Consider the following 213,950-nt stretch of genomic DNA (forward strand, 5'->3'; position numbering starts at 1 on the left):
CCATCTACAGCCATTTATATTTAGAAAAAACCATGAATTAAGCAGGTATGAATGAGACTGGAGTAGAACTGACAACTTCCAACAAATGGGTGAAACCCCATTGCACCACCTGATCTTCCCCTCCCTGCTTTTCAAATCCATTCTGCCATAAACAAATGGTACTTTTCTCTTCATAGATTTTCAAAACTGGGAGCGATAGCTGTGTTGTATCAGTCTGACCAAAAGAGAAGCGGTGCTACTCTGATATCAGCCAAACAAAAGGCCTTCTTCTGTTGTTGTATCTGAGAAGGCCTTCACACAGACATCGGGGCAGCTTTGGCTCAAAGGAGTTAGCTGGAAAGAGCTGCAACTCGATGCTGAGTTCACGTTGACTTGTTGCCCAACAGGAGAAACAAACTGGCGTTAAATATGCATTCAGTGAATCCTGCTGTGAAGCAGTTGCTAACACGCTGACATCCCATGGCCACGTCAGCCCGTGGCTCAGGATCCAGCAGTGGGTAGCTCTCAGGTATTTCAGTTAGAAGAGATTGTGCAGAGACTTAAACACATGCCAGCCTGGGCAGTGGACCCTCATCACTGTGAAGGTAAAGACTGTGGGAGAGATTACTGGTGGAAACCTAACTGGAAAACTTGTCTGAAGCCCTCAAAGAAGTTTACATTTCTCAATTTCCTTCTCAAAAGCAGAAAAAAGGCCTCTTTGAAAAGCAACAAAAAACAAAGACAGAATAAATAGCCAAAGCACCGAGCGTTGTCTTTGCAGTTTAATTAATCTGCTTTGTTTAAAATTGAGCTGTATGCAGAGAAGAAAATGTGCTTCAAATGGTTATTTCTTTACTCTTTTCCCACCCCCCTCCTACATGTACAGGCTTGCTAGAAGGAAAGTAGGATTATAACCTCTGATTGTGGGGTGGAGACCTGTTTAAGAAAGAACAAGTGTACTATTCAGATGACTGTACACTTTGTGGCACTAAGCACACTGGAGAAGAGCTTTTACTTTAGGTTGACTGTTTTACTATCTCTAGCAAGACTAAGGAAAGGGAACTGGTGTGATTCAGCACAACTTCTGAGATTTCAACAGAAACCCTTTCAACTATCTAAATATTTAAACCACAGTCAGATTGATTTAAGACTTGAGAAATCTTTATTGTCATGATGTGCCTTGTCTTTGCAATGATAGGGGCTTAACATTCCTGTTTGGATGGATGCAACTTCGGTTCAGTGCGGTGTAGGTTGGCCAAGGTGATGCACTGTTTGCATGGGGCAGCTCAGCTCAGTTGAAGAGGAGAGTCCGTGTCCACAAGATGCCTAATGAAATGCAGTGTATGTTTTTATTCGTTAAATTCCTACTATTTATCCTCAATAAATATAAATTGCTAGATTCAGCATCAGTTGAGAGAATAGTGGTGGTGATAGAATTAAACACGTCTATTTTTCTTAACCAGAGAAGATGCAAGGTTACTTTGAGAACAGCAATTAAAGCTTTGGACAGCAAATCTGCAGGAATTTGTCACAATATTTTGCAGGTATGTGGCTAAAAATGGAGATCTGCCTAAAAAAGATAGTAGCCTCTGAGTCAGCTCACAGGACAGTTGCCAGTACCTGCCATGGTCTGGTCACATACCTATAGAAGAAAGCTGAAAATAGAAGCAGCTGATGTAGTCTAGGAACCCTAAATCTCCTAATCGAGGAGGAATCCAATTTAAAGATCTCACTTCCTGGATGGATCTGAAGGTTTAAAAAAAAAAAAAGAAAATGAGAAAAGCACTCAGTAAGAATCCACGTTATTTTAATAGTCAACTGGTTTGTTTTACAGATCACGCTATAAAGTAGATCTTACTCCATCAGTTAGGTCTAGGACAAAATACTTTCTCCCTTGTTTCTTACTTGAAACAGAAAGGAGAGAAGCAGGTGCAGCAGCCTAGGTAATTTTCAGTCATTGTGTCTTGTATGGTATTTTTATTAGTGTCTCCTACAAATGCATTACACAGAAGAGGCCAGCTAAACTTAATATAAGAAGCACTGACCCTCACCTGTGCTTCTGAGTACTCGAGGTATGTTTTCTTAAATGGAGTGCTGGTGTGTGGTCATGGTGACAATGCTTTCTGTAAGAGAAAGCTGTACACTGTATAGACTTGGCTTCTTAAAATTCTGATGGGACATAACATTACATTTTTTTAATAAAAAAAACCTTACATCTCAAACTCTGAGGTTGGATTATTTTTCTGAGGAATATCTGTGCAGAAATGGGCCAACGATTTTACTGTCCATTAAATGTTGTATAGTGTAGTTTTTGCACCTCAGAATCATCTGTTGTTCCTACGTGTAAGTGTTAAGGTACCTGATCTTTATATTTTGAAAGACCGAAGGGCAGTGCAAATGTTGCTACAGGCCAGTTACATTTGAAGTAGAAGGTTTCATGGCATGTAGAAAGTTTCCTCTCCTGAAGGATGCACAAAGCTTGGAAAAACACAGCAGAGCAAGGTTACCCTAAGTTGCTGGATTATTTCAGGTAGCCAAGATCTGCTTACATGCTTTGCAGAATAGCATCTATTGGTCTTATGTAAGTAGATAACCTTTTTCTCCCAAACAGTGATCTTATGCCTATCAGTAGGCTGACGTACAGAACACATACAAAAACTGACTTCTACAGCAAAGGCATGTTGAGAGTCAGCTCCAGCAGCACCTCTGTTTTTTTCCTTTGATTACCATTTTTGAATTCTAAAACTGCAGATTGATAGAGAGGGAATATCATATTTAGAAACTTTCCTTATGTATTTCTTGGCAGACTGAAATAAAACTGAGCTAGGGAATCTCCTTTTCAGAATTTTTAGGAAGCTTTCAAGTCTGTAACATTGCTAGTTAGGATATTACTCTCTCTAAACGAACTGACTTAACAATTGCTAAGATTCTGTAAATGTAGAATCAAACATATAATCCACAAGAGACCGATTATTTTTTTTTTCTCACCATATCTCACTGAGATGCCCAAATGTGGTCTCGACTTCAAAAAAAAGAGCTAGTAGTATAACAGTTGCCTTCTCTGAGAAATGGAGAACATCCCCTTTCAGTTCCTTTTGAGTTGACTGTACTGCTTTTATTTATCTGTAAATTTATATTGCATATTAGATATTGCTAGACAGCTTGGTAATGGCAGAACAAACAAGGTGTGAGAAAGAAAACTTACACTCCTGTAAATTATTGCAAAGGGAAGAGAAATCTATAGTTGCAATCTGCAAAATGAAGAAGGGCAGACTAAATATGCTCAGTAATCCTTACAGGCATTATCTGTAAGCTGCATCTTATGCTTTCTGAAGCATAATTGTTGTGTTCATACAGGAGATTTTAGCTGTAATTGTAGTCTCCTGCATTTTAACAATAATTTTAACAGCTGTTGCAAAGTGTTCCCTTAATGACCCCATTTTCCATGTATGGACCAGTGACTCATCTCACAAATAGCAAATCCATTATTTAATAAAGCTTTAATATCAGGCATATGTTCCAATTATATAAGATTCCAAAGAGAGAACCAGTGATGCTATCACTTCAAATTCTGTGGTGAGAATTAGCTCAAAATCGGAAGCTGCTCAATCCAAATGAACAAAGCTTTTTTTCCAGAGCTTCTGGTTCCACAGGGTAGCTTTGTTTGAGCTTCATGGCATTCCATGTCTGGGGAAGCTCTGTACATTTTGCACAGGCACTTGTGCATTAGATGCAGAGCGGTGGAAAGAAGCTGTGTGCTCTCCCTTCTTTTGTACAAAAACATTATTTGCTCCATCTCTTCTCCAATCCCAGTGCTGTGAAATAAATATCATTGGTAGCCGGTTGTGATTTATCTGGAGATATTTATTCTCAATAGTGATGGCTATATCATGAAACAGTAATCTTCAGGAAGTGATTTTGGAAAACAGACTATCTCTTTCCAAGGGACAGGAATTTAAGATACAAAAATTATGTGCCATTTTCCTTAGTGTCATATTGCCTGAGCACAAGAAACTATTCTTCTGCACATTCCATATTTTACTTGGAAACAAAGCCATATGTGCACTTTAAAAATGTGCCTTTGCTTGTCACTTCTGACTACATTGCTGCATGCGAAAAGGCAATGAAATCTTGCAGTGTCAGTGTTGCTAAACAGCTGGGGCCCATTGCATTTGCAGTGATAAAATCTCGAGAGTGCTTTACTTTGTTATTGAGCCTGTGTTAGATTCCAGCCATAGAAAGGATGTGTTTTACTTTCCATGCAATTAGAAATAAAAACACACTGGATCTGACTTGTAGAGTACCACATGACTCATCAGTGAAAAGCAGTCACGTCAGGGCTGCAGCACTGACTTTGATTTCTAGTCCCCGGTGAGAGGTTAAAACTGGAAATAAATGTAAATGTTACAACTCTGTTCCAGGGTATTTGTGAGTGCTTGTCTCTCTAATATGAGAAATGCCACTTTCTGAAAATTGTGTGTAATGGAGGCAAAGGAATTGTGAACAGTAGTTTCACTCATCTAAAATAAAAGAGGAATGAAAAAAGTATACCACTGTATGGGAGAAACCATCCTAGTGGCCTTGTCATCTCTGCAGGATTATTGAATTTCCTTCTTTTCAGCAGAGCACTGCTGAAATTGTCAGATACTATTTTTCATGGCCTTTTCAGCAGTGCCTATAGTTTCTGTCTGTTGGGAGAACCATGAGGGAACATACATGCCTGAATCATGCAGTAAGTTGGCTGGAAAAAGATGGATGGGCGTTTATGAGCTATGCCTTTCCAAGGCATGGCCCTGAGGACAAGGAGAAACTCACAATCACACCTGCACTCCCTCATGCTGGACAAAGAAAGAACACACCCAGGTCTGGCCTGCAAGAACTGGAAGGCACATTTTTTCAGTCTTCTGAAATGCTTTTTAAGACAGAAGTGCAAATTGTCACCCTGCTTTGTTTTTCCTTGTTGCATCCCCTCCCTCCCCCCCTTTTTTTCCCATGCTTTCAGCCTCTGATATTTTAGAAAATGAAAGCAAATTCCTGCAACTTGTGAACTTGTGTTTTCCCAATCTGGAAGGGGAAGGAATATGAGTGAGGACTGTTCCACTTGAATAGAAGTAAACATAACAAGCCGAAGCCTGTTTGTAATTTGAAAAACGTCATATTAGCAAAGCTCTCCTTCTGTCCTCTATGTTTTCTTGGTGCAACTTGTATTTTCTACTGGAGTCTGGTAAAAGCTAACTGCTCTATTGCATGTGATGTTGACAAAAGGCAACACCAGGCACCATATCTACCTGCCTATTAATGCCATTCCCAGTCCTACAACAGATCATGCTAGGATGTAGGATCTTACCCATAGTTATCTCTCCATCCCTTGACAAAATATGTTTAGTTTCCTACTGCACTCTTCTTTCATCTCCTTTTTCTTGTCAAAGCACACTCCAGAACTCTAGCTGTATTTTTAGATTCTTTTAGGTCCCCACAATCTTCTAAACCACTTTTCCTCACCAGGAAAGCACTGTTCCTGCAGGTGAAAGCCTTCTTTCGTGCAGTGTTCCATAAAGTATTGTGAAACCTTCAGGTATTTCAGCTTTCTTGTAGCTCATGACCTAGAGTCCTGTTGATGTAAACTGTCATAACTCCCATAATCTGTAAGGTGTGTGCCTCTACCTACTGCTGGTGCTGTGCACTAACAAGTCATCTGGCAGGACAAAAGTGTGTGTGTGTACAGTAAATCCCTTGGAAGGAGATCCAGTTGGACAGCAATGCAGGACGTCTTTTCCACCATCTTAGCCAAAATATGTGAGACAGAACTTATCAAAGTGGGCTACGGCACATTGCCTGGTACCTGGCCTGCGTGGTGTCCTGCACCTGCCCATCAGCCGAGTGCCCTTCAGGATGTTGGCTTTGCTGCATTGCAAGGATGTGTGTGGTCGATCCCTCGGAAGGAGAGCCAGTTTTAGCCACTACCTGGGAAGCTCTTAGGAGAAGCATCAAGCCCAGTGTCAGGAAGTCATTGACATACTCCCACTGAGCAGCCAGTAAAATGGTGAAAAACAGGAAAAGCCATTTTTACCTCCTTGTGTTCTGCCTTTGATCAGCCCAGAAGAACAAGCAGAAACTAGTGGTAAAAGGGCTTCATTTTATTATATGAAGTGTTGTGCCCACTGCAGAAATTCAACTTGTCCTTCTTGTGCACATATCTGCTAATCTGTTTCAGAGTTGTTGCCAGCTGCATCAGCCAGAGGAAATCCAGCGGAAGGTGTATGAAGTATCTGTGGCAGGGTAGTATTGTCTGCCACACTAAGGCTGGGGAGTGAGCACAGTGGGCATTCCTTGCCAAGGTGGCCAGGCTGAGGAGTTGTGGTTGTGGCACCACTCTGGGAGCAGAAGTACACAGACAGAAGTGGTGGGAGTGGAAAGCCTGAGAAACTCTGCTTGGCACAGCGCCTGGCACTTGGCAGAACACCCAGAAACAATCCAAGACAAGACAGAACTATTCCAAATCCTCAAATCGATGAAGGAACCACTAAGCAAAGCTTTTATACCTGGAGTAGTGGCACACATACTTTATAATAGAGGCATCTTCTTGTAGCTTCTGACTCAGATAGTTGAGAAGTGTGGGGAATACCATCCTGCTTCCTCATAGCCTCTTTTGTCATGGTATTTTTGTCTTCTTTCTTTCCATGGGAAGATGCAGATCATCCTTCCACTTTGGAGTTCCACGTGCTGCCCTGGAGAATCCCTGTTTCCTGACTTTAGGAATTATTTGTGCATCTTAGTTTAAGAAGTGCTAATATTCCTCTTGCCATGAAACAGAATAATGCATTACTGACAGTCCTCCTGTGAGCCTTGCTTAGAACCTGTGCTGTTGGTTCTAATCCCTAAGGTGTCTACATGAGATTTTGTGGCAGGTTGCATCTTTCCTCAAATTTTCTTACTGTCCCACGCATGGGAATTCCCTCCTCCCAAAATCAAACAGCTCTCGTACCTGTGTCTCGTAGGATGGTGGTGGACTGTGCCTGAGGAAAATTATATCAGAAGGATGAAGAAAATCATCAGATTTGCATTCTTTACCATGATTTACTGTTGTTTCAACCCTGGCTATAACTTCAGGTCAGATGTGAGTTGATCAGCAGGTCACTGCTTTTGTTTGTAATGACATTTGTATTGCATTGCATTTTGAGGTAGTTTCAATTGAAGTCATTTGGAAGGAGCTCAACAAAACCCAAGTCTGGTAAATTATTAAGTGAGAAGGTACCAGCTGTGAATCTGCTTTAAAAATAAATAAATAAATAAAAGAGAAGTGATATTCAGGTTTGTAAGCTTCGGCTCACCAATGAGAGAAAAAGGAAAAGGGCAAGACTGAAGTACCAAGTGTAGAGAATGCTGGGTAGCAGCTGGGGTCACAGTGATAAAGGTACTACTGCAGACATTTCTGGAAAACTTTTTATCAGTAAGGTCAGCATTTGATGCTCTGCTGTGGTGTTTTTGAGGATGTTAACTATCCAATCGTTTTTATCCTTGTGGAACCAAGGTCTAAACGTTTTGACTTCACAGAACTAGGGGCAAAGCAGTTTGCTCGAAGCTCTAAATCCCCAAGTCCTACCAAGTATCATTCCCTGTCTGCCCCTGCACATTGTAAAAAGGAGCACAGTAATTACCTAGTTGCCTGACTGCGTGTCACAGGGTAATTACAACACCTATTCTTAACTAATAGTATTTTTCATTAGCTGAAAAACAGGTTTTGTATGTTTGTGGGCTTTTTTTTTCCCCCACAAAGGAAAAGTTTTAATTTCAGTGCTCCAGAATTAATACCCATTTTGTAGGTGTTAATATATATATTCCTGTGTAACTGACTATATGACCCATTCAGATGCCATATATACAAATGCATGAGCGTAAATTAGCCCTTCCTATGAAGTGAAAATGTATACAGACAGCTTGCTGGCAAAAAAATATCTGAGAAAAAAAGCACAGGAAGCTTACTAACATGGGAGTTTATTTAGCTAATAATGATTCCTGTAAAAAGGGCATGCAGCGAATACATTTCTCATCTACCTATTACCTCAGATATCTCCTCGGGAACATCCCTTAAAGGAATTGAGCAAGTATTTTAAGACCAGCAGCTTTGAACTACAGCACATTAAATTAGATGAAGTCTTAGAGGAAGATTTGAGAATTAAGCTGTAGACTGCTCCCATTTTCCCTACTGGTAGGAAGCACTTAGGGATCCAACATTTATACGGGTTAAAAAATCTCTTAGATTAATGCACAATTTATTTATATTTATTTCTGTGTTTGACATCTTAAATACTAAACTGGCAAGCATTACACATGAAGGAGCACACAATGCAAGTTTCCCTCAGAGGAGTAATTTTTTAAGGCTCACTACGAGGACCCATCACTAAACATGAGGTATTTTTGTTCCTCTGTTTGAGGACTGAGGTGAATTATGAGTGACACGCTGATTGTTCTGAGATAGTTAGGTTTCTCTCAGCTCTAGGATGACTCTTTCTCAGCACTTGAAACCATTTTCCCTAGCTCTTCTTTTTTTCCTATGATTTGCATTTTTCCCTCTGTTCAAACACAGGGAGACACAGGTGCAACCTGTGGTTGCTCAGCTGATGCTTACACAATTGGCAGAGAAAACTCAGCCTTTCTTTTTTCAGTCGTGTACTCTCACAGTGTAACAGGTCTCTAAAATAAAACAGGATTGCAGAAAAAGATGAAACAAAGCGCTTTCAGCCCAGACATAGGAAGACCTTATGTAACTCCTTACGTAATGGGACGTGAGGTCCTTTCATTATTAATTGCAGAGTTGCTCCCGACACCTGCTTTGTTTCTGGAGGGGGGAACAGGGCCTTTCCGAGCCGAGGTCAGCACGCTTTGGCTGGTATTCCTGAGAGCCGCTCCTCCTCCTTGTTCTTTTATGAGGAAATAAAACATGAGGGGAACGGTGCTTTCTCTCTGTTTCCTTTCCTAAAATATCTTAAAAAAGGAGCGATGGGAAAGGGCACTGGGAAGCTTCCCGATCTCCACTAGACGCGCGCGGCCGTTACTTCCGCGTCGCCCCATCCACGTGCAGTTCGGCCCGGCGCCGCACTTCAGCACGAGTCGCGCTCCCCCGGTGCCGCCGCGCAGGGACGGCCAAGGGCCCTTTCCTTCGCGGCCCCGTTCGCAACGCGAAAGAATTCTCAAAGAAAGGCAATCCCCCCTCCGAAGCGCTTCGCCCCCGCCGAGGCACGGCTGCGCTCCTCCGGTGGCCCCACGGGACGAGACGCGCTCAACCCCGCCGCGCCCCACGCGCCCGCCCGGCGGCGGAAGCCGGAAGCGCGGCGGCGGAAGCGGGGCTCAGCTGGCGGGGGGGTGTCGCAGGTGAAGCTGGGAAGCGCGGAGCCATCTTGGTGCCCGCGCCGGGCAGGGACTTGCCGCCGTCGCCGCGCCAGGACAGCAAACCGCCGCCGCCGGGCCGGGCACGGGGGGGCGTCCGCGCGCGGGCCTGTGCCGGCCGCGGGCCTCGAGACCCGCGGGCTCCGACCGCGACGGGAGCTGCGCCGCGCCGCCCCTGCCCGCCCGCCGGCCCCCGGTGCCGGGCTCTCCCCGCCCGCGCCCCCATGAGGCCGGAGCCGCCGCCCGCCGCTCGCCCGCGCCGGTGACGAGCCGCCGGGAGGTCGCGCTGCCCCCGCCGCGGGCGCCCCGGCCCCGCCGAGCCCCCTCCTTCCGGCGGCTCTCGGGCTCGCCGCCCCTGCAGGCGTTCCTGAGGTGCCGCGGGCGGGGGGAGGCCCGGTCCCGGCGGGGCTTTGCCGTGAGAGTGAGACAAGCACCAGCGCAGGGAGCCCCGGCCGCTGCGGGTCCCAACTTGGGGCTGCGGGCGCCGGGCTGTGACGTGCACCTGCCCGGGCTGGAAAGGGCTCTCCGCGCACCCGCCGCCTCGCGGGGTCGGACACGCTTCGTGGACAGAAGCGTTTTTTAAACTTTTTTTTTTTTTTTTTAAGAACTCGTTTTCTGGGATTTTTACAAGCAACCCTTTAGTTTGCATCGGTTTCCTGCTTCTCCCACTTCAAGGTAGCGTTTGCTCTGTTCTTCCTGGTACCGTAGCATGGGGATCTGAACGGAACAGACATTTGAAGTACTCCAGGAGCCCTTCAGTCCATCCACCTGTTAAAACGAGCAGCTCCGCTTCCTTCTTTCTTCTTCTTCCCCTGTGTCGCCTGTTGGATGTGATGGAACTCATGTTTGCGGAGTGGGAGGACGGGGAGAGGTTCTCCTTCGAGGACTCAGATCACTTTGAGGAGGACTCCCTTTGTTCCTTCATCTCAGAGGCAGAGAGCCTTTGCCAGAACTGGAGAGGATGGCGGAAGCAATCAGGCGGACCCAATTCTCCCACTGTCAAAATGAAAGGTGAGATCTCGTGGCATCCTTGGGTGTGCTGCAGGCACGTGGTGGCAGGGGTGTGAGGCTCTGGGAACGAGGAGAGCTCCAGGGTGCTGAAGGTGCGAGGAGAAGGCAGCGTAGGATTGCTGTGAGGACAGCTCTGACCAAAGGCTGAGGTGACAGTTTGCCAGAGGTCTTAGCACAAAGCAGTGTTCTGGATGAGTTTTCACCTGCGTGCTTTCTGTAATACTGTAGTGCTGATTTTCTGAGTATGTTTTCTGAGCTTGTTGTTGGAAATCTGGAAGTAGCCTTTGGTAACCGAAGCACAAACGTGTTCAGGAGTGGTTATACCCATGCTGGGTCCCAGTTGCATTGATTACATTAGACTAAGGTGTCATAAAGGTTCTTAGAACTGCTATACAACTTCTCATGTTGAGGCATCTTTGTATAGAAGAATCTATTTTTCTTACATGTTTCTGTTATTTTTTCTTTGTTTCTGTTACAATAACATTATTTTGTAGTAGTAGAACAAGAAGGCCTTGTGATTGTGACAGGAGGGCGAGGAAACTACTATGTGTCTGCTTCAGAAGAGTTGCTTTATTTCCTTTCTTCTGATAGTTATTTCTTTTTAATAGTAGACAGGAAGTAAAAACAAAACAAACATTAGGAAGTAAAAACAAAACAAACAAACAAAATGTTTAAAACCATTGTAAATTCCTTGAATTTATTTATTTTAAACTGAAGCAGTTTCTCTTTTATCCTGATGTGTCTTGTCCTTAGAATCCAGGTGGCATTTGCAGTAAGAAGAGACAGACATATAGTTAGCAGAAGTTGCATGAGCACTCCTTACTCTTCCTTTCATGTCCTCTCTTTTCTTTCAGTCTGGTGTCACTGCTTTTCCTGTCACCGCTGGCCTTTGTGACCATAGCTGCCTTGTTACTATCTCCCTGTCTGAGCTACAAAGCTTTGTTCTCTTCTGAGCGATCGCCTTATGCTGAGAGTTCAATTAATAATCAGTCGTGTTAAAATCTGGCAGTGTTATGCTATGGACAAACGTTCACTTGTCACTGGGTTGGGACCAGAAAGTACACACTGCATTAGCCATAGGCTTTCCAGAGCAGCTTAATTTTTAAACTTTTACTGTAAGTATGTGAACTGTCCCTAGTGCCAGGTATTGAGCTATCTACGTCTCTTGACTCATCAGGTGTGGAGCTGAGGGTAGCATGGACATTTAGAAGAAATTAATTAAAAGAAAAAGAGAGAGAAATGCTGAATGCACATCCAACTTGTATGGCTTTCAGTATCCTGGTCATGCTGGCAGGATGCGTGGCTTTCATATGAAACATTCTACTGGTGCAAAATTATCTTTTTTGATGTAGAACTACAGGTTGGGCACAGTGAACTTCACGTTTTGCTTTAAATCTCGTTGTGTTTAATAGCGTGCTTGCCAAGGAGCTGAGGTTTTGAAAACATGCTGCTGTGGAAAGACTTGAGTTCAGCAGAGGTGTATAAAACTTGTTTGTGTGAGATCTGCCGGTCAGGCTGGTACTCAAAAAGGTGATTGGTTTTGAGTTGTGTGATCTCCAGGGCTTTGGTATGTGATTTTGTGTTTTCCTGGGCCCTGCTCGATACCTTTAGCTCTCTTGACCAAATTGGTAAGCAAACAGCTATTGCCCCTCTATTGGCATCCACTTAATTGCATGCTAAAATGAAAAATTGCTTCAGTAGATTGTACATTTTTGCAATTTTTTGTATCTCTCTTGACATGTGAAACAGATCAGCTAACATCCTTTTTGTGATAAATGTAATAATTTACAGGGCATGGTGATGTTGCTGTTGAGAGGTCTGCAGAACGTCCAACCTGTGTAGACAAGGGTTGCATTGTTTGTACTTAATTCCTATTTTTAGGTTGCATCTGTAGAGAGACATAATTCCTTTGTACAAAGGTTTTGCTGTAACAGAGGTATTTTGAGAAGTGTGCGAGCATGGATTTGTTGTCTAAATAAATACTTGTCCACTCTACTGATTCATGTGTGATACCACTGGCACAGAGCACTTGCAGGTACTTTACTGTACGCAGTGTGTTGCCAGAGAGCCTGGGCTGACTTGGAATCTTTCATGGCCTGGGATCTGCTTGGAGTTCAGAAAACTTGAGCAGTTTTAACTCTTTTTAACACCTCTTTGCGACAGTGTTTTTATAGTCAGAAAAAGCAGCGTTGAGAGCTTGCTGAATCTTGGGCTTAGGTTAGTCGTGCTGAGTCTTCTGAAGTGTGATAGTTCTCAATTCAGCCTATGTCTTTATTTCCACACTTCGCTGTTTTGCAGAAGCCTGTGATGTAGCTTCCTATGTGAACAAAAAATGAGGTTAGACACAGAGTGCTTTGATTTAAAATGCTAAGGGAAACCAAGAGGAGCTCTGTGAGCCTTTTCCTCCAGTCAGGGAGCTCAGTCTGTGTTTTGATTTGGGATCAGTCAGATGAGTTATGTAATAGGATTTCTAACTTTTTCAGTTGTTTTGAGTTTGTCCTTGTGAGAGTCCAGTTTGTCATTAATTAGTTGAAAGAGAATCCTCTTGAGACTGAGGGAAGTGCTGCTGGCTGGGGATTCCTCTTCTTAAACAAACTAACAAACCGCCATCCATTTTTCAAATTTTGCAACTTTTTTCTTTGTGCTCAACTGTTTTTAATATTACCATGCAAACTGAGCCGTAGCTGGCTGCTTTTCTTTCATTTAGTTTTCACTGGGCTTATTGTCAAGTCTTGTTATGTTACTTTCTATACAAGAGTGTTCTCTTCAAATGTAGAATTGAGAATGCGAAGGAGAAGCACATTGCGTCTCCTTTATGGGTGCCCTTGGATTTTGAAACTCTTCTCAATTTCCACTGATTCACCTGTACTGAAATCCCAGAGGAAGTTTCAGCAAAGCATGTCCATTTTGGGGAAACCAAGAGTCCTTTTGAATGTAGCAAATAATTCTGAACCTTTATTTTAGAAATGGCTTTTTCTGATGCCAGACTGCCTTCATTATTTGTTTCTACCTATCTTTTTTCATTCGGAGTGAAATAACGCTTGTAACTTACCTTTGCCTGTATACATCATTGATGAGATGCTTGCAGTTGTACTTGAAGTAAGTAATGAGCAGACATTGAATGCATTATTCAAGTTATTGTGAGTAAAAGTTTTGAAGAACAATGTCTTTGCAGTGCTTTCAGAACTATCTGCTTCCTTAAGTTGGTTTATGGCTTCAACTCACTTTCTTCCAGTCAAGTTTCATTCTACCGATGTATTATATTTCTACCAATGAGAACACCCACTTGCCTTCTCTCCAATTTTCTAGTCAGTCTTTTGTTTTCCACAATCTATTATGAGAGTCAGTACAGTTCTCTGATTTTCCTTCTCACTTTTTAAAGTACTTGCGTTTTTCATTGGCAGTTGAGGTAAATGTAGTGGTTGGAGGAGCTGGGCTTGTTTAGCTTGGAGAAAACTCTGAGGTGTCCTCTTTGCATCCTTCCAGTACTTGGAGGGAGCTTATAAGTGTGTGTGGGGGGGGGTATGCCAACTATTTACACAGTGTGATGGTGATAGGACAAGGGGGTTGGCTTTAAACTAAAAGAGGAGAGATTTAGATCAGATGTCAGGTGGAAATTCTTTACTCAGGGAGGTGAGGTGTTGGACCAGGCTACCCAGAGAGCTGTGGGTGCCCCATCCCTGGAGGTGCTCCAGGTCATGCTGGATGGAGCCCTGGGCAGCTGAGCCAGTGGGGGACAGCCCTGCCCATGGCAGGGGGTTGGAACTTGAGTGATCTTTAGGTCCGTTCTAATCCAAGCCATTCTATTATTGTGTACTTTCAATGATCTTGTTACCAATCATTTTTACACCTCCAAACTCACTAGTGTGGTTTTGTTTCTTCTTGAAAGCCTCTAAACATTTTCCCACCCTTCGTCTTTTACACAGTTTCTGAAGAATCAGTGTTTATCAAACACTTAAGTTGCTGTAAATACTGTAGGATTGGTAAATGGTGTATTCGCTCTCTCTATATATATGCTCTCTCTCTCTCTCTCTCTCTCTCTCTCTCTCTCTATATATATATATATATGCTCTCTCTCTATATATATGTGCTCTCTCTCTCTCTCTCTCTATATATATATATATATTGCTCAGCTTCAATTTATTCATTCACTTCAACGCAAAGTGTGATGATGAGTTGCCTATTGAGTATACTTTCAATGCACCTAGTGATAAAGCTTAATCTTTTTTTTCTTTTCTTCAAGCATTGCATACTGCAAGCAAACAAACAAACAAAAAACAAACCTTAAGCTAAAGTAAGAATTGTTCAGGCAGTGATCTCCTAAAAATATTCTCATTATACAGCCCCAGGAAGTTTATATTCTTCTGAACTGTTAGGAATGCCCACCACACTAAGTAATGGGCACAGTGCCTCAAAAATACAAGCTGTAGTGAGGGAATGATTGGCAGAGAATAGACAGAGCCCGAGGTGAAGATGTGATTGGTTTAGAAAGACAATCTGGTGTAAGTCTTAATTGTGTCAGTGAGGTAAAGTGACAGTGGCTGATTTTCATTAATTTATAAGGACAAACAATAAATGGCTTAGAGAGCAACACTTCTTGCTCAACATTGCCAGTTAGAACTCAATGAATTAAAGTTAAATCTTGCTCAAAGAGTTACTGCAGAAAGAGGCATCAAGAGAAACAGGTAATCTCTTTCAAATTTATGTGGAGTGCTTTTCAGACTGTTCCTCTTAGAAGAGAGTACTGGTGTCATCCAGAGTGCCCACTCGGAGCCTGAGGAAGCTGGAAATGAATGCTGTGGTTTACTGTTTCCTTGCTATTACTGCATATTGTACGGCTGCAGTTGATTTTTTTTCTACTGTGTGATTTGTGCTTCTGGTATGGAAAGGAGGAGATTGTTTGTATTTCTGGGAGATACAGATACAATGCATCTTGTGTGGTTGATTTTGTTTTAATGTGATACAGTGTAATTTCTTTTAGCCTAAGTATCGCTTACAGTATATTCAAGTTCACGGATAATGTTAAAAGAAAAACCCAAACAGTAACTGTTGCACTGAAGTATTGTACCAGCTGCCTATTGAGTTCTTTATGGGAATTAAAAATCTGAATATTAGTGGCAGGATATCGCAAATGAGCAGAACTCAGCTGTCCTCTGAGGAAAGGTAACATGACAATGGAGGCTTAGCTGCTGGTAGGAAAAAGGCTTCTCTGTTTTCTCACCCTAGTATGTGGATTTCCCCTATTTTTGTAGGGTATCCCATTACCTGTAGTGATGAGCAGTGTTGTCTTGCTGCACAGCAGCAGCCAAAGCACAAGCTGAGGGTTGTGCAGAGGCTCTGTGAGCTGCAATGGCAAAGTCAATGCATTAGAGCTGAAGGCATTGCAAAGAAGTCGGAGCTGGTCCATCAGGACTGGCGAGCATAATTAAATGTGGGGCTCTGGCTCTGCAGTGTAGGTTTCAGAAGCTTCCAGAAGTTTCTACCTAAAGGTTTGTGTCATGATGCAGTGATACCTCTGCCTTCTGGGACGATGACAGACTGAATGCTTCTCACATGTTTCTCATTTCTTTAGTTCCTGTGTTCCTGAGCCCTTTTGAGGTGATTGAATGTTTGCACCCCTCTCTTGGGGAGTGGCACTAGAGAAGCCCATTCAGGAAGCTGTCAGGAAAAATGCATTTTTACTACTGTGATTGGAAACGGCCGCTCCAATTCTGACTCTTCTGCTGTCTTCTGACCTCTTCCTTTAAATAAGCTTCTCTTCCCCTCAGGAGAAATCTTGCACGTTCTTTCCGTGTTGTAATGTCTCCTCTTTGTACTGGGAGACCTTCCCAGCTCCTGTGGCTTTTTCTTTGTGTGTTTTTCTCCTTCCTTTCCCCTTGAGGAGTTGAGTTCCCTGTGTTTCTGAACGACCTGCAATCACAGATGCTCTGTGTTTTGGATGGGCTGAAGCCAGTGTGGCTGTTCTCTGGGGCATGCTTGCCTGTTGGGAAGCAATGGTAGGGGAGGCAGGTTTGACCCTAGCCGCTGGATTGTGCTTTGTTTCCTGTCCATTTCTTTATATCTTCCTTAGATATAAAGTTATTTTTCTTAGACCTGTTCTTTATTGCTAAAGGATAAAAATAAAACCCATCTGTATACTTTTTACCTGTAGATAACTAGCTCTTTCCTGAGATGAAAACAGAGTGAAGACAAAGCACATCGAACTGCACTTCGCATTTGAAGTTTGTAGTTATCTAGACAAGTATAACTTGGCAATTACATGCAAATGTCTTTTGTTTATTGTGTATTTTACCCATGATAACATGTACTGAAACACATGCCCTTTGTTTAAATGCATTTAAGTGTGTTGCGTATGTCACTTTGAATGCTTACGGTAAAAGTAGTTTTCTTCTTTGAGTACTTAGAGAAGATATTTTAATCACTATGATTTGGTACTGGAAGGGGAATGAGTGAGCTGGAGACACATGTACAGAGCTCTGTACCTGGGGCTGTGCCCCCACTGTGCACCTGGGGTTGCTGGCGGAGGGGCACTGGGAGATGAAACCCATTGCTGCAAGAGAGAGCACATATATTCATTTCTGATAGAAATAAGTGAAAGTACCAGAGAAAATGTAAGTTGGAACTTAACCTATTCTCATTTCTAGATAGATTATTCAATTTCAGGATCTGCTTTTTCTGGTTCCCCTTTTGAAGGGTTGACATCCTCCGGTGTGGGTGAATCTCTGTGACTCTTCACTTGAACGTTAGAGATTCTTTGCCAGTTGCTGAGTTCAGAAGGCAATGGAAGTTTCCAGAAGGTAGATGGGATCATTCAGTGTGCAGAGGTGGTCCAGGAGCTTTGTAAATCACATTGGGTTATGGTTGGCTTCACACACGTCATACTCCATAGTGGTATTACTTCTACTATATAGCGGCCTGATCTGTATGTTTGAAGAGCCATCAGTTAAATGTGATTTAATATGCAAGTCCACAAGTTTGGTATTACAGTTCATTTTGAGGATCAGCAATAAAGCCATAAAACAACTTATATAAGGAAAAAGTTATACTTTTTTACAGTTTTTATTTCTTGTGGCTTCATCGAGAAAAGAAGTGAGAAGCGAAGTGATCAGATCTATGAAAGTCTGTTATCTAATATAATATCTCCAGAGTAAAAATTCTTCTGCGTACAAGTTGTGGAAGTAAAACTTCAGGTGGCATCTTGTGAACGGGCCTTTTGTTCCCTCTCTGGTGTAGGATGCTCTCAAATCAATGTCTTTCTCGCAATGTTTGTGTAGTAACTATGGTAAATTTCGTTTTTAAGCAAATGTAAATTTGGTAATTATAAATATAGAAAGTTGGTAGAGGATTACAAATGTTTTAAGTACTCAAGTGGATATTGTTTTTGAGCAACTGAGAAAGCTGCTGCTTGTATAGCATAGGTTATGAATCTTTGCTTGGTCATGATGCTCAGGATTTTGAAGTGGTGAGGTGACCTTCCTGGCTACTGAGCGTAACAAAAGTGTCCCTACATGTTTTCAAACTAGCACAGAATTGAAGGGAAGGATGTACATATCTCAATTTAGTGAACAGGAGAATGCTTTTCCTGTCTGTATCAAGTTCTTGATAGTCCATGTCAGTGGAGTGATACAATTCATGCTAGTGTGTTGAGAGAAAGATAAACGTGGTGAGTTTAACGTCAAGAAATATGAAACTAGAAATAATAAATAAGTGAATATAAAAGTAAAGATCAAGGATCACAGGATAGTTTTTTAAACAAATGTTCCCTCCCCCCTCCCCCCCAATCCTTCCTTGCAGTATACCTCGGAAGGAACGGAAATTTGGGCATCAGTGATTTGATCTATGTCTGGTATGCCAGTTATAAAACTGGGAGCACAAACCATCTCCTCTTAATTGTCTGGTGTCCTAGTTATTATACAGTACTTTGTTCCAGGGGAAGAAAGGAATGTACAGCTTCAAAAGATGTTTTACATACTTAAATGAATTTTCAGTGTAAATATTTATCTGTTTAAAATATCTGTAATTATTTTTTGTATGATTTGGGACTTTGTATCTCTAAGTAAATAGTGAAAGAGTCAAAACCAGTGTATTATTTAGCTCTTAAAATTCAAGTGACTCTTTAAGATTTCATTGTGATTTCATAGATCAACAGCTTTTTTTCTGTCACCTAAAATCATAGGTTGTCTTGGGTTGGAAGGGACCCCAAATGTCATGTAGTTCCAACCCCCCTGCTGCGGGCAGGGCTGCCAACCACTAAATCAGGCGCTAGATCAGGTTGCCCAGGGCCCCATCCAAATTGTAAGTCTCAGAAGCAGTTTTAAAAGTGATTTTAAATAGTATCTTGGCTACAAGTTGATTTTTAACTTTATTCTGATGTATTTTATCTGTCATAAGCTCTTTCCTTAATCTTTCTCATTTTTGACCCCTTTCCAAACCCTGCAGAGGTAGAATTGAAGACATGTTTGTTTTAACTCAATAATATATAGAGGATATAACTCTTTTAAAGATTGAAGAACAACAACATGTACTGTACCAGATATTTAAGATGCTGGTTCTGATTTTAATATACCACATGCATTATTCATAGAATCACTAAGGTCAGAAAAGACCTCCAAGATCATCTAGTCCAACCGTCCACTTTCCACCAACATTTCCTCACTAAACCGTATCCCTCAGTATGACATCTAAACCATTCCTTGAGCACCTTTAGGGACAGTGGTTCAACCACCTCCATGGGCAGTTCATTCTAGTGCCTGAACACTTTTTCAGAGAAGACATTTTTCCTGATGTCCAACCTGGATCCCTCCAGGTGCAACTTAAAGCCATTCCTTCTTGTTCTGTCACTAGTGATGTGGGAGAAGAGGCCAACGCTCACCTCACCACAGCCTCCCTTCAGGTAGTTGTAGAGAGTTAGGAGGTCACATCTGAGCCTTCTCTTCTGCAGACTGAACAATCCCTGCTCCCTCAGCTGCTCCTCATAAAGTCTGTACTACAGACCCTTCACAGCTTCAGTGCCCTTCTCTGAACATGCCCTGGGGCCTCAGTGCCTTTCTTCTAGTGAGAAGCCCAAAACTGAACACAGTACTTGAGGTACAGCCTCACTGGTGCTGAGTACAGAGGGGTGATCACTTCCCTCCTCTTGCTGTTGGCACTGTTTCTGATATGAGTCAGAATGCCACTGGCTTTCTCAGCCACCTGGGCACACTGCTGGCTCATGTTCAGCTGAGTGTTGCCCAACTCCCCCAGGTCCATTTCTTCCATGCAGTCTTTCAGCCACTCTGCTCCAAGTCTGTAGCATTGCCTGGAGTTGCTGTGGCCGAAGTGTGGGACCAAGCACTTGATCTTGTTGAATTTCATCCCATTTTTCTCAACCCAGCGATCCAGCCTGTCCAGGTCCCTCTGTAGGGCCTTCCTACCCTCAGCAAGATTAACACTTTCTCCCTTACTGAGAGTGAGCTCAATCCCTTGTCCAGTTCATCAGTAAAGATAGTTGGTCAGGCCCAAATACCAATCCATGGGGAACAGCACTTGTGATGGTTTGCCAGCTGGGTGTAACTCCATTCACTGTCACTCTCTGTCCCAGCCCTCCAGCTGTTCTTTACCCAGCAGAGAGTGTATCTGTCTAAGCCTTTCTAAGTTTCCTCCTCTGATGCTGTGTACTCATGGGCCATGAGTGTGCACAGGATTACCAACAAGAAGGTTCTCGTATTTCTTAGAGTGTATGTTTTTTTGATGCATCCTTTTTTCCTTGTTTCTTCATTTGTGGAAGGACAGTAACCATCTGGCAAGGCTCGTGCCACTTCCTAATTGTCCAGCATTGTAAAATGTTTAAATTGAATTTTTTTTTTGTCCGTGCTTTTGTTGGTGCTTTAATATTCAATGATTCAGCTTATAGAGAGTGTGCTATTTTGAATTCATTTTGTTCATCTGTATTTGTTTCCATACAGCTGGAAACATAGTATCTTCTTAAAAGAATGAAACAAAGGAACTTGGTCAGGCTGATATACCCATTACAGTTTTCTGCAATTACTTATTTTGAGATAAACGATGCTGTGAAAAGTGCCTGTTTTTAATCAAATATTGCTATAGTGAATCATTACTAGTGTTTCTAGATTACTCCAACAAAAACATAACAAAGGAGAAAATGTCAGTACTTAACAGTATAAACTAGGTCAAATGTAGTTAAGGTGTATATTCAGTTGGCAAATCTATGTGCTGATTTTTCTTTATTTAAATAAAAATATGTTGATAAATGGGCAGCACTGAAAAAAAAAACAGACATTATCTCTGGAAAAGAAGGAGACCCAGAAGGGTTGCAGAAGTAGTGTACAAAGTCTTCACATCCTCAGTTGGCTGCTTCAAGTAGGTAATGAGTGATAGTTCTTGATGCTTCATTGGCTTTTTTGTCTTCGTTTTGACCATCAGGTTTAATTTGTGGCTGTGGGTCAAATAGTATAGCTTTCAAGATCCTTTTTCATATGAGATGTAGAAGGATGAATGGATAAAAAAGAGGGAAGATGAAAAAACTCTCCTCTGAAGAATAAGCTGGGTGAATAAGCTGGGTGCTGCAATGCAAGGGAGGAGAGAACAGCCTTAAGAGAAGGTAAAAGAAGGGAGGTCAGATACAAAAAAAAAAAAAGTAATTGTCCATATTTTTTACAAAAATGTAGGTGCATGGTGTGATAAAAGAATTATTGCCCTGCATTTTTCTGCAAGCAATGAGAAACATTATAGGAAGGCATCTAGCCGTACCTCTTCCTCACAAGTTAAGACACTTAGAGGTGACTTGTTAAAGCTATGGGCTGGTGAGTGCCTGGGCCAACTCTGGCTTCCTCTTCTGTTTGGTGAGGTGAAAATGTAAGTAGATGATGGCCGTTATTTGCCATCAAGAAGTACTGGTAAACAGGGTTAATGCATCAGTGAAAATGAAAACAGTGATGTTTTAAAGTCTCATTTTACATCTTTATTTTACTTGCCCTCCCCCCCCAGTAAACTTGCGGAAATATTTAACTACATTTTTTTTTGTTCATTAGGCTACAGATTGGTAAAGATGCTGCTTTGAGCCAGAGTTAAAGAATGGAAAAGGTGACATAGCCTTAAAGCAAAGTTAGCCAGGTTGCCACCTGGACTCTTTTTAGATACGTTCACAAAAACAATGCCTACTTGTAGTCAAGCCATTTTTTCTGGCATCTTGTCAATGTATGTGACAGATTCTTCCTTGAAACACAAAAAATTTTTCTAAAGCTGTGAATATTGAGTATTGTATGACCTTCTGGAATCTATCCATGCCTTGTTTCTTGTATTTGCAAGACTTCTGATTTTACAGATCTCAATGTGTTCGCATTTGCTTGACTTCATGTATTGACAAATTGTTATTCTTGAGACTTGCATTTTAATTTAATTTAATTTTTTCTTAATATTCCTGTACTGTAATTCTTACTCGGTAAATTTACATCTGTCTTGTCCTTTGGAGAGTGCACAAACATGAAACCTTATTAATCCATGTTAGAGGCTAATCAATCTCAGGAGATCGTATCCATCTGACTAAGTAAATTCACTCGTAATGCCTCACAGTTTTCTGGTGTTCCTTTTGTTATTGTTTTTGTGCACTAATAGTGATAGATGTACTTGTAATGGGTTCCTCCTCTGTAAACGTTCTGCAGCTGTTGGTGTGTTCCATCTATCCTCGATAGTCAGTTATGTGTGAGGTGGCTTCTCCTCCCTTTCGTTTGCTGTACAGGGAACCAAGCAGCAGTTGGGCAGATGCCTTATTTCCAGTGAGAGGGGAGGAGGGCTGGGGGAAGGCTGGGGCCCCACAGCAGTAGCTGGGGCTGTGCTGGCACCCCCATGCTACACTAGGGAACACCGCTGCATGGGATGCTGCCCCCTGTACAGACATACACCTGAGGTTACACTGTGCGAGGTTTTTACAAAACCCAAGGACATTAAAATAGGAGTTAAGTGGAAATTTTCTCAGAACCTTTTGGGTATGCAACTTCGACTCCTATCTCAGGAAATGGGTTTTTAAACCTGTGGTGGTTTGCCATTGGTGATACCAAAAGGCAGTGTCTTCTTTGAGTTGCTGACAGATGTTTATTTATTTTTTTTTCCACCATAGGGCTGAGAAAACCTCACCTTTGAACTGCTCTTTTCAGACAATAAATTTCCCATAGGCCACACTAAAATGGGCTGGATCTCATTCTGATAATGCTCTGCAATGCAGTGTTTGTCAGTGCTTCTGTTTGGAGGCCGAGTTATACCACCCTGGGATCTTAGCATAGGATAAAGCTGGTTAGAGATTAATCGGGCATGTACAACTTCAGAATGGATACTGATGGTAGAGAACAGCACATTAAATAGCGTAGCTTGCTTGGTGTTTTGTATGGCATCTTTTCAGCATTTGAAAGCGCAGCAATACTCTTGGTAGAAATAGGTGCTCAGCTGTGATGGAGTCTGGGTTTTTGATTTGTGTTTATCTTCCATTGCCTGCATTCTGAATAGTATCTGATCCTTGTTGATCTTTGTAACTTGTTTGCTTGTCCTTGACTGCTGCAGATAATTCTGAATCCTGAGACAATAATATACCTTGCATGGGGCACGAGTGGAAATGAGCGGCAGCACGTAGCCTTCCCTGCAGGAAGCAGGAGCTGACTGATGCCTGTGCTGTTCGTGCACGGTGCAGGTGACACGGAATGGTCTGCACAGTGTGCAGGGAGCAGCGGTGCCAGGAAAACGCCGAGCCTGCAGCTGATCTGCTTCGTCAGCTGTACAGTCACTCTGAATGCAAGCTGCCCAATTTGTTGTGAAACCTTGGCCAGCACTGGCATGAATACAGTGTTTTGTAGCACTGTCTGTCTTTCTTTACAAAAATCTGCTGCTCATTTTAGGTTTTCTAACAGCTGTCGGTTGCTTGCCCAGGCTGCTCTTTTTTTTTTTTTTTTTTTGAAATCCTTTTTTAGGGAGGGAAATTGAAGGGTGATTAGATAAAGAATTTCTTGCCTGCGTTTCCAGAGGAGGTTGTCAAGTTGTGAACACTGCATTGCCTGCCTAATGCTGGTGCTAGAGCTTTTTGGATCTTGGTCATGTTACAGTGGGGGAGAGCCGAGAAAGGAGCTTATGGACATTTTGCTCTTGAGATTCGAAGCTTCTGAAGACAAAGATAAGTGTCATCATCTCACATAAGGCGTCAGCAAAATATCAAACACTCCAGTTGCAGCAGCACAGTTCTGTGCAGGTGTTCACAGTTGCTACATGGGTGAAGCGATAGAATTAAGTGTAAAATCCAGCTTTATGTTCTGTGCTGAATTGGACATGTGTTTGGAGACATTTTGATACATGTTCAAAACCAGGTGAAAGCAAATTCCATGATTTCTGAACTCTGGGACAGAAACACCTGCACTTTCCCACACCACTGAACTCACACCCCTAAGGTCATCCACACTGGTCTTTTCTCCTCCGTCTCGATTTACGGGACTCCGGGACAGCCTGCTCCTGTGCCTTTAAGATTTCCATCTTGAGGAGCATCCAGGCTTCCTGGACCCCTTTATCCCCTCCCCCTGTACTCAGCTCTGGTGCGGCTGCACCTCGAGTACTGTGTTCAGTTTTGGGCCCCTCACTACAGGAAGGACATTGCGGCCCTGGAGCGTGTTCAGAGAAGGGCAACAAAACTGGTGAGGGGTCTGGAGCACAAGGCTTATGAGGAGCGGCTGAGGGAGCTGGGATTGTTTAGTCTGGAGAAGAGGAGGCTCAGAGGAGACCTTATTGCACTCTACCACTTCCTGAAGGGGGGTTGTGGTGAGGAGGGGGTGGGCCTCTTCTCCCTGATAAATAACGACAGGACGAGAGGGAATGGCCACAAGTTGTGCCGGGGAAGATTTAGATTAGACCTGAGGAAACATTTTTTCTCTGAAAGAGTGGTCAGGCACTGGAATGGCCTGCCTAGGGAGGTGGTTGAGGCACCATCCCTAGCGCTGTTCAAGAAGCGTTTAGATGAGGTGCTAAGGGATTTGATTTAGTAGTTGGGTAGGGATAGTGATAGGAGGATGGTTGGACTAGATGATCTTGTAGGTCCTTTCCAACCTAATGAACCTAAGGTCCCAGCAGCAGAAGCATATACTTTGTATATGTGAGATTTTGTTGCAAACATATACAAAGTATATACAGGAAATATCTGCTTTGAACACTTATCAAAACCTCTGGCTTCTTCTGCTGGGACCTTAGGGGTGTGAGTTCAGTGGTGTGGGAAAGTGCAGGTGTTTCTGTCCCAGAGTTCAGAAATCATGGAATTTGCTTTCACCTGGTTTCCCTCCTCCACAAAACTTCTATTTGGTTATTAAATAGAACCTGTATCTTCCCACCTTTGCTGTGACCTGAGGTTCTGAAGAGAAATGGCATCCTTTCTGGAGATCTGGTTTCCAGTACTTAAAGAGTGTTGTATCTAGGATATTGTAAAGGCATAAGGAGCACAAACTGTGGAGGGAAGAAGGTAAATCTGTTCTTCAACCAGCTGATCTTCAGAGTGCAGAAAAAGTTTTCATATGTTCAGCTTTTCTTAGCTTTTCTTCAGCTTTTTCTTCTTAGCTTTTCTTAGCTTTTTCTTCAGCTTTTTTCTTTTCAGTAAAAGGCCTCAGGGATGGTCAGTTAGTGGGTTATCTGCTTGTCAGTTAGATATTACTTGGTTGTGATGAAGTCTTTAGTTATATTCACCCACAATGAAAAAGGGGAATAACACAACAAGGTTGGTTATTTTTCTAATGTCATACTGCTCTGAAGAAAGGATTCCTTCAGAGGATTTGCCTCTGAAAGTATTCTTGCTGACACCAAAACTACAGATAAGGTTGGAAGAGTTTGAAGCAAACAGCTGCTCCTAAAATGTGTGTTGAGAAGCTTGCCTCCCTTTAAATATATTTTGTAGCCTCTTGATGTGAGGAGCTGTTTCTTGTATCATTTTCTAAAAGGTCCTGTAGCTTTTGGTTTAGGTCTGTTCAGTAGTCCTAAGTTCCCCTGCTAAAGCTGGTGCTACATAAGTTGTTATTTCTTAATGATTAACTTGTCACTTAATCGTTAAGATGATTAACTAATGGACGGTGCCCTCAGTAATGTGCTTTAACTTTTGTTGAGCCCTGAATTGATCAGGCAGTTGTATTCAATGACCTTCGTAGATCCTTTCCAACTCTTCTGTTGTGTTCTGTGCAACAGAAGATGCTATGTTCATTTGTGTGTGATTGCTTGTTCTTTTCTTGTTGTTTTAACTTTAAAAGGAGGGGCACTGATAACTAGAGTGGCTCTGAAGAAAGTTTTTCTGGGGGTAGATCGTGACCACTTTATATGCAGTGGATTATTTTGCTGTTGGTGCCATAGAAGGAAGAAATGAAGAATTCTGTAGGGGAAGTTAGGACTTCTCATTCTGGTTTGTACTCTTGGACCTTATGCACACATGGTGCTTATTCTAAGTTCTAGTTCTCTTACCAGGTATTATAAAGCCTCCACCAGTTTTCTTGTCGGAGGGCTTTTGTGTGTTCCCTGAAATCCCATGGAACTATTATGAGGAGTTGCCTTAATGCTTGAACACTATCACAGAAAAGATGTAACCTGAAAAACACTAACCTCAGGATAAAATACTTTCTAGCTCACTCAGATATTGAAACAGCTGCCAGTAGGAGTTGAATATTGGGTATGTAGGGTTGTAGGGTCCCTCCTGTGATGGGTGCTCAGCTTCCTTTAAAAAAATTGGTCTGGGCTGCAGTCTATGCTTGACAGCACGATGGCGATGTTATTTCTTTGACAATGTGCAAAGTTAAGTCAACTCGTTTTCTTAGTTTGGCACACGTACAGAGAGTGAATGTAAAAACTGGCTATGCGATAGATTTCTCAAATGTTTGTTGTTTCTTTTTTTCTTGTTAAATAATTCTGCTGACCAGAAGAACTACAAGACTCAATGTGTTTGAACTTACACTTGGAAAAAAAAAAAAAACCCACGCAAAACACCTATCCATCACAAATCCACAATGTAATTTAGTATTGTGGTTTGTATATCTACTTGGACTTGTGTATGAAACAAACAAAAACATTAACTTTTTGTGTTTGGATACATTTTAAGGTCTACATTTAAAAACAAACAAAACAAAACTCTTTCCTGCTTCCTAATTATGGTGACAGAAGACATGGTGTCAAGATATGATTAGCCAAAAGGTGTATATATTTGGTTTTGAAATGAATTGTAAATACAGCAGCAAACTGATAGTTTGAGCAAGCAAATAATTTTGCTACATATATGCCCAGCGCTGCAACACAAACAGCTTCAATTTTCAAAAACCAGACTGAGCTTACATACTTTTGCTTTAGACAGCTGAGACTTTGAGATGAATTGGACACCCTCTTGTAATAAAATTAGCCTTTTTGCATTGGATGAAGTAATAAATAGCTGTTCTTAAAATGCTATTGTTGTGGTTGCAATGGAATTTGTGTGTGGTAATATTTACTGCAGATTTTCTCTTAAGTGGGAGGTTTCTAATTATGGACCGTAATCTCCCCATCTGGGATTTGTATTTTTAAAGGCTTTTGGCTATGAATCTCACGAGTCTTGTCCAGTACACACGCATGAAATATTTTTGTTGCTTATTCCACTTCTCAACTGTTTTGAACATGAAAATGTCATTCTGTCGGTTAGATCTGATGTAGGCTTAACCAAGTTCTTGCTCTCAGCTTGATTTTATGCATCCTTACACTTGATACCTTACTACATTACTCTCAGTGTAATTTTACTGCTGAGAAATGGTAGTAAAAAGCAGAGAGAGTTGTATAACTCTCAGTGAGGGAATTAAGAGGTAAATGAAAGTCTTGTGAATTCCAATTCCATTATGATTTTAAAATTTTGGCTGTGCTTGGTAGTCTGCTCTGATGAGTATGTGAGCATCTTAAAAAATACAGAAACATTCATGAATCATAGAATCACCAAGGTTGGAAAAGACCCACAGGATCACCCAGTCCAACCATCACCAACAGTTCTCACTAAACCATGTCCTGCAACACAGCATCCAAATGTTCCTTGAACACCTCCAGGGTCGGTGACTCCACCATCTCCCTGGGCAGCCCATTCCAGTGCTTGACCACTCTTTCAGAGAAGTAGTATTTCCTAACATCCAGCCTGAACCTCCCCTTGGTGCAGCTTGAAGCCATTCCCTCTCATCTCATCACTAGTTACATGAGAGAAGAGGCATGCTGCTGGCTTATGTTCAGCTGAGCATCAATCAGTACTCCCAGGTCCATTTCCTCTACACAGTTGTCCAGACACTCTGCCCCAAGCCTGTAACGTTGCCTGGGGTTGTTGTGGCCTGACCTGGCATTTGGTCTTGCTGAACTTCATCCCATTGTCTTCAGCCCAGCTGTCCAGCCTATCAAGATCCCTCTGTAGGGCCTCACTACCCCCAGGTGGATTGACACTTCCAGTCAACTTGGTGTCATCTGCAGACTTACTGAGGGTGCATTCATTGACCTCATCCAGGTCATCAGTAAAGATACTGAAGAGGACAGGCCCCAAATTGAAGAGGAAAGGATCCAATGAAAGGAGACATCAAATCAGAACACTCCCTTTGGACATCATTTCGGTACACGCTTAATCAACAATCAGCAGCAGTGTTTGTAGCATCCTTTCTCTACCTCTTACTATGTAGTATTTTCTTATCCAGACTTCTTGTTCTGTCCCAGCATCTGAATAAATCATGTAGATGAATTTCACCACAGAATTTCTTCCAGAATCTGCTGTTCTCCATTTGTTATTGCAGCTGCTTTGTTAATGCTGAGGAGTTTTGCAGAGAATTGATTTGGAGTGGTATCTGAGAAAGAAATTGCTGTAACTTTTTTTTTAACTTGGTAGAGAAGCTGCTCCAGGGTAAAGGAGCTGCTTATTTTCTGAAGGCTGACACTGCTTAAGTATCTTAGGAGCCAGAGTATACATTTTCACATCTTTTTCCTTAATCTGTAAAATGAAAGAACCTCTTATTTTTAGATATACTGTGGTTTGCTTGTTTTTGACAAGGAAAACTGCTGGTTTTTTTTCCCCCTTGGCACAAAACGGAAAATGGAATTATTAATCTAAAACAGAAGAATGCTAATTCAAGACAGCTGGGAATCGCTATTTGAGTATTACTCTGAATCTTCAGTTTTTCTGATTGTATCATTCTGTAGATAGTCAAGTTGGATTAGATTTGGGGGTTGGGGGAGGATTTCTTGTGTCCATTCACCTGTCAGGGTCTAACATTGATGTGTCTTGGTTCTGTCTTGGGGTCTGACTAGTCAGTGGAGTGATTAGTACAGCTTCATCACTCCTTGGCTTTCCAGTTTGATTTTCTTCTCTTGTATTGATTGTAGTTGGGGCAAGAGAGTTATTTCTTTTATGCCTGTTCAGTCTTTGGCATGTCTACTGAGCTGCCATGAGGGCACCAATTTGCTTCAGTTGTGCTGGAGCAAAGTGATAACATGCGTGTATCCACTGCAGACTACAGATACCAACTGTGTAATTGCATAAAGGTCATCTGCAACTCAGTGTGTAGTGATGTTTTTGGAAAGAAATGAGTTTCTAGTGGTACGAATCACTATGCAAGCCTGAAAGAGTGCATCTTGAGTGACTAGTTGGTTTTTTTCTTGTTTTTATTTGTTTGTTTGTTTTTAATCTAGTATACTTCATTACATAGTCTACTCTAAGCACAGGTGGTTTAGCCAGTCCTTTTTCTACTATATGATATAGCTTTTTGGCTACCCCTGCGGGTTGCCTGTGAGTCTATACAATAGAAAATTTTCAAGCTGTTCTATTTAAACTCTTTTATCCTGAATCCACTCTCTTCCAACTTTGGCACATTTTGACATAGGTCTACAAAGGTGAATAATTCTACTGTTCTAAGAGGCTGTTTGTTATCTCTCTCTCTTCTGTATGTTTAAAGTTTAGCTATTTAGATTGCATTTTTCAAGTTAAATATTTAGTTTCTTTTTTGGAGCTTGGTGGTTGTGTATTTTGTATATACATAGTCTTGCAAAGAATAGAGTGACTTCAATACCTCTTATACTTGAGTGGACAAGAACGTTCCCCTTACCTCTTGGAAAACATAGCTGTTGTGCTTGTGACTGCATTGTGAAGCATCCATTTTATTGTGCTCAGGGTGATTGACTCTGAGGATCATAAACTTGAGGCTATACCAACATTTGTATGTATTCTGTACTAGGGTATTGTAGATGTGATGTATTTTTCAGTAATGTGACATGCAGTTCGGAAAATTGTATGGGACAGATATTAGCTTCCTGTCTCACCAGTATCTGCTTGAAAACCATAAACCTGCAAGCTAACAGAAATGTAACCTTATTGCTTCTGTAGGCTGCAAGTATAAACATCCAGAACTTCTGAAGATCTTTTCTTTCGAAGGGCTGGGATCTGGGATTTAGGGCCCCTCTACTCTGCCCTCGTAAGGTCTCATGTGGAGTACTGTGTCCAAGCCTTGGACACACCATTCAGGAGCTGCTGGAGTTGGTCCAGAGGAGGGTCCACAAAGATGCTCAGAGGGCTGGAGCACCTCTATCATGAAGAAAGGTTGAGGCAAGCTTGTTCAGTCTGGAGAAGGGAAGGCTCTGGGAAGATCTCACTGCAGCCTTTTGGTACTTGAAGGGAGCTTACAAGCAGTAAGGGGACTGTCTTTTTATATGGTCTGATAGTGACAGGACAAGAGTGAATGGCTTTAAACTAAAAGAAGGGAGATTTTGATTACTTGTTAGGTGGAAATTTTTTACTCTGAGTGCAGTGAGGTGCTCTAACAGGCTGACCAGAGAAGCTATAGATCCTCGGGGGTTGGAAGGGACCTTGAGAGATCATTGAGTCCAGCCCCACTGCTAAAGCAGGTACCCTACAATAGGTCATGCAGGTGGGTGTCCAGATGGGTCGTGAATATCTTCATAGAAGGAAGCTCCACAACTTCTCTGGGCAACCTGATCCAGTGCTATTTCACCCTTACTGTAACGTAGTTCTTCTACATATTAGTATGGAGCTTCTTTTGTTCAAATTTTAGGCTATTACTCCTTGTCCTATCACTACGCAGAACTGAGAAGAGCCTGACCTCATCCATTTGCCTCTCACCTCCCTTTATATATTTATAAATATTAATCAGATATCCTATCTCTGGAGGCACTTGTAAAGGCCATGTTGGATAGGGCCCTGGGCAGCCCGTTCTGGTGGGTGGCATACTTGCCCCTGGCAGGGGTCTGGAACTAGATAACCTTTAAGGTCCCTTCCAACCAAAGCAATTCTATGATTCCACGATAGAGTTATGATCTGCCTGTGTCAAATGTTAATGTGTCAGAAAAGTAGGTGGTGATGGTGTCTTAGTGATCCATTGAGTTGACTCTTCTTACTGAATGCCTCTTCTTTGGAAAGAAAGTGAAAGTTAATGGGACTTCTGGAAAGAGTTTTGGGTGAGAAATGCATTTGAAGGAAGTGAAAATACCCTTTTTTCAGACATTTGCAACATAATGCATGTATTATCCTCAGCACAGAGGTGAATTTCCTTTATTTTTAAAAACATGAATCCTGCTTTTAACAGTACATTGGTTATGCAGCAAAATGGAAGAAGAATAGGGAAAGAGATGTGAGTAATGACCTGAACATCTTGGAGTATAATTTATATTCAAAATGAAGACAAAATCTTTAATTAAAAATGTCATGATTCATTTTGCAATATTCACCTTGGGTGACTGTGTAGTCAGAGCATTCTCCTTACAGTATTACAGAATTCAAGACAAAGGTAAAGTTTTTTGATGTTTGCTGCATAGTTAAAGACTGAAAGGAACATACTGCCCTGGCATGTACTTCCTAGAGACATCAACGTTGACATTAAAATTTTGGAAACTTAAATAATTTAAGTTAAAGAGTTAAATTTAAGTTGGAGATTAAAATAGAACCACCAGCAGAAATATGTGGAAGACAACAAGAAGCTGAATGTTTTTTAAGAGGTTTGATGTAAGTGTGTTATAGCTCAGTGCATGGCGTGTCTGCTCTCCATATTTGAGAACTCACAGCACTTTTTGGTTTCAAGAGGCATTAGGGAGAAAATGTGTCACTGCCTTAAGTTAAGGGGTATTTACTGATATGTATTTCTGCTTGGTTTATTTTAGTTGAATGTTTAAGTGACATTCCACAGTGACAGATTTATCTTTCTACATGGCAAAACCCTGCTAAAAGAAATGTAGTATTTACCATTTTTTAAATGAGACTTGTAAAACAGGTTTTATTACACCCCTGCACACACCTCTTTCATTGGTCAAGATCATACGCTACATATTTCTTGTTACTTTTACTGATCTCATTTTCTCTTCTGATAGCGGAAGTGTTTCACTTCATTTTCCCCATCTCCTTTTTCTATCTGTAGTTGTATTACTTTTTCCACTCTGATGCGTTTTGGACTGAGGCCAATGGTAGAGGTGAGGGGATATGTGAGATGTAGACTAGAGATAGCTATAAAAGCAAAGCTGTAGATACATCTCTCAAGAGATAGTGCGGTCTAAGATGTCTTACTATATGGTTTACTTGTTTTGCTAAGAGGCATTGCCCCTATTTTCCTTAAGATATATATATAAAAGCAGTGAGTCTTTACACAGTCTTAACTCATACTGTGAGATTTGTTCTGTTGAATTTGTATTTATTCACGTATATTGAACATACAGTTTATTTTTAAGGACATGTATCAACTGAAAGTAGCCCAATAGGAATAGTGTAATTAGATAACAAATATATTCAGTGTTCAGCTCAGCTGGATTTGTTTCAGTTCCATTTGATAATTCCTGGCCCCTGTTTTGCTGTTTATTCAAGCAGAGCCTTCTCTCTCTCTTTGTCTATCATGGAAACTCTGTTATTGTACTGAAGAATTTATTGGAACACGATCTGTTTTTATGAATAATTGTTGGCTGCAACTTGCTACAGCATAGCATACCTATGTCAATAAGCCCTGATAGCATAGAATTTGCCTCCTCTGGTGAAGGCATGTGTATGTATGCATAGCTTGCATTAGTTCTTTGGAGCTGGTTTGGGTTTTTTGTCGTTGTTCCTGCAGGAATAATTATGTCTATGCTAAAGTTATAGCTATTATAAAGCTATGATAAAGTCAATTCACATGACACAGCAGCAAAAAGGCTAGGATGGTCCTCATGTAAGCTGTGTGTTCCAGATGGCAGTAGATAGACGCAACATGATTTATTCCGAATGGTTGAGGAGTGCTCTGTCCTGCCTGCTAGTAGGGTGTAAAGATCAGGTGATCTCTCCAGTTCCCTGACAGACCCGGGATTTGGATTTTGCTGATCATTTGAAGTGTAGATCAGAATTGTTGGGGGTTGCTCATGCTTGATCTGTGATTTTATTCTTCCAAGACATGAAGAGTTTCCTTTGTTCTCTTCAGGTCATCGTATCTGCTGCCCTCAAGGAAGCACAGTTTAAAATTATTTTCTCCCTCAAATAGATTTATCTTGCAGATTCATTGACGTTCTATTACATCTTTGATTTTATTGGTATATATATTTTTTTACATTTTGCAATCTTCTTTGCTGTCTTTATCTTTGCATTGAGTGAGAGCTGTGATGCTTTTTCCTTTTCCTTTTTGTTTCTTCTCAAAGTGCATTTTGTAGTATTTGAGAGTACCTTTCATCTATTTTACTGATAATACCTTTTTATAGAAGCAGGTATAAATCCTCCAGTGGTGGATTTGTGTATCTAAACTTTTGGAAAAGATCTCTTTGTTTAGTATTCAAATAAAAGTATCCAGTCAAGTATAAGCACTGAAGTCAGGCTGCCCAACTGAATGTACAGAAGGCCTAAAGGGGAAGTCCCTCTGCTCTGAATCCTGTGCTGTATGTGTCTCTATCACTGTGGCTGCACAGGGCACATCACCCTTGAAACATAAATCAGTCTAACTTCCAAATTGTAGTGTTTACATTATGTACCAGCTTGGCTACTGTGAATTCACTCATCCTTAAATTATCTTTGAAATGATTTCTACTTCTCAGTTATCTTCTACCATTTCTTTTCTGTAACTCTTTTTCCATCTAGAAAATTCAACATTTTAGAGAGATTTGTTGTTTTATACATAAGATCATTGCTTTTTAGATTGTTTTTTCCACTTCAGGTGTTACTGCTTTCACCTTATTCTGAGAATATCTAAACTATGTGCTGTCTGAATGCGTGCTGGAGACAGCTGTTCCAGTTAATTGGCTGCTGGCTCCTGCAGGCTACTATTAACACAGTACAGCTGATGAAACTGAGTTCAACACAAAGTCAACCAGTTACCTTAGTTCACTGCAAATCTGGTAAAATCAGAATGAGTTGCACTGGAGCCTTTCTAACAGAGTAAATCCAAGAGGCTTCTCAGCTAGGGCTGACTTCCATATACTTTTGGCAGATTTGTTTGTTCCAGGCTCATTATCATCACACAATGGCAAGGGCTTTATTACACCTGGCCATATTATGGCTGTGTGACTGAGCTAACACGACATTGCTCATGTGTCTCATCCTCTCAATAAAATTGCAGTTTCTTTTCATAGTATGGAATTTTGGTAGATTATGTTGAAGAGTTAAACTAAGGGTCTCTGGCTCAAGATGTTCCTGGGAACTTATTTGTTTCAAAGGATCTGTGCTAATATGTTGTGTGATCATATGAGGGGGGCAGGGGTCTGTTTGGAGAAGCGGTGCCTGGCAGTAGGGCTTTACTCAGGCTGTTTACCCAGCCTGCTCCTGGTTGGGGTCTGAAAAGCTCCATGGGGTTCTCACTGAGTATTACTGCCCTATTATGGGCAGATGTCAGATCAACCTGAAAACTGTTGGATTAGGGTTTCACAGTTGTTCGAGTCATCAGAAAGCAGGTATGTTTCTTATGTGTAGTAGCACTAACTCTTTCCCACTTGGAAGATGGAATATTTTTTCAGGACAGGTAATTTCAGCAATGCTTGTCATAGAGTTTTTCTTGAGCTAGTTTGGTTTAACTTAACGAGAACAGCTGTGCTGTGTAATGAAGCAGGTGGAGGGTAATTGCAGTGATCCTGCTGCTGTGCTAGTACTGTCGAGACCTAGTAATTGTAGGAGTCCTGGTCCATTGCAACTGTAAAGAAAAATACTTTTAATAGTAAGACATACTAACGGAATAATAGATTGCTTTTGCCTTTGCTGCTTTTCTGTCAACCCAGTATGGCTTTGCTATTTCTGTCTGACCTTCATACTCCACACAACGTAGTTGTGAGAAGAAATATCATCAACTTGCAGCTCCTTAGAAAAATGCACAGGTGTTTCACCTCGTACTGAAGTCAGATATTGTGCCTTTAAGGATAGAGATTGCTTAGCTATTATCTTTTTTAATGTGATGTGTAATGAAAGACTTGGATAAAGTGCCTCTACAAAAAGTGCAGTAAAAAAACACAAGAAAGACCTCTCCTTTCCTTGCTCAGAGTAATTCTGAGTACTAATGTACCTCACTTTGCACCTTCTATGATATCTACTACTACTGTAGTAAGAGTGGTGACATTTAAGTTGACTGTGTTGCACTAATTAACAGCATTAATTCTTTTTTTTAATCAACTGTGCTGGCTGACAGAAGGGGGAATAAGATGGCATTCCACTAAAATCTTGTGTATCTGCTTGCAGTAAAGAGAGGGATAACTCACTTAACCATCGTTGTTCATTTTACAGTCTCTGCTCTCACATTTGTGTATGGGGCTATAGCACAGTAAAAGATAGGCTCCATCTATAATGTAGAATAAAAATTACTGGCAGTAGAGAAATAATCCTGTGATGGTAAAAGATGCCTGTCTGTGAGAAGGGAATGCTGCCCAATGAATCTAATTTCACTGCAATAAAAAAATCATAAATGGGAATGTTTGCAAACTGTGTTCTCTCTATGTAATCCTTTCTTTTGTCAGGTCTGTTCAGTACAAGGGGGGTGCTGGCTGCTTTGCATCTGCATGCATTCTCAAAGCCCTCTTGCTGTCTGGCTCCAGTTGCTGGGGCTGGAGAAGTGTCCCTGGGCAGTGGGTGAGAAAGCCTTCCTGACACTGGGGCTACACTCCCCTTCCATCCAGTGTCTGGATGCCTTTGGGGAGGGGAAGCTTATGGCCAGGTTGGCTTATGTTCCAGCTTCTGGTGGTGTGTGAGGAGGTGGAATACCTGGTGCTTCATTAGGCTTTTGGCAGCAGGATCTGGGAGACAGGGAACCAAGGCTGCTGTAGGTCAGGGGGTGATCTCAGTAAAGCAGTTTGGTGCTTGCAGATGATGCAAGCCTGGCATTTCATTATGGAGTGTTATCTAGCTCAGAGCAAAGCAGAAGCATTAGGTTACCATAGCCTGAGGGTAAAAAATCTTCACCTGTACTTAAAAATTTAAAAAGTAGAGTTAGCTTGGTGGAAATATAGTGATGAATTGTTCATGGAAGGCCCACAGTGTCCTCATTTAGGATCCTTAAAAGGATTAATTAGGATCCTTTAGAAGCTTATTGTAGTCAGCAGTGTGCAAATGTGAATTTCCTTTTTTCTGTAAAGAACTTGAAATATTAAGACAAATACATGAAAGGTGGTGGAAAAGGAAAGAAAACAATTGCTGTCTTAAATTTAAGTTTTATAAATTGCAGAAAGTTACCAAAAAGCCAATATTAAGGTTCCTCAATAATCCTCCTACTGTTCTCTTGTGCATATACACTGTAATACTACTACTCTGTGTAGTCAGATGATGTTCACAGGATGTTGTCTGCCATATTGTAAAATGTGTGATGTATTTGCTTATCTCAGGTCTTACTAAATGGTTTCAGCTTTGTCAGTAGACAAAGTTTGATTAAGATCCACTACATTAGGGTAGTGAAGCTCTCCTGAAGAAGGACTGGATTTTCAGGAACGTGAACGTATTCATTGTGGGGCTGAAAACAAATGTAAGGTTGGCACATGGTTAGTTTTCTGAAAAATTCTATACAGCCTTTCACTGTATTATCAAAAGAGGTCTTTGAAATTGGTGATGCAGGCAGGGAAGTGGAAGTGCTCTCTGCTCTAATGCCTTTTGCCTCTCCTTGGTTCAGTTCCCTCAATGGCTAATTGATTTTGTTTCCCGTCTTGGCAGATGGGCTGGTGATCCCATTGGTGGAACTGTCTGCAAAACAGGTTGCATTTCACATTCCATTTGAGGTTGTGGAGAAAGTTTATCCTCCAGTTCCTGAGCAACTACAGCTTCGGATCGCCTTCTGGAGTTTCCCTGAAAATGAAGAAGATATTAGGTAATGCGTACCATTTCTGCTTATTGATGGTTAAGGAAAACTTCTGTTCACTAGAGAATGATCCCTGTCCATTTAATGTCCCATATATTGGCTACTCCTGCTGTTGGTATGTGAAATTTGTAATGTGCAGATGGGTTACTGTAGGATATGCTATGATATGGGTTCTTATTGTGACTTCAGCTGCTCTGTATGTATCCCAGGAAGAATGTACAGACATGCAGGTTCTGTAATTGAAACGGGGCAAATGTACACTTTGCTTGACTGTATAACTTATTTGTAGACTTTTATCCTTTTATAAATCTTACATGGTATTCTGTCCAGTTTGAATCTGTTGCTTCAATCAGAACTTAACTGAGCTCAGAAATTACTGGGGAGGACTCTCTCAATATACTTTGCAAGTTTTTTATTGGTGTAAGTAGGATAATTAGAATTTGCTGAATACGTCAGTGATCAGAGTGGATACAGCCAGCGAGATAACTGTAATTCTTATATTTCCACGTTAATTGGTTGAATACATAGTCAGATCATCTCATCTCACTGCTGTTAGATCTTTTACCACTGTATTTTGTCTGAAGCTTCTTTTTCTGTAGGTTGACCAACATATGCAACCATGCATCTGGAATTTTGTAGGATAGTAGTGGTATTATAGTCTTTTAGAAAGAATCATTCTGATAATTCTTAAATGCTTTCATGTAACGTTTTGGTATTGGGTTGGGAGGTAGTGCCAGAAGTGCTGATGCAGTTACAAGGATCACCTGTGATGGAGCAGAGCACATCAGCTGTTGCTTGTACATGCTCGTTAGTCTAATGAGCACAGATGTAAAAAAATCTCACATGACCACGTGGGTGGTTCATCTAGAAGGACAAGGAGTTTTTAGTGTAGCATGCTGCTGTTGTGAGTGTGATTTTAAGTTGTAAATGAATTCGTATTTCAGAATATAGTAATGTGTAGTTTCTCAGAAACTACTGATCTTGATCTGTTATGTTTCTTGCTTATAGACTGTACTCGTGTTTGGCTAATGGCAGTGCAGACGAATTCCAGAGAGGGGAGCAGCTGTTCCGAGTGAGGGCAGTCAAAGACCCTCTCCAAATAGGTAAGTAAGAACTCTGCAGCTCCATGTCTAGATTTCATTCAGCTGTGTCTCAAAACTAGTTTTTCTGTATCCTAGACTAAACTTCATGCTATGTGTGTTTTGTGTAATATCTTAAGCTAAATGCTATGTTTATTTCAGCCTTTGTCAGCTCAGCTGTGAAGTTGAGTGAAAAGCCAGATAAGTTCTGCAAATTAGACCCTTACTCTGTCTCCACATTTTGGGAAAAACTTTATAGAATGCTTTTGTCTCCGTGATGCTTAAACTCCTCATTGATAAAAGAGAAATCAGCTTTCTGTCAGTCTGACCTGATTAATGCCTTGCCTAAACTGTTTTTATGTCAAAGATGAAGTTCATAGGCTTAAATACTATAGTAGAATAGTTGTATTTATAATACGGGTATGCTGGTAGCATTAAGGCAGAAGGAAAATCCTGTTGCTAGATGGGGAGTTTTGTCATTACTTCACCTCACTTACCTTGCTATTTTAACATTTTCTAGTTGTGAAAACTAATCTTTTCTTAAACAAGAAACTGGACTCAAGATTTTTCATGGAATCTTTTTAAATAAGGAAAAATATTGAGTTATCTCTTTTCCAGAGACAGTAGTTAAATAGGAAGGAATTATGTGAAATAAAGACACTGGTGTGTGTCAGGGTGGGTCACATCAACTCAATGCAGACACTTCTTTTTCTGCAAGTATAAATTTCAGAGTTACTTTATTGATTAGCATGTGGGAACTGGTTATGTTAAGAAAAATGATAATATAAACAGATGAATAGCATTAAGGAGGAAAGTCACCATGCTTTCATGTGCCGAGGGATGGAGAATTCCATGAGCCTGTTCAGACTCTGATATCAAAGGAACTCATGCAATAAAAGTTGAGGGAGAAGGAGACAGTAATCAAATTGCAAAAGATTTATAAACTACTTTCTGAATATGAAGTAAAATGCATGGAAGGGTTTTATCTGAACTGTTATCTACTGTAATAATGATAGTAGGCATTATTGGAAATTGAAGTGCTTCCTCGTAGATAAGGTATATTGAGTGTTAGTGAGACCAGACAATAATTTTGGATCATCAACAAAGTCAAGATAGAACTGAATTTTGAGTGCATACATAATCTGCTAGTATCAGAACTGTGATGTTGCAAGATGCCTCTAAGGTTGAACTATAGGCAGGAAAATGTTTGAGAGAAAAAAAATGAGTTAAAAGTGGACTTGATGAAATTCAGCAGTTCCTGTGGCTTAAACAATGGAAAAGAACATTAAATGTAATACACTGTGTTTAGACTATGGTCAAAACTTGCTTCAGTAATAAATTAAAGACAAGGAGGTGTAGAAAAACATAAATTAATGAAGACTGGGGCTGTTAGATCAAAACCTATGCTCAGGGGAGGAGGAAAGGAGTAGGAAAAGGAGGTCATGTACAACATAATGGAGAAACTTTTCCAGTGCTCGAACTGCAACTGGGCTTCTTGACAAAGGATTATGTGTTTGGAAGGGAAGGAAGTAACTTTGTTTAAACAGTAATGCTGTTTCCTCCTTAGCAAGGAAACATTATCTAGTGGAAGGATTATTTTTTTTTTTCCCCCATGAATAGCAGTCCAGAAGGGCAGTGGGTGGTTGTAAGTTCAGTTGTTTGTTGTAAATGATTTTAAAGCGTGTAGCTGCTGTTTTGGGTTTCATGAACTGACAATTGTAAAAATAAATATAAGAAATGAAGCAGCCTTTTGAGAGCAGATTTGATTTTGAGAGAGAGTAAGCAGTGTAATGTGACATTGTGATCAACAGGACAAAGGTTGAACAGTGCTTTTTGTGCTCTTCTGTCCCATTCCCTTTGCAGGGGCTGGCTGAATAAGGCTTATGTTTTTCCTCTTCGGATGTAAATGAGTAATCACAGTCACTTTGTCCACATGCAAATCCATATCCATAACTTCTGGACAATAACACTTCACCACATTCCACAAACCCTCTTCTTTAAAGTGTTGTACTGTACGTACACAAGGAATGGGCTTTTGTAGGCCTTCTCCCACACATTGTTTTTGTAGCGGTCATCTACCTGCCTCCTTGCACAGAAGAAGATATTGCTGTTCTCAAATAGATGTGATGTAGTCACATATTTCAGGGATTTGTTTTCTATCTCATTCTTATTAATGAGGAAGACAGCAGCACATTCATTCTTGATTCGAACATCTCAAGTAGAGTCTCCAAGTGTCTGCTTTTTAGACTTTCTTCTAACTTGGCTTGAAAAAAAAAATCCACAATTGCTCTGCATTTCCTAGTTCAGCTATTATTTTTCAATTTCTGTTAGTCCTAAGAAACCTGGAGGAAAAGTTCTTAAATTCTATGCAGAATAGTAGAACTTGTTTGCTGTAGGGGCATCAGAACCATCAAATATCAACAAAGAAATCCTGGAAGCTGGATTACGAGTAGCATTCTTAGAAGGGTGGTGTTAACTCATAGATGACTTAAACTGTTTAATTCCAATTGCTTACTGAATGGCTAAGGGTGTTTCAAATTTGGGCATTTTCACCTGAAATCATGAAGACTGATAGAACCTCAGAAAAACAAACGAACTTTGAATTTCTCAATAAATGAATTTCATTATAAAATAAGTATAAATGCAAGAGACACTGATGTAAACCATAGTTATCCTAACATTCTGAAAACTGGGTTATATCCAATGGAAAGCATACGTTTCTTTTGGATGGTTTTCCAGGAAGATTATAAAGAGTAGTGAGAAGAATGGGTTGTGTACCAAAAAACAAGGCATCTCTGTTTTGTGGGACCCCATCGATGCAGCAGTTAATTACTTCCAGCTTTTCTGTTTGATGAAACCACATGTATTAATTATCACACTGGACAGTGTAGTGCTACCACTGCATGATGCAGATAGCTCTTGGTAGTGTGTGTGGGCTAAACGTTCTCTGAAGCATTGCTACTGGCTGCTTGATAAATCTGTTCTGTGCCTAAGAAGTAAATCTGGTGTTTGTGAGGAGCCCATGCTCCCTGTGTAGAAAGCCTAGATGTTTTCACAGAAGCACTAAACTTGGTCTGCACAGAGCTTTTAAGAAAAATGGTGTTATGGGGAGTGAGGCTCTTGACAGAGCAATCCTGGCCTGCAGCCCATTCTTGAGGCCTCCTGGGAGAGGAGCTTGCCAAGAATAGAATATATATCTTATTTTTTTTTTTGTTAGGCTACATACAGTTGCAAAATGAATACTGCTGGTGCTTGTAGTTGGGTGGTGGTTGTTGTTGTAACCTACCTCTATGTATGGAGCAGATAGGCTGTTACCAGGTAGTGGGAGCAGGGGGTGGATGGAAGGGAAGAACGGTTCTGTTGATCCCCATGAAGTAACTGAGGCATTCAGGTGTGTGGTAGGCATGGTTCTTGTCTTTACGTTCAAGCAGATAGGTTAGAGCTGTGGTCAGTCAGTGAGAAAATAGTTGCAGTTAGACTGTAAACAAGTACTCTTTTGATGACCATTTCATTTATCAGTAGTGTTGGGCTAGGACGTCCAGAACGGTCTCTCTCACTGTCACCTTTCCTGTCTCTGCAGGTTCAGCTTTGATATTAACTGTGCAGTGAGAACTGAATTGTGGTATTTGTTCTGGTATTTATGGTAGTCATTAATATAGTCCAGATGTTTTTCCCTTGTGTGGTTTCCTGTGCCATTCCACATGTGGTTGTTCAGCACAGCAAGGCTGGCAGGGCAAAAGAATCAGGCAGGTCTGCTTGAATTAGTAGTGTCTAGAGGTGGATGTTCATCCAGATACAAGTTGTACTGAAGCTGTGATATGTCATGCTGAAGCCCTTACGTCTTCTTTTTCTCTCTTTGTAGCACTTCTTCCCTCTTTGCATTTAATCAGTTAGCTGTCTTCATATACAAATAAAATATTCGTGGTAGGGGCTTGAGAAGAATGCATAGCTGTGGTCTCTTCTTCTCTAGCACCTTTAGGATACTTATTTTTCTCAGTGAAATAGAATTGCTGCATTTACAATTTGTGAAGTGCTTAATTTACTTTTGTGAAAATTAGGGCATTTTGGCATTTGTCTGAGATGCTTCCAGTGTACTAGAAAGACTAGCTGAACTGTTTGCGTTGTGTTATCCAGGTGTGGAATATAAATTAGAACTGTAGCTAGTAATAAACTTCACAATAAGTAATTCCGTGGTGAATGCCTTCTTTTGTTTCGATTCTGTTCCAATTGCTAAAATGGCTAAAGAACTTGGGTGGCATTATGTATAATAATCAAAATAATCACCTGCATTAGGAAGAGGATTTAAATTCTGGTGAGCAGGAGTAGAAAGGTTAAGTAAGGTAAGACCAAGTTTGCACAGGCATGAGGATTGTCTTTTGAGGAGGAAATGCTGCACATATTTTTTGATGGACTTTAGTAGGTCATATGCATTCCCAGCACCATCTTTGTAATAACCTCACAATGTCATAATGAAAGCTTAATAGCATGGATTTGTAGTGTGTTTGCCTGTGCTATTGATGGAGAAATTTTCAGTCATCTATCATAAGCCATATTTTTTCAGTTAAGGAAGATTGTTGGACTGAATTTTGGTGATGGCATTGCTACCCTTTGTGCTTTCAGTGCTGCTTTCAAACTGAACTTGAGACTAGCAAAGGTTCTGAGGCTGACACTTGTTGCTGTAGAAGATTTACTGGTGACTGGAACCTTAAAGACAAATAGAAGATTCATGTTCCTGATGGCCTTTTCCTTCTTTGTAATATGTGTGCCTTTGGACACCCCTTGGCTGCAGAGGAAGACTCATTGCACGTATAACTGGGATGCATTGTATATGAGATTACGTAAAGCCAAGTCTCATTGAAATGTTTTATTATCTTGACTGAGATCAGATTCCTAATTCATGTATTTGTTCACAGACTAGTGGGGCTGGATTCTTTTAAGTGTTGTTTCTGAAATTTTCCTTTTTTTTGCCTATTTTAGTTAAGTAAGTAGAATTTTTTGGTTTTTTTTGAGTACATACGACAGAATTTTGCAACAGTGTAGGTAGGTATGTGATTTAAGAGAAATGAATAGCTTCTGAAGGCACAAGTTAATAGTAAGCGAAGTAAGTGAAGGCACAAGTGCTGCCTTCTTTAGTGCCCTACAAAATTATGAATATTGACTGAGTTGGAAGTAATTCTCAAGAAGTCATCTAACCTGCTCTTCTGCACTGTTGCTGGAGTTAATTAACACAGAGGTCATGCCTGAAGTATGTATAGCCTAACTTTGACCCTGCAATCAAAAAGTCACACTCTTCAGTGGTGGCTTTATCCAGTCCTGCTTTTCTCTGTAAAATGTGAATGAAGATAGTAAAATATGTTTGTGGTTTTTTTTTTTTAACCTTTTACAATGTCTTATGTCTCTCTGCTAATATTCTACCATAACTGATTGGGAAGAAAGAGGTGGCAGAGTCTCTAAACTGATGTCCATCCCAGTGTAGGTGTTTTTGCTAGACATGTTATTTTGCTGTTTAAATGGTGCATACTTAAATTTTCATGCTATCTGAATCTGCCTCCCTGGCATCACAATAATAACTTTGGACTTCTGAATTTTAACAGGTTTCCATCTGAGTGCCACTGTGATACCCCCACAGATGATTTCACCCAAAGGTGCATACAATGTGGCAGTGATGTTTGACCGCTGCAGGATCACATCATGCAGCTGTACCTGTGGAGCTGGGGCCAAGTGGTGTGCTCACGTCGTGGCGCTCTGTCTCTTCCGGATACACAATGTAGGTCTTTAAGGACGCTTCTGCTTTCCCCAGCATCCTCTTCTCTGAGTCTCTTGTCATTACAATTTTATGCAACACGTGCACTCTTTAGGGAAATTGTTTTTGGCACTCCTTTTGGTTACAGACTGTGCAAATGTGCACTCAGGGTTGCAGTCCACAGTGTGAATGTATGAATCGACTGAGACTCAACTGCAGAATGTCCTTTGATAATGTGCACATTGCTCAGAGTAGATATGGTCTTTTTTTTGTCCCCTTCCTTTTTCTCATTTATTTGCTGAAGTTACTAGTTTTTTCTCAATTTTGCAAGGAGTGGAAGATCATAAATAGTTAGTTTTTTAATGAAAGTTTTGGTAAATACTGGATTTGAAATCTCTTTTCTTTAGGTTGTAGGATCATTGAGAGTGCAGAAAGAAAGTCATTTTAATCACCACTGGCCTTTATGTTCATCAATTCATTTTAACTCATACTGAGATAGATTGTCATTTTGACCTGTACATTTCAAGCATTCAGTATGTTTATAATTTTATTTAACTTCTAGCATTCTTCATGGCCTTCTATAGAGGAAAAAGTAGGTGTTCCTTGTTCCAAAGATTCCAGGTGAAAACAGTTGCAATCAACATGTAATGTACAAGTTGAGCATTCAGACTTATGTAGGAATTAATTTCTTCAATCTTTATGAGGCAATGAGAAATTTATTTTAAGGGAGAACAAAGTGTGGATGATTGAAATAAACTAAAGATTTTCTGCTGGCACAGAATACTTTGTAGCTAACGTGGTTATGATCAACTCCAGATTCTTAAATGAGTGCTAATAACCTGATGAAGCTAGATAACATTTCATAATGAGCAATTGTAATAGGCTTAAATTCATCCTTAGCTGTAATCATTGGAATATCAATTCACTTTCTGTACTTAGAGCAGGAAAGTTGTTTTAAAAAAAAATAATTTCTGCTTCAGGATAGCTTATTTTAAAAACTGAATGTTAAAACTGAAAATTTTCAGTAACAGTATTTACCCTCAAAATTTTAACCCTGTATAAGATAAAAATGACCAATTTCCTCCTAGTCCTTTATTCCACCTGAACAGTAACAGCAAAGCATTTTTGTGTTTGTGTATATTAGCTGCTGAGCAGCAAGTTACAAGCCAAGGAATATTGTTCTGTGTAGATAAATCGATATCAGAAGCATCCTTATTATCAAAGTGCTCTTTCCTGCTTCCAGGTTAAATTTTAGTTGGGTTCCATTTGGGTAACTCTGTGCAGTGAACACAGTTAAGAAACTGATATTTATTTTATGATCTGTTATTTGAAGATGAAACCAACCACCTTCCTTAAGGGAAAAAAAAAAAAGTCTCTAATGAGCTAAATGAGGCAGTTGTGAGTCTGTGAAATGGCCCCCCACATTGCTGGTTGCTTTGTCAGACGCTTTAAGAATTGTCCTATTTTAGAGGTTTGTTTGCAAAATCCCTGCCAGTATTTGTGCAATTGCTAGCAACAACTGATCTTAAGCACAGCTGCTCAGGCAGTTTCTTTGACAAGAAACTCTTAAAAATTGTTTTGATAAAATGTAGACAGCTTATTTGCATCTTATCTGCAGTGCTTTGTGTAGTGATGGGAAAAGCAAGTTATGCATCAGCATGGCCACTGTTCATGACACTTTGTCCACTCAGTGGGCCCTTCATTATGCCTGATCTGTTGATGGCAATTTATATACTCTCTTCTTTATCCAGGCATCTGCTGTATGCTTACGAGCACCTGTTTCTGAGTCCTTGTCTCGACTACAGAGAGACCAACTGCAAAAATTTGCTCAGTACCTAATCAGCGAACTTCCACAACAGGTAAATGGACAATCAGTAGGACTGACTTTTTGTTAAATTCAGTTGCTGTTATTCTGGGTGATTTTATGTTACATTTTCTGTTACAAGATGAGTGGTTTTGCTATTTGATTGTAAGTTGCTGGGAAGGCTTTTAATTCTTGCTCTTTTCAAGCTTGCCATTCTATTATTTGACAATTGTCTACTGCCAGGTGAAAGATTAGGAGTGTCTTAGAAGAAAGAGAAGTGATGTCTGTTCCTATTAGCTTGAGGAAGTAAAGTTCAAATATAGTGAAATAACTACAGGGTGGTGAAAAAGTTTGGCGAGAATAAATTTTCTTTTTTTTTGTGCTTTTTCTTGATCAAATGGATAAGACTACCTAGGGAGGATGTGTTTTATATGCTCTAGGTAGGTACTTTCTAATGCCACCCAAGTGGTGACCTTTTAACTTCCCTTGTTAAACTGTGAGAATCATTTGGGTTGTGGAAAGTAACAGACATTACATATTGTTGGTTAAGGGAATATCTGCTCTATTAGTCTTTAAATAATAGAGGAGTTCAGGCTCAGGTCATTTTTGTAATCTGTCTAAAATGCTCGCACATACTTCAAATATACCTAAGTGACTGTGAAGTGTTTGCATTAAAATTAAAAATATAAGGGCTTGGCAACCTTTTATGCTTGTTCAACCAAAGGAAGTTGAGAAATGCTGGCCTGCATGAGTTTGTCTCATTTCAATATTGTATGCATAACGTCTAAGACTTGCATTTCTGTCAGCATGTGCTGACATACTATGGTAGTGTTCTTGGGGCACTAAGGTATTCTTTTGATAAAACATCCTCTACATTTCCTACAGAAATACTAATCTTCTAAGGAGACTAAGAAATCATATAAAATAAAAATGATTAAAAAAACCCACCTAAGCAAAACCACCTTTTTTGATGCTGAGACTTGAGCATCAATATTGTATGCTTCTTGCTATGTTAAATTAAAAGACAGCTTCTCTCAAGAAGTCCTCCTTAAGGACTCCAAGCTTTATGTGACTAGTCTGATTTTAAAACTCTCCTTTATTAAACAGGTTGATAATGGTACTACTGGATTCCTGGATAGCATATGAGTTGTTTGATATAATGCTTTCATGTGCTCTGTCTGCTCCTTTTTGCAGGGTTTATTTGTCCTTTCATGTGTGCCAGCTGTTCATCCAGGCATCTGGAAAATTTGATTATTACTGTCTTGCCAGATAGTCTGATACAGTGCTGCCCAACAGAAAAGTTCAGGTTTTCGTGGCAGGTGCATCTTAATCTGTGTTACGTAATTCCCTTGAAAAAAGGGAAGGTGTGCCCCAAACTCTTCCAGCAGTCCCATTGCAGGTCTCTTAAGATTACTGAATAGAGGTACTTTGATGTACTGGGACTTTATCTTGTCTATATGTTATAAGATTAGTGTAGGCTGTTCACATGATTTTATTTTATAGAAATGCTTAATGTCCACAGCTGTTGTATCAAGAGAGGTGAGGGAATACCAGATTTTCTGCTGCAAGTCATTTAAATCCTAACTTCCTAAACTGTTTTAAGTGTGTATACCAAGGACTAAATGGATCTAATTTCTCAGCTGTTCTGAGGGGAGAACAGTTTCCTGCTATGCATTTTTTTCCTTCAAAAAGGCCACCTCAAGGATATGTCTACTCTGGACTGTGCAGTCAGGTGTGAGCCTTCTCTGCTTATGCACTGTACTGGTTAGAAGTTATGGCTGCATTTGTTTAGTGCTGACATTGCATTAGTTTACTGCTGACCTTAAGTTAAAATATATATAGTCTCCCTTTGAAAAGCATAGTAAGTGAGCTAAGGTCTGCCTGAAAAGTTATGTATAGACATAACTTACAGTTTGCTCCTCTGTTCCCATTAGCTTCATTTTGAGATAAATGGTGTAGGAATGAGAAATACAGAACATTTAAAAGTGCAGGAAAATGGTGACCTTAACTGTCACTTCCATACCTCATAACATTAGTTGTGGTATCACTGTCTCCTCCTCAAGAATTGAGAAAGGAACTAATAACCTACAATACTTTAGTGTACTTCTTAGAGTGTGAACATAGGAAGTAAGATTTGGATGTTTTGTTTGCTTTGAGAAAGGAGAGGGAAGTCTAACAACTACTTTGCTCATAAGTTCATAAGGTTGGAAAGGACCTATAAGATCATCTAGTCCAACCATCCTCCTATCACTATCTCTACCCAACTACTAAATTAAGTCCTTTAGCACCTCATCTAAACGCTTCTTGAACAGCGCTAGGGATGGTGCCTCAACCACCTCCCTAGGCAGGCCATTCCAGTGCCTGACCACTCTTTCAGAAAAGAAATGCTTCCTGAGGTCTAATCTAAATCTTCCCTGGCGCAACTTGTGGCCATTCCCTCTCGTCCTGTCATTACTTATCAGGGAGAAGAGGCCTACCCCCTCCTCACCACAACCCCCCTTCAGGAAGTGGTAGAGTGCAATAAGGTCTCCTCTGAGCCTCCTCTTCTCCAGACTAAACAATCCCAGCTCCCTCAGCCGCTCCTCATAAGACTTGTGCTCCAGGCCCCTCACCAGTTTTGTTGCCCTTCTCTGAACACGCTCCAGGGCCTCAATGTCCTTCTTGTAGTGAGGGGCCCAAAACTGAACACAGTACTCGAGGTGCGGCCGTACCAGAGCTGAGTACAGGGGGATGATCACCTCCCTGCTCCTGCTGGCTACACTATTTCTAATACAGGCCAGGATGCTGTTGGCCTTCTTAGCCACCTGGGCACACTGCCGGCTCATGTTGAGCCGAGCATCAACCAACACCCCCAGGTCCTTTTCCTCTCTACATTCTTCAAGCCATTCTGCCCCAAGCCTATAGCATTGCATGGGGTTATTGTGGCCAAAGTGCAGGACCCGGCACTTGGTCTTATTGAACCTCATCCCATTTTGCTCAGCCCAGCTGTTCAGCCTATCCAAATCCCTCTGAAGGGCCTCCCTACCCTCAGGCAGTTTGACACATCCTCCCAGCTTTGTGTCATCTGCAAACTTACTGAGGGTACACTCAATTCCCTCGTCTAGGTCATCAATAAAGATATTAAACAAGATGGGCCCCAAAACTGACCCTTGGGGGACACCACTCGTTACAGGACGCCAGCTGGACTTAACTCCATTAACCACTACCCTCTGGGCACGGCCCTCCAGCCAGTTCTCCACCCAGAGAAGAGTGAACCTGTCCACACCACGGGCTGCCAGTTTCCTTAGGAGAATACTGTGGGAGACCGTGTCAAAGGCCTTGCTGAAGTCCAGGTAGACTACATCAACAGCCTTTCCCTCATCTACCTGTCTGGTCACCCAGTCATAGAAGGAGATGAGGTTGGACAAGCACGACCTGCCCCTGGTGAACCCGTGCTGGCTGGGTCTGATCCCTTTATTGCCATGCACGTGTCGTGTGATCTCCCTCAATAACATCTGTTCCATAACTTTCCCTGATACCGAGGTCAGGCTGACAGGCCTGTAGTTCCCCGGGTCTTCCTTACGGCCTTTCTTGAAGATGGGAGTCACATCGGCAAGCCTCCAATCTTGTGGGACCTCTCCAGATAACCAGGAATGCTGATAGATGGCAGAAAGTGGCTCGGCAATCACCTCTGCTAGCTCCCTCAGCACCCTTGGGTGGATCCCATCTGGCCCCATGGACTTGTGGCAGTTCAGATGGAGGAGAAGATCTCTGACCGTCTCTGCTTGAATCACAGGGGGTGCATTATGCACCCCGTCCCAGACTTCCAGGTCAGGGCAAGTACCATTTGGATAACTGTCCTGTCTATTAAAGACAGATGTGAAGAAGGCATTGAGAACCTCAGCCTTTTCCTTATCATCTGTGGTTATATTGCCTGCCTCGTTGAGTAAAGGAGGGAAATTTTCCTTAGTTTTTCTCCTATTGCTGTTGTATGACCTTTAGCACCCTCTACTGTCCTTTCTGAAAACATGACTGTATTTGATACTTGAGTCCTTTAGTTAGGAAAATCTAGGTAAATCTTTGACTGTTTATATTAGGATAAGAGAGACTGTTTATACTAAAAGTTTCTTTCATGTCTGCAGATTCTTCCAACTGCTCAGCGCTTGCTGGATGAGCTGTTATCTTCTCAATCCACTGCAATCAACACAGTGTGTGGAGCACCGGGTAAACTTGATATATGTTATTTCAGTAATCTGTAACAAGATGGAAAGCACATTTCTATTGCCTTGAGTTTCTAAACTGATAGGTTACCAAGTACGTGGAATTGGAAGTGAAGGTCAAGGAAAAGGGATAAGTACAAGCAAGCATATTGGGCAGATGCAGGAAACTGTTGCTGTGGTGGACTCCTTGGAGTGAATTCAGAGAATGGCAGCATCAGACAACGCACCTTTTCTGCCAGAAGATTTTTCTGTTTAACTGTGTTAGTTCCCAGAAGCGTTTGTTGGAATGAATCTCTCTTTCTTTCAAGTGGCAGGTTATTGGTAATACTCTAATGAGTTAGCTGTGGCTTGGGGTAGCCTACCACATCTTGATTATAAGAGATGTTATAGTTTATTCCTATTTTAATGCTGCATTACCCTTCTAGTCCAGAACTTTCCTAATATCCAATATGAATACTCAATTTTTTAAATTTTTATTATCTTGTACTGCCAATAAGTGTTTGTCTGTGATTCCAAGTAGCTGTAGGCTGCTGATGGTCACCCATCTTCTTAGTCAGAGCAAGCCCAGCTTCCTCAGTCTCTCCTCATAAATCAGTGTTTCATGCCTCTGTATCCCTCTACTATAATCCTATAAACCATTTCAACTACGCAGACATTTGAATTTCGGTCTGTAATGTTGCTTGCAGTTTTTCTGTCCCAAGTACAGACGTTTGCATATTTTCTCAAAGAAGTTAATGGGTTTCTGTTGGCACAATCTATAAATTTCTCCCAATCCACCTGGCTGTAGTGCTGCTGTTTCAGCATGCCAGTCATGTCTCCAAATTCAGTGTTGTCAGTTATTCAGGTAATTAGAATCATAGAATGGCTTGGGTCGAAAAGAATGGTAGAGATCATCTAGTTTCAACTCCCCTGCTGTAGACAGAGTCACCAACTACTAAACCAGGCTGCCCAGAGCCACGTCCAGCCTTGCCTTGAATGCCTCCAGGGATGGGGCATCCACAGCCTCTCTGGGCAACCTGTTCCAGTGCATCACCACTCTCCGAGTGAAAATCTTCTTCCTAATATCTAATCTAAATCTCCTGTCTTAGTTTAAAACCGTTCTCCCTTGTCCTATCACTATCAGTCTGTGTAAACAATCATTCTCCCTCCTGTTTATACACTCCCTTTCAGTATTGGAAGGCCACAATGAGGTCTCCCTGCAGCCTTCTCTTCTCCATGCTAAACAAGACCAGTTCCCTCAACCTTTCCTCATAGAAGAGGTGCTCCAGCCCTCTGATCATTTTAGTGGCCCTCCTCTGGACCCATTCCAAGAGCTCTGTGTCTTTCTTGTGTTGAGGACCCCAGACTTGGACACTGTACTCCAGATGGGGCCTCACAAGAGCTGAGTAGATGGGGACAATCACCTCCCTCTCCCTGCTGGCTGCCCCTTTTTTAATGCAGCTCAGGGTATAGTTGGCCTTCTGGGCTACAGGCATGCACTGCTGAGGAGTCATGTCCAGCTTCTCGTCCACCAAGACCCCCAAGTCCTTCTCTGCAGAGCTGCTCTCCAGGAGTTCTTATCTGTATAAATACCCGAGATTGCCCCAGCCCAAGTGCACTCGTTGAACCCCATTTAGGTTCACATGAGCCCACTTCTCTAGCCTGTCCAGGTCCCTCTGGATGGCTTCCCTTCCTTCCAATGTATCGACTGTACCACTCATCTTGCTGTTGTTCGCAAACTTGTTGTGGGTGCGCTATGTCATTGATGAAGCTGCTGAAGAGCACCGGTCCCAAGACCAATCCTTGGGGGACAGCACTTGTGGCTGACCTCCACCCAAGCACAGAACTGTTGATCACAACCCTTTGGCTGCAACCAGCCAACCAGTTCTTAATCCATCAAAATAATATTTTGAGATAGTTCTGAGTAATGAGTTCTGCAATGGGTGAAATACGGAATAATCACTGCTTCATACTCCCTATAATCCCTGTGGTTGGGCACGCAGAGGAAAATCTCTTCAAATTTTGTGTATGTGTTCTTGTTTCAAGATCCCACTGCTGGACCCTCTGCATCAGATCAAAGCACCTGGTACCTAGATGAATCTACCCTGAGTGATAACATAAAGAAAACCCTTCATAAATTCTGTGGACCCTCTCCTGTTGTTTTCAGGTAAATAGTCTTTTCCTGAAGAGAAAAATAAATGTTGATGTAATCTGTAAGTTTATTCACTGTCTGGTATATACCCTTATGTTATGCTGTGGCATAAAGGCTGCTTAGTTTTGAGGAAATAATATTTTTGTGTAGCTTGTCCAGTGTTACTATGGTGTAGCACACTGTGTTTGCGTAATACCTTACTTTTGTGGAGTTCTCAGTCTCATTATTGTCTCCTCTTTAAAGTTATGCAAGGCTGGTTCATCTAAGGTGCAAATACACTTCTGGATATAGAATGTACTCAGGATTTTGTGTGACTGTGCTTTCTTTTTTTCATCACTGTGCTTCTGTTTTATCCACAGTGATGTGAATTCCATGTATCTCTCTTCCACGGAGCCACCGGCTGCTGCTGAGTGGGCCTGTCTTCTGCGTCCCCTGCGAGGGAGAGAGCCTGAAGGAATCTGGAACCTACTTTCTATCGTGCGGGAGATGTTTAAGAGGAGGGATAGCAACGCTGCTCCTTTGCTGGAGATTCTGACTGACCAGTGTCTCAACTATGAACAGGTACCTGAACATCTTTGCTGTGGAGGGAGAAGTTCCAGGGAACTAGGCTGTCAATGTCTGATCCTTATGTATCTGGAGAATTTATCTCTGAATAACTTCATTTTTTTTTAACAGTCAGCATGCATTGTGGGCACTTGCTTCTCTGCTCTATACGTGTTATACTTTTTCTCATGTTGATTCAGTGTTCTCTCAGCAATGCTGTATCCCCAAAATACCTCAATTTTTTAAGTAGGAATACATGGAGCCTGAACTACTTTATTCAGCATATTTGATTTCTGGCTAGTCAAGACGATTTATTGCAATGACTTTCTTCTAAACAAAGTACTTCACATACAAACTGTCATTTTGACAAAACATAAAGTGTGTTTGTGTAGGGTGAATACCCAGAAAGAATAGTAACCAAACAATATAACGAAGATGGACAGCATATTTCTGGACAGATTATCCAGATGGTGTAAAGACACCCAATAAATTAGGAAGGGCTTACCTGTCGCCAAAGGTCGAGGCTTGCCTGGTACTCCACACAGGAGGGATCTCCAACAAGAGATCCTTCCCTGGTGGTGGTCAGCCCTTAAATGGGGTCTGGGAGAGGTGGAGCCAGACTCCACCCCTTCTGGTCACACAGGTGCATTGCCTTCACCTGTGCTCCTGCAGCTGACTCAGTGCTCACCTCAGGTGATCAATCAGTGGTTCAAACCATGATTCAACAGTTCCCATACATTCGGACATTAAAATCTTGTGTTCTTTGGTTTTGATGTGTTTGAGTCATTAATTTTTAAATATACTTTTTATTAATATTAGGAAAAAGGTGTCCCTTTACAGTTCAGGATATTTTGTAACATAAAATGCAGTGCAGGTTTCCTTATTATGCATCACATGACTCAGCTTCTAGAAAGGAAAAGAAAATAATTTATTACATCTGTTCACTTTTTTTTTACATTTTTCCCTTTATCAAACAAACCTTTTGAGTGCTTTGTTCTGCAGTTATGTGCGTTTCAAACAAAAATAAATAAAAATTGAGAGGTTCTTATGATCCAATACTGCTTTAATGCTCATAGTTATTTTAGAGTCATATGAAAACATTGTACTAGCTACAGCTTCTGGTTTTTGTGGGTATGAAGTTAGGTGAAAGCAGGAGCAGGGATGTTAGCCACAACACTGTTCCACTGATTGTTTTCTTCTGCAGATAACTGGCTGGTGGTACAGCGTGCGGACGTCTGCGTCACACAGCAGTGCTAGTGGGCACACAGGACGCAGCAATGGCCAGTCAGAAGTAGCTGCTCATGCCTGTGCAAGTATGTGTGATGAGATGGTGGTTCTTTGGAGGCTTGCTGTCCTTGACCCAACTATTAGTCCACAGAGGTGAGCATCAGAGTTGGCTTGTGTAATGGGAACTAGGACTCCTGAAGCAGTAGACTCCCATCTCTCATTTGTTTTTGTGATACGTGAGCGCAGTGTTTTTACCTGTAGATGTATCATTACCTCATTAACTGTTTAACCATTATGCAGTCCAGAAGGACTGTGTGCTGTGTACAGTTCAAGAGCAAATTGCTTTTAACTGGTATTGCTGCTCACTGCTAGCAATATCATGTAATGTGAATAATATGTTGTTTTCTGGGCATTTTTCTTTACGCTGGAGCGTGTGCCTGCATTTCAGTGTCTCAGTGGAGAACACATCTTTGGTAATACAGGCCACTGATAAATTTTAATGCTTTTTAAACTTACCAATTCAGCAGTTCAATGTATTTCTGTTTAGCCCAGTAACTCAAGGATTTTAATTTTCGAAATGAACCATTTCTTTGCTTTCTGTGCTCTTAGGGAGCTTATTCTTTACAGCATTGTAGTGGCAACAGGACAAATGCAATGAGAAAGTGTTACAAAGAAAGAAGAAAATGCTCACCTGTCTCTGAGGATCTAGGCTTGCAGGAAAAACTCCATAAAGGAGGGATCTCCAATAAAAGATCCTTCCTCTGTGGCAGTCAGCCCCTAAATGAGCTCCAAGAGGAGTGGAGCCTGGTTCCACCCCTTCCAGTTGCACAGGTGAATTGCTTTCACCTGTGCTCCCAGGACTGACTGGGTCTTTTCTCCTGGTCAGCTCAGTCAGTGGTTCAGGCTGTGACTTAGCAGTTGTCATACAACAGTGTCACTGGTGTATAATTTTTTTCTATTGTTGTTCTCAATTTTCTGAGAAAAAATTGTGAAGCTTAGGTAGGTTTCTAAATCACATCGTGCCTTGGTAAATCACTACTATCTTTATGTAGTACAACTTGGTTAGCAGTTGAGTTACTGATTGCTCAAGTTGAGATAACTGTGGTCAATGTTGTGATAATTTTATATTTTTTAGTATACGCAATCTACAAAGTGTAAAATGCAAAATACACTGAGTCCTATGTGATATATGTGGTCATGTTTTTCAGAACAAATGAAAATGGGATGGTATTTTACATTCAACTGCACATGAACAGCATTTGCTTTTTGTGAACTGCAACATGAGTAAAGTGCCTTATCTTTGGAAGGTACAGCAGGGATGCTAAAATGGGTGCAGTTTATGTCTTGTACAGTCTGCAGTATGAGGTATCTAAGTATAGGAGAGGAAGACCAGTCAAAAACTGTAGAAAACTGGGAATGAGGCTTAAAATAAACACAAACATCAGTTGACTTGCATAGGAAAAAGAAAAAAAGCAAAAGGTTTTGGCTTCTAATAAAGTATATGGAAGCACTACATGTATTCACATTCAGGTTATCTAGTGCAATTCAAAATTGCTCAGATCTCCTACTTGAGTTCATGCATAATTGAAATACTTGTGCTTAATTTCCTGTTCTCTTGGTATTTGAATAGTCACATAGAAGATCCCTCTTTTATCCATCTTTGCTATCCTTTCCAGTGAATTGTAAGGAGACTTGCTACTGCATTTTTAATTCATTGCAGGTGCTCATCCTTATGTTACCTTTTCTGAGTAATTCCCTCTCCTTCTTACTTCTGAAAATCCTTTCCTCAAGCTCCACCAGTCTGCTGCCTCATTAATTAGTTTCTTCAGACAAGTAGAAGCAGTCTTTGCTGTAGAGCTGATTTTTTTTTCTAATAGTCTTTGCACCTATTTGATGACATTGTTTTCTGTTTCTTTCAGTAGGTAATTTGAGAGGGTTAAAGTGTTGGGTTTGTACCTCAGATCTCTAAGATCTGTGGCAGGAACAGGATAACAGTTTATTGAGGCACTTGGCACAAAGACTAATACTTTTCTAGAAACTTATTGAATTAGATCATCTGAACATCTTTACCCATTCAGACTACATTGCCTGTTTAGGCCATATGTGAAATTTGGAACTGCAAAATACAGAAACATTTTGTCTTTCCTGTGGTAATTTGGGGCATGTAACTACCTGCTTGTACGGTATAAGGCAGATGGAACAGCTGCCACTGACCAATTTTCAGAAAACCCAAGAAAGATATTGGTCACAATTTGGTAACTAAGAATTGTCATGGAATGGTTTGGGTTGGAAGGGACCTTTAAGATCGTTTCGTTCCAGCTCCGCTGCTATAGGTGGGGACACCTCCCTGTAGACCAGGTTGCTCCAAGCCCCATTCAGCCTGGCCTTAAATGTCTCCAGGGGAGTAGAGTCCACAGCCTTGCTGGGCAACCTGTTCCCAGTGTCTCACCACTCCCACAGTAAAGAATTTCTTCCTAATACCTAGTCTGAATCTGCCCTCTTCCAATTCAGAGCATTTCCCCTTGTCCTCTTGTGCTGCATGCCCTTCTAAAAAGTCCCTCCTCAGCTTTCCTGTAGGTCCCCTTCAGGTACCCCTTTCAGAGTGTAAGGACTCACTGGAAAACTCTCAATTAGGCTATTTCCAAGTGGAGATGCTTCCCTTTTGGCTTCCAGCCCTTAAATGAGGTTGGGGAGGAGTGGACCTAGGCTCTACCACTTCTATTTGCAGGGTGTTTTTGTGAATTGTTTGCACCTGTGCTCCCAGGGCTGGCTATGCCTCTTTACCAGGTGCTCAGACCCTGGTTCAGGCCCTGACCTGGTGATTCCCTTACGCTGCTGTGCAATTTAGGTGAATTTAAGCCTACCGGCTTGCTTCATCTTCACTTATTTGAGCATCAGTTATATTCTTGTCTTGCTTGTTCTGCAAGCAAACACAAGATTCGCAAATAGTTATGTCTCCTGAGGATAGCCTGCTGCAGCCTAAATTAAATCTTAGATAGGCATATCAGTGTAGAAAGATACATTCCTTGAGAGGTAGACTGGTAGGTCCTGTGTGGCTTAGCACTCCCTGGGCAGGCTGTATAGACTGTACTTGACTGGCGTTGTTAGCGGTGCAGTTTCATAGCTCCTGCAAACTGTTTTATCGTAGAATATCCCTAGTTAGAAGGGACCTATGGGATTAAGTCTAAACCTTGTCTTCACACAGCACCACTCAAAATCCAAATCCAGTGTCTGAGAGCATAGTCCAAATGCTCCCTGAACTCTGGCTGTGCCCACTGCCCTGGGCAGCCTGCTCCATGCCCACTGCCCTCTGGGGCAGAACCGTTCCCTAACCCCCAGCTGCCCCTCCCCTGACACAGCTCCGTGCTGTTCCCTCGGGCCCTGTCACTGTCAATGAGAGCAGAGCTCAGCACTGCACCTCTGCTCCCTGTGAGGAGCTGCCATGAGGGCTCCCCTCAACTCCTGTGCTTTGGGCTGAATAAACTGAGGGACTTTGGCCACTGTTCCCATGCCTTGCCTTCCAGACCCTTCCTCATCTTTGCAGCCCTCCTTTGGATGCTCTCTAAAATAGCTTGTTGTCCTTTTCACATAGTGGCACCCAAACCTGCACGCAGTGCTGGAGGTAAAGCCACATAGTACAGTTCTATGCATGATTTAAAGAGCACTTTGCCATGGCACTTGCTGGTCAGACTGCTGAGGCTCATATTACTAATGCCTTACATGAGGCAGGTGAAACACTGCTTTGTTGTTTTTGTTTTTTTAATTTAAACCTCACAGTTTATATCAAGTTTTCTTGATGGTACTGTTCACATCTTGTTTCTATGTTGTGGGCCTATCTAGGATTTGGTTGTTTTTATGTCTGCTTCCTTTTTCTAGTCTGTATTCTTACTGATGTTGTCTATACTTAATTCAACAAAATAGCTTTCTGAACAAGAGGAGGAGGTGTTTTGTGATTTAAGAGGAAGTTTGTTGCTGTGCATTTTGTCTGCTCTCTAACCTATTCTTTTTCTTCTCTTAAGGCGCAGGGACCTTTGTTCCCAGCTCAGACAGTGGCAGCTAAAGGTCATAGATAATGTTAAGAGAGGTCAGCACAAGAAATCACTGGAGAAGCTTTTCCAGGGTTTCAAGCCAGCAGTGGAAGCCTGTTACTTCAACTGGGAAGAAGCTTATCCCATCCCTGGGATCACCTATAGCAGCACTGACAAGAAAAACTCATTCTGTTGGGTAAAGGCCATCCAACAGCGGAGCTGTCGGTTGCAGTGTGCAGAAACTGCTTGTGAGGCTGTTAGAGCCCATGGACAGGAGCCTGGGGGACCATGTCTGCAGCCTGGGGACAGGCTGCGTCCCTCTCCCCAGGAGCCAGCCGTTCGTCCAAAGGAACCTACTGGAAAGAGGAAAGTTGTCTCTGAAACACCCCAGAGAGTTCTGAGACGGCTTTCAGCAGAAGGTGATAAAGCTGTGTATAAGACTGCAGTGGGGAAAGCTAAGTTGCCAGTGAGCAAAGGTTTGACTAGTAAACATAGTGGGAAACGCCGCATGAGCAGTGAAGACAGCTCCCTGGAGCCGGACTTAGCAGAGATGAGCCTGGATGATAGCAGCTTGGCTCTGGGTGCAGAAGCCAGCAATACGTTTAGTTTTACAGAAAGCCCACTAAGCAGGAGCTACAGGGATGCCTTTGAGGAGGACGGTGGGGTGTACTTCTCTGAGGGACCTGAGCCCAGTGTCAGGAGCAGTTCTGCAGCCAAGAAGTCACCCAAGGATCCTGTGGGGGAGTTGGGTAGTGGCGATGATGACCTGACTTCTGCAGATGAGAACAGCGGTGGTGTGAGCCTGAAACCAGAAGAAGTAGGGGAGAACTGTGCAGCAGGGGGAGGGGATGATGGAGAAGAGGAAGATGATTACCAGGTATACTATCTGAATCCACAAGAGGTAGCCAAGGAAGATGATGACAAAGCTGAAGGAGGCAATGAAGAGGAACAGGATATATTTGCTGGTATAAAGCCTCTGGAGCAGGAGAACCGGATGGAGGTGAGTAGAATCTAGTTCAAAATACTGTTTTTCAGTTTTCTTCTTGTATTATGAACCTCATGTTCTCTCCACACTCCCAGGTGTCACTGTTAACCTAGTATGTTGTTTTATCAAGTGATTATTAAGCCATCATAACCCATTATATCATAAAATATCTATGATCTTAATGTAGTACTGTCACACTTGCTTTCCCACAAGCTTAATTCCCTTCTGCTTGTGCTCTCTTCAAGCATTCCTTGTTTTAGTTGGTCCTAGCTTGCAAATGTGTACAAAACTGTGGTGTTGCGTTTTTTCTAGCCATTTAGAAAAGGCAAAATAATGAGCAGAGTACTTCAGAGGGTCAGTCCCATTTGACATTTTAGTGATCTAGATGATGTGATAGAGTAAGCAGACCTGGGTCTGCTTAGATGATGTGATAGAGTAAGCAGACCTGGGTCATGTCCCATTTGACATTTTAGTGATCTAGATGATGTGATAGAGTAAACCCTTAGCAAATTCATGGATGACGTGAAAGTGGGGGAGTGGTGGATATACAAGAGTATTGTGCTTCCATCCAGAGGGACGTTGTCAGACTGGAGATGTGGGCTGTCAAGAATCTTGCTGTACAAGAAGTGCAAAGTCCTGCACCTTGGAAGAAATAACTCCAGGCACCAGTATGTGTTGGGGGGCTACCTAGCTAGAAAGCAACTTTGCAGAAAAGGACCTAGGGAGTCCTAGTGGATATCAAGTTGAATGTGGGTCAGCAGTGTGCCCTCATTTCTAAAAAAATCTGATAGTATTCTTGACTTCATTAGGCAAAGTATTGTCAGGAAGTTAAGAGAGGTGATCCTTCTCTGCTGAGCATTGGTGGAGCCACACCTAGAGTACTGTATCCAGTTCTGGATCCCCCCACACAAGAGAGACCTGGGATGTGCTGGAAAGAGTACGGTGGAGGGCCACCAAGATGGTTATGGGATTGCATTCTCATTCCAGTGAGGAGTGACTGAGAGAGCTGGGACTGTTCGGTCTGGAGAAGAGGAGGCTTGGAGGATCTTATCAGAGTCCTGAAATACCTGAAGGGAGGGTGCAAAGAAGACAGAGTCAGGCTCTTCTTAGCAGTACCCAATGCAAGGACAAAAGCAATGGGCACATGAGGGGTTCCACGTGAACATCAGGAAGCACTTCTTCAGCGTGCAGAGCACTAGCACAGGCTGCTCAGAGAGGTTGTGGAGTTTCCCTCCTTGGAGATCTTCAAAAACTGCTCAGATGTGGACTTGGATAGCCTGCTCTGGATGTCTCTGCTTGAGCAGGGCTGTTGGACCCGATGGCCTCCAAAGATCCTTTACAACCTTAACCATTACGTGACTCTGTGAAAATTGAGCTGAAATTCAAAATTAGTAAGATAAGGAATGGTCAGGAGAAAAATCTATCCAATTGCATAAGCAGTTCTTTGGAAGGCCAGAGGCAATCTAAATAGACATTATCGCATGCCTGTGATAACCTCGGTATATGTTCACAGCTTACACCTATATAAGCAAACAGCCAAAAAGGAGCTATGTGGAAACAGTTAGAGTCAGTCAGTTTCCTTTGAGTTATTCTCTGATTACTTATAGCGCTTAGAGGGATGATCAGAACTAGTTGTGCAAGATAAGCATTTTAGGGGTGTGCTTAAAGGAACGGTGGTGAAGGTTGAAGCAAGGAGTTCACTGAGAGTGCCTGCTGCTGAGATAAATTGTGAACTGTTTTACTGAGACTTTGAGAGAAGTGGTTTGAGCAGGCTGTCTTCAGTCTGAAGGTGTGAAGACTGTGATGATCTGTTCTTTCTTACAGATCCTGTTTGCCTGTGCAGAAGCCCTGTATGCACATGGATACAGTAATGAAGCATGTCGCTTAACTGTAGAGCTGGCCAGAGACCTATTAGCCAACCCTCCAGATCTCAAAGTGGAGCAGCCACCAACTAAGGTAGAGAATACTCACCGAGTTTGGGAGATGGAAGGTAAAGTAGAAGAAAGATGTGGGATGGGCGTGACAGCATTCCTAGGCATTTCTTATATATTGTGATTCAGGGCCCTTAATTGATGTTCTCTTTGAGTTGAACTTCTCTGGGTGTCATTAATGTACCTGATCATTGTGCACATGTGAGGGAATAAAAAGGAGAAAGGATGTAAGAGGCCACTCAGCATGAATTTGAATTTTTAAGGAACTCTAGTGCTGTTACAAATTCCTCAGCTTGATTTGGTAAGAGTTGCAGCTCTTTTAGGAATCTGATTGGAATCTGGTTGAGCATCTGTTAAAAAGGATAAAACATCCTGTTTAACATAAATTTCAGAGAATGTCTTGTTTAAGAGATACCTGCTTCTATGTGCTATGAGATTATGCAGCAATGAAGTCTTGATTTTTTTGTGTAGATTTGTGCAGGTGACATACCTGTTTCATGTTTCTTCATCTTTTCTTAGTCTCCTACTAAGACAGGACTTTCCTACACTGGAAATGTTCTAAGGTTTGCTGTTTTAGAATACAGGATTGGACAGGAAAGAAAAAGGCATAAACTTTTGCAAAATCACTTGTAGTGGCACTAAGCAACCTTTACTGTATGGAAGGGTTCCCCTGAAAGGAACTAGGTGTGCAGCATCTGCTTGCACAGCATCAGTCCAGTAATGGACATGCGTGTCATCACAGGCCAACTCTTTATCGTGTTGTGCTGAGATGATATAAGGGGAGGAGTGCTGGTGATTAATAACCACTGGGATTTGTTATTCCTCAGCAAAGGAAATCACTTTTAAGTGTATTTTGTTATTCCGTTTCTTGATTATTGCAGAGAATAGGAGGGCAGGCATAGCATCATTTAGGATGCTTAGGAAAGCATCCTGTTGCAAATTCTTTGTCAAACAGGGCAAAAAGAACAAGGTGTCAACCAGCAAGCAAACATGGATGGCAACCAACACCTTGTCCAAAGCTGCTTTCCTGCTGACTGTATTGAGTGAGCGGCTGGAGTACCACAACCTGGCCTTCCGAATAGGAATGTTTGCTCTGGAGCTGCAGAGACCGCCTGCCTCTACCAAGGCACTGGAGGTACAAAACATTTTAGAGGCAGCATCCATGATCAGCATTATGCTGCTTGAATGCTTATGCTTATGGTTCCCATTTAAGTTCTCGAAGCTAGGTTGTACTTGGATGTGTTCTCTAAAAATTGCTTACGCTGAGGCAAGATGGGTTATCCACAAATCCCACACGTGTATTGATTTGCCAGAAACTTGATTAGAAATACCATTTCATGTGGGGTTATCTTCACTGGAAGGACAACCAGACATCAGTGCCAAAAGGTCTATGTTTTCACATGAAGCTAGAATCTTGAAAGTATTTAAGTGAGAATAGTATCTTTTATGAATATTTTATTTTAAATGGTGCAGTTTACTTCTTGTTGTCTTAAATATGTTTCCGTTTTGCTTGGCTAATCTTAGGGTTGGGGGGGGAAACAACCATTTGTAAACTGAATTGTCTATATTTGCATTGGTGAAATGGTTTGAAATGTATTTCTTAGGGTGTACTGCTGCAATTATTTCATGTTGGAAAATTGTTGCTCTTCCTGTTATTTCATTTGTTGGCACGTGAGCATGTGCGCAGTGCAGGTATATGGTTTTGGACTCTGCCTGGTTACTACTGGGCTTCCTGTTTAGAAAAGAGAAGTGCTCAGTTAAGACCTTGTCTATGTGATTTGCAGTCGCATTGCTTTGAATGCGGTGTTGAGTAGTCCCAAGAGATGCGTATTATTGCTAGTAATCCACCAAGTACACTTGTTACACTGATTATCTGTACTTCTTACAGTTTGATTACAAGATTGTGTGAGATTGGCAGTCACTAGCTACCTAAGCTGTTTCAGAGAAAACAATTACTTTCAAATTTTCAAAATGGAATGAATGCAGAAGTTGCACAGAGTATTAAAATGTAGTAGTCTTCATCCTTGTATGCTATGCTTGCTGCCACCCTATGCTTTTCTCTAGTGAATCTCTTTTGTGTCTAATGGGTGTGTTGCTTAGCTTAGCATTCTTTTTTTTCCTACAAGTAATCTCAAACACTTCTGATGTTCCTTTGAAAGCTTGAGGGTTACAATTGGAGTGAAAAAGGAGACTGTGTATAAATGTGTGTCAAGATCTGTATTAAACTTGAAAATCTGATCTTGCGTTGGCAACCCTGCCCATGATGCAGGGGTTAAAACCAGGTGGAAAGTGTAAGGTTTCCTCCAACCTAAGCTATTCTGTCATGATTCTATAATCTGTGTTCACTGAGGAAAGAATGGTAAAGATGGCTTGGGTGCTAAAAGCTGCTGTAATGCAACGAACCAATAAAAAAGCTATTGCCGTACATCATCATACATACAGGGAAAAATGGTGCTGATGGCAGCTTCTTCTGTTCCCTTGTGGATACTACCAGGTGAAGCTGGCATATCAGGAGTCTGAAATTGCAGCCCTCTTGAAGAAGATCCCCTTGGTCAGTAATGAGATGAATACTATTCGAGGAAGAGCTGAAGAACTGCGAGAAGGAACGTTATGTGATTATCGTCCTGTCCTGCCTCTCATGTTGGCTAGCTTTATATTTGATGTCCTGTGCACTCCAGGTACTGTCTGAATCGGCTTGAATATGCAAAGGGAATCTTCTGAGATCCCAGGTCTGGAGGGGTTTTCAAACAGAAAATGTCCATGGGATAATAACAACTTAATCTTGATTCTTCCCACGTTGTTGCTTGCTCTTGCTTCCATGTTGCTCTGGAGATACAAATTCTTTCTCCTTCTTTTTACAGTTGGAAGCAGCTGAAAACTTACTGTATATCAGCACTACTTGTGTGCTTTTGTAAGTGGTTAAAAAGATTGACTTCTACTATTATGATCATTATATTCAGAGGAAGATAATATAAGTGTAGGATTTGAAAAAAAGAAACCAACATCCTGAGATTAGATTACTTTCTTGACAATATTCCTGCCTGGTTAGGAGCCTTCTGAGTTTAGAGGGAGAAAAAGCAAAGAAAAACAAGATATTGTCTTTAAGCTGATACGAAGATTAGGAATAGGAACACAGGAAGCTCTGTAAATTCAGAAAGCTCTCAGAAACAGTTTTTACCCTGAGATCCTAGTTCTGAAAGCTAAGCGTTAATTCTCTTGTCTTCTTTCAGTGGTTTCTCCCACAGGCTGTAAACCCCCAAGTCATTATTGGACTAATGAAATGCCTGGAGATGAGGAGCTTGGCTTTGAAGCAGCTGTTGCTGCTCTTGGTAAGAATCTGTTACAAGAAAAGCTTTTTTTCATCCATGTTCTGCATCTTGCCTCATTTTGGGTGGTAAGAAGTGATAGCTTGTTCCAGTTTGGTACAGAAACGATGTGCTTGCATGGTTTGTCATAACTAAATGCAGAAAAGGTTTGAGGTGCCTTGGCAAAGCTGTAAAAAAAATGGAAGGGTGATATGGGACAGGAACTAATTGTGTCTTAGCTTTCTTTTTGTTCTTTTGTGATGGAAGATGTGCTATACATCTGATGAACAGTTTCAGAGAAAAATAAGGCAATCATTTCAGAAGAGGTTAGACAAGGATAGTGAAAGACTAGTGAAAGACTAGCAGAAGTACTCTAAGTGTGATCATGTAATTCAAGATCTTAGAATAATACCAAATTCCTACCTCACATTTATAACAACTTCAGCAACAAAGCAGTGGTTACATTGGCAGTAATGTACGCCTGCTTTAAAGCTGCATGCAAAATAGGGAATAGGAAGGGTTAAACAAGATCCGTCCTCTGTTGCCTCATCTCTGAAAGGACAAAGATGAGTTTTGGATGGAGTGGAAATGCTGACTTGTAGCATCTGCAAAAGCTGGAAAAGTTTGTTTCAGGATGGAGTTGTGGACATGTCTAACCTCTTTATGAGGCATAAAGATGGCACGTTCTGATCAGATTGCTCTGACAGTTGTAGTGTGTTTAGTATTTTGGGGACATACAGTAGCTCCTGTTTATTCATGACTTGTTTCTGAAGTTAACAGAAAAATAGGAAAACATCTTCTTTAGCCTGCCTATGAGGTGAATAAAATAGTCTGCAATGTATGTATGGTGGTAAGGATGCGGTGTAGTCCCATGGGCTTGCTTGTCTTTTCATCCCTCTCTTTTCTGGCGTGTAGGGATGAAGACAACTGTCAGTGAAGCAGAACATCCTCTGTTGTGTGAAGGCACTCGAAGGGAGAAAGGAGATCTGGCACTAGCCCTGATGCTTACTTACAAGGATGATCAGTCGAAGCTGAAGAAGGTGAGCCTCCCGTTAAAATGGGACATGGAGATGCAGTGTAAACCGTGGTTGTGTTTTGATGAATTTCAGAGTTCTTCCAGTGAGCATAAGTCACTATGTTGTGCACTGATGATTTGCAAGCACGTTTTCAGTTCTTATATTCTCTCACTGAGGCAAAATCTGACTGCACGTTATGTGTTGCCCTGGAAGAGGCACTCTAAACCAAAGGTTTCTTAAGCTCCAGCTGAGAGATGCTTTCTGATTGTAGTTAATGTTTTTACCTGGCTGCTAAAACAAGGCTTCTGTCCCAGAGGTTTTCATATGCACTGTATCTGTTGTATGGGAATTATATTTGTTGTGCTGCAGTGTTTTTTTTTTCTTAATTGCTCGCTTATTCTATATACAAGTTCAATCCACTTCTGCCTTAATGTCCCATGCAAGAGAGAGTACATCTCTGCTCCCATTTCATGACCCACAGAAAAAACTTATTCAAAACTGTTGAAGCTTCAAGGTTTTTGTTTATCTTTTTTATTCAGATACACTTCTACCAGTAAGAATACTGTTAGTCTATTTCTCTCACCTAAAGCAGGAGCTTTTATTATACTTTTCTCAGCTATGAGGATGAACAGGGAAGTTATGATATCAGTAATCTAAAAATAAGTGCTCTGTAGACCTGTGATATTCATTCCATGTGTAGAACAAAAAGTAGAATTGGACAAACACAAAAAAAGTGGTCAAGCTTAGTTTCCCAATTCTGTAATAAATAAGGTGAAGAAGATGTTATCATAGGTTGGTAGAAGGCAATTTCTCTAGTGTCTGAAAGGCTGAAGGGGCTTTGCCAGTTTCTCAGTAATTGTATGATGAAACTTAATGACTTAAACAAGAACATGTAATGAGAGTAAGTGAAGTCCTCTGTTCTGTCCTTGACATGGCAGAACTGCTTCTGTAATGTGAGTTTAGGTGCCTTTCAAGTGGAGGCAGTGCCTTTTTTAAAGTGAAAATAGGGTTATTACGGAGTACAAATGAACTGTTGCAGTCCAAGCCACATGGCTCTCAACTGTGCCTAGCTGATCTTCAGTGTGAGGGAGTACTGCCTTCTTTTGCTGAGTAAGCGTTTTCTTTTTTTCTCAGTTGAGTGGCATTTATAGTCTTCCAGGAAACTGGTGTGGTACTTTCCCACTCTTTATTAGTATAATGCCTGTTGTCTTACCTGCCTGAAAAACTCTTATATATTTTTTTTTCTTACTGTTAAAGATTTTAGACAAACTTCTGGACAGAGAGAGTCAAACTCACAAGCCTCAGACTCTGAGTTCCTTCTACTCTTCCAGCAAGCCTACAGTAACAAATCAAAAGTCTCCTTCCAAACATGCTGCCCAGTCCACTGCAGCTATCCAGCAGCTTCCAGGGGCTTCTGTCGCTCAGCAAACCGGTGTAAGCCCAGCAGTTCAGAGCAGTCCTGAGACCTTTGTGGAGAAGAGTTCACAGGGTAAGAGGTGATTTATAAAGGGTATCCTGAAACTCAGTGTAAAACCTGAACCGTGAATTTGCGTCTGTGTTGAATATTAGTCAGAATGATTTATGTTACCACCTGGCTGCTAGGTGGTTACTGGGGTGTCACTTCCTCCATCGTTTGTCTGAATCCCTTTCTGTGCACGTTGTTGCATAGAAATTCAAACTAATTTTCAGACTTTCCTGGCTTCAGCCAGCTGTGTTAGCCAGTTACAGTAAAATCACTATAATTCTATCTTTTAGGTTTATATCAGAGATGCAGTGTTCAAAAAGTTACAAACTGAGTCATTTGCGTTCATTCAAAGATAAATAACTAAGATTGTTGAAGGTCATTAGAGATAAATGGTATGATTTTCTTCGAGCTGTGCTTGCACTTTGGTTACAAGCTTTACGTACAGACAAATGGATGCTCACTTAACTCTTCTCATACAGATGAGTTATAGCTGAGGATAAATACAATAAAGTTAGGGTTGCTGGAGCATTTTTACTGTAAATCTTTGTCCAAACATAGTTGCAACAAATTTCCTGCTCACAAATACCCCTGTTTTTATAAAAATCTTGCATCTTTTAATGATTTTAGAGGTGCGGAAACAAATCATAATGTGTAGCTTGTCACTGTCCTGTTCATGCAGAGAGCTCTCAGAGGTCCCCCTGTGAGCCCGCCGGGGAATCCACTGTCTTGAAACAGGAGGGAAAGGTCCCCAGTCGTCTGGCCCTCGGGAACCGAGGTGGATACAATGGGCGATGCTGGGGTTCACCTGTCAGACAGAAGAAGAAACACACAGGTAGTAACTAGCACCTGGTGCTGTGCTGGGCACCACGCTGAGTTTCAGTTGTTCCCTTGTCTTTCATTCCACTTGTCAGCCTTTCCTATACTACAGGAGCAGTTGATTATCTCTGAGGTGTTTGGCATGGAGAAAAAGATTTTCATCCACAGATTTCCTCCTCTAATGAATTGTAATTTACCATGTGCATGCTTTTCTCACAGCAGTTATGTTCTGGGTAATGGATTAGATATCTGGAATAGAATGTTTGCTGTTCTCAGGGAGCAGAGCTCTGTGCTCCTGGGTCCAGAAACAAATTTAGAGGAGCTGCTGCCCGATAAGTTTCTCTTCAGAAGAATATAAGTTAGAGGCTGAGGATGTGGATAACCTTTGTGTACATTGTGCAGTAAATACCAGAAGGGCATAAGTAGAACTTGAATTTGTATGTATATTTGCATCGTTACTGTATTCTGCCATAAAGCTTAGCAGATGGAGTGAGTGGCTGGGATATGGTGTGAGAGAGAAAATAAAGATGCATCGTTCTCAGACTTTTCTGCTTTTTAATCCTAAAACCAAGTAAGAGAGCAGTGGAACAGGCTGCCCAGAGAGGTTGTGGAATCTTCTTTGGAGATGTTCAAGACCCACCTGGATGCCTGCCTGTGCAACCTGGTCTAGGGAGCTGCTTTGGCAGGAGGGTTGGAATTAGATGATCTCAAGAGATCCCTTCCAACCCCTACAATTCTGTGCCCAGACTGACTGATCTCTTTCAGTTTGCAGTTTAAATTCTCACTGACGTGACTGGTCTTAGGACTGTCAGTGACCCATGAGGTGTACCTGCTGACATTACTGTGTGTGTTTTGGTGTTGTAGGCATGGCTAGTATTGACAGCAGTGCTCCTGAAACTACCTCTGACAGTTCTCCAACACTCAGTCGGCGTCCTCTACGTGGGGGATGGGCAACAACATCCTGGGGCAGAGGACAAGACAGTGACAGTATCAGCAGTTCTTCAAGTGATTCACTGGGATCTTCCTCTTCCAGTGGCAGCAGGAGAGCCAGTGGGGGAGCTCGTGCAAAAACTGTGGAAGTTGGCAGGTAATGAATAGTACATGATGCATAGAAGCAGCCTTCCCTGATGTTGGGGAAATAGCATATGTGCATCAGGAAGTACTTTCCTGGGAGGGTTTCTTTGTTTCCTCTGGACCCTAAATATAGAAACTTTACACCTGAGCTAGAGAACTTGGAGTACCGTTGCTGTCTGAAAATTTCCTCTTATTTTTTCTAGGTATAAAGGGAGGCGGCTGGAGAGCCATGCTCCTCATGTCCCAAACCAGCCTTCAGAGGCAGCTGCCCACTTCTACTTTGAACTGGCCAAAACAGTCCTTATCAAAGCTGGTGGAAACAGCAGTACCTCCATCTTCACCCACCCTTCCTCCAGTGGTGGGCACCAGGGACCACACCGCAACCTTCACCTCTGCGCCTTTGAGATTGGGCTGTATGCACTAGGGCTGCACAACTTTGTGTCTCCCAACTGGCTCTCTCGAACTTACTCCTCCCATGTCTCCTGGATCACAGGTTACAGCAGAACATAACTGGGAGGCTGGCTTTTGGGCAGGAAGGGGGGGGGGGTGAACTTATTCCCAAACCTGATGATGCGGTGGTAGTCATGTAAGGCACAGATGGCAACAGCACAGGCTAAGCACCAGTGACTTGCACGGTGTTTTGTTTCAGTGCTCAAGAGCCATAGACCCTTCGAAGTTCCTCTCACTGCCTCAAATACATCTTTAGCTTCACTTTGATAATGATACCCTCACTCACTGCTTGCTTATTAAGGCCTCTTCCCTGTTCTGTGTTTTGGGAGGAAGAGCCTTATATTTGATTTGCAGCCTAAAGAGAGCAGCAGTGCTCTGACACTGTGACTGAAGAAAGCGATGAGTTCACCTCACGTGTAAGGAAAGTTGACATGAACTCCTTTGAGCGTGGTCAGTAGTGTGATTCTTCTCTTCTACTCTTAGGGCAGGCCATGGAGATTGGTAGTGCAGCCCTGAACATCTTAGTGGAGTGTTGGGATGGACATCTGACCCCCCCAGAGGTGGCATCATTGGCAGACAGAGCCTCACGGGCCAGAGACTCCAACATGGTGCGGGCAGCTGCTGAATTGGCACTCAGCTGCCTGCCCCATGCCCATGCCCTAAACCCAAATGAGATCCAGAGGGCTCTGGTGCAGTGTAAAGAACAGGTGAGTGTTGAATGGGGGGTACTTAGCTGACACAAGTTGGTATCCAGCCAACCTCCCTGCTACCGAGCAGCCCTCAGTCTCAGTTCTGCAGATCTGTCTTTCATGAATAGCTCTGGCTGTTCTGCTGCATAGTTGTGATCTAGCTGCTTACAATAGCATCACTCATTTAGTATAAGAGTCTTATACTTTTCTCCTGTTGTAGTTTGCCTTCTTGTGTTCCTTTTCCTTCACTCTTTGCTTCTGTTTTTTTTTTCTCCTCTGCCTTCAGGATAATCTGATGCTGGAAAAGGCCTGTATGGCAGTAGAAGAGGCAGCCAAGGGAGGTGGCGTGTACCCAGAAGTTCTCTTTGAAGTAGCTCACCAGTGGTACTGGCTTTACGAACAGATTGTTGGTGGGACTCCAGCCCAGAGAGAAGGTGCCACTGGCTGCAGCGCCAGCGGTGCACGGGCCGCCTCAGAAGCAGCACGTGGGTTGACAGACAACCGGGTGACCTCTGAGCCAACCACTGTAACAGTGGCAGCTGCAGTGACCGCAGCAGCAACGGTCGTGCCAGTGATCTCTATGGGCTCAACCATGTACCAGCAGCATACAATGGCAGGACCGACAATGGCACATACACACACCCAAGGCCTCCACCCTTACACCACCCTCCAGACTCACATTCCCTGTAATCCCCAGTATATTGGACACACTATTCAGCACATGCCACGTCCAGCTGTCTTCCCGGTGCCTGGCTCAGCGTACCCACAGGTGAGTCTTACCTGTAGCTTGCTCATTTACAGAAATTTTGTGTAACTGCTTCCAGAGGTTGAGTGTGTCTAGCTGGAGAGAGCGTGGCACTGTTATGCTGTGTTTTGAGATCTACCTTATGTATCCACTTACTGGTTTGTGATGCCTACTTCGACCCTCCAGCTCAGCCTTTCAGCTGATGAAGGGCCTTCTGTAGGTACATGTAAAGCCTTGAAAGAATATAAAAATATTAATAGGTTTTGATTTTTATTACTGTACAGTTTTTCAGAACACATGCTATGTACTTGAGAGGAGCCTTGTCATCTTGAGACTAAATAGAGACTACAAAGGGAAACAAAGGTTATTTTAACCTCTGCCTACTTATGGAAGTTCTTGGAATGTTTTTGTGCAAAGTGATCAGATTTAAATGGAGGAGGAACAAGCAGTTGCAATAGTCGTGTGGTGCAAGGTAGTTACTGCGCTGCTTCTTGCTATGCTTCCTCCTTGTAATTGGGCCTTCCACGCTTTGCAGTTAGTGTGGGGACATCATATCTTGGACTTGGAAATGGTGAGATACAGTGTGGCATGACCATTGTTTGTTCTTCTGTTTTAGAGCGTCCATCCAGCATTCATAGGAGCGCAGTACCCCTACTCAGTAACAACGCCGTCGTTGGCAGCCACAGCAGTGTCGTTCCCTGGCGTGCCCGTCCCGTCCATGACACAGATAGCAGTGCATCCCTACCACAGTGAAACAGGACTGTCACTGTCTTCCAATGTAGCGAGTAAGTGTTGTAGCTCTGCGCTGTGCGTAGCGTAGGTTTGCTGCTGTGTCTCTCCTAGCTGTACCCCTCCGAGTCCTGCTCCTTACCTGCACTGCTTGGGGCAAGAGTTCTTGCTCTGAACTCTGACCAAATCCACCTCAGCCTAAAACTGCCTGCTCAGTGGTACTGGGATTTGTAGTGGGGCCTGAGTCAGCTAGTGGAGCTATAATTGTCGTCTGGATAAATGTGCAGTATTTGAGATTATTTTCAACTCTCAGATTTCAATTTCTTGGACCTCCTGGCTTTCTGCCCTATAACTTACTTGAAGTTTTAGCCCTCAACAGCCGCTCTTTAGGACAAAATGAACGCAGATGATCTTGAGCAGACTGGTAACTACTCTAGGAGAGTGTGCAGGGAGCGGACAGTAGCAGAAATAGATATTGGAGTCATCCAGTGCCTGAAATGTAGAACTTCTGTAGGGTGGACAGGTGTTTTGTCAGAATTCCATCAAGGCTGAATGATTGCTTACCTGTTGTGTTGGGGCTAGAACAGTGGTGAGACCCTCCAAGCAGTATGCAGCACTGGAATAGCTGCTGCTGACTGAGTTGTTAACTGTTTACTCGTGCTAAAGCATTTAAATAACAAAAGGAAAAAACAAACCCACCCTTTCCAGTTGCTGTTGTTTAAGGCTTTCAGAAGCTTCTACTTTCAGTTCTTAAAATAGTGACTTGCTGTTCCTGAAGTACATAGCCACGTGGTGACAACCAAGCTCTGGTATCATTTCAGTTCATTCTTGTGGGTTATTCTCTGTGGCCAGATGTTAAACGTAGCATGGATTTTGCCCCACTTTGTGGATCATTTGGCACTGTGTGTCTGCTTGGCTGAGGAGGTGAGACAGGTCTGCCCTGGGGAGAATATTGTTCTCAGGTATTCAGCTATTCACTAAGAAATGTTAAAAAAAAAAAACAAACCAAAACAATACAAAAAATTCCTCTCCATACATTTCTTGAGAGACAGAGATTAGCTTGAGTCCCGTGTCAGAATACAGCTTACTGAATGAATGTTAACTGCTGTCTATACAAGCTTATGTGGTACAGTATAATGGGTTTTCCTGTGATTTCTCTTGCCTGTATTAGTTCAGTGTCTGAAGAGGACACAATCTTCTCAAGTTTCCTTGCTGTTTTTACTGTACATACCTGCTGCCAAGGTGTGCAGCAGCAGTTCTTCATGAGAGTCAACTGGCTGCTAGCCTCTAGTAACCCTCTTCCCACATAGTCATAGGTGATATAGAGCCTGGGGAACTTTGCAATGTGTTTTAGTTGTCCTTGTTTTTTGGTTTCTGTATTCTTTTATGGAGGGTAATAAAACAATACATTGGCCCAAGTAAAACTTCTCTTAGGCTTTGATTAGTGAGTCCTAATACTGCTGTTTTGCTCTCTTCAGTAGGAAGTGTCCATGCAGGATCAACGTTTCCAGCGATTCAGGGGGCTTCCTTGACATCTCTGTCCTCACAGCCCAACTCCCTTGTTACAGGGGGGTTTCCTGCTGAGGATGAGCAGCACAGTCAGCCTGTGAGCCCCCAGGGTCTGCACTACCTCCACTCCGCATACCAAGTTGGTAAGACAGCCAAGTGGATTTCTGTGCCCCCCTTGAGAAGGATTCAGGGCAGGGCTACAGGTTTTTACTGTTTGGAAACTTGCTACTGCACTTGTTGGGGAGGATGGTATCCTAGCTATGTGGGGAAAGCCAGTTCGTGGTCACATATGGAGGTTAAATTGTTGAGAGCTGTGGGAGTAAAAGAGAAAGCTAAGTGGGTTAGTAAAAGGGAAGAGGCTTGCCCTTCTGCTACTGTATTGTAGGGAGCCTCGATAGGGCTCTGTGGAGGTGGCTGTGGAAAGAAGATCAGTTTGTGCTGCTCATGGGTGGTGCGGGCACACCTCTTTTAATAACATCAGTTGAGTCTTCACGTGCACAGAGGCATGTTTCCTGTGTCTCTCCTGCCAGGCTGTTGAATACTGTCATAAAGTGTGCGTAAGTAATTAGTATTCCTTTCTCAGTTACACTAGTTATGAGGAAATAGAGTCCGTGCCTGAAATTACTATTGTACAAGGATATCAGTTCTGGGGTTTGTGGGGTGAGTGTAGGCTGCAGTAAGCTATTCCTATATAGTGAAAGTCCAACAGAGCAGGTACTTGGGGAGGGAGGAGGTAGTCTCCTAAGATAAGAAAAGCCATTGCAGGGCAGCAAAGAAAGAGAAACAGCAAGAAATTGAAGAAAGACTGTCTGAAGATTGCCTGAGTTTTTTACGTAGAAAGCCAGAAAAGTACTTGTCAGGAAGGGGTGCAGATGTTCATGGGAAGCATCAAAGGGATAAGTAGTAAGCTATGAAAGGCATTTTAATAGCCTGATTAACAGACAGGGAGATGGGGGAAGAGGGTCTGGAAGATCAAAACAGACTTTTTGCATCACATAGCTCCTGTTAGTATTTTAAAACTGTTTAAAATGGAGAACTTGTGTGAAGAGCTGTAGTGGAATTAAGGATAAGTTTGCAAATCGATGCTGCTGCTGCTCCCTGTTGGCCTGTTGTCTTTGCAGCTAAGTAGTTTGATTTAGGTAGCCTCTCTGTTGCAAAATTTGAAGCTATCTGTTGCTTTCAGGATATCTTTTGTCTGTCTTTGGGACTTAATCCTGCTGTAGATCTAGCAGTGTCTCTGTGCAGCTCTGGTGGAGTGTGATAGCTGAGCAGATTTTCCAGTCTGGAGCAGATCCAGCTGCTTCCTTTGGTGACAGCCTCCAAGATGGACTTTTTGTTTCTCTGTGGACTCTTTGCAGCTAGGGAATTTTCTGCTGATGAAGGGCAGGCCAGTGAGGTAGCGTTGCAGTGAATGAAGTCCTGGGCTAAAGTGCTGCTTGACTCTGGCTGCTCCTCTCTCACAGGGATGCTGGCTCTGGAGATGCTTGGCCGAAGAACTCAGAGCGATCATCCCAACAACTTCTCCCGCAGCCCACCCTACACAGAGGATGTAAAATGGCTCCTTGGGTTGGCTGCAAAGCTAGGTAAGACCCAGAACAGTAATCCATCTTCTGGCATTTGGACTACGAAGGGTGGGGGAAAAGCTCTTCTAAAAGTGAAACTTGAAAGACTGGGTGAGGCTGGTTCCTGATCTCATTTCTGAGCATTTTTCAAAAGATCCCTGCTGCTCTTTCATCCAGGCAGTTGTTCCATTTCTGGGTTCTCTAAGCATGCTGTTGAATTTCGAGGTGCTTAAAAGTGCATGGGATTGGACAGGGCTCAGGCCTTCCATTCTATAACAGTAACCTTTTCCCTTTTCATTACTCTGTAAATGTTTCTCTTTTCTTTGTGTGCATTTATTCTTTCTATGAAGACCTTCTATAGGAATAGGTGCTCAGACCACCAAGTGTTTTTTTTTGTTGTTGTTTTCTTTTAGTTATGCTTTGATCTTGGGTCTTCTTTATCATCTCGTTTTTTAATCCTTTCATCAGTAGCAAAAGGTTAAAAACAACTCTACGCAGAGCCTACCTTGGTGGCATGACTTCTGCTACTGTTAGCAAAGCTCCAATGTAGTGGGGAAGCCTTAATCTCTCTCCAGTATCCACAAGACCTGGGTGCAGTTGCTTCCTAGATGAGCAGACAAGGAGTGGGAGAAGGTGCAGTGTATTCTTGTCTCTGTAGTTACCCTGTCCCATCAGTTTTCTTTCAAATCTTTTTAAAAGACAGGTGAACAGGAAATATCACTGTCTGAAGTAGTACCTGGTCTGTCCTCAGGTTTGATGGATTTATCAGAATAACTGCTTGTCCCTATAAGTTCAGTAGGCTCTCCATGAAGCTGCTGGAGGATATACTACAGTGAGAAAATGATGCTTTAAGTCCAGGTTCTTCCTGGAATGCGCCTAATTTCTTGAGTGCCTTTTACCTCAACGCTGTTGTTCTGACTTCTTCCTGTGCAGGTGTAAACTACGTGCATCAGTTTTGTGTCGGTGCAGCCAAGGGAGTGCTGAACCCTTTTGTGCTGCAGGATATCATCATGGAAGCTTTACAGAGGCTCAACCCTGCCCATGTGCACAACCACCTGCGCACCCCAGCCTTCCACCAGCTGGTACAGAGGTGCCAGCAGGTCTACTTGCAGGTAACGTGTGGTGTGTCTCCCTGCCTGTTGGAGCACTGCCTGCCCTGTGGGTACTGCCTGAGTGTGTGTGTGCGTGTGGAGAAGCCTTTGCTATCATGAGCTGATCTGATCTATTGCCTGATGCAGAAAGGCACAAAGGGACTCAGATAGGCATTGCTTGCCTTTATGGAGGCTGCTTACAAAAGACCACATTGCACTCGTTCTTCTAAGGTCTCTCGTCTCTGGTGCTCGCTATACAGGATGGAGATGGTCCCTGTTCTTTTGCTTTCTCACTCTAAATGTTAACCCATGCCTTTTAACTTCTGTACTGTTTTTTTGCTACGTTTTCAAGCTGTTTTATTCTCTCCTTATTTTTGGTCTTTTAATTCTCTCCTTATTTGTAGTCTGTCTGCCTCATAACAGAGTCCTGTTATGGCTGGCTGATGTGCCAGTGCTGGCATTTATAGCAGGAGTGGCTTAGTCACCCACCAGTACAGATGAGATGCCTCAGGATTTATTGAAAATGGTACAGATGTGTTTCTGTGAGCAGGCTGCCTGTTTCTTAAACCAGTATAAACAGGATCCTCGTGTGCTTCTCTTGAAAGGGTGATTCTGCAGACATACTGTCCAGGTTGGGTTAACTGTCCCATCACCTGGATGACGTTCCTGGGAAGTGACAGCTTCTTTACTTGAGCTTTTTTTCCTGGGCTCCATGAGAGAAACAGATTTCTTAAAGACTGGACTTTTAGTTTTGGGGCCTTAGTTGAGGGAAGTGCTGATGGGAAGAGATGTGTGCTAGCCCTGGAGAAATGCTGTAGCAACTTAGTGCAAGCCTTACTCCTACCCTTAGTGGTAAACAAGCCTTACTCCTTACTTTGCCCCTTAGTGAAGGTGTCCATGAACATGCTGGGTCCCTGTGTACAACCTGCAGAATACCTGGTGTAGGGAACCTGCTTTGGCAGGGGGGTTGGACTCGATGATCTCTTGAGGTCCTTTCCACCCCCTATGATTCTGTGACTCTATGATTCTATGAATAAATAGCATGAGGGTTCGTTGCTGATGGTTGACGGAGAAGGGCTCTAGCCAACCCTTTTGCTCTGTGCTGTGCCACTGTCTGTTGTTCACGAAGGACAGAACGAACACCTGCAGATACTGGCAGTTGCCTTGGCCTGCTTTTTGAGCTAACCGTCCTGTCAGAATCTCTGGATCCTACGACCTCCCCTGGGGTAGCAGAACTGTGTGATATATCACCTCCAGAGCTCGAGTCCTGTCGAAACTGTCAGCAGCATGAAGGTGGTGAGCAAATACCTTAAGGCTTTTTCCCTGTTCCCATCCAGTACATCCATTACCGGCTGATCCATCTTGCTCCAGCTGACTACGATGACTTTGTGAATGCCATCCGCAGCGCCAGAAGCGCCTTCTGCCTGACTCCCGTGGGCGTGATGCAGTTTAACGATATTCTTCAGAACCTGAAGCGTGGCAAGCAGACAAAGGATCTGTGGCAAAGGGTATCCCTGGAAATGACCACCTTCTCACCGTGACAGCAGGTGGAGCTCCACACAACCCTTTGCTCTGCGTAGTTGTAGTTCCATTTACACCATCCTTCCTTCTGGTGTCTTTATTTTAGTTTTAACTTGTTGGAAACCACTGATCTGATGTATTTATATCATGACATTCCTCTCCAGCACTGTTGCGTGTTGGTGCTCTGCTTTGCTCGCTCTTCTTCCACCTTCCCAGTGGGCTACAGGCTTCAGAAGCATCAGGAAATGAGAAGGAAGTTGAGCTGGCTGCCCTGTGGTGTAGTCATTGCTTTTTTCCCTGAGCCCCTGGAGGCTGTCCTGCGAGCAGTTTGCAGGGTGATTGCGCATGTGTTTGAGGGGTGGGGGAGTCTGTCTTAAATATTTATTTTGGCATTTATAAATATGTAAACTTTTTTTTTTTTTTTTTTTTTTTAATGTATGGGCTTCTCTTACTCCACGTACCATCTCCTGACGGGAGAGGCTGGGACTGCGGTGCACAGTCAGTGCTCCCTCCATTCCTTTCAGCACCTTCCTGCTGAGAGAAGCTGAGACTGGAGTAGCAGGGCCAGGGCCAGGGCCACCTCTGCAGCTTTCTGCAGCAGCTGCTGAGGGCAGAGGATGGAGCTTGGGCAAGGTCCAAGACTGCCCCCGAGCTGCCTGGCAACCGCCAGAAGTGAAAGAGCCAGGCTCTTTCTCAAGAGTGTCCCTCGCCGGACACTGCTGGCTCTTAGGATGTTTTGATCCTGGTTGTTTGGAGTTGTACAATCTTGTTTCCTTTGGCTGGGGTATTACTCTCCTGTAATCAGTTTCTTATCCCTTGTCTTCTTGTTTCCTGATTAAACACTTGTTTTCTTAGACTGACTCTCTCTTTCTCTCTGCTGTGATGCTGACATTCTGATGGAAGTGGCAAACCGTGTGTCAGTGGGAGCTCCTGTGAGTGCTGTGCAGTCGAAGATTCACTGGGGAATAGCAACTAGCATGAGGCAGGTGGCCAGAACTTTTACACAAGCTGTGACCCAGAAGTTTCTTGTCTGGTTGCGCTCTGTGGATGCCATACCTCTGCAGATGCTGAGGACTGCACTGACTGGGTGGCTGATGGGTGTGAGCTGAGCTGGTGGAAAGCCTGGGCCATCCCAGTACGGTGTCTGCAGGAAGGCCACTGGCTTCCTCTTGCGCTCTGGACATTGTGTGTTAACGTGGAGCTTTGTATTTCCAGAGCTTTGTGCAGAACCAGAACTGCTCGCACTTGATGTAATTGCTAAAGATGAGCACTCTGGTCCTGTGAGTTGTGAGAGGTGTTTGGACTACCCCATTTTCTGTTGCAGAAAATTAATTTTAGAAAGCTTTTGTTTTTATGCCAAGGAAATTTACAAGGCTAATGCCATCCCTAGGAAGTACAGATATTTCTTCTTTTTTTTTTTAACGTCACAATTAGAGGTTTGATATATGTTAAGAACCTCAATGTCTCAATAGTAATATATTTTGCTACTTACTTGGGTTTAGCCAATGACAATAGAAAGGTTTCAGTTTTTGCAAGCTAGAAGTGTATGCTTGTTTTGTATTTTCAATGATATTCTTAAGAAAATGAGCAAAGTAACTCACAAGCATAAGACAAAGATAAGTATACTCCTTTGGTCTGACTTCATGTGCTGCACAGGCCAAGAAGTGTGTCTGAGATTCCTCTTAATTCTGACTGTTCAACAGTAACTATTTAAAGGTCTCCTTGCAACCCTTTGTATACCTCCATCGTGTGTTCTGCTGTCTGGTTATGTGCTAATCATAAATGCCAATGAGTGTAAGAATGTGTTAAGTTTTGTGGTTTTTAAGCTAACTCAGTATTGGTTGTGAGCTGCCTGTTAGTGAGAAGTCCAGGCCTCTGAAAGGACCTGGCACACCTCTGGCAAGTCTGGGTTCCTGGACCACTTTGTGCCCTTTGGTGCTCACATGTTCAGGGCTGGGAAAGGAGTTAGGAGGAGAAAAATGTCTGTTTTCTAATAAAGTTTAATCTTTTCCTTTCCATTGTTTATGGAGAACAATTAAGGGTAGAGAAGAGAGCATCTTCTAGAAGGAAAGAAGCAGAAGAAAATGGGCAAGAAAGCTGGATGTTTTCAGTACCAGGACACATCCTGTAAGAGTTGTCTTCTAGCAGCTGCGGGGCCCAAACAGAGGAAGAACCAGGGAATCACACCTCAGGCTGACGTTGACTGAACAAGCAGCTCAGTGGTCTGAGGCACAGGTCAGTAGTTTTGTGAGTTTCCAGACTTCTTTCTGAAAACTAGAGCACTCAGGGAGCTGTGTGGAGGGGCTGCTTTGTCATTTATTCAGACCTATCAGAACTTTCCTCATCCTGGATCTTTAGATCTATTAATGTGATATTCTTCCTGAGCCATAGAAATGTATCTGAACAAGGACAGGAAGAGACCGAGAAAGGAGATGCATTTTTCCTGCTACTTGCCTGGAAGGTTCTTGAGGTAATCTTTATTTTATAAGAGATGATTGTGACTAAAGAAGCATTAGTTTACCATAATTTAGAGATAAATGAAATCCAATACAGTCTTGTTAGTTTGGTCACTGTTCCAGACACGAGGAAGGTACTTAGGCTCAGAAATTCTGAAGACACTTCAGCAGAGAACCTGTGAAAGAGCAGAGGTCATAGCTGCCTCAGCTTCCCTTTGAGTTTCTGTTAGCTCATGTGTTTTTTCATATGAAGTAAATGGTCTCCAGGGTTATCACCCTCATCAGCAGCACTTGGTGGCTGTAGTGAAGACTGTCTGCCATAGCAGCTGGCCGCTTTAGAGCCCTTCTAGCACAGAATGTCTTTTATATAGCTGAGAAGCTGCTTTCTTGGGTTGGAGACTACTGGTTCACAGCACTAATAGCTACAGCTATTTGGATAAGGCCTAGCCCCCAGAGGCACAAAGATGGATGAAATTCTGGAATGCATGACCTTGCAGTTGGTTACTGTCACATTTGCTAGCATCTAATTCACTGTCTGTTCTTTGGAGGCAAGAGGAACGAGATGTTTAGATTGTACTTCATGTGTCCTTTGTTCACAGTGACTTTCTTTGACTTGCTAGATTTATTTCCTCGTGTGATCAGAGGAAATAGGTTTCTTCCCTGGAGAAGTTAATGGTCATCTAGTGTCTTTTCCACTTGTGTATATCTGGTCTTATAAATAAAGCTGTTTCTAGGACAGCAGTGTATCTAAACTTAATCTTTTGATTCCTGCATAGTTTCTCAGTCTTTAGAGGTGGTAGTACCTTGACTTTAGAAAAGCTGATAGATATGCCAAAGTAACATCTGGATTCTTGGCTATTTGGGTCATCAGAAGGAATGTTTTGATTTAGCTCTTATGCAGTGGATAAAATAAAGGCTTCAGTCATTGCTTGGAACACGTCTCTTGATACAGATGCAGCCTTCTTCTGTAAACATCAGGTACCTCAGCCTTTGAGAAGTCCTGCTTCCCTTCCCCCTTCTGTAGGGAAGTGCACAGGACATACTCACCTACAACCATCTTTCCTGCCTGTTGAAGTTTTCCTTTTGGAAGCCTTTTCCAGGAGTATGATGCAGGAGGCCATGACTTGCCTTTAGATTTCAGCATCTTTACAGCCAGTGTACAATCAGAGTTGTCATCTGATGAATAACATGCCTAACAGGCAGGGCTACAGTTAGCTGAAAAGTGTGTTTCTTTCCAATTTTTCTTTCATTAGTATTTATTTAGGATATACATTTTCCTTCTCTGAGAAAACCTCAACAGAAACAACCTCATAGGAGCACTCTGAACCTAAATTGTTGGGATTTTTTGGGGGTGGGGGTTTTGTTTTTAATCAAGCTTAGCTCATTTAGATGCCTTGGCCACTGCTACATCATGCTAAAGAACCGTGAAGAATTCTGCACCAGAAGTGGAGTCGGCAAGGTCCGTGTGTGTGACATTTAATACCACATCCTGGTATAAAGAAGTTAGCAATGTGCAATGTGGCATAAATTTGAAGTAATTTTCTGTAAGACTTGGAAAAGTTGTTTTTTGGCTTTGTTTTTCTTGTCCAGGAATTGAGGAAAGGGCACGGTGTTAAAATGAAGTTTCCAGGATGCACTTTTGGGATATATTGCAAAAACAGTAAGCTGTTGATGACTTTTTAAAAAAACAGAAACTGAAAAATTAAAAATGCAGGTCAGGCTAGCACCACTTCACTTAACTATAAAAATATATACATACCTTTTATGGCCACAACTGTTGTATGACTTTGCTTTTAATCCATCCCCAATGATAGCATGAACTGCTCTCAACTACAGTGTATTTAGAATATTGTTTTTTCTCTGTGTCCTAATTAGTGCTTCACATGATGTGATTATGGTAAAATAACAAGAGGATCTTTCTGAAATGCTACCATTTTTGTTTACTACCTCTCCTTTCACTTCTCAGCACAATTTCAATGTGGATTTTGATCTTCATTCCACTTCCTGCTCACATTTTGAACTTGAGCTTGGGGGCAGGGTGGGCAACTGCTCCTATCAGAGAGCATCGTTAATCTGTGAAAACTGCAAGTGCAGTCTGGGGATATTCTGTGCTAGGGTTTCAGCTTGAGCCTGTCATGAGTTAAAGCTTTTTTCTCAGGGCTAACTGCCAAATACAAGCTTTGTGAGCTGTCACAAGGTAACTCCAGTGCTGTATATTGTTAATTGTTGGTATAACAACAGTGTCTGTGCTCTGTAAGCAATTGTTCTCTTGCTGATTTGCTTGTTTGCAGTTATAGCATAACTACTTAATGCTGTACAGTCTGCACTGCACAATTACTCTGTTGCCACTAAGGGCATGATGGACTATTAAGGGTCTGGGGTCGAAATGCTAACAATGCATTAAAATCTATTGTGTATAGTACATGTGCACAGAGGTGGAATGGTCTTCCATAACTTTCTCTGGTTTCATGCTTCAGTTTGTCTTGTTTAAGTAAGTAAGTCACATGGGAGTACACTGTTGTTCAGCATGCTGGGGCTATACGGGCAGCAGTTGTGCCGTAGTGTCAACACGCTGCTGTAAATCCTGACGTGCACCTTTTCCAATACTTGACAGGGTTCTGAGAACGGTCTGATCTATGATCCTTTGTTGTTACTGCAAAGTAAACTTCAGCTGGATTTCAGCCTGCTATTGCAGTGTCAGGATTACAGACATATGGTCTGCAAGCATTTTGGAGAGACTAGAGAAGTCAATAAAGTAATACAGATGGCAATGATGAGGATTTGAGTCTTTGAAGGAAAACACTCTTTAAAGCTAAAAATAGATCAATAAATTATGTCTACATATTCCACTAGAGCAGTGGAGATCAAAGTGTCGGGGATACTTTGCTGTAGCAAAATCGACCTCTAAGGTGTTTTTCAAAGATGAGAGTTAGTTAAATTAACTAATTCCTAATGTTTATGGGTAGTGGGGTTTTTTTTATTCTTTCCTTTTTGATTTCTTGGTTTTTAATTCCATAAGGCATTAAGAAAGAAGGGGACAGAAACAAACAATAGTTGTTGAAATCCTAATAATAACTGGAAGGGTGTGGGGGGGGTAACCACTACTCAGTCTATATCCGACTGAGTGTTGGTGTTTTTCTTCCTAGCTTGAGACAGGCTGCTGAAAACCCTTGTGCTTGTTAGATCACACTCACCTGGTGGCTCACTCACTGACACACAGTCTAAGTTAGGAGTCAGCCAAGGGATGAGCAAATGCATTCATGTTCAGGTTGAACTGTCATTACTTTTCTTGCCATACTGCTATTGATAAGGCAAAATTATAAGCAAGGAATCAAAGGAGTCTCTTATCAACTGTATATGTAGAACTGCTGAAAAACAATAGTAGCAGTATATTTAATCAAGGTGCTCATTAGATTAATTCAACTACACACTTGTGTTTCTTTCTGACTTCCACTACCTGTACACTTCTGCCAAGCCCGTGCTTCTGCAGTACTGTCATCAATTTAAAAAATAATAATAATAATTGCAGTTTTCAGGGATCAGATTTTATATAGACTTGATGAGTCTACGGAGATGGAGGAAATTCTCCCAGTACCTTTAAAATGTCTTCTACCCTTCAGTGAACGTTCTTACCAATTCCCTGTATTTCCTGTACAAATTAGAAAGCACTCAACTAAAGTAAGTATCTTTCTAATTGACTGAATTTCAGAGGTTGGGAGTGAGTTATGGCTTCATGTTGCTGAGCATTCTTAACTGTTAAGTTTGCCATATACACTCTGCTGGCTTGCTTTTTTTTATTATTTTACTTTTTAAATTTGTTTCTTAGCATTTTCTTTGACAGTTCTCACCTGCTATGTACACTTCCAGTTCTGAAGTGACCTGATCTGGCTACAATTAAAATCACGGGCCCTTCTGATGGCTCAGTTTCCTATGCCAAAAAAAAGGAAAACATTAATACATTGCAAAACAATTTTCAGGTAATGTCTTATGTTTAACATCTACCTCATCTTGAAAGCTAACTACTCACCATCAAGTTCTTCCCTACTAAATAGCGAGGCAAGAAGATAAGGTTTATTTGCTACTTATTTCCACTGTCAAAATGAACTGTGAGGATCAGCAGCAAGAAAGTGACTGTGTCAGGAACAAGTAATCAGTGTGTCTGGCTAAATCAGATCAGGACATCTTACTTTTGGATCTAGCCATAGCAGGTATTTGTTTTCCATTACTGTAAGCGGTAAAGAACTAGCACAGCAACAAAGAAATCAGTGGGGATGGAAAGACAAATAATGAGAGCACAGAGCTGCTCTTTCCTGCCTTGATTGAAGGACTATTGCCTGTTAACAGCCCTGACATTTAGTAAGTCCCTTCCAAATCTGTTCCTGGAACCTTGACTATTTTTTAATGTTTGAATCCATCTACTTGAAGATTTACCACATCCCCAGGGTATGGGGTATGAGGTAAAGGTGTAAGAGACAACCTGTAACAGATCAAGAGAAGGAAGGATCTGTGTGTAATGGAGCAGCAGCACTGGGCTGCTGTGGCAGAATGTAAAGAATACCTGTTTTGCAGATGCTGTGTTTGTTTCTGAAGTGCATGGTAAAGAGAGAGATGATAGGTTATTTTATAATTCTGTCACAACTGTGACTATTTAGATAATATTTTGCTACAGCTTGAATGTAAGGTTCAGTGTTACATAGATTACTCACGGGCTGCTGGCCAAGGCCATGCAATGGCTGCACATCTGGACAGCAATGGCACAGCAAAGCTCTGTTGCTGCAGCACAGCAGCTGGGAGCTACAGCAGTAGCTGGGAATAGCTCAAAAGTCATCAGCAGTGCAACCCAGTCAGACCACGGGTTCTCTGTGCTGTACTGGCTTCAGCAAGCTTCCAGCTGCACATACCAAGAAAGACATCTTTACTACGCTGTTACAGCTGCAAACAGAAGTTACAATTTTATAATTACAACAACCACCTTTGCTGCCCTCCCAGATGTCAGCTGTAAGAAGTGGAATATGTTTTCCAGGGCTTTTCTCTATCTTTCTACCAGCTTACAGTCCACGACATCACTCCAAATCATCACAAGGAAGAAAAATAAGTAGTACATTTATTGAATCCACTTACTACTACTCCTAGCCTTTATTCAGACACTTGTGCTCAGTTCTGAGAGCCAAGAATTTCTTCATTATCATTCAATGTGAATGATGCTATACATGATCCAGTGCAGGAAGTTGGGCTTTTCTCTCTTAACAGGAGTGAGAGAGGGGTTTCTAGTCTTTGTCTTTTTTTTTTTTTTTGGCTGCACAAAAATAACCCTTTCCAAGGGCACATGAAATAAAATACTATATTGCATACTATATACATTTACATACAATGGTAAATGCACCATTCATTCAGAAATACACGATACCTAAGGCTCAATGGAAAAGCTTGGTTGGTTGAAGCAACTTTTCTCCACTGCTAGGAGAAAAGAAGCTCGTGACAGTTGTGGAAGTTTCCATAACCTGTGTTCACATGGATCCTGCCCCCTCCTAGGAACCACAGCAGTACAGCTCCATCTGTGCCCAGGAGGGAGGGACAATAGCCCAAACAACTTCAGAAGCCCATGGCTCAGCAACAGAAAACACGTACAACCATGATGGAGGATTTCCTCTGAGAAAAATGATCCAGCAACTGCAAGAGGAGGCACAACGCCGTAGTGTACTTAAATTATCCACTATGTGCAGGAATAGTAATCTAAACAAACAGCCCCTTTTGGATACAGGAAACCACATTCTTGCTTAAAATGTTAAGCCCTCCCTGTATATTGTAGTGGTACTTACTCTGGGTTGGGTTTTTTATTTCTCCTTGCACTGCTGGACTGCAGGGGGGGGGGGGGGGGGGTTAACAGGTGTTAGCATACATGGTAGAGGCCCTGGAGCTGTTGAAAAGACAAAAAACTTTTTTTTTTTTGTTTTTTTAAAGTTAATCAGACAGGGGGAACTGAACTGTCTGCTTTCAGCTACTTCAGCCTTATTTAACAGTACCTGAGATTTGCCTCCCCCAGCTCCTGTGCTCTGCTAACACAGGCCTCCAAAGTGCTCAAAGGGGACTGACTTGACTTACCATTCCCTGGGTATCTTCTGAAATGGCTGAAGCCCCTACAGAGAAATACTTGCCGTTGTCGCACATGGCAACCTTTTCCCTAAGGTTAGAAGTGAATTTTGTGTCAGTATCTGCAGCTTTGCCTCATCTCCAACTGCCCAGTGACCAGAGTCATTGGACGCCGTATTGCACCAGCAAGGCTGTGGGTAAGGAGAGGGAATCTCATGCCTGTTATGTGTCTCCAAGACGGCGCAGTCCCCAGCACACACACACAGTGGCACTGTAAGTAATGGTCGTGGCCACTGTGTCTACAAGGGGGAATAAAGAGGTGTTCCTGTACCTTGCTGTTGCTGGATTACTGGATAAAAGCTGAGGTTTACTGGACTAGATTCCCCTTTTCTTAAGCTGTTCCTCTTTTCTCATCAGTGGGCTCTGTATACGTCTTTTTTTTTTTCTGGACTCAGAAGAGAAAGACTTTAACCCTCCAACTAGTGCCTGTTTCATATACTGAGAAGAGTAATTTAAACATAAAGTGTTAACCGTGCTCTCGCTCCTGCTTGAAGTAGGGCCGGCATTACAAATCCTTCCTGCAAGTAAGAGTCAAAGTGTGACACCCATTAATACTTCAGAATGAGATTTGCACTCCATGCCCCAGGGCAGTGTCAGAAGCAGCAGCCCTTCCCAGCAGTGGGGAAAGGCTCCGCATGCACATTCTCTGCTACTGCTCAATTGTCCACTTGTTTTGGCTTGAAGAGAGATGGCATCATAGCACGTGTTGGAGCACCACACATCCCAGCAGCACTGGGAACAGAAGAGTCCTTCTCAGCTCCAGCTGGAGTTCTGCAGTTCCTCTCGGAGCCAGGTTGGAAGGGGCTGTCCAAGTCTGTTCATCAGCTTGGATAATTCAATGTTGTGCTCCCGGTAGAAGTCTCTTAGGAACAGACGTGACTGCATGGAAAAGACAGACTACATCAGCATGAAAGAAGACGTTACCCTTAGCATGTTTCTGTCACTGGTCCACAGGTCATTTCCTGTCGCTGGCAGTAGGAAAATCCAGGTGGATTTGCTCCACTGCATTTCATGTGTCTACATCTCATCTCTTGCTGCTAACAAATGTGAGAAAGTTACTCACCGAGGAATCCATGTCAGGGTATTTTCTTCCTTTACTCTTTCCCAGGCATTTAGTCTTTCCTCCATCTAACAGCTGGCACCAAAATCCTTTTGCTTCATCAAATCTGAAAAGGACACTGATATTTAGGAGGTATGGCCGCATACCCAATTAGCAGCAGCAGAAACTAAATAGCTGTACAGGTATTTCTTGTTTCAATGCTTAATTTACTATTGTAATTATTTTTTTTATCTGAGCAATTCAGGTTGTTGTTGTTGTTGTGTTTAGTACTTGACTGCTGTGACATCCTTCTGCAAGGCTGTCAAGTAATCTAATATTTCTTTAAATCTGCACACCCCAGGGCAGCCATGTGGCACTCCTTTGGAAAACATCTGTAGGAGGAGGAGGAGGCCTAAATAAGTACTCCTACCCTTTCTGTTAAAGGAAGAGCAATTGCAGTGTACCTACACACAGACACACCTACTACCCTCATCTAGGAGAGGCTGAGATGGCAGAGAAGCTGTGAAAAGTCAGGTTTCAGCAGCAAGGGACAACATTCCACATTTCCGGTGGGATTGCAGAGTTTGCACTGAAGACTGATACTGTCTCAGTTCACCTTCAGCTAGCACTTAATCTATTCAAATTGCACTTGCACTATGGAGAACAGATAGTAATGGCTGACTGATGTTCAACTTGGTAGCAGCGAGGTGCTGCCTCTGCTAACAGTTCCTCAGACAGCTCTCAACACCTGTCAAGTCCACATCTTCTGTAATAACAGACTCTTCACCTCAGAGTTTACAGTGTGTCCCTAATCTCCATCTAGGTGAAGATAAGAGCAGCCTGCCATTCTTTTTTGTCACATTCCCTGCTTTCTGCAAGACTGCAGTATAACGTAAAGCATAAGGAGCTCTAATAGTTCCAGCACCTTTTCTGAAACCACAAAGACCAAAAGAAAAACATGGTAATTACTGCTGTGAGCAACTACATGCCTCTCTGTGACAGTGCCAAAAAACATCCCCTTTCATTTCGTTGGACTAAATTACAAGTCCAATCTAGGGTCTTATGCCATCCAGACACAACCATCTGAAATCAATGTTAAGGTTTAGACATACCTCTGAAACCTTGGCAGGCCTTGTGGTCAGAGACAAGATGTATTCTTCTAATCACATGCTTACTGTACCACACCTGGCTAAGGAAGTAGCTTCTCCAAAAATGACTTTCCTACCTTAGGGCCTGAGTGTAGTTGAAGTGCGGTGTAACTCCCAAGAACTTCTGGATGTTGTCCATTACAGAGGCAGGGTTGTGTCTCAGCTCCTGACCATCCACAATGAGAATCTGAAATAAGAGCACCGACAGCTTGTGCTGGGCTTTCCAGCTCTCAGAACTGTCCCTTGCCTTCGTTCATGTGAGTATAGGCTACTGGTGTCTGCTTATTCTGGAGCCACACAATAGAGGAGGATGTAGCAGACAATGGAGGATGTAGCATAAAAGAATTTACGATATAAGGGCCACAACTACTACAGAACAGTACATTCCTACAGAGTTTGTCTAATTTCTTGTCTTTGGGCAGCCCCCCCTGGAACTCAGTATTGAGCTCCCATAATAGCATTATTTCTAGATCGTCTTGCGTACCCTTTTTTTCAGATGTCAATCATTATGTTGTGTTCTTCCATAACCTAAGATTATTCTCCTGTTACACATATACTAGACAATAAACAACAGTTGCTGATACCAACTATTCAAAAGAAAAATAGTTACGTACACTGAAGTCTGGGGAATGTAGGAGACCCTGACTCTTAGCAAGTATAGGAATGGTGTGCCAACGCAAAGCTCACACCACAAAGAGTGGCCATGCAATGCAAGTTACTTTTCCTTTCTCTTTTTTAAAGTGACCACCCAGTTGGTGCCCCTGGTCTGTTATTCCTCACGTCAGTGATCTGCAGGAATAGTAAAGCAATGAGATTTAAGCCCAAGAATGTGACAGTATGTTTTACGTAGGAACATTCAACGTCTGTTTGCCTGCTTCAGCTCCACAGACACGGAGGAACACAGTAACCAGCTCCTGCCTAGCATCAGCTTTAGAAAAGAGGCAGGCTGAGCTACTGATTTAATTCTCATGCAGAGAAGGCATGAGTTGCAGGAGTAGTACAATAGCTTCTGGCTACACATCATACTGTCTTGTAGGAGTTCCTGCTCACCACAGCTTCTCCTTGTGATGCAGCACCAATCACTTACTCTTCCTGCTAATTACTCCACAACAAATAGCTGAATTGCAGTAGTCGCACTCTGACAGTAACCAGCGATATAGGTCTCTGATTTATTTTCCCTTCTCTCTAATTTTAGTCTTGGCAGCTCTATCAAGTGCAGCTACTGACTGCCAAAGCAGCAATCTCAAGAGACTAATGGGCATTATAAGACTGCTGGAATACAGACTGTCTGAGGATAACTGCAGTATCAGGAAGAAATTGAAAAAATATTTTCTGACTCATAATGTCTTGGTTTATAAATGCCTTGGGAATTTTGAGACAGAAATGGTCTGTAGAGTATATTAACTGACCTTTTGCAAAGTTAAACGTCTGCAGACAGCTAAAGACTTCACAACATGGAAGGTAACAAGTGGCAGAGTCTAAGAGCTTCTCTTTAAAGCAATGAAACCACAACAAGTGGATGAACACCAGCTGGGCCTGTAGGGGATCCCAGGGCTGCATGCTGCCTAGATGAAAGGAGGGGAGCACTGATGCTGCTGTTCCTCCTGAATCTCTCAAGCTGTCTGAGAGATCACAGTATCATCTTGTAGTCATTTACGTTTACAAATACATTACAGTGTAAAATTGAATTATTTAAGCCTGATTTCTTACTGGCTTGTAGTAGGAGAAGCAAATGGTGGTTCTTGTTCCAAAAGATAAGAGAGAAGGTGAAATAAAAACAATATAAAGGGACTAAGGGGAAGGGATTTGGGGAAAGAGAAGGAGCAAGGGAGGAAGGGAAAGATTTGTTCTCTGCTCATCTAGAAGTAAACCTAGAAAGTCATCTTAGTTTCAGGTCAGCCTGCAGTGTTCATCCCCTACACCCTGTAGTTTTGCATGATCTCCTCCAAAGTCAGCACTGTCAAAGCATTATTAATCTATTTCACTCCAAAGCTCCTACCTGCCCAGAGGGGAAGTATGTTAGCCAACGCTCTAGGTGAGCTGAATACCAGCCGGGCAGCAGGCACCGGCTCTGCAGGTTGCGCAGCTCCTGAGGGGCCTGGGGTTTTGCAGAGATCACTTGGTAGAAGCTGTAATTGAGTGCCACAGGGTCATTGTGAGCTCGCTGGTGCTGAAAAACATAAGCTGAATTTAGGAGCAGGAAGACAAAATTCCTCCCTTTCCATGCTATCTCTGTGCAGACCCCACTGACTCAATACAAGCAGACACCACTGCCTTTGTATGTAACTTTGTCCACGCTCTCCAGGCAGCCTGCATCACCTTTCCTGGCTTCCCTATGGACGTGTATTCCTAGCTTTCTACCGCCAGGCTTTCTGTCTTACCCTACTGGAATATGTCTCAAGTGCTCACCCACAGAACGTAAGAGAAAAGTTACCTGATACCATGAGTAGGCTCGGTCTGCAGGGTTGATCAGGACAGTAATGATTTTGGCTCGAGGAAGCAGGGCTGCACCACGTTTTGGTACCACCTCTGTGTCAAAGTAATTGGCACTCTTCTCAAACATGAAGTCTGTGCTGGCATTGGAGGGGATTGGAAAGAATTCCATGTACCTGCCAAACAGACGAGGATGCTGGTGAGCAGAGTGGCACAGCAAAGAAATGGCACGTGGCAAAATGATGTCTTTCCTTCTCCTCAAATAGTGCCACAGTGGTTTGTATTCCCTGCCACGTGGAAACACTGTCATAACTGCATACTTGTACAGGTAAAGAGGAGGGTCTGTATGTGGCCAAAGAGAAACTGCAGTCAATGTGAGGCATGTGGTGGTATCTCTGTAAATCTAAAGGGCCCAGAACAACATCATGGACGTTGTCCCTTCTGTCCTGTATGCCTTAAATCAGAAACCACAAAGAACTTTTAAACAAGCACATTGTTGTCTATTTTACTTGTCAAAGGAGAAGAAATCTCATGAGAGCAACGAATTCAGTGAAAAAGGACTCTAATTTGTAAAGCTACATCATGCCCCAAGGTATCTGCTGGTGAGCAGTCATTAAGATCAGAAACTACCTGTCCTACTCCTGCGAGCGAGCAGTGGGGTTGGGAGGCAAATACAGAACATGTGCTGAGCAGCAGCAATGAAAACAAGTGGTCAGAAATGGAGAAGCTGCTAAGAAGGCTGAGGTGGACAAAAGGCACATTCAGGATAAGACAATGCAGGGGCAACTTAGGAGAGAACACACATCAGGATTCTTACCAATCAATTCCTTTGTGATAGTTGGGTCCATTAAAAAACTGGATCTCCTCAAAAGTAGATGGACTTGGGAAGTTACTGGTGACAGCTGGATGCATGGTCAAGAAGAAATGCACAGCTGTTGTGCCTGCAACAGGAACAAGTTAGCAGAACCTACTCACACTTAATTTGCTGAATTAAAAGCTTTATCTACACTGCAAAGCACGTTAACCCACTCTCACACAAGCTGCAACAGCAGAGACACCAAGCACTTCGAGCTAAGTGTGGCTTTCAATAGTCCAGTCCCAGACCTCAACTTATGCAGCTGATGAAGTCACCTCCATAGCACAACTGCCATGTCGGCTACATCGTGTTCTTAACACAGTTGGGCTGATCCCAACCCTGCTCCTGGTAGTGCAGCCACACTACTAATGGCAGAAATCACACCTGCCAGAAGGAGGAGGAGGTGTGGGCACTGCAGGACAATATCACGTGTTTGGGAAAGAGACGTACTGGGGACATTAATTTCCTCAAATGGGAATTCAGCTAGAGATAGCATGGCCTGAATCTGCTGCGGATGTTTTCCCTTTACCCAACCAAGTCTGATAATCCTGCTCTGTGCCCGGAGCACAGCTATGGGGCTTCTGCAGGTCAATACAGGACAAGGCTTTCTTACTGTGCAACTGCGAGCAGCCTGAGCCATGATCCAGTGGACCCACGCTGCACACACACCAACAGCTTCACAGTGACACAAGCCAAGAGACAGCAGTTTGCCTGGGACAAGCTTCTTGCCTCAGGCCAGGATTCACTGGGCTGGGCTGGTGCCTGCTGTTCCACTGCACTGCAGAGAAAGCCAAGGTCTGAAGACCCGGCTTTGGCTGAAGAGATTTTGCTCTCTTCAGGCTAGAAGGGACTCCTCAGGACAGTACACACAGACAGTCATGTCACTGCCAACCACAATGCTGCAGCAGTTAAGAGGTGGTGACAGAGGTCAGACAAAAGAGGATCTTAACCTCCTACTGGCAGTGACATGGAGGATGCGGCGGGTACACAGATCTGTCACAATAAAGGCACTAGGGGACACTCACTGTAACCTTTGCTAAGCGTGTGTTTAGTCCTGCTGACAGCTTATGTCTTGTGACAAACTAAGAAAGGTCACAGTTTCTCTGAGCCTGTGTGGAAAAGCCAGAACACAGCTCTGCAGGTAGGGCTTTTCCCTGCAAATAAGGACTGGTGCAAAGAAAGCATCAAGGCTCAAAGCAACAGACTTGCCAGATTTTGTATAGAGCAAATTTGAGAATCTCTGAAACATCTCTGTGGACGTTTGGCAGATTGCGTGAAGGGCAGCAATACAGATCTGCAACACAGACCTTTCTAGCTCTCCTCTCTGGAGGAACGAGATGAAAGATGCAATCTGCTTTTAGATAAAGTATTCACATTACCAGTTTTCTGAGGTCCCACAATGAGGAACTTGGGGAGTCGATCACATGTTTTCTCTTTGGACCAGATATCCTTGTGCCTCTTATCATCACAGGGATTCTGCAGCGTAAATGATGGGATTAAGCATTACCACAGGAGCTAATGAAAATGGGAGGAAAAGCTGGAAAGCTGATCCTCTAGGGAAAATGCTATTAGCATCTGAGGAACACTTCACAGCCACACTACTGCGCTGCCAAGCATCAAGAAGAGTTGGATAAAAACACGAGGGAACATTCTTCAAAAGCTCTGAAGTGACACAGAAGCCAAAGTCCCTCCGAGAGCATTAACCACAGGCCTTGCCCTGTGTAGCCAGACTGGGCTGGGCCACCATGGTAGTACGGCTCAGCATCTGTGAACTGCTGGCAGACAGACAACTCTATCACCTTCAGTTAATTTCATCTGCTCATTAGCAGGCACAGAGCTGCTGCTCTGGGATAAAATGGAATAAACATGTTTTTATTTAATGAACATGAATTCTGTGGTGTGAAATTACTTTAAGATTAATCATGTTAACATGCCTGCAAGCTCTTGCAGCAACAAACAGGGTTCTTCCTCATACACTCAGCATTTCACAGCACTTTGCTCTACGGAAGCCCATTAATGACCCAAATGTCTACAGCCTCTCTTTGCAGTCATTTTCACCAGCCTCCCCTGTCCCTAAGCTCACATCATTACTGCGGCCTCCCACCCACCATCCCTTCCACTTTGTAATTTGCCCCTTGCAGCCTGAAGCCACAAAGGTTAAACCTTCATGCATGACCACTCTGTGCTTTGGATCAGCAGTTTCTCTGCTTTAAATATCAAACGTAGCTCTAGGAAAACCACTAGGAGTGAATAAAACAGTTTTCTCACCTGCCACAAGGGATTCTTCTCCTGGGGAAAGATTTCAAAGTACTTCTTTGCAAGTTGGACTGGGGGCAGTGTTTGCAGGCGAAGGTTGGTCCAGCACTGCACAAACTTGACCAGGCTCTCAAAAGTGTACAGTCCCAGGCGGTCATTCCCATAGTTAGACAGGTGGGTCATGAAGATGCTGATCTGAAATCAAGGACATGGGATACTAGAAGAAGCTCTTCAAGAAGAGCTTGAAGCCATTGTGAAGCAGGCTAACTATGACCTTGTGGCTACTACAGAAACATGGTGGGACCTCTCCCATGACTGGAATACTGGGATTGATGGCTACAAGCTCTTCAGAAGGGATAGACAGGGAAGAAAGGGTGGTGGCATAGCTCTCTATATCAGAGAGTGTTTTGATGTTGAAGAGCTAGTGGTTGGAAATGACAAAGTAGAGTGTCTATGGATAAGGATCAGGGGGATAGTCTTTAGGAGTGACATCGTGGTGGGGGTCTGTTATAGACCACCTAGTCAGGATGAAGAAATAGACGAGGTGTTCTATAAACAACTCGTAGATGTTGCACGATGGCCAGCACTCATTCTCATGGGGGACTTCAACTTCCCTGACATATGCTGGAAATATAATACTGCGCAGAGGAAGCAGTCCATGAGATTTCTAGAATGTGTGGATGATTGCTTCCTGACACAGCTGGTGCAAGAGCCTACCAGGGGAGATGCCTTGCTAGACCTACTTTTTACTAACAGGGAAGGACTAGTAGGAGATGTGAAGGTTGGAGATTGTCTTGGCCAGAGTGACCATGAAATGGTGGAGTTTGCTATTCTGGGTGATGTCAAGAGGGTGACTAGCAAAACTGCTACCTTGGACTTCCGGAGGGCAGATTTTGACCTGTTCAGGATGCTTGTTGCAAGGGTCCCTTGGGACTTGCTGCTGAGGGGTAAAGGGGTCCAGGAAGCCTGGATGCTCCTCAAGATGGAAATTTTAAAGGCACAGGAGCAGGCTGTCCCGGAGTCCCGTAAGTGGAGCCGGAGGAGAAAAAGACCTGCTCGGCTTAACATGAGCCGGCAGTGTGCCCAGGTGGCCAAGAAGGCCAACGGCATCCTGGCCTGTATTAGAAATAGTGTAGCCAGCAGGAGCAGGGAGGTGATCATCCCCCTGTACTCAGCTCTGGTGCGGCCGCACCTCGAGTACTGTGTTCAGTTTTGGGCCCCTCACTACAAGAAGGACATTGAGGCCCTGGAGCGTGTTCAGAGAAGGGCAACAAAACTGGTGAGGGGTCTGGAGCACAAGTCTTATGAGGAGCGGCTGAGGGAGCTGGGATTGTTCAGTCTGGAGAAGAGGAGGCTCAGAGGAGACCTTATTGCACTCTACCACTTCCTGAAGGGGGGTTGTGGTGAGGAGGGGGTGGGCCTCTTCTCCCTGATAAATAATGGCAGGACGAGAGGGAATGGCCACAAGTTGCGCCGGGGAAGATTTAGATTAGACCTGAGGAAACATTTTTTCTCTGAAAGAGTGGTCAGGCACTGGAATGGCCTGCCTAGGGAGGTGGTTGAGGCACCATCCCTAGCGCTGTTCAAGAAGCGTTTAGATGAGGTGCTAAGGGATTTGATTTAGTAGTTGGGTAGGGATGGTGATAGGAGGATGGTTGGACTAGATGATCTTGTAGGTCCTTTCCAACCTTATGAACCTATGAACCTATGAACTTGACTGAGCTGTGCACGACCCTGTTCACTGCAGGGGAGCTGGGACTAGATGGCCTTCAAAGGTCCCTTCCAACTCTAAGGATTCTATTATTCTACAATTCTAAACACAACAGAAAGATCTGGGCCACATCATGACGAAAATCAGAAGGCAAAAGGATGTATGCCACGTTGTCTTTTGCCCATTTCTGAGAGACACCATAGGGTGGTGTGACAGCAAAAGGTAGCTCATACCTCTGATTTGCTGGTGAAACATTTAGAAGGAAAGTTTGCTGCAAAAAGCATCTTTCTCATGGGCACAATCCAAGCAGGGAGGACGCAGGTCACTACCTGGGACACTTGAAGGGTTTCCAGAATAAAAGAAAGTTCACACGTGAGCAAGGCTAGCAATTGTGTCTGAAGTCAATTGTATTCAGGGAAAACTTCATGCCTACCCATGCTCACACAGGCAATGGTGTCATTTGCAAAGAATCTCCAGCAACATGACTTGCAAGAAGACAAGACAAGCCCAACTATTTCTTTGTATTTCTGAGTGTGCAGTCACGCCGTATAACACATGCACTGCTAAACAAGGCTTGGAAGCTTGCAGTGCATTGCCACAGCTCCTGTTAGCAAAACAGCTTCAGGTAGTAGTCCTGACATAGCCTACATTCAATTCCTGTCTCCTCCTCTCTCCTACACACGATCAGTAACACAGAGGACTAGCTCAATGGTCACACAGCCCTCCTCTCTCACTCCCTTCCACAGTCAACAACGGCATGGAAATGATCAGAAAGATGCCCTTTGCTTCTGGGAAACAGTCTGGGCACGAGGCAGCCTGTCCATTAAACATCAACAACTATTCTCTTTACTGACATCAGATCTTGTTCACTAGTCAGAAGATCAAACATCATCTGTTTGCACTGTGGAGTTAATCACATGCACACAGGCTTGGAGACTCCTGCATATGTATACCCATTCAAAGAGAGCTGGAAGCACCAGAAAGGATTGAGAGACAGTAGTCCAAGTCTGCTGTGGATCACTGCTGGGGCCACGGGGCTGGCCAGCTTTCTATCAAGTCTCTGAGATGGCTCTATCAGAGTGGGAGGAATACGAGAGTCTGAATCACTGCAATGAATGAAAAGGAGCTTAAAGCACGGTCCTCCACTGCTGACAGAGAGAAATGCTTCACTGCCAGAAGGAAGGGAAAGTGTAAACATACAAGATGTCTGAAGGCATCTGAGTTTTGAAAGTCGAAGAGCCAACAGTGTAACTGCCAAGTAAGCCAATCCTGTACCACAGCACGATCTTCCCAAACTTTTTTGGATCACAAATCACTCCCAGCTTCCTCAACACACGCGTGCTTATCAGTAAATTTTAACAGGTTGATCTACAAACTGTGTTTTTAAAAATTCCTTGACACAGCCTTCTAGACCAGCAATGGTCTCTCAATTAGTCTGGCAACTGATTTTCCAAGAGAGATCTAGAGCTCTCCAGTTTCACAGTGGTTATTTGTGCAGCATTCTTTACAATCTGGCTAATTAGAAAGTGGGACAAGGTGTCGACCAGTGATGGCAAAGATCACCCCATATTTAAAGCCAAGAATAGCTTTCTCCTTATGAAAGACGTTTATTAAGATGAATTTGCTGGTTGTGAATGAAGTTAATTCTATCTGTGGTGTTGAGGGCTTAAGGTTGGCTTCCAGAACTGGAAGTAAAAACCCTATGCCTTTTAGCAAAGACTACTGTAGACTCCTAACTGCTACAGATCATACACCAGGCTGATGTTCAGAAACCCAGGACCTGTTAGTAAACTACAACCTATGTGTGATCCATCCAGAACACACTGCAAGAGTTTTTTCACTACGAGGGTGCTAAGATTAGAGAAGCACTAATCTCTAGGAAAAACAGAAAACAAAAAAAGTTCACTGAGAGAAGAAGTTTGATTTTCTGATTCACTGAGCCTCTGCAACTCCAACCAAAGGTGGCTAAAGCTCTGTGTTCAGCCCTACAGTTGAGATCTAAAGGAAACAGAGAATGAAAGAAAATGTCATGGTGAGCACAGTCACTGATGTTGCATGACAAATCCTACAAAATAAGTACTCAATGACTGTGACCAATACTCCATGGCTCACACCTCGTCAGAAACAATCCGCTCTCTCTTGGATTGGCTTGCATGGTTTCTTACCCAAACTTGGGCACTGATGAAAAAATACATAAAGGAGAAGTAAGGAGGCAGAAACTTGGAAATTCTAAGGCAAGACAAGATTAAACATCAGGAATGGCTACAGAAGTAGACATTTCAAAAATCACTATCTAATCATGGCAGGGCAATGCTCATTCAGAGAAACGGATGACAACAGGTGGCAAATCAGCTTTAAAAAGAAATAAATTCAGGAGAATTGAGAAAGTTATCATACATAGGATCAGACAAAAAGAGCAGCATGTTTTCCTGCAGCAGCCAATAAGAATGAGTGAGGGATTGTGATCTATGGTTGGAGAGGGCTACAAAGCTTAATCTTCTCATTCTACCCATTTAGGATTTTTAAAAAATGACTGAGTTTTGGGGTTGTTTTTTTGTTGTTTGTTTTTTGGTTGTTGTGGTGGTTGGTTTTTCTTATATTTTTCTTGTATTTTGACACCTAGCGCATCTTCCCAGCTTCAAGAGGAAATATGTCATTTGCCTTCCATTGCTAAGAATTGGAAAGGGGCTGCATAGTGTTGACAATACTACAGTAGCTTGGTGACTTGATGGAACCGATAAGCATTAAATGAGAAAAAGAAACAGCTGTGTTAGACACAGATACCCAAAAATGCCTTAGGGTGACAGCTACATCACAAAAAACAGCATGTAGTAATTGCTTTCGGTATACACATTCTGAAAAGATGGTAAGTACATTGCTTAAGAAAAGCCCAGAGAAAGCACTTATTCAGAATAAAAATTCATCAGTGTGCCCGGGGAACAAGCCAACAAGAATCAGATGTGTGTGGGACAGAAGGCACCAAGGCACATCTCACTAATAATTCAAGAAGGTGCAGCAGTGTAGGGAACACCCACTTCATGCTGGGCCATGCTCAGCACATCACCCTGGCTCATTTCTAGGTGAAGACCACTGCACTTGCCAACACTCTATACTTCCTTAGCAGTGAGTAAAGCAAAGCAACCTTAAATAGCCATGACTTCTTTGGCCCTTTTTTTTCACATCCCTTGAGCCTCATACTCAAGATATCCACACTGCAACGAGTTATTACACTGAATCCTCCACAGGATCCAGTCCTTTCCCACATCACGAGAATCAGTTGTGATGCCCACACACTGAACCCCACTGCAGATGAGCTTACTGGGTTCAGGAGCACTGTCAGGAAGAGTTCACCACCACGAATGCTCTTGTCCAACTCCTTTGAGCCACCAGGGTATTCATTATAGAAGATAGTGTGGGTAAAAAGGCCACAGGTCTGTCGAGGCAGAACCTGACAACATAAAATGAAAGTTAGGTAAGAGGCAGGTGCAACAGAAATCTATACGTGGATGTGCCTAAGCAGTACTCTACAGATCAATATGAGGAGTAAGGGATACAGGTAACAGCTTCAGAGGTCTCTTTGATATTTCTCATACATTCTCTTAGCACAGTGCGAACAAGTAAGTGAGTGGGACATATGTTTGATCTTGTCATGCTTAATTTTGCTCTCTGTTCAGTACTGACCTCTGAATTCTACTAAGAAACAAAAAAACTGTCTGTAGCCTAGTTTCTTCTTTTTACTTCACTTAATCATTCTGGAAACATGGATGATACTGAGATTAATGTGTTTGATGAAGGTCATTAGGAGAGTGTCCCTTGGGCAGGAAACGTGTCCTGCTCAGGAGACTGTGGGCTCTGCTCACCATGATTCCATTATGGGTGAATCCACGTCGGTACCGGGCAGGTCGCAGGTGTGGGTATTCCTCTGTGCTCGTTACTTGGATGCTCCAAACAGATTTCCATGCCTCATAGAGTTGCGTGTGGACAGGATAAACCCCAGAATGATGGGGGGCTACAGCATAGCCCAAGTCTGTGGGGATCCCATGCTCCTGGAAGCAGAATATGCAGCTTGATCATTCAGTACTTAACTATTATCCTTACTAAGGATCGTTCAGCAACAGTTTCCAATCTGGAGCCAAGAGAGCAGAGTAAAAAGAAACCCCTCTGGACAGGGAAACCTGAGATACTTCTTGCATTATGTATCTGTAGAAATAGGAAGGGTGATTCTGTATCAACAAGAGTGCAGCTGCTGCAAGAACAGTCTTGTAGCTTACAGGCGTGACAAGTCAGATTAATTCAAAGCCTCAAGTCAGGCTCCTTGGTTACTACAAGTGAACCAATCAATGCTGTTAAGTCACACATCTCACACCCACAATGCCTAGGTCTGAGTCACTAGAGGAGGAAAACAATTTCCTTAACTGACATGGAAGGGAAGAAGGAGAACAGCTGGGGTTTGTCTTGAAGATAACAATTCAAAGAAAAGCAGGCACGAAGCTAGTGGTTGCTGAGGCTGAAGATATGGGGCCCAGAGCTACACTAAAATTACAAGAGATATTTGAATTTCATGGTTCTTAATTCTACTATGTGGTGCTGGTAACAATATGAATGATGACAGCTCTGCCCTGGTGGTACAGAATAAAACCAGAGACCCTAAATGAAGTAACAGCCTTCTCTTCCCACTGCTAGCTTTTTTTATGTTAATTATGTATAATAGTGTTCTGCGCTTTTTCTCTTTTAGCAAGAGACTACAATGTTACTTAAGCATGAAAAGAAGGAGATTAAATTGTTTCTATAATGCTGCAACTGTACTCTGAATCCAGGATCATTCCAACTCTGACTGTGTGTCATGGGAACATGAGACAGCAGCTTGCTATTCCCAAGGGGACTGCCATCAACAGAAGCAAACTAGGGGTGAAAAGGACTCATCTTTTCAGACAAACACACATGCTATATTCAACTCTGTGCTGTAAGCATAAAGCAGACGTTGTCTACGTAACTTAAGATGTTCAAGGCTTCCCTCCTCCTCTGCCAAAACCAAGGGATTTTCCCCTGGACTTCCTAGACAAAAGACTGCCTTCCAGCATTGTCTGAGGAGGCCAGAGCCAGGACACAAAGCATTTTATACTACTGAGTAGATGACTTCCTACAAAACCACCGTGAGTAAGGATTGAACAGGAAATGCCTTCTCGCTGCCAGTTTATACAATAATTGGATTTGGAAGGTAATGCTACAACAAGTTCACACCTCAGAAACTAGAGCCCTGGGATTTGCACCCTGGAATGTAGCGGAGCTGCCTGGGGCCATGCAGGTGCCAGGAAACACTGCACAGGCAGGCATGCGAATTCTCTTCCTTGCCTGAAGACAGCAGGAGGCATGCACCAATTTAAACTTTTAGGACTGATGTTACTTGACTAGTATTTATCTTTGGCAGGGTCTGAACAGCTACTCCCAGGGAAGAATGCTTTAGGATTAGTACTGTAGAAGAACTTGATGCCCCTTACCACAGCAAACTGTTTGTTGAGTTTCATCTGCTCAGCCAGCACAGTGACATTGTGGAAAAGATGAGGCTGCATATGACTCCACATATGAGGGAACCACCAGAACTCCTTCCTATGCTTGAGTAGCATGTCATCACCTTCATCTTCCTCATCTGTACCTACAGAGAGCAGATAAGGAGATGCAAAAACACAAAGCAGAAGGGAGGCTCAATATTTCTAAGCAGTGGCCAGGCCCCTGCAATGGGCCTGTTAAAAGTTGTTAAAAACAAACAGAATCAAGCTCTGTCTAATATGTTACACAGACATGCACATGCACAAAGTGTAAGGTAGGGAGCTGACTAGATTTGCAAGCAGTAGAAGAGATTCTGTCAAGAGCTGCAACAGAACTACATGAGAATGTGCCCTGTACACTGTCAGGGCGAAAGGAAGCTCCTGCAAACGCGTGGGCCATATGCAGGTGCTGGGACAAAGGGGTGCCAGAGGCTTACCTGTGTGGTAGAATTTCCCTGAGAAGCCCAGGTTGAAGGTGAAATTTGGGACTAAAGTTCTCAGCTTATTCTGGGTGCTCAGTAAAGCCTGTGTGAATAAAAGGAAAAAGACATGTTCATACCCAGTTGTTCTGTAACATTTGTCTACTCTGCTGGTGCCAATTCAGTCTGAAGAAGTGCCACAGGAGATGGAGCTAAAGCACTGTTACCTGTGGTGTGAGGTAGCCAAGATTTCCACACATAGAGCCTTTCTGTGAAGTACCATCTTGCCTTACTGAATGATGCTGCTTTAAAACCCCAGTCACATCCATCTCTCATACACACTCTCCACCTCACTGTAAAGCACCCAGAGTACCTGTGCTAAGGCAAAGGGACAAATCTCACCTCCAAGCAACAGGTCCCTTGGTCTTCCCAGGCTCAACCTCAACATCCCCTTCCCCTCCCCACATTAGCTGGGACCTTTCACCTTTCTCTGAGTCTATGGGTTAAAGGAAAGCAAGATGGAGCTGGACATGGTGCACACTCAGAGGAAAAGAATTCAACGGTATCACAAACAGGAACTAAGGGATAATTCAAAGAGGAAAGGTGGATTCACAGAACTAACAACGTAAAGAGTCCTGCAATGACAGGGAGGTATCTCTGGTTGGAAAATTTCCTGGATTCTGGAAAGAAAACCCGAGCAAGCTGACATTCACAGTCATGATTTTGCCTACAGGTTCTCTCTTCCCTGCTTGTCTTCTTTAAATAATTGCTACAGCCAAAGGGAAGGAATCTTGTGCCACAACCCCAAGGTCCAGCAGCATACAGAGTAAGACAGCAGACAGACATGACAGAAAAAAAAAAGCAGCTCAGTATGCTACGAGCAAGATGCACAGTAATTCCAGTTGAATTTCTTCTGTCAGAAAACAGTGAAAATCAAAGCCCTGAAATGCATCCTCTGCTACTACCTAGTCTACTAATGGGGACTGATGGAGCTCCCTATGGGAGCAGTTCCTGATCAAAGAGGGACTTGGCAGGAGAGCTGTTGACAGGTGACAGAGATGGTCCTGTCCCTGTAGTTATTCACATTTTAATCACTTTTCTATGAAAGCAATTCAGCAGTGGATGCACCAAGGTGATGACCTTTCAACACCAGTCTTGGGCTAAATGCAAATGTACACTCACATAACACCAGAGAAAGCATACAGACTTCTTGGAACTGAGAGGGACAGATCTTCCTTCATCAGCTGTCCTCCCCTTGCCTTAAGGGGCACAAAGGAGCACAACAGCGCTGCCTTCAGGTGTCCCCTGCTCCCCCAGGGACACTGCCCCCTAGGTACTGGAAAGTGCTTTCACAAATGCCAACTCAGCTGAGAAACTAGCTTTGTCACATACCACTCAAAGTTATCCTGAACGAGTCACTGCTGTTACTAATATCTCAAAATAGTGCTGACCAAATACTGAACATCACATTAATTTAAAGACAATGGTTTAAGTAACACAACCACGCACCCACCTGTTTCATGTGCATCTCGGAGAGAGGTGATTAGTGGACTAAAGCAGACTTTTTTAGTGGACCTTTTTCCCTAGATAAGCAGCCCATGAGCCATCTGTCTCACACATAGCAAGGAGAAAAGACCAGACATTTTATTTCTACAGTGCTGCAGACACTCTCCATGCTTTCCAAGGGCCTTAAATAACAAAGCTTTCAGACTTTTCCCTAGAGAAGCACTTCATTGCTGCTTCCCCCCTCTCCACACATACACACAACAAGAACAAATGCAGCCTGATACAAATTTCTAACAGAGATCCCAGCTCCTCCACATGCCTACCACATCTTTGTCCCAGTTCCCACTCAAGGTGGTATTTTGAGAGATGTAAGGCACATGACACCTCCAGAACTCACCACACATGCAAGTAGAGCTTAACAAGGTGACATGCCAGCAGCACTGATGGCTGAAGCCTTCTTTGCTGCACAAGTTCCCTTCACAGGGACCCATCCCATAGCAGGGAGCACTGATTAAGAGCTGTACATCTCTCTCCAGAGAGAGCCTGTTTGCCCAGCTAGGTGACACCACCGCACCCAGCATGGAGCCAGCACGTGGAACACTTAGGCAAAAAAGTGCCACTTCCTCCTATTGCCTCCAGAGCTGTCCCACACCTCTCTACTTCTCTCTGCTGCCCTGAAAAGCATATCCGCTTCCTTAAGCTCGAGTGGGAAGGTAGGGGGAGGAAAGACAGCAGCTAAGAGGCTTAGCATTTCTCTGCGCTGAGGGAGATTTAAAGCCTGGCTGGGGTTACCATGACAACACATCTGTCTGATGATAAATCCCCAAAAGCTGTGCTGTGGCAGGCAGCAAGCCTTTGTAGCTAGGGAGGGACCCAAGGAGAGTCCTTGGGGGCCCCTGCAATTCTGAGGCTGTGGAGCCCTGTGGAGCATAGCAGAGCCCTGCCTTCCTGGAGGGTTTATTGCTCATCATGAGCCATCCCTGCACTGATGCTGGGTCTTTCTCACAGCTGTAAGGTGGCACAGCACATGTCTGAATAAATGTCTTTCATTTGCACAGGATCAAAGCGAGTAAGGTGCCAAGCAAAATATTTAGAGATTAATTCAAAAAGAATTATCATTCACTGTTCCCTAGTATATGAGTTCCAAGTGATCTGCGTGCTGTAGTAAGGTGAGACAGTATAGCTGTGGAAATGGGCTGGGAAGATGGCATTTCTCTCTTCTGACACCTCTGCACTCTCTTTCTCTTTTACTTAACTAGCCAGAAGCAAATAGATCCTCATGTCCATATTTAAGAAATGTTACTGAACGCACTGGAAGCTGTCCCCCATCTCTATAAAGGTAAGTTTCTTACCCTAAAAAATCACGATTCTCCACAAATTTTTATTTTCTGTCTTCCTTTCCAAAAATCCTTCCAAGATGTATGCTGCTTGTCCACCAGCAGGCCAAAAAAAGACCCCTTCTCTCTCTCTGCTTTCTGCTAGAAGCTCAGCAAGGCTCATCCCAGAGAGAAAAGATGGGGCATCCAAGAGAACCCAGCAAAGTGCTGCCCATGAGAGCTCAGAACGATGTCATGCTTGCCACAGCCATCAGGAGTCTATCATCTAGGCATTACATTAATACAGAACTCAACTTTCATACCACTTTGCTTCATTTAGCTACGAATATACACATTTTAATCTTCTAAGAGTGTTTGCAGTGATTCTAGCTGCTTCACACAACCTTGAATATTATCTCCTCTATCTCAGGAATCTCTAAAAGCAGCAAAAGAAATGTGGGAAACAAGGCTGAAAGATGGAAGTTAGGATGACAGGATACCATAAGGTTAGGAAAACAGTACACGGACAAATGATAAAGAACATAGTAAAAAGATGTGGAGGAAGAAAGCAGCGTGCTTGATATCCACATCTCAGCTGCTTATGCAAAGTATACTGGGAGCAACCAAAGCAAAGCATACATAGCACTACTGCAGAAACACCTCTGTCAGTGGAACTGCCCATCACAGAGCAGCACATTCTTGCAAGGATCTTCTGTAGCTTCCTCATTGCCTGGTGGTAGCACTGGCATAGCTCAAAACAGTTCTGTCAAAAGAGAAAGCACTCACAGTGCTCAAATTTCCAGCTCTCTACAATGCCAAAATTGGGGAGCTAGAATTGCTGGGCATTTTGATTTCAGGTAAGATCATCATAAGTGATTTAGAAAGGCAAGAGTTGGTTGACAGCCATCCTTACTACACTCTCTCTTCCATACTCACCTGAAGTCCTCGATTTTCACTTGCTCTCAGAATCAGGAGCAATGACTGCTTGCTATTTATGCCCTTACCACCAGAGAGGCAAAAACTCATCCGCTTAATCTTATTTCTGCATACCTAAGGCAGACCAGAAAGGATCACAAAAGCCAGATCCTTTTGCATTAGTCTTTGTTGGCCAGTTCCATGGAGGTTCGGTAAATTCAGAGGATTATGATTTTACAAGAGACTGAACGTGGAATTACTGATAAGAGAAAGGATTCTCTATGATTTTTTGTTAATTATGTGCAGTTCAATCCCTGGTAAACTTTACAAGGGAAAACATTTCCCCTGAGCAGCTCCTCCGTGCTTCGCTTCAGTAGAGGACTGCAAGTTCTTGCTCCAGTCCTTCAGCAGAAACAGGAACTCAAGGGGTTATCATCTTTAAAGTGAAAACAAACATGATTCCTTTTCTTTTTTCCTTTTAAAAGATAAAAAGCTAACCAGTCCTCCTCTAAACATCACAAATAAAAACATTTCTCATCTCATGCAGGACATCTACCATAGGCACTCATCCAAGCAAGTTATATCCAACATTTCCTTTTAATAGTCATTTTGTCTGGAAAGCTGTTTGAACACGGATCTGCATATGGCAAACAAGCTCACTGGGATAGCAGAGTCAATTTTATACCTTCACACAACATCCAATCTTCAAACCACTACCCCAACCACTGCAATCTAAGCTTTAAGATAAGGAACTCTGTGTTGAGATAGCAGCCTTGAAACACAGCTTTTACATAAAAGGCCGAAGAAAATGCCAGCTGTTCTGTCCCTATTATATTCCCCTCTCCCACAGCGAGGGGCTATCAACAAATCCATGTTGTTATTTCTCGCTTTTAAAAAATCAAAATTCATTAACCTCTCATGGCTCTGCAATCAGAGAACTTCTTTTAAATGGATAAATCTGGACTTTATCTGCTTTGCCTGAGATTCTCTGCTTACTGATCACAGATTATTCCTCCATTTCACTGTTAAAACCCAAACAAAGCATCTTTTGGAATTATCTCGTCTGGGTTTGTTTTTTATCATCACTGGAACAGCCTTTGCCTCCAAAAGCTTGGATCGACTATCTTCTGTTTTCTCACACTGAACTGTAACCTGCACAGACACTGCAGAACTGGGAATCTCTGCGAGTCTGAACTCAAAGGCACAAGAAAAGACTGTGATCATTCAGAAAATACACTTTCAGAGCATTTCAGCATCTCAAAACAAAGCGTACTGCAGTGAAATGAAAATGTTAGCATTTTCTTTATAGAAGTGTTACATACGATTGTCCCAGTTTTCAATAACTTCCAGTTACTTATGAGGAAGGGTGGCTGTAAAGAATCGAGCTAGTAAAATAAGCAATGGTATGCAATTAGAGCTGCTTCAAGTATGCAGCTTCAAATGAATTAAAAAGACAAAACTAGCTCTAAATAGCCAGATCTAAAGAGATCCAAGCTAAGCTTGGCAGCAGAACTATAGTTTAAAATCTTTCACCTGAAAAAACTGAGATGAGCTGAAAGACACATCTTGCATGGATGCATAGAAAACAGAAAAGGTGCTAAGACTCCCAGTGAGGAGGGAGGGTGCTCCTGGAAACATGTTAAGAATTAGGATCAGTTCAGGTGAGGGGATACATATGCGGAAAATTATTTTGTTTTCTATCTTTGCCCCAAATATTCCGTACCTTTGGTTGAAAGAACATAGTGCCCTTCATTTCAGTGTGTTTCCAAAACAACTTTAAGGCAGCTGCCATCATAGGCTTACTGCCATCATAGCTGGTACTCAGCCTTTCCCTTACAGCTTTTTCACAGGTTTCAACATAGACTTATTCCCTACGTAAAAAAGGAGGTAGGATTGACCTTCACAGACATCCTCTTAAATTCTGAGATGCCAGGTCCTGTAAGGCACATGCTCGATATAAACCAGAAAAAATCTTAGTGAGAACATTGCACCATTGCATACTGGGCCTCAGCATCTTTGCAGGTTACTTGTCTGTGCTTAAGATGAGAAAAATCGTAGCAATCAACTCCTTCACTCAAATTAAACGCAATCTTGACATTCCTGGCCTACCACGCACACGGAAATTTTATCTGGGGCCTATGATTTTCTGGGGATTTTACCTCTACATCAGACACTTTCATGCGAGTGCCTTCTTTTCCCACAAATATATCATCTATGTCGACGAGGATATAGCGATCAAGCGTGAGACACAGGCGCTTGCCAGTCAAGTAGGCAATGGCATCCACGAAAATCAGTTTGTGCAGCCAGAAATTGAGGTTATTGCCAAAGAGAACCCGCTGGATCCCATCATGCAGACCCAGATCCTGCACCACTGTGGCATGCAATGCTTTGTGGGTGGCCAGATGAGGAATGGACTCTGAGGACTTCGTGCTGGCCAACAGCACGGGTTCGTAGGTGCTGTGGTTTGACTGGAATACGGTCCAGTCATCACCGGGCAGGGGACCCTGCTCCACCTCATTAGCCCGTGTAACATAGAGCAGAGGAGCACTGGGGTTGATGTGGTAGTCCCGCAGTCCCAAGTTGGAATGTAGAAAAAGGGGGAAACCCTTGAGCTGTGCACTGAGTAAACTGTTCTCATTGGCTTTGAAAAAGCCTATAATCCCCACCCCGTACTCTACACAGTATTTGTCCAGCAGCTCTCGGTTCCAAGCGTCTAGATTCACATATTTGAGGATATTCTCATAGATAATAAGAGCATAACGTCCCCTATCTTTGTCTGTCAATGTTGGCATATCCCCTTTGCCAGGGGCAATCTCTGTCCTATATTTAAACCGGCTAGATTCCAGGATAGCCACTATTTCCTGCCCCAGCTGGGAGTAGATGCTTTCTACAAAGACCAGCACCACAGGATCTGTGCGTGAGGTGTCCACAGATTTTGTAAGCCTCCAGCTGGCTTGCGGTGGGATCGAGATGCGGTGCTGGTTGCTGCAGTCACTGAAGGGCAGGGGTGGCGGCTCCTTGATTTTGGGACTGTTTGTGACGTAGTAAGCCAGGATGCACATGGAGATCAGGCTGAAGGCAATGAGCAGCAGGATCAACCTGTGGAGCTCTAGCTGTCGCACATGCCGCACTACTTTCCACAACTGAATCATGGTGAGGCGGGCCGCCCACCCCCTCCTCACTCCCTGCAGCCACGTCGCTCTTGAAATCTCCAGTGCCACCGTGGCAGTACCCAGCAGCAGCTTTCAAAGAAGTAACAGCAGCTGCAGAGAGAGTCAAAGCAAAAGCAAACAGCTACCAGGCTAGACTCCCAGGGATGTGCCATTTATCTCAAGTAACCATGGCCCTCAATTCCCATTGCTCTTTTGCGTGCTTCCTCCTGTTCCTCTTCTCTCACTCAGAAATAAGTCTTTTGGAGGAAGGAGGTTTCCTGAGTGTTGTCTCCAACAGCAAATCAGTCCGTCATCCTGTTCACAAGCACTTTCAGCTCAGCCTTCCCAGGTGTCTTGTTTCTCATTTAGCAATTTTGCATTCACATGATGGCACCGTCTCTTTGCATCCTGTAATTTAAAAAGAAAAAGTCAATTCTTAGTATGAATGCCTGGTATTTAACAGCTTTGAAACGAAATGACAGGACCAGCAGGTGCTAGGTGGGCAATGCCGCTAGCCTGTCACCAGACAGACCTGCTCTCTGGAAAATGACATGCATGCTTTGTACAGGAGCTTGGCAGAGCTGCAGAACCACCATCACCTCCTTTGGAAGAGAGATCCTGGCAGTGTGCAGGGATGCAACACTCACCCTGGGGGAGGTTCTCACAGCAAACAAAGCTGGGGTATCCAGACTTCCCTCACTCCTCTTTATGCCACTGAACACATGATATAAAAATGCTTTTATTCTAGCCTTGGTTTCCATATTGACAGGAAAAGGACAGAACCTCACAGTACCTTTCTTGTCCTGCTCTATACTAACAACAGTCCATGTCAGTGACTTCCTGGGACCTTGGGATATATATGTCCTGAACTCAACAGGCTGCTTCAAATTCCTGCCACCTCTCCCATCCTGCACCTCCTGATTTCCTTGGTTCTCAGGCCTGTCTCCGAGGCCGTCTCACTTCTTTTGGGAACTCATGTTCTTCCAAGGCTCCCAAAACATCACTCCATGAAGCCAGCATACCTTGGGCATCAATGGAGCCAGAGGGCACGAGTCACCCATACACTGCATGGCTCATCACTGCTAACTGGTTCAGATGCAGTTGGAGAAGAAATACCTCTTGAAATCTTCCTCACCTTCTCTCATATGCCACTCGAAGGCTTCGTGTTGTGAAGCTCTCTCACCTCCTGCGTTGTGTTTATGACAACAGACTATTTCACCGTATGTTGTTATTTTTCCAGGATAAAATGCTCAACAAAGCTAACACCACCAACTCATCTGAAACACAAACACCAGGGAAAGTAACTACACTACCTCTTAGTTTAAAATTATATTAAAGCACTGTGTAGGTTTCTCTCCCTTACCAGAAATCTGACCGCCTACAGCAACAACACGAGCATGCTTTGCTTGGGATACAGGCATATTTTTGGGGAGCATCTGCTGCCCAACCGAGCACAGCAGGAACACCCTGAAAGCCACATGTTGCTCACCCAATTCATGCTCACAATGAGCCTTCCATACCAGTTAAAAAACTTATCTTGAAATCTTTCTTACTTGTGCACCCCCACTCCTGCAGACATGCTCCACCACATGCAGTCCTTCTAACCACCTACTTGGCTGGCACAGCTCTAACACCAGGAGGCACAAGAGCAACAACAAACAACAAAAGTACTACCAAAACAGTTCATCATCCCTACATTCCTCCCATTCTTAAGACTGTTGCTATCATCTGATAAATAATGTTAGAAGATTTTGCAAGAGCGTAAGACAGACATAAGCGTTTTTATATCATAAGTGAGGATTTTAATAACTAGCTCCACCAGAAAAGAGACCACTTGTGAGACAGATGCTTATTTTGTAATGCGTATTACTAAACAGAAAAAAAATGCTTCTGAGTCAGGGAAAAGATCAGCACACAGATGAGGCCAGAAGTCAACTCTAAAGATTCCCACTAGGCTTTTTTCCAAACTATTGGTACAGCTTGAAGCAGAGACAAAAAAAAAACCAAAAAACAAGCAAACTATATACAAAGAGATACCGTACTGATAATTTTGTAACAGTGAATGGAAAATAGTCAGAGTGCTCTTCACACAAGCCTTATAATGATTGTTAAGCGTTATCCAAAACAACTTTTGTGCTATAATCTCAGAAGAGCGGAGTCTGGCTTGTTTAGTGCACAACAAAACCCAGCCCCCGTGAGGAGCCGTGGGCTGTAAACACCAAGTATATTACACTCTGTATTCTGCTGGAGAACCCAAGATGCAGCAAATCTTGTTGAAGGTCACACTGCAAGGCAGCAGATGAATCAAGATAAAAAAAACCCCTCTGTTTCCCAGGCTCCAACTGAATCAAGCCTGAATGCCCAAATGGCCCTCTCTCATGACAGAGGTGGCTTTGGAAGCCCAGCTCAGCTAGTGACAATAAGCTGTGCTTGCTTCAGTGCAGGCCACTGATCATCTTTCTGTTCTGCCTCTACATACTGTTACTGGAAAAAGGACAAGAGGAGGAGAAATTACCAGGGGAGGAATTACAAAAAAATACACAAATGGAATTCAAATGGATTTTTTTTTCTTTTTGGTGTACAATACTGAATTGATAACTGAACACATGACCCTCTGCACAGAATGCAGGATATAGCTCATAATTCCTGTTTGAGACAACGAGGACTGCCAGTGTGGCAACTCAGTATCCAGAAATACATGCTACCTGTCAGAAGCAAGCAGAACAACTTTCAGACCCCCAAAACAAGCCTTCCCCACCCCATTGCCTCTGCATAGAAGGCACTGATGTTATCATCTTCACCTGGCACTAGAGCTCCCAAGACATGTTTTGACTGCAGTGGCAGTAGCAAAGACAGGCAGAATTCTGCACAGCAGAAGCAGGTCAGAGAGAAATGTGTAATAAATACTGCATCTTTTTATGAGGTGAATTCCATATAAGACACATCAAATAAACAGCTTGATGCTTTTACATCAGTTGTGATGTAAAGCGGTCTTCATTCTAATCCCACATCATAAATCCATACAAAACACTCCACTCTCAAGTCCTACACTCTCAATTTTGACAGAGAAAACTGAGAAGTGCAAGTCAGCACCTTCCCAAACAGCTCACACCCTTTTGGTTTTTGATCCTGTTAGATGAAATAGAATAATCAGACTATTTGGGATTTCCTGGCAGATCCATGATTATGGTTAGTCAAAATTGATCTTTTACAGGAAAAAATAACACAAAGAAGGACTTAAAAGCTCAGTAGTCCATGTGTTATCTGCAGATACTTACAAGCAAGTGCCTTCTGGTGGAACTGGCACCTAAGCACCACTGTAACAGTAAGAACACAGAGTGCATTGATCTGTGCGTAAGCCTGGCAAAGTACTATATTCTACAATTCTACCCCCTAAATGTCAACCTGGAGAACACTTCTCTGGCTCACTCACTCACCTCTCCCACTTCATTTTTAGTGATGAACTCAGTCTCTGTTTTGAGATGAGCTGTAGCTTCAATTTCCTGGTTATCAGCTTAAATATGAAAATCACAAGACATCTGGATTATTCTGCAGAATAAGGATGAAACTGGAGTTTTAGGCTGGGCTACCACACCTGCAGTGCCCAGCTGAGGGGCAAGAGGGAGAGGAAGCCCCTTTCTGGGCAATTCTGAATCACAGCAGTGTTTTGATAACAATGACTCCATTCAAGCCTCTAGCGAAGCTCCAAAACAAGCCCCCATTTGTTACATGGGTGAGCTCAAAAAATAAAAAAAAATAAAAATAAAAAATAAAAGGCCTGTATCAGATTGCTGCTCAAGAATCTGTCAGCTCTGATCTCTTTAACAAGGCTTCACAGCCAGAGGGCATGCCAGCTGGCACTGCATGCGTTAAGCTCTTTGGGGACCACATTAGCTGGTTTAGGTTCAAAGAAAAAAAAAAAAGTATAAAAAAAAACCAACAAAAATACCTAGCAAAATTTATATTAAAAGGTAAGTGAGATGTCAGAAACCACTCACAACTCAAAATACAAAGCTCTGAAAAATCTACAGTGAAATAAACAAACAAATCACCACCCACCACACTGAAAATTAATCTCTCTAAGGAAAAGAAAATACCTGGCTTCTCTTTTGAGATCAAACTCCTTGGAATTCATCACCACCGAAACTTCGAGTTTAGAGGTAAGTTAAGGTTTGCTCCAAACTCTCTCACTGCAAGCTTACCAGCACTGTCTGAGTGTAAACTGCAGGAGGAGGCAATCCAAAAAGCACAGCAAGGATGAATTATTTTGCTGGTGCAAGGACGCAGGCTCAGTGAGCTCCTGTCTTACCAGGAAAGCATCACTATATCAGAGAGCATCAGTTCCATCATCAGCTACCTCGCAAATCACCAGCATTAAGACAAATGCTTTAGAAAACTTAGAAGCTCTGTTTCCTAGTGATATGCAGTGTTAACATGAAACATAAACCATTTTATGAATTATCAGCTTTTAAACCACTTGGCAACTGATGTGATATAAAAGCAAGATAATAATCAGAATTGTGTGGTTTCAGTATCTGATCTACATATATTTCCAACAGTCTGAATTATTGTGGGGATTGGTACAAAAACTCAGTACTCGTCCAAAACCAGTGACAAGAATATCTATATATTTTCTGGAGGCAGCTGGTAAAGTCATGCCAAGGCACGTGGAAGATAGTGTAGTGGATGTCTTACAACACCTTTATCGAGAACTTCTGTCATTCAAGTTCCCTCCTAGTTGAGCCACAGAATGTTTTACTATCCCAATAAACAGTATTGTGAGTATATTTCCACCTCTCTTCTATTATTTAGAATATAACCTAACCTTCTGGAACACACTGTGGCAAGACCTTGTCTTTATCTAAAACAGCTACATTTCAGAAGTCATTTTTCTAAGATGATGACGGAGGAATGTGATTCATTTTCTAACCCATTCCATTTTAATGGTGTAATCGTGACACAGAATTCCTCCCTTGCCTGCCTCCTCCTGGGATACTGCAACCTCTCTCTTGGCTGTAGTGATTATCCATATGTCAGGCCTGCAGGTACTGATCAGCCCTTTTGTGAATGTGAAGAATCCAGTAACATCAGCAGAGCGTGGTGAGCCTTCAGAAAAATGATGGGTGGCTGTATTCCACATACTGAATTAAAAAAAAGACTGTGCAAGTTATAGCCACGATGTAATGTAATTGGCAACCAAGCTCATGTCAGGGCTCTGGACGTGTGTTTCAGCTAGTGCTCACTGCCAGTCAAATCCTACTGTGAGATACTGCCCAAGAATTCCAAACTCAGATCAAAAAAGCAAGAAACACCAATGGTACCTATTCTGTTCCTACAGACACACTCAGAGCCTCCAGGCAACACTGTGCTCTGCTTAGATGAGTCCCCATGCAGGGACAGGCCTCTTCTGGTACAGACCTGTGGTAAGGAGGAAAGCTGCCAGCTGGCCAGCTGTCAGCCTGATAGGAGAGAAGACCTGGGCGATGAAGTAGTAATTACTTTTTTTTCTTTTAATTATCCCCAGACAGGTGTGAACTTCACACCTTCCGCAAGAGCAACAAAAACACAGATCTGAATAAATAAAAAAAAATAATAAAATAAAAAAAAAAAAACCAAACCTACAAAAAACTTCAGCCTTCAACAGTTGTTACCTACTTAACACAAACACTGTGCAGCTTGCCAGCTGCACACATTTGCTGGAACTGGAAGACTGGTAGTGGAAGAGCTCACAGAAGTCTGTGCACATTCCACCAGCTGAGGGGATGTAACTGCTCTGCTCCTGCAATGCACCTGCTCACAGGAGAGAAAGGAGGCACTTTCCTCAGAGATAATCAAAGGGGCATCCCTAATTCTTACTTTCATATGCCACTGAAGCTCTAAGACCCAGCTATCAGCCTACTGCAAAAATGCCACCATTTTAACGGGGACTTAGTTTTCTGTCTGTTCTGTGCCACTTCTGACATCTGCATCTATACACTCTGCCCTTAACCCTTCTCCCCAAACAGACAGTGATATGAGATGCCAGACACTTGGCAATGGGAGATGGAGAGCTAGACTTAGTGCAGGATCAGAGCCTGCCACACAAGGAGCGCTCCGATCCCACCTAGGGGAGAAATGAATATCTCAGTCACTCCAAATGGTGGGAATACACCATCTTCAGCCTTTTCTCACCTCAGTGATCAATGAGTTTGCTCTATCATGGCAGAACATTTTCAACGTAACTGTGAGAACAGGAAATAAATGCAGTTCCTTCCACATTAGATATGGATATAGATCTAATTTTCATTCCCTCATGTGCCCCGCTTATCACAGTTCAGATAAATGACTGCTACTGAAAGCAAAATGTCTTCCCTGCTGTCTTCTCAGTAACTTAATCCACTGAGGAAATATAGTCAAAGTGCAGCTAAAACATGAAAATTCAGACTTGAAGTGTCTTAATATAGAAATGTATATTATGAAACTTCATTTGCAATATGAATGTAGCCTAGCTTTTCTTCCTTTCAACTTCCTAATACTTGAAAAAATTCACCTCAATTAGCAAGAGGCTGATCTACATTCAATTGCTTTCTCCTGTCAGTTAACACATAGGATTTAATCCTTTCTAGCCTATTTTATCTAGTAACATATGACAGCAGGGAACAACTACAACCAGTTTAATACCTTAATGCTGAAAGCTCACCCAAATTAATTCCAGAACGCTCTAAGTAAGCTCTACAAAAGCATAAAGCATTAGGAAAGGCTCTTGTACTTACCTGTTCTTGTGCATTTGCACCAGGATTCATGTGGGCAGAATGTGTTGGGTTTCTAAGGAGGACATGTTCCCTGACTTTGTACAGCAGCTCCCTCCCTACCTGCCTGCCTCAGCTCAGGTCTTCTATTCAGGACACCTCTATTCGTTGTAAAGCTAAAGGCCCAGCTCCCAGTGTTTTTAGGGTGTTTTGGAGGCCTGGTCTTCGAAGGACAGGAACAGATGCTAAGTGTTCTACTGCCCTCACTAAGCCTTCACGAGGGCCTTTGCAATGAAAATCATCACCTGTTTTTCACAGGTCACCTGCACACTCTGAATGCCCTGACCAGCCTCCATTACTGACCTGTGAGCTGTACACAAGGTCAGATCCTGACATGACATGCATGCTCTGCCTTGGGTTTGGTGTACCTAGTACCTTACGTACTCACCTAGTGATCACTGGACTCTAGGTTGAACCTGGCATCACCAACCATATCTAGCTGTCTTGTACGCACACTCCAGGATTGCACCTTCATTGCTGAAGATGCTGCCCATATCAGCTTCTTATTCTACTCAGCTCCCATCACCTCTTCCCTGGTGGAGCAGCCAGCACTTCCTACTCCCCAGCAGTCAGTTCCATTTGGCTGTGCACAAGCCTTCCCTCAATCACCCACGGCCTCAGGTCAGTCTACAAATTCTGTAGAAGAATGTAGTCAATCTACAAGTCAGGTCACAGCCCTGATTCCCACACCTTTCAGTGGAGATTTGTGACTGTACAGGGTGTAAATACCCTGTTAGTGCAGCTAAGTTTTGCTGCCTGCCTGTGGGACTACTTGACACACATTAGTTGCTCAGCAATACCAGTCTCCCAGCTTTGAGAGATGGCATCAGATAACTCCTACATAGGGCACCACAGTACCATGCTTAAGAGTGCCAGTATCTATGTCACTGCTCTGAAGCAACTCTTTGGGGGCTGGCAAGAGTGTTTCTGAGACAGCATTGCTGGAGCTTTAGCTGAGGTCAGGCAGTCATTAGATACATTTTCTAACTCATAAATCCAGTCACGGAGCTTGAGGAGGAAAGAGAAGGAGATATGTGACCCATTATCAGTCATGGCTAACAGATGCCCACAAAGATGAGCTGACCCATCAGCTGCCCTGGGGCAGATCCCACCCTGGAGAATAGCCTGATGATGAGTTGGAAGTGGGCCCTGAACTGAGGAGGTCCTCCACGATCTGCATCTCCCCACAGCCATCTATCCCATGGCAAGGGCTGAGGTGTCAGGATCTACTTGCCCTCACCCAAAAGCAGGAAAGCAGGAGGAGGAGAATAGATGGAGATCACAGATCAGAGCAACTACGGCCAACTGGAGTCCCTATGACCTTACGACTCCACAGGAGCTTCAGACACTTAGTTTGCAAGTGACAGCAGGAGAGAGTTTTGCCAGAGAAGCAGGGTGATAAGGAGTTGTGGCTATTGTTAGATTCCCCTGTTTTAATGTGGGTGGAATTATTTGATTTTCTCTCAAACCATCTGTGTTTGTAATTGTTACACAATCATATTAACATAGGCAACGCACACTTACTTCCACGCCACAGTGTGCACTATACCACACTCGCTATCACTTTTAAACGAGAATTTAATTACCTCACTTTCAGTTCCTGCTTGTAGAAACCTTACTTCTTAGACAATCAGTATGGACAACTAATGATTTCAAAATATATATGCCTCAAATGTATTAACTAATTTTAAACCGTTAACGTAATTACACGTCACTAGTTCTTTACCTTCCTCTCATTTTATAGACATAATTGCTAAAGAGAGTGCTGCATTCTTACATCTTTAATTAGTCACCTGATTACGAGCAGAATTACTTTCTGCTTTGAAGCTGCATCTTTAGAGTACTCCTTCATGCAGAATAAGCCCAGGGCCTCATTAACATCCTAATTAACCGTACTGACAAATACAGAAACAAAAGCTGCCATATTTGCAATCAAATGAACCCCCTGATAAAGCTGAAGTTTTGTCAGGAAAGCTCAAGAATTTTGAGCAAGATGTATATCTCAGTTAGTAACAAAAGGATCTGGGTACAGAAAACTATTAGATGCCTAAATATAGGTTCAGAGACGAAATCAGCTAAGTTGGAGCTTTTTCCACAAAATGTAGTAAAAATGTAGGTAGTAAAATTTCCAATAAAATTCACTAAGATACTGAAAGTCAGATTGATTTTTCATTGTTAAAAAGGAGACTATTTTTGTTTTGAATAAATTATTTTCTCCATTAAGGAATTTAGATTCCAAGTCCAATTTTTTATTTGAATGATATAAAAACTTATGCTTAACCTTTTGGGTCATCTTAACTAACCTAATTGAGTCAGTCTTGTATGCCACATTGCAAACTTGTGTAAGTGCCTATAGGATAAACTTAAATATGGAAATATTAACATTTCATGCATAACAGTAAGTCACGAGGTCATATATTAACAAAAATGGGACTTAAGAAAATAAAAGCATTCAGAACACCATTTGTTATGAAATTCAGTTTAAAGCAACAGTAATATTTTCAGATGTTGTGCTTTTTTATTTTTACCTTAATAAATCTTGGTTCGAAAAAGTAAATTGAAAACATGAAATTCTGAGTACTATTTTTTTTTTAAATTGATCAGATTGCCTTGCACTCAGTTGGACTGGAAAGAATAGAATCACCAGAAATATGAAATTACCTGCAGTAGAAATATGAGAATTCTCTGCAACCTGTACGGTGAGGAGTTCAGTGGAAAGGAGAACCCAAGAATTCTTGTCTATCCTGATAGAAGGCATCCAGTCCAGAAAATGCAAAAAATCCAATGACCTACTGCCATCGCATACAACAACATAACTTACCAACATAGAGTTATATTAATATGGTGGCTCCATTTCTGCAAAAGTTTTTGTGGTAAGATTTGTTACATACAAACAACAACTTGAAAGGGCTTTATAAACAGTAAGAAGATGCATCTCCTTGCATGCCTACGTGAACTCTCCATGCCAGGAGAGAAACGGTCATTGCTCCAAAATGACCACCAGCAGCAAAGCCATGCTATGACTATCCTATCACCGAACACCAGATTTGCACGTGGCCCTGTATTTTCTACCACCATTTCATGGAAGTTGGCAAACACAGCTAAATTCTGCCTATACAAATAGGCTAGCTGATGCCACATGCTGTAATACAGATACTAATTTTCACAGTCTAGCAATTACCTTAAGATAAAGCACGGCTGCTCTTTAATAGCATATGGAAAGATGAACTATAAATTAGTGAAAAATTTTGCACTCAAATGGTAAGGAGAATTTATTAGTAATTACTGTATAACGACCTAATGTAAACAACATATCAAAAAATAACAGCAAATATACTCCTTATCCTGCAGTATGTCTTATCTCACAATAGGAAACATGATCCAGAACAACAAATAAAGGAAAGAAAGCACAGAGAGACAATTAGTCAGGTAAACAGCTTAGAAATTATTGCTGGAAGAAACAGGTTTGCAAGAGCAGAGAGAGAGAGAGATGATTTGGCAGCAGAGCTGGGAGACTGTTCCAGGAATAGGAGGCAGCACACAACAAAATGCAAAGCTGAGAGTAGGAGGAAGAGATAAAGGGAGGAGTGTACAGAGAGTCAGAGGGGAATGGGAGAAAATGACAGCTCACATTGCTTAAGGGGGCAGAAACATAGCAGCTAAAGACAAATTTTGCTTCAAACATTAGGGCTAGTTTGCCTACTTTTAAACAACATAAAATTCTTTAATAATCAAAGAAGCAGGGACCAAAAGACTGAACATCCACAAATACGAGTTTCCAGCAGGAATACACTAGTATGGTTACAGTTTATGTATTTAATACTCATGGAAGAGGGCTTATAAAGTCTTTAAGTGTGAAGTTCACCACGTCTTGCAATATTCAGGCACACCAGAGCATTTCATCCACATCCTGACTAAAGTCACTGCTGGTTTGGTTGTAAAAATGTACTATGCTTGCGGTACTAACTGCATTCATCTGTTTCTAATGTCCAGAGAGAAGCACCGGGGAAGAAGTCAGAGATTGTATCAGGAGGGAAAGCTGTCCCCACTGTTCTTACAGTGCTTTCTGCCCTGTCAGCTGAGATAATTTCCCCATACTGAGACAAATATAGTATTATCAAGGTGCACTACCTGGCACCTAAATTAAAGAACACTCTCAATAAAACATGATAAATGCTGAAATTCCTCATTTATATTGAAATCTAAAGTAGAGATGTGCTAGCTAAGCTCAGCAAGGTAACAGACACTTTATAGCTTTCAGATCACTTAACACTAAAATTTTATGCACAGTTGTGACGGGAAAGAAACAATCAAATTTAGAGCATTCAAGTAATTCAAACTTGACTTTGCAGCAATACTACAGCTAAATAATTCATGCTTTTTAGGAGCCCTGAATTACATTAACATTGTACTTACATAAAAGATTCTTTCTTCTTTTTCTATTAAGCCATGAAAAAGGAAAATAAAAGCAGCCCGGGATATCCAAACTGCATTTTCTTATCTCCTCTATTGTAGCCAAAACACAAGAATTAAATAATTTTTAGCTACAGCAACTTTGAAGAGCTGTAATTGTCCTACTAAAAAATAAACCATGATAAACATCTTTTGGAATTTTAGACATTAGTTTTAAAGTTAAATATGCAGATTCATTTTAATTCTAATTATTTGGTCTACTTAAATCTGACAATTAATTTGGTAGCTGGAATGCAAAAATTACAGCTTTTTGGAAGACATACTCTGTTTTGGAATACAACAAAGAAATGAAGCCTCTACCTGAATTGCAAAATTGAGCCTGCATTATGGATCTGGGTTAGTGTTTCCGCAATATGGAAAGCTTTGACTTTGTCCTCAGTCTCCCACAAAGCACTACATGGCTTGCAGAACATCTGTGTCTGGCAGCCTAATGGAAAGCTCCTTCAAAGGACCTGCTGACACACTGATACTTGTACCAAGAATCTTGCCCTGGTGCTTTTATGCCAATTTCTGCACACAGATCTCTTTGCCTGTCTCTACTGTTCCAACCTAATTACCTGACACAACCAAGCATGAGGCAGCAGCTCACTGCTGGAGGCAACCCAGCCTCACTGTGCTCCCCTGATGGCCTGCCAGCTTGGCTCTGGAATCACTGCGCAGGCAAGTATGCAAACTCACCTGTATCCATTCTGGTCAAGAGAGCATATGCACATGTGTCCCCCACCTCTTTGGCCACAGCAGGTTGCCAGATTGACAAATGCATTGGCCATTTCAGCTCCCAGAAACCCAGAGCTCCGTTTCAGCCTCTTGTTTCCCCAGCTCTGTGGACCAGCTCTTTGGCAGCTGCAGCAAACTCCATCCAAGCAGAACCCAGGTGTATGTACGAGTACTGTAGGCTACTGTCATTCAGCTCCTCTCAGAGTTAAGAAAGAACAACTGTTTTCTAACTCATTCCTGCACACATACACTGAGGACATAATAGTGTCCTCTCATCCAGACACAGACTCTCCAGGGCACTTAGAGAGGAAGACACCACCGCTGAGCCAAGACTCCATGTTCAGGAGACCAATAGCAAGAACTGCCTGCAAGGGAAATGTCAGCACAATTTTTGGCTTCTTTCTCTCCTAAGAACAGCTACAGAAGGGGCAGAAAGAAGAGGAGCATTATCACATGAGACAGAACACGGTGGGATATTGAAATCTTCAACTTCCTCTTTACACATTGGTCCATAAGCATTAGAAATGTTTTCTGAGATCATCTGTAGAAACAGTGAGAACTCTTCATATACCTTCTGGGAGATGGGTAAATATCATTTTTAAAGCAAGGAAATTTGAGAGTAGGACTGAATTCAGTTCACTATTCCACTTCTAACTTGTGGTTACGCACTGCCCAAACCCCATCTGTAAAATGAGAATCCATTTTAAACCCATTTTAAACAAAGACTGTGAGCAGTGGCACCTCAACAGCACTTCGTGAGTGTATCAGAATGAATTTTTACCCTGATGTTACCCTGTAAAACAAACTTCAAAAAAGTGATAAAGGTGGGATTGCCACCTGCTCTACTGTAAACATACCAGATAATGAGATTTGAGACAGGCAGGAGGTGAAAAACCCTTCTGCAGTTCTCAATTAGAAAAATGACTTCAACTTGGCTTCGCTTGCTTACAGCACAGAAGTCAGTCTGTGAAACGGGTGAAAATTATTTTCTCCTTCACTGTATTTGCCAAACTCATATGTTTCTTTTTTTTATTGCTGCTGTTTGCGTCAAACAGGGGAACTGTGCTCATTCAACAAGGGCCACCTCAGAGGTTAAACTACTGGCAGTGGCATTTAATTTATTGGGAAGGAGGATGACAGTGAATTTACTTTCGGTCAAATTGCTTTTATGAAGAATCACCTTGGACTTTGCAAGTGCTAGGAATACAAACAAGAGGAGATATTTGAGTCCTCTGTGTTTTTAGAGAGTTTCACTTTCCTTCATGATCCTAAATAGATTGATGCCAATGAACTAACTTCACGTACACAGGTTAAACCAATGCCACGAACACTACCCCCAAGTACCCTACCACTTAAGAAGAGACTCCTCAAATTGTCTCCCCCAGTCTTTACATAAATCCAAAACAGTAGTTTTATATGTATCAGTGGGAAACACCAGTGGTGTTATGTGCTCTCCCACACCCACCATACACCCTCTCCCTAGGGAACATGTGCCCATCAGAGAAATACATTCCACACTTGAATTTTTAGCATACAAGTGCTTACTGTGAAATGAAGCACGCAACATGGAGCGGTCACTCCATTCCATCTTTTTTGCTTCTTAAAAGAAGGGTGTCTGTACCACTTCAGCTCATCCATGAAGCTATGAAAAAGCAACATTATGCATCCTTTTTGTACGATACCTAACTTTACAACCTTTTGTTTGGAAGAATGCATCACACTGGATTAAAAGAAGCTTTTGAAATGGTAAGCAACAAAAATCCCTTCAAGGAATATTTTGCATTAAAGATGGCTTCAAATTCATGGTGAAAGACTTCAGTACCAGACATATTCTGAGAACAATGTGTGCTTGCTCTCTGCCAGTCCTTGTGCCGAGTTTGCTGGCTCTGTAGGGAGTTGCTTATTGCCCTAAGGGAGTATTAGATAATAAAGAGCTCAGAGTTTGTCTTTCACTTCGTGCCCGGGCTCATCCTAATGTTTATAAGTAAGCTTAGTTTGCAGACTGTCTTTCTCAACCTCTTCCTCCTCCTGTTTTCCAGCAACCCAACAACATTTTTTATAAATGAGCATTACCAATTGCCTCTCTTGAAACATGCTTATTGAATTCATCACCTTATTAAGAGTGCTCCAAAGGACTACAATGAGGTTCCTAGCTCTGAAAGACACCGAAGTGCTTTCACTGCACTGAACGACTCCATCATGAAGCATCTCAAAACTGGCATCCCACAGAGAAGTAATTGCTCAAGTACCTGCTCCAGTCCACCAGCACTGCACTACAAGGTGGCACATCATCCTGCTGGGCGGAAACTTTGGGACTGGTGTGTGGAATTGTATGTGTCAAGAGAGACACAGCTACACATTGAAGTGGCAATACTAGGCAGAATGGGAGCTTGTGCAAGCAGACATTAACTGTGGTTTCAGGCAAATGGCTGCATCCACTTATGAAATGCAGTTACATTTTACTAAGCATATAATACGGTTGTTTTAGGATAGAGGACAGCAGTGGGCTTAATAACTTTCATTATACGTCATCTAAGATGAACAGATTCGATACATAACTTCTGGATGGTTTAGAACAATGAAGAACATTTTTATGAAAAAGATCATTTAGACTTTTATATTTTTACAGCCATTTCATTCAAATCATCAAAGCAGAAAAGCCATACGGGAGGTTGCCTGTCAATTCCAGCAGTGAACTAAGACCTAAGTTTCCTGGAGTTATCAGCATGTGACCTGTGACAGGTTACTTTACTACTTGAACACGTCTGTCAACTTACACCACTGAATTATCTTTTGGTGATTCTTGAATTTAATAGCATATAAAAAGGCCAAGGTCTTAAAATAAATATGGTAACAGGGAAAAAATTGCATTGCAAACCCAAAAGCACTTCACATCACTTAAGCAGAGAATGCCAAGCTTCTTTGTCTTTTAGAAGCTCAAGCTGGGAAGTGAAGATGGAGGGCTGAGAAGGAAACTGGAAATAATGTCTCCTCTTCACATTGTTACACCATAGAGAAAAGGTTGAGACTGCAGGAGCTGCAGTTAGATAATCACTTATAAAGCTGCCTAATCATCTCCCTACATTCACTACAGTTAGAGGAAAGTAAAGACTAAGACTCTTAGAAGAGCTGTGAAAAGTTTCCGGCCTGTGCTCCAGGCCACGCTCTACATCTACATGTAAACTCTACATCTGCAGCCTTTGGCCACACTGCAGGAGCACCAATATCACTAGAGTGAGCTTGAGTGGTTAACTGAAGAACATTATTTAAAGGCTCAAATTCTGTTTAGAGTGCCCTGACCATGGGAAAGTTAGGAGGTCTACATCCTGAAGCTTGAAGATAAAGACATTTCTTAAAGACCAGAACATCGTCGGTGTTCCAAGTGAATAATTTCCCAGTGAATTCAAAAATGAAAATCAAACACACTGTTAACAAAATGATTTTCTTTTACTAGTACTTGGTGAAAAAAAAAATTACCAAATTTTCTACTTCTTATCTTTCAAGTTGCTAAATATTAGCTTAGCAAAACCAGCTTTGCTCTTGATATGCAAATGAGAATCTAGATTGCTGTATGACAAACCACTAGGAAATATGGCTGCATTAGTCCCCCGGGGAACATATAAAATATAATCTGATTTTTAAAATGCTCTGTCTGTAATGACTCCAATTTTTACACAGATTTCATCAGTTACCAGTATTGCTGATATCTGTTCACCACCTGGTCAGGTATCCAAGACCGACTCAGAATGGTCAACAGAGTATCTACTTTTAATGGAAAGTAAGCAGTTATATGCAGATTCCTTACACTATTCCTGTGCATTTGAGCCACCAGCTTCTTACAGGCCAAATTTTAGAATCTAAATTTAACCCATTAGGAAGGGTTAAACACCCTATCAGGGGAGGGAAAGAGAGGGCAGAGAGAGGAGGGGAAGGACAAGGAACTAACATGGAGCTTAATGACCAAGGAATGTAGTAGGTATAGCAGCGCGAGATACAAGCCCCGCCAACCCCACTTAGTGCACTACCTAACACAATCACTGAAGAACAAAACAGCTTATCCATCCTCCTCTCAAAGCATGTTTCTTGCAAATGATGTCTGGTTAAATACACAGTCAAACAGCAAAGCATGAATGCAAATGTTTTCTTGCAAACAATGTTTACAGTTTATGTAACAATTAAATAAGGAATAACACAGATTAAAACAAATATTCAAATTCCTACCTTTAAAAGCGATGCCCACAAGTGAAGTTCTCACTCGAAAGGGGTCTAGCAGTCAGCAAGGAAAGACATGAAGTCAAAGAGAAAGCAAGGAGAATAGAAAGCCTGAGAGCTGCTCTCCACAGAAATTATAAATGAAGTTAGCCGGCCTTTCCTGAGAAGGTAGCTGGGCTGCACAGTTGGTGGATGCCTGAACCAGGATCAGTAGCAGTGCCTGCATTCCCTTCGTTCAATGTTGCCAAATCGTTTTGTGAACCTAAGGATGCTGGATTTTTAGTACACACATATGGAAAAGCACAAATAAATTCACATTTAAAAAGAGCAGATCCAGGCTGAGCTGAACACATAACATTAAGCCTAGCTAGTATTTCATACTGCAGCTACAGGTGGGTAGTGGGCAAATCACAGTCTCACATAAACAGCTCAAATGCACAGCTGCTTTCTCCCCATAAACTATCTTGCCTTGCAGCTCCCCTCTGGAAAGCTTCCACATCACTCTCTGAAATCCCTGGAACAATGAAGGGAAAGTAAGAGAAGCATGGTCCTGGTTTCAGATTATCATGGCACACGGCAGATTCAAGATGCTCCTTCAGGGTGGGGATACAGCTCTGTTCCTTCCTCTTAACATGCTATGCATCTCATTGCAGTGGGGCGTTGAACTCCATTTGCACAGCAGACAATGGGATCTGGCAGCAGTTCAAAGGCATCTCAAGCAAAGTGACTGAACATGCTCATTGCCGCTGGGGCAGAGACAGATGCAGGGAGCCCACCTTCCTCCCCTCCATCAGACTGCACAGGCAGGTGCTGTACCACTGGCAGCCAGCTCTCCTTTTGTTCCAGCGACAAGAGGATCTAGGGGGAAAGCAAGAAGGTACTGCTACAGAGCACGGCAGCACCGAGACCCACACCAATAAGGTAGAAGGATGCAGGGCGGGGGGAAGAGGAGGGGGAGAAGTGGGTGGGAAAGGGAGGGTGAGCAAGGGAGAGGGGAGGAAGGCAGCCCACACAGCCAGCAGTGCCTGGCACTCTGACAGCGTGCTGCCGGAGTTTGTCTTCTGAAGCTGTCACAGCTTTATGGATGCCTTCAGATTGACAAGCTGACGAGGAAAACTACACTCTGCAAATGCATTCAGCAGCAGTAAATTGCTTCTCTTGCCCTAATGTGGCTCACAGTTTCACTTGGGGAACTGATCTCATTATCAGGAGGAAAAAAAAAAAAAGAAACCAAACCAAATGCACAGTAGCTGAGTATGCTCAGGCACTATTAATGGAAATTGAGATGGGAATAAATCTGTGGATGGACACAGAAAAATCACCTGCTCCAGCACCACTAATAAAAAATTAACATGTTTAAAGAACAAATACATAAATTTGAGGGTATGCTCTTCCCCTCTGGTGGTGGAGATGGTGGAGATTGACTCTCTTTAAACCCCTAAAAGGATTCCACAAGAAGAGTTCTGTATTTTAAAACATAGCAGGCAATGGTGCTTGGTGGAGCAGGGAGGCACGCAGGGTACTCCGGAGGAAGCACTTTGCTTCTGGCCATGCCACTGTGGCTCTGCTCCCTGAAGACACGAAGACCGAGGGAGGATCAAAGCTGCATCCTCTCCCAGGCAGGGTTCGGGAGAAGAGGGTTTTCAGCCAGGATGACACACTAGCACACATCTCTAGAGGAGTTATTTTAACAGGAGCTGACAGCACGCAGCAAACGCGTCTGTAATAAGACACTGAAAACTTAGTGCAATGGAGTGTTAGAGGGTTTTAGGGAGTGCTGGAAGAGGCTTGAATCTGATTGATTCAGTTGCTACTTCTATTATAAAGCAAACAAAGCAACTCTTTAAAATTTTCTACTGATGCTACCAAGACAAAAAAGGCCAGTTACTGAGCTCTGACAATTACCTCCTATGCCTTCACTTGATTTTGCAAGATGTCTTACCTTCTCACAGTTAAACTGACTAGAAAGCCACAGTATACATTGTCTCAAAGACATTTATTTTCTCTCATTTCTCTGTCAGAACAAGAAAAAGCCTTAGCCTTTAGCCCAACGACTAATGTGGTTTAAATTGCTTATTATAAATCAGGTGATTTTCCTTTTGAATTAACAATAAAACTAACTCAGAATGGGCATACACATTCCTTCCGCTCTGTAATGACACAGTGATTAGCTCAATGTTGTCTCATCCTAGAAGTTACATTACAATAACACAGCAAATTATTTATTCATTTCATATGAAAACTGAAAAAAAAAACCAAAAAAAACAACATTAAGTTCTTTCAGAAGGAAAAGCACACAGTCATTAGGGTATTTATTGCTAAGTGGTGAATAAATGCCAAGGTGCTGAGAGACATAGATTATACACAATAAACTAGTCCTGCTGTCCTAATTAATCAGCAAAAGTTAAATGGATGCTGAGTACTGTTGGATGTTAAGTACTTTTAAAAGATGTGGGATCCACATTTAACAGAGGAGACAACTCTCTATTTTGCCTCATTTTAGAAAAACTTCTCACAGATACATCAGGATAAAATCTGGCACTGCAAGTCTCTTTATTTTGTGAATTGCAGATGGACAATGCTGACAAATATTTTCAATTACACATAACCTTAAATCATTTAATACTGCTGTCTATGCCCGTAAATGTACCTCTTCCATTCAAGCTGCAGTACACAAAAAACAGATGTTGGATGCCTTTCAGTATGGCTCTGATCACAAAGATGGCAGAAAATACTGAATCCACACAACACACAACTAGTTTTTAAAATAACTAAGACTTTCATGAACAGTTTGCACCAAACATTTAGCAAATTTTCTTCCATTCTCTGATATTTTCCAGGTTTTTTGGACACTTGGAGGTAGTCCTCTCAAATTAATTCACTTGGAAAATATATGAAAGAATCACTGCTGTTGCATGTACATGAAGACAATTTTTGCTCACTGCCTGAAGTAAATACTTCTGCACTTCTCTCAAAGGCTAGCTCTCTTTTCCTCCATCCTTCCTCCCCAAACCTCCCTCAGCTTCCCACTCTCTCCCAACTTCCAGGCCCATTCCATACTGTTCTTCATATCAACGGCCAAAAAAAAATTAAATTCAGTGGCTTCCCTACTGCTGAGCATCATTTGCAGGCAAGTACAACTGTATACTTGTACTAGTAGGCAGTGCTAATGAGACTTCAGTGATATTTTCCTAAACAGTTGATCCTAACTACCCAGGTAGGACATAAGCCCAGCACTGCTTCATGGCAGCTCTCTACAAAGAACCATGGAAATACAGTGGAAAACACTCTATGTTGCTAGCTGTCAAAAAGACAGCCAGTACTGCTGCACATTTTAAGTACAACCCCCCCCCCCTTCCCAGACAACGTCCACTGTCACGAAGATGATGATAACCATGTAGGTTTCTCTGCAACCTCCTCTGAGCAGGCTGTGACATATATCAAGGCTGCTCTGACACCATTATGTGATCTTTGCCTTCACTAATCAATGTATTTTAATAATTGCAGTGAGAGCTGAGGCACAGCTGCAGAATTATATAACATCAAGAGCAGTGGTTTTCCACTGAGGAAAGGTTACCAAAAATGAAGCCAATCATCAGCAGCTTTAATTCACTGCAGTGGCGTCAATATCTTTATTAGATTTTTTTTTTTTAAGATCTGTGAATTAAAACAGATTTTAAGAGTGGATCTTATTGGGGCAATACTCAGGAAAATGAAAGTAAATTCAAAATGTCTAGTCATGACTCAGATAAAAGCCTGCCTTCTTTCACTAGCTGAAATCATGTGCCCACTGCATCATTTCTGAAACAGACCATTTATTTCCTTTATTTCTAGTAGTCATAATCCGCAAAACTCAGCTTAAAAGCAGAAGAAATTAGTAGGAGAAAGGGAGGAGTCTTTTAGAGTCTCTATACTAAGAATGGTGGTGGTTAGAAGAAAATTAACAGCATTTACATTGTTTCTCCTGATCAAGATCATACTGTGTAATGGCATAATTTCCAGAAAGCTGGGCACACACAGCCCTCATACTGCGTTTTCTATCAGTAGCTTAAAAGGGTATATGGTATCAAGGTAATTATATTTGAAGCGGTCTTAGTGTGTTAATAACCCACTCTTGAAAATTTAAATAAAAAAGGAGCAAAATCCCACAGTCCAAGCAAATCTCCAAACAGACCCATCTTATAACCTGGCTTCATACTCAGGAATCAGATTTGATAATTCTCTCAGATATCTGCCATTTATTGGGTTATACCACAAGGTATTCACCCAGACCTTTAAGATGAATTTACGTAGATTGGCAAAACAGATTTTTGATGCCCCGACTTGTGAAACAGACATATGCTTTTCTGTTACAAGGTTTTCAAAATACCGCAGGTTTAGGATGAGATTTGCATTGTTTGCACTTCAGAAACAGAGAAAGCACAAATGGTTCTGGAACTACCTAGACACAGCAAGATACTCCTGTTAGTTTATTTTAAAATCTTTAGACAATTCTCAACCTCCAAACATAAATACACAACAAATCTGGCAGAGTTTACAGTACGCACCAAACAAGAATTTCTCACCCAGCTCTTCTGTTTCAAACACACCAGTCTCCTCTGCGCACACATCCTGTCCCCCCATTCTTTGCTCACTGTTGTACTGATTCATCTTGTTTCACTATAGGTAGAGACAACACACTGAATATGCAATAACTAGTCCCATAAATCTTCAAACTCTTGCTGGAGACAGAAAAGATCAAGGATGTTAGTGCGTAAATTCCTCTGGAAAAATACTGACACAGGCAAAATCCCTTCTTCACTACTCCTCTGGTCACAGGTAAAACTGAAGGCCAGTTTAATACCTGTGTCAGTGACTATATGATAAATCAATCTGATTTGAAAATTGGTATAGTAGACTGAAGGATTTTACCTCTTCTGAGATTCTCCCCGAGGTTCAAAAGTGAAAGTCTGTTAAAAGCCAAGTTTGCCTCTCTTTGAGTGCCTGGATAAATTTAACCAAGGGTTTATATTCTTGGTAACAATGGGAGATGATGGCATATAAATCAAGCAACCTTTCCTTGTCTAATCTGTTGCAGTAAGAAGTTGGAGGTCTCAAGGCACTGAGAGCATCACCAGCATTCAGAAACATGGACCAGCCTCCAGTAGGATCCACACCCACACCTTTGCCTATGGCCCAGAAGCTCCATTCAAGTTTAAGCCAAGGCCTCTACTCTTTGCCTGAGCTTTGTTGTAGTTACATCTGTCTGCAGCCCTGTCTCCAGCCCCACCTGCTGAATGGACCTCAGATTTACACTGTAGGTAGTTTGTCGCATGGGAAGTCCCCTTGTTTAGACACTGTTGCTGTTTCCCAGTCCTATGTTTAGCCCTGCCTGCTGCCTGGACTTTGGACCCACACTGTAGCCTTGTCTCCATCTCTGTCTTTTATGCCCCTGGATGGAGGCTGTGCCCGGTCATTTGCTCACCTTGCCCAAATCTGTCAACGGACCCAGCTCTGCTCGCTATGTTGCATCCCACCGGTGAGGGCACTGCCTGCAGTGGAGTCACCTCTGCCTCCTGGCTCTTGCTATGCCCTGACAAGTGGCTGGTACAACAGTGGTTGCAGGAACAGATTTAAAAATCAATGGAAACAATATTCATCTCTTCTGACAAGTGACCGGACAGGTCTTTTCTGGGAAGGCCTCCAAGTTGTCCATAATCACAGCCTAAGTTGATTTCCAAGCCTTTAAGCATGGCCTTAGGACAGATTTTGGCAGTTTGGTGAATGCCTTAGTCAGGTAATGGATCAACAATTTTTATGCCAGAACCAGAAAATATAATCTGAGAAAAAAAAATACAGTTTTGTATTATATAAGGACATGAATAACGACTTCGGTTTCATTTCACAGAATAAAGTCAAAGAAAAGATCACCCATTTATGGAAGAAAACTTAAGGTAAAAGCGTTACGTTTTCTTTTCCACGTTAAAATAGAGCAAAAGCTCCTGATGTACTGAATGCAGCAATCCCTAACCATAACGTTATATTCATGCAAAACACAAGGCAAGAAGGGTGGAAATGGCTAGAGCTAAGCCATTAAATTGATGAATAGATGGTTCATTTGTGACAGTAAATGAGCCTACCAGAGCACCCTAAGTCATGCCCTTCTGCTTTGTCGTTAATTTTCTGTCTTTGTTCACCTGTGTGTGTTCACATTTTTTCATCTCCCCAAAGATCTCCAAAGTCCATTTGGAGGTAAGGAATATTAATATGGAAGAAAAAATAATGAGGTTAGTAGGTGTTGCTATGCAGGTTGCTAGCCCTAAATACTCTTAAAGCAGGCACTTAGAAGTTCCTACAATATGAGACAGTTCTATTTATTTCTTTTTTTTATTCATCTTTAATACTCAGCAGGCTCATCTTTAAAAATTATATAGATAGTAACTGGCAAAAATCCATCACTCTAACCTGCCAGTTCTCTTCAACTTCAGTCCAATAAAGCAATTAAAATGTTTAAGATCTGATCCTGTCCAAGCACAAGAATTCATTTATTGCATAAACGTGGCATGATGTCATGATGACACATCATCTTACACTAAGAACATCAGCCTATTTCTGGAGATGTTTCAATGACAGAACGTAACTGATGAGATTAGATCAATTCTACATGTTTCAGAGGAAATGGCTACCTGTTCCAAACCAGGAGATGAAGAACTGGTGGCTGCAAAGAAATACCTAGCAGACAAGTCCTTAACAGGTCCAACTGATAGGACAAAACAGGCAGTTAAGAAAGGTAAAAAGATGAAAAGTAATGAAAGGGAAAGAAGTAATTTGTCTATCTGCTTCATCTATGACAACAAAGAGTTGAGAGACCTCACATGAAAGTAAAGCTTTTAGGAACTTAATAGCTTACATGAAGGTTTTTTTTTTTTTTTTTTTTTTGAAAAGTAAGAAAGTAAGCTTCTGGCTTTTGTGATAATCTCTGTGTGATGCTCTGGCACAGGCATCTCACTGCAGGACACATTAAAACACTAATCAATAAGAAAGTAGTGCTGAAACAAGGACTGAACTAATCATAGGTTAACACAAAGAAAGCCCAAAGTCCAGTTCTAAAACAGTAATGTACAGTTTCCAGTGCTTCTGCTTACAATACAATCAAATGGGTTCTACTGGTCCCCTCTCCAACTGCTAACATTTCTACGTCTCTGATTTCTGTCTCCATTCCCTGCCCTTTGTGTCAAAGAAAATACAGTCACAGTGCTAGTTTATTGTGGTTGTCTCTCAAATAAAATATTCTTCACCCTTTCCTCTTCAAATTGTGTTGCATAAAAGCTGAAACTCATAGCACGTATGAGGGCTGCTCCAAAAGTTATGCCTCCTATTTTATTATGGTGCCCCACAATGACAGAGACAGATGGTGATGGCATGGCAGTAGAGTTTCCTGCCAATACTGCATTACATTTTGTTGCTATGGCAGCAGAGAGGCAGTCTGGCAAAAATGCTGTCTGACATGGATGCATCTATGAAGCAATGGTATGCAATCTAATTCCTCCATCTAGAAAAAGACAGCACCCACTGCCATTCATTGACACTTATGCATTTATGGAGATTAAGCATTTATGGAGACTTAAGCATTTATGGAGATCAAACAGTGAGTGGGAGCACGGTGAGGTGATAAGCAGTGCGTTTCTGCAGTGGCAACAGTGACACTGGGACACCTCCACTGGTACAGATTTTTACAAGCATGGCATGCAGTTCTTGTTCACTGCTGGTAAAAATGCATAACTAATGGTTGAGACTTTGTTGAAACATATTGCTCTGTAGCTGAGCATTCTCAGTATCAGACAGTGTTATTGGGTATATTGTATCTGGTGCACTTCCCATGGAAATAAATGGGAGGCGTTACTTTCAGAGCAACCCATGTATAAAGAATGAATCCCATTAATCCCTCATTTTTTCTTTTAAGGTAACAACTTCTTATGTGACTATTACAGCAAAAGTCTATGAAATTACACAACAATTCAAACTGGGTAGAATGCTGATTTGCTCACTAGATTCATTCAACACCATCACAAATTTTTGTATTATTTATTCTGCTTCTGCTTTTGAGTCTACAGAATTAAGTCCTGGCTTCTGTTACTCTACTCACCACAGCAGCATACTGAAAGTACAAAAATCTTTATCACGTGTTTCAAGTTATTTTTTCTCCTTTACAAGCCTCTGCAGTTTGTACTTCCCAAATAAACAACAAAAATTTTACAGGAGACAAGGTTTACTATTTAAACCATCTCTGAAAAAATGAGAACAGGGACACACCAACTACATAGGCCTTACCTCTTTTCCAATCCTCTGAAATCCTTTTATCTGATCAATGCCTGAGGGCCCCTTCTATGCCACCAGAAAAATCAGGGTTAGGAAGAGAAAGCAAAGAGCTCCCCTGTATATGTGGATTGAAAGAAGTTTCCTTAGGAAAACGGGAGCTACACAAAGATCTGTCCCATAAGAAATCTTTAATTATGACAACAGTATGAGACTCATCTATGGCTCCCCAGGCTAATTAGGGTTAGAGTTCAGTTTCTGCTTGTCAGACATAGTTTAGAGCTGTGGTGTGAGAAGGGTTCAGAGTCTGAAGTCTTCTTTTTAGTACACTTTCTCACCACTAGAGTCTCTGTACAGTGAAACTCAGCATTACACACTAGCTCCTGTAATTTCATTTTTAAAAATCCAGTCTACATGTGTAATGAATGTACTGTTCCATCCTCCGTTTTTCTACCCTCTATTTCTCTGCATATCTGACGCCATAACAGTCTATTTGTAAACAGCAATCTGAGAAATCCCTGCAACAATTCAGATTACTCTTCAGGCATTTTGAGGGAAAAGTGTTTCAACCAGGCTTCTGGCACACATGAAAACCTAAATTTTCTTCGTTGTTTCAGGTAAAGAATCAAGGAACTCCGCAATTATAACCACACTATCTCTATTTCCCACCACTGATTGTAGGAACTTCAAGATACGATTGGCATTTTCAATGCACTGCAACACCTGAAAGCCATAAATACCCCAGGATGCTGATGCAAGTTTTGCATCAGGCACCTGGACAAGAACAGTGTTTTCTTGCAGGAGTATAATATTCAAGCATATGCGTTACAAATACTGCACAAGAATTACCTTCCGCCACCATTCATACAGACAGTACTGAGGAAAATAAAGTGGGGCTCCTTTCCTTTAGCACAACATTTAGACCAAACCAATATTTCTATTTTTAATTACATTTATGATATTTCCTGTGGTTGTAAGTCATGAATGCAGTTCCAGTGTGCTGGGAGCAACATAAATATAATCATTCCCAAAGGGATGTTATAGCTGTTATACATGGGTCAGAGATTCTGTGAAATGCAAAATGTGAAATTTTAAAAGCCTTCTAGCCCACATCCTTCTCATTCCTTTTCACAGTTAGAATTAATGGACACTGAATAACACTGCCCCAAATTCTGTCCACGAGCTATGCAAAAATTCTTTCAATTCAAATAAAAAAATATTTAGCAATAAGCAAGCACTCACTCCTGTCTCACTCAGGAGCTGCATAGAAATTCTCTTCCAATTCAAAACAACTCCACTGTCACTTAACGCTACAACTGTGTGACTGAAGACAAGAAGCGTAGAACTGTTTCCTCCCTCTATAAATCATTCCAAGCTTGGGAAAGAGGAGTGTATAATCGTACTGCTGCATGTAAGCCCAGCCTCTTCCTTCTAACCGATTCCTTACCTCCTATTTTTATATGAGACCACTCCGAATGCCATAAACAAACTCTTTCTTGTGTCAAATCTCAAGAGACAACAGCCCATAGAAATACAAATCATTCTGCACCTACCTCTGATTACAATCTGGGGAAGAAAACACACTCAACAGCTGCTAATCTCAGGAACGATGTTCTGTTTTAAAATAAATTTAAAAAGAAAAGACTTTAAACAGTGATTTTGTCTCTCTTTCCCAAAGTTAGTCTACATTAGTGTTTGTAAATATTTACTTAGCAGGAGTACCTTCGCTCTCTAGAACCAAGGTAATGATTACATTACACTAACCATGGCATAAGGACAGAACAAGGCCATTACAACAGCATTGCTGGCACCAGCCAGACAATGACATCAGGTCTCATTTCAGAAAGGCTCGGTAGCACAGTAGTGAGAACGAGCAGGGTGAGAAGAGAAATGACAAGCATGGGAAAAGAAAAACAAAAAACAACCAAAAAACAAAAGACCTGGTTTAGAGGTAAACCACAAAGAAAAAGCAAAGTTCACAGAACAAACAAATGTGGCTAAGCTGAGAGAACTAGACAAGCCAGTGTAGTTCTAATGGGATTTCTCACATTTGTTCATTACTATTGCTGCCTGTGAAACAGCCAACGAAGCATAATATAAAGCACTACTTCTTTCGTCTTAGCCACAGCTAAATCAGTTCAGTAAAACTTCAGTGGTGTGACGAGGCTTGTGTAGTCTACTGCCAAAGCTTTTAAAAGGGTCAGGACCATTAGGTATACAGTGAAACAAAAACAAACCTCCAAAGGACTGAGTTACACCCTTTCTCCACCCCTCTACCTGGCTAGTGATCACACAGATGCAAGTTACTTTCTGAAAGTAAGCTCAGGCAACTTCTGTGCCAGCTCACAGACATGAACAATGCCCCAGTTTGCTGGCGGGGAGCCCTCAGTGGAGTTGACAAGACCCATGAAGAGAGCTTAGATTAGAACACAGCTGGGCTTAGGAGGTTGTTTTCACTGTACCTACTGGATAGCGTCTAAAGGCAGATAGATCTTCTGCACCAGCAGGGTATCAGATACACAAGTACTCTGTTGCAGATTTCTACCTTACACAGACTTTGATTCAACAAACACGCTGACCTTTGAGTTTCCAATTATCTTTAATACTCTACAGTCAATTAGTAAACAAATAAGAATTAGACTTGTGCTGCCTGTGAATGTAACCAAGCACCCTCAGTTCCCTGCTTTCCTGCATTTGAACTGTGAATGTAAAAGAGAGGCAAAATTTTTTTTTCCTTTTTGTAGGTTAGATAAAGATTAGTTTAGAAGAGCACTTATATTTTTCCCATCCATTCACAGTACAAAACCTTTCACTTTTACTGTGATCCATAGAATCACAAGAACATCCTGAGCTGGAAGAGATGCACGAGGATCACTGAGTCAGCCCTGACTCCACATTGGACCACCTAAATTTCAAACTACATCTGAGAGCATAGTCCAAACCCTCCCTGAACTCTGGCACTCAGGGCCATGCCCACTGCCCTGGGCAGCTTGCTCCATTCCCAATGCCCTCTGGGGCACAGCTCCATGCTGTTCCCTCGGGCCTTGTCACTGTCACAGAGAGCAGAGCTCAGCACTACACCTCTGCTCCCTCTGAGTGCTTTCTGTCCTTCTCACATAGTGGCATCCAGACCCACACACAGTGCTGGAGGTGAGGCCACACAGCACAGAACAGAGCAGGACACCCCCTCCCCTCTCCTGATGCTGCCAGGAGCTGTGCTCAGTGCTGGGCTTGGTGCAGCCCATGGTGTGGGACCCTATGGCTGCCAGGGCACACTGGTGGCTCACATTGTCAACCAGAACCCCCACATCCCTTTCTGTGGGGCTGCTCTACAGCCACTTGTCTTCCCATCTGTGCATGTAGCCAAGGTTGCCCTGTCCTAAGTGCAGAATCTAGCACTTGCTCTTATTAAACCTCAAGTGGCTGGTGACAGCCCAGTCCTTTAGTCTGTCAAGATCTGGAACTCTTATGCATCTACACTAGAACATTTTGGAAGGCAGAAGGCCTCCACAAATCCTAGTACATAAGGGTAAACGTCAAAACAGTTCAATGCAACAACAAAACATCTATAACTACACTGCAAAAGGGGCAAACATTTGATGTCCCTTAAAAAAAAAATAAGAATAGACATCTAAGGAAATGTTTTTCACAGAACCATGACAATCTAGTGACACAAAACAACAACAAAAAATTAATTACTAGTAGAATTCATAGTATGTCAATGGATAAGACTCTCACATGGCTACCACCTCCCATGGTACTGGTTAAGACCAACATAAGGAGATAAACTAACACTCCACTGATGTGATTTGCTTCCCATGGGAATCAAGCTGTTCCCAATGCGTCACTGCGCAGTATCCTGCATGTTTTGGAACAAACTACTTCCAAAGTACAGGGGATGTGAACTAAGATGGAGCATCATTCTGGTCTAGCTGTCTTTATTTACCAGATGAGAGCAGACCTGAACTAGGCAGGTGGTAGCCCCAGATCGTGAACTGAGCAGCTAACGGAAGCATCACAGGCATTGACCAGTACATTGCAAATGCAGGGAAGACACTCAGGAACATGAGTTACAAATGTGTTTTTCTTCAGCTTTTAAAAATGCAACTTGTTCACACTCACAGAAGCTCAAAAATAGATCAATAAGGCAAACAGACTCATAGCTTTTTGCAGTCCCACAGTTTTGGACTACGTTATGTCACTATCAACAGGAGTAGAAACTCAATAGAACTGCGTAAGACAGAAGGGCAGAATTTAACATCAGCTGAATTAAGTACCAAGGAATTCAAACTGAATGTAATAACTGAAAAGTAGCCAGTGAAAAAACACAGACTGATATCAAGGAGAAATTTTTCCATCAGTAGAATATGACAGGAATTGGCCACATCTGATTGCATGGCAAGATTTATTTTGAAGACTTTTAAGCTAAAGGACAGGTTTAAAGCAACACTAATCGATGACACTGCTTTAATTTTCACAGAAAGACAGGTTAGGTAGCAAAAACCTTGCCTAACTATTTTCCATTTCCCTCCTCCATAAAAACTCATCTCTTAACATTGTCCACAAGAAGCAAACATATTTGTATTTTTGGAAAGCCCCCAACAACAACACATTTCATCTCCAGGCATTAGTATTCACTAATAGCATGAACCTTTGCCTAGCACATAATTAAGTGGTTTTGAAACTATGTCATTAACTGTAGAAGCATCGTATCTTTTCTCATGTTTGTATTTAGTTTTAAATTTACCAACCCAACAATGGAGTAGGAAAGCTCCTGCTGTGTACAAGAACCTGGCCTTTCAGACTCTTTATGGAGCTCCTGTTAGTCAGGGGCTGCACCGTATGGAGACTCAAGAAGCAATAGAGGTTTGTAGTCCTGACAGTTTTATTTCTCAAACACCAGCCTCACTGGAAGTTTCATTTTACTTTTTACTCTGGAGAAAAGAACATAACAGATGAACAAACCTGAACATAACAGATGCACTCTGGAACACCCAGGACACATGTGAGAATGTGTGTGGTCCCCCTCACCATTATGAGATAAAACAGCTTTCTGGAAAATGAAGTTTTTCTAATCAGAAAAACCTTAATATTTACACTAATCTGACACAACAGGGTCCACTTAGTTAGGAAGAACAGCATTCTCACAGGAGTCCAATCAAGTATGACTATATTCCCATGAAGATCTTATCCTTGGCCTGTTTGCCCAGTCCAAGGATAAAACCTTCATGGGAATATAGTTAGAACACCATACAGCAAAGCTCTTATGTGAATCTGTACTTCTGAACAGTGAAAGCAGACTTGTTTTCAAAGTTCCAGAAATGATCTCTTAAATTCTTCTACTCCCTCTTGTACGATGGTTTGTTTTCAGTATAATTCACTGGAGCAGCTTTCAAAACAGAAGAAAAAAGCTGTTTTCCCAAGGGAGGAGAAGTATCAGATCACAAAAAGCAAGTGGCTTAGTCTGGTTCATAATTCACCTAAGTCCTGCTTCAGTTCTTGCACATCCCTATCTGGTATCATTCTGTCTGCAAATAATGAAAGCAAGCCTTCCTCCTTTAAGTCTCCTAATGTTATGGAGTACATGTGGTCCAGTCACAGTCTGTATGAGTACGTTTACTGCAGCCCTTCTTGCTCTGAATTGCCCACGACCTTGACAGCTTCAGCAGTTCTACAGAGGGTAATGCAAGTACTGAAGTGTTAAAACTGTAATGCTCTTCTGTCTTCGGCTCTGTCCTTTTTCTCTCTTGCTATCAGTTGTTTGTCTCCCAACAAAAAAGAAAGCAAACCAATTACAAATCAAGGCCAATAGGGAAAAGGATATCAGTAACAATTTTCTTTCCAACTGTACAGCCTAGCAGTTAAAATCACATCAAAGAAAAGAAATTTAGAGAGAAAAAAAAAAAAAGAACAACTAAACAGACAAATAGGAGTGAGAAGGGGAATGTCATAATAAAATAGGAGGCATAACTTTCAGACTAGTCCTCATATTTAGATTAGATATTAGGATAAAATTCTTTACCATGAATGTGGCGAGGCACTGGAACAAGGTGCCCAGAGAAACCGTGGATGCCCCATCCCTGGAGGTGTTCAAGACTTTGAGCAACCTGGTCTAGTGGGAGGTGTCCCTGCCTATAGCAGGGGGGTTGGATCTAAACAGTCTGTTAAGGTCCCTTCTAACTCAATGTTTCCAATCCTGCCACTTGACCAACTGCCTCCTGACAATAATGCCATAATTAAGATGATAACAGAGAGCATTCTTAGAATTACTGGATTAAAGTAGCAGAACTCATTGTATTTAAACCTTTCACCCCATTTGGACTATTTTAATAATTCCGCTCACGACTTTTTAGGTTACTCTTCCTCAAAGCATTCAAAATGAAAAGCAACACAAAAAAACAGTACTACATTTAGGTTGCTACTAGTCTTTTCCTTATCCTAATAAATCATGGTTCCTACAGACAAAGCAACACCTCAACTCCCCTGTACCAGTCCTGCAGTCATCATCATCTTAAAAACAGCATTAAAAAACAAACAAACAAACAAAAACAACACAACAAATAAATTACCAGATTAATTAAAGGCAGTCAAGTATTTAGTTTCCAGACAGCTAGCCCGGAAACACTAAGTAGCTAGATTCCCAAAAGAAAGGACATAATAGCAACAGAATATTATACAAAGGTTTTCTGCCAAAACAGTGACCCTAATTTACAGCCAAGTTGAGAGAAAATGTGGAGAATTTCAAGAGAAGGGTCGCATCTCTCTCATTTTCTTTCTCCTTTTAATACAGCACACAAAGTCAGAAGCCTGCTGACTTTAAGTCCATGCAATTCCTTCTCTACATTTTTCATTTATCATTGTCAATATTTGACCTGGACAGGGCTGCCTTTTCAGACTCCTGATGCTTACTTTTATCTGACTTTTATCATAATATGAAGTGCACTCTACACTGTAGAGGAGATTTCTCCAATATTTAAGAAGATGAGGTGGAAAAAAAACAATAATAAAGGATAAACATCTCCTCACTTAACCCCACAGAGGTGCCCACAATGTTATGAAGTGGCACTTCCAAGTTATGATTCACCCCAACCAAGGAAACAATTAAAACCAAAATGAGGCATGTTCATTTTTCTAGTAGAAAAAAAAAAAGTATAAAACACAAAGCTATGACTGTAAAAGCACAATGCAATGAAAAAAAAAAAAAAAGAGGAGCTTTCCATACTTCTAATGCACTGTTTAAACTGCCTTCATTCTATGTTCTTCCAGGTTCACAGTAACAACTTCCAAGATGACCAGTGAGTGGCCTTAGCACAGCTGGTTGTACAGAAAATATTCTTAATAAGAAGAGATACTCTATCCAATAAGTCAAATAACGATCACAGATTAGTCTTCCTGGATGCAATAGCACAAAGTTGAATGAAAGCCAAGTCTGGGCAGAGTAAATACAATATCCTGAACTCAAATTGCAAAAGACTAGTTAGCAGATTGGCTGTATCCACACCCTTTTAATTAGGTATATCATGTCTTTTTCAATAGGCAAGAGAAGAAAATTTGCATACATGGAAATAGAAAAAACAAGGAGAAGTATCTGATGCTTCTGGAGGAGGAAGGGGAAAAAAGAAATAAAAACTTCTTACCTAATAACATTTTACATGCTTAGCCAATGTTCAGCCCCAATTTCAGACCTGTTTCTTCAGAATCTTTCCCACACAGAGTGCAATAGTTTGTTTTTTTTTTCTCTTTCCCTATGCCTTTCTCAAGATCTGCCCCGACTGATACTGCTTTCTAAAACACCTCTCAAGCTGGCTGCTGGTGGCAGACTGCAGGTGCACTCAGCTGGCAAGGAATGCACAAATGTTGAACAGATTGCTCTGACCTCCTTGGGGGCTCCCAGTCACCACCAAAGCTGCCTATATGAACACTCAAATCACCATCAAGCCTTGCAACAATTGGAAATATATACTTGACCCATCCAGAGAAGTCTCTACTTCCATATGAGCTTGTTTGGGAGAACACTGAAGTGCACCATTTTAGCTCTCCCTTCCATTCTTTTTCCTTTGTATTTCCTGAGACACAGAGGTAAAACAATCTTGCATACAAATTCATTTTAAAAGAAAACAAATGATGCAGTTACTTGATCCTATTGCTTATTCTGCATGGAAAAAAAGTGTTTGCCTGAATCAGAAATTCTTTTCTCCTTCTTCATGAGACAATGCTAGAGATTGCTGCTAGAGAAAGAGGAGTGTAAGAACAATGTGAGGAGTATCAATTCCTTCAGTGCTACAGGTGCAAGGACTTGTCCACATCCTTTCACTTGGTCTTTTGAAGTCAGCAATTGGACTGTGGTTGAATTGTCAGAAAGAATGGCATCTGAAAAAGGTACACATGATCAACCAACCCAAGTTCAAGTAACACCATAGATGGATGGAGATAAGCTAGTCAGAAAAGCCTGTATAGATCCTCCAGGACTCTAGGATAGCTGAAGGGGAAGTGTGGGCATTACAGACTGACTCATGGAAGCGCAACTAAAGCAACTCTGTACGGCATTGTTTGGCATTGTTTGAGAGCCACTGACCCAGAAAGGCACTAAAGCAAAGCTGGGCACAACGCTCCCAGCACAAGCACTCAGCTCTGTGCTCTGCTGCTGGAAGGAAAACACCGCACACAGCTCCGCAATTTCACAGTCTACATGCACAGCTAAGGGAGCTTTTGTGCTTACAGTGAAATGAAAAATTCTACTTCCCTTCCTCCCTTCTCTTCAAGCCTCAAGTTAAAAGCTCTCTGTTGCTCTCCTGCTTTCTCTTCCCTCTTATTTCACCCTTCCATAGTGATTCGATGTGATTAATAGCGATTCACAGTGATTAAAGTCTGTGTGTTTTCATGTAAACATCTGACTTCCCTGGCTTCACTGGAACGTTGCTGAAGGCCCCCCTCCCACTCCTCTCATCCCCAGAGATGGAAGCATACACAACTTTGTCTGAGCAACACCCTGAATAAGGCCGCACTTGTGCTCTTAAAAGAGGCATCCAGCCAGCTGGAAGTTTCTTTATGGCTTCACTAAGTGCAAAGCCTTTCAGATTTGCAGACTGAGCCAAAAGCCTGACCTACCATGCCCTTGTGGGACCAGCGATACTCTTGCACTACTTGAGAAAGAAAATACATGTTCTGTCAGGTTAAAAGCTTGTGACATGGCATTTGACTATTATCACTGTACGATACTATCAGTGTTTCAGTAGATGAAACAGCAGGGCCCAGCGCGCTGGACTAATTTTTTCTGAGAGAGAGAGTTTGGATTAACTGTGCTGCATGTTAAGGCAAGTGGAAAAAAAATTATGCAAAAGCAGAAGTGCTGCTGGAGCTTTATACAACTCATGAATGTCAGCATGAGAACTTAGATCTAATGCTCAGAACAACCAGCTGAAGTATTTCCACTGAATTCAACAAGCACAGTATCAGGATTTAAACTTACGTTGTGCTGGTACACGCACATTTATTTAGGTATAAAATCACCAGGCCAAGCATTATTATACATACACATATAAATATATATATTTTTTGAATGGAACAATCTATGCATTACACATGAATCATAGCAAAGTTGTTTTTTTCCTTTGTTTCTTCTGTTTTTAGTATTAAAAAAACATCTTTCTACATTGGGACTCAACCACTGTCCATTCTTACCTCTGTAATAACAAAGATTTTTATCTCACTGATCTTCTCCTGCCCACAGTACAATAAGAGAATTTGTAGAATGAACAACTAATCAAATCTCTTTCACTGTTTAGGTTTGTTGACATTCTAGAACTATATTTTCTACTCATTTTTTGAAAATGCAAGTTCCTTTAGATTTACAATGGAAAAAGTCACTGACAATCCCCTAAGTCACCTCATAAATTAGCAAAACTTTTTTTTTTATCCTAGCAATGTGAAGAGAAATTGTCCTTGTCCCAGCATTATTTAGAAGACCACCTTCCTGGTGAATTGCATATCCCTTGCAACCAACTCCTGAGAACATCTACGCTCCTGTGGACTCAGGCAGTTGCAGATTATAGAGCTTTTTACAGAAAGCACTTTTTTCTTCTGATTTTTACCCTGCAGCTTAACTACCAACCCAACCTGAGCAGTATGAAAGGAGACATAACAGAAATCATTGCCCAAATAACAATGTTCAAACCACTTAGTACTTCTAACCACTATTTTCTCCAGGCAATGGGCTCTGCTATCTCATCCTCAACCCTGACTCAAGTCTGACTCATCTGTCAAAAGAAGAGCAGAGCTGTTTAAATGAAATAGCATTCAAGTCCTATGACCACGGAATAATAGCAAAGATCTCACTAGAACAGGGTAAGTATAACTTTTTTGGCTTACTGAACAGGGAAACTGAGGAAAAGAGCACAGACCAGAGCAGCAGCAGAACCTGGAATTGGAGGTAAGAGTCACTGAGTGCACAGACACCTAACTGCTGCCTGTTTCCCCAGAGTACTCTCTTCTGCCTACTCATGATACCTCTGAGTTTTTGGCTCGTGTGGAGCTCAGGCCAGACTGTGCTTTCTGAGGTTGCTGGAATAGCCAGGATGAGTCTGTGGCATTCTTGTAGCTCTGTCTTCCAGCTGCAATCCTTTGTCACCACAGATATGAAATATACTACATTCAATACACAGCACCATCAACTCTTTAGCAAAAACAGTCACTTGATGCAAAATTACTGCTCTTTTTCTGTTTCCAGTACCTTTTTATGAATTCCAGCGCACATTAAGTTAGGCATATTCTCCACCAAAGGACATCCCACACTGCATCACATAATTAAAGAAAACATTTTTCAGCATGAAGTCTAATATTTTCTTAACATGTAGAACAAGAACAGTTCTTTCAACAAAATCAGATCTTATAGCTTATCAAACTGGTCTCTTCTCCATTTTAACAGTGGCTGGGTGACAGTTTCTATCCTATCTACTTCCTCTCTTGACTATCTCAGCTGGACTCAAGCTAATAAGCTTCTCATTAATGAAATGACTATGTCAAGGTACTGGCAGATGGCCCTGTGTTCCAAGCACATCTTTCCATTCCCTCCCTCCCAGAAGTCCTAATCTATACACAGTGTAATCGTCACAAAAACATATGCTCCCTGACAGAAAGCTTCCCTTCCATTATCTCTGTACTCTAGGGGATTGACCTCTGAAGCCTCAGGGACATGAGGCAACTCCTTTCCTACTCAAGTATCAGTTTCCTCTGTGCCCAAAAACACATTCACCAGGTCCTGGACAAAGTGCCTGTACAAGGCATAAAATCCATGCTAATCTCCCTCACCATACTACTGTCAGTATTATATTCCACTACTAAGCAAAAGGCATATACACATACATATCTGTACTAACGCATATATGGTATTTCTTAAACTCAGTACTATGCCACTGATTTATTTACAGGTCACTGTAGCAGTACATGAGCCTTCCTCTCAGAAAAACGACATACTGTAATTTATTATGTTCGTTATCCGTAAATCTCTTTTGTAACACTTCCACTTAAATGCTGAGTGAGTCAGTCACTAATTGCGTATCTCATATATCTTCAAATAATCTATTTGTATCATCTGTTGGCTCCCTCTCCCTCATCAATTTAATCAGATTATTGTGATTGATGAATTCATTAAAATGGTCATCATATCCTGAGAGCACAGCAACATCTACAGAAAGTTGCTCTTCCTTCCTGAACCTCTATCTCCCTTCTGCATAAACAGAGCACTATGAACAGAGAAGCAGATGAACACTACCAGTTTTGCAGTTGTGTGAAGGACTGCACAAAGGTTACCTCTTGACATTTGGAATCAATCTGGCAGAAGCCCCTCTGGAAAGGCTGAGGGTATGAGATGGGCACTAACAGGTCGCCATAACGTGAAAGGTTGCTTTAGCTCTCCATATTGATTCTGAGCCTTCTGAAAAGTCATTCTCCAGAGGAAGAAAAAATTTGATTGTCAGTTCTCTTCTGCATTTAATCCCAACAGTACTGAATAGTTTTCTTCCACTGCAGATAGAGGAAGGCATCAATAGAAAACAGAAAAGCTTCTCTTTAACCTCTACCCCTTTTCAATTTCAAATTGCCAGTCTTTAAAGTAAGACCCTTTCTTACTCCACAGCACCTTCAGTTAGTCCTGACTGTTGTACAGAATAACTTGAGCTAGGCAACTCCAAAGCTGTATAAAGGTTGAAATAATTCAAAAGCATGCTCATTTTCTAGATTGAAACAAGCAAACAAACAAACAAAAAAGTCAAATACAAGGAAGCGTGGACAAGAAAAGAGGATGATAAATATTATTTAATCAGTGGTAAAAATAGTATAGTTATACTTTATACTTCTATAGCTTTTTTCAACCAAAAATAAAGAAGCCAAAGCACTTTGATAGCACAACTTCCAAACCACCTCAACAGTAAACAAAAGGAATACAGAAGGAGCAAGGCACTTACCCCAAAAAACAGACTACAGAAAAGCAAGCAGCAATACTACTCAAGTGCCCAGGAGCTGTGACTGCCTGAGGAGGGTGGTGTGCTCGCTTGTTGCCTAAAACTTAACTCACAATTGCTGCCTTGAGCTGTAACTTTGTACCTTTCAAAAAATAATAAACCAGATTAAAAAGGTATCAGTTAAGAATATGTCAAGGTAGCAAATTCCTACTCCAGAAAACCTTGTCTCTACTTTCTGCTGACTGCCAGAGCAACACCCCAAGTTGACACTGAGCATTGAAGGATCAAAAAGATCACAGTGAGCGTCTGTTGAGTGGAGAACACAGAATTTGAATGAGGATTATTTTGGGAGGACAGCCAGCCTGGTAAACAGCAGCAAGCAAACAGGAAAGGCTACTTGTTGGAGGCAGAAATGCACAACAGGCTTCCAGAAACTAAACACGCCATATGTAATTAAAGCAATTTATTACAGCTATGTGGCTTCACACATTTGTAAATGCATTTTCCCCTTTTTGTCTCAGAGTGATGTGCTTACTCATGCAAAATGAAAGGAAATATGTAAACAGTTTTGAAAATACAAGCAGAAAGTGTGAGAATGGAACATCTGATAAAGGCATTATCTTGCAGATGTCTCCAGATTCCTCTCTGGCCACTGTGTGGGCAGGGCCGCAAATTCCCAGGACAGAGCAGGGGTGGGTGGCAGAAGGGGACTGTTAAGCTATTCATGAACTTCGTTTTGTGTTTTCCTGTTCATTAGTGATCTACTGGAGCGCTCAGGACGAGGGAGAGCTTGTTCTGGCAGGAAACACGGGCACAAGCGAGGCCGAGGGAAAACGAGGAGGCTGCATTGGGGAGCTGGGAGCTCTGGTGGAGCACGGCCTGAGGTGGCAATGGCCCAGGCTGCCCATAGACTGCTGCCTGCCCTGCCAGGGCTGTCACCCAGCCTCTTGTTTGGATGTACCCTTAGCAATCAGTCAAGAGGGACATTAATAGCTCACAGTGAAGTTTTTACAAACTAGGCAATTCTTTCCCCAGCCCTCACATATATAAAAATATAAGTTACATCACCATGATTGCCTAGAATTTCACTGACACCACAGAAGTTGAGAGATGTAGGCAACAGCTTCTCAGGACAGATGAACTGGACAATAAGGAATCTGTCTTCACAGCCATACTGATAAACAACACTATAGGCATCCAATACTGGAGAAATAAAGCATTCCCATATTGCATCATACATCTGGCTGCTACAAAACAGAGGAACCATCCCACCGACCCTTTGCTACTGCAAGCATCAGGGAATTCCTCCATCACGCAGCATGCTGACAGATCAGGACACTGGTACAAGTGGGAAAAAAAATCCTCCTGGGAAAGGATTCTACCCTTAGATTTTTCCTCTCAACTATCTCCTGCCAGCAGTTATTCCTTTCCATCCTTCATCCACACTCCTTCTAACAATGACCAGCTCTATATCCAACCCAACATGAGCAAGCAAGGCCGCTCTGCACCTGAAGACAACAATAGGTCTTGAAGCTGTGGTACAGAAATAATGCACAATTGCTGACATGTGGATGATTATCCCTGAGTAAAAAACAGACAGCCATTGTTGTAAGCTGGCTATGGGCAGAGCAGCACTGAGTAATGCTCCCAAGGTAGGTGGTAAAGGAAAATGAGGGGGGGAACACAGCTGGATAACTGGCTTATCTGGGCAGTTCATTGTTATCCAGGTATCCTCCATAGAAGATGGATGTGGAAATGACAGAGCTGACACTTAGCCCTGGCCCCTTTCAAAACCTCTCCCTTCTCAAGAATGTCTTCATACACTGGATCCCATTAAAGTGGTAAGATACAGTGTTTGAGATCTTCTGAACTGAGGGTTAGTCTCTGCCCCAGTTTTAGACTAGATGGGGCACAAGAGCCAGATGCAGAATGACGAATGGTATAAGAAAGACAAAATTACTCTGCCATGTTAGAAAAGAATGATGAAACAAGCAAAACCGAAGCACAGCAGAATGACAGAAGTCACTAGACTGTGATCACAGTGGGTTATAAACTGGAGAACATCACATTAATGAGGCAGGAAAACATTTGTAATATGCAGAGGATTACTAAGAGTCCAATACAAACATTCTCTATTAAGAGAAAAACAATCTAATCCACATGGAAACAACCTTCAATTATACAAACCATACTACAAAATAGAGAATACAAAAATTCATGAAAATTGGCATGCAACACTGACACCAAGCAATTGTCAGTAACAGCTGATAAAATTGTAGCACTGGTGAACAGCAAATGTATCTATTCGATCTAATCAAACTAACAGAAAAATTAATTTTAAAGACTTGTAGTAGCAAATGGGATCTGAAGCAGAAGAAATGATGGCACAGTGAGCTTTAGATTAATAAAATCTGACTTCTTTAGCTAGAAAATGAGTTGAAATGAAGGATTTTGTGTACGTGTGTGTGTTGCATTTAGAAAGCACCCAAAACAGCTTGGCACATCACCTGTGATGAGGACACTATCTACTTAGACAATACAAACCAATTGTAATCCAAACAATAATTTACATATATATTCTCTTCAGAAGAACTTAACTAAGAGGAATCACAATGCTACATTCTATTTAAAGCTATTAAAAGCAGAGTAGCAAGATGTGGAAATTATAAATACTCATACCATTTATATATATATACACATATATAAATGGCTGGTAATTAATTACTAACTTAAAAAAAGGAAAATATAGACCTCTTTATTGAGCTGTGTGCTCAGTAGTGACAGTAAAATGCAAATTAAGTTACATAAACGTATAAAAGGAATTAAAAGGTAAGCAGTACAAAAAGAATTAGCATGTTCTCGCCTCTGTGACACACTGGCCAGTTCTTGCTGCTTTACCCTACAACAACAGAAAAACACTGCAGTCATGGATTGAAATTGCTAATGGAAAAGAAATAACAAAGAAAACCATGTAAAGTCAGCTTGCATTCTCTCTCAAAATCACAAAGGAGATAGGTTCAAGAAACATACAAAAAAATCCAAATCAATCAAGAGGAGAAACCAAACAGATTAAGAGCTATGAATTTTTTTCCTAACAAAGGAACAGGGGAACACACAATGAAACTCAGAAACACACAATGAAACCACAGAAGTAAAGTTGTAGGGAAAAAAATTGGCTGATCTGAGATTACAGTTTCTCATCAAACACCACTAACTGACATCCTCACTGACTCTAACAATGATGTTAAGAGTAGTATGAAATACTAATATTTATCAGAAGCGCATTTGAATTAATATAAATCACACAGCACAGAAACTCGCCTACTTCAAGGCACAACATTTTTTCTGCTCCTGAAGGTTCGCAATAAACATCCAGGAAAAGTGTAATTTAATCACCTACAGATTATTTTTTTTTTACTTAAACAGTAAAAGCGACTTCTGATAACAGAAGAAGGACTTTGAGTCTTGATGGACAGATGATCTGATCCACTACATGCAGTGGAGGAGACATAAAAGTAGCATTTTCTTATGGAAGCAGAACGTGTTTGTAAACTGTATTACTGCAGCCACAGTGATCTAAAGTCTTATGTCACACTTCACAATTCAGAACAAAATAGTGTGTGTAGTTTAAAGATAAGAAGAGAAAAAACCGAAATATATATAGGTAAAGCTGAAACAGAAAATGAGAAAAAAGCCTGTAACAGTGGCCTTATTTATATATATATATTTTTTTTGAGATATTTTGAACACTTCTTGAGAGACCTTCCTAAGCATGACCAGTAACATCAAAGGGTAATAAGTTCAACAGCTCATGAAGTCAGGGGTAGAGGCTGTTATTACTGACCTGAAATAAAGCAAGCTATATAGTGCCCCAAAGAAGACGACTTATTACATATTTTTTTTAAATGAGGAATAATAGAGTACAAAATAAGGGACAATACAATCAAAACACCAGGTCAAAGGAGTTACCTTGGAAGCGAATTTTCCTTTGGAAATGGCAATGGAAGTAGAAATACAGCATTTACTGAGACAAGAGAGTGAGGAAACAACTTTTTCCTCTTAGAAAAATAACAGAAAGAAAAACTAATACATAGTTGTAATCCAGATATACAGACTTGCCTGTGAAGTTCCATATTCACTCAAATTCTGGGCTTGAGTAGTGAAGTAGTGACCAAAAAGGAAGCTTTTTTTCTCTCAAGCTCCAATGAGAAAGAAGACCATATAAACACAGGAATACAAACAGCTGAAGTTTCAGAACTTCAAAATGCTCCCAGCAGAATGGCAAAATCAGTTCATGGTTGTACGAAAACAAAATGGCTGAGGTCTCTAATGAAAGGCATGAGCTATAAAGACTAAATGGACCATCAACAGAAAATATCTTCATCGAGCCTTTCTGCTTTCAGTAGTCCTCCAATTGGGAGCAAGCATTGCTCTAATAGTGGATGTAGGTACTCGACAAGACCATAGTGGAAAATGCAAGATATGAGCCAAAATATAAAAGGTCCTCCCTCAACCACAGTAGTAAAAGTGTCGGGGAAAACCAAAAAAGTTAGGCAGCAGAACGGGATACAAACACACAGATGTCTATTAAATTTAGTATTCAAGATGCAGTTAGGAACTAGAAACACCCAAGAGAATCAGCAACAGAATTATTGCCCAAATCGTGTTAAGCATGTCTCTGACAAGATGAAGGAGTGACATGTAAAGGCACAAGCAATATGTTATATTTGTCCCACTCTGATGGAAATAAATGACCTTTGAATGCAAAATATACCTGAGTCGTGAAGAGGGTTAGACTAACAGATTTATTTCAGATGCACATTCTGTGATCTCTCCATTACCATTATTAATATATTAAATATTTAAGCAAAGCTGGAAAATAAACAGCCAAACTTCAACAGCAATCATTTTCTGGATAGTTGATCTTCTAGAAAACATAAAATAATATAGTATGAAAAATGTTTCAGACAGCTCTATCAATATAAATCCTTTATGGTTTTCCTTGAAATTATCATATAAGAACAGTGCTAATCTAAAGGCCATATTCTCTTCCTAACTGCTCCAGTTCTTGATTCATATATCGTAAAATTTCTGCTGAACTGAAGGGTAAGGACAGACATATCTGAGACTTCTAAAATTGCCAGTTCTGATACCAACAGTACAGCTCTTTCTTCAGCAATGGCTGCTTGAGATGTTGAAAAGTTATGTATTTGTACATAGAAACACAAAGGTTTGAAGTGAGTGAAATTTGAATGGAAGTTCACTGTACAACAGGAAACAGTTCTTGCAAATTCTGCCTGGTGATTTTGTGCTTGGTGGTGTATAACCTGTTCTCCTCACTTTGTATCTCTTTAATTTCATAAACTCACACCAGCAACCAGAGATAGACACCACCACCACCATCATCATCACCACCTATCTACCATTGCTGGTCTTGCAGAAAGCACAGGGAGATAGAGAATGGGGACTTCTGCTGTTTGCCATGTGCTATTCACCAGTACTGTGTGTGATTGGTAAGGACAACTGTAAAAAAGAAAAAAACTAAAATACGACCATCAAAGAAACGCTCCAACCCTATGCTCTCATGTCCTTTTCTTTCCAACCGCTTCAGCTTCAAGGAAGACAGGGATCATGGCAGTAGCTGCTCTAACTCTTCTGGCTACTTCTCACCAGAAACAGCTCATTTGTCACAAGGCCTCATGGTCCCATGGTATCTCAAGGGCTAGCTACCTGGAGTGAGGATGAACAAGAAGCTGAGGATGACCCCCAGACTACAGTCATGGGGTGCATCCCACCATATCTGAACTCAGCAAAGCTGTGTGCTGGTGACAAGGTACACTGACAGTCATAGGCAAGGCGAGTAATGTACTAGGTCCATGGGCCATCCAGGGGTCCAGTCAGGAGCAAAAGGAGACCAGGCCAGAAAGGGACAGGAGACATCACCTACTGCATGGTTTTAAGGACTATTTAGAAAACAAGGCTGGAGACAAAAGAGGAGGCAAGCACACCTGCCACACCACTCAGGCCATGACCCACAGTGACTGAAGGCCTAAGTCTGAGCTTGAGGGCTGTCCCTAGAGCCCTGGTCACAGTGTGCAGACAGGGGTCCTGGCTAAGGCTGCTCCAGGCACTGCTGCCTTCAAGACTATCATGTACCTGGTTTCTGCAGCCTCTACTGAAAGGAAGGATTGTGTACGTTACATCTGAAGGGACAGAGAGATGACATGTCAACGATGCAGTATCAAGGATGGTTTATATTCACACATTCTACTGTCCTGACAGGAATATATGCAAAATTAAAGACAACTGAAAGTCGTTTTCCCCATGAGAATACAGATAAAAATACAGATATCAGAGCAGTTTTTTCCTACTAATTACGTAAACACATTCTTGTCAAACAGTGTTTATTTTTTTTCCCTACTTTAACCACTCTGAAGTACTCTCTCCTGTATTTGCTCTTCCAACTCATACTGGCCTTTCCATATCAGTGCAATCTCGACTCAACTATATCTTAAAATGCAGGAAGCAGTGCTGTGCCTCCAGCAGTCACCATCCCAAGTGCTGAAAAACAATCTTAACAATACACACAGATGTGTTAGATGCTTTGCAATTGTCTCTCATACAGTCTCCTAGGACAAAGGTAAGGGAAAGGAGCCCTACCTGCAAGTGAAATCAGACCTGGAAGTCTGGAATTGGGAAAACATTGAGGAGGTATGGCACATGCAAGGAACAGCAAACCTAACAGAAAATAACATCTTGTGGACCAATTCCTTACACACAAGCAATGCTGGGCTCATCTACACTGATACCCTTAAAAATTTCCTCTGTTCCATAGCTGCCAATGCCTGCAGGAGTTGCCACATAAAGTGCTGGTCCCCGCCAGTTTCCCAGGCACAGCCATTATGTCTGTACACCAGTTTGAATGAGAGATGCTCATCTCCCTTTTACCTGAGATTTCCTTGCTTTGGAACAACTGACAAGCATGGTTCAAAGTTTGCAAATAGAAGCTACATATTTCTCTGCATGTCTAAGGAAAAATTCAATAGCTTCATTTCATATGTTTAATTAGGCCATGAAGAAAAACACTATGGATGCAGAAAAACAACTGCATTCTGCAACACACTGATATTTACCACGTAAAGCTGCCATAATTATTAAATCATACATTAAAAATCATACTCCTAGATTTTCTTTTTGGTCAAACAGCTTAAAAATGAAAAAGCACACAAAGTTGTTGGCTGAACATTGATAACAGTTGCAACACGCTGGCCTCTAGCTTAACTCAACATAGCTCTAATTTCAAAGCTTGCTTAGAACTCTTCAAATACCGACATTATTAAGCATAGCAGGCACACTGAACACTCAAATGGAGCCAGCATGCTTTATGCAAAACCCAGACTCTGCAGTTCCTCCCCTGTTTTTTCCAGGCTAAGCTTACCTGTTCGACAGAGAGGAGCGGCACTTCTCTGCTCTCTCATCCTTTGACAACTGCTTTTTATTTCCCAATCACTTTCCCTTTTTACCGACTGCAATGGAGGCAAAGCACATAGCTTCTTTGTTTCAGGTCGCCGACTGGCACTTCAGCCCTCACAGCTTTGCGGGCACCTTCCCAATTGCCACGGGGAGGACCCAGCAGCTGGAGCGAAATCCCAGCGGGACTCTCTTGCCGATGTGCGGAGGTAAACGAGGACCCCACCACTGCTGACTATGCTGGGGGCGGGCACGGGGCTCCTGCCCGACGGCACCTCCTTGTGTCATTTTAAAGAGACTGTAACAGAGATTTCTTGAAACTGGCAGCATAAAAGGAATTCGCAAGCGCTACCTATATACAGACAGAACTTCCCTGTAAAGCAACACAGAGAGCATTCACAAAATCAACCAAGAGCAGATACACTACAAAAGGCTCTGTCTCATAAGATTACAGGCAGGAAATGGAAAAACCTGGACTGCTAATGCCCTTCAACAGAGACTTTTTGGATCTTCTGTCATCTTTTTCACTGTGATTTGTTACAGATTGCACATACTGATTGACGCTGTAGCAACAACATCATGTTAAAAATATATATATCTGCCATATGCAGTGGTTATAAGGATATGTCCTAAACTAACAATGTCGAAGAGTGTATGTAACTGCTTCAACATTGAATGTTTAGCACACCCCAAAAGAAAGACAAAACTTTCAATACAGTTTCGCAGCATCACCTAAAAGCTCCCATTGGTAACATTTGGATTTCAACAGTATTCAGCATACTCTGCCAGCAAAAAGAAACGTTCAACAGCCCTGAATGGGTATAACTGCAACAGCTCATTTTTCATGCAGCTACGAAGCTGCACAATCAAGAGCACAGACCTAGAAGGACAACCTTCAAAAATCTTCACAGCAATGTTTTGTTTTTTTTTACTCTATCTCAAAGAGCCCTTTAAGGAGGAGGTTATGATACCCAGTTTAGAACTAATGATCTCTGTGTTTCATGCGTAATTTTTTTTCTCTTTGTTTTTACTGCTCCCACCCAAACACCTTTAGTTTCTCCTGAAAAGCAGTCTGGAGAGAAACACTGTGCACTGAGGCTCTTCATTCCAAGCACAGTCTTTTAACCAAACTGTCATTAAGATTTATGTCAGGTGGCAAATGCATTAAATTCTTGACACAAACAAATTCTTGATACAAACAAAGCAACTCCTTCCAGCCTAGAAAACACATACATTTCAGGGTAACATTTTCAAAATGGCCTTCTGCATAAAAGTCATTGAGCTTCTAGATAAAAAATAGCTTTTAAAATATTACCCCTGAACACGATTTTCTGTAAGTGGAAAAGAAAAAGAAGGAATGAGTCCTGTGAACACACAGGGCAAATCTGCATTCTGTGCTCAGATCTCAAGCAGTGCTTGGCCTGGATACTGATTTTTCTATCGTGAGTTCTCTCTTCCTGCCTCCAAAGTAATATAATTTAGTCCTACCTACAAAAGGTACATACAGTAAATCAAAGTCTGTGCACCAGCAAAGAACATCTATTTACAATCACCTTCTCTGTTCCCTCCCCGAAGTTGCTCTTAGATGCTGAGTGAGGTCATTCTACTTTGCCATAATCCATTTTACATTCTGGATACTTGCTGTCAAACCTCAGAGGAGCTGGGGAACAGACAGGGAGTAAAAGCTGGATATGAGAGACCTCCTCAGTACAAATATCCCAGATCAATTACCTATATAGATCCATTGCATTAAAAGCCTCCTGTTTCTGAGCCCTTTCTAAAAGCTCCCTTGAGCACACAGTCCAACTGTACATAACAATGGGATAAGTTAAAAACAGGAGGCAGAAGAAAATGTGATGGGAACACACACACACAAAAATTCTAAACATGAAAGATTTGCCTAAGTACACAGGTTCAAAGGAACAATCATAAACGTCTACTATAATCAGGCTGGAATGACAGGTTTCTGATATCTGATCTACTATCATTGAGAAGACTTGGCTACTACAGTCAATTTTAACATGCCAAAGTCCTCTATAGCAAATTTTTTTTTAGCATCAGCTGGAAAGCTTGGAGCAGTAGTTCATCTTGTAGCTACCTTTTGATACTTGGAAGACATACTTGATGAGGAAGAGAAAGCTACGGAGGGACCTCAGGACCTTTTACATAGGTTCAAGTGCTCTCTGTATTTCTTCCTTGCAGAGTACTCTTGAGCACTCAGTTCAGAGTTGACATCAGTTTTTTCCCCCTTCAGATATGCTCAACAGACTGTCCTCGTTCCCTCAACAGACTGTCAAAATTACTACTTTGCCAAGAAACTTTCAATATATCACCACAGGGTTAATTTCCTTTTACCTTCTACTATAGGAGTGCAGAGTGCTCAGCTTGGCTCAAAGGGCATGAATAATGTAAGAGGACTCCACTAGGAGGACCATTAATGCCTCAAGAAAGGCTTCTATGAATCTCCCACCAGTTCTCACTTGCAGTATCTTTCATTTCCATTAAACGTTATAGCAGCAGCACTAAATCAAACCCAAAGCTCTCTCACAGCTAGCAGCTCCCTGTGGGTAGTGCCACTGACAGACTGCAGGGACTGAGGAGTCAGAAGGTTCAGGAGGGGAGCACGCTCTGCAGCCCCTGCTGAGCCTGCCAGCTTAGCCAGCTGACCCCAACAAGCACTGCCAAAGGAGGCAGGAGTGGTCACAGCCAAAACAGTAGAGTGTAGGCTTTGGGAAAGGAACAAGCCGCCTCCATTCACTGCAAAGCACTGTGAAGGAAATGTAGCTTATGTTATGTTATGGCCACTAACTGCAGATCTTCAGCTTGCATTCAGAATGGGTATCCAGCTGTGCCATGGTCTAGCAGTTCTGATAACAAACAAACAGCCCTTCCTACACTGCACACTACATGCACATCAACTGACATCTTTACAAAACCATGCCCTCCACACGGCCTGCTCTTCATTGCTCCTCATCTTCTCTAACACTTGCTTTCAGCAATTAAATATTACATTCTTCATTTAAGTAAATTTCCTTCCCTCCCCACTGAATTATATAGAGACTCAAAAATGCAAGGAATAGTTTTAAAACTTGGAAAAAGTATACTCATCTCTTTTAAGAATGGCTGAGATCCAACTGAGCTATTCGTCTCGTAATACAACATGGACGCTGACCTTAATACATGACTCATTTCATATTAACTTTGGGAAAATTTGACAATAAATTGAGTTGCAACTACAAGAAAATCCAGCCAGGTGCATGCAACAGAGGGAAATGGTGAGTCTGAATGTTATCAGATGAGCCACAAACTTGATACATCACACATCTATGAAATTACATATCGTTCTTAATTGGATATTCCAAATCAAATCAGGAAAACACAACCAGAATTACAGGAAATACTAGGATCTTGGGCAAATTGCCCTCAGTGTCTGCTCTCGGTTATGCTATCTGTAAAATACGATCAATAAATGTAACCATTAAGTAAATGTAAAATGTGATTAGTCTAATTCTTTAGCAGAAAAAATTAGGCAGTGACTTGTTTAGAGTTTTTTATTTGCTTTGCACTATATTACAACTGTAACACAATTTCCAAATGCCGAAGAGGCTGTAAAATGGAAGCTGGAAAAATGCATTACAGACACAGAAACTGAATACGGAAAAAAATGGTTAGATTTGCATATGCACAGTTATGACTGGGATTAGTTTTCTCTACATACGTAAACTAAAGTAATAAAAAATATAAAAGCAAATTGTGAGGACTTAAGGAGGAATGCCTTCACCCATCGTTGTGATCCTAACTCTGCATATAGAAAAATCAATCTTATGTACTTGAATTACCAGTTACTTTGGCACAGTCTATATGACAGGAATTTTAAGTGACACTGCAAGAAGGCACAAAAGAGTAATTTCAAGGAAAGATGGGAAATCACAACTATTTCCTAAGTCAATAAAACAATTTTAACAGAAAATGAAAGTGGAAAGGCATGAAGAGCCCAGAAGAGTCTAAGATTGGCTGGAAAAGATTATCTAAAAGTAGTTCAAGGCTGAGGTTTGAAATATCTTCCATCTACAGAGGTACCTGCTCCAACTTTTAGGGGGTTAACTCAGACCTCCTGAGAGCTACACAAATAGAGTTCCATGGAATGAAGTACACAACTACACTGTATCAAACATTAAAAACTGTATTGCAAAACAACTGCTGAAGTTGCAGAGTATCCTGCAGCTCTTTAAACCTATAAATTTGCTTTGGTCATAATATCAACTTAATGTGTTTTCCCAATATCAATCATGATTGTGCAGTGCTTTGAAATGAACGATGCTATATAAGTGCAAAATATTAATGCAACGTACTCAACTTAATTTGGACATGCCATAGTAGGATGGCTCCCTTATTGAGACATCTGTTAGGAAACTGATTTGGCCAAATCACAGTGAGTGATAATGAGTGCTGTTTAATCAAGACAGTATTAACATAAATTTTAACTTGTGTCAAGCAGCTTAATGGTAAATTACTGAATGTTAAACAGTCATGGAATTTTACACCCTGGTCTTTTAATAAACAAGTTCTTAAGTAAAGTAAAACACGCAGTTTCTCCAGTATGCAGTCAGAAAGAGCTATATATAATCAGAAATGATCTGAAATCAAGTGATGCAAAACTTCACATCATTTTTAAAAGGTTCAGTACTGGAATAGTCTTCATTTTCAAATTAAATATGAGATCTTTAACAAGAGATTTATATCTAGATATGTTTATAACTAGAAATTAATACATGATAGTTTCTGTCTTTGTAAATATATGATATTTGTGATACACACGTTCAACACTGAACAGTTTTTTACATTTTATATGGATAAGATTCAGTACATTCCTGGCCTTATCACTGTGAAAATGGATATAAACATTGTGCCTTTCCACAATAACCCCAGATCATGTGGTTTCATTCACTAGAAATTAATTTTGGTAATCAACGCTTCAACCTACAATTCTTTCTGAGATAAACATAAAACTTCTGGCATCCTAACTACTAGGAACTAAAAATACTAACAGTAGAGGGCCAACACACTATTATGATATCAAACAGAAGCCTTTCCTGCACAAGCCTAATAATGACAAGATGCTGCTTTAGTTATTCACTTCTAAAGGAAGGGAAATTCCAGGATCCAATACTAATTACATTCTTGACTTGTATGGTATTAAGTCATATGCTGTTTCTGTTCTCAACTCCTTTCAAACAATAGCAAGAAGGGGCAAATAACTGACCTATGGAAATATTTTACAGATTGAAAGCTTGCTTGTCCTCCAGGCAGCAAAAAATATTGAGACTGGTATGTGTACTTGAGTTTGAAAAGAGTCTTGCTACCCAAAGAAGGTTTCATGCTTTAACTGAAGAAAAGAGGGGTTTTTTTTCCTACTTCAGTGGAGCAATTAAACACAACATTTCACTTCCCTACAATACTACGATTAACACTTGGTCAGAAGACTATGCTTTTTAATGTAACATGCACTCAAGAAATGCCTATGAGCAGACGCACAGAAGATTGTATACCTAGTTTTGTACTGTGCGTGAGCACATGCATTAAGTGGACATGTGTCCTTTGTGATTACATGAGCACGTGCAAAGAGCTAAAATGATCACTGCTAATGTCACAGTTCCAGGACTTTCATTCATAGAGCTCAGAACGAGCCAACATTTTCAACACAATCATTTTAGTAACACTGAAACCCACAATTAAGTAGGATTAATTCGTTCCACTGCCACTTCATAACCACAGCAGCTCCACTGACAGTCACATTCTCCCCACTCCTCTCATGACCTATGCCAGCACAAATCTCAACAGGGGACAAGAAGGCCAAGCTTTTCCACAGGTCTGATTCTCAAAGCAACAGCCACCTTTGCGGGGGGAAGTGTGCTGTTGCTGTGGAAACAGCACAAAAATACTACTAATAGATCAGGCAGCTCTGAGAGGAGCAAGCACACTGGCAAACAGATACTGGAACTTCCTCTAGCATGCAGGAAGGGTTGGGATAGGGAACAGACTCAGCCCAGATGTCTCCATCCAGAATTTAGGGGATCTGCAACAGCTTTTCAAAAATAAGTCCCTCACTACACATGGTGAGGAAAGGTACCTTGTTTTTGAAAACAGTAACTGAAGTCTGGAACTGGGAAGAGGATAATTGCTTTAATTCTTGATAGACATATGAATACAGAATCCAGAACACGGTGTTTGATAGAGGACTACTGAAATACATGGATCTGCCCCAAGAGTTTACAGGCTGAATTCAGAAGTGATGCTGGCAAACGGTAAAAGAGAAAAATAACTTACATCCTAGCACAGTTCTTCTGTTCCTTATTCTCTAAAAGATGAAAGGGAATAAATAGAATACAATCATATAATTAAAGACTGCATGATAGTTAACATATAAAAATGTCTGAAGCAAGACCACATAGGCAACATCAATATGAAATGACTCCCATCTTCTGAATCACTCAACTTTAAAGCTACTCTTGTGCATAAATTAAGTTCTGTTCCTCTTTCCATTCCCTTTGAGAACCCTTAACTGCATAACCTGTTCGTACCCAGAACTACACGCTCTCACAGTCTCTGGTTTAGTTAGTCAGAACACTATCGTTTAACACAGTATTAATGAGAATGTCACATACACAAAACCCAGCTCCAGGTTTTCAAGACGAAAGGAACTGCCAAGTGCAAACACTGTAACTACTCATCTAAACTACTAACCAAATATCAGGCAAAACCAGTAACCAGTAGCTATTTGACACTCCAAAACACTGGGATGTTTTGAACCTCAGGCAGAGATATCAGAGGATTCCAAGAGGTTAGAAATGTGTTTAGCTTATCAATGCTACAATGCTACCAGGCACTAATTCCCTCAACTGTGAATCTTCCTGCCTTCTTTCTTATCCCCATAAAACACCTCATATTAAAAGAAACTAGACATTGGCAAGCTAGAAGAACGATTTATTTTACAAGGGTGTTGTGAAGCTTAATTCATGTTTGTAAAGCCTTTTGTAATGTGCCTTTCATCTACTGTGGGAACCTCACAGTATTATCAATAAGGTCTTTTCCACAGTAGAAAGGCTTTGCTAAAATAGCTATACTAACAAATCTGCCTAGTCGAGATGTGGTTTATACAGGCAAAATGGTTATTTTGCCAGAACAGCTAATACCAGTTCGCTGAAAAAAAAAAGTCTTAATGGCAGCAGCACATTTTCAGTTGTATCAAAATGGGTAGGATACTGTGTGTCAACGAAGGTAACTTCTGCAGAATCTAAACAAATCACGGTTATCAAGGCAAAACCTTGAACAGTAACTCTGGTCTGAGCATTTTGGAGACTGCAGATAAAGGATGTGCATTTCTCATTTCCACAATACAAATTCTCTGCATTCATTTATTCATGTGAATTAGCTTGAAGCAACAGGGCCCCCTTTAGCAGCAATGTACTTGACTTGTGGGGCTTTTTGTTCTTTTTTCTTATTAAAAAAAATAATTTGGGTGTTATTATTTTTTTTTCTTAGTAGCAAGAACCTGAAGAAATAAAAAGCATTAAGACAAAGCCATGATCAGTTCATTCCGCCAAATGGAAAAGAACAGAACACTAACAGAGCCAGAACACAGACCCAGAAATGATTTTTATGACTGTAAGAAACAGACTGCAGTACAAGAAACTAGCTCATGCCAGTCACTTTTACAGCATGCTATTATTACTATCCTCTCTTCAAAACCCCAGCCTTCTCATGCAAATTCAGAGCAGCATTAAGTACCCAGTTGTTATTTGTCCCCTAACAAAGGTGGAGAGGTGTTGTCACATCAAGTTCCCAAATGACCAGTTGCCATTTTCTTTCTAGTCATGCTTAGTCTTATCCTGAGTCTGCATTAGTAGCAGTAGAGTGTTTACACTTTGCCTTTCAGTATTCCCACATCTTGCTGAAAGCCTGCAGAAATCCTTATCACCTATGGGTTTGCTTACTGAAGGAAAGGAAGCTCATCTCTTTTACACCTCTGGAAGGCTTCTTCTCTATAGACCACTATTTTTTTTTTTTTAATGGATGTCCCCATATCCATCTGCAGCAGCAGTTTTCCAGCACCCACATGCACAGTGGTGTGTAATGCAATATGCCAAAGTCATATTTCAGGTCAGAAACTTGCTCAGTATTTTCCCACAAATTGATTCAGTTCAGGCATGCTTGAAACTGGAATGGAGCTCAAAATCCAAATCTAGAAATTGCCACAGTTAAGAAAGTAAGTTACTTAACAATATGGATAATGTTTTCCACATGAAAGATGGGTGTCATTAACAAGATCTGCACCATATTCAACTGCTTTCCAATGAAAGGTAAAGCAAAATCTACTTCAAAGCAAAACACAAAACTCCTTCTTCTCTGCTAAGAAAAATTAGCTACAATAAATTAATCAGTAATGTACATTAGCAGTATAGAATCCACAGCCCACAGAACTACTCGATGTGCTGTTTTATCTAGGAATTATTTATGTGACCTCTTTCAAACAATAAGCATAACAAGAAGTCATTTCTAATTGTTACATGTTCTCCACAGCTTTTACTCAGTCTGAAGTATCCGTCCATATAGGATGCAGAATAGCACTGACTGAAATACCAGACTTGTTCCTTTTAAGCCTAGGCCAAAAACGACAAGGTTCAAATGAGAGCCAAATGACGAGATACAGCTAAACTATACACCAAAGCTGTAGTACTAAAAGGTTGGGCTTTCTCGCTTTCAGTTAAGAAGCACTTTCTTGTCATGAGAGCATAGGATAAAAACAGGATTGTTTTTCCTTTTCCCACTAGCATACACTTTGCACGTAAGCAGCTGCTCCTAATCAACTGTGAGTTAGATATTAACGCTATACACGATGTGAAAATTTATCTGACGGTCCACTTTCAGAAACTATAAAAACATTCACCCCACTAGCTCTGTGCTATAGGTCAGTGTACACTCCATTTGCTCTATCTACAGCATGGCATCCCTGTTACCCTTCCACCCTCCGATAATGCTGAAAGGTTTACATGAAGATCAAACACAGAAGAAAGCACTGCACAGTAACTACACTTCCAGCTGAAGAAGCTCATTCTTGTCTTTGGAATACTCAGCAGAAAAATTTAAGGTTATCCACCTTTAAAAAGAAGGCTGTCCTGCCCCACTGTTTCTTCTTGTTCCAGTTAATTCTGTTTCAGCTCCCTCCCTCTCTTCCTGTCTTCCTGCCCCTGCTTTGGCCTCTGATCACACTGACCGATTCCTTGGTTTTTTCCCAGGAAAAGAGCTGACAGAGAATTTGCAGTTGAATGCGTAATGTTTCTGTATGAACCATGTCCTGACTACACAAAACTGCTCCCTTGCTGAGTACATCAAGGAAGCGTAGCTAGAACACTGAAGAAAAAGACTAGCAGCAAATATGTGAAGGCTAAAGCCTTCCCAGTGGAAGGTCACCTACTCAGAAATGTCCCACCACCACCGACAGATATCCCACATTTAGCATTCTCAAGTTCAAGTACACTTCAAGGCCAATTGTTTCTTCCAATTTTGCATGTTGGAAAGGGAACACGCTCACAGTGTATTCCCTTTTTGCTCTTACTTTTCTTAAGTTTTACAACCACTCCAAAGTTTCTGTAGGGGTAGAATTGAAATTTCCAGAGTAGAAATTACTGCTGATAATATCAAGTTAACTGTTCTGTTCTACACTGAAGTATGAAGCTGTCATCACAAGATAAATGCAGAGTTAACAAGAGGAACCCAGTTCACTGTAGATGAAATACAGACCTGGAGCTACCAGCAAGTAGGATTTTTAAGGTAAATAAACAGCATGATTTGGAAAAAAAAAAACCAAAAAACCACACAACTGAAGATGTCTCATTTTGCACAAAAGGCTGCAGTACAAGCCAAAATCCAGAATTTCTTGCACATTAAGTAGTGCTTTAAAAGACAACCATAAACACACACTTTTTTTACTTTTTTTTCCAGTAAAAAACAAACAGAACAAGCAGAACTGAATAGGCGATCGATCAGCATGTCTACATATTCATCTGTGTGCACTACTTCTTTGATTGTAAAACAGGGGCTTCAAAATGCAGCTGCATATATTTTACAGTTCACTTCTTTACCTATCTATGAAGGGAAGGCAGCAGATCAGTCTCTGCTTACATACAAAGCATCTAAGACAAATCAGCACTCCTAAATGAGGAAAATACACATGCAATATTTCTGAAACTACTTGCCTTTTGGCCTCTAAAAAAAGCACTGAAATTCCATTTGCCCTAATCTGTTAAACACGAGGACAGCATACTCATATGCTGGTCTATAACTTCTTTTGCAAAAGAAGGTAGCAGTTACTTCATAGCTGAAAGTTCATCAGAAAAAATGTTATCTTAAGATGAAACATGCAGAACATTTTAAATGCAAGTTCCACCTTTAGCAAAATATCAGTGCTTACAACATCTCATTTCCCAAAACATTTTGTTTTAAAAAATGTATTTATTAAGATTTTTTTCTTGAAAAAGCTGTAAAACAAGTAGTTGAAGACCAAAATGGTATGGTGTGTATCACATTTTTCCTGTCATATATATCCTGGGATACACGTCAGGGCCAGTATCTCACACAGGACTACTAAAACACATCTCCAAACTGGTAAACAAACCCACTGCATGGAAATCTGCAATGTGACCTTATAAAAGCTGATCCTGAATTAATTTTATAGTCATAAGATGAGAAGAGGTGAAGAAAAAAATCAGTCTCATATAGTCATCTGAATGCCTCTATTATCTCTTTCGTCATGCTAAAGTTCGCTTTGTTGTTGTTTTCATTTTTCCTTTCAAAATAGCCTCCTGCAGTTCTAAGCTAAAGATCTTCCTGGAGCTTCTATGCGACAGCTGTAGTATCTTAGCCATCTGTTTAATTTATATTTGCTAATGCAGCTCCTGCTGTTTTCAACTGACAGCTTTTTTCTCTCTTATTACCCCCACATGGGAATCATTGAACTTGCCAAAGTTTTCCTGTAGTCTCAGATGTCAAATCAAGTCCGGTGACAAAAGGTGATGAATGAGGCTCCTATGCACCTCCCTTTCATTTTATTAAAAATATGAAAATTTCAAAGGAGGTTTTATGTTACTTCTTTAAAGAAAAACTATAGAGAAAAAGAAAGGAACGGGTACAGAAACAAAGAGGGAGGTAGTAAAGAGAAATCACATCCCCTTCCTCTCAACATGGTAATTCTGTGGGAAGGTTGAGGCCAGAGGATCACCGAGATACTATCAGAAGCAGAGTATCCATTCCTTAGCCACTTCACTAAAGCCACAATTCAACCTCTTCAGTCCATCTATGCCCACCTACCAAGCTTGGCTGACCACTGACTTCCTCTCACTTGTAACCTACAAGGAATCACAGAACACCCTGAGATGAAAGGGGCCCACAAGGATCAACAAATCCAACTCCTGGCTACAGCGCTCTGCAGGTCAGAAGAATTCACAAGTCAAAGGAAAGTGATGGAGAACAAAATCACATGTTTCAATGCCAGTAGTTACTGCTATCCTGTAAAACCTGCAGAAACACGCAGAGGTTGCACCCTGCTCTGTTAAGAGACACCAGATAAAGACACGAATCACCTCCTGAAACAGTAGCCAGCCTTATACAGTAAGCACAGATGTTACTGTCCCTGCAACTCTTCTACAGTATGGTAACGGGAAGATTAAAGAGTCTATCCTTGCCGAAAAGCAACATCGGGTTTAACATCAAAGTTTGAAATTTAACGTAGATAACCCTGTGCTGCTAAAAACCACCCTAGCTGAATCACGGTCAGCTCTGCAATGTCTGTCCCAAGTGATGGAACACCACGTTCAGTGGTGACTAACTCCAATCCAGAAACTGGTAGACACATCAAACACAAATTGCTGCACATAAAGCCAACCCCAAAGTGTGATCACTCATTTCTAAATTTCCCGTTTCAAAGCAAATTGATTAACTGGAGAGGTACACAGAAATGGGCACATCCCAAAGGCCTGGAAGATGTATGCTTTATGGTACCAGACAAGGTCCATCACAGCAGCTGATAAGAAGCTATCAGGGATGCATGTCTGAGGGAACACTTGGAAGACAACAGGTCATAATCTCTTAATACCAGTGTTCCCAGATGACGAGAAATTAAATTGATTGCTCTGACATTACACTCCAGGAGCTGATTCCAGCAACCATGAAGAATGCTTTAACTCTTACGCTGTGCTAAGACTTTTTGTTTTAGCTGTCTTCATCTCCTCTAAGCTATCTAGATTACAGAGGGGAAACAGAAGAACAGAGGAGTCCGATTAGGAAGGAAAGAATTAAGACATCTGGAGAACGAAGACACAAAAATGCAGGAAGTTTTTCTATTTTGGTATTATGTTGCAAATCTTCCTATCAAAATTCAATCTTTCAGTGATGTGCATGACTTAGTGTTTTGTTTCACATCAGCCTCAGAATCATTCCCACATGCCCTGAATAGAGCAGGACTTCATCCAGCATTACAGATCTACTGCTCTGTAATTTAAGAAAGGCCCGGTTAAGTACATGATGCACTTATGCTTGGGAAGAGCAAAAATATCAATTCAACAATTGGGAAGAAACTTGTAACAGTTTCCTATCTCATACTCAGACATCCCACAAAAGTTTGGAGGTTAAAATCACTTGAAACATTCAATAAACACTTTTTCTTTTGAAAGCACAGCAAGCTACTGCCAAAAATAACTACTGGTCCACTCTAGAGAAGCTTACTGCTTCATTTTTGTATCTTACTCCTTGAATAACTGTGTACAAAAAACCCCACAGCATACTGTACCAAACAGAAAGGCTAAAAAGGATAAAATCTAACACAACCTTAGGCCTAATAAACTAACAGCTACACCACACATGAGGTTGTTACAGATGCTACCTTGCCCAAGAGCTAGACAAGTTGACTTAAATTTTCTCTGTTACTGCAGTCTTTCCATCTGTAAATGGAAGTAAATGCTGATGTCCTTAGTACTACAGTACTACCATATAGCACTACAGACACACAGCACAGATTCTAAGGTTTATGATACAGTGACAGTACCAAGAAATCACCTCACAGATAACACAGGCCTGAAAACCTGGAGAGTCATTACTCAGCTTCTGTTGATTACTTGCATTTTATAGCATTCCATAAATAGCAATCAAGAAAGCATAAGGCATTAAACCATAATAATGGAGAAACAGATTAACGTTCTAAGTCACAGAAAAGGATTCTTATGACTTTTACCAACATACTGAACAAAAGACTCACAACAGAGGAATTCCATCCCACTGTCTACCACGCTACTCAGACCAAAATTATCTTTGATATCTATTCTTCCTTACCTTAATAAGCGTACGTTCAGTATGAGAAGAGCTGTGTTATACCAGATGTAGACTGAGTGAAAACACCATCAACCTGAGGAGAGAGAAAAAATGTTACATAAATATGTGTACCTGACAGTATATGGCAGCAACACCTTCTGAACATTCCCTGGTCAGAGTGTCTGATCCATTTTGGTATCTGCATTATTGCAGTTTCCAATTCAGGAAATTACAGTGAAGCAGTTCTGATTCTAGTGCTTTGACTTTAATCCTCTTTTGCATGCTTGCTAGAACCCTGAGGGATGCAAAAGAAGCATTTGTGACTCTTTGGGCCACAGGAATAACTTAATTGACCAGAAATTATCAGGGGCTGCAAACATAAAGATTGAAGAAGAACTGTAAATTAGGCAAAATATCCTATTTATTTTTTCAGTCAGATTTGTATGTTTGCCTTCCTCATTCTGTGTTGCTAAGGGTTATTGACTGTTACTTTGACTAGCCTCTGTCCACAAGCTCCAGAAGGGAAAGGACCCTCTGCCATGTGCTGCTGCTCAGCCTGGGGCACCACACTGTCCTGTTATACAGAATGCCTGAGCTGAGGACTGAGACAACCCTGTGTTTCCAAGTGAAAGCAGAACAGCAGTGAGCAGCAAGGTGCTCTCCAAGGTGACCAGAAGATGCCTTGCCCAATGGGATGCATTTAAAAACCTGGTGTAACAGATTTTTTAAAACCAAATGCAGGAAACAAAAACTTCAGTGTAAGAAGGCAACAGATTTTACAGACATCAAGCAGAGTTAATTTCTTCTCTGTCAGCTACTACTGCCCAATGATAGAACAATATTTTTCTACCCATTAGCAGCAAACACAAGAAAATGTCTGCACTGCTTCCTGGGGAGGTTATGTTACAGTAAATACAATCTTCATACACATCTCCCTTTGGACATCTTCCTACAATTTGCCAACAAAAGCTTAGCATAACCTGTACGGTGGGAAAACCTGACATTGCTTTATTTCTCACAAAATACATGTGTTATGCAATTTTTTTGCACATGCAAACGATGTTAGCCTGTAGATGATCCTGAAAAGAGAAAATAAAAATGCACCTCTCTTCTTACTATAGAGGTAAACTTTATAAAGAAAAGTAAGAAAAAAGTTATTTTTTTAATTATTATTATTCAAGGGTAGAATTCTGCAGCAGAGCCAGATCCAGGATGATCTGTCCTCTCAATCTTTGCAATAAATATTCTGAGCACTGAACATCCCACGAGAAAACATCTGAACTACACACTTTATTCTTAATTTGGTCGAACACCACTTGATACAACCTTCAAACAAACATTAACCAACGAAGTCAGTGCTCCACTACACAGAATAATAGGGGATGGCAGTACCCAGGTAATGAAAAAGCTCAAAGTGCCAGTTACATAGGGCCTACAGCCTGGTACCTGTGCACTGCACTTTTCAGAGCTCAGGGTCTGAGAGATCAATCACCTGGGGTACAGAGCCCCATATGAAAACCCAGCTAACAAACCTCTCAAAGCAGAAAGGGTCACAGACATGTAACCTGTTACTCTTTCACCAGTTATCCCTCCTGGAACTGCTGCAACCACCGGCTCTGCTGCTCTGAGTCTTGCAGAGCCAGAGCTGCAGCCCAGCCCTGCAAGCTGTGGACTCCAGCTGGCTCCCGTGCATCCAGCTCCTCCAAACCCTGCTTTGCCAAAGCTGCTTTGTCACAGCCCATACACTGCACAATGCGAAGACATCAGCTGTAGTTGTGAATAAAGCTGGCAGAGTTTCAGCAGGTCAGTTAATGGCCTGGGGTCTGAGCAATGCAAGAACAGATGCACTGCTTCCAGGTCTGAGCCTGAAATTTCTGTATGGATGACTTGCAACCTGAAAAATCTACCCAGGGAAAATAAAGCCTTAGCTGTAAAAATCAAATGGTAGAAAGGCCAATTGTATTGCCCACAGTTATTCATAGATCAAAAATTCACTTATCATGCTTACAAATGCAATGCATAACGTTCCTCATGCACTGTTTGAAATCCTTTTCTCTCAAGTTCTGCCTGTGTGTATTCCTCTTCACTAACCTAAGGTAACCTAAGGGATTCCCTAAGTGCCACTTCTGTGAAGAGCACACAGATGACAGTCTCCAGGAAATTAGACCTGATTCTCCAGGCTCCCCAGCATAGGCCAGCAATAATATACTTAGTTAAGCACAACTGCCCATACATACACAGCATTTCAAAACCAGAGCATTAGAGACCTCAATACTTACCACCCTGAGCTCAGAGCTCCAATAATTAGGTCATAGCCTTCCCCTAGAAGGCACTGCTAGTTCACATTTAGCACAGAGGGAACAGTTTCCAACTAATTCCAAGGAATTTAAAGGTTTTACCTATCAGAAAACGAGGTTTTGTTGTTCATCTGCACTTTCAGTGCCTAGATTTAAAATAAAAAGGCAAGTACAGCTGCTCACAGCTGATAAGGACTCCTGCTACCAGCATCTATTTATATCCGTGATCCAGAGTAACAAACTAATGTACTCTAAAAACCTGAAATAACTGTTAGATAAAATATGGAAATGGGAAGATGGGACTGGAAGCTACCTTCTTTACTGGATAAATCTCTTCCCCATAAGCCAAGAAAGAGCAATTTTGGTGAAGCTCATAGAAGAGCCATACTCTTCCTGAAGACAAATGCCAAAGCAGAGACTCTCAAAACCAATTTTCAAGTTAGTGCAACAAGTCAGTATTGTCCTGATGGCATCCCACTGGTTCTTATCTGAGAGTGGAGCGAGCACCTCTGCCAAACCAACTAATGCCTCTTGCCTGAGATCACTGACATGGTGCTGCCCTGTGGATGGCCAACTTGTGCTGCTCAAGAATGGAGGCATGGCACTATGACATACATGGCAGAATGACATACTGGAGCGTAGTGTTAGCATTTGTGATAATCTGATATATAAAGCATAGATGGAAACATAAGGCTCCAGGAAGGAGCTCTGCAATAATAACAAACAGGTCCTGTGGTGTTAGGGTCAAGGGAGAGCACATACTAAAGAAGGAAATAGAGAGGACAGAAAAAAGCCCATGTTAGCTTGGCTGGTGTTATTCCTGAAGATGAAACCCAGCCCAACTAAGTCTGAAAACCCCAGTGCAAGAGGACGTCACAACTCACATATATGTACACAGTTACTAGGCCAAACCAAGATACTGCTTATAGGAGAACTGCAGCTTGTTCTGTATGTATCTGTAAGATAGTACTGCTCAGTGCTCAGTCAGGTATCCCAGAGAGTACTCCAGAGAAGACTTAACATCTGCAAGGTACAGTTTCACAAGGAGCCTAAGTCAGTGATGGCGGCTACCAGCATAAAAGGTTGGCCCACATCCCCAGCTTTTCACAGCATGCTGATCCAAATAACTAATCCACCAAAAAATGATTATCAGTCGGTCAGATTTATGAGCTGATCGAATGCACCTTACAGCTGCCTAATTTCAAGAACCAAAGCAAGACAGAAATGCCAGAACTGTGGGAGACAAGAGCAACACTGACCTTTCCAGAAGCGTTGTCTGAGATCACCTTTCACAAAATAGCATCTTACTGTACAGACAAGAAAGGAAGGCAGGAGATATGCAGGCTACCTAGAGAATGTCCTCGACCATCAGACCATGGTCTCTCCAGACTACTTGCTTTTGGGGGAAAATTCTGGTCACTCACATGCATTTTATCAGTTTTGTGTTCTCCTGTTTCTTCTGCAATGTTCCAGTGCTGAGAAAAATGCTAAGTTTTACTTAAAATAGAAGGAAATACCCCTTTCAGTTATCCCTCCTCCCACTTTTATCCTTTCACTCTCAGTAACAGCAAAAACGCAGCATCCCAACTAGGGAATAACAATACACCATCAACAAACAATAACAGACTGGGCAGACCACCGCTCTGGATCAAGACTGAAAAAGAGGATTTCATGGGTGACAAATCTGAAACAGCAAGCAGCTGGTTTAGAGGCACAAACTACACAACCCATCTGATGACAAGGGGCCACTCTCATGCTCTACCCTAATTTGACTCCATCCCTCGTTAGCCTGCCGTTCCACGTATTCATGGTAAACTGGCATCAAAAATCTACTCAGAAATCCAGGGTTAGAGGAAACAGTATTTACATGAAAGAGATTAATCTACTTCTCATCATGCTTCCCATGTTATATTTTGTTCCACAGTTTTTCATTTTCATTTTGTGATCCAAATTTGGGTGATGGCAAGATGACAGCAACTTCAGTTGTTACGTATAATGCAAAAAGAACAAAATAAAATTTCTCATCTCTGAGAATCCAATGTTCTGCATCCATACAAAATGCAAATACCAATACTATGTGCATAATGTTTAGCCACAAAAACTCGGGCAGAAAATAGATCCCCGACACTGACCGAAGTGATTTTAAACATAAAGTATGAAACAGTGTGACTGAGACAAGGATTACATACAAGAGTACCTGAATCACAGAATGGCCCAGGTTGGAAGGGACCTCAGGGATCATGAATCTACAACCCTCCTGTCACAGACAGGGCCACCAGCCTCCCCAGTTAATACTAGACCAGGTTGCTCAGGGCCCCATCCAATCTGGCCTTGAACACCTCCAGGGATGGGGCATCCACAACCTCTCTGGGAAGCCTGTTCCAGCACCTCACTACTCTCATAGTAAAGAACTTCCCCCTAACATCCAACCTAAATCTTCCCTCCCTCAACTTAAATCCATTTCCCCTTGTCCCGCTGTTATCTACCCTTTCAAAGAGTTGACTCCCTATTTATAGGTTCTCTTTAGGTACTAAAAAGCTGCAATCAGGTTACCCCGCAGCCTTCTTTTCCCCAGGCTGAACAAGCCCAGCTCCCTCAGCCTGTCTTCATAGGGGAGGTACTCCAGCCCTCTGATCATCTTTGTGGCTCTCCTCTGGACCCTCTCCAACAACTCCCCATCTTTCTTGTACTGAACTCCAGATGGGGCCTCACAAGAGCAGAGTAGAGAGGGACAATCACCTCCCTGTCCCTGCTGGCCATCCCTCTTCTGATGTAGCACAAGGTACCATTTGCTTTCCAAACCGCAAGAGCACCCTGATAGCTCATGTTAAGTTTTTCATCCATCAGGACCCCCAGGTCCTTCTCTGCAGCCCTGCTCTCAAGGACTGCTCCTTCCAGTCTGTATAAATGCCTGGGATTCCTCTGGCCCGAGCGCAAAACCTTGTGCTTAGCTGTGCTGAACCTCACTAGGTTCACCCAGGCCCACCTTTCAAGTCTGTTAAGGTCCCTCTGAATGGCATCCCTTCCACCATGTCAACCACACCGCTCAGCTTGGTGTCAACAGCAAACTTGCTGAGGGTGCACTCGATTCACTTCAATACCTGAAACTGACATGTTAATCCAGACAAAACCTCGAAGTGTTGACCAATTATTCCAATCTCCCCATCCCAGAGGAACATTGCTGCTGCACACCTGAGCCTTTAACTAGCAGCCACATGGTTTATAGAGCAGCAGCTCTGCCAGGTGAGGGGAAACGATCTCCTGCTGTGCTGACCTAGCATAGAAACACGTTTCGTCTCAGCTGGAAATTGTTATTACACAATCAGTGCTCTCAATGCACTAGAAAAATAGCTTAGATACCTGGCATCATAGATCTTAATATTCCTGCTATGGATTGGGCCATCGAAATTCATTTCCCACTGCCTCTCATTCCTCACGCACTTAATATGTTGATTTAATTATACGCCTGTAATTCAGTTTACATTTTACAGGAGGCAAAAGGTAGAGAGACTCTAGTAAATGACACTTGAGATAAGAGAGTGAGTGAGTGGAGAGCTCATTCTTTGCCTGCAGACCAGCCTGTAATACAGGGCTTAAAAACCCACTTGACCAGAGCAGGTAGGAAACTAGAAAGTCATTTTACAGTATTTAAGTCCATAAACGAGTGAAGAATCGTCTTCCCAACAATGTGGCCAGGCACCCCTGCTCCACTCAGGGCTTTTTCCCAGCTGCAGTGAACAAAGCCGCATCCCTTTGCGCTGGCTCGGCACTGAGCAGCAGCGGACAGGAGTGAAACTGAAGCAAATGAGGTCAGACCCTTGTCGTGCTGGCTGGGAAAGCCTGAAGCAGAAAGCTAGGCACTGATTCACCGAGGATGAGGGGAAGTAGAACATGCAGCAAACAGGAGGAGGTCTGGAGCTGGACCTCCCTCCAGCTGTCTGCAAGTACAGAGCAGCCAAAGGCTTCAGGGCGAGATAACAGAACAACAGAGCTCTGGCTACTGCCTAGATGGGAGAGGAGGAGGGAAAGCTGATGGCAGCAAAAGCGTGGCTGGGAACGACTGCAGGGAAAAAACAGCACGTTTAGGGCAGAGGTAAGCACTAGAAGGTAAGGAGGAGACAGACCAAAGTCCCAGATAATGCTGGTAAAATTCAGAAAAAATATATTAAATATCTTCATTTCTACTAAGGGACAACTGCAGTGAAAAAGGAATGCAATATGAAAACAAGGATTACAAATAATAAACAATCGAAGAACAGTCAAATCATTCTGCAAATTTTCCTAGGCTTAGTGCAACAATTCCTCAGTGCAGTATTTTCCTGCAGAATTACTAAGTCCTCTATGCACTCAGGCAGTCATCGTCACAGACATTATACTGACAGATAATAAGGAAGCTAGAATAATACATTTGACAAATTTACTTTATTTCTGTTCAAACTAGCTGTAGCATTAATTGAGATGTTATTTAAACACATTAAACAAGAACTTAGCTAGCAATCTGTTAGATGGGCTTAATTAGAAATACGGAACGATTCCGTTCCTGTGAGGCAGAGCAGGCACGTCAGTAAGACGTGCCTCAGCCTCCCCTGCTGATGGATGCAGCATCACGATCTGCTGCTGTTCCTCATACTGCCATTTTTGTTTGTCCAAAAATATCATTTATGTGCAACAGTAATTCCTAGAGTCAAAGATTCCAGGCACGTGAACACAAAGGGCTGCCTATATCCCTCACTGTGACAAACTCCTCGGAAGCAGTGACTCTGTGTTGCAGAGAGGCTGTGGAAGCCCCAACAAATTCAGCGATGGGAATTCACTGAGTCCCATGAAAGGGAACAACACTGTCATTTTAGAATCCATTTGCTTTGCTGCATTTTCAAAACCAACTTATTTCTGAGGCTTCAGAAAGGCGGTTGAGATTTGAATACATAGCTGACGTTGACATTAAGTCATGTAATATCTGGCTGCTTTGCTTTTAATGTTTGTGTCTTATACAATATAAAGGGTGGGTCCCAGGTGTTTCAAGCTACTGCAGAATTATGAACAAGTGAATTAAAGAAAGAGTGTGTAAGAGCACTAACCTCCATAATCCAAACTTAAGGCAAAGTGCAAAACCTTCAGGATTTCCATAGCTGCACAACTTAGGGCATTCTGTCTCTGGAAAAATGGAGACAACCATACACTAACACAGGGTGTCAGCAGGAGTCATCCTTTGGGCACTGTAAGTGCCAGGAAGGACCACTGCACCGCACCAGCCACCGCCTCAGCACCGATTTCTGAAGCCAGAAGGCACCTCAAGGTATGACTAAAAATGTCTCTGTTGGTGGTTAATAGTAACCACACTAAATTCATGAAAATCTTAGAAACCATAACACATTTGACTAACATTTACAGAGAAGTTACAAAACTGCTATTTTGCAACTCCGAATCTAAAATGAGTGGGACATAAACATTTTTTTTCCAAGAATAATATAACCAAAGGTCAGAAGGAATGAAGCAGGGAAGCTACCAGAAGCATCCTAATAATAAAATTTCCTGTTATTTTTGATGCTATAAAGTCAAGCCAGTTCTCATCAGGGAAAACAAAATAAACAAAAAAGAAAAGGTCAGTTTGGAAGGGGGGAGGAAAAAGGCATTTCAGAGGGCAAACTGAATCTCAGTACATCCCTGTTCAAAACTAGATTTTTTTCAAAAGCTGAAATCTGTCAGAAATATCCAGAAAAATTTTGGACAATCCCAAAAATTATTAACGTAACAATCTTCACAAACTGAGAGAAAAAGGTTGGAGATTTTGACTCGCACAAACTCAACAAGAGGTTGGAGTATGTTTTTTGTATAGAGAAGGCGGTATCTAAATTAAAAAAACCCCACAAGTTAGCAGAATAAAATGAAACGCACACCCCAGTCCTGATGCTCATGCCGTCTCAGCTCCCTCAAAATCACCGCAATAAAACAGCTGCTCACCCTTTCCCCCACCCCTTATGAATGGCAATATGAAGCTGAGTGCCTATTAGGAAGCTAATCCCAAACCACAGTATCATTCCGTGTCCCAAAGGACCACCCCCTTTTCTTCTCTGTATCACTCTTTCTCAACTCCATCTGACATGGGTGACATATTTGATGGTGAAAAGAAGCTGCTTCAACAGTGTATTTTTAAAAGTCTGCTTTCATTTTTTTTTCAGTAGCACAGCCAACCAGTTTCAAAGCTGAAACCAAAGACCTGTGTACTGACTACAAACTGATCCAGTGACCACTACGCACTCATCTAGCTCAAGAATCCCTACCGACTTTGTGACAAAAAACATATTATGATCGTTACAATAAATTAACTGAAGAATACTATGGTATATTCATATCTTTATTTCATATATATTCACATACACACGTGCCTCTGATGCAGCAATGGCAAAATTCCCTTTTAACACACCAGTGGCCAAACTGCTAACCCATGAGTGTTTTGGAAGTGGCTCACACAACAGGAAAAACAACCTCACTGCAGGAAAGCTCCAGCAGGGAGACAACAATCCAACAACAAACAGCACATAAAGCATCAAACGGAAAGCGAACTCTTGCAAAGCTCAGATAGATTCAAAAGCTGTTGGTGGTACCATGGGAAGATGCATTTCTTTTGCAAGTTTAGGAACATAGAGAAGGCTATTCATAGTTCAGTACAGAAATATTTATCACTGTGATACTTGGAAGAGATGCGCTGACAGAGTTCAAACAACCTATCAGGTACAGCACAGCTTTTCAAGAGCACCCAGAACAATTCTGTGCGTACAATCCTACATCGGAATCCCATCCCTGATCACCTGCAGTGATTCCTGCCCTGGTTTGCTCCTGACAGAGCAGCTTTTCGTTGAAAGGTCACAGAAATATTTTCCCTCTCCCAAACAGTGTATGTTCACAGAACGCTTACAGTCTGAAAAATGTTTGAATTTAAATTCTAACCACTACTTCCAGAAGTTACATCCAAACACAAACCAAATAACACCAGGCAGTCCCTTCTCCCAGACTCTGCTAGGTGGCCATAAGGCAAAACTACTCCTCCAGTACACAGAAGGAGCTTCAACCTTTCACAAGAAACCGGAATTCTCCAGATAACTTGGTAAGCCATCATCACCTTGCATTAAAAGTTATAAATCGCAACAAAAGAAATATATTTGGTGCAATTTTACAGCACTATCATTTTGATCTTACTGCTTTACAGCTCCATTTCATGCACTTCAGCAGTACCCTCAACAACACATCCCAACCCTGGTCCTGTTAAATCCACAACTCCACATATTTGTTACTAAAAGTACCCTATTTTGAATGCTGTTCTGACCCTGTGGTAATAAGGCTGTGAGTGGGCATCCAGTACATGCGGGGACTGCAGAACCACACTAAACTCAGACCCCCACTAACGGCAGCATCACAGACAGAACACGAGTCAGACAGCAGCCACGACACTCCACTTCTCATGGGATGCAGTACTAAAATGAAGTCTAAAAGATGCATATATATGAGAGAAATAGGTTCTGCTAGAGCATGCATTGTATCTATTCCTTCCCTACCTTTCCCTTTCAAGTTGCAGAGGTCACGTCACCGCTCAAAACAGAGCCACAAGCAGCAGAAAGAGCTGTGTTTGAATTTTCTTTCCCTGGGAGCTCTGGGGAAGCAGGAGCACGCACTCAAGTGAGCATTCATGCCTCACACAGCTTGAGGACAAGGCTGTGCACCAAAGTCCTTAAGACCTTCTCACAGCTGCTGATTTCATCCAAGGAACTGAAAGAGCATCGCAGCAGGACACTGCCAGCCTCCTTTTCAGTCCCTTCTCCCGGACTGCCAGTCTCTGGCAAGTGAAATGTCAAGAACCAGGCAGGGGCGGTGTTTGGAGAAGGAGGGATAAGAGATTCTCACCATCCATCAACCTCAAAACCTATTCAGCCGACAACTTGAATGGGACTGGCATTTCATTCTCCATGGTAACACGGGATGGAAGGAGCTTGGAAAGGGAGAGTGAGAGCACAGACACAGGGGAAAACTGATGCAGAAGAAGTAGGGAAAGCTGTAAACTTCGTAACCTCTCCTTGCTGTGCAAGTTGCATGTAGGAGGGGGAAAAGTCCTTTCCTTGCTGCACACCCCCAGACAAGCTGTCTCGCAGTCAGAGCGAGGTGCTTCTTCTGTGTGCGGCACACTGATGGGGAGGAGGAAATCCCTTCTTCTACAGAAAGACGAATGCATCTTGAATGCTGGGAATTAGGGAGAGTGGCAGACTTGGGGTGAGTGTCCCACAGAGAAGAGAACTGTCAGAATGGAAAGAGACACTGCCGCTCCCTGGGCAGCACTTCAATTCTACAGATGGGAGCACCAGCACTGGCTCATTCTGTGCCAGCACCGACTACCAACTTCTACAGAGAATTAACATCATCTCTCTGCCTGCTTCACATCTCGTCTGGAAGCAAATGCTTGAATGCTACTTCTATTGCACTCAGTCACCTAGGGGCACAGACACACAGGCTATTTCTTCCATTCCAAAGCACACCAAAATGAAACATAGAAGCAGCTAGACTTAAAATCCAAGCAGAACCTTTACTGAGCTTACAGGAGCTCTGGGTAATTCAGTTCTTATTAACATTTCAGGCCCGGCCACCTTCTGAACTTTTTTTCTGCTATTTTACATTCATAACTTGAGCTGTCACAGCCAGAATGTGCACAACAGGGAAATTACATTTGGATTCATGCACGTTTGTGTTCCAAGCCGGCCCCATGCAGCTACTGAAAGAGTCTCTGGCTAAAGCACTTATGCAAGATAACCAAACAAAGGGCTGAAAAGCTCTGCAAATCCTGGCGGCTGCTGCTGCTGCCATCTTATTTCTTTCTCAATTCTTTACACAGATTCTTTCCCAAAGGACATATTTAAACCTCCCTCCCCCACCCAAACCCACCATCTCTCAATCCCATGTTTGTTCTCACTTTGGTATTGTATATGGGACAGACTGTTGTGTGGTACTTTTTAATAGCCTTACATATATGGTTGGCTCTGTGTTAAAGGTGATCCGCAGAGTTGTTTTGAACTCTCCCAACAGTGTCAGCAACTATGTTAAAAATCACGTTTTTTTTCAACTACCAATTTTGCTTCCATTGCTCCTATTTCAATTTTGGAGAGACAGCTTTCCAGTTCTTACAGAAGTCCTTATTTACCACTCGTGACATTGCTGCTACCCATACGGCGTGTTAATACACAGCTCCAGCCACTGAAGTTCAGCCTTTATCTATCAGCCATTTAAAAAATGAATAAATACATTCTAAGACTCAGAATCTTGTTAAAAACAAGCAGCAACCGCTGAGGGAACAGTCCTAGCCACTTCTGCCACAATTTTCTATTGCTCTCCAATACATCTTGCCAAGAGCTCCTTTACCTTAGGTAGACAGGGACACATCCACCTTCCAAAACTCACATGAGGTGTACGGTCTAGAAGCAGTTTCCTTCTTTTCTCAGCGGTTTAACAAGAGGAAGAGAATTGAGACTGTTCCATTTTCTCTATCCCAGCCAAAACCAAACTAAACTGGGAGTGACACACAGCAGTTGGAAGTTGACAGCCTCCTCCAAGTCTAAATAGGCAAAAAAAAATACAGCGAAATGCATCCACACAGATGAATTTAGCAATTTTCACTTGCTTTTGAAGATATTTCAGAATCCCAACAAAGTACTTCCATTCTTGTTTTAAAATACAGTCACCCATATCAGTTAAGATAAGGATATTTAAAACAAAAAACTTACTGTTTCATAGAGCAATTTTTGAGTACGTTATTTTGCTTTGTCTATGGGAGCTCAAAAGGGAAAAACAGTATTTTTGCCACTTGTCACAAAGCAAGATCATCTCCTCAGCACTTGCTGTTCGCTCAACTTCACCTTGATCCTCCTCAAGGTTTGAAAGCATTATTGTTTATCTGCAGCTCAGGGAAGGGATTTTCTTTCTCTCTGAAGTTGATTCCAATGTACTTCAAAGACCTGCCGTCTACTAATATCACTCACTTGTCCTGTTGTGATTCAAACACCACACCAAAGGAAAAGGAGTGGTCTCTCTGATCCATTCCAGCAGTGTAGTTTAGGCAAGAGGGAAGATGCTAACCACCGTGTTACCAATATTCAGAAATATGCCGAAAAGCATTCCAAGAGCAGAGTCATATCAACCATGGTGTCCCATTGCGTAGTTTCCTACAGCCAGCAGGAGGGGAACATAGATGTGTCTCATCAAGAAGTTCTGTGGTTTGAAAATGAATCTGCAGTAAATAGGATAAAGCTAGCACCACAAGGCACCCTGCAGAGGGGTACCCAAGTGTGGAGGGAGGCATGCCCACACAGAACCAGGGTCTCACCCAGTTTCCCAAACAGAAGAATAAACAGTACTGTATAGCCAGCATTCAAAGCACTGCCTGCCATGTGTGTCTGTCACACAAGAATAGAAGCTGGAATCCAGCAATAGCTTCAGGCTGGCTGAGAACGAAGCTGACTTTGGTTCTGATCGAGTTTGGTGGTCTGCACACAGCTGTCATATTACAAAAGCCACCGTCCTGACTGGCCACAGCATTACAGGGCAGAGAACCAGAAGAGAGCTGCTGGTGGGACTGACACGACAGCCCAGTGCACCTGCTCTAGGAACAAACAGGACTACATTTGCAACAACTGTGAACCCAGAACTAAACTCACTTTTTTTTTTTTTAAGCAGATGTCTGCTCTGAAAAACATCTTTATGCTTACCAAGAAAATTAACTGAAGTTACTACACCATAGCAGTGCTATTACTTAGCAACAGAACGTTTTACTGCAGCTATTCACTAACGTAGCATATTGAAAGGACAAGGTGAACAGTCCTGTTACATATCAAGGAAAGAAACAGAATTAAAACCTAGCAAATATGATAGATTTTGTTACTTTATCAGCAGAGCACAAACAGAGACAGAATTTAGTGTCCGTGCAAACATTTCTGGAAAGATATTTTAATACAATGGAGACATATCCCAGCCCCAGAATAACTCACATGGCATGTGGAAACAGTGGGAATCAAATAGTCCCCTGCTCTCATTCATGATCTTGAGGGAAAGCTCATTCAGCCAAATATTTTGTATCCACAAACACTCATAGAAAGTGATACTACACAATAAATTAACACAACAGCAAAAAAACACTAGCAAAAAGCCAGAAGAGCAGAGCAACTGGCAAGGCAGCCGTGCCTGACACCCACAGGTCAGTGCTGACTGTTATGCTGTTGTGGTCCTCGATGCCCTCATTTCATATAAACCAGAACACTTCGGCCCCAGAATAATGACACATTTATCAAAGTGACAGGGCAAAAAGCTCAAGTTTGGAAATCTCCACCCAGGTCTAACTGCTATCCCACTGAATGCCATGTGCAACAAAAAGCAATGTCTCTGGATTATACATCTCTAAAGACAATTTCTAATCCATGTAAAATATTCATACATATTAATTTAAACTTACGAGCACCATAAAGTAAAACTCAGATTTTACCTGGCTGAAAATGCAGATGTGAGAAAGAACTAGCAGAAAAGACAGACGTTCGATTATAAAGAGACAGAGGACAAAACAATGGAAACAACAGGACATGAATCATTCAAAGCATATATTAGAAGAAAAAAGAAAAAAAAGACAAAAAAAGACAAAAAAAACATGGTTTCCAAGAAATCCAGAGCTCGAAAATTCTAAGGACAGTATTCTGGAAATCCAAAAAATCTTGATTTTAATCGACAACCATAGCTCAAATACCTGTGAGCTATTCTCAATAAAAGTCATTTCAAGGTATGAATGAATACAGCCAGTGAGTACACAAACTGAGCTGACCCAATTACACAACACACAACAACAGAACGTATCATCGTACCACTGAATTTCCCATTTCCCACACATGTTCCACTTTAGACGCACAGCCCCAAAAGGAAAAGGATGGACTTCTCTAATGATACTAGATCACAGAATGGTTTGGGTTGGGTAGTTCCAACCGCCCTGCTTGTAGACCAGATTGCTCAAAGCCCCATCCAGCCTGGCCTTGAATGCTTCCAGGAATTGGGCATTCACAGTCTCATTGGGCAACATGTTCCAGTGTGTCACCAACCACAAGTGTGCCACAGAAGGAACCTAGAACAATGGTTTATTAAACATGTCTTCAAAAGAATCAGTATGAGTTTATTAGGCTTCTGTAAGGGTAATGATCTTCTGAACCTGATGAGATCAAAATATAAAAAAAACACTTGAAGTGAAATCCTTTTTTTTTCCTTTTTGAGTGTTTTAAAAACTTTTTTTATAAAGTTTCAGCTTGTATTCCATATCATCCATTAAACTATCTTTCCCTTACTTTAGGAAAAAAGGAATAAGTGCAGTCACACTAAATAACTCAACAGAGAAGAACAGAAAACCACTACCAGTGTCCTAACAATTAGCATTAGCTATCTAAAACAACAGACACAGAGTCACCCAAATCTGTTAGCTAGTAACATGTGATAGCACTAAACACGAACGACCCATGGAGAAGCAGACTTGTGTGAAGGAACAGCTTCATGGCATTCGTGTTTTGATCTCTGAAATCTTGTTATCTTCAGTAAAGGCTTTCAGTATTACACATACAAATGTTTCTAAACAAGTAAATATTCACTCCTTTAAAGTGAAAATCTAATGGTGTCCTTACAAGGGCACAATTAGTTATTTTCATTGAGTATAAATCAGACAGCTGCCTGCAATAGGAACCGGGAGCAAAAGATGTGTAAGAAATGCTTTTTTCCTTGCAGAAGTTTTTCCATGACTTAAGGGAAGGTTCTACTTCAGGAAATGAATATAACATTATCCAAATCTACATGATCTACATCCTTAATGGGTAAATTTACAAAAGAGTAGTTGGTGTCTTTATTTTTTTTTTCTCCAGAATTTCCTCTTGGATTTTATGCATTCTGTCTAAGATTAAAACAGTTACAAAGGTTCTGCAAACCAAATTAAGCACTCCATGATACCTCTGCAAATAAAGCTATCTTGCTACAAGTAGCAGAGGCATCAATGCAAATGAATCAACTCTAATTATTATTATTAACAGTGAAAAAAAAAAAAAAGCTATTTCTTGATTTTAAGAGATAAGACTGAAAATTGCAAGAAGTGAATCTTACAGACAGAGAAACAAGATAAAGGTCTCATATGATAGAAACATGTCTCAATGTCTGTTTCTGTCTAAATTTCATAGTGAAACTGAAAAACAAGTGATATACAATATATACACTTGGGACACAATACACGACTTAAAAGCACAGCACTAAGCTGCACCTTAAAGATCTATACAAGTGCAAGCAATGCAAAAAGTAACTGTTTATTATTGAGAGGTGCGGGCAGATGAATGGAGAGAAGAAATCCTAACCAATCTTCTTGCTTTAGTACTAAATCAGAATCTCAACAGCTTAATTATCTACAAATGAAATTCTCTTAAGAAGAAACTGACTTCATTTAATTTTGTACCATTCTGCAAATAAGAGGGCATTTAGAGCAGATGGTACAATTTAGTTCAGCCTTTCTGCTACAAATAACAAATCCCAAGATTTCTAAACTATTTTCTAGTTCTTCACACAATGATTCTGGCTGGTACAAAACAGAAAAAGCAAGCACAAACACTTCCCAACACGCCAGCTGTGCAAAATGTTGCAGATAAATAAAAAGTAGAACTATAAATTACATATTTTTACTCACCTCCACTCCCAAGATACCAAAATAATGCAAGAACACACTGCAGATGTGACCTAAAGCACTGACAAATGAGTAACTTCTGTAACTTTCAAGGCAATGCAAGTTCCCAGCTGCCTGCTTCTTCCCTAGTGAAATGAGATGCAACATAAACTCAGTTTACAGTATGATGCCATATTTTGGCTGGAAGGCATAAGAGATCTGAATTTAAGTGTGTTGAATCGGAGTGTAGCACCTGTGCCTTACTTTCAGCCTGCTTGATTTCCCCAGGGCCAGAGATGTGCCTGCCACCCGGAGATGGGTACCGCCTGACTCGCTCTTCCCAGGCAGAGCTACATGGGCTCCAAGTCCCAAACTCGACTGTGGTGGTGGGAAGAAAAGGGCATTTTGAATGCTAACAAGTGCTTCAGTGAAAAAGGGCAGTCCCTGAAAGAAAATATTTATTACTGTTTATATGCATCTCTCTCATCATCTCCTTCCGCTTGCCTGAGCTGATATAAGAGACATTGCATTATAATTCAGTCAACTGTTTCCAGTGACCACAGTGCAGACAGAAGCAACAACACCTGCTGCAAGGAGACACGGAGGGGCTCAGCTCTCCTGCAAAACACAGCCACAGAGAAGGTTCTCATCAAATGTTTGCATTCTCTAAAGCTGTCTTACTGACAAACACGGTAATGCAATGTGTAATGAAAGAGGATAAAGCCTTGCTTCACATAAAATAAAATCAGACAGGTGATTTTACCAGAGGAAAAAAAGAAGGCTGCAGCTCTTACTAATGGCTTTGTAAGTGTCTAATTTCTAATGCTAAAAGCTTCCTACACTTAGGTGATGAATTTGGAAAAGAGAAATTAAACAAAGGTGTGTTACACACACTGTCTCACAGGCATGTTAACTTCTGTCTGTTCTCTGATGGTAATTTGTACACTGCAGCTTTCTGCATTTCAGAATTTCATAACTGTCATTTGGAGCAAGAATAACGGAGACGTTGCTGAAAGCAACAGATTTTTTATGCTGACCTTCTGTTCAATGCTTCCCCACACAGTGAGAGCCAAAATACCAGATCAGTTCTTCTGTCCCAATGCCTCTTTTTCTCTGTCCTTCAAGTTTATTCAACTACTTCCAAATATTCTGTGGCTGCTTGGAGAAATATACTATATATTTCCACCACAAGTCCCCAACCATTCCTCCATAAAACAGTTAGTCTTGAAATGACAATGCTATCACCTTCCTTTTGCAGGTTTCTGCCACTGCTGTCACTATGGAAACAATCAGAACTTCAAATACATCAGTAAGCATGATTTATAAAATATGAAAGCGACAAAGGTAAAAATTGTACAAAAAAACAATCAAGACAAAATTAGCTTGTTAGCATGGAAAGATTAGTTTTAAAGATTTTCAAGTTCATATGAAGTCCTAGGGCGAAGCTGCAGTGAGCCATGGCCAAGAAAGGAGCTGCCAGTGCAGCATCATGTATGAAGTACACAGCCAAAGGCTGCAACTACTTCCCATACATTTATAACACAGAAACAGAGAAATTAAACAAAAGCCAGTATATCCTCAAACCATTACATCAACCTGAGAATTTTTTAAGATATACGTTTTGTTTCTTGGAGATTCAAGAATCATTAAAACAAGGAAGGTCCTTGTAGCTTGCATTGCCTATATCTCAGTAGCAGTTCAGTCATCCTCCCCTCTGTTCATCATCTTCATTTACTTTCACAACAGAAGCAAAGTCAAAGCCAATTATTCCCAGCTTCCCAACCAAAGGAAGATTTAAAGCAGATCTTAGAGAAACAGAGGCGACAGAGTTTGGTTGGACATCTAGTCTGCTGTGTTGTGGCTTCAGCAATGCAAAAGCAGAGTGCTTATTACCACTGTAAGACTGGGCTCATCCAAGTCCTGCATGTGCAAAGAAGCAGTTTTCCTCCACTCCCAAAGCTCACCACATACTTCACTTTGACATGTTGGCTCAATTACAGCACACGGGAGCCTCCAGGGAACAAATACAGCTTTTTGAGACAATTCCCTCTCCACCACACACACATGCTCTCTCATTTTTAGAAACTCATTTCAGTGAATGTTTTGCCTTTCATCATCCCATTATTCTCTTTCTTTCCCTTCAGTACGTTGTTATGATTTACCCCCTTGTGCTTCTGCTTTCCTCACCTGCACTAGCTTAAAAAGTAAGCCGCTATTCTACATCAAATTCAGCTACTGGAGTTCAAATACAGAACACAGAAGCAAGAGGAACTCTTCATTATTCCAATGTAGAACACTCCAGCTTAAGGAAACAAAACAAGAAAACAGCTCAAATATAAATTCAAGTCAGAGAGCACGAGGTAAGGAAAGGAAAGGACAAGCAGCTGTGAGGGACTTCAACATGAGGTGAATATTTTAAGAAAACATCACAAAGTCTAAAGAATAAATGTACTCTTCTCCTATTAATTACGTGGCAAATGGTCAGTGCCAGGTGCCACACTTCAGGCAGAAATCTGCCTTCTAGTTAGAGCTAGACAGGGGATCCTGGAGACTGCTTGCTGTCATTAGAATTTGGCTGAAGGACTCTGCACATCCACTGTCTTCAGCACCATCCACACACAGCAAATTGCTGCTCCCTTAAATTTCAATTCTCTCAAGTAGCTTAGTAAAAAAAAAAGCCAAAAAAAAACCAGTCTACTGTATTCTTGACATAGAAATGATTTTTTTTTTAATAAATAATATTTTACTAACTGAATTATTCAAAGATGGTGAGGGATCTGTAGGGCAAGGTGTGTGAAGAGTGGCTGAGGTCCCTGAGTATACTCAGCCCAAAGCAGAAGAGATGAGGGGAACCTTCATGGCAACTGCAGCTCCTCAGAGGGAGCAGAGGTGCAGTGCTGAGCTCTGCTCCCTGTGACAGTGACAGGGCCCGAGGGAACGGCATGGAGCTGTGTCAGGGGAGGGACAGCTGGGGGTTAGGGAACGGTTCTGCTCCAGAGGGCAGTGGGCATGGAGCAGGCTGCCCAGGCAGCGGGCACTTAGGGTTTGGATATATAGAGACTTAATAATCTATCCATGCTGAAGAATTCACTATTTTCAAAACATATTTCGCATCTGTCACATCTTCATAGAAGTTCCAAACTTTTCAGCTTGGACTCATATTAGTACATCACTGTGCTACTGCTCAATCGCATACAACTCTCCTTCCCTATCCTTCTTGTATCTTCTTTTATCCTTTTCACTTCCTTTAAACAGTGTATAGGGCTACATTTTGAAGTCTATGTAACAGCATGGTTTCACCACAGTATATTTCAGTATTATCATCTCCTGTGCATTTCAAGGGATTATAGTACAACTCTCAGACGACAATTATAATAAGCCACTCTAATCGGTCTGATGCTAATTACAGTGTGACCTCTACTGAAAACTGTTCTTAGGACTCCGAGCAACTATTAAAGATGGTGACACAATACTGAGCTGAGAAAATCTAAGTAGTAAACACTACAAGCTTTTGCATTTACTGGCTGATTTCTGCCTGGATCAAATGTGCCACGAGATCAGCAGGGGAGAGAGTGAGCAAAACTCCTTCATATATATATATGTAAGAAGCTTGCACTCTGGAAAGTTATGACAGGGCATTTGGAAAGGAAACTTAAGGAACAGCAAATTCAAGTTACCTCATCTCAGAATAAGAAGTCCACACTGTGATTTAAGGTACCTTAGTTTACTATATAAATTTGTAAAGATATGAAGTCAATAATTTCATCCTTTCCAGTGCACCGAGGCAAAGAGGTCTCCAAGCAGTCAGTATGGCAATTTAGCCCATCCTCCACATGCCTTCAGAAAACAACGTGCTAGGTAGAATGGATGTTTTGAATGAAAACATTTTCTTGCAATACAGGATATATCAAAAAGTGAAAGTTCATTAACCAGACTCTGAGATGACTATTTTGTACTGATGGAGAAAAGGACCATAGAAGGGTCATTATGTCACTATAAACGTCATCCCCTGCAGCCCAAGGACTGGTTGCTTGCAATCTCACTACTTGGATATAACTTTCAGTGAACCTCTTAAGAGGAAGAACTTAAGAATAAATGGAATGTTAAATCTGTCTGATTTATGGTATGGAGACCTGGTCAGCTGGGGCCAAGGTTAATTTTATCAGCTCCTTAGTTCAGCAGAAATATGCAGGGAAGAAAAGATGAAGTCTGAATAAAGTCCCTGCAGCCCAATGCATCATGTACATAAGTATAAGTAGTCAGAAATACTGCTCTCTTAGTGTGACTAAAAAGCATAGCCACAATCAATCATCTAAAGCACAATTTGTACATTTAACCAAACATATTTGGAATCCCTATCTTGGTTACACAAGTAGACCAACAGGCTTTAAAGTCTGAAGTAACAAAGCACATCTGAGATAAGAGATATCAGAGAACTGAGCAGCTTGATGAGCAATTAACAACACAGCAAATCAGCAGTAGTGTGGAAAAAGGAGTTTCATGATTTGTGATTCAGCTGTAGAAAAAATTTTGAGGGTCTTGCCTATAAAATGGCATATAAAGGAAGCAAATATAGAACTGAAAATAAGCAAAGAGTCATCACTAGTCTTGCAGTGATATAATCCTGTCTAATCTAAAAATTAACCTACTGTTTGAAATAGATATGAACTTAATCTTTTCATGCTGTTCTTCCTTCGCATATTCAGAAAATAAAATTGTGTCCATTACCTCTTCCCTCTTTGATTACCTGATTAGTGAATGAGATGTCATCTCACTGTGATTTCTTGGACCTTCATTCTAATAGATTAATGAAAATGGAAAAGCCAAAACATTGCATAGAAAATTCTTCCTATTTTCTTTGCCTTTCATTTTTCTCATGTCATTCCAAACTGGAAGATACTTTCTTTTCATATATGTACCCAAGTTTCACAGACATTAACCTGAGATAAAAAAGGGGGAAACAAGGCACTGCTTCCAACATAATGAAGGCACAAATGTGTGCAAGTCAGATATTGACTCATTACCCACAAAAGACTGAACTTGTTCCAGTCATTCTGATACTCTGAAACAGAGCACCAACAAGGCAAACTTCAGAAGATTAACCACAAATAATATAAAAGACAGAGATGTTCAGTCACATAATAGCCATATTCTAAGAAAATAAATGAAATCCAAACCATTCTACTGACTCCGCACTGCTCCAGAAGTAACACTGGACCTGACATCCAACCGAACACAGCTCTATCAGAGCCCAGCAGGCTCCCTGGAGGAATCACACACTTATCAGAACAACAGTCAAAATCAATGTGTGAACCCAAGTCTTCATTTTTCATGGTTTACCCCAGCTACTTCAGATATTCCTCCGCATTAACTTAAGAGATAAAGATAACCTGCTTGGTAAACATGGACAAGTAGCAAAAAGGCATACAACTTCATTTATTGTTCAGTCAATGCTTTAATTCTACAAATGAATTCCATTCATAGATATTTGTACCCCTTTTCTTTGACGTACACAAACTAAGCAGTCACACTGTTGACAGATCAGAATCACTAAATCCAGATGAATTTTAGCATTTCTGTGGAAAAGGAACAGAATGACAATCATATGACATATATTTATCACATTTCTAACATGCTTTCTGGAAACTGGATATGTTCAGCAAATGGCCCACAGAGAAGGAATTTAGAACAAAATGAAATGCCTGAAAGCAAGATTCTTGGCAAGGAATTATCCCCCCATCCAGATGAGGAAAGACTGCACTTCTCAGCAATTTTTCAGACCGAACACAAATTCAAAGCTCATAGTTTGAAGAATTTCTCCTGCCTTTTCTAGTTCATGGAAATTCCATCTCTGCCAGCCAATTCAAGGGAATCTGAACAGCAAATTCCATTAACCTGAACTCTTGAGACAGCAACTTGGCTACTGTGAGTCACTGACAGCTGGGAATAATCCTACCAGCTTTGGAAAGACACCAAATTCAGTGTGATATCCACCCCCATGCACTCTAGTCCACAAAAGCCAGCAAATCTGAAAGGAACCACAAGGATACTACTGTGTACTAGAGAAGGAGATGTCAGTCTACTTGAAAAAAATCCCTCAACAGAGAGAGCCTGCTTCAGGCAGTTAGTGATAACTCAGCCCCGTGTGCCCACAGCTCCTTAGCCCTTTACATTCAAACCTGTTGATTCTAAAACAGAGGTGTGAACTTTCACCTGCACCTGAGTTTCTGGTTTGGGTGATGACCTGAAAAGTGGGCTTAGATGGCCTTTCTGCACTAAGCAGTTACATGTACAGCCATCTCCAGAACATCAGTTCTCTGGGCACCAGAAATGAAGGGCACTAGGCAATACTAACATATGTAAGGAACTGCTCCACTTTTCACATGCATAAAAGAGGGTGTTCAAATCCTCCTCCATCACAAATCAGACCACAGGTACAACAGAACATCAGGAAAGAGCCATCATCTCCTTTCGATACCTAAAATTACATTGTGCATTGAAAACAGCTCTTGCTAGCAAGGTGGACTGATTGCATCCCTACAGCTTGGCCAATTACAGAAGCCACAGAAGCCATGTAGTACGTAATTCACTTAAAAGAGTGAGAGAAATGATGAGGAAAGAAGCAACTTAATTCAGATCCTCCACACTCCATCTTCTACAAAAGCAGATTTGAAAGCAAGGAAGTTGCTGCTATTCTTTATCTGTTTGTTTTTAAAGAAATCCATGGCTTCTAGAGGACTACTGCACAAACAAAAGGATCCTCAAAAACTGCCCTAAGACTTTTCAACATGTAAGCTTTGCTTGGTTTTATGGCCTTGTCTGCAATAAGAAGTTTTAGGAAAAAACATGATACTGTCTCCATTTGAGTTATATCACTGAGTATCGTGATTTATCTGCAAGAGGGAAGAAGACCAAAAATACTTATTAGCCTCAATAGTATCACGGGAATTGCTGAATTGGCCCTTATTGGAAATGATTATTTTCAACAACCCCCAAGATACAGAGAATTATTCCTTATGATTATTTGATATAATTACAATCTCATAGCTATAACTTCTTCCAGGCCGGAACCTCACATCAACCTGCCATCTCTCGCTATTAAACTCATTTCTTGCTTGCTTCCAAAGCCTTCTGCATGCTGTATTCTCCAAGGCTGCTCCTCATCACTCCCTGACAAGAAGAAATATTCCAAGTACAACTGGCAACTCCAATTCGTATTGCTGTGCCAGAAGTCAGTCAGGGACAGATTTCTGACACACTGAGTTCTCTGTTCACACTGAACCCACTCTGTGTTCTGCGCAGCACACTTCTTACTTTATCATCCTTCTCTTAAGAGACTATTAGTCTTCCTTAGTCTGGAGGGCTTTTCTGTTAGATGTCACAGAGCAAAAGAGTCACAGAACACCTTCCTCTACCTGGCATACTTACCTATGCACAAAAACAGGAAGAGAATCTTGCCTTGCCTTTCTTGATTTCAAATGTCTAATATATTTCAGGGTATATATATTTGAAATAGGTAAAGGAGGACGAAAGGGAGAAGAAGAGGAAGAGAAAAGAAAAAAAGTATAACACCATTTAGACATTAAATACCTCTATTAAAAACTTTACTACAAGAAACAGCAACTGACCAAATTTCAATCTGTGTATCTCAGTATGTTCAAGAACTAGAAACCCAAGCTGCAACTCTGAAAGTCCAGCTTTCTAATGGAATATATTTGCTTTTAATCTTGAACATTACAAGATATTCATAAAGTCACAGTATTTTATATTCTTCATTGTGTATAAAAAGCCTCTTTAGGCTACTAGTTGGGAGCCTCTGGAATGTTTTACCCCTGGCTCTCTTCAGGTCCTAAAATATTAAGCTAGTGACTCTAATGCAGGGTATTTTTATGGGTACAGGTAGATAACACCAGTATTTTTATAAACGCAGAACAAGAAAAAATAAATCTGTCTGTATAACAACTGAAAGCATAAAGTTTTGTAGATGCTCCTGAACAATGAACTTCAAACCTTATGCATGACATCCCCCTTTCTGACAGTTAATGCACTCATATGAAAAACAGACTAATGTAAACTTTATGGTATCACCTATTTACTTTCATCTACCTCTGCTCAAGGTATAAATATTGTCCTATAGACACAGTTTTGTTTGCAGCTTATTTGCATGCAGATAAAACACAAACACTACTTCACAACCATAAAGCACTGAGATTTTTTTAAAAGTCCCCTTTTGTGCTAATGCTTTGTTATTTTAATCTGTTCAGTGCCAAGTGGAAACACTTGTAAAATGACACTCTCGCCCCCACACTGCACCTTCACGTGTCTGGCACACAGTATTTCACTGACTCAAGGGAAAGACTTCGAGAAACTCCTGCTGAAGTACTAACAGCTCTTTCTCTGTCACAGCGGGACAATGTCATTAAACATACTGTCAACTCATAAGTAGGCCTGGCTGGTCAAAGCTCTTTTGAGCAAGGCTCAGGTGCCACAGTTAGTTTCAGAAGACAGTTGATGTGTTAGACATAAGATTTGATGAAGAATTCACACAACTTCATAGAAAATGGGTGGTCACACACTTCTCATAGTCATCTTTCCCCTGGTAGTTACTAAGTAGGAATCATATTGTTATTACTGTTTATTTTCAGGGTCTTGGAGATTTCTATTTTTCTAAACTCAGATCTGTGCAGTAGGTGAAACATGCTCACCTTTCAGCTCCACTGGTCTGCGGTGCTGCAGAATGCCACAAAATCTACACTAAACCAGAATTTAACAGTGCTTTGATGGCTGATGTTCAAAACTTTATGAGCTGGTAGATTAGATTCTTCCCATTGCAAACCTAGATATACTTTTAAGGTGACAGGTTTGGTGAGTTTAAATTTATCAGTTCCTAAGAACATACATCTACATCAAAGGAGATAGACGTTAAATACTCACCTTTCAGCAGCACCTTTGTTCAGACGCCAGCACACAGAGCAAAAGCCAACAATGCCTGGCTCACAGTCGCAACCTCGAGCTGGGGGAAAAGAAAAAGCAATAGTTAACATGGGTCCGGATTAGAGGTACACAGGAAAGAAAGATCAAAGATTACTTTATGTGGGTATTAAGATCATCATGTACAGGTTAAGCAAATAATCACTTTGCTCTAAAGGTGAACTATTCAACAAGACAGAGCACACACTATTGTGCTTCCTTAAGTCTCAGGAAATAAAGACAGAATTTCTTAGACACTGAAAGTGATCCCAAATTATATAAAATGAAAGGTAGGAAGGAAAAAAGAATATGGTATGAACTTCCTGGCTTGTTTAAGAGGTGACATCTCACTAGTTGCAACTTCCATGATGGTGCCATAAAGCCACTGGGAGTTTCACATTGAGGACCCTTCCTCACAAGAAATAAACCAGCCTCAGATGAAGCTCTCTATATACTGGAATTCAGACAGCAGATTAAATTCCTGTACAGATGCACGTAGAGTCCATGTACAGAAATGCAGTGTAGCACTGTCCATTATTTTTGTCTTCGTTCTGTTTGAAAACTAAGGTTCCATTTCTACTCCTTACAAAGGAAACCCCAAAACTGGTGAATTTCCCAAACTCTTTACATAATCTCCTCCAGTTAATTCCAGGGCTGCCTGTCACCCAAGCACAGCCACATAACTCTTCTCACAAGCCAACAACGTGGGCAGCTGCTCCACATGGTGACTCTGCATCATCTCCCTCCACCACACCAGAGCCTAGCAGGCATCTGACAGCCTATCCAGAAGAGAAGGAACTGGCATAGCAGAAGGTTTTCAGGTTCACTGCCAGTTTGTCAAAAGCCAAACAAGAGTTCTAGGGCCACACTTCATTCTCTCAGATGCAGTCACTCTGACTTTCTGGCTGCAATTTAAGATACAATTTTGTCCACTATAGAAAAATTCTCTGCTGCCTTTCTCTATGCTAAAGAGGCTTTGCTCCTGTTGTCACCTCCTGTCCCTTGCATGGTGGCTGAACATAACACAAACAATAACTCGTGGTCTGAGAGCTGCCTTGCTATCACTTACCTAGATGCAAAAAGAAACAGAACAGTGCAACCAGACCTCTCTGGGTATTAGTTTGCTCCTGTTTATCTGCAACCACAGCTTTTAGGCAGTATGTAGCAACATGACTCTCGAGAGTCACTTTCAAAGCTTATTCACCTTTTTCCACCCCCTGTATTTTTACATCATCTGCTCTAATGCTTCTTCTTAAAACACATTTTCTAAAGGACAGTGTCTAGGATTGGTATGCAATCTTGTAGATTGGAACTGGCAGAAAGCATTAGGGATACAAAAATAAGGAGTTAAGAAAGGCTGACAAGTTTCCTTAATACCTCAAAAGCAAATAGAAATTAAATGGGTAAAAGAGTCTTACTAAATCATCCAATCTATTTTCATCTGAACATGGACTCTTTGATGTTAGATTATTTTCCAAATTTTCCTGCAAGTCTATATATATAATGTTTGTTCTTCCACACCTTCCTTTGGGGGTGCATTTCGTAATCTAATTCTCTCGTTTCCAATTATGTCCCTTCTTAGCTTATTATATTAATTAGTTTTCAGCTTTCAAGTACATGCCTCTCATGTTTTCACTGACCATTATCACTTCCCGTAACAGCACTTGATTTATCACATAGCCAAGGAAAGCATATCTGCCCATCCCCCTCAGTCCCTCAGTCTGTACTCTCACGCAACTCTCTTCAGTTGGTTTCTATCTGTCTAGAAACAAAAGTTAACTCTCACAGTTGTTCCCAAAGGAACTGTCCTTTAATTTGTACAACCCAAAATCATATTAATTTGTTGCTTGCTTTCACAACGTATCGGCAAACTGGTTTATTTGTTGCACAGCCACTCACCCCAAAGGCTTGGAACAATTCTCCTGCTTTACTAGTTCTGCTCCCCCTGGACACACACACACACTTCAGGTAAACTGGTTTTTGACTACATTCTTTCCAGTACCTCCCCACTTATGGGAAATACCTGACTTTGATAACCTCTCCCTATTTCTAATACCTCTAGTTTGTGTGTGTTAAGTGGCCTTTCTTCACCAACATTTACCCTCAGAAGTCTGGAGAAAAAAAAAAGCAGCCTGTCAGAAAGTTCTCAGAACCATGCATTTCCCAGTTCAACACGAGAAGGTCTCCACGTGACCCAACATGATGTTCAGTGTTGCTGTGAATGTCTTTACATGTGTGATTTCCTGCAGAGAATTTCCTTCTCTCAGCCTAAATCTCCTAATGTAAAAGGACAGAATCAGACCAGACAACCCAACGTATCTTAAGGAATGTATGATACACAGTTAAGCCAACAGCAGTGTGAAAACAAGGCACTTATCTTGCTTCCCTTTCCCACACATCAACCAGCCACACACTGCTTTGGCCACCACTGCCCTGTGCCAGCACATGCTGCAGTGCCCACGGAACTTGCCATTTTTACATTCAGTTTACTGTTCACCTGCACGCTCATAATGGCACTCACTATGCATGAGATTATACAGTGATAGGAGAAAAATGGGACTGTGTGCGAACCTATGCCACTGAAAAAATGTCCACTGTATATTGGCCTTGTGTTTCCATTTGTAAGCAACACCTCAGTACAGGAAAATAAAGCTGAAAGACAGTAAAATGGGATGTCTGCAAAAAAACAACAACAACAAAAAAAAACCCAAAGACTTTTCAAGTACAGAGGGAAAGAGAATCACTTTGAGCATGTGAACACGGAAGATTTTTGCACGGCTGCAGGGACAAGATGAACTGAACACAAAGTACATCTTTAAGGAGCAGAATTCTTTCCAGGATTAGAAAAAAAAAACCCTATGGAGTAAAGGAACACAAGAACACATTGTTTATTGGAACTTTCACAAAAGATTTTGTGAAGTCCTTCACAAAGGGCTACTCAAGTCACTGCGCAGGCAAGACGAACAAAGTACCATCACAGGAAACTGACAAAAAGGATCAAATTGGAAATCGCTCATCAGTTTTGCACATGGAAGGTCTCAAAGATGAGCATGGACTTTCTTTCGTGTTGTTACTAAGCATCTGCAAAAGGAAGCTAACTGTTTCAGCTGAACACAGCTTTCAGTGAACTAAACACCCAGAAGGCTGTACAATGGTTTAGGAAATTCTAACACAGAGGGAATCTTTGGACACTGGGCAGCCAGACCAACAAAGAGCACGGGAAGGACATTAGAAACACAAAGAGCTCTAAATTACCTGCGGTAACTCAAGGGTTTATATTGTGTGTCAGTCATTTGATTAGCACAGTTAAAAAGTAAACAAGGCACTGAGGAAATTAATAATATTCACAGTCTATACAGTAGCATTCATTATCATATACTTATTGAATGCACTTTCACCTTCAGGGTGTTTCAGTTCACTCTGGCCAAACTGTGTTTAGCAGAGAGGAAAATCCTAACCAAAACAATCAGGGCAAAGAAGGTGCTTAAAAGAGAAGGGAAACCCTACAGAAGCAATTTCAGTACTCCTAAAACCACAGAGAACAGGCGTGAAAGGAAATTCTTTCTGGTAGGATCAGTGATATCTAAAGAATTCCTGACACGTTTGCCTTTTATCTCTGTTAAAATTTTCCAAGGCAGAATGTCAGGAAGTCCCCAGGCCAATCCAGTCTATTTAATCACTTGTACTGTTGGGAAGTTTTTCCTCAAGGCTAGCCTAAATTCTGCAATTTAAGCCCTTTACATCTGATCTTACCCTTCGTGAACATGGAGCAAAAAAATACACTTTTTCTCTTTGCAGCACACTTTAAAGTTTTTAAATGAATTTATCTTCTCCCGCTCGAACAATCCTGATTGTTTCTTCTCTTGTAGGTCACGTTATCATTGCTACTGCTTTCTCATGAGCTATTTCCAGTTGGTCCTCATCTTTCGTAAGTACGATGTGCAAAAGCGGCTGCAGCATTCCAGCTGACATCTTACCAGATCGTGCCAGAGAGAAAGATTACTTGTCTCAGTCGCTGGGCTCCTTCATATGCATTATTTGCACTGTTGACTCATGTACGAGGTATGATCCTCTACACCACCTGCTTCTTTTCCACAAGCCTGCTACTTGGCCAGCCTTGCCTGTTCCACATTTGTGCAGCTAATACGTGGTGCCTAAGCAAGTTGTTTACTTCAAGCAACAACAAAACACACAGTGAAATCAAAAGCCAAGTTATTTAAAATGGAAAGGCAGAATTAGAAGAGAAGCAGCCATGCATACCTATATTACTCATCATCAGAGCAATAACTTTGTACAGGCCAGTAAAACATACGAAAACAGAAACATCTTCAATTTTTACAAACACAAAGGAAATGGGATTTATGCTGTTTTGTTGGACTTGGTTTTTTTAATCTCCCTGCTGTCCAGCAGGATGTGCGTGCTAACATTTCTCAAGTGTTTCTGAAACTCACTCACAACTGTCCATCATGGAGATTTCATCACTTGCTTCAACACAAGTGATCATCAGGTACTCCTGAAAGCTGCACACTGCATTACTTACATCCTTGCTCTAACTGGATGCAACATTCCCATCTTTTTTTTTCTTTTCAGTTTTTCCTAAGTATATTTTATGACACTAAGCAAGCCAGAAAAGAGACTGGGTTATATCACAATAAGAATTATGATTTCAAAGAAATAAAGTTACTAAATGACAGAAATTTGTCTTTTACAAACCATTGCACTGACTCATGAGCTCTGAAAGCCATCATATAGTGACTACCTACAGTTAAAACAGGATCCATATTTTGTGACCAAATTGTTGAAAAGCATCATATCGTTTTTATTTCAACTACATTCTCCTTGCTATTTACATTACAGCACTCGCTGAGAAGCTTCAGCCAAGACTGGAACTGCTGTATGTTATGAAATCTACCCAGACACGGGCATGCATCCCTGTCTGTGTACACAATCAGGATTCTGTATACCTAATAGAAGACCGTCCTGGTCCCACATACTTTTCTAAACAGAGATAGCACACAACAATCAGGACAGAAATTTGACAAAATCGGAACCCAAGTATCAAGGAATTTAATTACTAAAGTTCACAAGAAAAGAAGAACAAGAGACCAAAGTCAAATTTTCTAATCCCTATTACAACATATTAACCACAGAACAATCCTTCTGCATTCCTTTCCCTAATCACCAAAGCACACTGATGGAAGATGTCTGCACTTAACGCTCACCCACAGGATCACGGGTGCTGAAAAACTCACAACCAATCTCTGAGAGGAAGTGTCCATGACTTCATTCTTTACCATCCTGAATTCAGGATGCCTGTATCACCATTTTCTTTCTTCCTCCTCAGTCAGCTCATAGTGAAGGCCTACAAAAACATGCTTTAAACAAACAATTTATTTCACAATCAAAGCAAACCAAGAACTCAGTTAGTGCAGTCCAATCCCTAGCAGTTAGTTAGGTCAGGAAAATTAAAATGCTGTTTTAGGTACTGCATCCTTCAAACACAAGTATCACAGAATGCTACTAGAACACTTGTAGGGAAAAATAAATCACACCTGGAATAAAGTACAGCACCTCTATATGTGAGCAAATAAAATTAATTGAAAAAAACATCACCAAAACTGTCACATTTTCTTTTATGCTTCAAAAAAGCATGGCAAAGGGACATGCAAGCATATATTTGCATGAAGAAAATCAGAAACACCGTAGGAAATAATCGAACTGAGAACAACTGAACCAGAAAGTAGGTTAGAAAGAGACATCTCTCCAGAGCCCTAACAAATCCATTACAAGGCCCCAGGGAGATGTTAAAAAACAAGGGACTTTTGTAGAGACGTTTAACACTCCTTTACATGACACAGCGGTTATGCATTTAGTAGGAATAGTAATGCAGCACACTGAAACAAAAACCATAACTGCATATAGAAATAAAAAACCAAGACAGCATTTGATCAAAGGCACACACAAGGTAGCATATTTTGGATGGGTACGAATGACAGGAGAAAAATGGATAGTGGTTTATTTCAAGGAGCAGGAATGAATCCACAGAGAAAGCTGGCAGACAATACCACTGAAACCGTGCTTGCAGTTTGGTGACAACAAAAGCCAGTGCAGCATTACAGCAAACCACAATGCAACATGCAAACAAATCAACGAGCACTGATGTGCACAGTGCACAAACAGGAAACATCTAACGGCGCACTTGACGACCTATTTCATTCCTTTTATATTAATGATAGTCTCCTAATCACTTTATGTTAGTATCCAGGCAACAGGACCAGCCATGCATATAACAGATCGGGATGCTATTAATACATCTTTAAGCTGGGACAGATGACAAATTTTCACTGAGACACTGGAGTGTCCCAGGTCTTCCCACCAACACTCCCAATTATACAGTGCGCTGCAAAAGAGCAAGCAAGCTGCTGCTGCTGCTGCTGCACATGTCATATGATACAAATTCCACTCACACCATGTGAAACAACTACTTCCAGTCACAGAGCAGAAAAGTATCACTAGATTTGGTGAGAAATGGGTTAGTGGGACATAAACGCCTCAACTTGCTTTCCACCGCATCTGCAAATGCCTGAGAAGAGGATGGACCACGGCCAGATGAACACTTCTGCTGCTGTGGATCCGTTCTGCTGCCAAATCTTCTCACCTTTGAGTGACAGATTAAAGTCCTCACTTTAATCCCATATTTCTCACTTGCAGTGCAATCTAGCAATCTAGACTTACAGTAGAAAACAGAAGAGACAAGTCACTAAAGATAAGGCGATGTATGTGAACAGCAAAATGGCACTAGGATGTGCTGGCTCGTGTCAGAGAGTACTACACTGACCTCAGCTAATACAAAATCCATCCCATCTCTCTGAAAGCAACGCCTGTACTCTATTAATATCACAAGATGAACCTCAGCTGTATAAATAAAACCTCTCATTTCAGCTGAGTCCTCATCATCTCTCTGGCATCCATCACGTTCTCCACAACACAGCTCTTGGGAGGGCCCTCTGTGGAGCTTTCCATACAAGCCTGTTGCTCGCGTACACTGCACAGGAACGCATGTCTGTGTTTATTATCTACTCTGAGTTAATGTTAACAGAAAATTAGGTGGAAATTAAGAAGAAAAAAAAAAAAAGAGCAGTGAAGCTCTGAAGGAAGTACTCGAGTCAGTAGAGTTTAAAATGAAAGCTCACTGTCTGGAAGCCAAGGGTATACGTGTTGTCTTTCAGGAGGCCCACTGATGTGCTGGGTGACCTCAAGCACATCTCTTCAGCTTTCTTACCTTGAAAAAAATCTCCATGTCCAACCTTCCTAGGCACCCCGCTTTGAGAACTCAAAAATAAATACACTGTGAATTCCCCTATTATTATTATTACTGCAGTTACTATGGGGGCTGAGACTGTCGTCAGCAAACAGGCAGGACATAATTTAATTTTCTTCAAATATTTATTATGAGACAACACAACCATCTGTTTAACACTCACTATATTTAGTTTCTGTCTTAAAAAACACAGGGAAGGAAAATGTAAGCTTCTGCCTCTCACTTCCACGTATCCTTTCCAGCCGCACAGCACTCACTAATGCACAGCCAATATCCTTTCAGCTACAGCACGCAAGAAACTGCAGGAAAGCAGACAAGATTTCAGCTTGGATGAAAACAATTCCAACCACAAATGTATTCTCCAGTACCAGAAACAGAGTCTCTAGTTTCAGAAGTATTAAATAAATGTTATTTTCAGCTCTGAGGACAAAGGACAGGATATGAAGGGAAATGGAAGGATTGGAGCAGATAGATGGCAATGAAGTACACAACAACCACATACTAAAGAAGGGCAGATACAGGAACATTATAAGTAATAAATAAATAATAGTAACTCCTTAATAAAATTAATTTATCTCCAGCATCTTATAAACTAAACCATCATTGTAAGTAACAACTGTTACACAAAGGTGTCCTTGGTTTCTTGATGAATTTCATTCAGATGCTTCTAAGAGAGGGCTTCTCCCAACAGCCTGCTTGCAAAAATATAATATGTCTCACACCACATCACTGGGATTCTGAGATAAAACAAGCCAAGGAGGCATCAAAAAATCTCATAATGAGTTAATTAATTACCTAATTAATACACACAGAGTGAATCTGCTGATGAAAAAAAAAAAAAAGTCACCAGCTACAACGCACTGAGTCCCTTCTGTTTCCACCCATTCCATCAGCAGCACCAGCCACACAGTGCGGGTGGAGGACAAGCAGTGCTCTCCCAGTGCTGACATGGCACCCAGCTGCACCCAGCTCCCACTGCCAGGCTGGCCCCACGGCACTGTCACCCTCCTGCCATGCACACTGCGAGGCAAGGGCCCCAGCCTCTCTCTGCTTGGACAGACAGAACAGCAGACAGACTTCAGCACAAAATGAAGTGGCACTGGATTTTGCCTAAATAGAACATGATTTGAGAACAGGGTAGAAACATGGCATGTCTGCTTGAACAATGCGCTGGTAATGGGATCTACTACTGTTACAGGTCATCACGATAGCTCCACACAATTCTCTGCTATTCCTCACCCCCCACGAAAAGCCTGCTTTTGATTTATGTAGCCTGCCTGCACTGCAGAAGGTTTCCACCTAATATTTTTTAAAAGTGTAATAATCAGAATGAAACACCTTGCTTTCAGAAACTGTTTTTCAGCACCTGCAGTTTACTAGAGACACTCCTCCCTCGATGGCAGAACAGCTCTAACAGCTGTATGAACTAGCTCTTTACTGGAGCACCACCATTCTGAACCTGCCATCAGATCTAATTCCTAACTGCAGGATGTGATTGTGATTGTGATGCTGTTTTACAGAACGAATAAAGTGGCATATATAAAAAACAGCCAAAAAATACCTGAAAGGTGTTCTTTAGTTAACTGTCAGAAAGGAAGAAGCACACTGAAAACACACTTACAGATTCTAATACAGTAAATTTTCCTCCTCATCCACCCCAGACTGTCAGTGCGGACCGAGTAGGGCACTTACTTATGCCTATCACAGCCCTGAGCTCATCTTTTGTCCTGAGCTGTCCAGAACTACTGTCAAAGCCAACAACAAAACCTCTGTCAGTTTGCCTACTGGCTCCCCTGTGTCATCTGCAAACCTTGATAGCAAGCGCGTGACCCTCCCCTCAATTAAGAAGCCTTGCAGAACCACTAATTCATCTCTTGCAATTCCAGGTAGCCCTGAAATAGATTAAACATCTTGCTATCCATCTTTAGAGATACTCTTATTTGATTTTATTTTTTATTGCATTGACAAGAAAACATGGACATATCTAAATAAGGAGAGTTCATATTATTTCTCTGATGTCAGAAGGGCTTAACTCGCATTAATATAATCTCTCCATTTATCAGAATTACAATTCTAGATGATTCAACGTTGTTAAAGTGTTAAACTAAGGGACATCTCCTGGCAATGAGATCACACCACCATATCTGAAATGGCAGAAGCTCTTACAAGCGTCTTGAGTCATTCAATGCTGGCAACAACCAAACATCAATGACATCATTTTGTCAGAACATATAAAAAAAAAAGGCCTTTTGGCACTTCCCCAGGGGCTATGGCCGAAAGCACTCAAACTGGATGAGGCCAAAGACATTCAACCTGGTCACACATCAAACTGTCAGTGAAACGCTCAGCATTTTTGTTGAGTTTTACCATATATCTAATGCTAAGACACATACTTGCTGAGCTCCACCTCATCAGCACAGGCTGTAACTAAATACAGTCCCACCTGCCAGACTCTTTATTCCCTCTCAGAAGCTGCAGAGGTACAAACACTGCAGCCACGTCATCATCCACTGCTCACAAGTTCCCAGTCAGTCTGGGACACAACCTAATGACATCTTGTTGGAAAACCACCATTTTATGAGTCCTGTGGGGGAAAAGAAAAAAAGCAACACTGCATGATCTACCCACAGGACAAAGACCTGCACTGCACATAAGGTACTGTTCTTCAGTTTCTCTCCTCTTATTGATGAGAATTCAGTTTAACTATCTCCAAAGAGTAATCTGCACTCTGCCCAACCCATCTGATTTACCTCTCTTTGAAACAGTACAGAAAAATAACTAAAAATAGTGACTTGCTAATTAAGGAGTCAAGGCGGGGAGCAGACACAGCAGGCACCTTTCACTGATGCACGTTATGCAGATGAGATAAAAGGCAGAACATTCTACAGAAAGGCCTCCAGCAAATGCCATTTTTCCATTTGATCCCAAAAAATAACTCCTGGCACAGACAAACTATCTAGAGCTTAAAAACAGCTGAACTCAACGTTGGGTGCAGAATGAAAATGTCAATTGCAAATCAACATAGTCTTTTCAGTTTCTTTTTAAAACATTCAAAAAGCACTTCTTCACATTGATTTTCCCACTTCTGTCTGAATATCTCTTCTAACGCTCAACACCTTTTCCTACCTATTGTGTTTGTTATTTAATATGGAAACCATGCATCCATCAGATTTTCCCCTTCAGGGTTGCTAACAGAGGCAGGGGAACATGACTCACTTCCTGTTCGTTGTTGGGTTTTGTGTTCTTTTTTTTATTGTTTTTAAATCCACCAGCAAAATCTGTGCCTGTCTTCCATCCTGACTTTCTGCACCAGAGACTCAAAAGCATCCCTGAAACGCCCACAGAGCTGAAAAGACACAGCAAGCCACAAGTGACCACGCAGCAACACCAGCATTTGCCAGTTCTCGTTCAGTCAGTATGCTGTCTACTTCTGGAAGCTTCCAGGTGGAATAACTGCCTCTTCCCTTCAGTAGTAGGGATTTCCTAGAGATGAATAACCAAAAATCTAATTTAAATACCAAGGATTTCTGTTCAGGACCGATTAATTAGAAATACCAGATCAGAGGATTGTTGAGCTGTATCAGCTAGCTAGTCACTAGACTAACAGTCTATGGAAAATACAGCAACTCCACCGAGAGCCCCTAAATTTAAAGTCTCACAAACAGAAATTATAAGATCTGTTCTACTGGAAAAACAGCACGAAAGCTTGTTGTAGAAAACAATTTCTAAAATTTATTTTCCCACTCATAAGAGAAAGGGGAAAAGGTAGTTACGCTTCTACAAGTCTAACTACAGGAAAGATTCTGTGGTAAATATGCCACCGAGATGGAAAGGGAGTCAGTCCTCTCTAACTGCTGCTTCTGAAAGGACTTCCTTACAATCATTCACAGGAACGTCTGAAGACTTCACATGCTGGCTATGCTGCTGAGTACGCTCTAAAGAAACATGCTTCTTCACGGGCTAGACAAGCTCAAGGTGACCAGTACTGTGGACTGTCTAGATGAGCAGCAGATGGATTAGGAGAGGGATCTGATCAGCATTTATCCCACGAGTTGCAGGAATCCAGTAGTGGATTCCTGTTTCCTTGCTCTTCCTGTCAGTTTTACGGCACGAAACACCTGCACCAATGCTTATTATTTTTGCAGCTCTCCCCCTCTCCCAGCAAACAAGGAGGACAAAGGCTGGCTTGAGAAGGGAAAATAAAATACCCCATGTGGATAAGGAAACTGCAAAAGGAGAGGAAATTACTGACTCACAAATCATATATTAAGTTGTTTCATAAGACCTCCCACTCTCAGCCCCTCCACTTCCTTTTTCCTGAAAAGCACTCAGATTTATAGTTTTTCTCCCCATATGCTAGCAAAGTTTTGCCATCATTTAGGCCAAAACACTAGCGCTCTTATCACAGAAGAGAAGACCAAAGGACAAAATACAGGAAGCAATTCAAGGTAGGACTGGTTTGCGGGCTTTTTTTTTTTTTTGGCAATTAATTCCCTAAAGACAGGAATAAATCCTAGCAAACACAGCAAGCTGAGATCTTAGTCCCACTATTTCAAGGCTGAAAACAGCATATACCATTCTCTAACACCACTGAGAAGAACTAATACATAAAAATGACTATTTGACATGCACTGTTGGGTTCCAAAAGCTCAACTAATACCAGTAGGTACAAAAAAGCTTGGATTTGTAGCACACTTCCTTCCTTAGAGTAAACCCATTCATTTCCCAGAATCACACTTTCCTTCCCAACAGCCATAGCCTCAAGTTGCCACAGCTTACAGCTTCAGCATCCATCTGCTTTAAGGATGTGCACAGGTCAGTGTGAGCACCAGCATGCTCTTAGCTCACAGCCCTGGGGAGCCCCAATACAGGAGCTTCCTCCTATCCCCTCTGTAGGGAGGAGCCCAGACATGAGCACAGGCTCCTGGTTCTGGTACTAACCCCAGTACTGACCATACCCAACAGTCAAGGACCTACAGCATGTGGGAGAAGCTGGGATCAGCCCCAGGTTCATCCCTGCTCACTGGAGTGTGTTCTTTAGAGCTTGTAAGCAGCTCTACAAAGCCATAAGAACACAAAAACTACATTTTCTCTCTGCATACTGCATCACTGAGCTAACTTTTATGGGAACGGAAGAGTATTTAATATCAATGCTCAATATCTATAACCACACACATATATATACATAAAATCATAGTAAAAATACAAGAACATTTATTTTCATGGTAGTTCGTACACATTTCGCCATCCTATCTATCCCCACAAGAGAACACCAGCCTTGACAAAGGCCCTCTAAAGTGCAGACACAAACTTTCCACATTGTACAGAGAAGTTATGAATTCCATTAATACTTACTCCCCTAATAAATTTGAAAATAAGTGAGACTGCTTTTCCCTTGAAAGCAGAATTGAAACATTAAAGAGTAAAACTACAGCAGAAAATGCTGCTATTATTTTAAGTACTTATCCCAGAAATCAACCCAATGCTTCCTACACCTTCTGATGAAAAGTCATTGTGGCAAAATGCTGAAGATGATTCAACTGCATTTGCAAATAGTTAAAATGTTTGTACCCCTGGCTGAAAAGTAAACCTCAGGTTTTCCAAGGCAAAGGTAATATGCATTATTACATACTTGGAAAATACAGTGTGTCTTGGGAAACGTTTGTCATTACGTACCCACTGGCAAGAAGGAAAAACATGAAGCAAAGTACAAAAGCTCTCCAAAGATAATTGCATTAGCTCCTCTTCCAATTTGCATACATGCATCGGGAGGGTCTTCTGATGAAGCCAGTGGCCAACAAGCACAAACAATTTGATTGTGATGAGCAGTGTGATGCGGAGCGATACAACAGCTCAGAAGGCTGAGAAACAGCATTTGCTGAAAAATCAACAGGATCTGTTGGGGTGGAAATCTTCAGAGTACCTCAGATGTACAGACATCACAGATTTCCCTGTGCAATGAACTTTCCTGAGATTAAGCCCATCTTCAGAAGAACACAAGTCCCATAATGCAAAGCACAGCCCGTGCAGAGTAATACGATTAACAACTAGCTCTTCTAACCAGAAGTAAACCGCTTCAGAAAATGTAGCTTTTCATTAGGACTGACTCCTGGGTCTCCTCCTGACAGCTGACATCTTTCTCCGAAGCAACACAGCAGAACGTCTGATATCTGTAAACTACTTTAGATCTCATAGTAACAAGAAGAAAAACATTACATTTGCTGCTTAAACAAAGCAATCAGGAAGCGCTCTTGCAGAAACTGCCACGTCAGATATCACAACTGGGAGGCAACTGGTTTGTAATCTCTGCTGTGGGGCCGTGCAGCCCCTGCACCCTTTCAAAAAAAATAGCAGCTGACGCACAGAGGTCAGAAATGTCAATATTGACTAAAGTCATTCCAATTAAAAAAAATTACAGCAGAATGAAATTTTCAGATCACCGGGCACCTGGGGGAAAGAAAGCAAACCTGGCTTTCAAAGCAGTTACCTGATCTCCTGGAAAGACCAGTTGGGAACACAAAAAAACAGCATCCCAGCAAGAGCGAGGGTCCCCCGTGCAGAATGAAGGTGCCCCCAGCCTCACCACACATCCCCCTTTTCCCACAACCTGACAGAGTGCAAACAGTCAGAGCAACAGAGCTTATCTCAAATTGTTAAAAGGCCGACACACTTCACTGGAGTTACAAGTAGAAAAATATGGCAGAGGGAAACCGATGCCTGCCTGGCTCCTGGAAGTGCTGGGGGGCTCTGGTGAACGCATTTATTGCTGTAATCTTGAGCCAAATGCCTAAGGGTAACTGCTATTTCAAATACTCTGAAGCCTGTGAAAACAGATAATCCATTGTTTAAAGATTTTAACTAAAAAAGACCAAGGTTGCAAAAGCCTCGGGCAGAACGAACAATGGAGCACCAGACAGGAGAGTACTTTGCATTAGTTTGCTGCTCGCATATTGCTATTGCTATGCCCCGTGCACAGAAGAAATAGCAGGAATTGCTTCTCTGCAGAGAAAGCTTTTACTGAAGAAGAAAGAGAAAAGGGGATTCCTCTGCCCACTCTCATTCGTGCTCCCAGATGCACTAAAGGTTTTAAGCCTCAGCAGTCATTAGCTATGCCCAATATGAGCCACATTAAATAGGCACCAAATTTTTAAAGCACTTGGCACTTGCTCTGGTAATGAGGCCCCTTTAATAAAACGCTTCAAGCTGAATAGTTAAATATTGCAGCATTCAGAAATCAGTAGTCATTTATAACCTCTGCAGTTCGTACATTTAAAGCACGATGATGCTGTGCTACCAGTGTAATGGGAACGTTGACCTTGTGCAGGAAGCTTGCCAAGCCAAAAAAATGCACTGCGTGGCTTGGTCCCCTGGAGAGAGAGACCATCCTCGGGCAACCGCAACAGGGGAGGGACTACCTCACTCCTGCTCTCCTGTACTGGTTCCCAGAATTTGGTTTCCAAAAATAACAACAATTAGCATATGTTTCTACGAGTTTTTGATGCGACATTTTCTCATCGTTGTTTAAGATGGTGTTGGGTGACAGCGACAGAACAAAGAGTCCTTTGCTTTGGAAAACTCACAGCTAGATTCAGATCAGTTCTAAAAGTCATTTCCAGTTTTTTCTCCTATTCCCCCACCCAGACTGATCCCTATTTCTGCAGTTTCAGTGTGTCCAGCTTTGCAGGGAGACAAAAGGAATGAGCAGCTTTCTCCCATTCACAGAACAGATTTCCCTGCAGCAACCAGTTTGTTCCCATCACCTCACATGAAACAAAGCATTTCTTGCTGCTCCTCCTTTCTCCTCCTTCCTGGCAGGTGAAATCATGTTACACGGGGAGACTTTACTAAAAATTCTTACCTAGGGATAATTTACTGTAGGATATCTACAGGTAAGATTTGAGTGTCAGGACACATCCCTACATTCGTGTAGACATGGCCATTCCCGTTTCACTCAGTTGTGAGTTCCTTTATCTAATTCTGGCCATCACAGGAGCCCCGGGAGCTGTGCTCATGTGTCCCACAACCACTTCCTCAGCTCCATAGCTACAGTGGAAGACAACTATCATAAAAGGTCATGGCTAAAAAGGAAGATGAAACTCCACACAGGCACAGGAAAAGCCTCTGCACCCCAACAGAGACACAGTAACAGTGGAACTCTCAGTGCTTGTCTTCAAGCTTGATGCCATCAGTCCTACACTGGCAGAGCAAGTGTGGGGTTCCTACATGACCAGCCACAAAGGCCAAACGCGCTCTGCATGCCTACCATATGCTTTTTTCAGATCAACACAAAGCCTGAAGACGGGGGAAAAAGATTATTTCATTAGTGGTTTGCACCCTATGTCTATATGAAGAGATGTTTGTCTTGATCTTTGAAGTTCATTCATTTTTAAAACTACTGAATACAGTCTGTATATAAGATAAAAAGGCATACAGACATATTTCTCAAGAAAAGCCTTGATTCCAGCACAGACACTATCAATCTCCACTGCTTTGTCTCACAGCACTGCCTCTGGCTGATCCTCACCCTTGCACAGGATGCACTTCAGGAAGACATAATTACAGGAAGGGGCCTGAGTAACTTCAGTCCCCAAAGATCTGTCCAGAACAGTATCACAGGTCAGCCACTCAGAGGCAGGGTGCTACGAAAAGACAGAGGAAAAAACAGGAACTTCTTTCTTCAAGAAGGTATGAAACCTAACTGGTTTTCTGACATGAGCTGTCTAGTAAATTGCACAGACATGTAACGATAACGCAGCATTCCTCAGCAGAGAAGCTGAAAGGTCCCACAGAACAGCTCAAGAGCTACAGTGCAGAACCTGTGACCTCACTCTGCTCTGCCCTATGATCAGAGTGGCTGCTTTCCTATTCCCCTGGATGCAGTTCCTTCAGAGACAGTTACTGCTATCCTTTCTTCAGTGTTTCTCCTCATAGGAAACCACTGATAAAACAAATCCACCATCCAATTAAGAAGTGGAAAAGAATAGGAAGCAGCAAAGCTGCAGTGACCAGGTCCCCATCTGCTGGACACGCAGCCTGTCTGCTGCGTTGCCTGTTCAACATATCCTTCTGGTTATGACCACTGGTAGCAACATCTCACCTGGGTAAATCCAACATTTTTAATGTTGCTGGACTGATGCAAGGAGTAGTGCAAGGCTCATCTTTAGACTGCACCACACAACAGTACAATCCACAGGTTGGCATGTATTTATTTAGGTGGCTAACCTTTCCACCTCAGAGAACAGCCCTGGCACCTCCCAAACCCGCCCTATCCCCAGGGCATTTGTGCTGTGCCATCTCAGCATTTCACCCTGACTCAGTTTCCAACTGATGAACTAAAAAATAACTTACTTTTTTTCCAACCTGAAGAACAAAAAAGGAGGCTTGTTTTGTTCTATATTATTTTCCACATCAGCTTATTTAAATTTCCACATCAGCTTCCTGATCCTGCTTGCTGAGGGCTTGTGCCAATGCTGAGAGGGGTCAGTATAGGACAGGACTGCTCTTCTCAGCTGTAGCATCAGCTTTAGTGAAACTGAAGAGGAGGATGTTCAAAGGGCATCTTCACTCTCTTCGTGTTTAGCAATGGGAAAAATCTAGGAGGGACGTACAAGTGTGGTAATTATACAACAGCTCTACAACATGCAGAAGGATTAACTATCACAACCTCACAGAAACACCACGCTGAGCACTAGCTGCAATTAGCACAATCCTTGAGCACCAGCTGGTCCTTAACTTGCCCAAACAAACACAACATAGTACCAAGAAGGACCTCCTGGCTCTGCCCACTGCCACCAGCACAGCACCATCACATGCGGTCTGCAAGGAACTTGTGTTTAGAAGCAATGCTGGGAAAGGCAAACACCAGTACTTCAACTGAGGCAAAGTGAACTTCCCTGCAGAAAGCTTTGTTTATGTGCGTATACAGACTTGGGCCAAGGAAACTCGCCCTGCTCCTGCACTGTGATATGACACTAACCTACAGGTGCTAGCACATCTTAGCACACATTCACAGCAGCCTTGACTTATCCACGTCAGGCTTTGATATAAGAGGCCAGATTTGAAACAGGAACAAAGAAGGGTATGGATGAAAGCCTACGGACAGAACTAAATCAGGAGACAGTGATGAATCTCCGCTCATGAGGAAGACAATTATGACTCAGCCAAAAGGAAAACATGTTCAGATTGAGCTGCAGTATCACTGACTGATTCCAGAACGTTTAAGGCAGACAAAACCAAGGAAATTAGAAGTAACAAAACAGAATATGACAATTGTAACGGAAATGGAGAAGGGAAGGCTTGATACTTTAGAGGTGTTCTGGACAATAATATGGACACAGAGACTAGCAATTTATCCAGGCTTCAGTGCTGAAATTAATTTGTCTCTGGACCAGCCTAAGACTCCATTTTATCCCACTAAAAAGACAGATTCATGCTGTGATAGCTCATATCACTCTCCTTAAAGGGGATTCAAAAAGCTGATGAAACTGAGCTCCAGCAGTCCTCACATGAGGCCACTCAGTGGTGATTGATGTGGTGCCTCCAGGAACCTCTACCTACACTGTTATTACCTCTTCAGCCTTTGATAACTCAAGGACATGGGGTTCACCGACTGCGAGGTGCTGAGGAACTCAGCTCATCTGCTCAGCTGACACAAGCAACACCACTTCAGAGATGCTCCTACACACAGAGCAGCCAGGCACGCAGATGATCCCCAGAAGAGAAACAAACAAGACACTGGCCATGACAGACGCAAGAGGACATTTTAAGGAGTCAACCAGCACATCAGCTCCTCATTCACCTCAGACTAATATTAAGAGTTCTTCAACTTGCTGTGGAATTATTTTATGCCATTCAAGCAGTGTTACGGACATAACATGCCTCTATGCTGGTCCATTTCAAGCCTGAACTTGTGATTCATTGATAGAAAAAGCTTCTAGCAGTACAATTAGATGTCATTTTGTCATTCAGCTTGTTCCTAGAGCCAAGCAGAATTGCAGCTGATAAGATCTTGTACCAAACCAAGACCAACTGAGGGCCAGGTGGGGCTCCCCTGGAACAGGCCAGGATGCTACAAGGTCCTGGTACCAGCTAGAGGAGGACCCTGCCTGCAAGTGACTGCAGTGATGAGGTGAAAGCAAAGAAACAATCAACACCACAGTATGTGCTGAAACATTCTATACGTACAAAAGCTTTCAGAATGAAGTGTAAGTGGCACTGAATCACTACAACAGCATGGAAGGAAAGAAAGACAGGAAGAACAGAAAGACTGAAAACTAGAGGAAAAAGCACTGTAAAGAAGACGGGGAAAGAGTTGAGTTCAGAAGAGTTATAATTACATAAATCAATTATCAGGGAAGATATTAGAAGTGCTGCACTGGAAGGAGCCCAGGATTAGAAGCACGTTAGTGTCACTCTGGGAGGTGCTCAGCCCATCTCCCGTCAGGAGGTCCTGCTGACATTTTCTGCATCTGCACTGAGTATCCGACGAAGCATCCTCAGTTTGTCTCACCAGACGTGGCCTTCTGCTTTAGGATGAGCTGTGCTGCGTCCCAAAGCAAAGGGAAAGCAGCAGCCAGCTCAGGTTCTCCCTACCCTTGAGAAGCAAGGCTGCATTCTTCCAAGCTGATCTCTGCTACCTGGGGTTTAGCGTGGGCCTCTCACACCACTCCTTCCTCAAAGAACTTAGTGCAAAGTGACTGAAAACTTAAGAGTTCACAGATGTTGGAGAGCTGAAAAAATCCACGCGTAAACTTTGACTACTACAGAAGTACAGCCGAGCAAATTAGCATTAATTAGAGCCATGCTGAAAAACTAATAAATATTGGGCTAAAGTAATTATCAGGCTAAAAATGATTACAGGAAGAGAAGCTGCTCTGCATGTAACCCAGCGGCGCTGACACAAAATGCTCCCAACAGGACCTGCTCAGAGGAACATTGTATTCCTGGGAAGTTTCTGGTGCAGAAATGGAGAATGTGTAAGACCAGAGAAACAGAGGCGGAAGACCAGATGGCAGACTAGAACTGCAGATGAGGGAAGGAGGGATAAATTTGTCATCTCTCTCTCCCTCTTTCCTCCTTCCTTCTTGCACGAACAATACCAGCCCAGCTCCCGTGGGACTCACTGGCTAGAGTGGACAACCACAGGTCAATAAATGACAGCAGTGGCAGCTCCAGGCCCGGGGGTCGTGACCCCTGCCACGCCATATATCACACACATGGCACATCCCACTCTCTCCCCTCTGGTCCAAGGAGCCTGCATCTCCTTGCAGGAAGGGAACAGCCTCCGATCCCTGCTGCTTTAACAGAGACTGCCCAGGACTGTCTTCTCCACAAATGCAGAACAGCCTCGTGGCTCACAGCTTTGTACACACAGGTGTTCCCGAGCTTCACCGTGGGGGTGGGAGCACACAGGCAGGTGCTGTGGGATGCTGTTCCTACTCACTTTGCACCGTTCATTTCACCTGGCAAATTCAAAAGCAGGCTGAGACTGGCTGTGGTCACCCTCTGCTTGTTTGGGTATTTCAGGCAGCTTTAAAGCACAAGCAAACACCAGTTCCCACTTATGTGCAAACAGACCTTGTGACATTATGAAGCCAAAAGTACTCGGAGAAGGCCCAGACCACACCTCACGTCCCCATGACTGCTCACCTTAGCTGGGGGATTGCTTAGAGCTGGCCAAAGGCATCAGAGCAGCCCATATCAGAAAGAATCTTCCCAGTGCAGAAGATTAATTCATTGTTCAGCTCTAAAGGATTCCACTGTATTTTTAACAGGGCACAAACAGATGGAGCCTAGTGATCCGTATCACTTCCTTTCTGGATACTGATCTACACAGAAGAAATGTACCGGTGCTCTTAAGCCCACTGCATGGGAGCACTCATGCCATCACTTGGGCTGACCCGACCACATAGATGTGCTGCAGCCCTGCATCCTGCTGAGCCAGGAACATGGCACACCGTGAGGACTGCGGGGCTGCTCCCTGCCCACTCTGTGCCCTGCAGAGTGGGAGAAGGGATCCTACAAGAGGGAGAATTAAAACACAGTCTTATGAAAGGCAAATGAGACCAATTAGAAGAGATTTGCTGCAAGTGCTGAGGGATTTTGACCTGAGCTGTAATCAGGGACAGATACGCATTCCTCTAAAAAGAGGGAAACCAGTGAGAGATCATGTGTAAACAACTCTGCCAATTAAAACAGAGCAGATTATCTTATCCGTGCAGCTCAGCTCACAGAATCACTGTGTGTTCCAGGCACACCAGTAAGATCCCAGATAGGCATCAGACCTCGCAAACAGACATGCTGACAGGACACACAGTGTTGAGGGCATCACTGGATCCACCAGTACCCAAATACATCCCCCCACTGAATTCAGAGAAACCACAGAAATGCTGATACAAAACCAGGACACGGTTGTGAGCTGGGGTGGAGAGAAAGGACAGAAAGATGATGCCCCGTGCAGCACCATGCAGCAGGCACAGGCCCCGCAGCCACACCACAGCCTGCTCTCTGCCTCCCAGCTCTGCAACCTCCCTTCATGATTTTCAAGTTTTCCAGTAGTTCATCATTCAAAACCACACATACACACAGAAAAACACTGCAAACATCCAAACAGAGGAAGGGAAGACACGTGAAGAACGCTGTTACGCGATGAGCACTGTGCACTTTGGGAAAGAGCAAAAACTAAGAGAATGAGAACAAGAGCAACTGGGGACAACAAAGGATGTTTTTCAATGAAAGCAGCGAGTGCACCAAACAATAACCCTGAGAGGTACGTCCACGTTCACAGCTGCAGACAGCGGAAAAGTTTCAGAGCACTTCATGCTGCTGCCAGGCTCTAATCGGGAGTTTTTCCACTGGCTCAGACCAGCGCAGTTCAGTGGCTCAGGACACAGCCTGGTATGTACTTCCATGCAGCATGAGGCACATATTGAAGCCCTTCTGGGTATGACCTGCCAGGAGCCAGACCAACAGCACTCGCGGTGCAACGGCAGCAGCACCAGTGCAGAACCACTGCAGGTGATGGTGAATGGGCACTGTGGCAGCACCCGTAGCACCCACAGCTCAAGAGTGGGACACGGTTATGGCAGGTACCCGAGGTGCCTGCATGTAACAGAGGTCTGTCACATCCCAGCTCGTCTCCGCATGGCACAGGGAAGGCCACGCTTCCCAACGAGCAGTGTGCTACAATTAACAACCCGGGATGCTTCTCTGGCGCCATTTGTCACAAAGAGTCCCAGTGTGCGGCCGTGGAGCCCACGGTTAAATTGAGATACACAACGTTTGCCCGCTTCCAATCCGGGCAACACAGCGTCGATTCACTCAGCAGCGGCGAACAGAGGCGGCTCGCGCTGCACTTATCGCTGCACCGCCAGGAGCGCGCAACAGGACGGGGGAAAAGAGGCAGCGCAGCCTCGCGTCCCGACGGCTCCTCCTGCAGCCGCTGCCCGCTGAGCGCAGCTCCGAAGGAGCGCGGCGGTCACGGCTGCACCCGCTGCGCTCCGCCGGGCCGCTCGGGGCGGGCGCGGTTGCCGCAGCGTCGGCCCCGCGTGGCAGACTCCGGGCCGCCCCAGGGCCGCTCCCGGCCCGCACAGGTGGCTGCGGCGGCGCCGCCCCCTCCCCTCGAGGCGGCCCTCACAGCCCCTCCGCCCAGCGGCGCGGGGCCGCCTCGCTACGCTCGGCCGGGACGCGACTTCCCCGCCCGGGGGCGGCAGCGGCGCCGCTCCCTCCCCCGCCGCTCCCCGGGCCCCCGCGACCTCTCCGCCGCCCTCCTCCTCCTCCTCCTCACCTGCCGCGGGGAAGCCGCGCCGGGCGGGCCGGTAAGAAGCGGCGCCCGACTGCGGCAGGCTGCGCGTCCCGGCGCCGCGCGGGGCTCTCAGGCCGGCCGCGGCCCGCCGGCTCCCGGCCGCTGGGCGTCCCTCCGGCCGCTGGGGGAGCCGCCGCCGCGCCGCACGGCCGCCATCTTCCGCGCGGGGAGGAGCGCCAGGCCCCGCCTCGCCACCGCCCCGCGCCCCCTGCCCGGCCCGGCCGCGGGAGGAGCGGAGCCGGAGGGGGGAAGGGGGGCGACAACGAGGGGGCCGCGCCGGGAGCGCGAGCGGCGGGGAACGGCGGCACGCGGCCGCCAATTGTAGGGTGGTGGAGGCGGGAGGGCGCTCGGCGGCTGTTGCGGGGAGAAAAACACGGTGTAGCTTCCCACGCAGAAACACGGGCACAATTACAGCAGAAAGCCAGAGCGGCGCGTGGCGCCGCACCGCAGCCGCGCTCCCGGTGGGACGAAGCGAGGCGCTCACCTGGCGCTCGCAGCCCGCAGCTCTCAGCCCGCTCCGGGGCCGCGGGGCAGCACGGGGGGCCGGGCCGCGAGCGGAGCGCTTCTCTCACCTGGCGCCCGAAGAGCTGCGCCCCAACCGAGGCGATGCGTAAGTCCGAAAGTCGCCGCTCTCTGCTCGCTGCTCCCAGCCGCCCGGGCTAAGCGCTCCGCGCCTCGGCCCGCCGCCCCGCTCGTGAACCGCCGAAACAGAGCGAGGCGGACGCGCGTGCCAGCGGTCACCTCGCCCTGCGCCAAGGCCGACTGCACCCGGGCTCTCCGCACACCTGCTGTAGCCGGGGGATGAGGGCAGAGGAGGCAGCTGTGCCCAGCTCCCCGCCGAGTGCCCCAGGCCAGGAGCCCAGCTGCGGGAGCCGAGCGTGGCAGCAGGTGGTCGAATTAACCCACGCCGCCTCCCTGCCCGCTGCCGTCCCCTGAACGTACGCTTCCCAAACACCTGCACGCATCCAGCCCCGTGGGGGGACGTCACCGCGTGCCCGACCCAAAGCGTTGGGCTGAATTTATGACCACGTTCTGTGAAATTGGAGTTAACATTTCAAACTGCAATTTGATATTCTGGTATAAAAATAACCTGAAATAAGATCAGGAGCAGCCTAACTCTAATGTTCCCAACATCCCACCGGGGCCCACCGAGGTGTGGATGCCATATTTGTCTATGCGATCCACATCCAAGCCCTCCTGCTCCCAGGCTTCCCCACACATTCCCTCATTTCCTCCAAATACACCAGTTACAAAAGAAGCCCTTCTTGTCCTTGACATCCCCGGCCCATTAGATTCACGAAACTTACAATTCAAAACAACAACAAAACACACACACACAGGCTTCCCTGCATATTCAGTAAAGAAAACAAATGAGTATATCTAACTTGCCCACTTCTATTTACATTTTGATGGGTCAGGAAACCCATTTCTTTCAAAGGGAAAGGACAAAGTACTGAAGACCAAATTTAAATGATGTCCACATTAATACTATCATAGGATGAACAAGGGTAGAAACTGCTTAAGATTCTTAAAAACACTGAGAGTATCTCACAGTTCAGGTCACCTCCACAAGGATGTGATGTTCCCCCCCCAAGTTGTTTGCAATTCATCTCTTCACATTGAAGTTTTCATTTCGGTGCAAGAAAGAAATCCAAGGACGTGAATTTTCCAGTGCAGGAAAATACAAGAAAAGTACAATAAATCCAAGGAGATGAATTTCAAACCAGGTACACATGGAACATATTCTTAAGGCAGTAGTTTTTTTGTTTAAACTTATAAAGGTGTGATGACAAGCAAACAAGTGCCCCTGGGGCAGCAGTGGCAGTGCTGTAACTAGCAGTGCAGGTGGTGAGGTGCTCCTGTGTGAGTCAAGCCTCTGAAGCAGCTCGTGCAGGGGGT

At 42.2% G+C, this 213,950-nt stretch overlaps 2 protein-coding genes across 6 annotated transcripts; one reads left to right on the plus strand and one right to left on the minus strand.

Moving 5' to 3' along the window:
- The first annotated feature begins 9,764 nt into the window (after positions 1 to 9,764).
- Positions 9,765 to 100,057, plus strand: ZSWIM8 (zinc finger SWIM-type containing 8). 3 transcript variants are annotated; one of them, XM_065746486.1, is made up of 27 exons: positions 9,765 to 10,377; positions 36,494 to 36,647; positions 37,647 to 37,741; positions 43,312 to 43,484; positions 45,212 to 45,319; positions 49,386 to 49,467; positions 51,489 to 51,609; positions 51,954 to 52,155; positions 53,342 to 53,517; positions 57,384 to 58,392; positions 60,202 to 60,333; positions 61,264 to 61,443; positions 62,803 to 62,986; positions 63,539 to 63,637; positions 64,529 to 64,653; positions 65,887 to 66,118; positions 66,774 to 66,926; positions 67,775 to 67,997; positions 68,188 to 68,477; positions 68,918 to 69,141; positions 69,410 to 69,892; positions 70,485 to 70,653; positions 72,076 to 72,249; positions 73,570 to 73,689; positions 74,602 to 74,780; positions 76,097 to 76,306; positions 99,065 to 100,057. In XM_065746486.1, the coding sequence occupies exons 1-26, from the start codon at positions 10,200 to 10,202 to the stop codon at positions 76,298 to 76,300; spliced, it is 5,469 nt and encodes a 1,822-aa protein (XP_065602558.1). In that variant the 5' UTR covers positions 9,765 to 10,199; the 3' UTR covers positions 76,301 to 76,306; positions 99,065 to 100,057. The 3 variants fall into 3 exon arrangements, with proteins under 3 accessions (XP_065602558.1, XP_065602557.1, XP_065602556.1); XM_065746485.1 differs by lacking the exon at positions 99,065 to 100,057 and adding an exon at positions 76,760 to 76,922; XM_065746484.1 differs by lacking the exon at positions 99,065 to 100,057 and having other exon boundaries at positions 76,097 to 76,922.
- NDST2 (N-deacetylase and N-sulfotransferase 2) lies at positions 83,824 to 189,965 on the minus strand. Of its 3 annotated transcripts, XM_065746501.1 has the most exons (16): positions 189,892 to 189,965; positions 164,980 to 165,052; positions 133,222 to 133,282; positions 106,191 to 107,591; positions 100,313 to 100,400; positions 99,828 to 99,982; positions 98,190 to 98,375; positions 97,649 to 97,777; positions 92,631 to 92,813; positions 91,742 to 91,838; positions 90,324 to 90,447; positions 89,508 to 89,682; positions 89,073 to 89,243; positions 87,151 to 87,260; positions 85,950 to 86,052; positions 83,824 to 85,765 (listed from the first exon to the last, which is right to left on the minus strand). In XM_065746501.1, the coding sequence occupies exons 4-16, from the start codon at positions 107,181 to 107,183 to the stop codon at positions 85,640 to 85,642; spliced, it is 2,640 nt and encodes an 879-aa protein (XP_065602573.1). In that variant the 5' UTR covers positions 107,184 to 107,591; positions 133,222 to 133,282; positions 164,980 to 165,052; positions 189,892 to 189,965; the 3' UTR covers positions 83,824 to 85,639. The 3 variants fall into 3 exon arrangements, with proteins under 3 accessions (XP_065602573.1, XP_065602575.1, XP_065602574.1); XM_065746503.1 differs by lacking the exons at positions 133,222 to 133,282; positions 164,980 to 165,052; positions 189,892 to 189,965 and adding an exon at positions 131,684 to 131,762; XM_065746502.1 differs by lacking the exons at positions 133,222 to 133,282; positions 164,980 to 165,052; positions 189,892 to 189,965 and adding an exon at positions 111,281 to 111,330.
- Positions 189,966 to 213,950: the final 23,985 nt, after the last annotated feature.

Source organism: Cyrtonyx montezumae, unplaced genomic scaffold, assembly GCF_038088225.1.
Source record: "Cyrtonyx montezumae isolate F1298 unplaced genomic scaffold, pur_monq_1.0 scaffold_4, whole genome shotgun sequence".
NCBI lineage: Eukaryota > Metazoa > Chordata > Aves > Galliformes > Odontophoridae > Cyrtonyx > Cyrtonyx montezumae.

Coding starts and splice junctions, on each gene's coding strand:
- ZSWIM8 (XM_065746486.1), top strand. CDS start 10,200: ATGGAACTCATGTTTGCGGAGTGGGAGGACGGGGAGAGGTTCTCCTTC. Junction 45,320..49,385: donor TCAGCGAACTTCCACAACAG/GTAAATGGACAA, acceptor TCATGTCTGCAG/ATTCTTCCAACTGCTCAGCG. Junction 69,142..69,409: donor TGGTGCAGTGTAAAGAACAG/GTGAGTGTTGAA, acceptor CTCTGCCTTCAG/GATAATCTGATGCTGGAAAA.
- NDST2 (XM_065746501.1), bottom strand. CDS start 107,183: ATGATTCAGTTGTGGAAAGTAGTGCGGCATGTGCGACAGCTAGAGCTC. Junction 99,983..100,312: donor AGGGAAATTCTACCACACAG/GTAAGCCTCTGG, acceptor TGCTCTCTGTAG/GTACAGATGAGGAAGATGAA. Junction 90,448..91,741: donor TGTGGGACCTCAGAAAACTG/GTAATGTGAATA, acceptor TTCCTGTTGCAG/GCACAACAGCTGTGCATTTC.